The sequence below is a fragment of the Sus scrofa genome, chromosome 14 (assembly GCF_000003025.6).
Source record: "Sus scrofa isolate TJ Tabasco breed Duroc chromosome 14, Sscrofa11.1, whole genome shotgun sequence".
Taxonomy (NCBI): Eukaryota; Metazoa; Chordata; class Mammalia; order Artiodactyla; family Suidae; genus Sus; species Sus scrofa.
The window spans coordinates 30,654,009-30,937,295 of record NC_010456.5 but is presented as its reverse complement, the minus strand read 5'-3'; the positions used below and the strand labels follow the sequence as shown (position 1 = coordinate 30,937,295).

Sequence of the window (283,287 nt, the reverse complement as noted above, 5' to 3'; positions counted from 1 at the left end):
GAGAAAGAGGGCATCTTTATTCTTTTTTTTGCCACCCTGCAGCATATGGAATTTCCAGACCAGGGATCAGATCTGAGCCATGGTTGCACCCTATGTTACAACTGCAGCAACGCCAGAGCCTTTAACCCATTGTGCTGGGCCAGGCATATAAACCTGCATCCCAGGGCTTCAGAGATGCCACTGATCCCAGTTGTGCCACTGATCCCAGTTGCGCCAGAGGCGTTTATTTATTTATTTATTTATTTATTTATTGTCTTTTTGCTATTTCTTGGGCTGCTCCCGCAGCATATGGAGGTTTCCAGGCTAGGGGTCCAATCAGAGCTATAGCCACCGGCCTACGCCAGAGCCACAGCAACGCGGGATCCAAGCCACATCTGCAACCTACACCACAGCTCACGGCAACGCCGAATCGTTAACCCACTGAGCAAGAGCAGGGACTGAACCCGCAACCTCATGGTTCCTAGTCGGATTCGTTAACCACTCTGCCATGACGGGAACTCCAGAGGCCTTTAAACCAGTACTTCTGGGCTAACTCTCTTTGGCCTGGTTTAGCTCTGTGTCCATCTCTGAACTAATCAGTTACCAGGAAGTTGGAAGATACTGATTGGCCAGGCCTGGATCACATGACCATTCTTGCATGGTTACTGTTAGCTCTCCTCAAACTATCTGGACTAAGAATTGACAAGAGGTGACTGGCCCCTCAAAGGCATAATTGGTTGCTCTTCCCATCATGAAGGATGGAACCTACACAGGTAAAAAGAGCAGCTCCTTGTTTGTTTATTTATTTATTTATTTATTTTTGGCCTTGCCTATAGCATGTGGAAGTTCCTGGACCAGGGATCTAACCTGTGCCACAGCAGGGACCCAAGCCACTTCAGAGACGATGCCAGATCCTTAACCCACTGCGTCATCAAAGAACTCCCAGCACTTACTTATTACACCAGTGCTGTGCTGTGCTGCCTTCCTCAAATCCGGCCCCAGTTTTATAAGTGGCATCTTTGATAGGTGTGGTTGTGTTGTTGTAGCTCTCCAACTGTGACTTCTGTAGTCACATCTTGTGACTTGCTTTCACAGTCACAAGCAAACTGTGAAAAATAACCCCTTTATGTTTTCCTGTATCCTTCCTGGGCTACTCCATCCATCAGGAAACTCACAGGATCTACAAGCAGAAGCTAGAGGAGCTGACCGCATTCCAGACTTTGTGTAGCAGCTCCATCAACAAGCAGAAGACGCGACTGAAGGACCTAAAGCACACACTCCAGAGGTAGGCAGGCTGCAACTCAAAGGCTGCCCTGATTTTAAGTGACAGAATCCCAATTCAAAACTGGCTTGAGCAGAGAATGGAAATTTTAATGGAAAAAAACCAGGTGTGGCTTCAGGCATCACTGGATCCAGGGGTCAAAGGATATTTTTAGGAATCTGTTTTTTCCCTCTAAATTCTACCTTCCTGTAGATAAGCTTCACTCTCTGGCTGAGATGATCACCAGCCGTTCCAGGCCATTATCCTCTAGCTTTTCTTCCTGCTGGCAACAGAATGAGCACTTGTCTTTCAGCAGAAGTTCTGGGTGTGATCTTCACTGGCTGGAATTGGTCATGTGCCCATCTGTGAACCAATCATGGAAACTCTGGTTAGACAAGACTCAGTTTATGGACCTGGGGGATGGGACAGCCCTACTTGAACCATTTGGGAGGGGTAAAAGGATGAGATGTAGTTCCCTAGAGGAAAGTTGTTATAAGAAGTCCTACTGAGAGTTCCCATTGTGGCTCAGTAGTTAACGAACCTGACTAGTATCCATGAGGACACGTGTTCAATCTCTGGCCTTGCTCAGTGGGCTAAGGATCCAGTGTTTCCATGAGCTGTGGTGCAGGTTGCAGACACAGCTCAGATCCTGAGTTGCTGTGGTGTAGGTCGGCAGCTGCAGCTCCTATTCGACCCCTAGCCTGGCAACTTCCATATGCCATGGGTGTGGCCCTAAAAAAAGAAAAAAAAAAAAAAAGTCCTACTGGATAGATTGGTAGCAAGTAGCCTTCTCATGGGTTTGGGGCTTCACCCCACTTGGGTCCCTGGGTAGAGGGTAAGAAGCCCAACGCCCCTGGTGGGGATATACTTGAGCTCATGACTTAGTTCATTTCCTGAGGCCAGGATCACCTGTTCAGTTCCCAATTCTCTGTCCTCATGGTTTGGGAAGTATGCTCATCCCCCACAGGTGAAGGTGCTGTGACCCCAGGGAGGCAGGGAAACAGTCTCTGAGTGGCTCGTCCCAGATCCACTTAGCTGGGCCACTGTTTCTAGAATTTATGACTTCTGGTCAATTCTTCCTTTTCCTGGTGAACAGTTTTTGGGATGGTTACTGATTATACCCCTAACCTTGACTGACCATTTTGGAAATGGAGACCCATCACTCATGGTGTAGAGGGTAGATGCTTTCACGTAATGACACATCTTGGAACCCTTGGAAAAACACATCTTACTAATGGCAGGACTCTTTTATCTGTCTAGGGTTTTTTATTCTTGGCACTATTGATAATTCTTAGCAGCATGGCCTCTACCCACAAGGTGCTAGTAGAACCCTCCACCCTTGTCTTTTTTTTTCCTGCTTTTTGCTTTTTAGGGTCACACCCTTGGCATATGGAGGTTCCCAGGTTAGGTTTGATTTGGAGCTATAGCTGCTGGCCTATGCCAGAGCCATAGCAGTGTAGGATCTGAGCTGTGTCTGCGACCTTCACCACAGCTCACAGCAATGCCGGATCCTTAACCCACTGAGCAAGGCCAGGGATCGAACCTGAAACCTCATGGTTCCTAGTCAGATTTGTTTCCACTGTGCCACACCAGGATCTCCCACCCTTGTCTCGACAACAAAATGTTCCCAAACAGCACCAGGTTTCCCTAATTGAGGACCACTGGATTAGAAGGTTGACCCATGAGAGAGAGAGTGTCTGTGACTTGTTTTTCTAGTTTTGTGGTTAAATATCACCAGTTTTGTGGTTAAATATCACTAGTTTTGTGGTTAAATATCACCAAAGAATAACAGTCAGACCTTGACTTTTTCACTGCTTATACTTTCAAAGTACCTTCTTGTCTGTACTCTTAGTAATCTTCAGGTTACTCCTATAGGTGAGCATGGAGAAGAATATTGCCAGTAGATATCCTCTGGGCCTCTACTATATGTCAGGTATTCTAGATGCTTTACATTGCTTTACTCACTTTATCCTCACAATGATACTGTCTACAAGGTAGGGCTAATGTTACTCCTGTTTTTGAGGTATGGAAGACAAGACAGAGGTTAAAGGACATTCCCAAGATCACAAGGCTAGCAGGGAGTACAGATAGAGAATTGAGGTTGCGAGAAGCATCGAGATGGAAAGATGAGAGGGTGGTGCCCAGAGCTTCCAGATTCTTCTTCCAATCTGAGTAATGCCTGTGTTTCTCCTATGCCCACAGGTACAAGCGCCATGCCAGTCAGGAGGAAGCAGAGCTTGTTCAGCAGTTGGGTGCCAACATCAAGGAGCGGCAGAATGTCTTCTTTGACATGGAAGCCTACCTGCCCAAGAAGAATGGGTAGGAGCTGGGAACACCCCCTTCCTCCAGCACTTCAGGCTGACGCCCAGGTCTGGAGCGTCTAGACTGCATGACCCCTCCCTCCTTGGGGGCTTGAGTTTGAGGCGAAAAGGAGGAAGAAAGGTCAGGAAAGAGAAGGAAGCCTCTTTACACGTTTCTCCAAGAACCCAGGAGGGGACCTCTGCCCCTCCTGCCATTCCTGGAAGGACTTTTTCAAGGAACAAGTTGACAAATCTGGTTCCAGCATTTGCCAGGTGTCTGATGCCACCTAGGGTCAAGAGAAAATGTGTTTTTCTTAAGAAAACACTTGGACGTTCCCATTGTGGGTCAGCAGGTTCTATGAGGATGTGGGTTCGATCCCTGGCCTCACTCAGTGGATTAAGGATCCTTAAGCTTATGCCATGAGCTGTGGTGTAGGTCACAGACTTGGCTTAGATCTGGTGTTGCTGTGGCTGTGGTGTAGGCTGGCAGCTGCAGCTCTGATTCAACTCCTAGCCAAGGATTCCACAGGCCACGGCCCTAAAAAAAGAAAAGAAAGCAGACACTTATTGAGGGTCTGCTGTATGCCTGGCATTGCCCCAGGGACTCATTTCATCCTCCACAACCTGGTGAGTCAGATCCAGGAGTCTCTGTCCTACAAGGTTTAGAGACATTAGGGACTGTCTTGCCCAGGTGGCTCAGCCCAGCTTGACTGAGCCAGGATGTGAACACTAGACATTCTGACTCCAGAGCTTGTGTTCTTTCCATCTTCCTCTTTCAGAGGAGTCTCATCTTCCTTTCTCAAGTGATGTCACTGCCGCCCTATTCCGGAGAAAGAACCTTTCGGTGTTGTGTCATGACCTAAAGTAGGCTCCTGAAAGCACGGCCCATCACTTCACCCTGACCTTTTGCCCTGGTTTGGCCTAGCACTGAGTCAGAGCCTTCTGCCAGAGCCATTCCTCTTGTCTTCTCCGTTTTTGCTGTATTTGGTTAAAAACTCCATGTTTTGGGTGGTGATACTTTTCTACAGAATGAAACAGCTTGGCCTTTTATAGTGTAGCTGAAATCCACTTTCTCAGTTCTAATCTCCCTAGTCTTCTGTGCATCTTACATTAGTCAGGAATTCTTGGATTCCAAAAGACAGAAACCCCAACTCAAAGTTGCTTAATTGAAAATAGGGGATTTTGGATTGTCCACTGTGGCTCAATGAGTTAACTCAACACAGTGTCCATGAGGATGTGGGTTCAAACCTTGGCCTCACTCAGTGGGTTAAGAATCTGGTGTTGCTGCAAGATGCGGTGTAGGTCATGGATGTGGCTCAGATCCAGTGTAGCTGTGGCTGTGGTATAGGCCAGCAGCTGCAGTTCTGATTCGATCCCCAGCCTGGGGACTTCCATATGCTGCAGGTGTGGCCCTAAAAAGAAAAATAAATAAATAAATAAGAAAATAGGGGATTCATCGGCTGATGTAACTAAAAAGTTTAGGTGTAGCTATAGATATGGCTGGATCCTATTGCTCAAATGATACTGTTAGGCTGTGTCCCTCCTTTAGCTTTCTTTTCACTCTCTTTTCCAGTGTATGAATTTTATTCTTAGGCAAATGTTCTCTACAAGCTGGCCCTAGCAGCTCTGGGTTTGCATCCTACTGGCTTACCAAATTCGGTAGAGAAAGCTTCTTTGTTCTTTAGCAGTTCTGGGAAAAGTCCCATTACTGATTCTTTTTTTTTTTTTTTTTTTTTGCTATTTCTTGGGCCGCTCCCGCGGCATATGGAGGTTCCCAGGCTAGGGGTCTAATCGGAGCTGTAGCCACCGGCCTACGCCAGAGCCGCAGCAACGTGGGATCCGAGCCGTGTCTGCAACCTACACCACAGCTCACGGCAACGCCGGATCATTAACCCACTGAGCAAGGGCAGGGACCGAAACCGCCACCTCATGGTTCCTAGTCGGATTCGTTAACCACTGCGCCACGACAGGAACTCCCCGGTTACTGATTCTTATTGGCATAGATTGTGTCACATTATCGTTATTGACCCAATCGAAAGGTTGTACCACTTTGATTGGCGGAACCTGGGTCATGTGCCTTCCCTAGGACCTAGGGGAGAAAGTGATTCTTGGAAAGAAAATTGTTCTGCCCTTTCAGGAAGTTGGGACTATATGCCAGGTGGGAGGACCTTGTGGCCTTTTCACACCTCTGCTGCAAGTACAACAGACTGGAAATGTCCCTAGAATTTACTTATAGCAGGAGTTCCTGCTGTGGCACAGTGGATTAAGAGTCCAACCGCAGCGGCTCAGGTCTTTGCAGAGGGGCAGATTCAATCCACGGCCCAGCATAGTGGGTTAAAAGATCCAGCATTGCTGCAGCTGCCACGTGAGTTGCGGCTGCGGCCCAGATTCAAGCCCTTTGATCCCTGGCCCAGCCTATGGAAGTTTTGGTAGAAACTTCCATAGGCTGCAGGTGTAGCAACTTGGAATCCTTAATCCACTATGCTGGGCCGGGAATAGAACCTGCGTCTCAGTGCTTCCTTTTTGCGCCTTAGTGGGAACTCCTGAATAATTTATTTTTTTAAATATATTTATTGATTTATTCAACAAGTGTTATGAGCATCTACTTTGTGTCCTGCATTATTTTTCAATGCCGGATCCTTAACCCACTGCACTATAAGGGAACTCTGGAAGAGCCCTGTTTAAACTGACCTTGAGATTATACACATGCCTTTGCCTCATTGGCTGGACCTTAGTCACATGTTCACCTTAGCCGCAAGGAAGGCTGGAAAATATGATCTCTAAGCCAGCTAAGATGGGGAGCGATGGGTTAATCATGACAGTCATGTCGCAGTTGTCATGTTCTCTAGTTAATCATTATCATTCTCACTTGATGTTAGACCTTTACCACTGAGCTTAGCACCCCGCTTTCTAATATCCAGTGCTCAGTGCTGTGCTTATTAAGTTTGAATATTTTTGGTTGGGCCCCACTCCTGGGGCTCTTAACGTGGTGGCCCTCACAGATCTTTCCTTCCAGGCTCTACTTAAATCTGGTCCTTGGCAATGTGAACGTGACCCTTCTCAGCAAACAGGCCAAGTAAGTATGCCAGACACCCTTCTGCTTGGCTTTACAGAGTCCAGACATTGTGTTCTTTTAACTCAGGAGAGATGGGACCAAGCTAGTATTTTTGTCGTTGTTGGTTGGGGGTGAAGTAGAAAAGAAAGTTTTGGTGCTTTGCGAGGCAAAGGGGGTCACAGCAAGCTAATGCCCTCAAAACTGTGTCATCCCCAAGCTAGTATTTTTGCATAAATTAAAAAAAAATGTTCCCAGTTGGGACTCTGGCTTTTGGTTTTTCTGATGGTCTCTTTCTCAGTGGGTAGACCTCTTGGGAGATGTTTCCTTCCTTCTTTTCATGGAGTCAGATCACTGGGTGGGCAAGACTGCCAATTTCCCTGGAAAAATGGTCTCTGCTCCACTCCACACCCTAACATACATTTCCCCTGGAGGCTAGGTAGTCCTGTCCACCCCAGCCTATCAGTTTCCAGGAGAAATGGAGACAGGGCTTTTCCAGTGCAGTTGCTGGTTGTGGAAGGAGAGCCTGTCCCTGCTTCCTGCCCATCACGGGCTTAGAACCTCAAACCAGGAGTTCAAGGACATAGGAAGCTTTGCCCATTGGCCCTCTTTCCCAAATTGAACATCACCATTAATTCAAAGAGTCTCCCTTACTGTGATCAGCAAGTCAAGAATCTGATGGGATGAGGGTCCTGCCCCCAGATGGGCTATAGGTATGTGACCTTTCCTGGGCATATTTCTCCCTGCAGATTTGCCTACAAGGACGAGTATGAGAAGTTCAAGCTCTACCTGACTATCATCCTGCTCCTGGGTGCTGTAGCTTGTCGATTTGTCCTTCACTACAGGTGACGGGTTGTGGTGATGCATGCATGGGGCCTTGGGGCTGAGGAGGGTTGTGGGAGAGCCCTCCAGGGCCTCTCTTGCATCTCCTGTGTTTGGTGTGATAAGGCATAGGGAAGAGAAGGACTATTTCTTTTTGTTTGTTTTTTTGTCTTTTGTCTTTTTAGGGTCACACCCTTGGCATATGGAGGTTCCCAGGCTAGGGGTCGAATCGGAGCTGTAGCCGCCAGTCTACACCACAGCCATAGCAACATGGGATCCAAGCCGTGTCTGCGACCTACACCACAGCTCATGGCAACGCTCATGGTTAACGAACTAGTTGGGTTCGTTAACCACTGAGCCATGATGGGAACTCCAAGAGGGACCATTTCTTATGGGATGCAGCAGTTCTGTCTGACATACAGCTTTCAGCAAGTATCTACTGAAGGCCTTGCAACATAGTAGTTAAGAAAGCCCTCATTGTGGCTCAGCAGGTTAAGAACCTGGCTTGTATCCATGAGGATTTGGGTTTAATCCCTGGCCTTGCTCAGTGGTTTAGGGATTCAGCGTTGCCGCAAGCCGTGGCATAGGTCACAGATTCGGCTTTAGATCTGACGTTGCCATGGCTTGTGGTGTAGGCCAGCAGCTGCAGCTTTGATTTGACCCCTAGTCTGGGGAACTTCTGTATGCCGCAGAAGAAAGAAAAGAAAGAGCCCAATGTGGTCCATCCATACAATGGAATAGTATTTGGCCACAGAAAGGAGTGAAGTATTGACACAGGCTATAACATGGATGAACCTAGGAAACATGATGCTGAATGAAAGAAGCCAGATGTAAAAGGTCACTCACTGTATGATCCCATTCATATGAAATGTCCAGAAAATGCAAATACCATAGAGACAGAAAACAGATCAGTGGTTGCCAGGGACTGGGGGAAGGAAAATAGGGAGTGACTGCCAAGGGCTGGAAGGGTTTTTTTTTTTGTGGTGGTGAAAGTATTCTGGAATTAGAAAGTGGTGATGGGTGCACAACTCTGGGATTCTACTAAAAACCACTGAGTTGTAGGCTTTAAAAGGGTGAATTTTGGGAGTTCTTGTCATGGCTCAGGGGTAACAAACCTGACTAGTATCCATGAAGATGCGGGTTCAGTCCCTGGCCTTGCTCAGTGGGCTAAAGATCAGGCGTTGCTGTGGCTGGGGTGTAGGCCGGCAGCTACAGCTCTGATTTAACTCCTAGCCTGGGAACTTCATATGCCGCACGTGCAGCTATAAAAAGACAAAAACAAAAAGAGTGAATTTTATTATGTGAATTATATCTCAGTTACAAAAAGAAAGGTGATGGGGGTAGGGTGAGGGAGAGAGAGAGAAAGGAAAGAAGGAAATAGGAGTTCCCGTCGTGGTTCAGTGGTTAATGAACCTGACTAGTGACCATGAGGTTGCGGGTTCAATCCCTGACCTCACTCAGTGGGTTAAGGATCCAGCGTTGCTCTGAGCTGTGGTGTAGGCCGGCAGCTGTAGCTCTGACTGGACCCCTAGCCTGGGAACCTCCGTATGCTGCGGTGCAGCCCCCCCCCCCCCAAAAAAAAGAAGAAGGAAATGAAAGGAAAGGAAGAAAAGAAAGAGACAGACTACAGACTGCCTGGGTTTGAATCCTGGCTTTGAGACTTACTGGCTATTGCCATGGGCAGCTTCCTTTGGGGTTTCTCAGTCATTCTATCTGTAAAATGAGGGTAACACCAGACCTTGCCTCACTGGGTTGTTGTGACAATTCACTGTCTTAACACTATATGTGGCTTTGCCCAGGGCCTGGCACCCAGGGGTGTGGTTGAGAGCAGCAGCTGCCCTGAGTGGGATGAGGCCAGTGAGCTGAAGCTGAGCTGCCTCAGGGGGTTTTGTTTCTCCCTCTAGCCCTGGGTTTTCTGCCCTGAGGGGAGGCAGCCAAGTATGGCTTGGGCATTTGACCCACGTGTCAAGGGTTTATTTCCTGGCAGGCGCTTGGCTGGGAGTCCAGTTGCTGGTCTGCCCACTTGAGTGTCTAAACAAAGGCTCTTTCAAGCCCTGGGCCCATGCCGCCTGCTGCCTCAGGCCTGGCCTGTTTCCCTGGAGGGCAAAGGCTGCTCACATCCGTAATGACTGCTCACACACCCCTCTGGAAGGGGTGAAAGTTCTTGATGTGAAACCAGATTTCCTTGTGCTGGGACATCTAGGGCCCTCAGTGGACAAACTTATGGTGTGTTGTCGAGTTCTAAGGCTGGCTGAGGGCTAGCATCTCCACTGCTTCCAATCCCTTTCTGTATTCATTTCCTGGGGCTGTCGTAACAAGGCACCACAAGCCGGGTGGCTTAAAACAATAGAAATAGATTTTCTCACAGTTCTGGAGGCTAGAAGTCTGAAATCAAGGTTGAAATCACAGTTGGCAGGGCCAGGCTCTCTCTGAAGGCTCTGGGAAGTTGAGGGAAATCCTTCCTTACCTCTCCCAGCTTCTGGTTGTGGCCGGCAATCTTTGACATACCCTTGGTTTAAACCTATTTCAAACTCACAGACCTAGAGGACAGACTTGTGGTTGCCAAGGAGGAGGGAGGAGGGAGTGGAATGGACTGGGAATTTGAGTTAGTAGATGCAAACTATTACATTTAGAATGGATCAGCAATAAGATCATTCTGAGTAGCAAAGGGAACTATATCCAGTCTCTTGGGATAGACCATGATGGAAGATAAGAAGGGGAATGTGTATGTATGTATGACTGGGTCACTTTGCTGTACAGCAGAAATCAGCACAACATTGTAAATCAACTACACTTTAATTAAAAATAAATAAATTGGGAATTCCAAACTCAAAAGAAAAAAAAAAGGAAAAAAGCTCTCTTACTCTATAGTCTGTCTCTGTGGTCACATGGCGTCCTTCCCTGTGTGTCACTGTTTCTCTCTCATGGTCTTCTTATGAGGACACAGTAATTGGATTTAGGGCCCACTCTAACCCAGTGTGACCTCATCTTAACTAATTACATTTACACAGATCCTCTTTCCAAATAAAGTCATATTCTGAGATCCTGGGTAGATATGAATTTGGCAGTGTGCGTGGGGGGGAACACTGTTCAACCCACGGCACCTTTATGGGTTAAAATTAGGGCAAGGGAGGAGTTCCCTGGTGGCCTAGCAGTTAAGGCTCTGGTGTCATCACTGCTATGGTGCAGTTTTGTGGTGCAGTTCGATCCCTGGCCTTGGAATTTCCACATGTCCCAGGCATGGCCAAAAGAAAAACTAGGGCAGTGAGGAGAGCTGGATGAGCAACTCATCTCTGAGCCTCAATTTCCTCATCTGTGAAATGGGAAGTAGTATTGTCTTAGTTTGGGTCCCCCCCCCCACAAGAGACCACCAAGACAAGCATTTGGGTGCCAGTAGTTTATTCAGAAAGTGCTCCCAGGAAACACTGGTAGGGGAATGGAAGTGAGACAAGGAAGGGTTATCCTATGGGCACCTGGAGCTTAGTGCTAATGGAGGACAGAGTAGAACATGCCTCAGCTATCCCTGCCTGAAGGGCAAGGGAGCTAGTGGTTCATCATCCAACTGCTGTCAGTCAAGGGAAGATCAACTCCCAGAGAGTCTTGGTCCCCTTGCCCTCCTGATCTCCCTCTGGCAACAGCAGGGTGAACTCTGGTGGCCTGAGAAAGCCCTCAGACATGCACCAGGAGTTGCAGATCCTGGCTCTTGAAAGCCATGTAGACTAGCACGGATTGAGTAAGTGCACTTGCACAAGAGCCAGCCCTGTGGGGTCGTTCAGGGACCTGGAGAGATCATCTGCGTAAAATGCCTGCAATGTTGCAAGTTCCCAGTAGTTAGTGGTTGCCTGGCATGGCGGGCTGAATAATGGTCCCCAAAGATGTGCTTGTTCCAGGACCCAGAACCTTCAAATGTGTGGCCTTACATGGCAAAAGGTCTATGCAGATGATTAAATTAAGAGTCTTGAGGTGGGGAGATGATCCTGGATTATCCGGTGGGCCCAGTGTGATCACACAGGTCCTTGTAAGAGGGAAGTAGGAGGGTCAAAGTCAGAGGAGATGTGATGACAAGCAGAGATCAGAGTGGTGTGAGACAGAGACTGCAGGTGGCCTCTGGAAGCTAGAAAAGGCAAGGAAACAGATTCTTTCCTAGAAACTCCAGAAGGAGCACTGCTCTGCTGACCTATTTCAGACTCTGACCTCCAGGACTGTAAGAAAAGAAACGTGTGTTCCTTTAAGCCACTCATTTGTTATAGCAGCAACAAGAAGCTCATATACCTTGGCAGAACAGACTGACACCAACCCCTCAAGCAAGTCCCTAATGTGCCAGGGCCATACAACTGTTTTCACTCTTCTCTTAATTTTCTTTTTATGGCCGCGCCTTCAGCATATGGAAGTTCCCAGGCTAGGGGTCGAATTGGAGCTGCAACTGAGGCCTACACCACAGCCACAGCAACATGGGATCTGAGCCACATCTACGACTTACACCACAACTCAGGGCAATGCCGGATCCTTAACCCACTGAGCGAGGCCAGGGTTCGAACCCGAAACCTCATGGTTCCCAGTTGGATTCGTTTCTGCTGCACCATGACGGAAACTCCTATGTGAGGTTTTTTTTTTGTTTGTTTGTTTTGTTTTGTTTTGTCTTTTTGCTATTTCTTGGGCCGCTCCCGCGGCATATGGAGGTTCCCAGGCTAGGGGTCTAATCGGAGCTGTAGCCACCGGCCACAGCCACAGCAACACCAGATACGAGGCACATCTGCAACCTACACCACAGCTCACGGCAATGCCGGATCATTAACCCACTGAGCAAGCGCAGGGACCGAACCCGCAACCTCATGGTTCCTAGTCGGATTTGTTAACCATTGCACCACGATGGGAACTCCCTATGTCAGGTTCTTAATGCACTGAGCCACAACAAGAACTCCTCACTCCTCTCTTTACAGATAAAATAAAGGAAGGGACCAATGGAAAATATCCTGGTAACCATAGCCCATTCCTCGGCCTGTCTCCTGTCTGGAGATACCTAAGTGACCCCGTGAACTGCAAGGCCGTCTTTGCTCCCTTGTTTCCTGTTTAAGTCAAGTAGGCCTTTGATTTTCCTCAGAGTTAATGTCTGAGAATCATTTCTTAGACTTTGGATGCTCTGCAGTGCTTCCAAAATTATTATGTTGGGGACATCCACAGCTCTTCCTGTGCTGCAGACACTGTTCTAAATTCAGCTAATGCTCAAGCAGGAGGTGCTGTGACTTTCCCCGCCTTACAAATGGGGAAGTGGTGGCCTGGGAGAACTGCAGACTTGTCCTTGGTTCTGCCACTGGGAGAGGCAGAGTCTAAATTTGAACTTGGGCTTCATGTCTCCAGCCTGTCCCTATCCCTCCTGAAACAGCCTCTGTAGGCAGTGGTTCAGAGGGGCTGAGAGTCTGTCATCTGTAACCATGAAACAGGGTCACAGGGCTTCAAAGAAGCTCGCAATGTCTTTTTAAAAGATAGCATTCTGTGCAGCAGAGATTGGTACAACATGGAAAATCATCTGTACTTTAAGGAAAAAGAAAAAAAAGATAGTATTTGGGGGAGTTCCCTGGTGGTCTAGTGGTTAGGACTCAATGATTTCATTGCTGCAGCCTGGTTCAATCCCTGGTCTGGGAACTGAGATCCCACATCAAGCCACAGCACTTCATGGCCCAAAAAAATAAATAAATAAAGATAGCATTTAGTATAGCATATTGATTATTTGGTCTAAGATTTAAATAGACATGTTAATATGCAATGTGTAGCAGTTACGCTTTTTTTTTTTTTTTTCGTCTTTTGTCTTTTTAGGGCCGCTCCCATGGCATATGGAGTTCCCAGGCTAGGGGTTGAACTGGGGCTGCAGCCGCTGGCCTACACCACAGGTCATGGCAATGCTGGATCCTTAACCCACTGAGCGAGGCCAGGGATTGAACCTGTGTCATCATGGATGGTATTTGGGTTCATTAACCACTGAACCATGACAGGAACTCCCTATGCTATCATTTTTTTTAACAAAATAACAAGTGGAACAATATAAGTGAGCATAGGGAGTTCCCTGGTGGCTCAGCAGATTAAGGATCTGGCATTGTCACTGCTCGGGTCACTGCTGTGGCCCTGGTTTGATCCCTGGCCCTGGAACTTTTGTGTGTTGTGGGCGCAGCCAAAAAAAAAATGAGCATAATATGTACATTTATGAGTGTCAACAGGTCAAATTTAGTTATAATCAATTCTAATGAAGATATATTTCCACATATTTAACCTTCAAGGCCCTACTCAAATGTTATCCCTTCTTTGTGGATTTACACAATTAAGTAGGAATCTATCATCTTCATTCTCCCAAACTCTCCCCCAAGTCTCTGAATGTCTTTTACTATAATTTTTTTTGTGTGTGTGTGTGTCTTTTTGTCTTTTTAGGCCACACCCACAGCATATGGAGGTTCCCAGGAGGCTAGGGGTCTAATCGGAGCTATAGCTGCTGGCCTACACCAGAGCCACAGCAACACCAGATCTGAGCCGCATCTGTGACCTACAGCATAGCTCACGGCAACACCGGATCCTTAACCCACAGAGCGAGGCTGGGAATTGAACCCACAACCTCATGGTTCCTAGTCAGATTCATTTCTCCTGCGCCATGACAGGAACTGCTTAACTATAATTGTTACAGGAGTTTCCTTCATGGCTCAGCAGTTAATGAACCTGACTAGGATCCATGAGGATGCCAGTTTGATCCCTGGCCCCCGTCAGTGGGTTAAGGATCTGGTGTCGCCATGAGCTGTGGTGTAGGTTGCAGAGGCGGCTCGGATCCAGCGTTGCTGTGACTGTGGCGTGTGACCCTAAAAAAACAAAACATTGTTATCCTCCCATTTCCCTCCCAGGGCCTTTATAGTTGAGGGGAGGACCTCCTAGTTCAGGGACAGAAATGGAGGGGATGGTGATCTCCCTGCCCTCCGTTCCCACATGGAATGGATCTGTATGACACCAGGAGATACAGAGGTGCTTCTCTCAGGGTCAGAGAGTCTTCACTGAGGCCCCGTTGGAGAGAGTCAGTGGCAGGGGAGCCCTCTGAGGGGCTGTCCGTTGCTGGCTCTCTCCCAGGACCCTTCACCCAGGAGTGCTCACAGAGGGGGCCAGTCTTCCCATTTTGCAGATGGCGAAGCTGAGGCCAGGCAGGCCTCTGGCAAGGTCACACATGGCATGTCTGTGGCTCTCCCCTCTGACCAGGGCACAGCAGGACCCCAGCTGCCACATTCTTCCTCTTCTGCCCAGCACAGGGCTGTGGTCATGCAGAGGAGGCAGGGAGTTCTTAAATTCATGTTTTTGTATGTGCAGCAGAGTTTACAGATGGTTTAAGGGGATAAGGGGAGTTTATACTGGGGTTAACACTACAGGCAATTTAAAATTGCATATTAGGTTTCCTGCTTAAAGTCCTTCTGTTGTCATCCCACCAGGAATTTCACATCAGACTACGAATTTAGAAGGGAGACAGGTTGTCGTGGGCTGAGTGGTTGGGGAAGGAGGAAAAACCTCGGCTAGAGCCTTAAGGGCCAGTAGGATTTGGATAGAAAGTTGAGGGAGGATGGGCATTGTAGGTGGAGAAAGGACCTTGTGGGGGTCCCTGGGGGGTTTTGGGAGGCACACCTGTGTGGGCAGTACTCATCCTGCTTTGCTGTTCTGTTGTGGTGGGGGTGGGACAGCCGTCCCTGGTTCTCATGCCTGCCCCCCTCCCTGGGGCTGTCTCTCTACACCAGGGTGACGGATGAAATCTTTAACTTCCTGCTGGTGTGGTATTACTGCACCCTGACGATTCGAGAGAGTATTCTTATCAGCAACGGCTCAAGGTAATGGGGGGCCTAGCTGTGTGGGGGACTTGGGGGGGTCAAAGCGAAATCTGTCATGGAGGTGAGGGCTGTCACTTTCATCCTCCCTTCCTCCTTGTTGGGGTGGGGATGGGGGGTATTCTTGGCTGTTCAGACCCAGGGAGGAGGAAAATGGCATCTGCTGCTGATGCAGCTTCGCTGGCTGTGGTCAGTTTCTTGCTTTCAAGAAGACTTAACTCAGATGGGCTTAACAGAGTAGGACATTAATTTCTCATATCAAGGAATGGATCCATTGGAACTGACTTCAGGTAAGGCTTAATCCAGGTGTTCAGACAATGTCATCAGGACCCAGTTTCTCTCTGTCTCTCACCTATGCCTTCTACTGTGTTGTCTTTATTCTTAGGTTCCAAGTAGGAGCACCCAGCAGCTCCAGGCTCACATCCTTATATCTAGCATTTGCAGTAAAATAGGGCCCAGTCCTCTCTTCACTAGGCCTCTTGGCACTCAGTGATCATGTGCCAGTCTCTGAACCAGACACTGTGGTCAGAGAATGCACTGCTGTGATTGGCCAGTTGTGAACCTTTGGAACCCACTCCCAGGGCCTGTCACTGGACGCCTAGAAGGTGAAAATCAGGAGAGGAATGGTTCCCCAGAGGAAAGTTAGGGTACTGTCACCAGAAAGATGAATGGATTGTGGTGAGAAAAGTGGATGGTCCCCCACAGGGAGATGAGAGTCTTGGGACTAAATTAAGATCCATGACTTGCCACTTGCAGGACTCATTTTCCACAGGTCTCTTGCCTTTTTAGACATTTGAACCCTGGCACACCATTCTTTTCCCTGTTTTTCCTTAAGCAGAAAGTAACAACCTTGCAACCCTCCCCACTTCCTCCTTCCTGGGGGCTGCTAAAGAATGGCCAGGAGCTGTGTATTTAAGATTGGGGTGTTTGCTAAACCCAAAAGTAATTTGCCACCTTCTCACTTCTCTGCCCAGTGATCTCCTATGGCATATCCCTGCCCTTCCAGGCCTTACCCTGAATGTAGAGCCAAGAGGTAAGGACCAGGGGAACAGCTATTCTTAGGTACCCAGCCCTGTAGCATGTAGCCCTTTAGAAAAGGTCAGTGTTTCTCAAACTGCTTTCGTTCTTGTCCCATGCACACTATTTTTACCCTGTCCACATATCACCTGGATGATAATTTTTTCACATTGAAGTCCACCCTCTCCTTTTTTAAAAAACTTACATAAATATTAACTTATTTCAAAAGGAAACTTTATTTCACCACCATACGTGGAAAACGAGCATCAGTTGCAGGAAAGAGGAAATAGTGTAAAAATAGATTTTCGTTTTCATTGTTTCATTAATTGAAGTCAATCATTTTTGCTTCCTAAAGGCTCTGAACCTGAGGGCTGATGTTTCTCTTAAGTGTGTGTAAAGAGAGATGAGCAGATCGTGAGAGGCTTTAAAGATGTCATAGCATTTAAGGATCTTTCCTTGACTTAATCAGGAGAATGGAAAGAATGGAAAAGATGACTTCTCACCAGGTGATTCAGTATCATCTAGAGTTATACTTAAATATTATCTAAAGGTTACACTCAGAGGATGCAGGTTCGATCCCTGGCTTTGCTCAGTGGGTTAAGGATCCGGCACTGCCGTGAGCTATGGTGTAGGTCGCAGACACGGCTCGGATCTGGCATTGCTGTAGCTGTGGCATAGGCCAGTAGCTACAGCTCCGATATTACCCTAGTCTGGGAACCTCCATATGCTGCAGGTGCAACCCTAAAAAGACAAAAAGAAAAAGTTACACTTGAATCCCATCTAAAACTTGGTGGTACCTAACTCATGCTTTGGGAAACACTGAAGTAGAAAATCTTACCAAATAAATAACATTTGTAGTTTTCCTTCATTTTAGTGACTAGTATCTTTCTGCTTTGGGGTGTGGTTGGGAGGGAGCCAGGGTAGAACCCAGTGGTGAAATGGGCCCAGGGCAAAGAGCAAGGCTGTCTTGCTACTAATTCTCTCTCTGCACCCCTGGGCTTGCTGTCAGATGTGGAATTTTGTCCTGATGGATTCATATTAAGAGTGTTCAGGGCATGCCACATCTTTAACGGTCACTAACATTTCAGTAAAAGTTACTCTGGTCTCTTTTCTTGTGTGACAAGCTCTGGATGGGTGGTTCCCTAAGAGGAGAGAGCAGGACTGATTGGAGGTCCCTGCAAGTGTGGGGCACACCTGGAAAACAGGGAGCAGGACTAAAGGGGAAGAGAGGAGTTCCAAAGACACCTCACTTGCCTGACACTTTAGTGGCGTCTTTTCTGGGGCCTCCCTAGGGCTTGTACTCTAATGGGACAGTAGGGAGGGCCTTTGAACTTGTAATGCAAAGCTTTGTGTGTGGTCCGTTCTGCCCCTGACCTGCCATACATCACACGTTTATTGAGCATTTTCTAAGTGCCAGACACTGAGCTAAGGAGTCCAAGACAGCATACACTCTGAGCCTTTGGGGAGCAGTCATTGAGGTTTTTAAAAAGACCATTCGTGGCAAATGTGCTTCAGGAATCTCAGTTTGTAATGGCACCATTCTATCAGGCCTGTCTCCCGACTCTGGCCTCGGGCACAGATTCAGATGGTGGTGGGGAGTGTGCCATGAGTGAGGTGGGCCAGTAAAGGCGTCTCATCTTCTGGAATGACTATGGGAGTTGTGGGCAATTTGTGGGGGAGGGAGACATGGCAGGTAGACTGAATCTGGGTGATTAAACTTGTGACTCATCCTCAACATCTGTTGGTTATTTAGCCTCCATCCTCCCCCAGCTCCTTCTTGGAGCTGAGTTCTTTCCTGGGGGCGAGCAAGGGAGGTGCCTGTGAGGTGCCCCTCACACTTGGCCCTTATTAAAGAATAGCTAAGAAACCATTTCAAGAAAGCACAGTGAGGAGGAGGGAAGAGTCCAGATTGGGATGAATGCTACCTTTCATCTCTGACGCACCCCAGGGCCAGCTCAGGAGCTTGCAGATCATACCCAGTAGATACCTCATGGTCTGTGAATTGAACCCAAGTTCTGTAGTGAAGGGAAGTCATGGCCATAGTGGTGTTTGAAAGACAGCTAGACCTGAGCTACATGGGCTTGCTGAAGGCTTGCTGCCCAGTTTTGATCTGAGCCTTTTTTGTCCTGTTCCCAGTTGCATCTGAGACCTGAATTAGGGGTGTGTTGGGGAAAACATGCCTAGAGAGTAGGGATGTGGGGGATACCCCCATCATGGAGCCACCCTTGATTTGTGTCTGATGCCTCTCATTTGAGCTCATTACCTCATTTAGTGCAATAAGCAAGTCAAGCTCCCTTGCAAATTTTGCAAATGAGGGAAAGCCACCTGATAAGAGTAAACATGAAGGGGCATTTGTTTGGAGTATAGAAATAGTTCAAAGAAGTCAAAAGGGCTCAACGTTTACAGTCCCCCTCCTTCTCAGTATTTCTTTGGCCCCTGCACTGGCTCCCAGCAACCCCTCAGATTAACAATCCTAAAGGAGAGAGCACCTTTTTTTTACTGGTCAAGGTGCAGTCTTGAGACAGACTTCTGATTGGTTAGGCACAGCTCACATGCTCATCCCTGAACCAATCACTGTGGCTGGAGGGATGCAGAACCCTGATTGGCTGGCTCTGGGTCATGTGCCCAGTTATCTTCCTCAGCTGCACTCCAGCCACCCCACCCAGACTGAGTGTGGGATCGAGGTGGTTCCCCTAAAGAAAGACAAAGCTGCAAACCAGAATGGGGACTGATTGACAGACAGGCAAAACAACAGATGTCCTCTACAGTAGTTCTGGGCCAGAACAAATAATGAATGAGGAATCATGTTGGCTTTTCTGACAAGCCAGCCTACCAATATGTAGCTCTAATCAGTCTTTATAAGCGCTCTTCTTAGGATACAGAGGTGTAGGGGTGGCAGGGGAGAGAGGGTGCTTCAGTGCAGAAGCCATTTCCCCAGGTGACCCTGAAGCTCAGAGCCAGAAGCAGCCTGGGGTTGAATAGTGACTGGTGCACATAACTTAAGCACACATGCACACATGGCTAAGGTGTCTTGGAAGGGAGAGGAGCTCTCCAGTCACAATTCCCAGGCACCAGGAAATACTGTCCCTACATTCTAGCCACGCATGCACCACCCTCCCTGGGGCATCTACTGTCTGCTCATTAAAAAAACCCACAAGTTCCTCAGGCTTCATTTCTGTGGCAGAACAGGCCCAGAGAGTGACTGTTAATGAGTACAGGTTTCTTTCTGGGGTGAGAAAAATGTCCTAAAACTGATTGTGGTCATGCTTGCACAACTTTTTAAATATACTGAATGCCACTGACTTGTGTACTTTAAATGGGTGAATTGTATGGTGTCTAGATGACATCACAATAAAACTGTTATATAAACATACACACGTGCACAAAACCAGAGCCCTGGGGTGTGCAGATGGACGACAGGGCTGGTGAACGCATGCTGGGGAAGAGGCCATTTTTAGCCTCTCCCAGTGCCGTTGAGCTGTGTTTATTGGTGGCATCTGTCAACGCTGGGCTTTGGGCACAGTGAGCTGTGAAATTAAGAGTTGTGCTCTGGGCATGGCGAGCTGTGAAATTAAAAGCTGCTGCTCAGCCAAGCTTGTTGCCCAGGGCCTGCGTCTGGCTCCAGCCACTCCAGAGAAAGGGCATTTCTCAGGGGAGCTTTGGGGGTTAGACAAAGGAGAATGGGGGTCACCAGGACTCCAGGGCTTGCAGGACTTCTTGGTTGTTCTTCAAGCTGAAAGTCTAAGGAGAGGGCCAACTGTATTTTCTGACAAAATTAGAGCCAAGGGGCCTCGTAGACTCTGACAGGCAAGATGGGGGAATGGGGAGGGGGAGACTGGGAACAAAGAAGTGGATGGACATCTCATCCTGTCCACATGGCATCCAATCCACATGGCACCTGCATCAGTCTCCTGTCACCTCTGAGCTGGTGGCATCGAGACCAGCTGCTGCTTTCACCAGCCACACCTCCTGGACATCACTTTTTTCATTTCAACATTTATCGAGTGCCTACTGTTTACTAGATACTTTAGTGCTCAGAATAAAGAGCCACCTAAGACCTTGTTCCTAGAGTTCCCGTCGTGGCTCAGCAGTAACGAACCCGACTAGTATCCATGAGGGCACGGGTTTGATCCCTGGCCCTGCTCAGTGGGTTCAGGATCCGGCATTGCCCTAAGCGGTGGCATAAGCTGGCAGCTGCAGCTCTCATTCAGCCCCTAACCTGGGAACTTCCACATGCCACAGGTGCGGCTCTAAGAAGACAAAAAAAATAAAAAATAAAAAAAGTAAAATCTTGTTCCTCACCATAACCCCTCAAACATCCACAGGCCACTGCCTGAACACCTACCTTATGGCCGGAACTACTATAGGGCTGCAAAGAGCAGAGGGGAATCAGGTGCTGTCACGCTCTTAGGACATCTGCATTCTAGCTGGAAGGTTTTAAGACAACTCAAATCCAATGCAAATTCACACCCCAATGACACACCAACTTTCACATGATAAGATCGGCAGAAATTTTAGATTTGGTATCCAGCATTAATGAGGGTTTGGGAACTCAGTAGTTTCCTCTACTGCTGATGGGAGTATAAATTGGAATAGCTGCTTTGGAGAGTAATTTGAGAAGTAACAATGCACATGCCCTCTGACCATCCTCTGTACTTCCTGGTGGGAAAGCCACCATGGGGAAACAGCATCATCGCACGGGGGACTTCCACAGGATGTCGTGACAGCATGGGGGATGATGATGACAGTTCAGGAATGGCCAAGATGATGGCAGAGCCATATCCTGAAATATCATGTTGCATTTAAGAAGTCAGCAACAGGGCTGTGGATACTGGCTTGGGGATCAAAACAAGAAAGCAAGTTGCAGAAAGATTTTAGTTAAAAAGAAAGTCTAATCCAGCAGCCCATCTCCATAACCAGCAGATTCTCAGGTTCCTCTGTTTGGTGAGAATCCTGGACTGCATCTCCTCTCTTGGCCCCCACTCTAGTTTTCTCCCAAGAGAGAGTTCTGGAAAGACGAAGATTGACTGTTTCTCCCACGTGGATGCCTTGGGCATCCTGCAGTCTCTACCTCTCTGTCCCTGGGAGGAGGGAGTCTGGCTGCTCCCAGGGGGTATTTGGCAGAGCAGATCGTCACATCCTGATAACTTAGTTCCTGGAGAGGGGTGGGGGAGGCCAGCAGAGGCCGGAGACAGTCTCAGCAACTTTGAAGAATAAAGGGACACTGGGGAGGGGATGACTGCCAAGCTCCCTGCTCTGCTGTGGAGGAAGGGCCTTGAGCTGGGGGATCCTGGGTTCTGACAACAAGGTCCCCACAGCTTTGGATGGGACCAGTGAGTACAGGGTGAGGGCCTGTTGTAGAGGAGCAGCCCAGGGCATGGGGTTCCCAGAGAGACGCTGCGTCTACAGTCTGTTGTGTCTCTGCCTCTGGGTGGGGTGACATACATGTCACACATGCGTACATGTGTGCATGTTCTGTGTTGTTTCAACATGCTTGTTGAACACCTACCCTGATGTATCAATGAACAGATACATCAGTGAACAGACAATCCCTGCTCTTTTGAGTGGGGAAGAGAGTTTACAAAACAAATGAGAAAATAATTTCAGGTAGTGATGAGCATGGTGAAGAAGTAGGGTAATGTGAGCCAGAGTGGGGTTGTCTGGTTGTTTTAGACAAGGTGGTCAGGGAAGGCCTCTTGGAGGAAGTAGCAGTTGGTCCAAAACTGGTCCAGGAGCCAGGCAGGCCTAGGTCTTAAAGCAGAGAGAACAGCAAGTTCGAAGGCCCTGTTAATCTGCTCAGGTTACCATGACAAAACACCACAGACAAGGGGACTTGAACAACATAAATTTTTCTCACAATTCTGGAGGCTTGAAGTGCAAGATCAAGGTGCCAGCAGGGGTTGGTTTCTCCTGAGGTCATTCCTTGGCTTGCAGATGGCCACTGCACATGCCCACTTCACAGGGCCTTTTCCCTATGAGCCTGCGTACCCCTGGTGTCTCTTTTCAGAATCCCCTCCCTGTCAGATTAGGGCCCCACCTTTAGGGGCTCATTTAACCTTAACTACCTCTTCAAAGGCTCTGTCTCTAATTACAGTCACATTTTGAAGTACTAGTGTTAGGACTTCAACATTGGAATTTGGAGGGACACATTTCAGCCCATAACAGGCCCTGAGGTGGCAGTGGGCTTGGTGGATTCAAGAAAGAGGATGCCAGGAGCATCTTAGGCAGGGGGCAAGGTTGGGGGACAGGGAGGCGGGACCTGGACTCACTGTGAGGTTAGGGATGTGTTTTGAGGGTAGTGAGAAGCTGCTGGAGGCCCGAGTGCCTCTCTGGGTCTCTGTGTGATTGTGCATCTAATAGGACAGAGGGGAAGAGTCATGGCTTGGGTGTCTTTCTTGCTCCAAGAAGCTGTCTCTGGGCCACAGAGCACCCTTCCATACACACAGGCTGGCAAGCAGGGGGATGCCTGCGTTTCTCTCCCCACCTCATTTCCTTCTCTTCTCTCAAGAATCAAAGGCTGGTGGGTGTCTCATCACTACGTGTCCACATTCCTGTCTGGAGTGATGCTGACCTGGTAAGTGTCTCCTGCTGTGCCCCAGGGCCTCTGTTCACCCTTCTAGGGAGCCTGTGAATGGGGACTGGTGGTAGGCAAGGGGGCCCAGATGCCAGGGCCTTGGGAGCTGACTTTTGGACCAAGAAGGAAAGTGTGAGCTTACAGTGGATCTGCAGGGAGACCCCAGGCCAGCTGGGAGTTTTCTGAGGAATGTCCTGTCTGCCTGCTAGCAGGGCAGAGGTGACAGGGAACAAGTCTGGACAGAATAGACACAGGTCTGTGACTGCCGAGGTGGGAGGGAAATCAGTGGGAATTTAGGCTTTAAAATGCCTGCATGAGCTCTCCTGGTTCTAAAATTGATTAAAGCAATGATGGAAATCACCTGGTCCAGCCCCAGAGACGTGATAAGGAAGGTCGAAATTGGATGGAACATCTTTTTTTCTCTCTTGGTTGAAACAGAGACAGGGTGGGATGAAGGAATGCTTTCACAGCAGGGCTCGGCTTCACTCTTCCCCCACTTTTCTGCAGGCCTAACGGACTAATTTATCAGAAGTTTCGAAATCAGTTTTTAGCGTTCTCCATCTTTCAGAGTGAGTGTCTCTTGCTCAGACTGGGGGGAGGGGCACTCATGGCTTTCACTGGAGGCTGTTGGGTGAAGGGTGTATCCTGTGTGGGGCATGAGACTGGGGGAGGTCCCTGGTTGGCCCAGGGGGGTCCCAGAAGTCCAGAAAGAGCCATCTTCCCACCCCCACCCCATCAACTCCATCCTCCTGCCCAGCCCCCAGCCCCAGGAGAGGAATGGTCTGATCCACTGCCACTCCCTGGAGCTCTGGTCACTGTCTTTTTCTTCCCTAGTTGCACCCTTTAGGGACCGAAGGTAGTGGGGGCACTAATTTTGTTTTCCTTAAAATGGAAATTTATGTTATTTTTCTCCTTTAAGAATTAATTGCTCCAGATTTATTTACAATAAGGGGTTACCTCTGGGAAGCAGAGATTGGATGGTTGCAGACAAGGAGAGAGAGAGGGATTTGCTTTTCACGGAGTACCTGTTTGGTCCCTTTAAATATTCAAAAAAATGCCATTTAGTTTTTAAATAAAACCCTGCTCACAGACAGACTTATAAGCCAAGATGGAAAATTATGGGTAATCCCACCCTTAGAGTGTTATTAAATCTATGTCCTTTCAAACATTTTTATTCATAAATACTTATATACACATATACTACATTGCGTATGATCTTTAAACACCGGGTCCCTCTACATAGCTTTGTTTATAACCTAGTTTATATTCTTTTAACAAGTATCGTGGGCATTTTTCCATGTCAACGCACAGAATTCTGCCTTCTCATTTTTAATGACTACAAAGTACCCCACTGTATAGAACTGTCTCTTTAATGCATCATTATACAAAGACAGCTCAGGTTATCTGAGAATTCAACTAGGCCCCAACTCAGCATTGCACACAGCTCCCAGCATGGTGCCCCCATTCCAGCAAGCATCCATTGAGTGCATACTGCATGTCTAGGGAAGCTCTGGAAGTTTCTAGCCTAGTTGGGGCCTAGTTGGATTCTCAGATAACCTGAGCTGTCTTTGTATTATGGATAAGGGAGAAAACTGGTTCAGACGTGTGTGTGGTGGGGGTTGTACCGTGTGTGTGTGTGTGTGTGTGTGTGTGTATGTGTGTGTGTGTGTGTTGGGGGTGCCTTAGAAAGCTGGTTCAGATGTGTGTGTGTGGTGGGGGTTGTACTGTGTGTGTGTGTGTGTGTGTGTGTGTGTGTGTGTGTTGGGGGTGCCTGAGAAAGCTGGTTCAGACGTGTGTGTGGTGGGGGTTGTAGTGTGTGTGTGTGGGGGGGGGGGTTGTACCCAGGCACGGGCACCCTACCCCGGACCCTCTGGGCAGTGAGGACAAACTGGCCTGCAGTGGCAGTTTCGCTGGGTGCTCTAGTCCCTGAGGCGGGTGCTGTGCTCCCCCTGCAGGCTGTGTCCAGTTCCTGCAGTATTATTACCAGAGGGGCTGCCTTTACCGGCTGCGGGCGCTGGGGGAGAGGAATCACTTGGACCTCACAGTGGGTGAGTAGCCTGGCCTGGGGGGTGGAGGAACAAGCACCAGCCCTCCCTGCTCCCCGGAACCTTGCCCCCTGTGCGCCTTACTGGGAGCGGGTGCCAGTAAGAACCTAACAAGACATGCAAAGCCAGGCCTGCTGACCTCACCTCAGTTGCTTTCCATAATTCATTGTGGATTCCATTTTCAGTTCACAAAGCACTAGGCCAGCTCTGTGCCAGGCCCTTGATGCTGGCCTCCAGCTTATCCTTTTTCTTCTTTTTTTTTAAGTTTAACTTTTTAAAAATTGTAAATCAACTATACTTATAATTTAAAAAAAATTTTTTTTAGCTGTGCCCACGCATGTAGAAGTTCCTGGGCCAGGGATCGAACCTGTGCCACAGCATGGCCCAAGCCACTGCAGTGACAATGCTGGATCCGTAAGCGGCTGTGCTACAGGAGAACTCCTAGCTTATCCTTTTTAATGCTCTTCTTTGTGTGTTATGACATACATGTTAGCCTAGTGTTTTTGCACTTAATGCCATTTATGTATAATATTTCTACATAAATATGTATAAGCAAATAAGTGTGTACACGTTGGGAATGGGTGCCTCACTTTAACTCATAGGTTGCGTTCCCCATCAGAGAAATTCGGAGACCCCTCGCCTATGCCACAGCCACAGCAACGCAAGATTTCAGCCGCATCTTCCACCTTCACCACAGCTCATGGCAACACTGGATCCTTAACCCACTAAGCAAGGCAAGGGCTTGAACCCACATTCTCATGGATACTAGTCGGGTTTGTAACCACTGAGCCATAATGGGAACTCCCGGGGGGAAATGTTTTTAATAAACATTGTTTGTGGGTTTGATCCCTGGCCTCATTCAGTGGGTTAAGGATCTGGTGTCGCTGTGGTGTAGGCTGGCAGCTGCAGCTCCTATTCGACCCCTAGCCTGGCAACTTCCATATGCTGCAGATGCGGCCCTAAAAAGCAACAACAATAAAAAAATCATCCTCTGTCTTTTGAGATGGTCATTTACATCAAATTCCTCTGCAAAGTAGGTCCTCTTTTGTCAAGACTCGATTGAAATAACGCACGCAGAAGCTAGTTATAAAATGCAGAGTCCCATGCAAAGTAAAGAAATTATTGGGAGTTCCCGTCATGGCGCAGTGATTAACGAATCCGACTAGGAACCATGAGGTTGTGGGTTCGATCCCTGGCCTCGATCAGTGGGTTAAGGATCCGCTGTTACTGTGAGCTGTGGTGTATATCGCAGACGTGGCTTGGATCCCACAGTACTATGGCTCTGGTGTAGGCCGGCAGCTGCAGCTTCTGATTAGACCCGTAGCCTGGAACCTCCATATGCCGCAGGAGCTGCCCTAGAAAAGGCAAAAAGACAAAAAAAAAAAGAAAAATTATTAAAAACCTAGTGCCTGGCACATCAGCGTTCTCTAGAACGTTTTCAGCGTTCTCTAGGAGTGGTCAGCCCAGTTGGCTCATGATGGCTTGAGGTGTGGTGTGGTCAGGCCTGGTGGCAGGTGTTAGGCATGTTCCCTAGGTTATTTTCCTGGTGAGCCCTCACCCACCTGGAGGAAGTGTGGGCTGTGCCCCTCCCCCCTCTCATGTGTGTTTGAACCTGACTGATCTCAGAGTGATGTGACAGGCACGGCTGGGCCACCTCACATGGGCCTTTCGCTCCCTCCCTCCTCTCCACAGAAGGATTCCAGTCCTGGATGTGGCGAGGCCTCACCTTCCTTCTGCCCTTCCTGTTCTGTGGCCATGTGAGTCTCCCTGGAGTTTGTGGGTGTCCCTGGACTGGGCCGGCCTCCCAGGAACAGTTCCCCAGGCCTGTCTCTCTTGGCAGCCATCCTGGAGCTGGGCCCCCCCAGCTCCTGGGACCAGGATGGCCCCTGGGTCCAGGGATGCCCGAGGCAACAGCCAGAACAGTCCCTTGGCCAAACATGCCCAACCCCAGGCCCTCAGGCTGCTCCGGCCTAGGGTGCTGCAGGTTCTTTTGAGGGGTTGTCAGTGTCTTAGGGCAAATGAAAGCAGAAGCTGGGGGGCTTGGCCTCACTCCCTGGGCTTTCCCATGTGGGTCTCCAGGGGAGTCATGCGGGGTGAGCAGTGCCTGCCTCCCCTTTCTCCAGTTCTGGCAGCTCTACAATGCCGTCACGTTATTTGAGCTCTCCAGTCACGAGGAATGCAAAGAATGGCAGGTATATGGGCCTGTGTGGTGTGGGTGGTGTGTGTGTATTGGGATGGGGGGAGGTCCTGGGGAAGGTTGGGGACACTTCGGAAAGAATTCCGTGTCATCCACCACCCTCTACCCCTTTCTCTGCTGTCCAGTTTGTTGCTAGTGGGGCCTGGGAGACCATGGGGAGGGAACTGGGGGAGACCAGGGAGCCTCTCAGAGGTCCGGAGGAACTCAAGGTTAGAGCTTGCAGGGGGCTGAGGGAGGAGCCCCCGGGACACTGCCTGACCCCAAGGATTCACACGATTCACTCAGTTTCCCTGAATCTCTGCCTTCTGCTGGCAGAGTAGCTTGTGCTAATGGGGTTCTGAGGGGGCCACAGTGGGCATTTCAGCAAGGAGATCTGATCAGAGCCAGCAGGGCCTTTTCCTTCTTTCCCTTCTGCTCCCTGCCTCACCTTCCCCCTCCTGCCCTGGGCGCTCCCCTTCTCTACACGCCCCTCACCCAGGTGTTCGTGTTGGCGCTCACGTTCCTCATTCTCTTCCTCGGCAATTTCCTGACCACACTCAAAGTCGTGCACACCAAACTCCAGGAGAACAGAAGCAAGGCCAAGAAGCCATAAGCCATGGGGTCGCCCCCCGTGCCCCTGGACTTTGAGACAGCGGGGGACTCCCAAGTGGCATCCTCGCTGCCGGATATCCTCCCCACCAGTGCCAGTGGCCACTGGCAGCAGTGACCTCAGGGGCCAGGGGCATCGCTGGGAGCAGGGCCTCGGCCCTGGTCCCCAGCTGGACGAGAGGAATGTGACCCCAGCCTGTGGGCTCAGAATTAGCCCGCCCCAGCCTCCCTATTTATGACATATTTAATATTGGCCTCGCCCCTTCCCTAGACTCTGCGGCCTTCCTTACCCGCTGCTCGCTGCTCAGCGAGACTGGGTCAGTCTTCCTGGGGCGGGGGGGAGGCTAAGCCTCAGGGAGCCCCTATGTCCCCCATCCTGTCATGTAAACCCCTCAGGTTGGGCACTGGACATTCCTCGCTGGGGCTGGTTCTCCACTGACCTGCTATTTACGCGGCCCCCTGGGGAGCGAAAGGAAGCCCCTCAGGGTCCTGTGGAGCCTCCTTACCTGGGGCGCACAGCTTCTGCTGTAAGCTCCCAGCCTCGCTCCGCAGCGGGGACATTCAGGTTCTCAGAGAACCCCTGTCAGTCTGTGCTTCGTGCTCTTTGTGCTTCTGAGCCTCCCCGCGCGGGCCTCCTGGGGAAAACGGCCGTGCCCCGCTGAAGCTCGGGGCTTGGCCTGAGGCGGGAGGGTTGAGGGGCACCACCAGAGGGCGCCCTTGCACCATCCTGTGGCCGGTTTGAGGGCGGGCCCCACCGTCCCCCCCAACCCCCCCCCGCGCCCCCTTGTCCACAACGACCCTTATGGGGTTTCCTGACCCCTGCTCCTCAGCCCTCCTTCCTTAATTCTTGCAGTGAGCCCTCAAGGAGTGGGACCAAGACCCTCAGCACTGGTTAGGACTCAGCTGGTGTGTAAGTCACCCATGCTCTGGCTGCCTCCCTTCGCCTCAGAGGTTCTGGAATGTGGGGAGAGTCAGAGCAGGCTCACTTGGAGGAGACCGCACTCTGGAGGCCAGGGCAGGGCTGCTGGTCACTTCATGTTAGGTTCTGTATTCGTGAGGAGGGTGAAGACGCCAACAGGTTTGGTTGCATTTTTTGCTGCTTCTCACATGGGCCTCAGCTGCTTTTAATGACTTGCCTAGAAATCCCCTTTGACCTGAGTTCACAGATGGCGCCCAGTGTCATGCTTCAGCCCTCAAAGGGGTTTAAATTTTTTTAATATGAAATTTCCCCTCCCCCCTGTATGATTCCACATGAAAATCCACATTTCTGCTTTCCCTGGAGAAATGGAAAGATCTAGCAACATTCCCCTAGGGCAGCATTTGCCTGGGCTGAGCTGCCTTGTCCAGGATGGGGTGCTTGCTTTCTGGCTTGCCACAGGCCCCACCACTCCCTTTTATCCCTGCCCTCTTTCACTCATTTGGGTCTCCCATCTGGTCCTTTAGGCACTTGGGTTTGCCCCAGACTAGAAACTGGGCAAACTTTTTCTGTAAAGGGCCTCATGGTCTGTCACACTACTCTAACCTGCAGTTGTAGGGCAAAAGCAGCCAACACATGAATGAATGGGCGTGGCTGTGTTTCAATAAAACTTTTATTTACAAAAATAGGTGGCCAGATTTGGCCCACAGTTGTTTGTGGACCTCTGTCCTAGACTACTGTTTGTCCGCAAGGCCTTGGGGAACCTAGGTAGGGTGGGCTGGACTTTGGAAGTCTCTTTCTCAGGCCCAGTGGACCAACGCACTGGGCAAAGGAGGGGCTGAGGCAGGAGCCCCTGAAGCTGTTACCTCCTCTTAGCACTGATTCCTGAGCTAACTCGGCAGCCACCAGCCCTCAATCTCTGGGGCATCAGGATCACCTGGGGCACTTGTTTAAAAACTCCTGGGCCCGTGACCTCAGACCTTTCAGGAGATTCAGAGAATGTGTGCTGGGTGTTGATCAAGTCTGTAAACGAAGGGCGCCAGGATGGCCTTGGTTTCAGATCTCCCTATCTTGACAGAAGTGGAGCCTGGGAGGGACAGTGGAGAGCTTGATGACTAGTTAATGAGCCAGTGCCGTCCTGCTGCAGGTAGCGAAACTGTCCTAGAGAGCCTGACTTGCCCAAGATCACTTGGAGCTGATGTCCCTTTTCATCTGGCAAGTAGTTGGAGAAGAGGGGTTGCAGGGGAGGAGACGCTGAGCAGGGGTCAGGTGGACTGTCCAGGAAATACTTTTTGCTCTTTGGGAAGTTCCTTTTGCCTTTGTATATGCCCAGCTCTGGAGAGGTGGCAGCCAAGCCAAAGGCTGAGACTGAAGTCTTCTGTGAGGCGTGGAGGAGGAAGGGCAGGAGGGGGCTGGTGCCTGTGTTCTTCTGATAGGCCCCAGTCCCATCGTGGCGGTAGCCTGGATTCCTAGGAGGAGGAAGCCAGAAGCTGAAGGATGCAGCCATGCCTATCTCAGGAGTCCAGGGAGGTGGGTGACTTGGGAAAGCACTTGGGGGCCATGTGGAATGCTGCCAAGTTTCTCATTTACCCACATACCAGACGTCATTTTTCACTTCAAGCATAGCCTTTGAGGACCTACTGGGTGTGCAGAGGGGAACACACAGCTGGGGGGAGGTTGTGATGCGGGCACTCCTGAGTCCTGGGGACAAGAGCTGGTTCCAGGGTACAGAGGGACTCGGAGTCCAGCCTCCTTACCCATCACCACCACACAGGCCACAGCTCCCATGAGTCCAGAGTGGGGCTCATGGCCAGAGCCCCAGCTGGGAAAGGAGAGAGTTCCAGAAAGTTCTAAGAACCTAGCCACAGGCTCCAGACACCAGGCACTGGAGACACCAGATTCCAAGTGCTCTTCAAGAGCTGGGGAGGGGCAGCGTCTGGGAAGCAGTCTGGGCCTGGGGACCCAGGCCCTGTCAGTTCAATCCTGAGGGCCGTGTGCCCCACCAGGATGTGTCAAAGCAGCAGGCACAGCCGGAGTTTTTTCTGCCGCTGTGCTTTCTTCAGAGCACCAAGGGCAACCTTGGCGGCCTCTCGGAAGACGTCCTCCACGTTCTCTCGAAACTTGGCAGAACATTCCAGGTAGAGGGCAGCTCGGATCTGCTCGCAGGCACTCTGGCCCTGGGTGGGGGAGGGGCCAGGATTAGAAAAGGGGCCTGGAGCATGGGGCGCCTCCTGCGAGGCCTGCTCAGGGATTTAGGGGCTTTCTGGGGGTGGGGCCCCCCCGTCCCCATCCCAGGGCCAGCTCCTCCCCCTCAGTGTGTGCACATGAAACACAAGGGCCAGTTTGGTGTCAACCACAAGCTGCAGCTGCTGGGAAAAGCCCATCCTGGCCTCCACCCCAGGCTCTCACTCTCCCCAACCTTGGCCAGAGCCAGGGGCTGACTTCAGCCAAGAACTGAGGTGGTCTGTTGTGTCTACCAGGTCTGTGAGGAGAGCTGAAGTCCTTGAGACAGTTCCTACATGCCTCTCTCTCTGCTCTTCTCAAAAGCACAATTTAGGCACCTGAGCTATTAGAGTTAAAAACAAAACAAAACAAAAAAAAAACTTCTAACACATTTATTAATGCCTATTTCTTTTTATTAAACTTCATTAGCTTTCCGTTGTGTTCTTTTTATTCTCCCAGGCCTCACCCAGAAGGCTGCAGGGTTTGGTCAGGTTCATGAAAGGACGCCTGCTTTCCACAGGGGCCTGCCTTTTCAGGCCCCTAGGAGATGGAACAGGATGGTGGTTAAGAGCCCAGGCTCTGCAGTCAGAGTGACTGGGATGGGATCCTGGCTCTACTTAAGGTTAGCTTTGTGACCCTAGGCAAGCTACTTAACCTTTCTGAGTCTTGGTCTCTCTGTAAAACAGAGAAAGCTAACAGTACTTGCCTCAAGGTTATAAGGATTAAATAAGTAATATAAAGTGCTCAGACAAGTGGGCTAGCAATATTAATATTTAAAAATTATTATTCTTAGAATCCTGTTGGCTTCAGGCCCCCAAGGGCCATTAAGGCACCCCAGATGCAGAGGTCAAAGGCCTGGGAAGCTTTTTGGCCATAGCTGTGCCCAAGTACCTGGGCTCCTGGCAGTGGGGTGGGGTAGAGGAGGGGCCCCTGGCCCACCTGCATGTAGGTGATGGGCTCCAGCTGGGCTGCCCGGAGCTTGCGCAGCTGTTCCTTGTCCTTCCTCAGGTCTGTCTTGCAGCCGATGAGCACCGTGGGGGTCCCACGGCAGAAATGTGTGACCTCAGGGAACCACTGCAGAAGGAGAGGCTGGGCATCAGGGTTGGGGCCCCATCTGTGGCCCCTTTTCCACGGGCTGGTGGGCTGGGAGGTGGGCCTCACCTTGATGAGAACGTTGTCATAGCTGGTGGGGTTCATGACATCGTAGCAGATGAGCACGAGGTGGGTGTTCTGGTAGGACAGGGGCCGTAGCCGGTCATAATCTTCCTGCCCTGAAACCAGACAGTGGGGGTGGGGTGGGGATGGTGGTCAGGGAGGTACCCTTGACTTCACCTGAGTCCCTGTCTGAGCTCAGAGGGGCAAGGGAGGGGTTGGGGTCTCTTGGGCAAGCCACTCTGTGTCTCTAGGCCTTGGTTTCCTCATCTGTAACACAGAAGTGGAAGCCTACAGTCCTGGTGGTAGCAGAGATTACACAAAATAAAAGCCATGCGGGGCTCGGAGATGGGACAGACTGCAGGGTAAGTGCTGGGAGAACCACTAGCAATCATGGCCGTGACAATCCTCGCCCTCCCATCCGTGCCCTGGAGCTCAGTTTAAAAGCTCAGATTCTGAAGTCAAATCCCTCCCTCCCCGAAGATTCAGACCAGAGGGGCTGGGTGGGCCCAGGACATTGCAGTTAACTGTGAAGGGTGCCCTGGAACCTGGACTGAGAGGTGCATGGTTGAACTCCTGCTGTTCTGGCCTAGTGGGGTGGGGGGACTGCTGGAGGCAACAAGCATTTGCCCGCCCAGGTCCACATGCTGCCTCACGTGGGAGAAATGAACAATTCTGATACTCGGCCCCTCCCAGCACCAACTGAATCAGAACCCAAGGCTGGGCGTGGGCAATGGTGGGTTGGTTTTTTGTTTTTTTTTTTTAATGTTCTTAGTAATTTTTGATTGACAATTTCAAATCTACAGAAAAACAGCAAAGAAGAGTGCAAAGAACTCCCTTATTCAGGTTCACTGAGGCTTTACGTTTTGCCCACTTGCTTTATCTGTATGTAAACACTTGGAACCATGTGAGAAGTAATTGCAGACCTTTTACTTCTTAACTGCTCAGGAGAGTTCCCATGTAGTTTTTCTAAGAACAAGTACGTCTTCTCACCTACCTCAGTCCAAATATCATACTCAGAAACCAGCACTGACACTGTACTCTTCTAGTCCAATCTAATACAGGCTATATTTAGATTTCACCAATAAGGGCCTGGACTATTTTTCCCCCAGTCCAGAAGCAGGCTCAGGATTATGCCCTGCATGTGGTCGCCATGCCCCAGTATTTTTGAAAAATTCCCACAGTGAGAAATGAGAGCCATTCAGGCCCACAGGCAACCCCCAGCCACCTCCACAGAAAGGCTCAGGCAGTGACTTCCTTCCGGGGAACATGGAACCTGGAGCCCAAGAATCTGCCACCCCTCACTCTAGACTATGGTTGCCAGGGTGGTGCCAGCCTGTCCTCTACCTCCTCCTGCCAAAGACTTCTCAGGACAAGTGGCCTCGGAGTTCCCTTCATGGCTCAGCAGTTAACGAACCCAACTATTATCCATGAGGACGTGAGTTTGATCCCTGGCCTTGCTCAGTGGGTTAAGGATCTGGCATTGCCTGAGCTGTGGTGTAGGTTGCAGACACGGCTCAGATCCCATGTTGCTGTGGCTGCGGTATAGGCCAGCAGCTGTAGCTCTGATTTGACCCCTGGCCTGGGAACTTCCACATGCTGGGGGTGTGGCTCTAAAAAGCCGGGGGGCGGGGGGGAAGGTCAAGGGGCCTCTCCAGGGAGCACAGAAGGCCATGCCCTGCTCTTAGACCCCTGCCACCACCTCCTTTTGCACTTGCTCCCTTTCAACCCAGGGATTCCTGAGAGTGTGCAGTGACCATGCTGTCATTCAACCAAAGTCCCCTCCACCCTGGAGAAGGGGGGCCCAGCAGACTCAGGCCCTCCTGCCCTCATTTCTACAAAGCTGGAAAAATTCTTGTAAGATGGTGGAGAGCCAGCTCAACATGTTACTTCAGCCCATCTCCTCCCCTCGCCACACATGTCCCCAAACTGTCCCCTCTCCTAACCTTTGTCTACATCTTTCTAGACCTGGACTATCTGATAGGGTCACTTAGCCCCATGTGACTATTTAACTTAATTAACATTAAAAATTCAGGTTCTCCATTGCACTGGCTACACTGAAGTGACTGACTGTCACACGGGGCTAGTGGCCACCATAATGGGCACTGCAGGGGCAGAACATTTCCATCGTTGCAGAAAGTTCTCTTGGACGGCAGGGCGCCATCCTCACCCAAGCCACCATTGGTCTCCTGTGCCACCTCCTCCCTGGTCTCCCACTGCCCTTCAATCCTGGCAGCTGGATGGATCTTAAAACACAAATAAAATCATGTTCCTCTCCCCTCAACTGAAACACCTTCAATGGCTCCCTCCTGCCCTTTGTGGAAAATCCAAGCATCTACTAGTGGTCCACAGGACCCTAGCGCCCACCAGCCTTGACGTCATCCCCCTCCCTCCTTCCCCCTCACTCACTGGGTGTCTACAATGTGAGGATGCTGCTCATAATTCTGGTCTCATGTCCATTCTGATTCCCTTGAAGAAACATGACAGGAGATGACAAGCAGTTGTCAAGTGGGGCTACTGCACTCTGATGTCTTCCCTCGTCTTGCCGGCTGATTCCTCAGAGAGGCCTTCCCTGGACACGCCAAGTCTGTCCCCTGTTTGTCCCCTAATCTGTACTCATACACCTTCATGTTCACTGCCTGTCTGCCTGTAAGCACACTGAGGGCAGGGTCTATGTCTGTCCTTAAAAATCATTCCTGGAGTTCCCGTCATGGCTCAGCAGTAACAAGCCTGACTAGTATCCATGAGGATGTGGGTTCGATCCCTGGCCTCACTCAGTGGGTTAAGAATCTGACTTTGCCATGAGCTGTGGCATACGTAGGTCACAGACATGGCTCAGATATGGCGTGGCTGTGGCAGCTGCAGCTCCAATTCAGCCTCTAGCCTGGGAATTTCCATATGCTCCAGGGGTGGACCTAAAAGAAAAAAATTCATTCCTGGCACCCGGTAGGCACCATCGGCTGGTGGGCTGTTTTGAAGTTGTTCAACTCTTGGCAGATGCAGCGGAGATAAGGGCTGAGATGCACCACTGGGTTTAGCAATTGGGGCCTGTGATGACTTCAGCAGGGCTGATGGAGGCAGAAGTCAGGCTGCAGCTGAAGGAGGAAGTCAGACCAAGCCTGCTCCTAGCTCAGGACCTCTCCCTTGCTGGTCCCTCTTCTAGAAGGCTCTTTCCAGGTAAAAGCATGGCTCACTCCCTTCTTCCCTTCAAGTCTCTGCAGAAATGTCTCCTCTTCCAAGAGAACTTTCCTGACTGCTCTGAAACAAGAGCCTCCTTGGCAGACTGTCCCATGACCAACTGTGGCTTTTTCTTCCTAGCTACTGTCACTACTTGACATCACTATATGTACATGTATTTTTGTTGTTTCCCCAGGGACACATAAGACCCTGAGGACAGGGGTCATCTTTGTCTGTACCGGTCACTGTTACATCGCCTGGGATACCGGCAAGCTTAATAAACATTTGGGGAACTAATGAACAAACTAACTAGTGGGTGAATAAAGTGTAGTGATCATCTCTCTGGCTTGCAGGTTCGCAAGGGTAGTTCACGTCCCCATAATTTAAGTAGCAGTCCTGGGAGGGAGGCTGGGCGGGGCAAGTTCTTCCTGTTAGGAGCTCACGTGGCTAGGGGTTTTTCAAGGTCATAGACAGGCACCCTGGGAGCTGAAGCACCAACTCCGTCCCCAGCTCCAAGGTCAGCTGCCTGCTCAGCCACTCTAAAAGCACCAGTCCTCTCAGGAAGCCTGCCCAATTGGGAATTAACCTCTAGACCTCAGTTTCCTCATATGTGAAATGGATATGTGAGAGGCAGGTGAGCCTTAATAATAAAATAAAGAGTTCCCTGTTGGCTCAGCATATTAAGGATCTGGTGTTGTCAGTGCTGTGGCTGCGGATTTGAACCCTGGCCTGGGAACTTCTGCATGCCATGGCACAGCCAAATAACAAGGATAATAATAATGAAAACAGCTAACATCAAAGATATTTCTCGGCAGTGCTCGCTCATCACATGCCAGGCCCCATTTGAAGCCCTTTACCTGCATAGTCTCCTCCTTAGTATGACTCCTCACTTGTGACTATTGTCATCCCCAATTTACAGACACAGAAACTGAAGCAGAGAGGTGAAGTGACTTGCCCAGTGCACACAGCCAAAGGAAGCTTCCTAAAGCAGAGGACCAGAGGGTAGGGAGCTATTCTCACCCTGCAAGCCCCAGCCCTGACCCAGTGAGGAAAAGGTGCTAGGACGGGAATCTTAAGAGAGGGAGGGACTCTGGGAGAGGATGGGGAGCAGCCCAGACCCCAACTCCTCCTCTAGGCTGCCTTCTTAGCCTGACTGTGCCCACCTCAGCTTTCTCCAGGATCCAGTAGGAGCCTCCACACAGGGAGCAGGCCTGCAGGTAATGGACTTCCCAGTGCTGCTGAGCTTCTGTCTCCCAGAGGGGCATCTAGTGTCTAGTGTCACGCCCCTCCCCTGGGAGTCCAGGACAGCCGGGCTCCCCTCAGACTCATGTTCCTTATTCCTGCCCCTTCCCTCCCTGGGCCTCAGGTTCCTTATCTGGAAAAGGGGCTAATAACCCTGCCCTTGGTATTGAAAGTAAAGAACCTTGTGGCTGAGCAATGCCTGGCAAAGGTGAGGGCCTGTGGTTACCACCGAAATAGAAACTCCCAAGGGACAGGGGTCCTGGGGGGAGGCGGGAATTCTAACCCCACGTCTTTGGACCCACAAGCTTCAGGGGGCCTACCAGCCACAAGGTGATGTGATTACCCTCATTTACCCACAGTGATGCCAAGGTTTAAAGGGGCAAGTGATCTCCCCAGAGGTGAACAGGGCTCCCACTCTGGCCTCTGCAGGTGAGTGGGCTCCAAAGGTTAAAAAGACTCCCGAGTTATGCGCAAAAGGATGCATTTGTTTCTGGCGAGGAAAGACCTTCTGGGGCGTGGCTCCCCTTGAAGCCGACCATCTTCCTGAGGCTGGTGGTGCTGTGGGGCGGGAGGAAGTGAGGCCCTGCCTCACGCGAGGGTATTTCCTTTGTGGGAAACTCTGCCAGGGCAGTCATCTTGCCAGGGGCAGGGTCTCTAAGGCCTGGGGCTTGGTTGAGGAGGGGCCGCAGTGGTCCCCAAATATCCCAGAGGACATCCACAGGGCACATTGTTCCCAGCTTCAGCTGGGGCATTGGTCAGGGGAGGGGTGCAGGCAGTGTGAGAAAGGGAAGCTGCCAGAAGGGGAACCCGCTTTTACTAGTGCTACTGGGGCCCACCCACCTGCATTTCCTCCCTGGAGATGGGAGTAGCTGGGGCTGGGGCAGCCTGGCTCTGACAGACCAGCAGCATCAGCTCCCCAGCCCCAGGGCTCCTGGCTCCTAGACACCCCTCTTGTCCCTGATTCCGGTCTGAGCAACTGCTTTGCCCCCCATTTTTCCTACTGTTCCCACCTCAGGCTGGGAAGGGGACCACAGCTCGCCACCTCCCAGTGCAACCCCACCCCATCCTGCGAGGCCCCAACCCTGGGCCCCACCCCAGGGCCCAGACAGCTCTGTCTCTTGTTGGTGTCTTCACATCCCGCCTCCCCCTCTCTGCCCAGGAAACGTCAGACTTCACCGCAGCTTCCTGCCGGCAGATGAACTGCTAGGGCAATGGGTGCTCACAGCCCCTGCCCCTCTTCACCTTTGAGCACTGAGAGCTCCGTCACCCCTCCATCCACCCTCCCGCCGCCGCTGCAGTGTCTGTAACTGCTTCCGCAGGATGGAGACAAGTGGCCAGACTGTCCTCCCACACAGACCCCTGCAGCCAAGGTCCTGGGTGTGGAGAAATTCAGCATACCAGAGGCCTGGGCACCATTGGTTGGTTGGAGGGATGCTCCCCTGCCCCCACCTTGTGCCCCCGCCATAGGTTTTAGCCCATCAGGTTCTAGTACTTTCTACAACAACCTTTACTAGACTCATCTCCATCTTGGTCTCTGCCTTCACTTAGTCTCTGTCTTTCTCTAGTTGGTCACCTGGCCATCCTTCCTGCCACTGTCTCCTGGTATCTGTCCACCCCAGAGGGAGAGATGAGACTCATCATCTTTATCACAAAGGACCTTCTCCAGGGTTGTCTCTGCACCCAGGCTTCTTCCTCACTCATTCATTACACAAGCCTCGCTCTAGGACCAGCCGTGCTGGTACTGGCGGATGGAAGAAGAATGACCCAGGCTTTCCTTCAGCTCCTCCCCACAGTGAGACTTTCTCAGTCACAGCAGACACCCCTGATGGAGCAGCCATGTCTCTCCCCTCAGAGCACCCCTCCTGGGCTGTCCTGCTGACTGTGAGGCCGGTCTTCTCCCTCTGGGACTGACTCCACCAAGAGGTTCGAACCCCAGCTCTGCTTTTCTGCTGCCTGGAACGGTCCCGCTGGGAAAGCAGGGGTGGGGACTGGCACAGAGCTTGGTAGGCCAGGGTTCAGAAGAACAGGCGTGGGCTCGGGCCTGGGCCTGAATGGCAGTGGGGGGGGGGCAGGGAGTTAAAATCACAGTGATGGCACTTAGTCCCTTCCAAGAGCCAGGCCCTGACCTAAGTGCTGTACATCACAAGAATCTGATTTAATCCTCATGACTATTTTAGCCCTGATTACAGAGAAGGAAACTGAGGCCCAGGTGTCCCCAGTGACACAGCCAAGGGGGCTGGCTTCAAAGCCCAGGACTGACTCCGAAGCATGTGGCAGGAAGTTGTAGGCAGGGTCATCATGGCCCCCGGTGGTCTCTGCTTCTGATGACTTGGGAAGGACTTCCCCTATCCCTCCCACTGTGGCTGTTAGTGAAAATCCTTCCCAGAACCTCCACAGGACAATCTACTCTGATAAGTTCTTTGAGTGTCTTTCTCTGAGTGAGGCCAGAAAGACCAGAAGTGGTCCATGCACTCGGTCTGATGAGGGAAGCTGCAGTGAACAGTGAACCCCGGGGATGTGAGGGCAGAGGACCGAGGAGAAACTAAAAGCTTCGCTCCGACTCTCCCTACTCTACAAGCACCCCACCCACAAAGTGGGGTTAATGAACCTGCCCCTACTTGGGTCTGGGACAAGGAACATGTGAAACTAAAAGCATTCCAGATGCCACAATTTTTACTGCTCTTGTGGCCACGCCCTGGGAATTCCTCAGAAGCCTTTGGCTTTCCCAGTCCATAAGGCTGGAGGCCTGGTCCTGGTCTGGGGCCAGCCCTGCAGGGCCCTCATCCAACAAGAGAGGGTCCCTAGAGGCCATTGTAGTGGGGGGACACACCCCTACAAAGTCAGGAATGGAGGTGGGGCAGGGAGAGCCCTTTTCCCCATCATCTCCGGGGTGGAATGAGAGATACTACGGGCAGCCTTGTGCGGGTGGGGTGGGGGGGAGGTGATCCTGGATTTTAGCCCCATCCAAGGCCAGTCAGAAGACTTCACCTCCAACATACAAGGCCTGGCTAACAGGGCAAGGAGCACCTGATGACATGGTTCCACACAGGTCACTAAACACTGAGTCACAGAGGCTGGGTGAGGCCCCAGCTGGGAATCCTGACCTTTGCCCCTAGTGCTGATTCAGCCAAGAGGGGAGTCAGGGCAGCATGGAAGCTCCCCCAGGGTACTAGGTACCCAAATCCTTCCATTGGCCATGCTCTTCCCACCCATCCCCCAACAATAGGAAGGATAATGACTGTGCCGCAATTAGCATAAATACACTTGCCTTAGGAGCTGCAGGTGGCAGAGAGCCTTATTTTGCCAGCCAACCGCCCCCCCCCTCCCCCCGCCACAGCTCTGTTCCTTCTTCAGGGCCTGATTCCTTCCCAGGGAACCAAGAAGAAACAGAACTGTAGCCACAGAATTCTAGAATCACAGGCTCAAAATTGTAGATCACAGAGTTCCAGATCCATGCCCATGGAATCCCAGAAACACGAGATTCAGAATTTATACCCATAGGGCCCTGGAGCCTCAGGACTGCTGGCCACAGAATCCTGGAGTCACAGAGTATTCTGGAACATAGGACCCAGAAATGCAGCCCACTGAATCGTACGCACCAGGGGACTCAAATCTGAAGCCCACGGAATCTTAAGAGATCACAGCATGTAGCACACAAAATCCTGAAACTTTGGTAAGCAGAAGCAAAGCCCACGGCTTTCTAGAACCACAGGAGAGGAACGAAGCTGTGAGCTCCCGGGAGGACATCAGCACTAGGAGGTGCCCCTGGAGCTCACCTCCTCCAAATACTCGGCCTCCAGCACCACCCAGCTAGGCGGTGGTCAACTGGCTCCCAGCCAGCGCCCCTCCGCGGCCTCCAGGAGTGACAGGATGTCAGAGCCCCAGAGAGACTGGAGGGCGGGGACGTTCCGCGGGGGATGCCGGTCAGGGAAACCCTTCCGGCAGACCCTAGGACCCCGGCTGCGCAGGCGCACTCACCGGCAGTGTCGTAGAGGTTCAGGGTCACCTCCTTGCTGCCCACCGTCACTCTGGCTGTGTACTTCTCGAACACGGATGGGGCATAGTGCTGTCGGAGGAGGGGTCGGGTTGTGGTTCTTAAGGGGTGCGACGGGAGCCCAGGGCCCAACTGGACCCCCATCCTCCACCTTCATCCCCTCATTCTGCTGGGCCCAGACATCTCTTTGCTAGGCTCTGGAATTCCCGAGGGGGCGCCCCGGGGTGACAGCCGCTTCTCCGTGCGCAGGATGCTGAGGACCTGGACCCGGGGCTCAAGCTGAAGACCGTTCCTCGTCCCCAGTGGTCCCAAGTCCATCCCCACCGCCCCTAACCTACCTGCCTCCAGTCTTCCCCCCCACCCCGGGGCGGGCCTCACCTCGGGGAAGGAGCCCTGGCTGTACACCATGAGCAATGAAGTCTTGCCGCAGCCGCCATCGCCCACGATCACAATCTTCAGCTCCTTCCGGCCCGGGCCTGGCGCGGCGGTCGGGGCCGGGGCCCCAGGGGTGTCCATAGCCCGCAGCCGGCAGCACTGGCGGCAGCGCGCAGGGAAGAGCGCTGGGGTTGAGCGAACGAAGCGGGGGCGGGCCCGGAGGCGGGGCTAAAATGAGCCCCGCCCTCGGAAAAAGACACCACCTCCGCCAGGCAGTCAACCGGGTCGACCTCCCAGCCTGTTTCCTTCCTGCTAGGGTCTCAGGCCAGTCTTCACTTTTCATTCCCAGGGAAACTGAGGCAACTGAAAAAGCGCTCAGCCGCAAGCGCAGCTCCTATTCCCCCCCCACTAGTCACGGCGCGCCCCCAACCGGCAAGATACGACGTTTCCATTCCTCCCTACCCAGCACCTTTGATTGGCAGACTGTCTTCGGGCACGGACCCTCTGATAGGCCGACTCGGCCTCCTCCAATCCGACAAGGACCCTTTGATTGGCGGATTGTCTCCCAGCGGGTTCGAGGAGTCTAGATCTCAAGCTCTCAGCTTTGCCCCGCCCCAACTAGGTGGCCTAGGGGAAGTCTGACCTCTCCCCCAAGAAAGTAGCGTCGGCGGTGCCAGGGAAGATCAGGGTATGGAGGTCGTGTCTGCCCATCAGATACCTGCTTGTGTGCGGGGATCAGCAGTTACGCTTACCTATCACTCCGCCCCCAAAGGTGGAGGTCTGGCGCCCTCTGCCGGGCGATTGCCTCGGCGCCGCGAATTTGGAAACAGGTGAGCGGCCCCAGAACAATACCCTTTCGAGGGTTGGCCCCAAACCACGCAAGCTGAAGCCTCTTTCTAGCAAGGCCCAGAACCGTGAACCAAGCAAGACTTCGTCGAGGAGGGAACGGGGAAAGCGAGGGTAGATCTAGTTGAGATCAGCTGGGCCCTGTTCTGCCCACTTTGGAGACTAACAACCCCTCTCCCACAAAGAAATTTGTGTTCTTCAGCCAGCAGCCACACACATCCTTAATCCCAAGCTCTCTCCCCATCCCTCCCAACTCCTCACCAAAGCTATTTATTGAGCCTTGGCCCTGGACAGGTACTCTCAGGATGGCTGGCTGAGATCACCCCTGCCTTCCAACCCTTACCTCCTTGCGACCTCGGGCTGTCTTTTGCCCAGAGGTCAGGAGTGGCAGAGGGAACCCCTGGAGCAAGTACATGCCAAGCAAGTACCCAGACATGGCTAGGCGAGAGAGGTCTTTCCCAGCTGGGTAGGACCACTAGTAGTTCCCTCAGGAAAGGGCTGGCAGCACTCAGGATCTTCTTAACCCCACTTCACCTGGAAGATTCCCCACTTCCAAGTTCTCAACAAGGATCAGGTAAACTCTACTACGGAAAGGAAACTGCCAACCTGGCAGTTCCATAAATGCCAGGTGGAGGTTTTCAACAGCTGCAAGGCCTGATCTGATCACCAGATGGCAGCAGCGACCACCCCTGGAAGTCCCCAAAGAGCCCAGCGCTGGGAAGAGAAGGGCCAGCTCAAAGTAGTTAAGTGGAAAGCCTTTTCCTGTCCCTGGGCCAGAAGACATTTGCTGGGTCAAGCACTCCTGGACGAATTAACAGCCATCCATTCATTCCTTTTTTGCAGCACAAGTTTATTGAGAGGGAATTGTGTTCCTGCCTCTGAGGAACTCAGTCTTGGGGGAAGCGTTCTGAGATGTGAACAATTTAGACACCAGAGCCTCTAGGGTTCAGAGAAGGTTGAGAGGCAGGCAGCACATGAACCAAGCTTGTCAGTGCTGGCAGGAAAGGCCAGCAGAAGTAGGATGGGTACCCAGCCTGGGTAAGTGTATGGTGGCTAGACATCATATCAGGTTTGGCAGTGGCTGGGGAGTGAGGGAGGCCAGACATGATTGTCAAGTTAGTAACCAGGGTTAGATCGTGGAGGCCTGGTTGCCAGGCTCAAGAGGGGTGCTGGACAGAGGCTCTTAACAGGAGAGGAGCCCAGACAAAGCTTTTCCCATGACCAGGGAGGAGCTGTGATTGGCTGGTGAGGCTGGGACAGGGCTGGGGTGCACAGTGGCAGCTGGAAGCTAGCAAAAGAGGAGGGAAACAGGTCCAAATACATGTCAGAAGTGAGATTCCTCAGGACCACTGGAGCGGAGGGGGGGGGCATCACTTAGGGAGGGAGAGGATGGAAGAGGGCTTGGAGGGAGCGGGGGAAGCACTTACCTTTGAGCCAGGCACAAGCCTCTTCCCTTTGGCTGCCTCAGGCTTGCCCCGCATCAGGGACCCCGAAGCTCAGGGAGTGGCTGGGAGAGTAAGACTGCCTCACCTGGAGGAACCTTGGGAGATTTCACTTAGAAGGGTCACCCACTCTGAGCAAACTGTGTCATTCACTCCAGCCTGTGGGGGGAGGGGAAGGCTCTTGACTTTCCTCAAAATCCTCAGATCTCAGTTTCCATTTTTCCCGTCTTGAGAAATAGATTTCAACTTATGCCAGAACAAATGACTTACACAAAACCAAGAGAAAGGAAGAAGAAAAGTGAGTCTTCTCAGCCCGGCCCAGGTCCAGGCAGGACAGCTGATGCTGGGCCCAGCCTGCCCACCCACCCCTGCCTGGCCAAGAGGCTGGCAGAGCCCCAACCCCACCCGGCCTGGAGCATGTTGGATTTGGACCTGGCTCCTGTGGTGGTGTAGGGGCTGGATCTGTAGCTAAAAATATCCAGCAGCCAGGCCAACTGCTCAGAGCTTCCACAGAGGCGCTGGGCCAGACAGGCCAGCTGAGGCACTGGGAACGCCCACACATTCTGGAAGCCCTGTTCTCTTACCTGCGAGATGTTCTGAGGACCGGTGTCATTCCTCTATTCACCAGGAATTCCTGGAGAGATTTAGGAGGGTAAGAAAGCATCTTTAAATTCGAGCTTGCCACAGAGCTATTTAGACACAGAAGCCTAGGAGAGCTGGCAGGTGACATTTATGGGAATGAACAAATAAATTTAGGCCTGGGCTCTATTATGGGCAGGTCCACTTCTGTCTTGTCAGGGCAAAGTCTGGCCAGTATAAGTTAGGATGGGGAAATCAACATCAATGCTTGAGGCTTCTGCTTCCCAGGAGCATCAGAACACTCTGGGATATCATCCACCTCATGTGAGACAGAGACTGAACCTTCCTTGAGGTCCCAGAGATGGGAGGTGGCCCTGGCAGGGAGTGCTGTCAAGGTTATCTATCCCTGTTCCAAGATTCCCTCCAGGCCTCAGCACTTGGTGGTGGGGTCGGGGAGTCACTGCTGGAGTACAAAAAGCTGCCTGCACAAAGCCATACTGGGAAACAGCTAAAAGGTTATCCAGCAACTCCCTCTTCCTGGCTAACATGGGGGAGACCATGACTCCTGGAGGGGTGGGAAACTGCCTAGGTCACCAACCAGCTGGAGACAATACTGGACCCAGGCGGCCTCTGAGATGGCGGGCTGCCCATCTCCACAGTCCAGGCAGAGGCTGAGTCTCCACACACAGGGTCCAAAAGGTCGGATTCCAGGCCACGGAAGATGGGCCGGAAGGGGCGGGACCCAGGCGGCCAGTCGTAAGGCAGGTCCAGCCACCTCCCCAGCCCTTCCGCTGGCGTGGCCCTCTCAGGGCAGGCTCCACCAGCTGGGCGCCAGGAGCAGCCCCGCCCCGAGCTCACTGGGTGATCAGGGCGGAGCCACCCTCTGGGCCCAAAGAGGACAGATAGGCTGCCCCGCCCCTCTCTCCACAGAGGTGATACTGGCGTGGGGGACAAAGAAATCAAAAAGAGGGGGTGAAAGAGGAAAGGAAGCAGGAAGGTGGTGCAGGTTGTGGGGGCATCGCTCCCTTCCAGGAAACACCCAGACCACAGCTGAGCACCTAATTGCTCCCTAATTGGTCTGAGGGCGGGAGTGGAGAAACGGGAGTAGAGAAACTGGCTGTAGCCCTTCAGGCTGCTGCTGGGAGGGAAATCACTTTAACTGTCCAGTGCCCAGAGTAGGCAGACTCCTACCCTACAGAGCCCTAAAGACTCTTTAAGAAGGGATGCAGGACAACCTCAGGTGGCAGAAGTCAAGAGGGGCAGATCCAGGGGGTTGAATGAACTCGTCAATGGCAGAGCCGAAGTTAAACTGCAGGATTGAGGCAAGTGTGGAAGGAGGGAAGAGGCTCATGGGGCTCATTATTATGTGAGCCTCACCTGCTTTTACAAAGTGCTCACACTGGGTAGAGGGAGGGAGTCCGGTGGGCTGTACCCCTTACCCCCCAGCAAAGGACAGGATACCAAACCCAGCTTATCTGGGACTGGAGACCTCCATGGAGCCAAGGCATGGCCGGCAAGAAGGAGCCAAAAGCACCACACTGGTTACTTTCAACCAGATAGCTTTTCCAGCTCTTGGGCAGTGATGCCAGCAGACAGCTGGCATGAGAGGGAGCCCAAAATAACTTAGACAGCTGGGCTGAGCGGGACCATGGACACAGGCACTGGGCTGGAAGTCAAGACACCTGGAATCCCATCCTGGCTGCCTGCCAGTGGTGGCCTCGTGACCTTGGGTGAGTCACTTCTACTCTCCGGGTGGGGGGGACCCCAAATCATGACCTCTCATGGAACAGCCTGTGAAAATGGGGAAAGGCCACCTTCCCAACTCAGATACTAGAGGGAAAAACCGGGCTGGCTCCCAGCCTGTAAAGTCAATCTTCCCCTTTGCCCTGAGGCATTGCCACGTGCTTGGGGTGGGCAGGTCAGGGAGGAGCTTGAAAGAAGTCCAGCCCCCACCAGCCACACCGAATGGAAGCCAACTAGAGTGAAGCCTGAACGTGAGGCCAGCTCCCTTAATCGCACTTAATCCTCCACCCTTTACAACAGACTTCATTATCATCGCTTTACACAGGGGACTCGCCCAAGGTCACCAGCACAGCGGAGAGTCAAGCCCACAGCTGCCGAACCTAGAGCCTCCCTTCGTTAAGCACCAAGATGCCCCCAATGGAATCTCCAGATCAAGCCCTATGGCTCCCCCAATACACAGTTTAGCCCCTACGCTGAGGGGTGGGGTTAAAGAGAACAGGGCTGATCAGACTTGGAAGCCAAGCCTGGGCCCAAATGGGGGAGGAGTGCAATTGGCAGCACCCGGACCCAAATGGTTCACCAAGGTAATCAGAGAGAAGGGGTCAGAGATCAAGGGCCGTACTATCTCCAGCTGTGGCGCTTCCTGGAGATAAAGAGGATGGGAAACTGTACACAGTCGGCTTGTGTTAGGAGAATAAGGAGGCGGTGACTGTTACCACAAAACAGACCACTCTGCCCCAAGCCAATGAGCTTGGGGGCTTCAAGGTGTCACCTAGCTCAAAGGTCCTCAAAATGTGTCTCCACAGCACAGCTTCAGCATCACCTGGGAACTTGTTAGAATTGCAAGTTCTCAGACCCCACCTATTGAATCAGAAACTTGGGGACCAGGCCTTGGAGCTGATTCTCATGAATTGGATGCACACTCGACTTCAAGAATCACTATCCCATTTGTGCAAAGAAGGAAACTTGGGCTCAGAGACTGCAACTTACGTGAGGTCATAGGTAAAATGGCTAGCCCGGTTTCAAATCTGGGTTTGTCCAATTCTAGAAATAGGGCTTTTTTGGGGGGCAGGGGATGAAACAGAATTATGGGAATTCCCTGGAAAGGGAAGAGTCATGAGGCCTCTTTCTTAAAGGAAGCTGGCCCAGATCTCAGGTTCTTCTGTTGTTCACCTCCCTAGCAGCCAGACATCAGAGAAGAGGCCAGCTCATACAGTCACCCCACACGCCCCACTGAGGGCCGGAAGGGAGGGCCAGTGCTCAGCCGGGTTTCCTGGCAGCCGACTGTGCCTTTCAGAAGAGGCATTCAGGGCCCTCCCCCCACCACAAAACACACAACTGGGAAATACTTGCAAGTGCAGCCTCTCCTATGCTGCTAAATACGGCAGAGAATTGCACGCCCCAAACTCCTGACAACAGAAGCTGACAGGCGGGGATGGATGGACCAAGCAGGCCCAGCAGGCAGTCGATTTCACACACACGATCCCACACATCTGTGGGGGGGGGAGGGGCTGCAGAACCAGACGAGCGGGTTTAGGATGCCCGCCCTCCCTGGGCTCCAGGCCAAAGCCCCCCAAATCTCCGTCTCAGGCCGGGAAAGGGCTCACACCTACCTTAGCGGGAAGATTGTCAGAGTCAAACTGGACCTGTTTCTGCTGTCCGAAAAAAGACGGTCAACGTTGGGGATACCTCTTCTCCGGTCGTGAGCCTAGAGGGGAAGAAAATCAAGAGTGTTTTAAGAAGTCGATGGCCACCAGCCGGACAAGGTCCCTAGAGAGAAGGGAAGACTTACAAATGTCTCCCCTTTTTCCAGCTGCTAAGCTTAGAGTAGAATGAATTGGGGCGGGGGGGCGGGGGGAAGGTGGATGAGTCACGAAGGTTCAGCCCGGGCGCCGAGCTGCAGGAGGCGACTCATCTGCATTTCCAAAGGCCCGCCCCGTCCGCATCCCCTCCCCCACGAAGGGCCGGAGAAGTGAGGGTTTACCCCAGAGCCCTCCGCCTCGGGGGATCCCGGGGAAGGCCCGCTCAGCGTTCCCAGGTCCCCACCCCCACCCCTGGCTTTCGAGCCCTGGGTTGCCGCGGTGCCTGGACTGCCGGGACGTCGGTAGACTCCGTGAGGGCCTAACGCCCAAAGTGGGGACAAAGGGGACATCCCCCCCACCCCTCGGCTATTAAGGGAGTTGGGAGCCAGGCGTGGGCGTCGAGGCCCGGATTGGGCAGCGGGGACAGCCCGGGGTCAGGGCCCGGCCGCAGGGAAGGATTCCGAGGCCTCTGGAGGAGCCGGTCGGGGTCAGGGGGCGGCCTCGAGGCCCGGACTGGCCCCGTGGCCCTTTGCTACTGGCTCCCGCGCGACAGGGAGGAGGAAAAGTACCGCGGCTCGGCGCGGGAGCCAGGCCTCCTCGTGCCCGCGAGGGCCGCTGAGTAGGGCGCCGGGTCCGAGGAAGCTGCGGAGCCCGCTCCCGTTGTCGAGACCTCCCCAAACCAGGGGCGTCCCCGCAAGCGGCGGCGGCCTCCCCTCCCCCGCCGCCTCCTTCCCTCTTCCCGCCAGGCGCGCGGCAGCAGCCACCGCCCGAGCCGCGGGCGGCGCGCGAAATGGCGCCCGTCTGCCGCCTCGCCTGGCGGAGGAGAGCGCAGGAGCCGCGACTCGCGACGCCCGCAGGCCCGCGGTCCACGAAACGGCCTCTGCAAACAGCCCCTGGCCCCGGGCGCTGTGCCCTGGGGGCTCTCGGGTCCCATCGGGGCCGAGGGACTACCGCCAGCTCCGGATTCCCAAAGACAACCCGGGAAGGAGGAAGAAAGAGAACGGCCGCCATTAGCCACCCGCAGCCCGGCCCTGGCCCCGGCCCCGGCCCTGGCCCCAGCCCAGCCCAGCCCAGCCCAGCCGGCCGTTCTGCTCTGAACCTGAAAATAAAACTCGTGTTTGGGAGGGAGGAGCGAGCGCAACCGAGAGGACAAGCAGCGCTCGGGCTGCAGGAGATGCTGCGTCATGGTGCCAACATGGACGCCGGCCTTTTGTCCTTTTTTGCTCAGGAAGCGCAGGCGCGCCCCGGAGCCCCGAAAAGCCGGCTTCAGAGGGCGAGACTCCCACAATCAAAAGGGAAAGAAGCCCTAGGCTCGGAAGGAGAGTTATCCTCGGCTTTGAGCCCCCCCCCAAGCCAAAGCACTTAAATTTCTTTTCCCCACCAAGGCTCAGACCTAGAAAAGCGAGGGGGACGAGCGCAGGCGGCTCCATGGATGTCCGAGGTCGCTAGAGAGACCTTTCTCTCGCCTGCAGGACAGAAGGGGCGAAAAGGGTCTGAGAGACCTCCTTCCTCGCCTCCCCCCCGCCCCCCATCCGGCTGCCAAACCTGAAGCTCCAGAAACCTCCCCCCTCAGGTCCCAAACATTTGCAGCCCATGGCCTGCTCGGGGAAAAAAAAAATTTCCTCGAAGGGGCAAAAGGCACTTTTTTTTTTTTTTTTTTTTTTTTTTACTTACCCGCTCAGCCCGGTGCCAAGGAGTCTGGAAGATCAAGCTGGGCGGCGGTTTTGGAGGTGTTATTGTAAAAAATATCTTTTAGGGGGATTGTTTAGTTGCGAATATTTGGGGGAATGGTGGTGTCTTTTTTTGTTATTGTTACCTTTTTAAAGTTACACTCTCATGGCATTTTCTGCTCCTTCCACTTCTGCAAACTTTCCAGGGTTGGGTTGGCAAAAGGCGGCTTCGCTGAGGACTGTTTACTGCTCTGGATATAGCAATGGTGTGACCGTCATTAAGAGACAAAAGGCGAAAATACACAGTCAAATCAAACAAAAGGCAAAAGACGCACCGGCCATCCCAACCACCATAGAAAATAGCCCCGAGTTAACGATGGTGTTTGGCTTGAACCAGCTAGGACTTGTTTTCCAGTTTTAATCTAGTTTCCTGTGACGGCTTTAGTCTCTTTACACAAAGAGGTCTTCCTTTCCCTCACCCACCCCCCTACCAAGAAGAGAAAAACAGAGCTGTTTTTCTTCAAATAGATCGACTTTCAAAGAAAGTGTACATGTTACTGGGAAGAAAGCTGACTAGCATTTATTGCTGTAAACATTTTCAAAAGCTTCAAGCTAAAACCCTAGCTTTATAAAAGCAAAAACGTCTAAAAGCATTTTAACTGGCTTATGTTAGACAAGAGCAACACAGACAGACATGCAGATGAAGGTTCAGAAAATTAAGGACATCTCAGCAACATTAACATGAAAACTGCACTGCGGCGTAAGGACAGAATGGATTGGGTACTTACAAGGTAAAAGGTTTTTAAAAACTTAAAAGAGTAACAACTGCTCACAATTTTTTTTTTGCTGCCATTTCGCTAGTCCTAAAACTATACATTTAAAACATTACCTTGTTAAAGAGAGAGCAGAAGGAGTTAATAAGATGGCCAGGTTTAAGTGTTTAATAGAGGAAACTATATATATAAAAATTTATTGTTCAGTCAAGAGAATACAGATTAAGACAGCTCCAAGCTCCCCCCACCCACCCAAGAAAAAAGAGGAAAAAAAATAAATATGTCATTTACTTAGGTTTTTTGGAATTCAAAATTGTTAACTGCTGACATTAATGGTGTGCTATGACCTAGTTATACAAGACAAAGATGGATTCCAAGTCATAAGGAAAAATCCAGATCTTTTTAAAAAGTCTTCTTCATTCTTCCAATTGTGAATCCTTTAGCCTGTTGACAAATGTTAAACACAACACTGAGGCGTCCTGAACTGGATGGTGGAGTCAAAGGAAAAACATTCCCCATTTGCAACAAAGGAAAAACCCACTTGGCCATTTAATTCCATTGCAGAAAAATGGCTCCCCTCATCTGTTGGCCTCTCCTTGGTGTCTGATGAAGGATGTTTTGAGATCAGCGTCTAATAACTCAAGCCCTATAGAAGCCGAGCTCTCATTGGCTGCCGCGCCCTGCCGCCCTGCTCTAGCCAATTACCTACCCACTGCCAAATTACAAACCCCGAAAAGAGCCCCAATATGAAATACACCACCACGAAGCCCCAACGAGGCGGTTCCCCTGCCTCGGCCGCCCGACAGGAAAGGCAGAGGGGGCTGCAAAAGCGTCCTCGAGAAGCCCGGGAGCCTAGGAGTTGAACTCACAAAATGGAAGCCGCACGCTGATTGGCCGCCGCCACTCCCGGACCTTTAATAAAGAAAGGGGAAGGAAAGATAAATGCAAAAAAGGGGGACTCTCTCCGCTGGTGGCTAGAGGAAGGGGGGTGGCGCGGGGAGAGAAGCATGTGTTCTCGACAATTACAGGGCGCTCCTCTCCAAAAATAAAAACAGAGAAAAATGCTTCTATCACCCAGGTCCAGGCAAGGGCTGCATCCTCCCAGGAATGTGAATGCTAATTTGGTTAAAATCCTGGTTTCCCCTCCCCAGCTCAGCTCCGGGGGGAGGGGGTCGCGGGGCAGAAGAGGAAGCCGGAGCCGAGATACCTCGATTGCAACTCGTCTTGGAGCCGCCTTGCCTCTCCTCACGGCTCCCAGCGTCCAAACACACAATCACACACACACCCCAAAACCCAGCCCTTTCCCCAGAGCTCCCACCTCGGGTCTTGTCAGTTTGCAAACAGTTTTGGAGGTCCGAGGCGCAAGCCGAGGCGGCCGCAGCTCGGAGGGTAGCCCCAGCCGCGGGAGGTAGAGCCCGGGGAGACCCCCTCCCCCGCCAGCCAAGCCCCCCACCTAAGTCCCAGCAGAATAAATAAATTAAAAGGCCTTCCCCCGGGGAGGGGGGAGGCAGTGTGGGAGCGCGCGAGTGAGGGGTGGGGGGCCGCTGGGGCCCGGGGCTTTGGCGGCGCAGCTGCCGCCGCCGGGAGAGTGCCTGGGGAAGCGGCGAGGAAGGAGAGGGGAGGAGGAAGAGGAGGAGGAGGAGGAAGAGGAGGAGGGTGAGCGCTCGGGTCGGGCTCCTTAGCGGTGTATTGTGGGATGTGCGGCTACTGGGAGCCGAGCCTCCGCCGCCAGCCGCCTCCCGGGCAGCAGCAGCAGCAGCAGCAGCAGCGGCGGCGGCAGCAGCTCCGGGCCCGGCAGCCGCGGCGGCGGCGGCGGCGCTCCCCCCTCCTGGCCCCCCGTCCGGCCGCCCCGGCCTCGGCTCCCGCGGGGGACACCATGTACTGGCTGGCGGCGCAGGGAGGCCGGCGCCCGGCGGGGATGTAAGCGCGGCTCGGGGAGGGAGAGGCCGCGGCCGGCAGCCAGGCGGCCCGAGCCCCCAGCCCCGGCCCCGGCCGAGCGGGAGGGCGGGCGGGCGGCGCCAGGCCTGCCGCGAGCCCCGCGCCTGAGCCGGGCCGATCGAGCGAGCTAGCGCCACGCCGGGCGGCCGGGCGGCCGGGCGGGCACCATGGGCCGGAGCCCGCGTCCTCCGGGTGCCCCGGGCCCCTCCAGCCCGCACCAGGGGGCCCCAGGAGCTCCTCGCAGCCGCCCCGAGACGGTGGCCGAGCGGGCGGGCGCCTAATTCTCCGGAAGGGTTATTCTCTCGCTCCATTCTTATTTTGGGGGGAGCCAGCGAGACAGCTCCTTTTGGGGCGCGCTGGTAAGGTGGGAGGGGGTGGGGGCTGGACGATTTGATTCTTTAGCGTGTGTGTAGAAGCGGCCGCCGCCGCCGCCGCCGCCGCGGCGGAGACGACAACAACTTGCTCGTTTTCAGGTTGGGTTAACGGCATGGAGAACAGTCACCCCCCCCACCACCACCACCAGCAGCCCCCGCCGCAGCCCGGCCCTTCGGGCGAGAGGAGGAACCACCATTGGAGAAGTTACAAGTTGATGATTGACCCGGCTTTGAAAAAGGGGCATCATAAACTGTATCGCTACGATGGGCAGCATTTCAGCCTGGCGGTGAGTAGCCGGCGCGCCTCCCCGCCGCCCTCACCCACCCGCGAGCCGTGCCGGGGAGAGGGGTCCGAGCGGTCCGGGAACACCCCCCCCTTCCTGACCACCCGCCAACTGTCAGCCGGGTCCCCAGTCCTGGAGTTTGACAAGTGCTTGGAGGGGGGGGGGTCTGTCCCTGGGGAGTGGGGCCAGCCCACTCATTCCGCCCCACTCTTCCTCCCCACAGATGTCCAGCAACCGCCCTGTGGAAATTGTCGAAGATCCCCGGGTCGTCGGGATCTGGACCAAAAACAAGGAGTTGGAGCTTTCGGTGCCTAAATTCAAGGTAGCACCCCTCCCCTTTGCCCCGCGTCCTTTCCACCGCCTCCCTACTCCCCGAGTTCGAAAATAACGCCAGTCCTGACCGAGCCCAGCCTGATTCTGAGTTCCCGCCGTCCGCGGCGGCCGGGGCCGGGGAAGTTTTGGCGGAGAGGGGGAGATTGCTGCCAGAGGGGTGTCCCTTCTCGGCTGCTGTTAACATAATAACACTCGGTGAAACTGTAATCTAGGCGTTGATACAGTGTCCTGCCCGCCCAGATGGGGGCTCCGGGTCCCCACCTGGCTCCTCACAGCCCATTGACTCGGCCCCGGAGACCCGCCCCCCTCCCCAGCCTTGTGGCTTTAGGGGGACAACTTCCTAGCCCAAGGGGTCGCCCCTGCCCGGCAGCTGGGAGAGGAGGCCAGAATGGGGGGTGGGGAAAGAGAAACTGTTTCTTTTTCCCCTTTCCTTTCGAACCCAGAGGACTTCCACGTTCCAAACGATTTAATCCTCTGCTTCCCGGGCCCGCCCGCGTGCATTTCCCCCCCAAAAAAAAAAATTTATTTTTTTACTTACCCTTCATTGTTTTCAGAGGGCAGCCGAGTGGGGAATGTTGTGTTTTCCCTTTGGTTTCAATGTTCTCCAAATTCCCTTCCCCCTCGTCCCCTGTCAGATCGATGAGTTCTACGTGGGCCCAGTGCCTCCGAAGCAGGTGACATTTGCCAAGCTGAATGATAACATCCGTGAAAACTTCCTGAGGGACATGTGCAAGAAGTATGGGGAGGTGGAGGAGGTGGAGATTTTGTACAACCCCAAGACCAAGAAGCACTTGGGCATTGCCAAAGTGGTCTTTGCCACGGTCAGGGGAGCCAAGGAGGCGGTTCAGCACTTGCATAGCACTTCAGTCATGGGCAATATCATCCACGTGGAGCTGGACACCAAAGGTGAGTGGAGGTCCGCCCAACGCGGCCGCTGCGGAGGAACTGCAGGACCTGTCAGTGTGACTCTTTCCCTCCCAGAATCCCTCTTGCAGTGTTGGGGAGCCCCTCACTCTTCTTTGGGGGCCCCCCTACAACATTATTTTTCTTTTGCCCCCCTCTTGAGGGTAGAGTCACGTGGGGCTAAATGTGTTGTCTGTTGCTAGGAAACAAGCTATAATTTACCAAATGTGCCCAGTCCTTGGCCACTGCAGCCCTAGGGACCACCCGGAGGCTTTCCCACTGCTGACACCCCCATGGGCTCCTGTAGGAGCCCTGGTGGCTGGGTTTAGACAGTCCCCAATGTTGCTGTCTGTGTTGGGAGAGGAGGCAGGGTTTGTTTATTTGTGGGGGGCTGTGAAAGAGCCACTAGGATGCATTTAAATATGCAAAGAATTGGTCCTGCCACTAAAAGGGGAGTCCTCCAGGGATCCAGACTGCCCCTCCCTCACATGCTGCCCCTTCCCCCAGGAATTAGGAACCCATTGGCGTAGAGTGCGGTTTCATTGATAATGTTCCCGATAGAGCTGGGCCGGCTGCTCTGGGTGCTCAAGGGTTGACACCGTGTCTTCCCTCCTCTCTCTTAAAGAGACAGCACCATCTCTCATGCACCGGAATCCCGCTCTGTGCTCACTCTGAGCCTGTGAGCAGCTGCTGGGAGAGCTGGGCTGGAGAAGCCATACCTCCCACCCTCAGGGTCCTGAGAGACTCCTCCTCTGTGCTGGCTGGGGGGCTCTCTGGAGAAGTTCCCATAGATATAGAGGAAAGTGCCAGGTACTCTGAGGTCCAGCTATCCTTGTGACTGAGCAGACAGTTTTGGGTCCAGAGCCCCTGCAGGGTCCCCTGGGAAATCCTGCCTGGGAGGGTTAGGTTGGTGGCTTCCAGGGGTTTTGTGAGCAGGAGGTTTAGGGGCTTGAGACCCTGCTGGGGCTTGTGGAGGGATGCTGCTCCGGGGTGGGCACAGTCATCCCACAAACTCTTGCCCAACCTGTCCCTAGTCCTGAGCCTCCAGAGGGCACAAGCTAGTTTCCTGTCCAAGCCACAGCCCCCCTCAACCCCCTTCTCTAGTTTCTCAGTCAATGTTGGGGGGAGAATCCTTTGGTGGCTGCAGGCCAATTTTTCCCTGAGAATCAAATGTGGAGCCCCCTCCCCCATCACATCAGCACATGCACATGCACATTTTAAGGAGCAGCCATCCCTCACCAAGATTTCATTTCTGCAAAAAAAAAAAAAAAAAAAAAAAGGCCCTTAGAGACTGCCACTAAGTTTGTGTTTCAAGAAAGAGATGGTAAAGAGTAGCTCAAGGAATGTGTCTCCTTTGCATATGTAAGCAGCTGCCTCAGAGGGCTCTATAAATATGATACTAGGCCCCCTGGTCTATAGAGGCCTCTCTCTGCTGGGGGGTGGGGGTGGGGAGGAGGGTACCTGACTAGGCTCAGTGGGCCAGAGGAGGCATGTGGACTGCCCAGTAACTGCCCTACTAAAGTGTATTTTACAAAGTGGGCTGGTCACCTGAGAGAGTTAACAACAAACAGTCTCCTCCGTGTCACTTGGTCTCCTCTCTCCTTGCTACAAGGCCCTGGCTATTAAGTGGGAAGGTCAGAGGATGGGGATTACCTGACTCTCTTTGAGTAGCATGGCCCAGGTGACAGGAAGGGGCCTTGTGTTGGGGGTGGCATTTCTGTATTTAGGGGAGTCCCAGCCCCACGAGGCATGACATTCTGAATGTCAGGATCAGAAAAATCATATAGTTTAGCAGCTTCATTGAAGCTGATTCAGACAAGACTCCTGAGTGAGAGAGAGAAGTAGGAACTTGGCTGGGTCCCACCACTTCCCCAGGCTTGGGGTCCCAGGCACAAGGGTGCCCACCTGTGGGGGCTTCCCCATCCTGGAGCCTCACTGAGTCCTCCTTCATCTTCTCACAGGGGAAACCCGCATGCGGTTCTACGAACTGTTGGTCACGGGCCGATACACACCCCAAACCCTCCCAGTGGGAGAGCTGGACGCCGTCTCTCCAATCGTGAATGAGACCCTACAGGTGGGTTCATGGCTGTCAGTTTTTCCCCCACCTCCCTACCCCTCACCCCTCACCCCTTCACCAGCTCTCTGAGGTGCCCCCCACCCCACTTTACCATCTCCAGCATTAGACATCAGGGCCTCAGAGGGAAAGGAGCCTGGCTATGCCCACCACAGGTTCCAGCAGGGGTCTAAAAGCCCAGTTTGCCAAAGCTCTTCTCTGGCACAGCCCTCAGTTCTCTCCCTACACAGGCTGGGATTCCCACAAAACCAGAGCCAAACACTGCTGCGTCCAGGGCCCTATGTCTGGTGTCCTATGCACCCCTCTACCCCCAGAAAGCAGAGTTCAAGTTCCTCCTTCTAGAGCAAGACTGATCCCTTCCCCATCCTGCCTTCCCGGACACTCACCTGGATCACCTGTCATGGGGAGGTTCTCATCCCAGCTCCTTCCTCAGCATCAGCCCAGCCACCCTCAGAGGTAGCTTTGCCAGAGTGAAGAGACTTGCTGGTCTGCTGGGTTGTTTATTAGGCATTTTACCATGTCACACTGTTTAAAGCTTAAAATGTGAAGAGGCTGGGGGGACAAGGCCCTTGGCCATGCCTCACTCCCAAGATCATTTGAAAGTCTTTGATTTCTTTTTTTTTTTTTTTTTTTTTTTTTGTCTTTTTGCTATTTCTTGGGCCGCTCCCGTGGCATATGGAGTTTCCCAGGCTAGGGGTCTAATCGGAGCCGTAGCTGCCAGCCTATGCCAGAGCCACAGCAACTCGGGATCCGAGCTGCGTCTGCAACCTACACCACAGCTCACGGCAACGCCAGATCGTTAACCCACTGAGCAAGGGCAGGGATCGAACCCGCAACCTCATGGTTCCTAGTCGGATTCGTTAACCACTGCGCCACGACGGGAACTCCGTCTTTGATTTCCGATAGCGTGAGGCAGGCAGGAAATCCCAGTTCAAACCAAGATGTCAGAGTCTTATCTTTTCTCTGCTTCAGGGATTAGGAAAAACCCTCAAGGTTTTCTGAGGATAATTGGCTACCCCAAGATTAGTGAGCCCATCCAGACACTTTAACCTCTCCCTCTTTCTTTTCACCATGCCATAGTTCTAGAGTGACCAGTTTGGCTCCAAGCTCCCCAGGAGCCAGAGTGAGAGGGGAAAACAGCATCATTCTATTGCATGTTCCTCCCACACACACCCCCAGTGATCTGAGACCTCTCTCTCTCTCTCTCTCTCTAGCTATCAGATGCTCTGAAGCGCCTCAAAGATGGTGGCCTGTCTACAGGTTGTGGCTCTGGCTCATCCTCTGTCACCCCCAATAGTGGTGGGACCCCCTTCTCCCAGGACACTGCTTACTCTAGCTGCCGCCTGGACACACCCAATTCCTATGGACAAGGAACGCCGCTCACCCCGCGCCTGGGCACCCCCTTCTCGCAGGACTCTAGCTACTCCAGCCGTCAGCCCACACCCTCCTACCTCTTCAGCCAGGACCCCACTGCAACCTTCAAGGCCCGGCGCCATGAGAGCAAGTTCACAGATGCCTACAACCGCCGCCACGAACACCATTATGTCCACAACTCTTCCTCAGTCCCTGCAGTGGCAGGGGCCACAGCCACCTTTAGGGGCTCAGTGGACCTCCCATTTGGGGCAGTTGGCGGCAGCGGGGGCAGCGGGGGCCCTCCATTCAAGGCCCAGCCACAGGATTCAGCCACGTTTGCCCACACTCCACCACCGACCCAAGCCACCCCCACTCCTGGAGTCGCATTCAAGTCGGCTTTCTCTCCCTATCAGACGCCCGTGCCCCCTTTTCCCCCACCCCCTGAGGAACCCGCTGCCACCACCCCCTTTGGGGCCCGTGACAGCGGGGAGTTCCGGAGAGCACCTGCGCCCCCACCGCCACCACCCACCGAGCCCCTGACCAAGGAGAAGCCAGGCACGCCACCCGGCCCCCCACCCCCTGACACCAACAGCATGGAGCTGGGCGGCCGGCCGACCTTCGGCTGGAGTCCTGAACCCTGTGACAGTCCCGGCACGCCCACACTGGAATCGTCACCTGCAGGGCCAGAGAAGCCCCACGACAGCCTGGACTCACGCATCGAGATGCTGCTGAAGGAGCAGCGCACTAAGCTGCCCTTCCTTCGGGAGCAGGACTCGGACACGGAGCTGCAGATGGAGGGCAGTCCTATCTCCTCCTCCTCCTCCCAGCTCTCTCCGCTGGCCCCCTTCGGCACTAACTCTCAGCCTGGCTTCCGAGGCCCCACACCGCCCTCCTCACGCCCCTCCAGCACTGGCCTGGAGGATATCAGTCCCACACCACTGCCTGACTCGGATGAGGATGATGAGCTTGACCTGGGCCTGGGACCCCGGCCCCCACCGGAGCCAGGCCCCCCGGACCCTACTGGTCTTCTGGGTCAGACAACTGAGGTGGCCTTGGACCTGGCTGGAGACAGGACCCCAACCTCAGAGAAGATGGATGAGGTACCACCGTGTCTGTCCATCTCTGTCTGGGATTGGTCTTATCTGTCTTGCGGCTCCCCTTTCCCTAAGACTTCCCCTTAGGATAACTAGCTAAGACACGTAAGCGACAGGGCTAGGGCAGCCAAAATAAATCAGAAATAGAATGAAAAGAAGATACAAAAAAGCACCAGGGGCTGTGACTGAGCAGCTGGTTTGGCTCTGAGCTCCCCAGCAGCTTTGGAGAAAAGGGAAACGTGACCAAGATCTGTTGCTCTCCTTGCTAAGTATGGAAAGTCAAGACTTTTCCCAAGTATAAATTCCAACTTCTTTGGTTTGAGTTTGTCAGGATCCAAGAGAGTATGGACTGTGGTGATGGTTTGGGGCCCCTTTCTCTGTTAGGTGGCTGGGGCCTGATCTAGACTGGTCCTGATGCTCAGGCATATTTGGGGAGAGGGGTTACCCAGGGTGTTTGCTGAGATAGGTCAGGTGGGAGCTCTGGAGCACTGTCTCCTAGACCCTGGTGCCATCTGAAGAGATGGGAAACCATGATGGGCAGGGAGGGCATGGAAATTTTCCTTCTCTCTCTCCCTGGCTCCAGGAGTGAAGGAGTTAAAGGCTAGGCCAGGGGGAGGGCCACAGCCAGAACGGGCAAAGTTGGCCACTCCCCCCCACCCTCTGCTTGCCCATAGATCCTTTCTTGGGGTCTCAGTGCCCAAACTCCAGCCTCAGGGCCGGGTTAGGGGGTGCCGTGTGCCGCATTTCCTTGGGGGAGGATTAGGTCATCCTCCTTGGCTCTGCTTCCTCCCCCCTCCGGGTCCAGACACCTGCTCTGACTGTCCTGGAGACCTGCTTTGGAACCTGTGGACCTGGCAGGCATGAGCAGCCAGGAGCATAGACGGAGCTATGTGCTCCTGTGGGCGGCAGGGCAGAGGGTCCCGCCTTCCCGGGTCCTTTGATTAGGCCGGTTTGGCTGCCTCAGGGAGGAACAGAAAGGAACTTGATTTGCCCTGGAGGGGATTGCAGGTGGCTGGGGCTCCTGGGGGCCTCCAGGCTGTTCTGGGGAAGTGGTTTCTGGTACTAAGGGGTCTAGGCAGGGAGAAGTTGACAAGTGTGCAGAGCTGAAGGGCAGCTGGCCCTATCATCTTCCCTTCTTCCCTACCTCTCCACTGCCTGGGGTTGGGGAATGTTTATTTACCTTGCTCACCGGCTGGTCTAGGGCTGGGAAACCCAGAGTAGATGGAGGGGATAGGCTTTCCCACGCGTCACTATAGGAAAGGGGAAACTGAGGCCCAGATTGCTGGAGTCGCCAATGCCCAGACTTCAGTCCAGGGAAGCCTGGTAGTACTGACAAGCCTCCAAGATGGCCCTCGGGAGCCCCCTGCTGGCAGCCGGGAGAGCGGCTCCCGCGCGCCAAGGGACTGAACCTAGGGAATCCCAGCCTAGGCCAACCACGCGGGAGAGCAGCGCAGGTGGACCACCGGGGAGTGGTGGGGAGGATCCTTCCTTTCTTCACAGAGGCTGGTGGTTAAGTTTCCGCTCTAGTCCCTAAGCCTTGCATCCCACCTCTGTCACTTACTGGTTATGTGACCTTGGGGAAGTCACTTTCCCTCTCTGAGTCTCAGTTTCGTAGTCTGTGAAATGGGACAGTGACAGTCCCTGCCTCACACTATCTTGGTTTCAGCGGCGTCCCACTTGGGACGCTCCAGGCACCGCTGGGGCTGAGGCTGAACCCTCAGCCGCTAGTTCCTGCTGCCATTTCTCGCCCCGGACCTCAGGAGGGGCAGAGAGAGGGGCAGGGCCGCGGGGCGGAGTGCGGGCTCGGGGCCGCCGCGTGATTGGCTGGCGGCAGCGCAGGGCTTTAACCCTCTGCGTGCTTCGCCTGTCTTGCTGGACTGATCTGGCGGTGTATCTGAGTTTCGGGCTGCCAGTTCCTCCCTCAGCATGCATGTGGGACCCTGAGAAGGGAGAGGAAGTGTGTGTGTGACGTAACAAAGTGCAGAGTTTTCTTCTGCTGCCCTAGGTTTGGTTTTCCTCATCTCCCCACACGTCCATTTCCTTTTGAGGCCTCCTTCACCTATAGGTCTGACCATTGACCTTGCAGCCTGCATAGATCCCACCCCTTCAGCCTTCAAACATTCTGTTTCTAGCCTCCGTTTCCTCAGCCACACTCATCCAAGGCAGGGCCCAAGCCATCTTTTCACCTCCTGTCCTGACACAAGAGCCTGAGTATGGCCTCTATCCTCCTCTCCCCACCTCTGCTCTGCCTTCTTGCTCCTCCTTTACCATGTGAGCCCCCATTCCCCTTCCTCCAGTTCCAGATCTGTGCATCCAGCTCCTTGAAGCCCCTTGTCTGAATGTGAAGAGGCCCTTGCCGATTTCAGAGCCAGGTCATGCTAGACTCCTCCCATTGACCTGGTATCATGGTCCTGGTTCTGACAACAGCATCCTCACTCCACACTCAGCAGGCATCCTGGGCTTGAGTCCCAGAGTGTTTTCTGAGTGGCTGTGCCTTTTGGCTCTCTGAGTATGTTTCCTCACCTGTCAAAACGGATTGGTATAGAGCCTTATCTTGTGAGGATACAGTGCAGATAAGGAATAGGAGACATTATGTGCCCACAACACTGAACCCCACCTCAGCTCATGCTAAATGTGCAGTCATGAGACTACATGAAGAGAGAAATTAATAAAAAAATATAAAGACCTATCTCCTCTGCATGCACCCTTACTACTGCTAAGAGCCCCCCTGCTCAACTGCTACCTTCTGTGAAGGCAGCAGGCCAACTAGGAACACAGGCTGGTGAGCCACTTCCAAGTTTGAATTGTGGCTCCATCTCTTGGTGGCTACGCTGCTTCGAGCAAGTTACTGAAGCTCTCTGTGTTCCAATTTCTTCATCAGTAAAAGTGGTGATAACACACCTAATTTGCAGGGTTGTTCTGAGGATTAACTGAGTTAACATATGTGAAGTGCTCAGAAAGGTGCCTGGCACATAGGAAGTGCTATAGATGTGTTAACTGTTAGTTTCTCTTCTCTGAATACAAATTGAAACAGTCTACTTCCCTCTTCATGCCTCACCTCCCTTCCCTACTTTCTTTTGCTCCACCAAGGACTGTATATTTCACATATTCATCCTGGTTATCCTCTGCCTCTTCTCTCTAGAAGTTCAGCCAGAGAGTAAGAATTTTGTCTGTCTTGTTCATCTCTGTGTTCCCAGCACCTGGAACAGTGCCTGGTACACAGCAGGTGCTGAGTAAATGTTGAGTGAATGAACCTGTCTGTATGATAACCCTAGGAGGCAAGTACTATGATGGCTGTCATGCAAATGGAGAGACTGCGACTTAGGTTACATGACTTGTTCAAGTCCACATGGCTAGGAAGGGAGGGGACCAGGGTCAGAACTGCAGAAGCCATGTTGTTCACTTCTCTGACCTGGTGTTGGGAAGGGGGGGTCTGGGAGCTGCCTTGGCCTCTGAGTCTCACCCTCGCCCCTCTCTGCTTGTGCTCCCTGCAGGGGCAACAGTCCTCAGGGGAGGACATGGAGATCTCAGACGACGAGATGCCCTCAGCCCCCATCACCAGCGCTGACTGCCCCAAGCCCATGGTGGTGACCCCAGGGGCAGGAGCTGTGGCAGCTCCCTCTGTGCTGGCCCCGACCCTGCCACTGCCTCCACCCCCTGGCTTCCCACCACTGCCCCCACCCCCACCACCGCCTCCACCCCAACCTGGCTTCCCCATGCCCCCACCTCTTCCGCCCCCACCGCCCCCCCACCCCCAGCCCACCCAGCTGTGACAGTGCCCCCACCACCTCTGCCAGCACCACCACCTGGGGTCCCACCCCCGCCCATTCTGCCACCACTGCCACCCTTCCCACCAGGGCTGTTCCCTGTGATGCAGGTGGACATGAGCCACGTGCTGGGTGGCCAGTGGGGCGGCATGCCCATGTCCTTCCAGATGCAAACGCAGATGCTGAGCCGGCTGATGACAGGCCAGGGCGCTTGTCCCTACCCACCCTTCATGGCTGCAGCAGCCGCAGCTGCCTCTGCTGGGCTACAGTTTGTCAACCTGCCACCCTACCGGGGCCCCTTCTCCCTGAGCAACACTGGCCCTGGCCGTGGGCAGCCCTGGCCTCCCCTGCCTAAATTCGACCCATCAGTGCCGCCACCAGGCTACGTGCCACGCCAGGAGGACCCACACAAGGCCACTGTGGATGGTGTCCTGCTGGTGGTTCTCAAAGAGCTCAAGGCCATCATGAAGCGGGACCTGAACCGCAAGATGGTGGAGGTGGTGGCCTTCCGGGCATTCGATGAGTGGTGGGACAAGAAGGAGCGGATGGCCAAGGTGGGTAGGCGGCACAGACACGCAGGTGGGGAGGGGGGTAGGCCAGAGGCAGGGACCCCACTAGGCAGCCTCTTGCTTCCCCAGGCGAGTTACTTGAAACACCACCACCCAGACCCCAAAACAGGATAGTGAGTGTTATTTTGTGAAACCAGTATGTTGATGAAACAGGTGTGTACTTACTACATGTTTCTTTTGGAGTTCAGTCTCCAAAGCATGAAAGCCCCTGCTCTGATGCGGGTAACTGTAGTAGGCACTTTGCAGGTGAGAAGCTGAGGGTCAGTGGGGCAGAATGGGGCACAGGGAGCATCCCTGAGTGGTTGCCACACAGGGTTGTAACCATGGTGATCATCCTCCCCCCCTCTCGCACCCCAGGCCTCGCTGACCCCGGTCAAGTCAGGCGAGCACAAGGATGAGGACAGGCCGAAGCCCAAGGACCGCATCGCCTCCTGCCTGCTGGAGTCATGGGGCAAGGGCGAGGGCCTGGGCTACGAGGGCCTGGGCCTGGGCATCGGGCTGCGCGGGGCCATCCGCCTGCCCTCCTTCAAGGTCAAGAGGAAGGAGCCGCCTGACACAGCGTCATCAGGTGACCAGAAGCGGTTGAGACCCTCGACCTCAGTGGATGAGGAAGATGAAGGTGTGTGCGTCTCCCCTCGCAGGGGTCTGGTGTCTCCGCCTTCTCCAGCCCCCAGCCCCGCCCAGCTCTGACCCCGCCCCTCCCCACAGAGTCCGAGCGTGAGCGGGACCGGGACATGGCGGACGCCCCCTGCGAGCTCCCCAAGCGAGACCCCAAGGCTGTGGGTGTGCGGCGACGGCCAGCCCGGCCACTGGAGCTGGACAGTGGTGGGGAAGAGGACGAGAAGGAGTCGCTGTCAGTGTCCTCATCGTCATCGGTGTCCTCGTCTTCCGGGTCGTCAACAACCTCACCCTCATCCTCAGCCTCTGACAAGGAAGAACGAGAAAGCACTGAGGAGGAGGAGGACGAGGAGGGGGAGGAGGAGGAGGAGGAGGAGGGAGAGGGACCCAGGAGCCAGGTCTCTTCCTCCTCAACCTCATCTACGTCAGATAAGGTGCCATTCGGGTTGGAGAGTTCTGGGGTGCGGGGTCAGGCTAGGGGGCCCTTCAGCTCACCAGTTCCCCATCCCTATGCCAGGATGAAGATGATGAGGACAGCGATGACCGGGATGAGTCTGACAATGATGAGGAGGACACAGCCCTGTCGGAGGCCAGTGAGAAGGAAGAGGGGGACTCGGATGGAGGTGAGCAGAACAGGTGGTGGTGTCTGGCCCAGCCCAGGTCCCTCTGCAAAGGGCAGAGCTTGAGCATCAGTCAATCAGCAATACTTTGGGGGCAAAATTTATTGACTTTGAAGTGTCAATTGATTGAAACACAAACATGGCATACCACATGATTGCTTTTTTTTTTCTTTTTTGAAATGTCCAGAATAGGCCAATCCATAGAGACAGAAAGCAGCCTTGTGTTTACTGGAGTAAGAGAGTGGAGGATAGAGGGGTTGTAACCAAAGGGAAGTGGCCTCTTGAGCTCATGAAAATATTTTGCAACCAGAGAGGTGGTAGTTGTTCATGTGGTGAATGTACTGAATGCCACTGTGTTATTTACTTTAAGGGGGTTAATTTTATGTTACATGGATTTCACCTCTGTTTAACTGCGATGACTAGTACACACACATGCACACACACACACCCCCGAGGGCCACGTTCACTTGGTACCACCAGCTGTGAGACCTTTGGTGAAGCATCTGGCTAGGGCACAGCACATAATGAGAGGGTCCTACCTGTGTCCCTTGCCCAGAGGAGACAGTGAGCATCACCACCTCCAAGCCTGGAGCCGAGTCCTCCAGTGAGAGTTCTGAGTCTTCTGACTTCGAATCAAGCTCTGAGTCCTCATCATCATCCTCGGAGGATGAAGAAGAGCTGACAGCAGGGGAGGAGGATGAAGAGGAGGAGGAAGACGAGGACGAGGAGGAGGAGGAGGCAGCTGCAGATGAGAGCATGGCTCCTGCTGCTCCTGACGAGGACTTTGAGGAGGTTATGGCTATGGGGGCAGCCGCAGTGGGCCCGGAAGAGGAGGTGGACATCGAGGCTGAGGGTGAAGCTCCTGAGGAGCGGGCCCCCATGCTGGAAGAGCCCTCCTTGCCTGTGGGGGTCGAGGATCTGGCTGGCTGCAAGGAGCCCCCTGAGGAGCCAGGCCTGAATGAGCAAGTGGCTGGGTTGCCCTCTCCAGAACCTGCTGCGGGAGAGATGGAAGCCCGGCCCCTGCCATCCCCGGAGCTCACCCAAGGTAATGCCTATAACCCCTGGGAGGGAGGGAGAGATGGAAACAGGGTGTTCTCTCCATCAGAATGAGCCCAGGTTCCTTTGCGTTAATCTCTTAACTTTTCTAAGTCAGTTTCCGTATCTGTAAAATGGGATCATCGGATTGTGCTTCCCCTGTGAGGTCATAAGGGAGGATAGCGTGAAGTGACATGTAATGTGCAAGCACAGAGCCTGGCACCTGTTAGGTCCCCAAAGGAGTCTACTGTTGTCACCACCCCTCCGTGTCATGCTTTAGTCCTTGGACCATTTGTCCCATGAGATGCTCCCATTGGGAATATGGGTGGGTATGGTCATTTTAGTGACAGGCGGGCAGAGGAAGCTTCGGGGTACAGGGCCAGTTGAGAGGGGCCATGGACACTGCACTCTCCACACCATGGTAAGCTGCACAAAGCATATTAAAGGCTCTAACGACACTGTCCAATAGAACTTTCTGTGGTGATAGGAATGTCTTTTTCCTTTCCAGTACCGTAGCCACTAGACACAGTGTCGCTAAGAGCACTTAAAATGTGAAGAGTGCTACTGTGGAACAGAATTTGTGATGCTATTTAATTTTAATTAATATAAACCTACTTAGCCACATGTGGTTCATTTGTACCTCTAATAGTCCTTAAGGAAGGAAACCTGTTGTATTTTGTTTAATTACGTGTTATTTGGCTGTAGAACCCAGGTCTTTGAATATTGTTAAATGTAGTTTTTAAACTTTTATTGTGTCCCTAGCACTGTTTTAGGAATTGGTAATACAACAGTGGGCCTCTTGGAGCTTGCACTCTGGGGCAGCGTGATAGACGACAGCAGATTGTTAGAAAATTGTGTGTACAACAATGGAGATAGGTGCTAGGAGAAAACCTTAAAGGCTCTGCCAGGTCCTACAGAAAAGAGGCTTGTGTTCTAAAGACAGTGTCAAGGGCTACAACCCATGTCTCCTGCATCTTGGATTTACTCCCACCCACTTTTATCAAACACCTGCTAAGTGCCTGACACCAGGCTGGGTGCTGAGCAGCCCTTGAGTGGCTTAGCTGGAGGAGGACAGTCCTCATACTCACGGAACCCCTAGGGACTCAGAGGGTATGAGGGCACATGCAGAGAGCTATTGGGAGCCTAGTAGGGCAGCATAAGTAGGGCACTCAGAGACGTTTGAATCACGTAATAAAGGTCTGCTTTTCACCCACCTACCTGCAGAGGACAAGTTGGAAGCGGAACCTGCGCCCCCGACGCTGCTCTCCTTACCTCTGCAGCCACCATTGCCGCCCCCTCGGCTGCCCCGGCCACCCAGCCCACCACCAGAGCCCGAGACCACAGACCTCCCACACCCAGCGGTCCCTCTGGAGCCTCCTCATGAGGACCAGCCCCCACGTACTCCGAGCCTCTGTGGCAGCCTGGCCAAGTCGCAGAGTGCAGAGGCGGTGCCGGCCACGCCAAGCGGGGAGCCCCTGCCATTGGGGGGTGGCAGCAGCCTGCCCCTGAGCTCCCCGCAGCTGCCAGGCAGTCCCTTCTCCTACCCATCCCCGTCCCCTGGCTTGAGCAGTGGGGGCCTCCCAAGGACACCTGGCCGGGACTTCAGCTTCACACCTACCTTCCCCGAGCCGGGTGGGCCCCTCCTTCTACCTGTCTGTCCCCTCCCAGCTGGCCGGCGTGATGAGCGGTCTGGCCCCCTGGCTTCGCCGGTGCTCCTGGAGACGGGCCTGCCGCTCCCTCTGCCCTTGCCCTTGCCCCTGCCTTTGGCATTGCCTGTACCCGTCTTGCGGGCCCAGACTCGGGCCCCCACCCAGCTGCCACCCCTGCTGCCTGCCCCACTGGCCCCCTGCCCACCCCCTATCAAGAGGAAGCCGGGCCGGCCCCGGCGATCCCCGCCAGCTGTGCTTTCCTTGGATGGGCCCTTGGTCCGGCCGCCAGGAGGGGCCACCCTGGGCAGGGACCTCCTGCTTCTGCCAGGCCAGCCACAGACCCCTGTCTTCCCTAGCACCCATGACCCCCGGACTGTGACCCTGGACTTCCGGAACGCGGGGATCCCAGCCCCCCCACCGCCCCTGCCCCCCAGCCTCCTCCACCCCCACCTCCACCACCTGTTGAGCCCACCAAGCTGCCCTTTAAGGAGCTAGAAAACCAGTGGCCCTCCGAGGCCATCCTTTCAGGTCCCCGTGGGCGGGACGAGGTCACCCAGGAATTCATGGATCTGCACAAGGTGCGGGGGCCCTGGCGCCGGCCACCCAAGAAGCGTCACGAGGACCTGGTGGCCTCAGTCTCACCTGAGCTCTCGCCGCCGCAGCCCCTCTTCCGGCCCCGCACAGAATTTGAGGAGATGACCATCCTGTATGACATCTGGAATGGTGGCATTGATGAGGAGGACATCCGCTTCCTGTGTGTCACCTACGAGCGGCTGCTGCAGCAGGACAATGGCATGGACTGGCTCAATGACACGCTCTGGGTCTACCATCCCTATATCCTGCCAGGCGGAGTGGGAGAGCCACACCTCCCGGGACCCAGGGGTCCCCCACCTCTCTCCCTGGGCTGCATCTCTTATCATAGCACAAGGCAACATCACTTATGGAGCAGTGTCTGTGTGCTGGCACTGTGCCAGACTCTGTATGGAGTCAATACTTTTAAACACTGTCCTCTGTGACAAAATGAGCAGGTTTTGGAGTTCCTACTGTGGCTCAGTGGTTACGAGCCCGACTAGTATCCACAGGATGTGGGTTCAGTCCCAGGCCTCACTCAGTTAAGGTTGAGCATCTGGCATTGCTGTGAGCTGTAGGTTGCAGACGTGGCTCGGATCTGGTTGATGTGGCTCCGATTAGACCCCTAACCCAGGAACTTCCATATGCCGTGGGTGCAGCCCTAAAGAGATAATAATAGCGAGCAGGTCTCAGGGATAAATGTAGCAACTCAACTGTATAAAGTAGCAGAAACAGAGACTGAGGGCTCACTCTTCCTGCCCCCCGGTCACCTAATTTAATCTCAATAGCCTAATGAACTAGGGGCTATTATTCCCATTTTACACATGAAAAAAACAGGCTCAGAGACATAAAGTGACCTGTCCAAAGTCACACAGCTATAACATAGCAGAGTGGAGATTTGAACCCCGGGCAAATCTGCCTCCAAGATCTGGGCTCTTAACATGATGCCACAACTGTGGGTTGGTACCACAACCATGTGCAATTAGTGCTATCACTAACCCTGTTGTACCAAACTAATTTTTGGAGCTTTTACTCTCTGTTAAGAACTCTGCCAAGTAGCCTAAGTATCTGTAATCCTTCAAAGGGCATCATAATTACTCCAGTCTGTATATGGGGAAGTTGAGGCAGAATGTAGGTAAGAAACACACCATGCAACGAGGAACATGACAGAGACATGACCATCAGTGGTGTTGGCCATTGGGCAGCTGCAAGGAGGTGGCATGGGTGAGGGCAGTGGAGTTGGGCTTCGTTAGTCTCCTGGAGATTGGTCTGAGGGTGGAGTAGCATAGGTCTCAAGAAGGACTGGGAGGGGCTCTCCAAGAATTCCATGTGGCCCTTGACCCACACCCACCCACCAGCCTCTCTTCAGCTAAGAAAAAGAAGCGGGACGACGGCATCCGGGAGCATGTGACAGGCTGTGCCCGCAGCGAGGGCTTCTACACCATCGATAAGAAGGACAAGCTCAGATACCTCAACAGCAGCCGCGCCAGCACCGACGAGCCCCCCACGGACACCCAGGTACCGCCGTCGGGCGCCTGGTCACACTGGAGCCTTCTGGGCTGGGCAATGGGTGATGGTCCCCCTGGAAGAGGTGCCAGGCAACATGAGTCATCGCAGAGCCAGAGGGGCGAGTGCACATAGGATGTGCCTTTCCTGGTTGCTCAGGTGTGGGAGGTGAGGTAAGGTGGGCAGGAGAGAGCCGCCAAAGGGTTTTAGTCAGGGATGTGAACAGAGTTGAAATTCTATTTCCAGAAGTTACCTTCATTTTTTAAATTCAGCAAATAAATTGGAAAATTGGGGGCCATGTGGCAAAAAGCAGATGCATTTGAAGGACTCTCAGGAATATTAGAAAACTAGAAAGTCAAATGACAGGACTGGGGGCCTGATTGGGTACAGGAGGCAGGAGAGTGGGGCGAGATGCTGCCTGGCCCGGGGGACTAGTAGCTGGATGCCAGGCACTGGGGTGAGAAGGTAGTTGGGGCCCTCACTTGGGGACAGCTTGAGTTTTGGGCTCTGTGGAATATCTAGGTCATGAGTCTGGCGGTCAGATACAGGGTCCAGTATAGAGCTTGCGAAGGAGACTTCTGGTCCGAGGACCTGAGCTTAGGCATCATCAGGATGGAAACCTTAACCTAGGACCACAGCGGGGATGGTCAAGCGAGGGAGAGCATCCCAGAGTGTTACTGGCGGGGACAGAGGGCAAGGGAGGGCAAGAGAGGGAAGGATGCCAGGGGGGTTGAGGAAGGAGCCTGGCCAGGGGGGTGAGGGTTTGGGGTAGAGACACCCCCACCACCTCCTGTCCAAGAAGCAGAGATGCTTTCATGTTCAGCTGAGAAGGGGAAAGATGGCAAGAGTGATGAGAACGCCATGTTACTGTGGTTAAGTTGCGAGAACTCTGACAGAGGGACCCCGGGGCAGAGGAGAGGCAGGATTAGGACAAGCCAGGCACACATGTGCCTGGGGCAAGGAAGCTGGGAAGTAGGGGCCACAGAGCTTAGGGTAGGATTGCCAGGGATGGGCTGGGGATGCCAATGGCATGGTCCGTGGGGCCAGCTCCCCCAGGCAGCCACGCCCCCTGACCTGTCCCCTCGCGGCTCTGCCCCTGCAGGGCATGAGTATCCCCGCGCAGCCTCACGCCTCCACGCGGGCCGGCTCTGAGCGCCGTTCAGAGCAACGCCGCCTGTTGTCCTCCTTCACTGGCAGCTGTGACAGCGACCTGCTCAAGTTCAACCAGCTCAAGGTGAGGCCAGGCCCCACCCGGGGCAGCAGGGGGACCGGAGATCAGGGCTCTCACCCCCCTCCCCCTTCCCTTCCCTAGTTCCGGAAGAAGAAGCTCAAATTCTGCAAGAGTCACATTCACGACTGGGGTCTTTTCGCCATGGAGCCCATTGCGGCCGACGAGATGGTCATCGAGTATGTAGGCCAGAACATCCGCCAGGTAAGCGCTGCTGGGTGGGACAGGGGTCAGGCAGAGAGGGGCCAGCCCTGACCTGACTGAGGCCTCTTCCTGGCCAGGTGATCGCAGACATGCGGGAGAAGCGTTACGAGGACGAGGGCATCGGGAGCAGCTACATGTTCCGGGTGGACCACGACACCATCATCGACGCCACCAAGTGTGGCAACTTCGCACGTTTCATCAACCACAGCTGCAATGTGAGTGCCTGGCCCGGGCCCCTGCTGCTGTACCAAGGGGACCCAGAAACTGCAGGCACAGGAAGTGGCAGCCTCCTTCCCGTGCTCAGGGTCCACTGGGGTGATAGGGAGGGAGGCAGGTGTGTGAGGCTTGTCTGAGGAGCTGTTCTCTGAGCTCTGGTTTTCTCATCTGTAAAATGGGTGTAATGAGACTCAGGGTGCTCAAGGCGTGGCCCATCCAGACACGTACGGAGTCCTCCATGCTGGGCTCTTTCTGTGCCTCCGTGCATTGGGCCCAGCCCTGAGAGAGCTTACCTTCCAGGGCAGTGCTGACCAGTAGAACTTCCTGCATTGGAAGGAGGGCTGTGCCTCTGTGCTGTCCACCTATGTAGTACTAGCTATCTGCGGTACTGAGCACTTGAAATGTGACCATTGTGACTGAGGAGCTCAGTTTTTAATTTAAATTAATAAGAGAGTTATATGGGGCTGGTAATGGCTGACATGGCACAGGTCTGGAGGGGGTGGTCCTCCCCTGAAGACAAGCACAAGGAGCTTCAGGTGGGAGGTAGGCCAGTTCCAAGGCGAATACCCCTGACCTTGGGTTCAAGCCTTGGCATCACTGTGTAGTAAGCAACCACAGGCACGTTACTTCATGTCTTAGTGCCTCAGCTTCCTTATCTGTAAGGGAGATGATAACAGTGCCTCTGTATATGTTGTTGGGAGGATCAGGTGGGTTACTGAGTGCAGGCCCTTTGAGTTTGCTCACACAGCAGGCTCTCAGAAAGTGCCAGCTCACAGGATTGTGACTTGATCATTTCCTGGGGCCAGTGGGGACTTTGCTGTGAAGTCTCCTGTGAGATCTGAAGGATAAAAGGAAATTCCCCTGGTGAAGTAGTGAGTGAGGTGAGCATCTGTTCAAAGGCCCCAGGGCAGGGAGGGAGAACACCTGTTTGAGGGTTAGGGGGTCGGAGTAGGGGGCAAGAGGATGAAGCTGGCATGGTTGATTGGGGCTAGGTCCCTCAGCCTGTGGGCAGAGCCGAGAAGTTTCTCTAAAAGCTGAGGCAGGTTATTATGTTTCGAGCCTGGGGGTGACAGGCTTTGCCGTCCTTTTGGAAAGATTGCCCTGGCAGCTGGGTCAGGAGCAGAGTGGACAGAGGTAGCAGGACAGAGAAGTAGCGGGAGCCACTGCAGTCCAGGCAAGTGATGCAGGACAAGAGGCCCTTTGGAGCTAGACCCCACCAGGTGTGGTGGTAGGCAAGGGAAGCTGGATGCGTGTAAATGTCTACTCCCTTTGAGCTTACGAGTCAAAGAGGTCTCCTTGAACTGCCAAAGGTGGCTATCCAGGGGGCAGTTGGATCTGGGGGCTTAGAGTAGGAGAAGGCAAACTTTTTCTGTAAAGGACCAGATAGTAAAGAAGTATTTTTGGCTTTGTGGCCCAGCCTCTCTCTTAGCAACTACTTAACTGCCATTGTAACCAAGGCAGTCACAGATGATATGTAACAGTGAGCTATGGAATGAATAAGTGTGGCTGGAGCTGTGTGCCAAGAAAACTTTATTTGCAAGAATAGGCAGCTGGGGTCTGGACTTGGCCGACTCCTCTGGCGCTCAGAAGTAGGGCCTAAGCTAGAAATACAAATTTGGGAATCAGCTGCAGTGTAAATGGAAATTGAATGTTTTCTTGGGAAATAATTTGTTATTATTACAATCATCATTCTTATTTACTATCAGAGGCAAGGGGTAGTTCCCTTTGTGGCTCAGCAGGTTAAGAACCCAACTAGTATTCATGAAGATGTGGTTCTATCCCTGGCTGAGCTCAGTGGATTAAGGATCCAGCTTTGCCGAGAGTTGTGGCTTAGGTTGCAGATGTGGCTTGGAGCTCCCATTGCTGTAGCTGTGGTGTAGGTTGGCAGATGCAGCTCTGAGTAGACTGAGAACTTTCATATGCCACAGGTGTAGCCTTAAAAAAGGAAAAAAAAGTTCAGACTTGCCTTGGGTCCTGAGTTGCTGTGGTTGTGGCGTAGGCTGGTATCTGCAGCTCCAATTTGGTTCCTTTTTTTTTTTTTTTCCTTTTCTTTTTAGGGCCACACCTTCGGCATATGGAGATTCCCAGGCTAGGGGTCCAATCAGAGCTGTAGCTGCTGGCTTACACCACAGCCACAGCAAGGCCAGATCTGAGCCGTGTCTACGGCCTACATCACAGCTCGTGGCAACGCCGGATCCTTAACCCACTGAGTGAGGCCAAGGATCGAACCTGCAACCTCATGGTTCCTAGTTGGATTTGTTTCCACTGTGCCACAACGGGAACTTCTGCAGCTCCAATCTGACCCCTAGCCTGGGAACTTCCATATGCTGCAGGCATGACCCTAAAAAGACAAAAAAAAAACCCAAACAAACACACACAGAGGCAAGGGGTCCTTATCTACCAGATGAGGAAGCTGAGGCCTAGAGCATGTGGCCAGTGGGCACTGGGGTCATGACGCCAGTAAGTCAGGCCTTGAGCACAGGGCCTGCTCAGGTTTGGGGTTCTGTGGTAGGGGAGGGCCTGAGTCGGGTCCCAGGGGGGTGGGCTCACCCTCCCCTCCCGCCCACAGCCCAACTGCTACGCCAAGGTCATCACGGTGGAATCGCAGAAGAAGATCGTCATCTACTCGAAGCAGCACATCAACGTCAACGAGGAGATCACCTATGACTACAAGTTCCCCATCGAGGACGTCAAGATCCCCTGCCTCTGCGGCTCCGAGAACTGCCGGGGGACCCTCAACTAGGCCCGGCGGGATGTCAGTGGCCCCAGGCTCCGGCTCCCCAGCCAAGCGTGGGCCTCACGGCCCAGGGCCTGGCCCCACCTCCCACCCCCATTTCAGGTGCTGTCCCTCTACCCAGCGGCCATGCCAGGGCCTGGCGCCCCCAACACTACCCCCAGGACCCACCGCAGCTCCGGCCCCTCATTGGGAAAGGGCTTCTCTGTCTCTCAGCCCATGTCTCTTTTGTTTTTTAAAAATGCTCCTTGCAGGATTTTTGTTTAACTCCGGGATAAATGTCTCTGTCACTGACAGTCCCACGCTCCCCCCCCCCCTTTCTCTCTGTCCTGTTTTCTCTTTCCTGTCTTTACCTTCAGCCTCTTCCCATGAATTGCTGCTACGTTGTGTTTCGTCTTCTCTTTCTTTTCTTCCCCATCCTAAGAAAAGACATTTTAACCATTGAAATGTGAAGGCAGAACCAGAGAGTGGGGACCCCTGGCAGGGGCTGCAGAAGCCTCGGTTTGATGGTGGGTCAGCCCACATTCTGGAACCCTCCGGCCCGGGCGCGGGGCCAGGTGCTGCAGAGAGGGGGAGTCAGGCCAGACGGCTTTGACTTCAGAACACTATGGAAGGCCCCCCTCTCTCCCTGCGGACTCAGTGAGGAGAAACCCCCCCCCCTTTCTGACCCCCTCCAGTCTGTTCCTTCCCCAGCAGCCTGGGGGTGTCCTCCCCCCACCCAGACCCTGGTGGAGCCAAGCTGGTCCCAGGCAGGGGTTCCCCCTCCGGGCTTTCCCTGCCACCCCACACCCCGCCACCCCCAAAATCCTGGGTTCAATGTTTACTTTCTCATTCGAATGCCAGCAACGAGGGAGCCTCCCGGAGGCCCCAGTGCGGGCAGGGGGCCCTGGAAGGGTTGTGTTTCCTCTCTCCTGCCCTCACCTTCACCCCGGAGAGAGAAGCACCTCCAGGGCAGGTGGGTCCCCCAGTCCTGCCACTACAGGTGTCTGACCGAACGCGTGTGGCATTTTTTTTTTATTTGTTTGCATATAAGCTTCACCTGCTTGCCCTCAGCCGCCTACCCTGCCTGACTCACCCTGCCAGCAGCCCCCTCACCCCAAGAAGTCAGGGCATATTTATTTTCGGAGTGAGAAGATTATTTCTCCCAGAGAAAGGAAAATCTTGGAAAAGATTTAAAAACTCAGATCTAAGTCTGACATTTTTTTTTAAACCCTTTGCATCATCCTCTTCAGAGTTTCTTTCCATGAATTTTTTTTTCTGTGTGTATAAAATCAAAACGAAGGGAAAAAAATAACTTTTTGAAGTTCAGAACCAACTTCTGTACATAGGCTGCCGTAAAGGACTTTTTCTTGGGAACATTGTTTCTTGTAGAAACATGTGGGAAGACTTTTTTGCTTATTTCTTTGTACTTTCACAAAACCACACACACACACACACACACACACACACACACACACACGTACACGTGTCCCCTGCACCCCAGAAAGCAAAACAGGCATGTAAATAATTTATGGAAAGTGACTGTTGTGACCAGGAGTCATCCTCACCGAGGCAGGAGAGCTCCCAGTAGGGCCAACCCCACCCTGCGGCGGAGCCTCTGGTATCTCAGCTTGTGTCAAGCTTGTTATCATGTAAATTCTGTACAAAGAATTGTTATTTTTCTCTTTTTTTGTCGTTGGTGGCTTTGTTGTGTTTTTCTTTCTTTCTTTTTTTATTATTTCTTCACCCCCATGCCCTCTCTGTTTGAGACTGTGCCTGCCGGTTTCAAGATCGATGAAATCGGGGGCATTAAGACACAGAGGGGGACCTGGGCACAGCGGCAAACTTCTCTTCCTTTTGCGGTTTTCTGCCTCATTGTGCAACCGAGGAAATATTTATTTTTCACATGGGGAAATATGTAGTTTGTAGAGATGGCTGATTTAAGTTACTTCTTCAGCCCCCAAGGGGCTGTCTTCAGTCTCTCCCCTCCTCCCTAAAAGAAGTGGAGGGGGGATGTGAGGAAGCCAGGGTCCAGGGCCCAGCCTCACCCCTCCCCCTGGCCTCACTTTGCCCAACCAGCCTTCATGAAGGGCAAACGAGGGCCTGGGCCCTCCCTGCCCCCAGGAACCCCCACCCCACCCCAAAAATGGCTTGCAATAGCCAGAAAGGTGTCAACTCATTTTTCTTTCAATGCCTTCATTTTCACTGAACAAATCTTTGCTTTGGAAGAGTTGGGGGTTTCTGCTTTTGCTTTTGCTCCCTCCCTGCCTCCCTTCTCCAGCAAAGAAGAGAACCCATAAGTTTTTAGGGATGTTTGTGCATATAAACTCATCGTATGTAACTTGTTTTGAAGAGAAGTGTTTCCGTTGTGGGTGTGTCTTGCTGTAAATATTTGTTCATATTTTTGTGAATTCAATACTATGTACCATTGTATTATAGTAACTTTTATAAAGCAAACCATAAATATACTGACTTTTCTTACAGATACGCCGTCTCTCTTGCTCTCCTCTCTCTCACTCCTTTCTTTCTGCTGGGGGCACACCCTGCTCTTGAGGAGGGGGTGCTGGCTGGGCTCTGGCAGTCGGGTGGGGTAGAAGGAGTGATTTGGGGTGTGGTCCACTCAAACCATCTGTTCTTTTTAAAAGAACTTTTTTTTTCTCCCAGTTTTATTGTTCTGAGCCTGTCAGTGGATTCTGTGAACCAGGACAAGTTATAGTCAGAGTAATCCTTCCACAGCTTTTAAGTTTTCCTTGTAGAACTTTTCTTAAAACCTGAGGTATTGGGAGTTCCCGCTGTGGCTCAGCAGGTTAAGAATCCAACTAGTATCCATGAGGATGTGGATTCAATCCCTGGCCTCGCTCAGTGGGTTAAAGGATCTGGCGTTTCCATGAGCTGTGATACAGGTTGCAGACGCTGCTTGGATCCTACGTTGCTGTGGCTGTGGTGTAGGCCAACAGCTACAACTTTGATTCGACCCCCAGCCTGGGAATTTCCATATGCTGTGGATGCAGCCCTAAAAAGATTAAACCAACAAACCTTAGAGAATTCCCTTCGTGGCTCAGTGGTTAACGAATCCAACTGGGAATGATGGGGTTTTGGGTTTGATCCCTGGCCTTGCTCAGGTCTCAGCTCCTTGTAGGTCTCAGCTCCGCCTGATCCAGTGGTCTGGTAGCTCAGATGCCCACAGAGAGTTTGTTAATTAGATCGTTTACCTCTGAGAAGGACACAGCCAAAATCTCAGCAAAAAGCTACATGACTGAAAAGATGCTCATTTCTTACTAGAGAAATGCAGATTATGCTATGACCATTTCCCCTGTCAAGTGGCAGACACCAACATTGGTGAGCATGGGGCGGGGCACACTCATGCACTGATAGTGGAAGCATTAGTTGCAGGAACCTTTAGCAGGAAAAATTAAATGTCAATGTCTAATATTTAAAATGCACATTGAGGAGTTCCCGTCGTGGCGCAGTGGTTAATGAATCTGACCAGGAACCATGAGATTGCGGGTTCAATCCCTGGACTTGCTCAGCGGGTTAAGGATCCGGCATTGCCATGAGCTGTGGTGTGGGTTGCAGATGTGCCTCGTATCTGGTGTGGCTGTGGCTGTGGCTGTGGCCGGTGGCTACAGCTCTGATTAGACCCCTAGCCTGGGAACCTCCTTATGCTGCTGGAGCGGCCCCAGAAAAGGCAAAAACACAAATAAAATAAAATAAAATGCACATTGACTCTTGATGCAAATGTCCCACTGTCAGGAATTGAGCCTGAGAGCCACAAGCAAGCAACAATAAGTACAAGATGTTCTTTGCAGCCTCACTTGTGAGCAAAGAAATGAAGGCAAGGGAGGTGTTAGTGAGTGCTGGGCTCCAGACAGGTGGACACCTCTGGAGTTGGATCTATGGTAAGAGAAAAAGAGTTGACAGGCAGCGCCAAGAAAGAGAAGGTAGGGGCACCTAACGGTTGTTGACTCCCTCGTGAATCAATTTTTTTTTTTTTTCGGGCTGCACCCAAGGCATACGGAAGTTCCCAGGCTAGGGGTCCAATCGGAGCTACAGCTGTCAGCCTACACCACAGCCACAGCAACTCAGGATCCGTGCCATGTCTGTGACCTACATACACCACAGTTCACAGCAATGCTGATCCTTAACCCACTGAGTGAGGCCAGGGATCAAACCTGAATCCTCATGGATACTAGTTGGATTTGATTTCCACTACACCACAACAGGAACTCCATTTTTTTTTTATTTTTATTTTCCCACTGTACAGTAAGGGGGTCAGGTTATCCTTACATGTATGCATTGCAATTACAGTTTTCCCCCCACCCTTTCTTCTGTTGCAACATGAGTATCATTTTTTTTTCTTTTGCTGTGCCTGCACCATGTGGAAGTTCCCAGGCCAGGGATCAAAACTGCGCCACAGCAGTATCTGAGCCACAGCAGTGACAATGCCAGATTCTTAACCCACTAGGCCACCAGGAAACTCCATTCAACCAATATTCATTGAGCACCTACTATGTGCCAGCTACTCCTCTAGGCACCGGGCATAAAGAATGAAGAAAACATACTTCCTGTCCTCGTGGTGATTGTGTCCCTGTGGGTGAGCCAGGCCAACATGAAGAATAAATGCTATGGGAGTTCCCGTTGTGGCGCAGCAGAAACGAATCTGACTAGCATCCATGAGGATTTGGGTTTGATCCTTGGCCTCGCTCAGTGGGTCAGGGATCTGGCATTGCCATGAGCCGTGGTGTCGGTTGCAGAGGTAGCTCAGATCTGGCATTGCTGTGACTGTGGCATAGGCCAGCAGCTGCAGCTCCAATTCAACCCCCAGCCTGGGAACTTCCATATGCCATGGGTGCAGCTCTAAAAAAGCAAAAAAAAAAAAAAAAAAAAAAAAAGGAATAAATGCTATGTTAAGGAGAAAAATAGCCATGAGAAGGGGGTATCAGTGGGAGGGAAGTGAAATTTTAAATAAGATGGATAGGGCGTTCCCGTCGTGGCGCAGTGATTAACGAATCCGACTAGGAACCATGAGGTTGCGGGTTCAATCCCTGCCCTTGCTCAGTGGGTTGAGGATCCGGCGTTGCCGTGAGCTGTGGTGTAGGTTGCAGACGCGGCTCGGATCCCTTGTTGCTGTGGCTCTGGCATAGGCCACAGCTCCGATTTGACCCCTAGTCTGGGATCTTCCATATGCCTCGGGAGCGGCCGAAGAAATAGCAAAAAGACAAAAATAAATAAATAAATAAATAAATAAATAAGATGGATAGGGAAGCCCACTTAACTGACATGTGAACATGTCAAAGAGGATGAGAGAGTCAGCCCTGTGGAGACCTGGGGGAAGGCAGAAGGTCAATGAGTGCAAAGTCCTGTGGCAGAAGCCTGCCTGGTGTATTTTGAGGACCTCCAAGGATGCCTGTGGGGCTGCAGCTGAGTGACCAGAGTGGGGAGTGAAGGAAATGAGGCCTGAGAGGTACTTGGTGAGGGAATGGGGGAGGCGGATGCTGCAGGCCCTTGCAGGGTAGCACAGGGAGAGCCTAGGGCACCCAGTCCACGACTCACACAAAAAAACACACATCCAGGAGTTCCCACTGTGGTGCAATGGGATCAGCAGCATCTTTGGAGCCCTAGGACACAGGTTTGATTCCCAGCCTGTCACAGTGGGTTAAGGATCTGGCAGTGCTGCTGCTACAACTTAGGTCACAACTGCAGCTCAGATCTGATCCCTGACCCCAGAATGCCATATGCCACCCGCCAGTTGGCCAAAAAACAAAAACAAAACCTTGCCAATTTCTCCATTATACCAACTCTGATTTTTTTTCTTACACTGAACTCCACATGCTCCTAGTTTTATATATACATATATACAAATTTTTTTTCATTATAGGTGGTTGCTCCTAGTCTGAGTTGGCTGCTCCTCAGGGAGGGCTGACAAGCTTAAGCAGCAGAAGGAAAGAGATCCTATTTGCCCCACCTCTTCTCTTTTTCTCTTTTCTTTTTGGCCACCCCTGGCATATAGAGCCAGTGATCAGATCCCAGCTGCGACTGTGGCAATTTCGGATTCTTAATCCACTGTCTGGGGCTGAGGATCAAACCTGTGTCCTATTGCGTAGAGGTGCCACCGATCCCATTGTGCCGCAGGGGGAACTCCTCTTCTTTGATTTTGAAGAAAATTTTCCTTCCAAGTGTTTTAGGACAGGTAGCTCCTTTCCCAACTGTCATTCTTTTGCAAGGGCCATTCGCTCTTGAGTATGAACTAGCCTCTTTCCAAATGGAGTCTGCACCCAGTGCACAGCTGGCGGCAGTGGAGCTGATGGGGGGCGGTGCAGTGTCTGCCATGCTGAGTGAGGGTAGAGGACAGAAACTGAGGGGCTCAGACTCCTACCAGCTCTCAGACCAAGTACCACATTCAGGGGTTGCTGAGCAAGGAAGATGCCCCAAAGTTCCTAGGCTAACACCTTTCCCTCTACTATGTCTTGAAATTTGGGCGGAGGGCAGCGATGGTGGGGACAGCTCATCCTTAGAGATCCTGGCAACATCAGATAGAATGCTGCCAAACTCTGTCCCATCTTAGGGCCTTTACCCTTGCTGTACCCTCTTCCAGGGATGCTCTTTCCCCAGACTTGCCGGGGCTGGCTTCCGAATGTCACCTCTCAGAAGGGCCTTCCCTCCCTGGAAATTAGTCTTCCTTCTCACCTTCACCTCAACAAGAGCTCATTACCTGCTTTATTTTCTCTTAATAGCATTTACCACTCTATAAAACGATATTGTCTATCTTTCCCTCTAGAATGTCAGCCCTCTGCAGTCCTTGGTGCCAGCACTGTCCCAGACCCGCGCGGTCCTACTTGGCACAGGGCTTGCACTCTGCGCCTGCTCTGTCCCGGAGTCTCTGAACCCCTAACGCGGACGCCTCATACAGCGTTGCGGCCCTGAGCTCCCCCTGGCGGCAAAGGACGTCACTGCTCCAGCACAAACCCTTGGACACCGCTTTGGACCTGGGTCAGCTTTATTCCGAAGGGTGGAAAAGGGAGCGGCCCAACTGAGGGGAGGGGTAGGAGGTGGGTGGAGTCTTGGGGGTGGGGAGTGGGCGTGCTCCAGGGCGAGGGGGCGTGGCCCCATACGCCGCAGGTGGGAGGGGCTTCGGTGGGTCAGGCGGGATCAGCCGGGCCTACAGGCGGAACGCGACCCCGTTGGGGTCTGTGTCCGTGAGGTTACCCCGAAGTTCTTGCTCCTCCTCGAAGGCCTTGAATAGTGAGTTGAAGTTGCCGGCTCCAAAACCCTGGAGCGGGAGAAAGGAGGTGAGTTGCAGGCGCAAAAAGCCAACCACTGGGGACAGGCGGTCCTTTGTGGTACCTGGTGGTTGTTGCGCTGAATGACTTCCAGGAAGACTGTCGGTCGGTCCTGCATGGGTTTGGTGAAAATCTGCAGGAGGTATCCTTTCTCGTCGTAGTCCACCAGGATTTTCAGCTCCTAGGTGGGAGACAGGGACTGGGTAAGGGGGAGGCTGGCTGGCCTCTCTATCCTGGAACAGTGAGATCCTTAGAAAGGCCCGTGGGGGCTCCTAAACCCCCAAAGCCAAGAAAAGACCCTTTCCTCTAGCAGTTTCAGAGACCTCTAAATAGATCTATCCCCGGACTGTCCTGTTACTACCCCTTTGCCACAGCCCCTGTGAAGCTACCCAAGGCTGACCTGGGCAGCCTGGGTAGCTTCCACTCACTCTCCCTGCTTCTGTTTGCCTCCTTTCAATAATCCATCTTCCCCCCAGAGAGGGACCTTTCAAAAATCACATCATCTCACTCCCCTGTTTAAAACCCTCCAATGGAATCTAGAACCCTCATATGTGGCTGGTGGGAATGTAAAATGGAGCTGCTGTGGAAAACAGGCTGATGGTTCCTCAAAAGGTTAAATGTAGAGTTACAATATGATCCTGCAATTCCAGTCAATTCCATTCCTAGGTATCTACCCAAGGGAATTAAAATGTATGTCCACACAAAAACTTGTACCAGAATGATCATAGCAACATTATTCATAACAGCCAAAAAGTAGAAACAAACCAAATGTCCATCAACTGATGAATGGGTAAACAAAATATGGTCTCTCCATCCATTCAATGGGATATTATTCAGCTATAAAAAGGAACAAGGTGGGAGTTCCCATTGTGCCTCCGCAGTAATGTACCTGACTCATATCCATGAGGATTCGGGTTTGGTCCCTGGCTTCGATCAGTGGTTTAAGGAACCTACAGTGGTGTAGGTGGCAGACGCGGCTCAGATCCTGTGTTGCTGTGGCTGTGATGTAGGCCGGTAGCTGCAGCTCTGATGTGACCCCTAGCCTGGGAACTTCCATATGCTGCTGGTGTGGCCCTGGAAAGACAAAAGACCAAAAAAAAAAAAAAGACGAAGAAAGTACTGACATGTGCTACAACATGGCTGAGCCTTGAAGACAGTTATGCTAAGGGAAAGATGCCACTCATGAAAGATTACATATTGTATGATTCTATTTATATGACATGTTCAGAAAAAAGCAGCTCTGTAGAAACAGAAGATGAGTGGTTGTGTAGAGCTGGGGGCTAGGAGGAGGAAAAGAGGGTGATTGAGAGGTGATGGTTAAGAGGTGTGAGGTTTCTTTTAGAGTGATGAAAATGTTCTAAAATTGATTTTGATGATAGTTGCATAATATAGTGAATAGTCCAAAACCACTGAATTGAGTATTTTAAAAAGTGACATATGTGACACATATCAATAAAACTGCTAAAACCAAAACCAAGGAAGTTCCCTTGTAGTGCAGCTGGTTGAGGATCTGGTGTTGCTACTGTTGTGGCACAGGCCACAACTGAGGCATGGGTTCAATCCCCTGGCCAGGGGACTTCTGCATGCCATAGGCACAGCAAAAAACAAAGCCAAACAAAACCAAAAAAACCTTCCAATAGTTTCTGGCCATAGAAGAACAAAATCAGAACTCCTAAATAGCCCACCAGAGGAATCCACTCCAGCCTCTACCTCTATGACCTGAGCCACTCCTCAAATGCTTCCTTTCATCCACTCTGGCCTTCTTTCTGTTTCTCGGATACTCAAAGCTTGCTCCTGCTTCAAGACGTTTGCATTTTCCTTTTTTTTTTTTTTTTTTTTGCCTTTTCTGGGGCCGCTCCAGCGGCAAATGGAGGTTCCCAGGCTAGGGGTCTAATCGGAGCTGTAGCTGCTGGCCTGCGCCTGAGCCATAGCAACGCAGGATCCGAGCCATGTCTGCGGCCTACACCACAGCTCATGGCAATGCTGGATCGTTAACCCACTGAGCAAGGGCAGGGATCGAACCCACAACCTCATGGTTCCTAGTTGGATTCGTTAACCACTGAACCATGACAGGAACTCCTCGTTTGCATTTTCTGTTCCCCCTGCCTGGACTGCTCTTTCCCTAGCCCTTCACACAGCCAGCCCCCTCTCATTATCCAGATTTCACCGAAATGGCACCCCCTCAGAGAAGCCTTCCCTGACTGCCTCCTGTGTGGTAGCCCCTCTCTGTCATTGCCTCTTTTAAGTTTCTGTACAGCACCAGCTCTCTCTCTCTCTGATGGTGTTTGTGTTACTTATTTGTTTGTCATCTGTCTCCTCACTAGAATGCGGGTCCCATGATGGCTAGGACCCAGTCTGCTCTCCCCACTGTGTCCTAGTGCCTGATGTGAGGTGTAGACATTTGCGAGGCAAGATGTAGCCCAGGGCTCCCTCTCCTTGGCCGACCAAGGGTGCTGCCCTGGGCCTCACCTCCAGGACATCGATGCTCTCCTTTACCCGGATCTTGGCCGACTTGAGCTTCTCCTGCAGTTGTTTGTAGTAGGTGAATGGAACAGCCAAGAACTCCACACCTCTCTCTCTCAAGCTGCGAATCTGTCTCAGAGCAGGGTCATGGTCAGCTTTCTTCTCTCTCCAGGCTCAACACCCCCAGCCAGGTGGAAATGCTGGGCCGGGAGAAGGCAGGGTCCCTATCACAGCCCCCCTCCCGCAACTGCCAGGATGTGCTGTGACCTCATCTCCTTCCTCCTTTGGGCCTTGTGGGTCCCCTTAGAAGAGCAACAATTGCTAACGTTTGTGGAATCTCACTATGTGCCTGTCTCATGTTCTTTCTATGTACTGCCTCATTGTCCATGCAGTAATCTTTTGAGACATTTGGATGATGATTCTCCCCATTTCATAGCTGGGAAAACTGAGGCATTGAGGGATTGTCTTTTTTTTTTTTTTGCTTTTTAGTGCGGCACCCGAGCTGTTGCTGTTGGCCTATGCCACAGCCACAGCAATGCCAGATCCGAGCGGCGTCTGCAACCTACACCACAGCTCACGCAACGCACTGAGCGAGGCCAGGGATCAAACCTGCAATCTCATGGTTCCTAGTCGGATTCGTTTCTGCTGTGCCACGACAGGAACTCCTTGTCTATTCTCAATACAGTAGCCAGAGGGATTTTTTAAAGATACAAGTTACACTATTATCACTCCTCTGCTTACCCCACGGTGGTGTCTCAGAGTCAAATTCAAAGTCCTCACCATCTGTCCCCACTCCTTCCTTCTGACCTTGTCTCCTGCCCCCTCTCCCTCGTTCATTCTCTTCCGGCCATTCCTTTACCCTTCCTCTGCCCTGGCTGTCCCTTCTGCCTGGTTGGGGGGTAGGGGTAGGGGGCAGATTTTCCAGCTTCCTCTCCTCCCTCTGCATGGGGTGTCTCCTTCTCAGCCAGGCCTTTGGTGACTGCCCACTTTAAATACACCAAGTCTTTCACTCTCACTGGCCCATGGCCCTGCTCTATTTTCCTCAAGAATACTCGCTGCCATCTAACATAGGTATTTTACTAATTTTATTTTCTGCCCACGTAAGGGCAGGAACTCTTGTCGTGTTGGCTAATGTATCTCAAGTACCTAAAACAGTGCCTGGTGCATAGTAGGTGCTCAGAAATGTCTGTTGAGTAAATGAATGAATGAAGTTGCCACGGTCATGCAGTGAATTCTTGGTTGGGCCAGGACTGAACAGGACCACCCAGGCTCTTATCTGCTCTGTCACATGGCCACGTCAAGGACTCAGACTCCTCAAGGGCTGGAGCCATAGACTCAGAACATTTAGTTTGGCTGAAAAGAACTATTGGATCTTGTAGGTTCATATCCTCAATTTCAAGGTGTGGCAACTGAAGCCCAGAGAGGGGATCAAATCCCCCAGAGACACACAGCAAAGTCACCAGCAGAACCGGGTCTAGAACCCAGGCTTCCTGCCACTGCCAGAGAGACTGAACTTTTTGGGGTGGGAATATGCCTGCACATGTGTGACAGGAGCCATTAAGCCTGTTGGCCAGCTGGGCCAGTAAAGGGGACCCAGGACCGCCACTTGCCAATTCCACCCCTGGCCCATGACTCCGTTTTGTAGTTTGGCTCCGGCGCTAAATGGGAGGTGAATTAGGCCCAGGAACAGGCTTCTTACCGCTGTGATGATGTCTTCCGTCTTGAGAGCAATGTGCTGGACCCCAGCGCCCCCGTTATAGTCCACATATTCCTGCGGGAGGGAAGCAAGGAAACCGTCTTTGCCCCACCCCTTCCACGGCGAGAGCCCTCCAGCCTCTCCCCTGCTGCCTTCCTCCCACCAGGGCCGCTGGAGCCAAGGGCAGGCCCACCTGGATCTGGGACTTCTTCTTGCCCGGCGCTGGCTCATTAATGGGCATCTTGATGGACTCCTCATAATTGGCCATCACAACGGACCTCAGAGCACTGTACTCCGTGTGTATCTGCGTGTCATCCACAGACCAGAACCGGTGGAACTGTAGGTTCCTCATGTACCTGCAGGTGTGGCCAGAAGTGTGGGCTGGCCTGAGAGCTGGCTCTGTGGGCAGGGACTCCCTGCCCCTACTCCACCTTCCAGAATTTTCGCCTGAGCAGGTTGCAAAGGAGTTCCTGCTATTGCACAAGGGGATCATCGGCATCTTGGGAGCACTGGGATGCAGGTTTGCCTGCACAGTGGGTTAAGGATCCAGTGTCACACCTTCAGCTTAGGTTGTGACTGTGGTTCGGATCTTATCCCTGGTCCTGGAACTCCGTATGCCGAGGGGTGGCCAAAAATGAAAGAAAAAAGAAAAAAAAAGAAGCAGGCTCCAAAAAGGAGCCTTTCATAGTACATGCATCATAGATTGGTGCTTTTTTTTTTTTAGGGCTACACCCACAGTGTATGGAAGTTCCCAGGCCAGGGGTTGAATCAGAGCTGCAGTTGCCAACCTACACCACAGCCACAACAACACGGGATCCGAGCCATGTCTGCAACCTACACCACAGCTCACGGCAATGCCAGATCCTTAACCCACTGAGCGAGGCCAGGGATCAAACCTGCGTCCCCCTGGGTACTGCTGAGCCACAAAGGGAACTCCTTTAGATTTGTACTTTTACTACGAGAGTTTTCTTTTGAGTAACAAGATGTCTATATATGTGGCAATGCACCAACAGAGGGAGGTGCTTTCGAGAAGGGACACCTGCTTCTAATTTGCACAGGGGTGCTCTTTGGGTGGTGACAGCCTTCCTCCAGGCCTTCCTGGACCGTGCCACCCCCTGTGCCGATTCCCCCAGGTTCCTCAAAAGGAAGACCCGTGGGTCACTTCGGGCCTTAAATCCTGTGGTCTCCATGGTGCAAATGAATCTGTGACCTCAGGCTAACCTCCCCCCACCTTGTGCTCTCGTTCCCACCGAGACTGGGGAGTGGGCTTGTCACCTGTGTGGGAGGGCTGTGGACCAGGAACTCACCATTGAGAGGCAGACTCCATCTCCTGATCAGGCTGGTTCCCCACAATGTGATCAATTATCTCGAGACCACATTTGGGCCTGGGAGAGGGAAACAGTGCGGGGTTGAGGGGAAGGCTACTCCCTCCACAGCCTCTCCCCCCCTCCCCATAACAGTGACTGCTTGCTCTTCCACAGCCCTTGCTATGGGCACCTTGTCTGCAACAACTCACTTAACTGTTACTGGCCCATTTGACAGATGAAGAAACTGAGGCTCAGAAAAATATAGTAACTTGCCCAGGTTAAATAACAAGGAAGTGGCAGAGCTGGGCTTTGAACCAAAGCAGCCAGGTTCCAGAGCCCATACTCTTCGCCTTTATGCTTTCTCCACTGGCCATCCTTGGGTACCCTCAAGGGCTCCCCAGCAGGTTCCCAGACGCTCTGCTCTCTCAGAGCAGCCCAGGCTGCATGGAGGACAGGGTGTTGCTTGCCACCCTACCCCTGCTGTAAGGGGGCACTCACAGCTTGGAAAGTAGAGGGTCTGTGAAGGTTGGGGCCTCGAATCCAGGCAGAAAGCAGCCGGTGTAGTTCATCTTCTCCACCAGCGTGTGTGTGGTGTCCCCGAACTGTGGGCGGCAAACAGCATGAGCTCCCAGCCCATGGGGACAGTCCATGGCGCCAGCACAGCCCTGGGTTCCAACCTAGACCTGGCCTAGCTCCTCATGTGATCTTGGGCAAGTCCCTTCCCTGTGTCAGAATGAATTGTAGTTTGTCATTTGGGAATTTCTTTTTTTTTTTTTTTTGGCTTTTTGCTATTTCTTTGGGCCGCTCCCGCGGCATATGGAGGTTCCCAGGCTAGGGGTCGAATCGGAGCTGTAGCCACCGGCCTACGCCAGAGCCACAGCAACGCGGGATCCGAGCCGCGTCTGCAACCTACACCACAGCTCACGGCAACGCCAGATCCTTAACCCACTGAGCAAGGGCAGGGACCAAACCCGCAACCTCATGGTTCCTAGTTGGATTCGTTAACCACTGCGCCACGACGGGAACTCCCGGGAATTTCTTTGATGGTCTCTCTACCCCATAGGGCCAAGAAGCTTTGTAGGGATGGGGATGCTGTTTTGCTCACTGTGGCGGCCTGGCACACAGTAGGTGCTCAACGGAAATGTGTTGACTGGATGAAGAGTGATGAGGGCATTGGCTCTAATTATATGGAAGGACCCTTTTTTTTTTGCTTTTGCTTTTTCAGCTTCACCAGCGGGATACGGAAATTCCCAGGCCAGAGATGGAATCTGAGCTACGTTTGCAAACTACACCACAGCTGTGGCAATGCCAGATCCTTAACCTTTTGCACCAGGCTGGGGATTGAACCAGCAGTGCCACAGAGACAAGCTGGATCATTAACCCCCGTGCTATAGTGGGAACTCCTGGAAAAGTTCTTTCAATTACTTTAACAATCTTTTCTTTTCTGTTTTTTGTCTTTTTGCCATTTTCTTGGGCTGCCCCCGTGGCATATGGAGGTTCCCAGGCTAGGGGTCGAATCAGAGCTGTAGCCGCTGGCTTACACCAGAGCCACAGCAATGCAGGATCCGAGCTGCGTCTGCGACCTACACCACAGCTCACGGCAACACCGGATTCCTAACCCACTGAGCAAGGCCAGGGATCAAACCCGCATCCTCATGGATACTAGTTGGGTTTGTTACTGCTGAGCCACAAGGAGAACTCCTTGGTATTCTTTTTTTTTTTTTTTTTTTGGCTGCACTCACAGCATGCAGAAGTTCCCAGGCCAGGGATCAAACTTGTGCCACAGCTGTAGGCAGAGCCACATCAGTGACAATGCCAGATCCTTAGCCCACTGAGCTACAAGGGAACTCCAGACTTGGTCATCTTTGCTAAGTGTCTCTGATATGCCAGGTGTTGTTCCAAGTGCTGTACATGAATGGTCTCATTTAATCCTTAAAATAACTGTGGGAGGGGAGTTCCCATCGTGGTGCAGTGGTTAATGAATCAGACTAGGAACCATGAGGTTGCGGGTTCGATCCCTGGCTTCCCTCAGTGGGTTAAGGATCCGGCGTTGCCGTGAGCTGTGGTGTAGATCGCAGACGCGGCTCGGATCCCGCTTTGCTGTGGCTCTGGCATAGGCTGGCAGCTACAGCTCCAATTCGACCTCTAGCCTGGGAACCTCCACATGCCGCGGGAGCGGCCCAAGAAAATGGCAAAAAGACAAAAAAAAAACCCCACAAAAATGTGGGAGGGGTTATAGCTGAAGAAACAGGCCCAGAATGGTTAGGTAACATGGGGCAGGGCACGCAGGTGGACCACACAAGTGGTCTTTGCTCATTTAAACAGGCACAGAGAGGTGAAGTAAGTTGCCCAAAGTCACACAGCTGGAGTGGGGTGGGGCTTCCCTCCCATCTCCTTCCTTCAGAGCCCCTGCCCGCAGCTTGCATCCCTTGCTGGGGAGGCAGGGAAGCCCTGAGCGTGATGGTAGCCCTCATCAGCCTCTGCACACCAGCCAGGCACCCAAGAGGTCTGGCTCAAGGAAGGTTGTCTGTGCTTTGAGGCACAAGGGTGGAATGGGGGTCCTGGCATCTGGGCGGGTGCTGACAGCAGGAGGGAAGGGGGCCCTGAAGTTAACTCACCGTCTGCAGCACAGCAAACTTCACCTTCCCAAACTTGTCTTGCTCTATCCAGGGCTCCCGTACGATTATGGCGCCCCGTTCCCGGGCTTTCTACAGAGGCAGTGGGGGTGTGGGTAAGCAATGGACCCTTTGCCTCCCCACTGCTGAATCACCTCTATGTGGTCCTGCCACAGCCTCTTCCAGCTTTTCCAGCCCCAGGCAGGAACCCTAGCCAACTTTAGCTGTTGCCCTTGACGCCCATGCCTCATGCCCATTTGGCAGGTAGAGAAGCTGAGGTCTGGGGCCAGAGACTAACCAGGTGGGGTGAGGGTCTTTCTTGCCTATCCCTGTGCTAACTCACTCTGTGGCTCTTCTCCCTTTCCAGTCCTCAGTTTCTCCATCTGTAAAAGGGTGCTTGGATAAGACAAGTACAAGCTGGCTTTACTGAGCACCTACTATATGTTATACCCTCTTGCCAAGTGCCTCATATATGATTCAAACCTTGTTACTGCATGTCTATGCTCATCACCTATCAAGCACTGTTGCAGATATTAATGTCTCAGTCCTCACAGCAATGTTACATGAAAGGCATTTTTTTTTTTTTTTTGGTCTTTTTGCCTTTTCTAGGGCCACTTCCTGCGACATATGGAGGTTCCCAGGCTAGAGGTCTAATTGGAGCTGTAGCTGCCGGCCTACACCACAGCCACAGCAACACAGGATCCGAGCCGCGTCTGCAACCTACACCACAGCTCATGGCAATGCCGGATCCTTAACCCACTGAGCAAGGCCAGGGATCGAACCCGCAACCTCATGGTTCCTAGTTGTATTCGTTAACCACCGCACCATGACGGGAATTCCAAAAGGCATTGTTCTCTCTTTTTTATAGATGAGGAAATTGAGGCACAGAGAAGTTAGGTCACCTGCCCGAAGTCATCACAGCTAATAAGATTCAGGCCTAGAAGTCTGCCTCTGGAATCTACACTCTGAACCTCTAAACTGCCTCTTGAATACTCTGTCTGGTACACAGTCGTGCTCAAGAAATGGTAATGATGATCGTGTTTCCTCTTTGTAACGACTCAGGGAGATAGGTGGTTATCCCCATTTTACGGATGTGGAAACTGAGGCTCAGAGAGAAAAGGCCTGGCAACTAAGGGGCAGAATGTCACTGGAACTCAGGTGGGGGTCACACCAACATTTGGGTGCATTACTCCTACATGGCAGGGTCCTCTGGCCTGGACGGATGGGGGTCCCTATGGCAGACAGGGAGGGCAGGCCGAGCCTTATTGCTTTGTCTCTGCACCAGCCCAGGTGTGGTCTTACCTGCACTATGTAGTCACAGTCTTCCACCTCGAACGCAATGTCCTTCACTCCGTCGCCGTGTTTCACCAGGTGATCGCCCATCTCTGTGGCCAGCAGTGGAGGTGGGTGGCTCTGGCGTCACAGCCCCTCACCTGTACCCTCAGCCTCCTGGGCTCCATCTCCTCTTGGGTTGAGACCCCCTCCCGGAACGCTGACCCCCCTTCCCCTGTGTCCCTGACTCCACCCACAATACCATGTCTCCACCCTGCCTTCCAGGGCCCCCTCACCTTTGTTCCAGGGGTTGAGGGCAGAGGAGAAGACAAACACAATCTAAGATGCAGAGGAGAAGGAAGACATTGCTGGTGGCCCAGGCAAGCGTGTGGAGGTGAACCCCAGCCCCTCCTCACTGCCTACAGTGAGGGACCCCGGTGGGGCGTTAGGACCAGATCCCCCCTCCCAGCCAGGCAGGACTCTTGATCCTGGGTTCCTGGCCCTTCTCTGCCTCAGCTTCCCGCCTGGTCCTGAGGCATGGGTGCTGCTTCCAGGTCAGACCCCCCCTGGGGTCCTGGGATGAGCTGTTGGTCAGGCCTCCCCATCAGGGAGAGCTCCAGGGATCCATGGACCAGACACTGCTCAGACTTCCAGCTATTTTTTTTTTTTTCCTTTGGCCATGCCAGTGGCATATGGAAGTTCCCAGGCCAGGGATCAAACCCATACTACTGCTGTGACCTGAGCCGCTGCAGGGACATGCCAGATCCTTAACCCACTGAGCCACCAGAAAACTCTGAGACTTCCAGCTTTAATGTCTGAGGCCTTTGCCAACTTTTCCCCAACGTCTGTGCGGCCAGTGTTGGGCCAGGCAGAGAAGGAGACCAAACTAAGAAGGTCTCTGCTGCATGTCTGTACAAGGTGCCGGCAGAGGGCTGGTTGGGGGCAGAACTCAGTGCACACCTCCCCAGCCACACCAGGCCGCTTGGAAGAGGATAGCGCTGCCTGGAGGAAGGGCCTCATGGTCTACTGCACCCAGAGGTGCCAGAGCCATCAGCGAGCTCAGAGAACAGCAGGGGCCCCCTGGGTGAGCAGGGGTTCCTGGGGTGGGGACTCACCTTATCTTGCTTGACCACGTGGCTGACCACCTCCCGGGACCCCGTCTCCAGGCCCTTGTAGGCTAGGGGTTCGAAGCCTATCTTGCTGCAGTAGTACGACGCAGCCTGGAGCACAGAGCCACAGCTGGGCCGTGAGGGTCAGGGGCTGTGGTGGAGGGGGCCCCCCCAGCTGAGAGCCCCCAGTCCCCTCAGCCTGTCCCCCCTGTTGCCCCAGGTGCAGAGTCCCTCCTGGGAAGAAAGGTTGCTCCCCGTCCCATTCTGAGCTCAGGCGAGTTTCCCGCTGGGGTCCACAGCCTCAATTGTGTAATTTAGGATCCAAAGGGTGACTGTCTATCCGGGACAGTCCCCGCACCTGCCCTGATCCACCCCTCGTAGGGACCAATCACAGACCTGGCTAGAGGCCTGCCCTTGTTCAGGAGGCCTTCTCCCCTACCCTCTGCCCCCTCCTGGCACCTCACCCCGGCTTCTACCTGTTTGGCATTGCCAACCCAGAAGGTCACGGAGTGGAAGTGGAGGAATCGGCCTCTCTCGGGCTGCAGAAGGAGAGGAGGGGTGAGGCTGAATCCCTGGAGGTGGGTCTAGAAAAGTGCAGGTGGAGAGGGGGTCCCCAGCCACCCCCCTTGTTCCAGCCTCAGTCCCAGAACTGAGAAACCAACCCACTGCACCCCCTGCCGTGAAGCCTTGCCAAGTCTCAAAAGAGGTTTCTCAGGTAGAAATTGAGCTTCTGTGGGCTCCTGATTGGTCAGCCCCCTCAGGAGGCCTGTCCAGTTTTCGAGGGGGAAACAATCTTATGCTATAGCAACACAGATTTAAGTTAGAGTTTAGAAAGAACTTCCAGACAGGATTAAGAGATTGGCAGGACTCGAAGGAGTAAAAGTGTTTCTTAGAAGGGCAAGGCTGAGTCCAGCTTAGTCTAGACGTGGCACAGGGAGCCGGAGATGAACTTGAGTCTGCATCCTGGACATCACCAACCCTCTGTAGCTCTTTCTCTTCTGCTATTTTCTGACACTTGGGTTTCCTGGGACACTGAACCCACATTTCCCCTCTCGTTTACCTTCTCTCCTTTGTCGCTGTAAGACGTCTAAGAAGAAAGAAAAGGACAGTATGACATGGAAGCTTGGACCCAAGGTGCTTCTGGAAATCTCACTGCCGATCTGTGCCACCAGGGGAGGTTGCCATAGCCCCAGGCAGGTGCTTACCATGACTGCTCTTGGTCACACTTCTGCTGATGAGGCTGGGATGAGATGCCAAGAGCGGAGTGCTGGTCAGAAATATTTAACACCAAGCAGGTCCCGCCCCTGGCCTCCTGGGCTGCCTGGGGGTGGGGGCTGACCTGGGAGCTCCTGCGCCTGGAGGCCTCTGATCCAGCTGTGGCCTCATTGGACGGGGTGGTGCTGTCAGGCCCAGAGAAGGGGAATGACTCATCTAAGGCCACTAGCCAGTGGGGGGACAAAGCCAGGGGCCAGAAGCCAAGGGCATATTCTCTCTAAGACCTGGGGCTGGTCCCGCCGATCTCTGCCCTCCAGAATCTAAAGCTTAGAAGGCCAAGGCCAGCTTTGTGTGCAGGAGTGGCTCCAGAATTCATATTTGGGGAGAAGTGAAAGAGGGATTAGGGATTGGTCTTGAAGCCCTGTTTGCAGAGCGAGTGTGTGGTTTACATTTAGGCAATCAAGTTGTGTTCCGTAGTGGTTAGAGGCATGGGTATGGGGGTTTAAATCCTGGAGCTGCTATGTTCTTTGTAACTGCAGAAAGTTACGTATTTCTCTAAGCCTCAGTCTCCCCATCTGTGGAAAGGGAGCAATAGTAGTGGAGCAGGGGGATTCGGTAAGAAAAACATAAGTTTCAGTGCCTTACTGGCACACCCTAAGGTCTCTCTTAATGTTGATTATGACTCTTTGTTTCTTTGGGGTTTGGGGGAGCTGATAGAGAGCAGGGAGCCCTTGGTATTGCTCGAGCCTGAGGAAAGGAGGAGAGGTTGTGGCCCTACCCGTGACCCAGAGTGGTGGAAAGTGGAGCTGAGAGCTCTGGGAGAGGAAGGCCTGGGCTCTCCCCAGCACCCTGTCACCTGAATCCACAAGGCTCACTTCCCTGGAAGGTGGAGTGCTGGCTGCTGGCCACCTATGGATGGCATTTACCTGAGGCCTCCGGGACAGCCCCCTGCCTCTGGCTCCACCAGAAACTCCATCGTTGAGCCATCTTCCTAGGGAACTGACTTAATCCACTATCATCGTTACCTGGAAACACCTTCCAGCCCTTGACATTGGCAGTCCCAGCCAGGACTCTGTTACCACCCCCACCGTCTTGCATTTCGACTTCTTGTATGTCCCACACCAGCCTGTTTGGTTGTTGTTGGCTTTTGAAAGTGATATTTATTTTGTCCCAATTATACATAATTTATAGTCTCCCCCCAATTTATTTAAACTAAAAAAAAAAAGTTGGTTTACTGTTTTCTCTCGTTCCCCACCCCCCACCTCTGGCAACCGTGGGTCAGTTCTCTGTATCCATGAGCTTCTTGTGTGGTGTGTTATGTTTTTTAAGATTCTACATATAAGAGAGAGCATATGGTACTTGTCTTTCTCTGATTTATTTCACTGTGCATAATGCTTTTGATGTCCATCCAAGTCAGCCCAAATGGCAAAATGTTTATTCCCTTTTATGGCTGATTAATATTCCATTGTAAATGTACCACATCTTCTTTATCCATTCACTCATCAGTGGGTTGTTTGCACACCTTGGCTATTGTAAATAACGCTGCTGGGAACATGGGGGTGCAGATGTCTTTTCGAGTTAGCATTTCCATTGTCTTCAGATGTCTACCTAAAAGTAGAATTGCTGGATCATAGCTCTACTGTTAATTTTTTGAAGAACTTCCTTATTGTTTTTGGTAGCGGTTGCACCAATTTACCTTCCCACCAGCAGTGCGCAAGGGTTCCCTTTTCTCCACAATCCTTGTCAACACTTCATTCTTGTCTTTTTGATAATGGCCATCCTAACAGGTGTGGAGTAGCTCGGTGTGGTTTTGATTTGCATTTTCCTGATGATTAGTGATGATCTGCATCTTTTCATGTACCTGTTTGCCATCTGTATGTATGTCTTCTTTGGAAGAATGTCTGGATCTTCTGCCCATTTTTCAATCAGATTATTATTATTATTGTTGTTACTTTGTTAGTGTGTTATGTGGGTTCTTTATATATTTTACTTTATTTATTTACTTTTTTCTTTATGTATTTTAGACATTAATTCTTATCAGACAGATGCTGTGTAGATATTCCCTCCCATTCAGTAGGTTGCCTTTTCACTGTGTTGATGGTTTCCTTTGCTATTCAGAAGCTTTTTATTTTTATTTTATTATTATTATTATTTTTTTTTTTTTTGTCTTTTGCTATTTCTTGGGCCGCTCCCGTGGCATATGGAGGTTCCCAGGCTAACCTCATGGTTCCTAGTCAGATTCGTTAACCACTGTGCCACGATGGGAACTCCCAGAAGCTTTTTAGTTTGATATTGTTCCTCTTGTATATTTTTGCTCTTTGGTGTCAGGAGCCTTTTTTTTTTTTTTTTTCTTTTTAGGGCCGAACCCATGGCATATACTCGTTCCCAGGCTAGGAGTCAAATCGGAGCTGCAGCTGCCAGCCTATACCACAGCCACAGCAATGCTGGATCCTTAACCCACTGAAGGAGGCCAGGGATTGAACCCAGTCCTCTTGGGTACTAGTCAGGTTCATTACCACTGTGTCATGATGGGAACTCCTTGTACTGTGTTTTTAACCAAATGGGCCCATGCTGTGCTTGAGACTGTGCCTTGCTTTTTTCATTGCAATTATGAGAGTATTTCTTTATTCTCTATCTGTCCCTGGGTCAACACACTCTTTATTTTATTTTTTTGCTTTTTAGGGCTGCACCCACAGCATAGGGACATTCCCAGGCTAGGGGTTGAATCAGAGCTGTAGCTGCCTGCCTACACCACAGCAACGCAGGATCCGAACCGCTTCTGCAACCTACAACTCACCTCATAGCAATGCCAGATCCTTAACCCACTGAGCAAGGCCAGGGATGGAACCTGCATCCTCATGGATACTAGTCAGGTTTGTTACCACTGAGCCATGGATGGGAACTCCTGCCTTTTTTTTTTTTTTTTTTTTAATACAGAAACATAGATGATCTTGGCAACTTATAACCACATCATTCAGTCTAACATTTCCACTTCTCAGATGGGAAAACTGACAAAAAGCAAGAAAGTACCTGACGCTACTCTCCACTTTCCTTGCTCTCTTCCATGTCTTTCCCTCCCGACCAGGACCCCCCCACCCGCCACCTTCCTCAGCAAAAACCTGCCAGGTACCTAGGCCACTCTCAAGTTTCCACCTCCTCCAGGAAACCTTCTTGGAACTTTCCAGCCCCAGGTCAGATGTTCAACTGCGTGGCTGCCGTGGGGCAGCTTTAGTCAAAAGCTATCTAGTTAGCAAGTGGCCAGGCAGCGCTGGAACATGAACCAGGTTATTCGAACTCCAGAGCCCCCACTTTTCATGGCTGTGCTGCCTTCTCAACAAATGGGAGATAGCAGTTTCCCCACCAGACAGGTGGGGAATCTGAGACTCAGAGAGGGCACGTGTGCCCCTAAGTTTGCAGAGCTGGTGAGAACAGAGAGCCAACCTCTGAAGCTGGACCCCCTTCCACCAGCCCACACACCTTTTTCCTTCTTTTCTCTGTCTTCTGGGCAAACCCGGAGGCAGGCTAGGTGGCCCCCGCCTTCTTATTTGGTCCCTGCTGGGCCTGTCCTCCCTCCATGTCACCTTTGGTCCCCTGGGTCTAGGTTTCCAACTCAGAAACGGGAGCGAAGGTAGCCCAGGGTGGAGTGCAGAGGGTGGAAGTTTCCAGGAGCTCAGTGCAACCCCCCATCCCCCAGATAAGAAGGAACGCCTTGTCCTCCCCTCGCTCGGAGCAGCCAATGCAAACCCCTACTCCCGGAACCTGGCCTGGCTTGTGTCCTGGGCACAAAGTCAATGTTTGCCCAATCAAGGAAGCATGTCAGCAGCAGCCTTGAGGGCCGAAGGCAAGTGTGCGACTCAGCTGCCTAGGGCTGGTGTCTTCGTCCCTCCCACCTGCTGGACTTTGCTTCTGAAACACAGTGGGTCTCAGTCATACTCCAGATACATCCTTAGGCACCTCTCCCATCTTTGGAGCCCCTGTGTCCCCTCCCAGATGCTCCAGCTCCGGCTGGGCCAGGCTGGAGAAGAGGTTAGCAGTGGCTGGGGGTGGCTGTCTCAGCTCTCTGTTCCTGAGTAGCCAGTTTCTGTCCACCCTCTGCTAAGGGCTGGGTTCCAGAGGCCTTGCTCAAGGAGCTCCCTCTTCAGGTGGGCTCATAGGACCCACCCTCCACTGTGCCCTGGTATGTGCGAAAGAATGAACACAGCAGGCTCGAGGCTGCTCTTGGTAGGAAGGCCTCCTTGCAAGGTTGAGCCTTGGTTGGCATCAAGGAACTTGGAATTCAGGAAGGTTCCCAGGATCCCCAGAAATGGGCATAAACTGTATGTACAGCGTGACCTCTGCCACACACCTGCTTTTCTCCTGGGATTTTGGTAATAGCTGTGCAGTGGGTGCCTATGTGACCAACCTCCAGTCAAAACCCTGGAGTCTTAGGCTCAGGCCTGCTTCCCTGGTAGACATTTTCATAACCTCTTGTTGGAGGAATTAAGGACATCCTGGGGGACCCACTGGGATGGGGACCCCTTGGCAGCTTGCCCCTGATTTCCTCGCACCCTACTCTTTTCCTTGGGTTGAGTTGGCTCCAGGTCCTTTTGCTGTAGTGCATCTTTTTTTTTTTTTAATTTTTAGTTGTATTTTTTGTTATTAAAGTGTAATCGATTTACATTGTTGTACCAATTTCTGCTGTACAGCAGTGACCTGGTCATACATATATACACATTCCCTTTCTCATATTATCTTCCATCATGGTCTATCCCAGGAGACTGGCTATAGTTCCCTGTGCTATATAGCAGGGACCTCATTGCTTATCCATCCTAAATGTAGCTGTGAGGCATCTTAACCATGCATATGACTATAAGCTGTGTCCTGTGAGCCCTCCCAGCACATCATCAGACCTGGAGGTGGTTTTGGGAACCCCTGACACAGGGATGGCTATGGTGGGGATTTGCCTGATGGACCCTGACTCAATGAAAGATGATGGAAGCATTGTTTGGGGAAAGGAAGGATGAATTGGCAAAGGATGTCCTTCCTAAGATGAGAATGAGGGAGTTCCCTGGCTGTGCATTGGGTTAAGGATCTGGTGTTGTCACTTTTGTGGAGTGGGCTCAATCCTTGGCCCAGGAACTTTTGCATGCTTCAGGCATGGCCAAACAAAACAGAACAAAACAAAAAACCAAAAAACCAGAACATCTAAGATGTGAATATCAGATTCCTCGCCGTATAAACACAGGCCGTCATCTTCCTTACGACCATGACCCAGTTGACCTTGGCCCTGAGCTCCTTTCTGAGGACCTTGCTGAACACTCAGTATCTTGCCCAGGGATCTTGGGGTGGCCTCCTTGGCCTCCTGGAATGGTCAGCCAACCTTTGATGCCTGGGTGGCTGTGGCGTTAGCCCTGGTGTGAGACAGCAAGCAGCTTAGCTGCAACTGTGTCTGTTGTGAGAGGTGAAAATTACTGTTGGGATTGGACAGCGGTAGATGGAGCTTCCTGGGAGTTGACAGCTGCATCCCCAGGGTTTCTGGAGCCCAATGTGGATGATGCCTTTGGTTTTTTTGTTCTCTTCTCAAGGTGGAAGGAAGAAGCCCAAGCATTTCTAAAGGTGAGCCTTAGGTGGCCCCAGATGTTGAGTTTGCATTATTCTTTCCTCTCAGTGGGAAGAAAAGTTAAATCTGTTCCCAGAGCTGGAGAAAAGCCTTTAGATAAACCAGGGAGGAAAAAAGATCAGGGGGTGCCCTAGCTGCTGCTACTGTTAGAGAACCCCCCTACCACCAGCCCTGCTGCCACTGTCAATGTTGAATTTACTGCTAAGATTTTTAAAAATTATTTTAATTTTATTATTTTAATTTTTGGCCACCCCGCAGCATATGGAGTTTCCAGGGCCAGGTATCAGATCTGAACCACAGCTGCAGTGTAAGCCACAGCTGCAGCAGTGCCCGATCCTTTAACCCACTGTGCCAGGCTGGGGATCAGACTTGTGTCCCAGTGCTGCAGAGATGCTGCTGATCCCATTGCTCCACAGCAGAAACTCCTTATTTATTTTTTTATTAAATTTTTTTTTAACTGCTAGGGGTTTAAATAAATTTGTGATAAAAATGAAAGGGGGAGGAATTTTTTTTAATGGTTTTGTATTTTGTAGCTATTACATACAGATATATGATTAATCATGTAAAATGTTATATACTTGTAATGCCATAAGATTGTCACAATTAGGGGGAGCTGGAAAAAGAAGAGGAAAAAAAGCATCAGCATCCCTGGGACACAACTTTCTTGAATTTTGCATGTGGGTGGCTTGGAATTTGAGTTCTTTGAGTATTGAAAACAGAACAGTTCTTATTATGATTTTTGAATTTTGGATCCTTCTGGGGAAAAAAGACCACAGGAAAAAGAGAGGCAATCTCTAAATGGAGAGATGCTTTTGCTAATGGGCTCCTGTGAAATTACCTGTCAGACCTTTAGAGATGATTTACTATGACTTGCATATTTTTGAGGGACTCAGCTTGTGTTCTAAGACCAATGCGACAAAAAGGCCCCTTAGGGCCCCGCCTTCGGCGTATGGAAGTTCCAGGCAGTTCCAGGGCCAGGGGGTTGAATCAGAACTGCGCTGCTTACCTACACCACAGCTCGTGGCTGGATCCTTAACCCACTGAGCAAGGCCAGGGATTGAACCCGAATCCTCACAGACGCTAGTTGGGTTCTTAACCCTGTGAGCCACACAGGAACTCGGTTTTGAAATCTTTGAGTCTGTTTCTGTTTTGTAAGTTCTATTGTATCATTTCTATTAGATTCCATATATTGGTGATCTCATATGATATTTGTCATTCTCTTTTTTTTTGTCTTTTTGTTATTTCTTTGGGCCGCTCCCGCGGCATATGGAGGTTCCCAGGCTAGGGGTCCAATCGGAGCTGTAGCTACTGGCCTACGCCAGAGCCACAGCAACGTGGGATCCGAGCTGCGTCTGCAACCTACACCACAGCTCACGGCAACGCCGGATCATTAACCCACTGAGCAAGGGCAGGGACTGAACCCGCAACCTCATGGTTCCTAGTCGGATTCGTTAACCACTGCGCCACGACGGGAACTCCATATTTGTCATTCTCTAACTTCCCAGTTGCCTTTGAACTTGGGACATGGCTAATCTGCCTTGGTTGCAGCAGAAGAGAAGCTGCTGTCTGTGGGGTGGGGGGTGCACCCCCCAACTTTATTGAAGAGTAATTGACAAATTACTGATAAGAGAAGCCAATCAGGTCTCAACTGTACAATGTTGAGATCACTTGCTTGTCTGTGGAAGTCTGAAATTTTGCTACATTGTACCAGGCAGAGGCTTCACAAGACTTCTGAAGATGTCCATGACAAAAGAAAAAAAAAAAAGCTTAAGATCTCATGCTATAGATAATACCCATGTGAATCTCCACCCTCATTTATATGTCACTTCATTTTTCTTGGTACATCTACTATGGTAGAAAATATTGTAAACAACCTAAATGTCCATCAGCAGGGGATTGGTTCGATACAAGGAAACATTAAATAACTATTCAAAAGAATGAAGAAACTTTCTATCTGGTGATGGGGAAAGAGCTCCAAGATAAACCGTTAAGTTAAAAAAAAAAAAGGCAAGCTGCCTCGTTAGCACAGTAGGTAGCGCATCAGTCTCAAAAAAAAAAAAAAAAAAAAAAAAAAGGCAAGGCACAGAACAATGTTTATAAGCTACTATCTGTATTTAAAAAATTACAGTTAATAGGAGTTCCTTCTGTGGTGCAGTGGGTTAAGAATCCAAATGCAGCAACTTGGGCTGCTGTGGTGGCTAGGGTTCAATTCCCAGCCCAACTCAGTGGGTTAAAGGATCAGCTCGTGTTGCTGCTGCAGCTTGGATTCAGGAACTTTCATATGCCCCAGGTGCAGCCATAAAAAACAAAAACAAAAACAAACCTGTTAATGAATCTTTTAAAAGTTTGTCTTTGTAGTTTTGCAATAAGTTTGCAGAATGTATTTGAATTTTCCACAGTGCAGAACACGTCCTTGGTTGTCAGCCACTGAATGGAGTTTAAAGAGAACCACTTCAGCCTTGCCACTTGAAATCTTCTTTTGAGAGCACCCCAGGCTATAGCGACCAAAGAGTTTATTTCCTTCTTTTCCTGTCAAATTGCCCTTCCAGTTCTGCAGCAAATAATATTTGCATGATTTACACAATTTGGAAATTTGTAAATAGAGCTTTTTGAGTGTCATCGAAGTGTGATTTATATAGAGTGACATTCACCCCTTTCAGCATCCAGTTCTATTGAGTTTTGAAAACATATACAGTCGTGTAGCTATCACCACAATCAAGATATAAAACAATTTCTTCCCCGGAGTTCCTGTTGTGGCTCAGTGGTTAATGAATCCAACTAGGAACCATGAGGTTTTGGGTTTGATCCCTGGCCCTGCTCAGTGGGTTAAGATCCGGCGTTGCTGTGAGCTATGGCGTAGGTAGCAGACGAGGCTTGGATCTGGCGTTGCTGTGGCTGTGGTGTAGGCCGGAAGCTACAGCTCCCTTTAGATCCCTAGTCTGGGAACCTGCATATGCTGCGGGTGGGCCCTAAAAAGACAAAAGAGAAAACAAAAAAACCCAATTTCTTTCTTCTTATAGCCGCATCTGTGTCATATGGAAGTTCCCAGGCTAGGGGTTGAATTGGAGCTGCAGCTGAGGCCTGTGCCACAGCCACGCAACACCAGATCCAAGCCACATCTGCTAGCGACACTGCAACTTGCGGGAACCTGGGATCCTTAACCCAATAAGTGAGGCCAGGATTGAACCCACATCCTCAGGGACACTGTGTCAGGGTCTTAACCCCTGAGCCACAATGGGAACTCCCTAAAGCAATTTCCATTATCCAAAAACATACCCGCCCATCCACTCATCCACCACTGTGTACCTTTGCAATCAGTCTCTCCCTACCCCAGTCCCTGACAACCACTGATCTATTGTCTGTCCATATAGTTTTGCCTTTCTGACATGTTGTATAAATGAATCAGGCAGTATACAGCCTTCTGAGTGTGGCTTCTTTCACTCAATATAATGCATTCAAAGGTCTCCCATATTGGTGCCTGTATGTGGACTGTGTTGCTTTTTTTTTTTTTTTTTCTTGCTTTTTATGGCACACCTGCAGCATGTGGAGTTCCCAGGCTAGTGGTCAAATTGGAGCTACAGCTACTGGCCTACACAATAGCCACAGCAATGCCAGATCTGATCTGCATCTTTGCCCTACATCATAGCTTACCGCAACTCCGGATCCTTAATCCATCGAACTCACATCCTCATGGATCCTAGTTGGGTTGGTTGACCACCGAGCCACGAAGGGAATTCCTATGTTGCTTTTCATTGCTGATCAGTTTCACGTCATTTGTCTACCAGAGTTTGTTAACACTTCTTAATTTACTCTTTAAAATCAACAGATTGACAAACCAAAGAAAACTTGAGTCTTGGTTATAATATAAAAGTGAGGCTGGGAGACATATTCTTTCATGTTACAAAGAGGAACGTTTATACCATGTTCTCTAAAGACGATGTCTCAAGAAACAAGTTTTACTGGGTCACTTTTCTGTACAGCAGAAATTGACAAAACATTGTAAATCAAATATGATTAAAAAATTAAAAGAGAGTTCCCACTGTGGCGCAGTGGAAATGAACCCAGCTAGTATCCATAAGGATGCAGGTTCAACCCCTGGCCTTGCTCAGTGGGTTAAGGATCCGGTGTTGCCATGAGCTATGGTGTGGGTCACAGATGCAGCTCCAGTGCTGTGTTGCTGTGGCTGTGGCGTAGTCTGGCAACTACAGCTCCGATTCGACCCCTAGCCTGGGAACCTATATATGCCTCAGGTGCGGCCCTAAAAAGGCAAAAAAAAAAAAGTTTTAGAATTGTATTTAAAGCAATAAAGAAAAGCAATCAAAACTAACTAAAATAAGCTGTGTGGAAGCAGGTAGTGGGAAGAAGCAAAGCTGGTGTGACAAAATCCTTTTTCTTTAAAAATAATTCTTTGGAGTTCCCTGGTGGTGCAGTGGGTTAAAAAAAAAAGTCTTTGTTTTTCATAATGAATTGCTAATGAGTAGGTAAGTCCAGCAAAATGAGAAAGTCCCAAATGGTGTGTTCTCTAAGAAGAGGAAGGGGGTTTATGGAAGCAGGGAGGAAAGCTGTTCCTAGTTTTTAAAATTCCTTTAGAGAACAGTGATCACAAGGGTTACAGTGAGGGTTTCTGTGGTGCTGGTCATGTTAGGTATGAAGTGTATTCACTTTGTGGAAATGGAGTTCCCGTTGTGGTTCAGCAGATTATGAACCCGACTAGTATACATGAGGTTGTGGGTTTGATCCCTGACCTCGCTCAGTGGGTTAAGGATCCGGCATTGCCGTGAGCTGTGGTGTAGGTCGCAGATGTGGCTCGGATCCTGCTGTGGCTGTAGTGTAGGCTGGTGGCTACAGCCCCTATTAGACCCCTAGCCTGGCAACCTCCATGTGCCATGGGTGTGGCTCTAGAAAAGGCAGAAAAACAAAAAACAAACAAAAAGATTTGTTTAAGTTTATTGTAGTACAATACACATAATGTGAAATTTGCTATTAATGACATTTAGCATATTCACAATGTTATCCAAGCACCACACTATACTTCCACAATGTTCTTATTACCCCCGAAAGAACTCCTGCACCCCTTCGTGGTCACTCCCCAGTTTCCCTGTCCCTGAGCCCTAGTCAACCACTAATCCGTTTTCCATCTGGACGGATTTGCCTTCTTTGGAAATTTTCTGTAAATGGACTCATGCAGTATGTGGTCCTATGGATCGGGCTTCTTTCACTCAGCACAGCATTTTCAAAGTTCATCCAGTTCATTCCTTTTATGGCTGACTCTTCAATCATATGCATGTATTACATTTTATTTATCCATTATCATCAGTCGGTAAGTTGTTTTCCACTCTTGGCTATAATGAAAAATGCTATGAATGTTAGCATACAAATTTTTGTGTGGACATGTATTCTCATTTCTCTTGGCTACATACCTAGGACGGGAATTACCAGGTCATATGGTAACTGTGTTTAACATTTTGAGGAATTGCCAGACTGTTTTCCAAAGCAGCTGCACCATTTTACATTCCCACCAGCAATGTACAAGGGCTCCAGTTTTCTCCACGTCCTCACTAACAGTTGTTCTCTCTCTTTCTCTTTCTGGCTGCACCTGCAGCATATGGAAGTTCCTGGGCCAGGGCCAGGAAATGAACCCATGCCACAGCAGCAACCCAAGTTGCTGCAATGACAGCGCCGGATCCTTAACCTGCTGAGCCACCAAAGAATGCCTGTCATCTCTCTTTTTTATTCTAGCCATCCCATCTCGTATTGCCATGATAGGTCATTGTGGGTTTGATTTGCATTTCCCTAATGGCTAGTGAAGTTGATTTTTATGCACTTATTGTCAGTGTGCATATCTTTGGAGAAATATCTACTCATATTCTCTGCCTACATTTTAATTGTATTATATGTCTTTTTATTTTTGAGCTCTAGTGGTTCTTCATATAGTCTCTTATCAGGAATCATGTCCCTTATTAGATAGGTGAGTTGCAAATATTTTTTCCCATTCCGTGGGTAGTCTTTTCACTTTCTGGATGGTGTCATGGGGAGCACAAAATTTTTAAATTTTGATGAAGTCCAGCTTATTTATTTTGTCTTTTGTCATTTGTGCTTTTGGTGTTGTATCTAAGAAGGAGGGCTGATTTTTTAACTTAAAAGATCTTCAGCTAGAGAAGTGTGATCTGTCTCAAGTTGTCACCTTTGGAGGCAAATTGCTTTTTCAAAGTAATAATAATAATAATAATGGAAGCAACAACAATAAAAACGGATTTTCTGGTCATTTTGTGTGCCAGGCATTGTGCTAAAGACACTAGATCCTATGTCCTTCTTTTTTCTTTTTTATTCTCTTTTTTGGCTGCCCCACAGCATATGGAGTTCCCGAGCCAGGGATCAGATCCGAGCTGCAGTTGTGACCTAAGCTGCAGCTACAGCCAAGCCGGATCCTTAATCCACTGTGCTGGGCCCGGAATCGAACCTGTGTCCCAGTGCTCCCAAAATGCCACTGATCTCTTTGCAGGATAGCGGGAACTCCCCTATACCCTTTAATGATTAAATCTTCAAACAATCCTGTGAGGTACTATCATTCCTGTTTTACAGGCTGGAAAATGGAGGCTTAGAGGGGCGTCCAGAGAACACAGCTGAGAAGTGACAGAACTGAGAATTAAAACCAAGCCCAGGAGTTCCCGTCATGGCGCAGTCGTTAACGAATCCGACTAGGTTGCAGGTTCGGTCCCTGCCCTTGCTCAGTGGGTTAAGGATCCTGTGTTGCCGTGAGCTGTGGTGTAGGTTGCAGACTCGGCTCGGATCCCGCGTTGCTGTGGCTCTGGTGTAGGCCGGTGGCTACAGCTCCGATTGGACCCCTAGCCTGGGAGCCTCCATATGCCGTGGGAGTGGCCAAAGAAATAGCAAAAAAAAAAAGCCAAGCCCAACTGTCTCCAAAATCTATATGCTAGCCACTTCCAGCCGTGCTGTCATCACTTTTGGAAAATGCTTTGGAAATGACCCCCAAGCCCATTTTCAAGCAGCAGGAAAAAACCAGCCCCCTGGCTTTCTCACTAAGACCCTGGAGAAGCTTCCTCTTCCTTTGGCCTGTGACTGAGTGGTAAGGGTTGGCTTGGCAGGGGTGCAGGGTGGGCAAAGGAGGAAGGCAGGAACATTGCAGGCATGCAGGGGGCTCTTTGAAAGAGCTAGAGAGGAGCAAAGCCCTTGGGTAGGTGGGAGGTGGGGGCGGTGACGCTCCTGCTGAGCAACCTTGAACAAGTCACTTCATCTCTCTGAGCCTCAATTTCTCTAAAATGGGAATTTTAGTAGTACCTCCCTCATAGAGTTGTTATGGGGATCATCTGAGCTAAAGTATATAGAGTGCTTTGCTTGATGCCTGGCACATGATGGACTCAATTGTAACTGATTATGCTCTTTTTTTCTTTTTTGGCACCCTCAGCATGTGGAAGTTCCTGGGCCAGGGATCGAATCTGAGCTGCAGTTTCGACCTATGCCACAGCTGTGGCAATGCCAGATCCTTAACCTGCTATGCCACACTAGGAACCCCTCTGCTCTTTTTTATTTTATTTTATTTTATTGCTTTTTTAGGGCCGCACCTGCGGCATATGGATGTTCCCAGGCTAGGGGCTGAATCAGAGCTATAGCTGCCAGCCTACGCCACAGCCACAGCAACGCAGGATCCGAGTTGTGTCTGCAACCTATACCACAGCTCATGGTAACGCCGGATTCTTAACCCACTGAGCAATGCCAGGGATTGAACCTTCAGACTCACGGATGCTAGTCAGGTTCGTTAACCACTGAGCCATGACGGGAACTCCCCTATGCTCTTTATTATAAGGAATGTGGGAAGGTCTTGGATTTCAGGTTAGGGGGTTTGGACTTTACCTTTGAAGCAGTGGGGAGTTGCTGAAGGTTTTGCAGCAGAGTTGCAACATTATCAGGACTCAAAAGGCTTCTCTGCTCAAGGTCAACATAGGGGAAAGCTGAGCCAGGAAACCTACCTGTCGATAGCTGCCGTGCTGGGATTGGAGTGGCTCAGTGGCTTCTTTGTGATTCTTTATTACATTTGGGGAACATAAATAAACTAACCAAAAAATAAAAGTAAATAAACCAAGAGAATTTTGTTATATTTTAATACTGGACTCCAAAACCATCAAAGAGTCCTGTGCCCTGCTTCCTAGAATCTACAACTACAGACCCCCAATCAGACAGAACTAATGAGGATTCAGAGGTGTAAGCCCATGGATAGTACTTCCCATCCTCTGCCAGGCCCTACAGATCCCCCAGCAAGGGTGGAAATAGCAGTTAGGGAACTAGGGTGTGAGGGCTGGCTAAGGTGCCCAGCTATTATCAGGGCTAGGGCAGCTGGGCAGGGTCAGCTGGGTGGGACTGCTCTTTATCTCCTAGGGCACAGAGCCCATGTGCCTGAGCTTTGGGGTGACAGGCAGCTATATCACCAGGCATCAGTGATGGCCTGGGTCGGGGGTCGGGGGTCCAGAAAGTTGATGGCCTGGGATACAGGAACCCTGAGCTCTGGAGACCATGTGATCTTAGGCCACTTCCGGTTCCTCTCTGAGCCTCAGTGTCCCGAACTGTGTAAGCAGTGGGTGCCCAGGATCTTTGTGTCCAGGACAGAAGGCTGTCGTCTGTGCTTGGCTTTGAGGCATCGAGGAGTTGTTTTTGCCTCTCCAGCATCCATTCCTCCTCTAACCACAGCATTTACTTTTCCTTGGGGGAACATCCCTTCCCCTTCTTTCTCTGTCCCTGTAGTTTGGGGCCATGTGAGGCAGGACTGGCTGATGAGAATCCCTGTGATTGGTTCGAGTTTGGGTGCCTGACCAGAGCCGGCCAGAGCGGATTTGCCCTGGGACTCTTGCTTGAGAAAGAGCCTCTCTGAGCTCTGGGTTTGCTGAGCTAACTGAATGGTGCTGCGGTGCTCGTGTGTGACTCCACGGAGGGCAGACTTGCCTTTGTGTGAGGCAAGGCCCAGCACAGAGAAAGCCGGGATGAGAGGAGATAGATTCCTGATATCTGAGTAACCTATTCCAGGCATGCTTCGTGGTGAGCCAAAATTGCCCCTCTTTTGCTTAAAGCTACGTTGAGTTGAATTACTGGTATTTACAGTCGCTCATCCTGACTAACACAAAGCCAATAAGAGCAAGAATAATAGCAGCAGCAACAACAACAATCTCCATGAGCACTTACTCACTATTGGGCAGTGGGTGGTGTCTGTTCAGCAAGTGGCACTGACACTGTTTAGATTTGCTGGCACAAAATGATAAAGTCAATAGGCTTTTAGCACTTTTTGTTATCATTTAAACATTCTCTGTGGTGGCCCTGGGGGTATGCTGCTCCATTTCCCTGCTGCCTGTGTGTGTGTGGTGGGGGGCGGGGAGGGAGTGGCTGGCGGACAGCTCCTGTGGGATCTCCTGGCTGCACAGACTTGGCCCCAGGCTGCCTCTTCCTGAGGCAGTCCCTGTGTGGTGGCTGAGTATGACAGGGGTAGAGGGTGGCCATTTCAGCCCAGTGGGGAACAGCTCTGACCTGCAGGGTTGTCTCCAGAGCCCCTGGTGGGGGTTGGCCAAGACCTGTTGGGCCTCCATCACTGATTGCCCCTTCTCCCCTTCATTTCACTGATGTGGAGCCCTAAACACATCTTGCACCCCAAGCTCTGCGCCAGCCTCTGCTTCTGGATTACCCATTCCGTGACAATCCTTACTACCTGCACCTGGGCTGGACAGCACCACTTGCCTCTTCCCACTCAGTGTGCCACTCCCATGCCCTGTGCCTGTTTTATCTTTTCAACTCACTAGTATTTCTCCCATTTTGCAGATGAGGAAACAGACTCGGGAAGATGAAGACTTGCTTAAAAAATTTCCACTGTGGTTAGAAAATGCCGAAACAGGGAGTTCCCATTTGTGGCTCAGCAGGTTAAGAGCCCAAGTAGCATCCATGAGGAAGGATGTGGGTTCAATCCCTGGCCTCACTCAGTGGGTTAAGGATTCTGTGTTGCTGCAACCTGCAGCGTAGGTGGCAGATGCTGCTTGGATCCAGCATTGCTGTGGCTGTGGCATAGGCCGGCAGCTACAGCTCCAATTTGACCCCTAGGCTGGGAACTTCCATATGCCATGGGGTGAGGCCCTAAAAATAAAAACCAAAACAGAACACTGCACCAGAACATGGATCCAGACCACATTTATATAACTGTGCTTATTGCTGTCCAGATATAAAATCCGTCCCTTGTTTCAAGCTTTCAAGGAGTTTAGCACCCACTGGGGGAACATGTATGCGAAGGCTGTGATCTGAACTTTACTTTTTTTTTTTTGCTTTTGAGGGTTGCACCTGCGGCATATGGAAGTTCCCAGGCTCGGGGTCAAATGAGAGCTACAGCTACCAGCCTACACCACAGACATAGCCAGATCTGAGCCACATCTATGACCTACACCACAGCTTGTGGCAACGGCGGATCCTTAACCCACTGAGAGAGGGCAGGGATCAAACCCACATCCTCCTGTATACTGGTCGTGTTTGTGATCCCCTGAGCCACAACAGGAACTCCCTGAACTTTACCATTTTAAAAGTCTAAAACAGGTCTGGGCTGGTATTTTCTGTAAAGAGCTAGATAATAAATATTTCAGGCTTCGAGGCACATGGCCTCTGTTGAAACTATTCAACTCTACAATTGTAGTATAAAAGCAGAACTGTGTGCATGGTTGTATGCCAGTAAAACTTTATTTACAAAAACTATTTGTGGAGTTCCCATCGTGGCTCAGTGGTTAACGAATCCGACTAGGAACCATGAGGTTGCTGGTTCAATCCCTGGCCTTGCTCAGTGGCTACAGCTCTGATTAGACCCCTACCCTGGGAACCTCCATATGCCGCGGGAATGGCTCAAGAGAAGGCAAAAAGACAAAAAATAAATAAATAAATAAATAAATAAATAAATAAATAACTATTTGCAAAAATGGGTGGTGAGCAAAAAATAAAAAATAAAAAAATAAGCATCTATATTTGCATCAAAAGCCCATAGTTTGTCCACCCCTGTGCTAGACAATCAATAAAACAATTAAGCCTTAGTTTGTAGCAGTTGCTGAATTCTGTGGTATAAATACTCCCTATGACCAATTTCAAAACTACCATAGTAACGTCACTGAGCTTGGGTTTAAGAATGGTATGGGCAGTAACATATCACACCGATATAATAAATAAAAGCCTAGGTAGTACTAAAATGCAATAAAATAATTAGGAAGTGATGAGATTTGAGTATTTGTTACCTTTGTTTTCATTATAGCTTACTTTGAAATGTGTATTATTTTTTGCTGCTTTTTAAATATAATTTTAAATATGCATAATTTAAGTAACCTGATGTTAAAAAAAAAAAACCAAACCGGTTCACAAACTTCCAGAAGAAGTCACAAAGGGCTCTCCTAGCATGTAGGAATTGCTCCACTGCTGGTTGCCTGAGGATGGGGGGTGGGGGTGGGAGGCCCCCCATGGTGGGGACTGGGCAGAGGAGATGAGTGGCCCTGGAGGAGGAGCAGCTGCTATGATGTCAAGGCCTGGGCACATCAAAGCGTTTTCTCTTTCCTCTCAGGTCAAACTGCTATCATGTCAGTGGCGTCAGTGCCTCCATTACTTGCATAAGTCAAGGATGAGGTTACTCAAGATCAACCATTGACCCCTTCCAGGCTGAACCTGCATCCCCACCAAAGTTCCTAAACTTTCAAACATCTGCCAGCCTTCAGTTTGGAGCACTGATGTTCATTTTTCATAATGGTGACAGGGAGTTAGCTTTGGCCTCTGATTTGCTGTGTTGCCTTCCACACATTGCTTAACTTCTCTGAACCTCCTTTTTCCACATCTGAATATTAAGGAGAGATGTTATGAGTACTCTGATACCTACAGGGATAAGGGTAACAATGTGTCCAATGCTTTCTATTTAATATAACCACCTTAGGAGGTAGGCACTATTATTGTACCCATTTTACAGTTAAGAAAACTGAGGCTCACAGAAGCTGAGTGGTTCATACTAGTAAGCGATGGAGTTCAGATTTATTCACCCTACTCTGGGTCCAATTTTCTCATTTTTTGCTGGTGTGTCTCCCTGCCTCTAGATGTCTTCAAGAATTTTACAAACAATAGGGGTCTGAGAAGTCATTAGGGACTTGAGACCTAAATGCCCCAGAAGCCAGGAGAGTGACATAGAATAGAGAAGATCTGTGTAGGATCGTGAAGTTCTACCCTCACACTTGGTCAAGGGCCATGATTACTCAGCTCCAAACAGTTATCGCCCATGTGATGTGGGCATAGTGTGGCCAGATTTTGTTCAAGGGAAGCTAGAAATGTGAATTTTTATGTGAAATCCATTGACTTAAAATTAGTTTGGGGGAGTTCCCATCGTAGCACAGTGATTAAGGAATCCGACTAGGAACCATGAGGTTGCAGGTTTGATTCCTGGCCTTGCTCAGTGGGTTAAGGGTCCGGCATTACGGTGAGCTGTGGTGTGGGTCGCAGACACAGCTCGGATCTGGAGTTGCTGTGGCTCTGGTGTAGGCCGGTGGCTACAGCTCCGATTCAACCCCTAGCCCGGGAACCTCCATATGCCACGGGAACAGCTCAAGAAAAGGCAAAAAAATAAAAAATAAAAAATAAAAAAAAATAAAAAAATAAAATAAAATTTGTTTTGGGTCCTGCTGTATAGCACAAAGAACTATATCCAATCACTTGTGATGGAACATGATGGAAGATAATATGAGAAAAGGAATGCATATATATATATATATATATATATATATATATAAAACTAGGTCACTCTGCTATACATTGAAAGTTGACAGAACATTGTAAATCGACTGTAATACAAATTTTTAAAAATAATTTTTTAATGCCATTCATAGGAAATAACCAGGCTGAGAGGAGGAAGGAATGAGGAGTGAGTTCTAGTAGGTACAGGTATTCTTTTTGGGCTGATGAAGTGTTTTAGAGCTAGGTAGAGGTGGTGCTTGCACAACATTGTGAATGTACTAAATGAATTGTTCACTTAAAAATGGTTAATTTTGGAGTTGCTGTTGTGGCTCAGTGGAAACAAACCCGACTAGTGTCCATGAGGATGCAGGTTCTATCCATGGCCCTGCTCAGTGGGTTAAGGATCTGGTATTGCTGTAGCTGTGGTGTAGGCTGGCAGTTGCCGCTCCCATTGGACCCCTAGCCTGGGAACTTCCATATGCCACAGGTGCAACCCTAAAAACCAAAAAAAAGTAGCATACTCTATGTTGCTGTCTGCATCTTACTTGTCCAGGTATTAAATAATAGCATCAGTGCTGGACAGCCTGTGTGTCCTTCCAACATTCTTCCTCTCTGTCCTACTTTATGCCCCGAGAGATGAGAGGAGAGAGAGGGGGCTCCCCTCTGCCAGATGTTGTTTTAGCAGCAGCTCTGTTCCTCTACTGAAGACCACAGTCCTATGGGTGGCTACCACCCTCTCTAGGATCCCCAACTGCTCTGTCCCCTTGCCCCTTTACATCTGGGGTGATATTCGACCCCCATGGTTGCCAGTCCTAAATGATTTCATTACCCCTTGTTTGCTCCCTTAAACTTGCCCGTGACCCTGTAAATAGCCCTTTCATTAAACATCCCTTAAATAGCCTTCTGAGCAGGTAGGCTGTTTTGTGATAGACACTTGTCCTAATTTAACATTCTTAAAAACTCTCAGTGAACCAACTCATACAAAACCTGCCACAATTTAGACCTTGGAGGCCAGCCTCTTGGTTTATAGATGCAGGTACTGAGATTAAGTGACTTCCCAGTTTGCCCAGCTCCAAGGAGGCTGGGGCAGAGGAAAAATATGGAAAATTTTCAGAGTCCTGGAGGCCAGCAGTATGATAGTGACCACCCAGGTCTTGCAGGGAGCTCTTGCCCCCTGGCCCTACTTTCCAATTCCTTATCTCTTGGCCTCCTTCTTGTTCCAAAAGAAAAATATGTGGATGTTTGGAAGAGGCAAACAATGTAAATTCTTCCAGATATTAGCAGCTATGTTGGCTACCTGTGGCCATTGGAGGTAAACTGAACCAAAGCAGCTGGAATGGGGAAGGCACAGATTTTTCTGTTCTCTTAGAGTTTTGTTTGTTTGTTTTTGGTCTTTTTAGGGCTGCACTCATGGCGTATAGAAGTTCCCAGGCTAGGCGTAGAATCGGAACCGCACCTGCTGGCCTATGCCACAGCCACAGCCATGCCAGATCCTAGCCACAACACCGGGTCCTTAACTCACTGCGTGAGGCCAGGGATCAAACCTGAATCTTCATGGATACTAGTTGGTTTCATTACCGCTGAGCCACAATGGGAACTCCCCCTTAGAATCTTTGATTAAACACTCACCTAGTCAAACATCTGAAGCTGAGCCTCAGTCCACACCCTCTGAGTCCTCAGTGCCTGGGACACACAGGTCAGTGTGCATTTAGGATCCCGGATGAAAAGGGCCGTGGATAGTGCAGTTTTGGGGCAGGTCAGAGAATGATTCCCAGGAGAGGTAATGTTTGAACTGGGCAGATCTTGAAGGGGCACTAAAACCAGCCTGGCCTGAGATGGTGTCCTAGAGAAGGGGTAAGCAGGTGTGCTAAGACTCATTGCCAGAAACTGCTAGAAATTCAGTGTGACTGGAAATGATGTGTTTGTTGGGGAGTTGGGGTGTGCTCAAAAGGTGAGCAGGGGAGTTCCCGTAGTGGCGCAGTGGTTAACGAATCCAACTGGGAACCATGAGGTTGCTGGTTCGATCCCTGCCCTTGCTCAGTGGGTTAAAGATCCGGTGTTGCCGCGAGCTGTGGCGTAGGTCTCAGATGCGGCTCGGGTCCCCCGTTGCTGTGGCTGTGGTGTAGGCTGGCAGCTACAGCTCCCATTAGACCGCTAGCCTGGGAACCTCCATATGCCGTGGGAGCGGCCCAAGAAATGGCAAAAAGACAAAAAAACAAAACAAAACAAAACAAAACACACACACACACACACACACAAAAAGGCGAGCAGGGATCAGAAGAGTCTTGAAGGATAAGAGAAGGTGCTGGGAGTTCCCGTTGTGGCTCAGTGGGTTAAGAATCTAACTAATATCCATGAAGATGTGAGTTCAATCCCTGGCCTTGCTCAGTGGGTTAAGGATCTGGCATTGCCGAAAGCTGCAGTGTAGGTTATAGATTTGGCTTGGATCTGATGTTGCTGTGGCTGTGGCATGGGCCTCTAGTTGTAGCTCTGATTTGACCCCTAGCCAGGGAACTTCCACATGCTGCAATGCAGCCCTAAAAAGGAGAGAGAGAGAGAGAGAGAGAGAAAGGTGCTGGAAGGTTCCATTGCAAGCTTTTAAGCAGCAAAGTGAGAGTGTTAGTCTTTGGGTAGGTTATTCTGGCTGCTGTGTGGAGAATGGATAAAGGAGTAGCTAGGACCTGAGACAAGTTCTGAGGTCTCTGAAGTCTGGTGGGGTAAGAGTAGAGGTGGAGGTGATGGAGTGGCTTTGAGTGCTATGAAGGCAGTAGAAGGGACAGGATCTAGGTTCATTATAATAATAACATTGACAGTAACAACATAATCTAGTGACTTAAACAATAACTCTGGTTTCTGACTGTATAGGTGAGAATCTTCTCTTTTTATCTGGAAAAAGAGTCTTTTCTTTATATCTGGAAAAATTTCAAACCTCAAAAGTGTTGCAATATAGTTTCCATGAGCACCCATACACCCTCACTGAGTTTTAACTCTTTTTACATTTTGCTTCTTTTTTTTCCCTCCTCTATTTTTTATATGTGTGTGTATATAGCTTTTTTCCTGAACTACTTACAAATTTGTTTCATACATCCTGACATTGCAGCTCTAAACAGTTCAGCATTTGTCTTCTTTGAATAAGGAGTTTTCCTTATATAATCACAATACTATTATCTTACTGAGGAAAGTTAACGTCGATACACTATAATAAAAAGTTCATATTCAAACTTTAGCACTTGTCCCCATAATGTGTTTTAAAGCTGCTACTTTTTCTCCCCCTTTTTTTGGCCTCGGTGGCATGCAGAAGTTCCCAGGTCATGGATGGAACCTCATCCTTAACTGCTAGGCCACCAGGGAACTCCTAAAGCTGATACTTTTTATTAAAAATTCAATCAAGGGAGTTCCCGTCATGGCGCAGTGGTTAACAAATCTGACTAGGAACCATGAGGTTGCGGGTTCGGTCCCTGCCCTTGCTCAGTGGGTTAACGATCCGGCGTTGCCATGAGCTGTGGTGTAGGTTGCAGACGCGGCTCGGGATCCCACGTTGCTGTGGCTCTGGCGTAGGCCGGTGGCTACAGCTCCGATTCGACCCCTAGCCTGGGAACCTCCATATGCTGTGGGAGTGGCCCAAAGAAATAGCAGAAAGACAAAAAAAAAAAAATTCAATCAAGGATCATGCATTGCATTTATTTATTGTGTCTTTTTGTTTCTTTTTTTTTGGTGTCAATGTTAGAAATTTTAGTTTATATAAAAGAGATAATTGAACAAAATATAAGAGGCCTAATGTAATCAGTGCTATTTTTTTGTGTGTGTAAAGATTATTTTAGCAACTTTTTATTTTGAAATAATTTCAAATTTACAGAAAAGTTGCAATGATAGTACAAAGAATGTTCCTCTATGTTTCACCCGGAGACACCAATTATTTACACTGTCATATTTACATTTTCATTCTCTTGTCTGCAAATATATGTATGGACTTTTTTCCAAACCATTTGAAAGTAAGTTGCTTCTTTTGCCCCTAAATACTACAGAGGTCATTCTAAGGACATCATCTTAAATAACTACAGGTATCAAAATCAGGAAATTTAACTTTGGTACTATATTATCCATATTCAAATTTCCCCAGTTGTCCCAAAGATGTCTTTTATAGTTTGTTTTTTTTTTTTGAGGGAACCAGGATCCAATCAAGGATCACATGTTGCATTTAATTAGTTAATTGTTATGTCTCTTTAGTCTTTTGTTTTGTTTTTTGTGAACAATGGCATTCAGAAGTTCCTGGGCAAGGGATAAAACCCGAGCTACAGCAGTGACAACACTGGATCCTTAACCCATTGAGCCACCAGGGAACTCCTCTTTAGTCTTTAATCTAGGCAATTGCCTAACTTCTGTGTGGAAATTTCACAATAACGACCTTTTTGAAGAGCTTAGGTCAGTTGTTTGGAATGTCTCTCAAATTGGGTTTGTCTGTTTTTCATGATTGGATTCAGGACAAACATGTTTGACTGCTACATAGTGATGCTGTGTCCTATTCAGGGCAACATATTAGGAGGCACATGTTAAGATGTCACCGTTTGGGAGTTCCCGTCGTGGCGCAGTGGTTAACGAATCCGACTAGGAACCATGAGGTTGCGGGTTCGGTCCCTGGCCTTGCTCAGTGGGTTAAGGATCCAGCATTGCCGTGAGCTGTGGTGTAGGTTGCAGACGCGGCTCGGATCCCGCGTTGCTGTGGCTCTGGCGTAGGCCAGTGGCTACAGCTCTGATTAGACCCCTAGCCTGGGAACCTCCATATGCTGCGGGAGCGGCCAAAGAAATAGCAACAACAACAACAAAAGACAAAAAAAAAAAAAAAAAAAAAAAAAAGATGTCACCGTTTGATTAAGCTGGGTTCAAATTTGGGCTGCTTATTTTGCTAGTTGGGCAAGTGGGTTATTGAGATAGTTTTTTCAGCTGTCAAATGAGGGTAATAATAATAATCCTGGTTTTATGAGTTTGTTGATTAATACATATGGACAGTGTGTGATGCATTATGAGTATTTGATAAATTATTATTATTATTGTAGCACCTGCAGCATCTGTAAGTCCTGGGGCTAGGGGCTGAATTGGAGCTGCAGCTGCTGACATATACCACAGCCACCAGTCATACCCACACTCCACTAGTCACCACAGTACCAAGTGTTCCAGCAGGGTGTGGCTTCCGGTGGCACCGCCCTCTGACAAGCCACGCCCCTCTTTTCCTGGCGCCTGCGAATGGCGGTGGTGTTTTGGCCCGCCGGTGGAGCCGTAGCTACAGTCTCCTCGGGCGTTCGCAGCCGGAAAACCGGCTGTCCAGGATCCCGGACCGAGGTCCACAATGTCGGAGCAGGAGGCTAGGCAGAGCGGAGGTTCCCCGGAGGCCAGCGGGGTGACTGTAAGCGACATTCAGGCGCTGATACGGCGCAAGGAGGAGATCGAGGCGCAGATCAAAGCCAATTATGACGTGCTGGAGAGCGTGAGTGTGGGCACGGGGCTCCCGGGCGGGCGTGGGAGCCGCCCCAAGGCCTCCTGACGCGGTCCTGGGAACTGGGAGGCCTGGGAGGCCTGGGAGCTCAAGCGGTCGGTCCCTGCTTGAGCTCTCATGTGTGGATCTGGTTCTGCTTGGGAGGCTCAAGGCGCTGCAAGTGCGGCCTCTGTCGGTAGCAGGCAGTGAGGCAAATAACGTGAATAACTGGGACAATTAGTATTGACGTTCTAGCAAGCATTTATGGAGCCCTTGCTGGGTTCTGGGCGCTGTGTTAAGCGCTAAACATTGGTTAACTCGTTTAGTCCTCCCAGCGATCCTTTGGAAGGCAGCTGTGCTCACCACTATACCACCAACGCCACTGCCAACAATCCTTTGAAATGTGTTCTGCTGTTTACCCCATTTTAGGGTTGGGGAAACAGAGGCATTTCTTAAACCTGCCTCAGGTCACAGAGCTAATTAGTTTGCACAGGCAAGGTGATAATCACCTCTATCAGCCCTTGTTGTGTCCTGAGCTTTTTTAATCACTTTATGTTGGAGCTTCTTAAACTTTAATGTGTGTACGAATTACCTGGAGACATTGTTAAAATTCCGATTCTAATGGGGAGACAGTGTGCGGAAGCAGCTATGCATTTTTAGCAAATTCCCAGTGATGCTAACGGCGCTGGTCTCATGACAGAGCTTTGAGCGACAGGAAGTTCTCGTTATCCTTATGGTATAAGGAGGAAAGTGAGGCCTAGAGTCATGCATGTAGGAAGTGGCAGTGGTGAGGCTAGTTCCCAGGTCTCTCTGGCTCCAAAGCCACTTAATGTAAAACCACAAATCAGTTTGCAGAGGAAGAATAAATTAATCACATCTTATAAGGGGCAAATGGAATGCATTTTAGGTGATGGGAGTAAGGTGAAGTATCATATGGAGGCTGGGGTACTGTATGCTGAGTATTTACCTGAAGGGTGCTGGTTTATGTGTTATGTCATGGAATCCTCTCAGCTACTTTGTGAAGTTGGTATGTTACCCTTAGGCTCAGAAAGGGGAAGTCACTTGCTCAAATTCACAAAGTGGGATTCAGATCTGATGCTTATTGAATCCAGAATCAGTGCTTTTAAGTTGTGCCAGCAATTTCTCACACCTTAGATATTTTTTTTTACTTCAGGTGTATCTGTAAACCACCTGTACTATTATTCCCTTGATATTTTTCTTTGAGTTGACCCACCTTTTTTTTTTCCCTCAGGGGCCAGGGATTAGATCTGAACCACAGTTGCAAAGTAAGTCGCACCTGTGACAATGCCAGAACGTTCCACTGTGCCGGGCCTTGGATTGAACCTGTGCCCTAGCACTCCCAAGTGTGCCACAGTGGGAACTCCAAGTTGACTCTTTTTTTTAAAGATCATATGTCAGATTGTGGCATTGTGTGCTTTTTTTGTTTGATTTTTTTTTTTTTTCCCTTTTGGTTTTTAGGGCCACACCCGAGGCATATGGAAGTTCCCAGACTCTGGACTGAATCAGAGCTATAGCTGCCAGCCTATACCACAGCCACAGCAACTTGGGATCTGAGCTGTGTCTTCTACCTACACCACAGCTCATGGCAACGCTGAATCCCCGACCCACTGAATAAGGCCAGGGATTGAACCTACATCCCCATGGATCCTAGTTGGGTTCGTTTCTGCTGAGCCAGAACGGAACTCTCTGACCCTCCTTTTTTTTTTTTGGTCTTTTTGTCTTTTCTAGGGCCGCACCCTCGGCATATGGAGATTCCCAGGCTAGGGGTCTAATTGGAGCTGTAGGTGCCAGCCTATGCCATAGCCACAGCAATGCAGGATCCGAGCTGTGTCTGAGACCTACACCACACACAGCTCATGGCAACGCCGGATCCTTAACCCACTGAGCAAGGCCAGGAATCGAACCCACAATCTCATGGTTCCTAGGTGAATCCGTTAACCACTGAGCCACGATGGGAACTCCTGACCCACTTTTTTACTTAGATAATTTTATTTTAAAAGGAAATTTTGCAACTCAACAGCATATAAAAAAATGAGAATCTCTTCTCTTAAACATAAGGTGAAAGTGTATATCAAGGTGATCCATCCAAATATCTGTCAACTGATGAATAAATAAATAAAATGTGGTCTAACCATACAGTGGGATATTATTCAGTAAAAAGGAATGAAGTGCTAACACATGTTGCAGTGTGCATGAACCGTGAACATTTTGCTAAGCAGAAGAAGTTCATCACAAAAGACTACATATTTTGTGATTCCATTGATTGATTGACTGTGCCCGAGGCATGTATGTGCAAGTTCCTGGGCCAGGGATGGAATAAGAGCCACAACAGTGACAGTGCTGGATCCTTAAACTTTCTAGACCACCAGGGAACTCCTGTGATTCCATTTTTTTTTTTTTTTTTTTTGGTCTTTTTAGGGCTGCACCCATGGCATATGGAAGTTTCCAGGCTAGGGGTTGAATCGAAGCTCCAGCCGTTGGCCTGTGCTACAGCGACAGCAATGTGGGATCCCAGCTGCATTTGCAGCCTACACCACAGCTCACAGAAATACCTGATCCTTAACCCATTGAGTGAGGCCAGGGATCGAACCTGCATCCTCATGGATACTAGTCGAGTTCATTACCCCTGAGCCAGGATGGGAATTCCCTATGATTTCATTTATGTGAGATATCCAGAATAGGCAAATCCATAGACAGAAGATTGATTAATGGCTACTAGGGCTTGAGAGGAAGGGGGAATGAGAATGACTCCTAATGGGTTTGGGGTTTCTTTGGAAATGTTATAAAATTGATTATTGTGGAGTTCCCGTCGTGGCGCAGTGGTTAACGAATCCGACTAGGAACCATGAGGCTGCAGGTTCGGTCCCTGCCCTTGCTCAGTGGGTTAACGATCCGGCGTTGCTGTGAGCTGTGGTGTAGGTTGCAGACGCAGCTCGGATCCCGCGTTGCTGTGGCTCTGGCGTAGGCCGGTGGCTACAGCTCCAATTGGACCCCTAGCCTGGGAACCTCCATATGCCGCGGGAGCGGCCCAAGAAATAGCAACAATAACAACAACAACAACAAGACAAAAGACAAAAAAAAAAAAAAAATTGATTATTGTGATGGTTTCATGACTCTGTGAATATACTGAAAAGCTTTTGAATTGTACACTTCTTTTTTGGCCACGTCTGAGGCATGTGATGCTTCCTGGCCAGGCATCAAACCCACACCACAGCAGTGACAATGCTGGATCCTTAACCTGCTGAGCTACCAGGGAACTCCGAATTGTACATTTTAAATGGGTGCATTATATGGTATGTAAATTACTTCTCAATAAAGCCGTTAAAAACAGAACAAAGGGGGAGTTCCTGTTGTGGTGTTGTGGTGCAGTGGAAACGAATCTGACTAGTATCCATGAGGATGCGGGTTCTATCCCTGACCTCGCTCAGTGGGTAGGGGATCTGGTATTGCCCTGAGCTGTGGTGTAGGTCGAAGATGTGGCTTGGATCCTTTGTTGCTGTGGCTGTGGTGTAGGCTGGCAGTTGTACCTCTGATTCAACCCCTAGCCTGGGAGCTTCCATATGCCTCCAGTGCATCCCTAAAGAGCAAAAAAACAAAACAAAACAAAAAAACCCAAAAAACAGAACAAAACGAAACAAAAATGGAGGGAGTTCCCGCTGTGGCACAATCAGATTGGCAGTGTGACTGAGTGCTGGGACTTAAGTTTGATCCCTGTCCAGACAAAATGGGTTAAAGGATCTGGCCTTGCTACAGCTGAGGCATAGATCTCAACTGCTGCTCAGATCTGATCCCTGGCTCAGGAATTCCTCGTTCTGTGGGGTAACCAAAAAAGAATAAAACAACAACAATAAAACAAATAGGAGTTCCCTGCTGACTCAGCAGGTTAAGGGTCTAGCATTGTCACAGCTGTGGCTCACGTTCAGTCCCTGGCCAGGGAACTTCTGCATGCTGTGGCCATGGCCAAAAAAAAAAAAAAAGAAAAGAAAAGGAAAGGCCCTGAGTTAACATGTCATCTGGAGGTGATATAAAGCACAAAATGGGGACTTTCTCCTTGATTATTGAAGGGTTGAAGATAACTAAAAGGGCACTTTATTTTTATTTTTTTGCCTTTTTAGGGCCTCCCCTGTGGCATATGGAGGTTCCCAGGCTAAGGGTTGAATTAGAGCTGCAGCTGCCAGCCTACACCACAGCCACAGCAATGCCAGATCCGAGCTGTACCACAGCTCGTGGCAGCACCAATTCATATGCTTCAGGTGCAACCATTAAAAAAAAGAAAAGGGGAAAAAAAAGATTCAGTGTCTACAAAAGGATATAAAATGGAAAGTCTCTCTCCCTCCCTTGTCCCCCAGCCACCCAGTTCCTCTCCCCAGATGGCAGCTGGTGATATCTGGCGATATCAGTGTAGCCTGCCAGGGATGAAAAGCCTGTTTGAAGTCCCCTTTAGATCTCTCTTTATTTTCAGAAGATCCAAAGTCCTGCCTCAGCTCGGTGTTCTTTGGGGTTATCACCCCCTTCCCCCCAGGTTCCAAGGCCACCAGCCAGGTGTCAGCTGCCCATAGGAAGGAGGATTTGGAGGAGTGGAGGAGAGGCTGGCCTTGGGGATGGTGCTCAAAGAAATCCTTAGTTTTATCTGCACTGCATTAACTTCAGAAAAGGAGAGTGGCTTCATGCTTTGCTTGTGTTATTAGAAGTCAGTTAAAAAATAGTGCCCACTTCAGAGGGCAGATGGGAGAGGGTGTGGAAACATACCTCGTTGGCGCACATTGAGTAGTACCTGGCAGTGTCATTACTGTCACCTTTATTAGGAGTTCAGAGGAAGAGTGTCTGGGGAAAGAGGGCTGGAGGACTGCACACTTGTGAATCTTTCTGACCTTGTTTCTCTTCTCCAGCAAAAAGGCGTGGGGATGAACGAGCCGCTAGTGGACTGCGAGGGCTACCCCCGGTCAGATGTGGACCTGTACCAAGTCCGAACAGCAAGGCACAACATCGTCTGTGAGTGGCCCTCGCTGGGGACCTTCTCCCACCTTGTAGCCGGAGATGCTTAGGGCACACAGAGAAAGCACCAGTGCTCCACATTATCCTCTCCCCTCACTTTGGCCTTGATGGGATTACCTCATCTGTCCCCATTGAGAGCCTGCAGACTAAGGGAATGGGTTAGACTCCAGGGCTCTGTGTCCATGGTTTCATTTTTCTTTTTCTTTCTTTTTTTTTTTTTTTTTTGTCTTTTCTAGGGTTGCACCCACAGCATATGGAGGTTCCCAGGCTAGGGGTCTCATCAGAGCTGTTGTTGCCGGCCTACACCAGCCGAAGCAACACCAGATCTGAGCTGTGTCTTCGACCTACACCACAGCAATGCTGGATCCTTAACCCACTGAGTGAGGCCAGGGATCGAACCCTCAACCTCATGGTTCCTAGTCGGATTCGTTTCCAATGTGCCATGACAGGAACTCCATGGTTTCATTTTTTTTTTTTTTTGTCTTTTTGTCTTTTTGTCTTTTTTGTTATTGTTGTTGTTGCTATTTCTTGGGCAGCTCCCGCGGCATATGGAGGTTCCCAGGCTAGGGGTCGAATCGGAGCTGTAGCCACCGGCCTACGCCAGAGCCACAGCAACGCGGGATCCGAGCCGCGTCTGCAACCTACACCACAGCTCACGGCAACGCCGGATCGTTAACCCACTGAGCAAGGGCAGGAACCGAACCCGCAGCCTCATGGTTCCTAGTCGGATTCGTTAACCACTGCGCCACGACGGGAACTCCATGGTTTCATTTTTCATTTTGTTTTTAGGAACTTTACCGTGGAAACTTTATCACAATAACAATAGAAACCCAAGTCAAATATCGCTTACAGTCCTAATCAGATCAGTTAGAGTTAGGAAACAGGTTTAGTCGTTAATGACAGTGCCCTCAGCACGGCCACTCAAACGGAAAGGAGTTCAGTTCCTCGGTAAAGACATCTGGAGGACGGAGTCCCGGGCCGGTCATCAGAAACCCAGGCTCTGCCATCCTTAGGAAGTGTCATCTATCTTGAGGTGGGGTCACCATGTCCCTGTGCCAGGCAGGAAGGACAAAAGCTCCTAGGCCAGCTGGCACCCCTCCGTTAAGGATCTGTCCTGCAAATCCCACCCCCACCCCTGCCATAGTTTCTGCTTTCCTCTCATAGGCTCCTCTGCCTGGAAGAAACGTTGGAGAATGTGCCCCATGGTGCATGTTGCTGTCCTAAATAAAATCCCCTATTTCTGTATGTGTATATGTCTGTCTCTCTGTCTGTATTGATATTCAAGGAACAAACAGCAAGAGTAGAGGTTGGGTGGTATATTAGTTTTCTGTTTCTGCTGGCTTAGTGTCTTAAAACGTCCCAGATTTATTATTTTACAGTTTTGGAGGTAAGACGTCCAAGTGGGTCTCAGTGGCTTAAGGTCAAGGTGTCAGCTGGGCTGGGTCCCTTCTGGAAGCTCTGGAGAAGAACCTATTTCCTTATCTTTTCCGGCTTCTGGGAACTGCCCACATGCCTTGGCTTGCAGCCTGTCCCATCTTCACAGCCAGAAGTCAGGTTTCTCCAACTTTTGATTCTGTCATCATGTCTGTTTTCCTCCCTCTTTGATTTATAAAGACCGTTGTGGTTGCACACCCCCACAACCTGGATAATCCAGGATAGACTTTCCACCTTATGGCCTTTAACCTAATCAATCCACAAAGTCCCCTTTGCCATGTGAAGTAGTAGATTCACAGGTTCTGGGGATTAGGATGTGAACATCTTTGGGGCCATTTTTCACGCTGCTGTAGGTGAGCAACCAGCCCACAAAGGGATGTAGAATAGAATTTATCATCCACATTTCCCCCTTAATGACTTCTGTTTTACCCTTTTTTTTTTCTTTTTTTTTTTTTTTTTCTTTTTTCTTTTTTTTTAACCTCTTTTGGCTGCTCCATGGCATATGGATGTCCTGGGCCAGGAATCAGATCTGACCTGAAGTTACAACCTATGCTGCAGCTGCAGCAATGCCAGATCCGTAACCCACTGTGCTGGGCCAGAGATTGAACCTTCATCCTGCCGATCCTATTGCACTACAGGAGGAACTCCTGTTTTATGTATTTGAATCTTGACTTCATCTGCAGGGTGCTTTGGTATAAGACCAGGCTTCTCAATGAGGGTATAGGTAACCCTGGGGTGGGACACAGCCTCAGATGCCAAAAGTTCCTCTAAGTATGATCACAGAACTTCTTTGAGCATCACTTTTCCTTGAAGATTTTGGGAGAAGAAGCATGCCACTTTATTACTAAAACAAATAGGAAGATACAGAGTAGGGAATAATTAGGACAATTAAGACTGGAGGGAAATTTAGGGCTTTAGGCTAAACCCTTAGGCTCCTCAGGGAAGCAGCCCATTTGCTTCCCAGTTAGGTGGGTTTGGGGGAAATTTGAGAAGCTGTAGCCCTCGGTGTGAAAGGCGGGCAGTGACATATTTTTTTCCCCACAGGGTTGGCCTGGTGTTCCAGCTCCATTTATTAGTCTATTCTTTCTCTATTAATTTGAAATGCTATCAGCATTACATGTTAAATCTTTAGATGTGTTTACATGTCTTTCTGGGCTTTTTGCATCCGTCTTTCTGGGGTGCTGATATCACTCCATCTTAATGACTTTAACATATGTAAGAGTCTGGCTGAGCCCTTCTTATAGGTCTTTTTTTTTTGAAAAACTATTCTTGCAAGTTTTTTTTCTTTTCATTTTTTTAAATTTTCTTTTTTCTTTTTTTTTTCTTTTATAATGATTTGTATTTCTTCCATTATAGCTGTTTTACAGTGTTCTGTTAATTTTCTATTGTACAGCAAGGTGACCCAGTTACACATATATGTATACATTCTTTTTTCTCACATTATCATGCTCCATCATAAGTGACTAGATATAGTTCCCAGTGCTATACAGCAGGATCCAATTGCTTATCCATTCCAAAGGCAATAGTTTGCATCTATTAACCCCAAATACCCAATCCATCCCACTCCCTCCCCCCATTTTCTTTACAGAAATACACTTTTTTTTGGGTCTTTTTAAGGTTGCAGGTGCGACATATGGAAGTTCACAGGCTAGGGGTTGAGTCAGAGCTGGAGCTGCCAGCCTACGATACAGCCACTGCAATGCCAGATCTGAGCCTCGTCTATGACCTACACCATAGCTGATGGCAATGTTGAATCCTTAACCCACTGAGTGAGGCCAGGGATCGAACCTGCGTCCTCATGGATACAAGTTGGGTTTGTTACCTCTGAGCCCGATGGGAACTCCAAATAGACTTAATTTTTAAAGAAGAGTTTTAGATTTTTCTATAAATCTAAATAACCTAGGAAGAATAACCCAGAGAGGCCCCATATATTCTATACCCAGTTTCCCCTATTATTAACATCTTATATTAGTATGCTGCATTTGTTATCATTGCAAGTTTGGGTTTTTTTAGATTGATTTTTTTTTTTTTCTTTTTAGGGCAGCACCCACAGCATATGGAAGTTCCCAGGCTAGGGTTCAAATTGGAGCTACAGCTGTGGGCCTCTGCCACAGCCGTAGCAACTCGGGGTCCAAGCCGAGTCTGTGATTGACACCACAGCTCACGGCAACGCTGGATCCTTAACCCACTGAGCGAGGCCAGGGATCGAACCTGCATCCTCATGGATCCTAGTCAGATTCATTTCTGATGAGCCTCAACGAGAATTCAGATTGTCTATTCTCTCTCTCTCTCTCTCTTTTTTTTTTGCCTTTTCTGGGGCCGATCCCAGGCTAGGGGTTTAATCAGAGCTGTTGCTGCCGGCCTGCACCACAGCCACTGCAACGCTAGATCCGAGCTGTGTCTGTGACCTATACCACAGCTCACGGCAATGCCAGATCCTTAACCCACTGATCGAACCTGCAACCTCAAGGTTCCAAGTTGGATTTGTTTCCACTGCGCCACGACAGGAACTCCTACTTTCTTTTTTTAATATTTTTTCTATCATGTTATATCCCAGGAGATTGGTTATAGTTACCTGTGCTGTACAGTAGGATCTTGTTTATCCGTTCTAAATGTAATAGTTTGCATCTCCTAGCCCCACACTCCCAGTCCATGCCACTGCAAGTTTGTGTTTTTAAATGCACTTTGGAAACATTTTGTCCAAGGAAAACATGTTTTTTAGATTCCGATTAGAATTGCAGTTTATGGTAAATAAAATCATTCATTCTCTTACCCAGCAGCTATAGCTGGAGACTTACTGTTGCCGGCCTTGCTGAAGGCTCAGGGGTCCTCGTGGAACTTACTGCCTGGAGGATCCTTACTAGTTCGAGAGTGACCGTGTATTATACACTGACACCATTTTAAGTCTTCCTTCCCAGGTTTATGTCTCCACTTATTCAAATCTAGTCTCTTGTGTCTGCTCCTGTGGGTTCAGTGCAGGAGGCCTCTGATGTCCAAGGGCCTCACCGAAGCAACAGGAGTGGAGGAGCCAGGTCAGGTTGGTGGCCAAAAAAAAAAAAAAAAAAGTTAAAATCCCAGCCATTCTGCTGGACTGGACTGCAGAGTTGACTTACTGTACTGGCACAGTAGTTCACCACATTTTGAGTGAGCCATCAGTACTGAAAAAACTCAGAGGATTTTATCCCCAAACTCATAATTTCCAGCTTTTCTTTCTGTTGCCTCTCCTGGACTGAACCTCACCAGACATGTGTTCATAGACATGGCATCATGTTTTCTTCTAGCGGTGTCAGGAGAAAAATGAACTTCCTACCCCCAGCCTGCCTCACTTGTTTGTCTGGTTCTTGAGCTTGCCCTTGTGTGCCTGTGAGTTTGTGGCCAGTGGTTCAGCTGGACTGCTCCTTCCTCCTGCTCACCTTTCAGGTCTAGGCTGAAACAGCGCTGCCTCTGGGAAGCCTTCCCTGATTTCCTGGACCAGCACGGTCAGGTCCCCCGGCTGTGTTGGTCCTCATCACAGTCATCATATGTCACTTTAATGATTTGTCCTGCAGCTGCCTTCCTTGCCAGACTGTAAGCTTCATGAGGGCAACCCCTCTGTCCTGTTCTCAGAGGCGTCTTCAGCCTCTAGCACAATATCTGGCATCTAATAAACACTCATTAAATATTCAGAGAATGAATAGGGGTGGGGGTTGCATGTCCTCAGCTGTCTTCCTTGGCCCCTGATATGGTGCTCTCCGCCCAGGCTTGCAGAACGATCACAAGGCAGTGATGAAGCAGGTGGAGGAGGCCCTGCACCAGCTGCATGCCCGAGACAAGGAGAAGCAGGCCCAGGACCTGGCTGAGGCCCACAGGGAGGCCCTGAGCCTTGGCCTGGGCCAGAGCCAGGGCCTCAGCCTCCCTCAGGCCTTCGCCAAAGTGAACAGCATCAGCCCCGGCTCCCCCGCCAGCATCGCGGTAAGCCAGGCTCCGCCACCCAAGTCCACACCAAGAGGGCGCCTTGGGGTTTGGTGGGGGACTTTGGGCAGAGGGACCCACCCTCTCTCCATGCTGCAGCTTCACTTCCTGTGCGGCAGACACTGAGGGTGACCCCTGGCAGCCCATCCAGAGTCACCTCTGCTGCTCCAACCAGTTGGGGAGACCCCGGGACACAGGGTAGAAGGTGATAAATGTCCCAAGAGAAGGAAAGAGGATCTTCTGGTTTTAGCTAAGCATTGAATAATGGATATGAGAGTGATAACAAGAGCTGCCACTTAGGAGCCCTTGCTTTGCACCACATGTCCTGCCAAGTGAGTTATATACCTCATCTGCTGTGTGTTTTTAAAAGTTTTAATAGCTTTATTGGGGTATTATTCACATACCATAATTTTCACCCATTTAAAGTACACATATAGACATTCCTGCTGTGGCACAATGGGATCGGTGGAGTCTTGGGAATACCGGGACACAGGTTTGATCCCCATTCTGGCACAGTGGGTTGAGGAACCAGTGTTGCTGCAGCTGTGGCTTGGATCTGATCCCTGGCCTGGGAGCTCTGTATGCAAGGGGTGGCCAAAAATTGGAAAAAAACCCCAAAAAGTACATATGTGGGAGTTCCTTATGTGGCTCAGCAGTAATGAACTCAACTAGTATCCATCAGGTCACAGGTTCGATCCCTAGCCTTAGTCAGTGGGTTAAGGATCCAGTGTTGCTGTCAGCTGTGGTGTAGGTTACAGACACAGCTTGGATCTGGCGTTGCTGTGGCTGTGGTGTAAGCCGGTGGCTGTCGCTCCAGTTCTTCCCCTAGCCTGGGAACTTCCATATACCATAGGTGCGGCCCTTTAAAAAAAAAAAAAAAAAGTACATATATGACTCAGTAGCTTTTAGTGTATTCACAATAAATTTTAGGATATTTTCATTATCCTAAAAGGAAGCCGTGTACCAATTAATCGTTATGCCTCAAGCCCACATCTGCTTTCTGTCTCTGAATTTGCCTGTTAGGGACATTTCATGTATATGGAAATGGAATTATACAATACGTGGTCCTTTGTGTCCGGCTTCTTCCTCTTAGTGTCATGTTTTCAAGGTCATCAGTGTTGGAGAGTGTTTCTCTCCTTCTTTCCTTTCTGCCGCTGAGTATGATGTGCTGGGTGGATAGGCCTCATTTTGTTGTCTGTTCACCAGCATCCAGTTTTTGACTGTCAACTAATAACACTCTGTGAACATCATGTACAAGTTTTCATGTGGAGCTGCATTTAATATTTAATCCCACAGCCACCATCTGGGGTAGTACTAACCTACCCCCTTCCACCCATGAGGAAAAGCCTTAAAGACCTGAAGTACCCTGTGCCAGGACACGTAGCTTCTAGGTGAAACTGGGTCATCACCTGGTGGTCTTTAGTGATCATAGGACTGTTACACATAAGCTTTGTTGTGTTCCCTGCTGTATGCATTGCAACTAGCACAGGGCTGTCCTCGGCCCATGACAGATATTTGTCAAAGGGATGAATGGATTCTGATCTGTGTTCTTAGAACGAAAGGGTCCTACGGTCCTGGGTCAGCATCGTGCCTGTGGCTGCTTGCTTGGGGCTTTGAGGGAAAATGCATCAAAGTTCTGACTCCCTTACAAAATAGGCCAGACTGGCCTGCCTCTTCTTGCCCCAGGACCTGGGTCAGGACCCCAGAGAGCTTTTTGCCTCAGGGCCTCCTCAACCACCAGCTTTTATTAGGCACTAGGTGGACCTGGCGGCCTTTTCCTTGCTCTGTCCCTGGAGGAACTTCTGGAGGGGGTGGTCCCATATCCACCGCCCCTTCCTGCCCAGGCTATCTAAATCCCAACCTCTTTGCTTCATCCCTGCCATTCTCCGAAACAGAGAACATGCTCTTGACCTTGACATTCAATTGGGAGTGTATGAGAGGGTAAACGAACACCAGAAGCACATTTAACTTCTAGTCTGGTTTTCTGTTTCTCTTTTTAGGGTCTGCAAGTGGATGACGAGATTGTGGAGTTTGGCTCTGTAAATACCCAAAACTTCCAGTCACTGCAGAATATTGGCAGCGTGGTCCAGCACAGTGAGGGGGTGAGTTGGAGGTTACTTTGGCATCTGGCCAGTAACCCTGGAATCTCCAGGGCCTTTGACTGCTGCCCTCAAAAGTGCTGTTACTCAGGCCCAGTCCCCGCTCAGAGCCTTTGCCTTTGCTATTCCCTCACCTAGAATGCTTGTCCACTCCCTTAGTTCCTTCATCTTCTTCCCTTATCCCCTCATCTTCCTTCCTTCCCCCACTCCTCTTAGAGAAATGCCACCTTCTCAGTGAGGCCTTTCTAGCTGCTCTAAGGTCCCCCTGTTCTGCTCTCCATTCTCGCTTTCATTAACAAGATTTCTTGGAGATCTTTTCATTTGGGCACATACTTTGCTCTTTGTACTGCTGCATAGTCCTCTGTGGTATGAATGGATGGCAGTTTGTCCATCTGCTGCCTGATTAGTAGACTTGGTCATTTCCAATTTCATGCCGGTGTGAACAGTTGTGTATACTTTTTTTTTTTGTCTTTTTGCCATTTTCTTGGGCTGCTCCCGCGGCATATAGAGGTTCCCAGGCTAGGGGTCGAATCAGAGCTGTAGCCACTGGCCTCCACCAGAGCCACAGCAACACGGGATCAGAGCCGCATCTGCGACCTATACCACAGCTCATGGCAATGCCGGATCCTTAACCCACTGAGCAAGGCCAGGGATCGAACCCGCAATCTCATGGTTCCTAGTCGGATTTGTCAACCACTGCACCACGACAGGAACTCCCAGTTGTGTATACTTGTTCACAACTGTGCATACAGGCAAGTAGAATTACAGGCTCTAAGTGAATGCACAATTAAGGCTTTAATAAGGTAATTTGAAAAAGTCAGGGAGTTCCCATTGTGGCTCAGTGGTTAATGAATCCGACTTGGAACCATCAGGTTACAGGTTTGATCCCTGGCCTTGCTCAGGGGGTTAAGGATCCGTGTTGCTGTGAGCTGTGGTGTAGGCTGCAGACACGGCTCAGATCCTGCATTGCTGTGGCTCTGGTTGTGGCTCTGGTGTAGGCCTGTGGCTACAGCTCCAATTTGACCCCTAGCCTGGGAACCTCCATATGCCGCGGGAGCAGCCCAAGAAAATGGCAAAAAGACAAAAAAAGAAAAAAAAAAAAAGAGAAAAAGTCATACGAATTTGCAGTATGTGAGTCCAGTCATCCCTTGTTATCCGCAGGGGCTTGGTTCAAGGACCAGCACACAAACCAAAATCTGCGAGTGCTCAAGTCCCATGGTTTTAGCCCTTGGTATTCGCAGTTCTGCATCCGAGGGTTCAACCAGCTGTGGATCATGCAGTCCTGTATTTATTGAGAAGAAAATTCATGTATAAAGTGAACCAAAGCAGTTCAAACCCATGTTGTTCAATGGTGAACTGTATATCTATATCACATCATCTGTATTATTGATCTCTTAATAACTTTGCTAAAATGGTATCTTATTTTAATCTGTATTTTCCTGATAACCAGTAAGGTTGAGTATGTTTTTTCTTCTGTTCATTAATACTCATATTTTCATTTCTATTAATTTTCTATTAATCTTTTTTCCCATTTTTTTTCCTATTGGGTTATTTGTCCTTTTTAAAAATTGATATATAGGTACCCTTTTTATAGTCTAGATATTAAACCTTTGCCTGTTTACATGTTACGTATGTTTCTTCTGATTAGCTCCTTTACTTTTAACTTTATTTATGGTAACTTTGATTACTTGAGTGTTTTTTAAAAATTCACTTAGATATCCATTTTGTTGAATTTATTGACATTATAGGGTTCTTCACTGCCAAAACCATACATGAGAATTTAAATAAGGAAATACGGTGCTGGAGTTCCTGTCATGTTTCAGTGGTAATGAACCCAACTAGTATCCATGAGGACACAGGTTCAATTCCTGGCCTTGCTCAGTGGGTTAAGGGTCTGGCATTGCTGTGGCCTGTGGTGTAGGTTGCAGATGTGGCTTGAATCTGGTGTTGCTATGGCTGTGATGAAGTCAGGCAGCTGTAGCTCCAATTAGACCCCTAGCCTGGGAACCTCCATATGCCACGGGTGTGGCCCTAAAAAGTGAAAAACAAACAAAAAACCCCCCAAACATTTCTGAAGTTCCCTTCGTGATTCAGTGGGTTAAGAACCCAACAGTGTCTTTGAGGATGTGTGTTCAATTGCTGGCCTTGTTCAGTGGGTTAAGGATCCAGCATTGCCATGAGTTGTGGTGTAGGTCACAGATGTGGCTCGGATCCTGCGTTGCTGTGGCTGTTGCGTAGGCCGGCAGCTGCAGCTCTGATTCAGCCCCTAGCCTGGGAACTTCCATGTGCTGTAGGTGTGACAGTAAAAATAATTAAAAAAAAAAAAATTTCCACCTAATCATCTCAGCTTGTTTCTCAGTAATGTAACCCCAACAGAACTTTTTTTTTTTGGCAAAGATCCATACTTTGCAGAAGAAACTTGGGGCTCAAAGTCCAGAGAAATTACTAAACTTTTTGGTTCCCAAATGAAATCTTCAGTTCAGCCAACAGTTCCTGGTTTGTCTTGTGCCCACTCAGGCCCTGCTTGGCCACACTGCTCATCCATGTGTAACTTATCAGAAGGCAGGCCTCCGGCCAAGACATATTTGGCTGGTGTTTGCACCCCTGCTAGAGGTCAGGCCCTCATTTCTGCACAGGCTGACACCTTCATCAAGTTTGCACTGGTGTAGAAGTTTAAATTTTTGATTTTTGTCAAATTCATCACTTTTTGTGTTATAACTTTGGCATTTTGTGGCTGCTTAAAAAAATTCTTCTAGTACTTAAAAGAAATTTTTTTTTTGCCACACTCATGGTGTGTCAAAGTTCCTAGGCCATGAAACCACGCCACAGCAGTGACCTGAACCACAGCAGTGACAATGCTGGATCCTTAACCCGATAGGCCACCAGGGAACTCCTCTTCCAGTACTTTTTTTTTTTTTTTTTGTCTTTTTAGGGCTGCACCCGCGGCATGTAGAGGTTTCCAGGCTGGGGTCTAATTGGAGCTGTTGCTGCTGGCCTATGCCAGAGCCACAGCAATACCAGATCCAAGCCATGTCTGCAGCCTACACCACAGCTCACAGCAAAGCCAGATCCTTAACCCACTGAGCAAGGGCAGTGATTGAACCCGCAGCCTCATAGTTCCTAGTCTGACTCATTTTTGCTGTGCCACGATAGGAACTCCCTCTTCTGGTACTTTTATTGTTTTGTCTTTAGCTTTTCTTTACTCCATCTGGAATGTATCTTTTATTATTATTATTGTTATTATTATTATTATTATTGCTTTTTAGGCCCATACCTGCAGCATATGGTTCTCAGGCTAGGGGTCAAATCGGAGCTATAGCTACTGGCTTATACCACAGCCAGAGCAACTCGGGATATGAGCTGAGTCTTCGACCTACACCACAGTCCATGGTAACACTGGATCTTTAACCCACTGAGCAGGGCCAGGGATCGAACCTGCATCCTCATGGATACCGGTTGGGTTGGTTACCACTGAGCCATAATGGGAACTCCTCTTTTATTATTTTTTTAGAACAATTAGTTATGGTATAATTCACATACCTTACAGTTCACCTATTTAAAATGCCTAATTCAGTAGTTTTAGTATTTTCATAGAGTTGTGTATCCATTATCACAATCAATTTTAGAACATTTTCATCACCTCAAAGAGAAGCCTTGTATTCATTAGCAGTCACTCCCCGTTCTCCCTGTATACGCCAACTGCGGCAACCACTAAGCTGCTTTCTGTCTCTATGGACTTGTTTACTTTGTACATTTTGTGTAAATGGGATCATACAATATGACTATTTTATGACTATTTTCCCTTAACATAGTATTTTCAAGGTTCAACCATGTTGTAGCATGTGTCAGTGCTTCATTCCTTTTTATGACTAAATAATATTCCATTGTATGGGAGTTCCTGTCATGGCTCAGGGGTTAACAAACCCAACTAGCATCCATGAGGACTGGGGTTTGATCCCTGGCCTTGCTCATTGGGTTAAGGATCCAGCGTTGCCATGAGCTGTGGTATAGGTTGCAGTTGCCGCTTGGATCCAGCATTGCTGTGGCTGTGGTGTAGGCTGGCAGCTACAGCTTCTATTCCACTGCTAGCCTGGGAACCTCCATGTGCCACGGGTGTGGCCCTAAAAAGCCAAAAAAAAAAAGAAAAAATTCCATTGTATGGATATGCCATGTTTTCTCTATCTACTCATCCGTTGATGAGTATTGGGGTTGTTTTCACCTTTTGACTATTATTATAGAGTAGTACTTCGTGAATGTTCTGTATAAGTTTTTATGTGGACTTAAGTTTTCATTTCTCTTTAGTTCTTAGCTCATCTAAAATTAATTTTTGTGACTAAGATAGGGCACCAAACTTTATTATTTTTTTTCCCTAAATGGGTAGTAGCTGTCCCAGTGCCATTTAGTACTTTACACACTGATTTATATTGCCACTGCTGTTATAAAATTCTTATATGTTGGATTTTTTATTGTTTGCCTTGGTCTATTTGTTTGGAGCCTTTCTGGGGTTCCCTGGAATAAATCTGTTAGTTCCTGCTCTTTTTCTCTTTAACTCCTTGCCATAAAGGGTGTATTATTTGTCTATTGGTGAGTGAAAACTCACCCCAAAACTTTAGCAGCTTAAAACACCAAACACTTATTATTGCTTCCAGTTGCTGAGGTCAGGCATCTAGGAGTTGTGTGGCTGGGTGGTTTTGGCCCAGGGTCTCTCATGAGGTTGTGGTCAAGATGTTAGCAGAGACTGCAGCATCTGAGGACTTGACTGAGGTTAGAAAATCAGCTTCGGGAGTTCCCGTCGTGGCGCAGTGGTTAACGAATCCGACTAGGAACCATGAGGTTGCGGGTTCAATCCCTGCCCTTGCTCAGTGGGTTAACGATCCGGCGTTGCCGTGAGCTGTGGTGTAGGTTGCAGACGCGGCTCGGATCCTGCGTTGCTGTGGCTCTGGCGTAGGCCGGCGGCTACAGCTCCGATTAGACCCCTAGCCTGGGAACCTCCATATGCCGAGGAAGTGGCCCAAGGGAATAGCAAAAAGACAAAAAAAAAACAAAAAAAAACAAAAAGAAAATCAGCTTCGAACTGCCTCACTCACATGGTGTTGTTAGGCGGCTTTAGTTCCTCATCACAGGGGCCTCTCCACAGTGCTGCTTGAGTGTCCTCACAACATGGCAGCTGTCCCCCAGAGTGGAGAGAAGTGAGAGCAGAGAGGAGGCGGCAGCGTCTTCTCTGACTGGGTCCCTGAAGATGCACACTATCACTTCTTCCACTCTCTGTTCATTAGAAGTGACTCACTAAGTCCAGCCCATGCTCAGAGGGAGGGGAATTAGGCTTTTTTTTTTCGTTTTTTTTTTTTTTTTTTCTTTCCTAGGGCTGCCCCCATGGCATATGGAGGTTCCCAGGCTAGGGGTCTAATCGGAACTATAGCCACTGGCCTACTCCAGAGCCACAGCAACTCGGGATCTGAGCCGCGTCTGCGACCTACACCACAGCTCACGGCAACGCTGGATTCTTAACCCACTGAGCAAGGCCAGGGATCGAACCCCAGTCCTCATGGATGCTAGTTGGGTTCGTTAACCCCTGAGCCACAACGGGAACTCCAGAGGGAAATTAGGCTTTAACTCTTGAAGGAAGGACTATCAAAGAATGTATTTATCCTTGTGGCATTATACCTTTGTTACCTCTTTACTGTCCAATCATCATTTTAGTGAGGTTTCTAGAGGTGGTGCAGATGTAGGTTCAATCTGGTGTGTTTTCCCAAAGTCTCTACTTTTCAGCCCTCAGTCCCTTGCTGCACATACTTTTAAACTTTGTAGTTGTCTAGGCTCATTGTTACTGGCTTGTTTTGTAAATATTTCTTTACTTTTTTCCTGTAAGAGGCAATATATATACATGGTTAAAAACAGAACCAAAGAACATATAATGAAAAATCTCCTTCTTCAAGTCTACTTCTTCTCCTCCAAAAGCAGCTACTTTCCAACCACATGTCCTTCCAGGGGCAGTCTGTTCAAACATCAGCACACAGAGCTATGGGTTGCTTTTTATTAAGATATAGCTCACCAATGGCAAAATTCACCCTTTGCAGTGTACAGTACTTTGAATTTTTTGTTTGTTTTTTCTTTTTTGGCTGCCCCAAGGTGTATGGAATTCCCAGGGCAGGCATCACATCCCAGCCACAGTTGTGACCTAGCTGCAGCTGCAATAGTGCTGGATCCTCCACCCAGTGTGCCAGGCCGGGGATCCAGCCTGAGTCCTAGCGCTCCAGAGATGCTGCCAATCCCGTTGCACCACAGCATGAATTCCAGTACTGTGAATTTTGACAGCTGTATGTAGTTGTGTAAATGTCACCAAAGATACAGAGCAGTTCTACAATCCCACATAGCCTCATTCTTCTGTAGTTAACCACTCCCTGCACCTCAGGCCTAGGAAACCGCTGGTCTTTGTTCCATTTCTATAGCTTTGCCTTTTCCAGAATATCATGTAAGTGGAAGAGCACAGTGTAAAGCCCTTTAAGTCTGAATTCTTTCACCCAGTATCATATATCTGAGGTTATTCCATGTTGTCATGTGCATCTCTATTCTATCCCTTTTCACTGCTGAGTAGTGCTCCACTATGTAATGAACCCCACATTGGTCATCCATTTACCAGTGAGCGGCATTTAGGTTGTTTCTAGTTGTTGATTACTCATTATAGCTATTGGTTTTTAAGCTGTCTTTTCTAGTTAAATAGATTCTTAGGCTCTTTATACACCTATAAATCCATTTTTTAAAAAATTGAGATAGGAATTCCCGTCGTGGTGCAGTGGTTAACGAATCCGACTAGGAACCATGAGGTTGCGGGTTCAATCCCTGCCCTTGCTCAGTGGGTTGAGGATCCGGCGTTGCCGTGAGCTGTGGTGTAGGTTGCAGACGCGGCTCGGATCCCTCGTTGCTGTGGCTCTGGCGTAGGCCGGTGGCTACAGCTCCGATTCGACCCCTAGCCTGGGAACCTCCACATGCTGCAGGAGCGGCCCAAGAAATAGCAAAAAGACAAAAAAAAAAAAAAAATTGAGATATAATTGACATATAACATTATATTAGTTTCAGCTATACAACATAATTGTTCAATATTTGCATAGATTGTGAAATGATTGCCGCAATAAATCTAGGTCACATCTGTCACCATCCATAGTTACAAATTTTTTTTCTTGTGATGAGCACTTTTAAGATTTACTCTCTTAGTGACTTTCAAATATGCAGTAGAATATTATTATATACTATAATGTACAGGATGGTGGTTGTAGTTAACAATAGTGTATATGTGGAGTTCCCATTGTGGCTCAGCGGGTTAAGAACCCAGGGTTGACTCTGAGGATTTGGGTTTGATCCCTGGCCTCACTCACTGGGTTGAGGAGGATCCAGTGTTGCCGCAAGCTGCAGCGTAGACCACAGATGTGGCTTGAATCTGGTGTTGCCGTGGTTGTGGCATAGGCTGAAACTGCAGCTCTGCTTCAACTCCTGACCTGGGAACTTCCATGTGCCACAGGTTTGGCTGTAAAAAGGAAAAAAAATACTCTGTAAGTCATCTTTACAAAAGTAGTTATTGAGCATTTTTTTTAGCAACAGAACCTTTTCTTCAAATGAAATTTCCTGGGGAATTCCATTATATCAAGCAATTAAAGTTGAGCTGTTGAGCTGGGCTAGAGGAGGTTGGGGGAAGAGGGACCTCACTCCCTCAGGGCCCAGCCCTGGGTCTTCCTGGAACCAGAGCCCAGCTTGAGAATCAGGGATTTGGATTTCCATAGTCTGCTTTGTGAATTAAAAAAAAAAAAAAAAGTTTTAAAAAATTTCTTAGACATTTTGGTAGTTTCCAATTTTATGGTAACCTAGAAATTAACACTCTTGTAGACAAATCTCTTTGTCTTTAGATAACTTTCTAAAGGTGAGTTTCTGGATGAAATTCATGTATTTTAAAAGAAGAAAGTCTTTTTTTTTTCTTTTTTCTTTTGTCTTTTTGTAGGGCAGTATCCTCAGCATATGGAGGTTCCCAGGCTAGGGGTTGATTTGGAGCTGTAGCTGCCAGCTTTCACCACAGCCACAGCAACACAGGATGCGAGCTGTATCTGCAGCCTCAACCACAGCTCATGGCAATGCCAGATCCTTAACCCAAAGAGTGAGGCTGGGGGTCGAACCTGGGTCCTCATGGATGTTAGATTCATTTCTGCTGAGCCACAAGGGGAACTCCTAAAAGAAGTCTTAAATTAAAAAAATTTTGGTATAAATGGAGCTCCCTTCATGGCTCAGTGGTTAATGAACCTGACTAGCATCCACGAGGACGAGGGTTCGATCCCTGGCCTTGCTTAAGGTTAAGGATCTGACGTTGCCATGAGCTGTAGTGTAGGTCACAGACATGGCTCAGATCTGGAGTTGCTGTGGCTGTGGCGTAGGCCGGAGGCTACAGCTCCGATTAGACCCCTAGCCTGGGAACCTCCATATGCTGTGGGTACGGCCCTAAAAGACAAAAAAAAAAAAAAAAAAAATTTTTTTTTGTATGAAAATAATGCATTTTTAAAAAATGGCTGCCCCTGCTGCATATGAAAGTCTCAGGCCAGGGACTGAACCTGCACCTCCGAGTGACCCTAGCTGCTACAGTTGAATTCTTAACCCACTGTGTTACAGCAGGAACCCAAATAAAGCATATTTTATTCAGCCATAAAAAGGAATGGTGTACGGATACACTATAATGTTAACAAACCTTGAAAGGATTTGTACTAAGTGAAAGAAGCCAGACACAAAGGGCCACAGATTTTAGAAGTTCATTTACATAAAATGTCTAGAATAGTGAAATCCAAAGACAGAAAGCAGATTGGTGGTTGCCAGGGGCTGGGGGAAGAGGGAATGGGAGGGATTACTGATGGGTACAAGATTGCATTTTGGGTGATGGAAATTCTCTGAGATTAGTGGTGAGGGTTGGGCAGATCTCTGAATTATACTAAAACCCACTGAATCATATACTTTAAAGTCGTATGTTTTATTGTATATGAATTACATTTCAGTGATAAAAATAATGTTTTTGGAGTTCCCGTCATGGTGCAGTGGAAATGAATCTGACTAGGAACCATGAGGTTGAGGGTTTGATCCCTGACCTCGCTCAGTAGGTTGAGGATCTGGCATTGCTGTGAACTCTGGTGTAGGTCACAGAGGTGGCTTGGATCCCGCTTTACTGTGGCTGTGATGTAGGCCGGCAGCTGTAGCTCCAATTTGACCCCTAGCCTAGCAACCTCCATATGCCGCAGGTGCGGCCCTAAAAAGCAAACAAACAAAATGCGTTTTTATTGTGAAAAAAAAAATCACACAGTGTGAAAACATTTAAAGTAAGAATAAAGTCCTGGATCTCTCTGTCCCCTAGTATCTTCCCTACTCAATTTGAGTCCTGGGCAAGGTTCAGGTGCTACAGCAGGGGACAAAACAGGTAATAGGGTCTGTGGGAGCATTTTGGTGGGAGATGAGCATTAATCAAATCACAGGGGTTCCCTGGCAGTTTATTGTGTTAAGGATCGGCATTGTCACTGCTGTGGCAAGGGTCACTGATATGGCAAGGGTTTGATCCTTGGCCCAGAAACTTCTGCATGCCAAGAGTGTGGCCAAAAAAAAAAAAAAAAAAAAAAAAAGAATCACAGGTACATAGTTGTACACTCCTCTCAGTGCTATGAAGGAAAAGTTTAAGGGGGCTATGAGAGCAAATATTGGGATTTTGATGTCGTTTGGGGTTGAGGGTGCATGTTCCTGAAGACGTGGCCTGTAAACGTATAGAAGTTTATCAAGGCAGGCAGACCAACCAGGAGAGGAAACTTGCACTGAGGTCAGGGCCCTGCAGTGGGAGGACTGGGGAAGGCTGGCTGGGGCCCAGAGTAGCAGAGAGTGGGCAGAGGGGAGGAGGGGAGGAGGGCGCCCTGAGAGGTCAGCAGGGCCCAGGCAAAGATTTTGTTCTTTTTGCCTGAGCAGCAATAGAGAGCCTTGCACACCTCCACGCTGGAGAATGATAGATGTGAGCAGCTCACTGTCGTGAAAAGATTTCTCCCGATGTTAGGTAGAGACCTGATTGGAGGACTGACAGAACTTTAGCAGCCTGGTAAAGAGATGCTGGGGGCCATGAGAAATGTGCTGGAGATGGAAGGATGTGGGCAATTCAGAGAGACATTTAGGCTGTGAAATCGATAGGCTTGAATATCATGGTGGGTGTCACGGATGCTCTCTGGGTTTCTGGCTCGCCCAGGGCCGTCCTTTCTGGAACATCTATGTAGATCTCACATATTTTTTGGGTGTGGGTGTGTATGTCTAGAGTGATAGCTTTTCTTTTTTAATTTTTAAATTTTTATTTTTTTTTGCTTTTTAGGGCCAAGGGTGCAGCATATGGAAGTTCTCAGGAGTCAAATCAGAGCTGCAGCTGCTGGCCTATGCCACAGCCACTGCAACGTGGGACCTGAGCAATGCAGATCCTTAACCCACTGAGCGAGGCCAGAGACTGAACCAGCATCCTCATGGATACTAGTTGAGTTCGTTTCCACTGAGCCACAATGGGAACTCCTAGAGTGATAGCTTTTTGAAAAAGAAGTCACAGGACCTACTCTGCCTACTGTTCTGGATGCTTTCCCCTTTGAAGGGATTTCCACATTGATGTCCATATGTACCGTCACCATATTCCATGGCTTGTCTTGCCATTGTTCACTTAAGCATAGCTGACACTTAGGCTGTTTCTAGTATTTGGCCATCACAAACAGTGGTGTAGCGAATATTCTTGTCTTACATGAGGAATTTCTAGAAGTGGGATTACTGGGTTACAGATTTGCCAGCTGTTGTCATGGTGTCCTCCCAAAGGCTCACCTTAGTTTACAGGCTTGGCCGTGCTGTGTGTGAGTGCCTGTTTCTTGACCCCTCCCCATCTGTGTTATTGTCAGTCTTTGATTCTATGGCAGTCTAGGTGAAAAATGGCATCTTTTTGGATTTTCAACATGCTTTATTTTTTTCAGATTCAGAGCTTACATCGATAGATCTGCCTTAATTTTTAAAAATTGTTGTAAAATAAACATAACACAAAATTTACCATTTTAACCATTTTTAAGTGTACAGTTCTGTGTACACTGTTCTTCAACCATCTCCACCATCCATCTCCAGAACTTCTTCATCTTCCCAAACTGACAGTCTGCCCATTCCCATCTCCCCCAGCCTCTGGCAATCACTTACCCGCTTTCTGTCTCTGACTGTGGCTGCTTTGTTTACCTCCTCTAAGTGGAATCAGAACACTATTTGTTCTTTTATAACTGATGAATTTCGCTTAGCATAGTGTCTTCATGGTCCATTCAGGTTGTTACATGCATCAGAATTTCCTTTTTAAGGCTGAATAATAATCTGTTGTGTGTATACACCACATTTTGTTTATCCATTAATCCATTGATGGCCATTTGGGTTGTTTCCACCTCTTGGCTGGGAAGCTTCTCATGATGCTGCTGTTAACATGGGTGTACAAATACTTGTTCAAGTTCCAGGTTTCCGTTCTTTGAATATATGCCCAGATGTTTAATTGCAGGTTTATGTGGTTTTCCTGTTTTATTTATTTATTTATTTATTTATTTTTGTCTTTTTGTCTTTTTAGGGCCGCACCCATGGCATATGGAGGATCCCAGAATCAGAGCTGTAGCCACCAGCCTATACCTCAGCCACAGCAATACCAAATCCGAGCATCGTCTGTGACCCACATAACAACTCATGGCACCACCAGGTTCCCAACCCACCTAGCGAGGCCAGGGATTGAACCCTTATCCTCATGGACACCAGTCAGATTCCTTACTATTGAACCACAATGAGAACTCCTTTTGCTTTTTTTTTTTTTTTTGTCTTTTTGCCTTTTCCAGGGCCGCTCCTGTGGCATATTGAGGTTCCCAGGCTAGGGGTCCAATCGGAGCTGTAGCCGCCGGCCTACGCCAGAGCCACAGCAACACCAGATCTGAGCTGCCTCTGCAACCTACACCATAGCTCACAGCAACGCCAGGTCCTTAACCCGCTGAGCGAGGCCTGGGATTGAACCCACAACCTCATGGTTCCTAGTCGGAACCATGTGCCATGATAGGAACTCCCCTTTGCTCATTTTTTTAATCAGGTTGTTGTTGTTGTTGTTGTTGAGTTGTAGGAGTTCTTTTTTTTTTGGCCATGCCTGTGGTATGCGGAAGTTCCCAGGCCAGGGGTCAAACCCATGCCATAGTAGTGACCTGAGCCACAGCAGTGACAACACCACATCCTTAACTCACTGAACCACCAGGGAACTCCTATAGTTCTTAGTATATTCTGGATATTAATATCTTATCAGCTATATGATTTGCAAATATTTTCTCCCATTCTGCGGGTCGATTTTTTACTCTGTTGACAGTTCTTTGATATATAAAGGCTTTTATGTTTGGTGAATCTTGTTTTAATTTGTAAATTTTTTTTGGTATATATTTTACCCACTTTAATTTCTTTGTTAAAGCAATGCACACATGGTAAAAAAAAAATTCTATAGTATAGAAAGATATAAAAGTAAATGTGTCCCTCTCTTACTCCAAACTGCTAGTGCTTCTTTCTGGAAGTAACCACTGTTAACAGTTTATCTTCCAGAAAATGTTGTATGCACCAGACAACACATATGGCTATTTATTTATTGAATTTTTAGAGCTTTTGTTCTTTTTATTTATTTTAAAATTATTTTTAAAAATTGAAGTATACTTTATTTACAACAATATGTCCTTTTAGGATATAGATTCAAATGGGTTCATGGTTTATTTTGTTTTAATTAAAACTACTTATTCACTGTACTGTATTGAATTTACTGAGAGATTTTCTGGGTGTTTTTAGTTTTTGAATTTATAAACTGTTCTGGGATGAACACTTTGTTCAGATATCATCCTGTACTTTTGCATAATATATCTTGTATGCATTATTTATTTATTTATTTTTGTCTTTTTGTCAATTCTTGGGCCGTTCCTGTGGCATATGGAGGTTCCCAGGCTAGGGGTCGAATCAGAGCTGTAGCTGCCAGCCATAGCCACAGCCACAGCCACGCTGGATCTGAGCTGCGTCTGTGACCTACACTATAGCTCATGGCAACGCCGGATCCTTAACCCACTGAGCAAGGCCAGAGATTAAACCCGCAACCTCATGGTTCCTAGTCGGATTCGTTAACTACTGTGCCATGACGGGAACTCCTGTATGCATCTTTTAAAGATTTGTTGTTGTTGTTGGGGGGATGTGTTTTTCCAGGAAGATGGTACTAATCTCTAGCCCCACTGGCTGCCCGAGAGTGTCACGTCCCCCACCTTCTTGACAGGTTGTAGGACTTATGCTTAAAATGAGCACCTTGGAGCTCCCATCATGGCTAACTCAACTAGCATCCATGAAGTCTCGAGTTCCATCCCTGGTCTTGCTCAATGGGTTAAAGATCTGGCATTGCCGTGAGCTGTGGTGTAGGTCACAGACATGTCTTGGATCCAGTGTTGCTATGGCTCTGGCGTAGGCTGGCAGCTATAGCTCTGACTGGACCTCAAGCCTAGGAACCTCCATATGCCATGGGTGCAGCCCTAAAAAGACAAAAAGACCAAAAAAAAAAAAAAAAAAAAAAGAGCATCCTTACCACCTCGTGGGCAAAAAACAATATCTCAGCATTGTAGCCTGAATCTTTGAGTACTAAGGAGGTGGAACGTAAAATGAGCTTGCTTCCCTTTCAGAAGCCCCTGAATGTGACAGTGATCCGAAGAGGGGAGAAACACCAGCTTAGACTCGTCCCAACACGCTGGGCAGGAAAAGGATTGCTGGGGTAAAGTATCTGCATCCTTTCATTCACACTGCAGCGTCCACTGCATGTTTGTTAGATGTAAGGCTGTGGAGTAGGGGTGGGTCTTTGGGAGATGAAGGCAATTTCCAGATGGCCGTAGAAATCATGAGAAATGCTGTGGTGGGAATGAGATTGCAGGTATGGAGGAGGAGGGAGCCCTGGTCGGTCTGGTTCTTTTGTTAACTGGGCATTTACTTTAAAAGAATGAAACTTACCACGTTCCTTTTCTTTTTTCCTTCCAGCTGCAACATTATTCCTTTGCAAAGATGATTGTCCCTGGGGAACAGAAACAGGAAAGCATCTTCCGTTGCCCAGACTTGGTCTAGTGGGCATTTCCTCCTCTTCTTCTTTCCCTGAAGCTTAAGGATCTGGAAGAGACTGGAAGCCTGAACTAGGTGGTGGAAATGCTGTGGCCTCCCAATGAAACCTCTCAGGATTAAGGCATTGTTAAAAACTTGATTTGTATTTAGCATCTTTTGCAAATCAGGCCATGCCCCTAAATAAGAGTCCTCTGGATTGTGAGCAAGTGGGCTGGAGTTATCCTGGCAGGTGCTGATATGATTTTATTCTTATAGAAATTTTGGTTTTTTTTCTCAAATAAACACCATTTTACAGTACTGATATGACCATGTTATCACCTCAGCTGAATTGTCTTTGGACCTCTCAAGTCAAAGCTCAGATGAAAGTTAGGTTATCTTCATAGCAAGTTGGGCAGAACAAACCAACAGTTGTGCTAAAGTCAGGATTTGACCAACGACATCTCAGAAACACCATCCTTTAGGGAATGGGATTTCCAGACAGGCTGCACTGTGTCTGAGTTTGCATTGTACCATTGCTACTCTGGATACAGATATTGCATCCTCAGCAGTTGGGCTTCCAGGGTCACAACTGCTCCCTTTAATAATAGGGAAAGCTAGGAGTTCCCATGTGGCTTAGTGGGTTAAGCATCTGGTGTTGTCACTTCTGTGGCTTGAGTCATTGCTGTGGCCAAAAAAAAAAAAAAAAAAAAAAAAAAAAAAAAAAAAAAAAATTAAAAAAAGAATAGAGAGGAGTTCCCATTGTGGCGCAGTAGAAACGAATACAACTAGGATCTATGAGGTTTCGGGTTCGATCCCTGGCCTCGCTCAGTTGGTCAAGGATCCGGCATTGCTGTGAGCTGTGGTGCAGGTCACAGACGTGGCTCAGATCTGATGTTGCTGTGGCCGTGGTGTAGGCCAGCAGTTGTATCTCTAATTGGACCCCTAGCCTAGGAACCTTCATATGTCACAGGTGCTGCCCTAAAAAGCACACGCACACGCACACGCACACACACACCAGGATGCACCCCTGGTAGCCCAGGACGGTGTTAGCTTCTTCTTCTGTAACCCACCAGAGGGCAGCAAACTCCTTCCACTTCTGGAATAAAAGACCAGGCAAGTTTGCTTCTAATTTGACTTTCTGTACTTGAACCTCCTTGGCCACACTCAGCACTGTTTTGTAGACTGCTGAGGTCCATTGACACTGCTGATGGGAACCAGCAGTGCATGCTGACCTGTATTCTTGAAAACTCTTAATTCCTCCTTCCTTTTATTTTCTCTCTTTAACGCGGCAAAATGAGTTTCCGTGATTCCTAGTGACACCCTGTCTTACTTTCTCTCTGCACTGTATCACAGTGTTTATTTCCACAGTTCTTGGAGATCACTTTCTGTTTTCAGGGGGCATCTGACCTATTCTGCTGAGGCATGCCTGGGTTCCCTGTGACTGGATTTGCTTGGGTTGGACACAGATACCAGCTTGCCCTGACAGGAGTCAGTACTGGGCTGTACTAGCTGTGGGTACTCATGCCCAACTGGAAAGCCTTCCTGTTGAGTGTATTCCTCCCAGCTGTGTACTCCAGTCAAACATCCATGTCTATACCCCCTTTGTAGCCATAGATGTGCTGTGTTGACCAATGTTTGCTGTTTAAATTGTTCTAATTCCAAGTGTTTTCAAACCGATTTTTCTAAGCCCTAGACTATAATAAACACAACTTGTCGCATCCAGTAATCCTTTTTGCTTTTTGAGATGTATGCAAATGAATCAACCCAGCATTGGGGTACGGAGGTGGGAAGGGGAGAATCATTCATATCCTAAGATGCTAGCAGCACAGCATTTTGCATCAGTGCTTTTGGATGGTTTCCTACGTCTCCCTTCGGAAATCACAGAATGGCTACGCAGGTGGGCTGACTTTGTGAGATTCTAGTGGAGTCAATCTGCGGTGGAATCATCCTAATAGATTTAACCACACTAGTTTGGCAGAAACCCTTTGTGATAAAAACCGCAAGCCAATGTAACCTGTGTAGTATTTAATCCCAACCAACTGTAATTTTCTACACAGCGTGTAGTTCCCCGGGTGAAGCGGTGTTGGACAGATGGGTGCCGCATCTATGAGACCGGGAAATTTAGTTTGTTTTTGACAAGAGAATTCTACCAAACAGTTCGTACTTAATTTTGTCAAGCCTTCAGAAAGGCAGAATTGCTAGGATTGGCCGCTGCGGCGTCTCGGCGGGGGCGGCGGGGGGCACCATGGGAAAAACTGGAGAGAATGGGAGGGGAGGAAAGGCAGCCAATTTTCACGCCGAAGTCGCGGCGGCGCCTGTCTCTGCGGGGACCGGCAGGCGGCGTGCGGACCCGTTCTCGCCGCTTTCCGGACACGTGACCACTGTCCAGCCCTCTCGCTTTACGGCCCGTCGCCCGCGGCGGCGGCGGCGGCGGCGGTCACCATGGGGACGGGGCTTGGGTGGCAACCGTAACTAGGGAGCACGTGGAGGAGAAAGCAGCTGCCCCTAGGGGCCGGGAGGTGGACGAATTGTCCAGGCCGCGGAAGACTTCGGCTTTTGAGGAACAGGGTCGCGGCACTCGGTGAGTCTAGAGCGGGGCCTCCGTGGGAATACGGGGGGCTCTCACTCAACCTGCGCCGGGCCTGGGGCATTTCCAGGGAGACTTGAGCTGGAGGAAGAGCCACCCTCCCTCTAGCCCACCTCTGCCGCCTCCGCCACCCCTTCAGCAAGAGTCATTGGCAGAGTTTGACAGTCGAAAGAGTCTGTGCTAAGAGCCCTGGACTTGAAATCATAGCAATAATTTTTCAAATGGCTGAACTGAGCGTGGGAGAGGTTTGCTCATAGCTGTTTGATCTTGGGTAAGTCACCTCCCAGAGCTTGGCTCAAATTTGCTGTAAGGAGTAAACGAGAGGATGTGTTAGAAGTCTTTTAAACTTTCTAAGCAATTGCTGGCATTTCTTTAGCACTCTGTGTTGCAGCGGTGTTGAGCATTTTGCACATGTCATCTCTCTCATCTTCACAGCAACCCCAGAACTCAGGGTTATCGTTTTTATTTTTCCTGTGAGAAAATTGAAACTCCGAGGGCTAAAGTGACTTGCTTGTGGTCACAGAGCAGCTGAGTGATGGAGCTGGGATTCAGTGCTAGGAGAGGCTGACTGGAAAGCCCACACTTTTACCCCCTAAGCTACCTGCTTCTTCCCTTATTCATAGTATTCGGTTTGTTGCTAATGCCTGGGCTATCATTTTGCTGCTTGTGGAAATATGAATATATTTAAAATGATTTAGCTGGCTTTAAAGTTGTTCCTAGAAAGACGAGGCCCCGGCAATTATTATTATTACTATTTTTTTGTCTTTTTGGGGCCACACCCGTGGCATATGGAAGCTCCCAGGCTAGGGGTCGAATCAGAGCTGTAGCAGCTGACCTACGCCAGAGCCACGCCAGATCTGAGCCGTGTCTGTGACCTATACCACAGCTCACCGTAACACTGGATACTTAACCCACTGAGTGAGCCCAGGGATCGAACCTGCAACCTCATGGTCCCTAGTCAGATTCGTTTTCACTGCACCATGAAGGGAACTCCGCATTTTTTTTTTTTTAAATGGCCTTACCCATGGTATATGGAAGCTCCTGGGCCAGGGATTGAATCTGAGCCTCAGCTGTGGCAATGCCGAGTTCTTAACCAAGTGCACCTGGCCTGGGATTGAACCTGTACCTCCGCAGTGACCTGAGTTGCTGCTGTCAAATTCTTAATCCACTGTGTCACGGTAGAAATTCTCTGGGGTCAGTATTCTGAAAGATTTGGGATAGGCTTTCCCAGGAATATGGCATTCTTTTCATTCCTGTGGAAAGGAACAGTGCTGATGTTGTATGTTCCATTGATAGATTTGTGCACCAGGGAATCCAAATGGGAAACAGAGGGCCTTGCTGATTATTCTCAAAATTTCTCTAGAAACTCCACAGAGAAGAATGTCAGATGCGGAGGAAAACCCACTGGTGGAAACAGAAGAATATGGAGAAATAGAAATGGAAGAAGGAGAAGATGGAGGAGGAGGAGAAGAAGATCCATATTATAAAGAGCTAGAAAATATGCAAGAAGAATCCAAAGAAGATAACACATTAGCCTGGAGAGAGTCTCAGGGGGAGGAGGAGGAGGAGGGGGAGGAAGGAGAGGAGGGGGAGAAGGAAAAAGGGATGGAGGAGGAAAAGGGAGAAGAGGAGAAAGAAGGGGAAGAGGAGAAGAGAGTGGAGGAGGAAGGCGAGGAAGAAGAGGAGGAGGAAGAAGTTGGGAAGGAGGAGGAGGCTCTTAGGGAAGAAGTGGAGGAAGAGGCTTCAGGAGCCCAGGAGGAAACTGCAGTAAAGCCCCAAGAAGCCACCAAGTCCAGGAACAATTTGGATAGACTTACACCAACTGATTCCCAGTCAATCTTGTTAGGAACACTCCCAGTAAGTAGCAATTGTAACTCAGTCATTCATTCCTAATTGAACTCTCCACTTACCTGCCAGGCTATGGAGATATAAAACCAAATAAGACACAGTCCGTTCTCTTAAGGAGCTTTAAGATGTGTCAGGAGACAGACCCATAACCAAAGGCCAAACATTATAAAACTCAATGCAGTGACTGAGAAATACATAGGAGAGATATAGGAATGTAAAAGCTGACCTGACCCAGCTTGGAGGATGGTCAGGAGGTGGAGCTTGGACCAGTACTGACTTAAAGGCTAGGGGTTACTGGAGTGTACTTGTTTAAACAGACTCAGCCTGTAGAACTCAACTCTGGTACAAGGAGAAGTGACTCTGTGACTCTGTGATAGTTTTGGAGGCCACCAGTGCCACTTCGCAGAATGATTTTGCAGTTGTGGGTCTGTTAGGAGGCAGAAAAAAACCTGACACACCCATGATGCATGTTATTTGAGCACAAAATGTCCCAGGCTCCTTGTTAAAGCGCTTTTATGATTTCTTTTGTTTTTAGGGCCACCCCTGCGTCACATGGAAGTTCCCAGCCTAGGGGTAGAATCAGAGCTGCAGCTGATAGCCTACACTACAGCCACAGCAACACCAGATTTGAACTGCATCTGTGACCTACACCAACGCTGGTGGTGATGCTGGATCCTTAACCCACTGAGCGAGGTCAGGGATGGAACCCACATCTTCATGGATACTAGTCAGGTTCTGAACCTGCTGAGCCACAACAGGAACTCCAGGCGCTTCATAATTTCCATATGAGGCTAACACTATAACTGGCTGACTAGGAATAGACAGGAAATGAAATGAGTTCATGTAGCTGCCTGTACTGTATTTGAAATCATAATCTTTTTATCCCCCCCCTTTTTTAAAAGAAAACCTCTAGTAGTGGCAAGTCAAAGCAGTCATTACAATCAGAGCTTTCCGAAACATCTGAGCCTCCAAGAGACCTGAGCTCACAATTAGATTTTCTTGATGTGGATCCAACCACTTATAGGGAACAACGGATTAGTTCCTCTGAAAGGCAGCCCTCAGGTGAGCCTGGGGAGCAAACTGACCAGACGCCCCAAGATGAACTGGAACAAGAAAGGAGAGACTCGGAGCCAGAAAGAGGAGACTTGGAGCCGGAAACGAGAGAAAGCAGAAAAGATAAAAGAGTGTCCTATATAAGTGAGAAAAGCGAAAAAGCATTCCAGCCCAAAGGAAGGACCCCGAAGGACTCACTGGTGTCCACCGCCACTGAGGACATTTTGTTCCAAAAAGATGACAGTGCCAATGTGTACCCCTTGGTAAGTGTTACAGGTGTTTTAACTTCTCCCTGTGCTTTGAGAGTGTTGTGAAAAAGGAATTTTATGCATATGGGGAGAAGACGACCACCAGCAAGATCTCTTTTTTTTTTATTTTCCCACTGTACAGCAAGGGGGTCAGGTTATCCTTACATGTATACATTACAATTACAGTTTTTCCCCCACCCTTTCTTCTGTTGCAACATGAGTATCTAGACATAGTTCTCAATGCTATTCAGCAGGATCTCCTTGTAAATCTATTCTAAGTTGTGTCTGATAAGCCCAAGCTCCCGATCCCTCCCACTCCCTCCCCCTCCCATCAGGCAACCACAAGTCTCTTCTCCAAGTCCATGATTTTCTTTTCTGAGGAGATGTTCATTTGTGCTGGATATTAGATTCCAGTTATAAGTGATATCATATGGTATTTGTCTTTGTCTTTCTGGCTCATTTTACTCAGTATGAGATTCTCTAGTTCCATCCATGTTGCTGCAAATGGCATTATGTCATTCTTTTTTATGGCTGAGTAGTATTCCATTGTGTATATATACCACAAGCAAGATCCTTTTTAAGCTAACAATAGGCTTCCATCTTTTTAAAGTTCAGTTCAGAGCTCTGGCTGGACATATGTGACAGAATGTGGACACCAATGCTGCATCTGAGTTCAGTCGTGATGCCCAGCAGGCAGGAAATGCCTCACGTGGTTTATCTGTTGCATGGGGTGCTGTTTTCTTGTGGGAGACTCAAAACCATCCCTCCTCTTTCCCCTCTCCCCCGCCTCTCCATCTCTCTCTCTCTGTCTGTCTCTCTTTCTTCTCCCTCACCATCTCTCTCTCTCATTGTAATACTCCTCAATTCTGCCAATTCCTTCCCTTTTCCTCCTCTCCTCACCTCCTCTGCCTTCACTGGCTTGATCCCTTGACAAACGCCTAAAACCACAACCGGTTCCTAAAACTGCCTATCCCAAGATGGGTCAGTAAGTGAAAGGTCTGGAAAAAGTGCGAGCCGCTGAGAAAAGCACCAGGCGGTCCAAAGGAATTTGCCTTTGCTGCCACCGACAGTATTCCAGGGAGGCGCCATCTGTGAAAAATAAAAATATTATCCTTTGCCAAGAGAAGAAAGAGGAGGATTTTTCCCCCTCTTCCCTCCATCTGCTACTTTCTGAAAACTGTTTCCTAGGATTCACCCCCACTCCCCGCCCCGCGCACACTGTAGATTCATGCCTTTGGAGGATTTGTAAGTGATTGAGTGTGTGCACATAATGTGGTTCCCAGTGCAGATTGAGCCCTTGACAGGTGTTAGCAACTAGGTGGTGATGATGTTGCTGCTGGTGGTGGTGATGGAAAGATGCCTTGGGGAAATGCTGATAACTGACAGCCTCCTTTCTGTAGATCTGGCCTGTTTTGAGCCGTGGAGTTAAAGGTTGGAGCTTGTGATTGCTCCTAAAAGAAAGAATAATTCAGTTTCAGAGCCCATGAAGACATCATTTAGCCAACTAGGCAGAGATCAAGTAATGTCACTAGGGAGAGCACATGATCTTTGTGTCAGGATCCCTGCCCCCTGCTACCTGGACTTGAGAAGAGCTGCTGCCCAGGTCTGGGCCCTCTGTTAGCCTTGGGCTCACTGCAGAACCCAGATTTTCCTGGGCGATCTCCCTTTGCAGATTTGTTTAGCTCCTTGCCTTTTTCCTTTCCTTTTGCCTTGTTTCTTCTTTTTGTTAAAATTAATAAGTGCTCATTATAAAAAAAAAAAAAACAACAATTACACACAGGCAAAGATCTCTATTCTGGAACACGCCCCCCACTCCACTCCCATTTCCCTGAGGTGACTACAGTTGCAGTTTGGTATAACTGTGTATCTTTCCAGACCTTTTCTGTGCATATGCAAGCATGTATCTGGGCACATTATCTGGGCACCAGTATCCAAGAAAGTGATGGCTTTTATGATGTAAATTTTCTTAGGACAAGGCATGGAGGTTAATTTAGGGTGATATAAGTAGAGTATTTGGACATGAGTGGATTCCTTCTAGCTGCTCAGTGTGATAAAAAACTGATATTGAGGGAGTTGCTGTTGTGGCTCAGTGGGTTAAGAACCTGACTAGTATTCATGAGGATGCAGGTTCAGTCCCTGGCCTTGCTCAGTGAGTTAAGGATCCGGTGTTGCCATGAGCTGTGGTGTAGATCACCGATGCAGCTCAGATCTCGTGTGGCTGTGGTGTAGGCCGGCAGCTGCAGCTCCGATTGGACCCCTAGCCTGGGAACTTCCATATGCCCTACATTTGGCCCTACAAAGAAAATAATTCAGCTGTTCCCCTGTTGATGGCTATATGTGCTGTTTCTAATTTCTTGGCATCACTGAAGGTGCCTCAGTGAGTGAGCTTCTCCATCTCTGGGCCTGCAGCATCCTCCTTTTCCTTTGGGGTCCCCTGCCTTATCCCAAAGGCCTGTGTGATAACTCCCGGTGCTCATGGTAGATAATCATAACCATGGATACCATCCCCAGTCAAGAAGCAAGGTACCACAGGTTTATGAGAAGGAATCATGTGACCATCAAATATGGTGAAATCTGGTTTTAACAAAGTTTGGTTTTCTGGATCACCATGTTTTAGAAAGAGGTTGATGTAAGGGGTGGCTGTCTCCATGATCACTTGCCATGAATGTTAAAACCAGCGCAAAATGCGATGACTGTCAATACTTTGTGATTTCATTTGATATGAGTGCTGCTTGAGTAAGGAAATTCTGTTCATACAGAGTGAGGTCAGCTGAATTTTTCCCTTGAAAGAGTTGTTTTACCTGGAGGCAGGAGTCTGGTTAAGAATGTTTGCTTTTGCAGTGTTCCCTGGTGGCTCAGTGGGTTAAGGATCTGGTGTTGTCACTTCTGTGGTGCAGGTTCAGTTCCTGGCCTGGGAACTTTTGCATGCTGTGGGTACAGCCAAAAAAAAAAAAAAAAAGTAAAAAGAATGTTTTTTCTTTTGTTAAATTGCAAAATAAATTTCCAGGATGGATATAATGCCTTTTAGAATGAGCAGGTTTCCTGAAGAACCATCCCATTTGAAGAAATTGGCTTTTAAGAACCAGCTAAATATCATACAGTTCCGTTCCTAGAAGTTTCAGCTTGAGACAATTATGATTCCATAATCCTACCGCTCATGACCACGCAATGAAAAGACCTAAATATAAATATAAATTACAGAGAGTGAGCAGATGGAAGCAGAAGAGAATGGGGAATGAAGCGTGTAGGAGAGAGATGTTGGCCACGTTGCCCACTATGTCTGTCTCGGGAGAAATATATGGAATATGAATTTAACCTTAAGTACTGTTCAAAGGTCAGAAAGGAAATTCACCAGATTTCTCTGCTCCAATATAATTCACTGATTTTTATTTATTTATTTATTTATTTATTTTAGCAACTAATCACTTAGCCATTACTTTAAACCAAATGGGCCTTGGTTAATTTTTAAAATAGACTTATTTTGGGGGGCAGTTTTTGGTTTACAGAAAAATTGAGTGAAAAGTACATAGTTCCCATGCATTCCCTTGTGCCTACTCCACCTCGGTCTCCCCTCTCTCTCTCTCTCTCTTTTTTTTTTTTGTCTTTTTGCTATTTCTTGGGCTGCTCCCGCAGCATATGGAGGTTCCAAGGCTAGGGGTTGAATCGGAGCTGTAGCCACCGGCCTACGCCAGAGCCACAGCAACACGGGATCCGAGCCGCATCTGCCACCTACACCACAGCTCCCGGCAACGCCGGATCGTTAACCCACTGAGCGAGGGCAAGGACCGAACCCACAACCTCATGGTTCCTAGTCGGATTCGTTAACCACTGCGCCACCATGGGAACTCCTCTCTCTCTCTTTTATTCTCGGTTGCACCAGTGGCATGAGGAAGTTCCCGGGACCAGGGATCAAACCCATGCCACAGCTGCAACTTGAGCTGCTACAGTGGTAATACCGGATTCTTAACCTGATGGGCCACTAGGGAACTCCCTGGTCTTCTCTCTTACTGACACCGTGCATTAGGGAAGTACGTGAGCCAATATGGATGTATTAATATTACCTAAAGCCCATAGTTTACCCCAGGGTTCACTCTTTGTGTTGTACTTTCTCTAGGTTGTTGCATATAGAGTGGGTTCAATGCCCTAAAAATCCCCTGTGTCCCAACTGTTTATCCACCCCCTTTCTCGCCCCCCTTAACCCTGGCAACCACTAACTTTTTTATTGTCTTTATAGTTTTGCCTTTTCCACAATGTCATGTAGTTGGAACCATACAGTATGTAGTCTTTTCAAGCTGGCTTCTTCTTCCCCTTTTTTTTTTCTTTTTTGGATAGAAGTTCCCAGGCTAGGGGATCAGATCCCAGCCCCACTTGCAACCTAGGCTGCAGCTGCAGCAATGCCAGATCCTGGCAATGTGGAGTTTTTTAATCCTCTTAAGAGAATTTTGTCTCTTTATACTTTATCCTTCCAGGGATAAATACCCAGGCTGAATCATCGCCTTTCTTATAAAGTTACCTAGTGACGTAACTTGTCCATTCAATATACTCTTGTTAAAGAAACTGAATTTCACAACATTAAATGCTCACTGTGTGTCTGGTCCAGCTGGGTCCAGGTCCTAGGGTGTGGATGAATAGGAATTTGTTTCCATTTGCTATGGAAGACTGTCCTTTCCTTTTTTTGGGGGGTGGGGTGGGGGATGCACTCACAATATGTGAAAATTCCTGGGCCAGGGATCAAACCTGCATCGCAGCTGTAACCAGAGCCATGGCAGTGACAACGCCGGATCCATAACCCACTGAGACACGAGGGAACGCTTCCTTTTTTTTTAAGAAAATATTTTTATTGAAATATATAAACAGAGTGTGCACACTCAAGTGTAGAACTCATTGAATTCTTACGTAGTAAACACATCTGTGTAAGCACCAAACAGCTTTGCGTTTCTTTTTTTGTTGTTGTTGTTGTTATTGTTGTTGTTGTTGCTATTTCTTGGGCCGCTCCCTCGGCATATGGAGGTTCCCAGGCTAGGGGTTGAATCGGAGCTGTAGCCACCGGCCTACGCCAGAGCCACAGCAACGCGGGATCTGAGCCAGGTCTGCAACCTACACCACAGCTCATGGCAACGCCAGATCGTTAACCCACTGAGCAAGGGCAGGGACCGAACCCGCAACCTCATGGTTCCTAGTTGGATTCGTTAACCACTGCGCCACGACGGGAACTCCCCTGCGTTTTTTTAATGGAGATGTAATCCACACACCATACAAATCACCCTCTTAAATTTTTTTAAAAATTGTGCTAAAAGGCACATAACAGAAAACTTACCATCGTAACCATTTTTACATGTGAACACTCAGCGGTATTAACTACATTCACACTGTTGTGCCACTATCATCATCATCCATCCCCGTAACTCTTTTCGTCCTGTACCACATTCACTGTCCCTATGGTACATTCCCCAAGCCCAGTCCTTGGCTGCCACCCTCCTACTTTCTGTCTCTCGGAATCTGACTGCTCTAGGGACCTCATATAAATGGAACCATTCAGTTCATACTTGCTTTTTTGTGACTGGTATATTTTCCTTACATAATGTCCTCAAGGTTCATGCATGTAGGAACATGTGTCAGAATCTCTTTTCTCTTTGGGGGCTGAATAACATTCACATTCTGTTTATCCATTCTTCTGCTGATGGGCACTCGGCTTGCTTCCACCTTTCGGCTATTGTGACTAATGCTGCTATGAGCATGGGTGTACAAATATCTCTTTGAGACCCTGTTTTCAGTTCTTTTGGGTATGCAGCCAGACATGTAATTGCTGGATTTATATGGTAATTGTATTTTCAATTTTCTAAGGAACCTCTATACTGTCTTCCACAGCAGCTGCACCATTTCACATTCCCGCCAATAATACACAAGAGTCCCAGTTTCTCCACATCCTCAAAAAATTTACCCTTAAAGTTAAACGTTTTTTATATTTTGTTGAAGTATAGCTGATTGACAGTGTTGTGTTAGTTTCAGGTGTACAGCGAAGTGATTCTATTATATGTGTGTGTGTGTGTATTCTTTATTAGATTCTTTTCCATTATAGGTTATTACAAGATAATGAGTAGAGTTCCCTGTGCGATACAGTAGGTCCTTCTTGGTTATCTCTTTTATAGATAGTCGTGTGTATATATTAATTCCAGCCTTCTAATTTATCCTTTTCACCATCCTACCCCCTTGCCCCTTTTTGTAATCATAAGTTTGTTTTCTATGTCTGTGAAAATTTATCCTTTTTTGGGGGGGCCATGCCTATAGCAAGTTCCTGGGCCAGGGTTGAACTCGTGCCATAGCAGTGACCCAACTGACACTGCGACAACACTGGATCCTTAACCCACTGTGCCACAAGGGAACTCCTTAAATTTACCCTTTTAAAATGTATCATTGTTTGGTTTTTAGCCCATTGACAAGGTTAAGCAACCCTGGCCACTGTCTAATTCCAGAACATTTCCATCGCCCCCAGAAGAAGCTTGCACGTAGTAAGCAGTCATTCCCCTCTCCACCTCTGCTCAGCCCAGGGCAACCACCGATCTACTTTCTGTCTCCGTATATTTGTCTTCCAGACATTTTACAAAGACAGGATTGTATATGTGGTCCTTTGCAGCTGGCCCTTCTCACTGAGCATGAGTTTTCAGGGGTCGTCCATGTGTGTTGAGGACCCCTCAGGGTCGCTCCTCTTTATTGGCTGCCACGAGTGCCCGGGTGTCCCAGCTCCGGGCTGCTCACCGTCTCGTCTTGCTGGTTTTACCTTTGTCTTCCAGACCATGACCTGGACATTTGGATGGAACAGTTCCCTTCCCGTGTACTACATTCGAGACGAAAACCACAGAGTTCTCCTGTACGCCAGCGCTCACACCGCGGTTATCTATAACGTCTTCAAGAATAACCAGCACCATCTCCAGGTCTACAGGGGTTTCTTACTTCAAGTGAGGGAGGTTGCCTTTACCTCAAATACAGCACTTTTTTTTGGTTTTTAGGGCCACACCCATGGCATATGTTGGTTCCCAGGCTGGGGGGTCCAGTTGGATCTATAGCCGCCGGCCTACACCACTGCTCACAGCAATGCCAGATCCTTAACCCACTGAGCAAGGCCTGGGGTCAAACCTGCAACCTCATGGTTCCTAGTTGGATTCATTTCCACTGTGCCACGACAGGAACTCTGACAGCACTTTGGTTTTCATGTCAGGGGCCAACTTTATTCTATCACAGTCTCGTTTCCCTACCTCCCTTCTGAACATAGCAGATACTGTCCTTAGAAACACATTTCATTGTTGTCTCTCTGATTCTAGTCAGAATCAATTTACATAGCAGCAGACTTTAATTTTATGGTAACCAGAATCCAAAACGTCTATATTTTTTCACATTTCCATAAAAATGTGGTCAGGAGAGAACCACGTCTCCAGAGAACTGCAGTAAAAGGCAGAGGACGGCTCTTCAGCCGGGATTCGGATCTAATTAACACTTAGACTCCTTTCCAGGGCTTTGATCCTCCTAGTCATGCTGAGGAGTGGGTGTGAACGTCCCCATTTCACAGGAGAAGAAACTGAGGCTCAGAGTGATTGAGCTGACTTGCCCAGGGCTACACCAGTGGATGGTGAAGCCAGGTCTTAAAACCATGTCTCCTTACTTCAAAGCATTAAGTAGAACAGTTGTCCCCTCTCTTTGTCTTTATTTACACTGCGCTCTGTACCTCCCTGAATGTCCTGCATGCCTGTCCTCCCCACACTGCTCTACTTCCTCTATTGTGCACATTTTTGACCCTTTTTCTTTTAGTCATTTTCTTATCCACCTGTCACATTTGCCTGCTGTCTGCCTTACCACTAGTTAATCTGGTAAACAGTTCCACAGTAACCCGTTTCAATTTACATGTATTTTAATAAGGACCTTCCTTAGTCAATGTCTAGATCAAAAACTTCACCAGGTATTTGCCAAGAGCTCAGCCAATACTCAGCATCGTGCCAGGGATCCAAGACACGTGGGTGCAGCTTTAAGGGATTTGCGTTCTGGAAGTCCGTAAATACACAGTCAGCAAGCAGCCCTCCTTGGAGCTAAGTTGAATGTGTAGCACTGAGCACAGGGGTAACGGCAGGGGGAGAGGAACACTGTGTGGGGGGCAGGCTCAGGTCAGGAGAGGCGGGCCAGGCAGCTAGGCGTCCAGCCTCCCCAGAGTTGGGTGGATGGGAATGGCCTTAGCCATTCATTCATCCATCCATTGCATGTGTATTTATCGTGACCACTGTGTTTCAGATGACAGGTCTGTGGTCATGAACAAAACAGACCTAACCTCCCCCCACTAGGTGGAGCTTATAGTCTGGGGGCGAGGCAGACATTAAACAAATGAAAAAAAGAAGACAAAAAGAAAAAAAAATTGGAATTCTCTTGTGGTGTAACAGGTTAAGGGTCTGGTATTGTCACTGAAGCTGCTTGGATCATTACAGTGGTGGGGGTTTGGTCCCTGGCCTGGGAACTTCCACATGCTGCTAGTATCCATGAGGATTCAGGTTTGATCCCTGACCTCGCTCAGTGGGGTTAAGGATCCAGTGTTGCCCTGAGCTGTGGTGTAGGTTGCAGACGAGGCCCAAATCTGGCATTGCTGTGATTGTGGCCGTAGGCTGGCAGCTGCAGCTTTGATTTTATCCCTAGCCTGGGAACTTCCATATGCCACTGGTGTGGCCCTAAAAAAAAAAAAAAAAAAAAAAAAAGGCGCATAAATATATAATTAAAAATTACAACAATTGCTTGAAAGGAAGTGTGAAAATGCCCTAAGACAGAAAACCCAGGGTGAAGGGAGACTTCCTCTGGATTGGTGGGCAGGGAGTGAAAGATGTGCTGTTTATGCTGAGACTAAGAAAGAGCCATCCAGGGATAGTTTAGGGGGAAGACCATCCCAGACAGAAAGAGCTTCAAGTTTTCAGGCCTCGTGTGTGGGGCCCAGAGAGGAGGCCAGAGTGAGCGAGGGGAGATGTGGAAAGAGGGAGACAGGGGCTCTTTCCTGCCTCTCATCTTGCCTGTGATTCTCTATGTGGGGAGGACTGTAGGAGGCTAAGAGGGAAAGCACAGGCCGGTGAGGAGGCTTTGGTCCCAAGGCTGCTCGGTGACCTGTGTGAACACAGTTTTAGGGAGATGAGGCAGCAGGGAGGTTCAAGGGGGCAAGGGGATGCACCCAGACATTTATTTTCAACCTTAGCTCAGAGTTGGGACGTGCCTAGACCCCTAGGAAGCCACTGTTCCTGTGGGAAGTGTCGCTTATCCTGCCAGTGTTTTGAGGGGAGGCGGGTGGGAAGAGGGTTTTCAGCCAGTGGCATCTGGCAGGGGAGCCCAGGTCTCTCTCTGGGGCCCCACCTTTCCTGTCTCAGAGCTGCTTCTCTCCGGGTCTCTAGGGCCACCCCAACGTGATCTCCTGCCTCTGCGTCAGCGAAGACCGGCGGTGGGTCGCCACGGCCGACAAAGGGCCCGACTGCCTGATAATCATATGGGACTCTTTCACAGGGTAGGCTTGCGCTGCCACCCCCACCCCATCTCTGCTGCCCACTGTGACCAGCAGAGACGAGTGATGCTGGTCTGGGGGTACAGAAGCCAGTAGTGGCATGTGGGGTGATGGGAGAGGCTGCCCGGGAGGTCATCTTACTGCCTGGAGGCCTGTGGGAGTGACATTACTTGGGTGAACCTTCCATGTACGATTCTTGGCCCTTCAAGGCTGGAAACTGGGTTTGTCAGTGGCCCCCTGGGTGCACTGGGCTGAGGGTGGCCAAGTCACACTCACCAAGCTGGGAGGCCCAGAGACGCCACGTGACTTTCACCAGCTAAAAAAAAAAAAAAAAAAATGTCTAATCACACTCATGATTCTTGTTTCCCAAGGCTGCTATAAGATATTGCCCCAAACTGGGTGGCTCAAAAATCTGTGGAACTTATTCTCTCACAGTTTACAAGGCCAGAAGTCTGAAATCAGGATGTCTGCAGGGAGCTCCTGGGGCCCTGAGAGAGAACCTGTCCCACGCTCCCCTCCAGTTGCCTGTGCCCTCGGTGGTCCTTGACCCATAGATGTTTCATTCCAGCCTCTGCTTCCATCTTCCTATGGCGTTTTCCCTCTTCTATAGGGATATCAGTTGCTGGGTTTAGGGTCCACCCTAAACCAGCACAACCTCACCCTAACTAATTACATCTGCCAAGACTCTCTTTCCTTATAAGGTCACATTCTGAGGTTCTGGGTGGATGTGAATTTCGAGGGGGCCACTATTGGATCTACTCTCCTTACCTTCCAGGATTGTTAGGAAGACCTAGACAATGACGGCTGCTCCCAGATGTGTCCTTTCTTAATTCCTGGCTCTAGAGGCGGAGCACAGTGCTGTATTCATTGACAAGACTATAAGGTCTTATCTGGTGTGCAGGAGGGTGGGGCGGAGTGAGGTGGGGGTGGGCAAGTCCAGGTAGACAAGAAGGTTAGGAAGAAGTTATGTTGAAAGTTCTAGGACACGGAGTTCCTGTCGTGGCTCAGTGGTTAACGTATCGGACTGGGAACCAGTTCAGTTGTGGGTTCGATCCCTGGCCTCGCTCAGGGGGTTAAGGATCTGGTGTTGCTGTGAGCTGTGGAGTAGGCCGCAGATGTGGCTCCAATTGGACCCCTAGCCTGGGAACCTCCACGTGCCACAGGTGTGGACCTAGAAAAGACAAAAAAAAAAAAAAAAGTTCTAGGACACGAGAACCGTTCTCCCCCTGGTAACCAGTGGCCTCCATAGGGCCATGTTACCTAATCCTGGTCCTCATCTGACTTGACCTCTGTGGATTTATTCTTCATTCTCCTTGGTTTCTCTGATACCCTGTCACCCTGGTTCTCATCCTGCTTGCTGTCTGTCCCCTCTCAGCCTCTCGTCAGCCTCATCCTTGTCTCGCCATTCTTTAGCTGTGGCCTAGATGATGAGGAGGCTGTTGGTGATGCTCTTCAACCAGGAAGGAGCAGATCCAGGGTTTGAAACCGCGAAGTCTTACTCTCAATAACGACCTTTGTGTTTCTCTGCTGATGGGGAAGCTGCTAGAGACCTTCCACCTGCATGTCCCATGGGCGTCTCCTGCTAAAATGTACAAAATCCTGTGCTTCTACCTCCAAACAGCTTCTGAACCCACCCCAACCACCTCTGTCCACACCCATCTTTTCCTGGCTGGGCCATTGAAACAGCCCTCCTGACTAATCTCCCTTCCTGCAGTTCCATTCTTCAACCTGGCTTCTGTGACACTGGACCACTTTTTTTTTTTTTGGCTGCTCCAGCGTCATACTGAAGTTCTGAGGCCAGGGATCAAACCCACGCCACAGCACTGACCTGAGCTGCTGCAGTGACAGCACTGGATCCTTAACCCACTGCACTGCCAGGGAACTCCTGAACCACTTTTAAGCATGTAATTCATTGGCATTAATTGCTTTCACAATGTTGTGCAACCATTACCTCTATTTCCGGAACACTTTAACTACCCAACCAGAAAATCTGAAGGGATAAACTCCCCATTCCCCCTCCCCTCAACCTCTGTTAGCCTCTGATGGGCTTTCTGTCTCTATAGATTTGCTTGTTCTGGACATCTCATGTCAATGGAATCATGCAACCTGTGGCTTTTGTGTTTGGCTTCTTTCACATAGCAAAACATTTTCAAAATTCTTCCCTGCTGTGGCATGAATCAGTCCTCTATTCCCTGTTATAGCTATTTACGATCTCATTGCATGGATATACAGCATCTTGTTTATCCCTTCACCTGTTGCTTTTTTGTTGTTGTTGTCTTTTTTATTTTTTAATTATTGTTTTTTTTTTTTTTTGTCTTTTTGCCTTTTCTAGGGCTGCTCCTGCTGCATATGGAGGTTCCCAGGCTAGGGGTCCAATCAGAGCTGTAGCTGCTGGCCTACGCCAGAGCCACAGCAACTCGGGATCTGAGCCGCATCTGCGACCTACACCACAGCTCATGGCAACGCCAGATCCTTAACCCACTGAGCAAGGTCTGGGATCCAACCCACAACCTCATGGTTCCTAGTCGGATTCGTTAACCACTGAGCCATGATGGGAACTCCCACCTGTTGCTTTTTTAAAAAATCATTTTAATACATTTTTTTTTCCCGCTGTACAGCATGGGGACCAAGTTACACACACATGTATACATAGTTTTTCTTCCCATTGTCATGTTGCGATGTAAGTATCTAGACATAGTTCCAAATGCTACACAGCAGGATCTCATTGTAAATCCATTCCAAGAGCAATAGATTGCATCCGTTAACCCCAAGCTCCCGTTCCCTCCCGCTCCCTCCCTCTCCCCCTGGACAGCCACAAGTCTGTTCTCCAAGTCCATGATTTTCTTTTCTGTGGAATCATTTTAATACATTTTAGTTGAATGCACAGGTCTCCTTTGGCCACCATCTCTAATCCTAGTCCTCTGTGTAGTAGGTTTGGTGTGTTTCCTCACAGAACACTTGCTGTTGATTTACATACACATAGGTGGCCATGATCATGTCTCATCAGATGGTGTCTCTCCATGACATTCTAGGTGTGACCTTTTCCCCAATGCAAAATATGCCCTTTTTTTTTTTTTTTGGTAGGGCTGTACTCACGGCATATGGAGGTTCCCAGGCTAGGGGTTGAATTGGAGCTGTAGCCACCAGCCCACACCAGAGCCACAGCAATGTGGGATCCAAGTTGTGTCTGTGACCTACACCACAGTTCACATACACTGGATCCTTCACCTATCGAGTGAGGCCAGGGATTGAACCTGCGTCCTCATGGATACTAGTCAGATGAGTTTCTGCTGAACCAGGACGGGAACTCCTCCCCAACACAATCGGATTGTGTTGCTCCCCTGCTTAAAACCCTCTGGAGGCTGCCCATTGCTAGCTCAGCCCTTGTTACAAGGAGTCTGTATCTTATATCAGAGTCATGCAAACACTTCCTCCACAAATGAAAGGCCCTGTCTGCATGCCCACCCAGCATCTCTAGCCCTCACAGGGGCTGCAAGTCATGGGACATCCAGCTGACACACGGGGCAGGTTACCTCCTGCATCAGGAACTCCAAAGGCAGGAACAGTGGGTCCTGCAGGTGGATCTCTTCTCTCATGCCCTTGCTGGCAGTCCCTTGCTCCAGGCAGAGCTGGCCTCCTTTCAAACAGTGTTTATTTTTTGCTTTTTTCTTGTTTAATAAAGCCATCTTCTCCACTAGACTGGGGGTGGCTCTGGCAGTAATTTTTAAAAATTACAAAGTTAAGCATATCTGTGGTTAACAATTTGAATGATATGTCAATATGAGTTTTATGATATTGCAAATGATGACCTTGGGAACCCAGAAGGGATTTTTTTTTTTTAGAATTAATAGTCACTTTGTTAAAGTGATAAACTATACTTCTTTTTTAAGATACTAGTTCAAAAAAGAAAAGAAGAGTAAGTTCAACTTAAATCTTCTTCTATAAATTTAACACATTTAAGTTCAACTTAAATCTTCTATGACTCTAACATATTTTTTTCAGTTGCCTATTAGGGGGCTTTGATTAATGTTTGGTCCCACTTACAGATTTTATTATTACATCCTTTTAAACATTGCAAACTGAATTCAGAAATTAAATGTATTCTATTTGATCTTTAAGTTCTTTATCAGTCTGATTAACAAATAAATCCTTCACTAGTATTTAAGTAATTCTTGTAAATCTAATAAAGTAGACATAAATATGGCAAATCTTAAATTCTGTTAAATGTTCTAATATTGTTTATAAACCTAATATGATTAGAATTTAAAATCACAAGTCTAAATCAACTACAGACTTTAAATTAGAATCACAAATCTAATCTGTTAGAGACTCTGATATGTTAAATTCTCTTAAACCTCATTCCTTAAAAAATAAATTCTTTTATCTCAAATATGTTAATAGTACAGGTTCAACTGAGAGTTCCTATTGTTGCTCAGTGGGTTAAGAATCTGATGGCAGCAGCTCAAGTTGCTGCGGAGGTGCAGGTTTGATTCCCAGCCCAGCACAGTGAGTTAAAGGGTCTGGCATTGCTGTAGCTGCAGCTCAGATTCAATCCCTGGCCCTCATTAAAAAAAAAAAAAAAAAAAAAAATTGTGGCGTTCCCGTTGTGGCACAGTGGAAACAAATCCAACTAGGAACCATGAGGTTGCGGGTTCGATCCTTGGCCTTGCTCAGTAGGTTAAGGATCTGGCGTTGCCGTGAGCTGTGGTGTACGTTGCAGACGCAGCTCAGATCCCGAGTTGCTGTGGCTCTAGTGTAGGCTGGTGGCTACAGCTCCAGTTTGACCCCTAGCCTAGAAACCTCCATATGCCGGGGGTGCGGCCCTAAAAAGACAAAAGACAAAAAATAAATTATTATAGTTGATTTACAATGTTCTGTCAACTTCTGCTGTACAGCAAAGTGACCCAATCATACATACATATACATTCTTTTTCTCATATCCTATCCTGTTCTATCACAAGTGATTGGATATAATTCCCTGTGCTGTATAGTAGGACCTTATTCCTTGTCCATTCTAAATGAAATAGCTTGCATCTATTAACCCCAAACTCCTAGTCCATCCTACTCCTTCCCCCGACCCCTTGGCAACCACAAGTCTGTTATCCATGTCTGTGAGTCTGTTTATGTTCTGTAGATAGGTTCATTTATGCCATATTTTAATTTTATTATTATTTTTAGCATTGCTCCTGTGGCACATGGAGGTTCCCAGGCTAGGGGTTGAATTAGAGCTGCAGCTGCCAGCCTACACCACAGCCATAGCAACACAGGATCCTTACCCACTGATGGAGGCCAGGGATTGAACCCGCATCCTCATGGATCCTAGTCAGGTTCGTTAACCACTGAGCCACAAAGGGAATGCCAACTTTGTGCCATATTTTAGATTCCACATATAAGTGATACCATATGCTATTTGTCTTTCTGATTTACTTCACTAAGTATGAGAATCTCTAGTTCCATCCATCTTTCTGCAAATGGTACTATTTTGTTCTTTTATATGGCTGAGTAATATTCATTGTATATATGGATATCATCTTAATCCATTCATTTGTCGGTAGACATTTAGGTTGTTTTCGTGTCTTGTCTATTGTGAACAGTGCTATTATGAATATAGGGGTGCATGCATTTTTTTTTTTTTTTTTGCCTTTTTGCCTTCACTAGGGCCACTCCCGCAGCATATGGAGGTTCCCAGGCTAGGGGTTGAATTGGAGCCCCAGCCGCTGGCCTACGCCATAGCCACAGCAACTCGAGATCTGAGCCACATCTGCAACCTACACCACAGCTCACAGCAACACCAGATCCTTAACCCACTGAGCAAGGGCAGGGATCAAACCCACAACCTCATGCTTCCTAGTCAGATTCATTAACACTGCGCCATGACGGGAACTCCAGGGGTGCATGTATCTTTCTGAATGAAAGTTTTATCCAGATATATGCCCAGGAGAGGGATTGCTGGATCATACGGTTGTTCTATATTTAGTTTTCTGAGGAACCTCCATACTGTTCTCCATGGTGGTTGTACCAATTTATATTCCCACCAACAGTGTTTAACAGGGTTCCCTTTTCTCCATACCCTCTCCAGCATTTGTTTTTTTGTTGACTTGTTGATGGCCATAATGACCGGTGTGAGGTGGTACCTCATTGTAGTTTGCTTTTTTTTTTTGTCTTTTTAGGGCCGCACCTCCAGGGTAGGGGTCCAATTGGAGCTGTAGCCAACGTCCTATGCCACAGCCACCGCAATGCAGGATCTGAGCCACATCTGCAACCTACAACGTGTTCTCAGCAACACCAGATCCTTAACCCATTGAGCAAGGCCAGGGATCGAACCCACATCCTTATGGGTACTAGTCAGATTCGTTAACCGCTGAGCCATGACGGAACTCCCCCTCATTGTAGTTTTGATTTGCATTTCTCTAATACTTAGTGATGTTGAGCATTTTTTCATGTGCCTGTTGGCTATCTGTATGTCTTCTTTAGAGAAATGTCTATTTAGGTCTTCTGCCCATTTTTTGATTGAGTTGTTTGTTTTTTTTCTGTTGAGTTGTATGAGTTGTTTATATATTTTGGAGATTAAGCCCTTGTTGGTTGGATCATTTGCAACTATTTTCTCCTACTCCTTAGGTTGTATTTTTTTTTTCAGGTTTACACCTCATTCTTTTTTTTTTTTTTTTTTTTTTGTCTTTTTGCTATTTCTTGGGCCGCTTCTGCGGCATATGGAGATTTCCAGGCTAGGGGTCTAATCGGAGCTGTAGCCACCGGTCTACACCAGAGCCACAGCAACGCGGGATCCGAGCCGCGTGTGCAACCTACACCACAGCTTACAGCAACACCAGATCCTTAACCCACTGAGCAAGGGCAGGGACCGAACCCGCAACCTCATGGTTCCTAGTCGGATTCATTAACCACTGCGCCACGACGGGAACTCCGCACCTCATTCTTTTTGAAGGTGGCATACTTTTTCATTATATGGCTATACTATGGTATTTTTAAAACAATTACTATGTTAATAGGCATTTGTGTTTCCAGATTTTTTGCCATTAAAGCAGTGCCACAATAAACATGAATTGGCATTTATTCTGTCTACTTTTGCTATTATTTTGCTAGGAAAAAAGTTGTAGAAGTGGAATTGGGTCATAGGGTATGCACATTTGAGGTTTTGATAGATGCAGCTATGTTGCTCTGGAGAAAGCCTGTGCCTGTTTATATTGCTCCTTATGGAGGAGAATGCCAGTTCTCCTGAGAGCAAGAATGGTGTCCTAGGCATCTTTTTTCACATTCTCATCCTTCATGCCTGCCACAGAATCAGCACTTGATAATGAAGGAAAGACTAGAGCTCACAAGGAGAACAAATAGCATGTTTACAGGCTGCCTTGAGTTTGTTGTTGTTGTTTTAAATTGAGGTAAAGTTCTCATAAAATAGAAGTAACCATTTTAAAGCTTACATTTCAGTGGCATTTAGTATATTCACAATGTTGTGCAACCACCACCTCTATCTAGTTCCAAAATACTTTCTTTGCCCCAAAAGAAAACCCTAAAACACATTAGCAATCACATCCCATTCCCTCCCCATCACCTGTGCCCCTGAAAAACACTCATCTGCTCTCTGTCTATTTGGATTTGCCTTTTCTGGAATTTGATATAAATGAATTCATAAAACATGTAGCCTTTTATATCTGGCTTCTCACTCAGTATCATGTTTTCAAGGTTCATCCATATATTGTAGCCTGTGTCAGTGTTTCACTCCTTTTAATGGCTGAGTCATATTCCATTGTGTGGATAGACCACATTTGTTTGTTCACAGTGTTTTGTTTTGTTGCTGTACTCGTGGCACATGGAAGTTCCTAGGCCAGGGATTGTGTCCAAGCCACAGCTGCCAGATCCTTAACTCACTGTGCCACAGCAGGAACTCCCACAGTGGTAATGTTTTTGAAGCAGGTGTCCCCCTGCCCTGTTTTGCAGGATCCCTGTGCACACGATATTTGACAGCTGCCCAGAAGGTAATGGCATCAGGGCCATGGCTATCACCCGTGACGCCAAGTACCTGGCAACGATCTCAGATGCTGAAATCCAGGTACAGGGCCCTTTGGGGCAGCCTCAGCTGGCTGGCCAATCTGACAGGAGTGTTGCTGTGAGCAGCTCTGCTCAAGCTGTGTGGCATCTGCGATTCTCTGGGTGGAGGGTGGTGACCAGTCTCTGGTCAGGGGTTCACTGTGCTTTGCTGAGTTCGCGGAAGCTTCTGGATTACCACGAGAGGTGTAGGTTACTTCAGCAGCCTTCAGAAACCTTCTCCTTCTTCCCTGTCTGCTGTCACTTACAGAGAGTTTGCATCTGGAGGTGGACTTTAGCGGTGGAAACGCCCGCATGCACACTTGACCTTCCCAAAGAGTATGGTTTTCAGGTGAGTTCAGTTTGAGCTTGTAAAGATCCATCTAAAGTTACACAGAAGCCAGGTCAAAACTGCTTTTTGTTTTACTGGAGCTTCATGATGGTGCACAAACAGGAGCTTTTTAAAAATTCCTATCCATGGAGTTCCCTGGTGGCTCAGCCATTTCAGCATCCTGCATTGCTGTGGCTCTGATTACTGCTGTGGTGAGGGTTCGAGCCTCAGTCTGGGAACTTATGCATGCCACAGTGCTGCCAAAAAATAAAAAAAATTCTATCCGTGATCTGATTTTATTTTTGGTGATAATAGCTAATTTTTGGAGCATTTATTATGTGCTGGTTCTGCTAAATTCTTTGATACAGTATCTTATGTAATCCATGCAGACTATTAAATGATTTGTCTAAAGTCAACCAGCTGGCTGCCTTTCTCATTCTAGAAGCATGCTCTGAACTGCTCTTCATGTAGGGAAGTTTTTATTATTCTCGATTTTCATGAGACGACTTCCCAAGGCCACCCAGAGTGTTGACTCTGCTCCTCTGCATCATGTCATTCATCCTTGCAGCCTTTGCTCACCTGCATTCATTGAGTGCCTACTGTGTGCCAGCCACTCTGGTAGGAATGCATGTGACTTGCCGAAACCAGGAGCCCCAACAGGGGGTCTGTGTGGCTGGACTCAGCAAGGTGTATATTGTTATCAGCTTTATGCCCATTTTCTCTACTTCTTTCCTACCCTGTGTTCTTCATGCTCCAGGAAAAAAATATGCTTACTTCTTAAGCCACCAGCCATACTGAGGTGCTCAGGATGGGTTTTACTTTTGCTACCAAAAAATGTTTTTGCTGTTTCCTTAGAGCTTTCACTGAATCACTTTGGATAGTATTGTCATCTTTTTTTTTTTTTTTTTTGTCTTTTTAGGGCCACACCTGTGGCATATGGAGGTTCCCAGGCTATGGGTCAAATCGGAGCTATAGCTGCTGGCCTATGCCAGAGCCACAGCAATGCCAGATCCAAGCCACAGCTGCAACCTACACTACAGCTCATGGCAACACCGGATCCTTAACCCGCTGAGTGAGGCCAGGGATCGAACCTGTGTCCTCATGGATGCTAGTCAGATTCATTTCCACTGAGCCACTATGGAAACTCCCAGTATTGTCATCTTAATAACATTGCCTTCCAATCCACAAACATGAGATGCCTTTCCATTTATTTATGTCTTCTTTAATTTCTTTCAGCAGTGTTTTATAGTTTTCACTATACAGATCTTTTACCTCCTTGGTTAAATTTTATTCCAGTATTTATTTATTTTTTTTATGGGCTCAACCATGGCATATGTAAGTTCCAAGGCCCGGGATTGAATCCAAGCAGCAGCTTAGACCTGTGCCACAGCTGTGGCAATGCTGGATCCTTTAATCCACTGCATCATAGGGGAACTCCTCTACTTTACATATAGTAGCATGTATATGTTACTCCCACACTCCTAATTTATCCCTCCCCCCTTTGGTAACCATAAATTTATTTTCTTTGGCTCTGAGTCTGATTTGTTTTGTAAATAAGTTCATTTCTATCATATATTTAGATTCTACATATACGCAATATCATATATTTATTTTTCTCTTACTTCACTTAGTATGATAATCTCTAGTTCCATCCATGTTGCTGCAAATGGCATTATTTCATTCCTTTCTATGGCTGAGTAGTATTCCATTGTGTATATGTACCACATCTTATTTATCCATTCCTCTGTCAGTGAATGTTTAAGTTGTTTTCATGTCTTGGCTATTGTGAATAGTGCTGCTTTGAACATTGGGGTGCGTGTATCTTTTCTTTCTTTCTTTTTTTTTGTCTTTTTTTTTTAGGGCTGCACCCATGGCATATCGAAGTTCCCAGGCTAGGGGTTGAATGGGAGCCACAGCCTCTGGCCTATGCCACCCATAGCAACACCCTTAGCCTGGGAACCTCCATATGCCGCAGGAGCAGCCAAAGAAATGGCAAAAAAGACCAAAAAAATTAAATTAAAATATAGTTGATTTACAATGTTTTGTCAATTTCTGCTGTACAGCAAAGTGACTCAGTCATATATATTTTTTCTTTTCTCTTTCTCTCTTTCCTTCCTTTCATTCTTTCGTTCTTTCTTTCTTCCACTTTTTAGGACTGTACCCGCAGCATACAGAAGTTCCTAGGCTGGGGTTGAATTGGAACTACAGCTGCTGGCCTACACCACAGCCACAGCAATGCCGAATCCAAGCCACGTCTGCAACATACACCACAGCTCACAGCAACGCCAGATCCCTGACCCACTGAGTGAGGCCAGGGATTGAACCCACATCCTCATGGATCCTAGTTGGGGATTGTTGGGTTTGTTACTACTGTGCCACAATAGAAACTCCCTATACTTTCTTTTTTTGATATTTTTTTCCTTCATGTTCTATCCGAGGAGAGTGGTTATTGTTCCCTGTGCTGTACAGCAGAACCTCATTGCTTATCCACTCTAAATGTAATCGTTTGTGTCTCTTAACCCTAAACTCCCTGTCCATTCCACTCCCTCCCCCTTGACAACCACAAGTCTGTTCTCCATGCCTGTGAGTCTGCTTCTATAGGTAGGCTCAAAAAAATATGGAACACTTCACCCATTTGCATGTCATCCTTGCACAAGGGCCATTCTTGTCTTCTCTGTATCATTCCAATTTTAGTATAGGTGCTGCTGAAGTGAGCACAAAGTTTATTATTTTTTACTGCTGAATAGTTGTATATTGAATGGATATGTCACCATTTGTTTCTCTCTTCATTGAATAGATAACTGAAGGACTTGTGGGTTTCCTATTTGTGGCTACTGAAAATAAAGCTGCCTGAACATTCTTGTACAAGTCTTTGTAGAGATATATGCTCTCATTTCTCTTGGTAACTTGTTTTTGAAGGGTATTTCCAAAGTACAGAATTCTAGGTTGGTGGTTATTTTCTCTCAGTACCTTGATGGTACAGGTATTATTCCATTGTCTTCAGACTTAAATCATTTCTGTTGAGAAGCCAACTATCGATCTTACTGCTACCTTTTTTGAAAGTTATGCATCTTTTTTTCCCACTCTGGCTGCTTTTAAGATTTTCTCTTGGGAGTTCCCATTGTGGCTCAGCAGTAACGAACCTGACTAGTATCCATGAGGACGTGGGTTCGATGCCTGGCCTTGCTTTGTGGGTTAAGGATCTGGCATTGCTGAGAGCTGTGGTGTAGGTCACAGATGTGGTTTAGATCCTGTGTTGCTGTGGCTGTGGTGTAGGCCAGCAGTGGTAGCTCCTATTTGACCCTGTGGCCCTAAAAAAGCTTGGTTTTTCTCTTGGTTTTTCAATGATGCATCTGTGTGTACATGGACATGTTGATTTAAAAAAAAATCAACTTCTCCTTTGGGGTTTTTGAACTTGAGATGTTATGTCTTTCCTTAGTTTTGGAAAATTCTATCCATTGTCTCTTGAAAGGTTATTTCCACCACATTCTTTGTTTCCTCTCCTCTGGGACTCCAATTACATGTTAGTTAGACCCTTTCAACTTGTCCTGTAGGTCTTTTATTCTCTTTTCTATTCTTTTCTCTCTTTATGCTTCAGTCTGGGTATTTTCTCTTGTAATATATCTTCCTTTTCTACTAACTAATCATTCCTTTGGCTGTATTTAATTTTCTGTTAAATCATCCTTTGAGTTTTGTAAAGCATTTTTTTCAGATCTAAAAGTTCCATTTTGGAATTCCCATTGTGGCACAGCAGAAATGAATCTGACTAGTATCCATTAGGATGTGGGTTTAATTCCTGGCCTCACTTAAGTGGATTGGCAATCTGGCATTGCCATGAGCTGTGATGTAGGCCACAGACACGGCTTGGATCCCCCATTCCTGTGGTTGTGATGTAGGCTGGCAGCTGTAGCTCTGATTTGACCCCTAGCCTGGGAACATCCATGTGCAGCCTTAAAAAACAAAATAAAACAAAAAACCCAGAAAAAAACCTTCCGTTTGATTCTTTTAAACAATAGAATTGTCTGCTGAGATTATCCATCTTATCCTCTACTTTCACATACATGTTAATCACAGTTATTGTCCAGTCTGGGTGATGACTCTCCTTGGGGGGGGGTCTCTTTCTGTTGATTACTTTTCTCCTTCTTTTTTTTTTTTTTTCAATTATTTGAGTGTGTCTCTTTTATAGGCCTGGTTATTTTTCATTGAATACCTGATGTTGTGCTTAAAAAGTATAAGACAGGTTTGATCCCTGCCCCAAGAACTTACACATGACATGGGTGCAGCCAAAAAAAAAAAAAAAAAAAAAAAAAAAAGGATAGGAATAATTTGAGGCTCAGGATGATAACTTCTTCCAAGGAAGATTTGCTTTTACTCCTTCAGGCCTTTGGCAAAGTAGTCACTTGATCTAAGCAGAGATTGAGAAGATTTGAGGCTAATTTTCAGCCTTTATGAGGCCTTGTCCATGCATGTGCTTTCATCATCTTCACTCCACCAGACCTTTGTGCTGTCCTGAAATTGATCCTCAGACATGGGCATTGTAGTTTACATTCCTGAAGTGCCCCAGCAAGCAATAGGCAAGGAATGTGAGATGGAGTGGAAAGGGCTGGAGTAGAGTTGAAAAAGCATTTCTTGGGAGTTCCCTCATGGCTCGGTGGGTTAAGAATCTGACGTCACTGCTGTAGCTCTGGTTACAGCTGTGGCATGAGTTCGATCCCTGGGAACTTCCACATGCTGTAGGTGTGACAAAGAAAAAAAAAAAAAGCATTTCTGGAGTGACTGTCGTGGCTCAGCGGTTAGCAAATCCTACTGTCATCCATGAGAATGTGAGTTTGATCCCTGACCTTGCTCAGCAGGTTAAAGATCTGGCGTTGCTGTGAGCTGTGGTGTAGGTTACAGACACAGCTCACTCCCATGTTGCTCTGGCTCTGAGCTTAGGCTGGTGGCTATAGTTCCGATTGGACCCCTAGCCTTGTAACCGCCGTATGCTGTGGGTGAGGCCCAAAAAGACCAAAAAAAAAAAAGATGGTTAAGGATCAGGTGTTGTTACTATGGCTTGAGTCACTGCTGTGGCATGGATTCAGCCTGTAGCTAGGGAACTTCTACACACCATGGGTGCAACCAAAAGAAAAAAAAAAACATTTCTCGAGCCCATCACTCAAAGCTGCCTCCCGTAGCCCTTCATTCATCTCAGGCTACTTCCCACCTCCCACGCACATACCATTTCAAGACCTATGCCTTACACCCCCCTGGGGATTTCTCACTTTGTTGTTGTTATTTATTTTCTGCATTTCATGTTTCTTCCACATCTGTAGTGTCTGCAGGGTTAAATTTTGGAAAGGGATCCAGGCAACCCATGCTGCTCACCATCTTGGCAGGAATCAGAACCCCCTTCCAGTATTTTGCATTCATTCCAGTTTAGCTTGTGACCTTGTCAAATTTAGAATTGATTTTGCAGCCTTCTTTGTCTGAAAGGACACAGAATAAAGGTTATTGGTGAATAGTGGTTTACTATTGCTTGTTCCAGTTTATAGGTGATGAATTAAAATAAGAATAAGAAAGGAAACACATTTGAGACCATTAATTTTAACACTCTGTATTTAAATTATATTTCTGTTGCTTACAAAATGCCGTTTCCTTTCTGTGTTTTACTCCTACCTGGTTATGTATTTTAATAAAAAATATCTAATTTTAATATTTAACTTAATCATAGAGAAAGAGAAAATTTATTATTATGTAATGTATTTCCATATTTTATATTTCAGAACTACCTTACGTTTAATCCAACAAATAATAAAGAATTGGTGAGCAATAGTAAAACACAAGCAATATATTATATGTGGGTAAGTAGAAATTTTTTTTTTTTTTTGGTCTTTTTGCCATTTCTTGAGCCGCTCCTGCGGCATATGGAGGTTCCCAGGCCAGGGGTCGAATCGGAGCTATAGCCGCCGGCCTACACCACAGCCACAGCAACGCGGGATCAGGGCAGCGTCTGCGACCTACACCACAGCTCATGGCAATGCCAGATCCTTAACCCACTGAGCAAGGCAGGGATTGAACCCACAACCTCATGGTTCCTGGTCAGATTTGTTAACTGCTGAGCCACGATGGGAATTCCTCATTTGTTTTAAATGTATGGACAAGTGTATGTTCATTCTTTGAGTACAGATGTTTTGGTAATGTAATGATGTAGTATTTACTTAGAAAGCAATAAACATATAATGTTTTGATTTAATTATAGTATTTATTTTAGTCTCATTGGAAATTAGCAACCTAAATCAGAAGCAGATAATTTAAATTTCATTTAATTTGTTAAAGTAATGAGTCAGATATTTATCTGAATCTATTTAAGGTCTAAAATGTAGGGTTTTTCAAGATCTTGGTTTTTTATTCCCTTTTAGAAAGGAATTAGCAAACAGATAGCTGATATGCACAAAAACATGAGATTTAAAAAAACATCAAAAGTTAACATAAGATCACTATATGACCCAGAGTTCCCACTGTGCAGAGCAATGGAATTGGTGGGGTCTCATGAGCGCTGGGACGCAGTTCAATCCCCAGCCCAGCACAGTGGGTTAAGGATCCAGCATTGCCACAGCTATGGCTTAGGTGGCAGCTTCAGCTCGGATCTGATCCCTGGCCCGGGAACTCCAGGGGTGGCCAAAAAAGAAAAAGAAGAAAGATTACCATATGACCCACCAATTCCTAGATGTATACCCAGAAGAACTAAAAACAGCCACTCAAATACTTATACATAAATGTTCATAGCAGCAGCATTACTCTTAATAACCAAAAGGTAGCAACAGACCAAATGTTCATCAACAATGAATAGAGGAAGTTCCCATTGTGGCTCAGAAGTAATGAACCCAACTAGTATCCATCAGGATGCGGGTTCGATCCCTGGCCTTGCTCAATGGGTTAAGGATCCAGCATTGTTGGGAGCTGCTGTGTTGTTGTGGCTGTGGTATAGGCTGGCAGCTATAGCTCTGATTCTACCCCTAACCTGAGAACTTTCATACACTGTGGGTATGGCCCTAAAACGACAAACAAAACAAAAGACAACCAACCCCAAACCCCAAAACAAAAGAAACAGTGAATGGATCAACAAAATGTGGTCCATCTGTATAATGGAATATTGAGCCATTAAAAATAGGAATGAGGTACTGACACAGGCTACAATGTGGATGAATCTTGAGAGCATTATGCTGAATGAAAGCAGCCAAACACAAAAAAGCCACAGATTGTATGATTCCACTGATATGAAATGTGCTGAATAGGTTAATCCATAGAGACAGAAAGCAGAATGGTATGATTCAGGGGCTGGAGGAAGGGGGATTGGAGGGTGACTGCCTAATAGAGAGGGGGCCTCCTTTTGGGGTGATGAGAGTGTCCTGGAGCCAGATGGAATGATGGCTACACAGCATTGTGAATATACTCAATGCCACTGAACTGTACACTTTAAAATGGTTAATTTTTTTTTTTCATACAGAGGTTCCCAGCCTAGGGGTCAAATCGGAGTTATAGCTGCTGGCCTACACCACAGCTAACAACACAGGATCTGAGCTGCTTCTGCCCTCTACACCACAGCTCATGGCAATGCCAGATCCTTAACCCACTGAGTGAGGCCAGAGACCGAAACTGCAACCTCATGGTTCCTAGTGGGATTCATTTCTGCTGCACCACGTCGGGAACTCCTAAAATGGTTAATTTTATGTTGCATGAATTTTACCTCAATAAAGATGCAAAACACCAACACATTGAATTGCTGATATTCAGTGATACTCATTACCTCAGGTATTAATTATACCTTTAAAGCCTTATAAACATAGAATTCAGATTTGCATTAACTGCCACCTAAAGCCACAATTGTTTGTGGCGTTTTAAACTTATTTCCTTTCCTTTCAGAATGTTTTTAGATGTTCCTAGAGACAGCAGGTTCTCCTACCTGTAGAAATTGCAAAGCTCTGACCCTGCTTATATGCATTTGTTTTGATTTTGCTGTTATGTAGTTCTTCTTTTGGAGACCAGGTCTTTTTTTAGTAGTGATTATTTATTTTTCTGTACTTATCAGTATGAAGACGGAGATATACTTGCTCATAGTGCCCCACTTCTAACAGAAAAAGTGAGTACACCTGTTGTGCTCTTATATATCTGACTTTGTGGAGAATAAATATGTGTGAGCTTAGTCACTTTGGGTTATTCTTTGTATTTTTTTTTCATTTTTATGGCTGCACCTGCTGCATATGGACATTCCTGGACCAGGGGTTGAATCAGAGTGGCAGTTTGCCGGCTTACACCACAGCCAAGGCAACACTGGATCTGAGCACATCTACAGCCTGTGATGCAGCTTGTGCCAACACCAGATCCTCAACCCACTGAGTGAGGCCAGGGATCCGACCTTCATCCTTAGGATACTAGTCAGGTCCTTAACCTGTTGAGCCACAATGGGAACTCCTACTTTTTGTATGTTTTGATATTAAACCATTGGGAAATAATTTGTAATTTTTACTTAGGTTCTTTGCCAGTCAGTTGAAAATGATGGTGGTATTGTTAAAAATAATATGGAATATGAGTTCCTGTTGTGGGTCAGTGGACTAATAAGGACCTGACATTGTCTCTGTGAAGATGGGGGTTCGATCCCTGGCCATGCTCAGTGGATTAAGGATCCGGTGTTGCTATGGCTGTGGCATCGGCTGAAAGCTGCAGCTCTGATTCAACCCCTAGCACAGGAACTTCCATATGCTGCAGGTGCAGCTGTAAAAAAAATAATAATAACAATAGTAATAATATCGATTAAAAATAAATGGAAAAGAAAGTTTCCTATCATGAGAAAATATCCAAGGAAGTGATGGTCTTTATAATGGGTGTATGACAAAGGATAAAGGTTAATTTGAGGTAAAGTACGTAGGGTAGTTGGACATGAGTGGATCCCTTTTAGCTCAGTTTTCAGTGTGCTAAAAAATGATACTGGATTTTTTTTTTTTGTCGTTTTAGGCCCCCCCTCACCCCATAACATATGGAGGTTCCCAGGCTAGGGGTCAAATTGGAGTTGCAGCTGCTGGCCTAGGCCACAACCTTAGCCACACCAGATCCGAGCCGAATCTGTGACCTGCACCACAGCTTGCGGCAATGCCGGATCCTTAACCCACAGATTGAGGGCAGGGGTCGAACCTGCATCTTCATGGATGCTTGTTAGATTCGTTTCCACTGAGCAACGAAGGGAACTTCTCTTGTTGCGTATTTAGATATTTAAGAGGCACTAGAAAGATAGTGAGCCAGGTGTTGCAGGAAACATTTCATTTCGCCTGCTTTCCTCAAGCTATTGCACCTGAGGTGGAAATGCCCTGTCTCATGCAGCCTTTCCTGCATTTGATACTCCCCCAGTAACCTGCTCTCTGTGTGCACTTCATGATTATTTTTCTACTTTCACTCTTGGTTTGATCTATAAAACTCTATTTTTCAAGAGGGCATACCAAAAGGAAGAAAAAAAAAAGATGAGACAGTGGACACAAAGCAAGATTATTCTGTCTACAAACTCTATCTTTCATAAATCAGAGTATCAAAAAATAAATACAGTTAGCTCTTATTATTTGCAGCAGTTATGTTGCATAAGGTCTCAGTAGACCTGAGTTAGGGCATGCTGAATCGTTGCTCCAGGGAGAAATATATGAATAGGTTCCTGCAGGGCTAGGGTCACAACACTTTCATCAGCTGACAGATACATGACCGTGTTTTATGCATGTTTCTCTTTAATGACATCGAATTTAATATATAACATTGGTCCCTGATCATTGGACTCATGTTCAACAGCACTAGAACTCATGTCTGAATGATGCTTACCTTTCTTACACAGGTGTATTCTCCATAAGGCACAGCACAGCCTTCTTGTGCCTGGGAGCACTAGGCAGCATTTCAGTACCATGCTTGGGAGCCAATTTAAGTACCAAAATCACCAACAAAAAGCAGGAAAAAAATGCAAACATCAAGGCACTAATCGGACCAGGAAAGGGACACTTGTTTCCCATCTGAGAGCAGAAACAAGAAGGCAGAGTTGTCTTGTTTGACCTCAGCTGGAAACATCGAGTTTTTCATAGCTTGGCACCTGTATGCATGTGCAAAGGATGGTGAAAGCGCCATAAGCACTTGCTTTTGAGGTTACAAATAAATTTTAGTGAGTAGGTAAAATTGCAAATATGGAATCCACAAATAATGAGGATCGGCTGCAGTTTGAAATGATAAAAATGCCTTGTGTTAAAACAGGGCTTCTCTAAGAAAGTGATGCCGTTGCTTGACCAGTTGTGGTTCTGTTGACCCTCTTGTGTTTGAGTCAGAGAGGCACACCTAGGATCTTCTCTGCCCAGTTAGAGTCAGGTGGCAGAATTACTGTGTCATAGGAATTTATTCATTCGCTAACTATTCTTTGAGGGGCTTCCCTCACTGCAAAACTGGGTTCTTTCTATACTTGTCTAAACTCTAAGAAAGATGCCTAGTGCCTTACCCTGCATAGCACACATTTAACAAGGACTCTTGGGGCCATTTCTAGGTACAGCACTTAATTTCCACTGATGGGAAAATAATTTATCATCAAAAGGAGCCTGGAAGCATTGGCTTTTGATATTTCACAGCTGGAACATGTTTTTGTTCAGGACTGACATTAGCCTCTGAAACCTCAGTAAGCGAAGTTGAACAGGTGTGAACCGTAATTAACCACTCTTTCATTTGCTTTAAGCAAACAGTTTAACCCAGTTCATAACCCTTCACTCGCTTTTAGCAAACCTGCAGAGGTTCAGAACTGCCTGGGCCGTGGCATTCCATAGGGGAGGGGTGGTTTTTTTTTAGTGATTTTTTTAAAGACTTTTTTTCCCCTGTTTTTTTTTTTTTTTTTTTTTTTTTTCCGGTCAGGCCTGTGGCTTATTGAAGTTCCTGGGCCAGGCATCGTATCCAAACCACTTCTGCGATAGCCGTGGGAACACCAGATCCTTTAACCCACTACACCAGGCTGGGGATTGGACCATCGATGCAACAGAGACAAGCAGAACCATCAACCAGTGCGCCACAGCAGAAATTCATATTTTTTCTCACTATATTTAGGTATAATATAAAACGCCGTGATGATAAATGCTTTGTTTGGAGTTCCCATTGTGGCTTAGGGGGTTAAGAACCCCACGAATATCCATGAGGATGCAGGTTCAATCCCTGGCCTCGATCAGTGGGTTAAGATCCTGTGTTGCTGAGAGATATGGTGTGTGTCACAGATGCGGCTCAGAGCCGGCAGTGCTGTGGCTGTGGTGTAGGCTGGCAGCTGCAGCTCCCATTTGACCCCTAGCCTGGGAACTGCCACAGGTGTGCCCGTAAAAAAAAGAAAAAAATAAATGTTTTATATTTATTACCAACAGTAGCAAATAACCTGTGTCTTGAAATGCAGACATTCAACAAGCTCGTGGGAAAATTTAGCCAGTCCGTCTTTCATTTGAATTTAACTCAAATACTGTCTGCGACAATGGAAGGGAAACTAGTTGTCTGGGACATTTGCCGCCCAACATCATCTGCCTCCATCTCTTCAGGCTTTCCCCACATCAAACCCTGTAAACTGGTTCATTTGCAGAAGGAGGGGATCACTGTGCTTACTACAGTTGACAGGTAATTCAATAATTAAAAAGCTATGGATGATTATAAAAGTATTTAATTAATTTATTGGCCATTCCCTCGGCATGTGGAGATACCCAGGCCAGGGGTCAAACCCAAGCCGCAGCAGTGACCCAAGCTGCTACAGTGACAATGGCAGATCCTTAACCCCCTGCACCAGAAGGGAACTCCTCTAAGAGTATTTATAAACCTTTTGGAGGTATACATGTAATTTGTATATGCAGAGATTATTTCTGGGGAGAGCCAATTAACTGGGAACATTGGTTGCCTCTAAGGAAAAGAACAGAGAGCTAGGATCAAGGATGGGGGTGGATTTACTTCTTTTTATAGTCTCATTTGTACTAATTGGTTTGCTTTTTTCAAAAAAAAATTATGGGCATGTATTACTTTTAAAAGTCCTTTTGTGTTGGTGAAACAAAAACTACCTGATTTTTTCTGCACTAAATAGACTTATTTTGCATCCTAAATTGTGCATATTTTAAATTTGAGGACATGACATAAATGGCTATATATATTTTTCTGGTTATAAAATAACATTTACCCATCATGAAAAGATGAAATAGGAGTTCCCATCGTGGCACAGTGGAAACAAATCTGTCTAAGAACTATGAAGTTTCGGGTTCGATCCCTGGCCTCGCTCAGTGGGTTAAGGAACTGGCGTTGCCACGGGCTGAGGTGTAGGTCGAAGATGCGGCTTGGATCCTGCATTGCTGTGGCTGTGGTGTAGGCCAGCAGCTGTAGCTCTGATTTGACCCCTAGCCTGGGACTCTCCATATGCCATGGGTGTGGCTCTAAAAAGCAAGGAAAAAAGAAAGGATGAAATACAGCAGAAAGTTTTGTTACTCTAGAGTTCCCTGGTGGCCTAACGCTTGGGTTCGATCACAGGCCCAGGAACTTCTGCATGCTGGGGGTGTGGCAAAAAAAAAAGTTCCGTAACTCTGATTTTGAGAGGCTGTCAGGGCATGTAGGTGATCATTAGACTGGTGAGCCTCAGGTGTAAAGGGGTTTACATGCCAGATGCATCCCTTCGTTGGAGTGAACTTGGGCAAGGGACGTAACTTTGCTGTGCCTCCATTTTTCCATCTGTAAAATGGGCATAATGATACCATCCCTCTCTGGGAGACTTTGTCATGTTTTAGTGAGATGAGGCATGTGAAATTGTTAGAGCACAGGGGAGCTCTAGGTAAAATAGCCATTATCAGAGTGCTAGAGAACTTCCCCAAAGTGCTGCAGACGGTTGCTTTATGACAAGGACCCTGCTCATATGGTCGGAGTCACTGTGCCATCTGTTTTCCAAAAGCCCATTGCTTTCCTTTCCCTTTCTGTAATACAGAGGAACAGTGAGGTCCTGGCATGGCTTTACAAATAACAATGTGAATTGGCATCCTTCCTTAGTTGGTGTGTAAAGGCAGTAGTAGAGTTGAGGTGATGAAGCAATCAGCTTTTCATTATTGGGGGTTAGGACTCAGGGAAGACCAGACCTGGGTTCCCTTCTCTCCATGTTAAAAAACCCAGCCAGGAAGGGCTCCGAAAACACTTGGCTTGTTTTGCCGTTTCTTTCCAGCAGAGGGCAGTGAATGATGTTCTAGCCAATTACTCTGCCCACCTGCCTTGCTTATTAATCAGAAACCCCATTTAGTCACTTTGCATGTGTAAGAGGAAATTCATCCCCTTACTCCTCCCACCCCCTGTGATTAGAATTATGTCAGAGGCTTAAAAAAACAAGTGCATTTGGGATGGCTCTGAGGACTGGAAATAAAAGCCGTTTTGTCACGCAGCACTGCCTTTGGCTATGATGACCGGATTGAGTTTTCCGATTGCTCTCATAGCATCGTCTTTCTGTAAAGCGGCTTGTGTCCCATTGCCAGCCTGTGAGATTTCAGAGGAATGGTAGATGGACTCTGTTGTCATCTGTAGTCTTATGGCGGAGAATGTAAATCATGGCCCACCGCCATTGCACAGGGCTCATTTCAGAGGGCCAGGAATAGTGGAGCAGAGAGTAAGGGCTTTGCATTAGATATGCCTAAATCCCTGCATAGTCCAGCCACGTGGCCCTGATGGGGTTGCCAGGTTTAGTACAAGTATATCCCATGCAGTACTGGGGACATATTTGTACTAGGAGATTACTCATTGTTTATCAGAAATTCAAATTTAACTGGGCATCCTGCTTTTTTTTTTTTTTTTTTTTAGGGCAGCACCTGTAGCATATGGAAGTTCCCAGGCTAGGGGCTGAATTGGAGCTGCAGCTGTGGGAACTCCTTTTTTCCCAGGGCATATCCGGCATTTTTATGTGCAAAATCTGGCAACCCCAGGCCTTGAGCTTTAGATCCCTACATGTAAAGTGGGATGGCAGTAAAATCAGCCACAGAGGGCAGTATTAGGCGACGTTTTCACAACACCCTGGGGTCCAGAGGCTGACATGTGATTAGGTGTTCAATAGGTAGTACTTGTTACCATCATTTAACAAACTGAGGTTATTCTCCATTTCAGCTACATTGTCACAGGTGACATTCGGGGTAACATCAAGTTCTATGATCGCACTCTGTCCATTGTTAACTGGTACAGCCACTTCAAACTGAGCTGCATAAGAAGCCTGTCTTTCTCAAAGACACCGGCAACTCCTCCAACGGAAGATACAAACTACCCTCCAGATTGCACTTTAAAAGGTGACCTTTTTGTTGTAAGGTAAGTTGTTAATGAATCTTGTCATTTGTTGTATTTTATTGTATTTGTTTGCTTTTTAGGGTTGCACCTGTGGTATATGAATGTTCCCAGGCTAGGGATCAAATGGGAACTACAGCTGCCGGCCTACCCCACAGCTATGGCAACGAGGGATCTGAGCTTCATCTGCAACCTATACCACAGCTCACAGCAACGCCGGATCCTTAACCCACTGAGCAAGGCCAGGGATCGAACCCACGTCCTCATGGATACTTGTCAGATTTGTTACTGCTGAGCCACAGTGGGAACTCCTAGTTAGTTTTAAAAATGAAACATCCTTCTCCTGTTAAGAATGTTTAGTGACAGGAAGCTGAAAAGGGCTCATCCCTGGGCTCTAATCTCTGTTGCCTCAGGAGTCCTTTGCTGTAGGTTGATCTCTTTTCTAGAAGCTGAGTTTGTCCTAGCACTACCGGTTAGCGGGACTGGATAGTTAATAGCCGTAACATTTCAAGATTGAATTATCTGTGAGTCTGCTTAATTACCCTTGCAGTATTTGTAGGCACATCTGTATGTGTGCACCAAACTCCATATTTGCATACACAAATGAATATTTGCATGTGCAGATTAGCTAATTGTACAACTGACTGTCCATCTGCATACTTAATGACTCAATTTACATGTCGAAATGTGGGCTTTTTCACTTGCAAATGGAAGCTGTTGGGTATTGGTGGTGTATTTTTGGAGCTGTCGGGTTAATAATGTCACTAAATTACAGACGACAGAGGCGGTTCATGTGCAATTAGAGGCAGAATAGCTAGCGTGCCCCGTTCCCTGCAAACACTGACACTGTCTGGTCTCTCCTTGGCAAACAGGAATTTTATCATTGGAACATCAGATGCATCGGTGTACCACTTAACAGCGGACGGGACCAAACTCGAGAAGTTATTTGTAGAGCCCAAGGATGCCATTCGTGCCATCTCCTGCCACCCCTATCAGCCCCTCATCGCCATTGGGAGTTTCTGTGGGATGATCAAAGTGTGGGATTATGAAAAGAAAAAGTACCTCTTCAGCAGGGTCTTTGAGAAGGGGCTTGGAGTCCAGAGCCTGACCTACAACCCTGAAGGTATTTTCATTTTTATCAACCTGCCTCAGGTTCTGAATTGAAAACAGACCCTAGGGGTCTGTGTCCTTGGCTGTCACAGCTCCAGGAAGGGTATTGAACCTGCTCCCCGCTCCAGGCCAGGTGGGACCCTGCAGGACCATACTACCTGGGTGCTCCTCCCACGATGCCCCGCTTCTCACAGGAACCTCGTCTGTCCTGTTCACTGCTGTCTCCTTGGCACCTGGGACAAGGCCCGCATGGAGTTGATGTTTCTAGAGTGAATGAAGTCCTTTTTGATCATTGTTCCCTGGCTTGTAATTTCAGGAGCTCTCCTTGGAGCTGGCTTCACAGAGGGGACCGTTTACATTCTTGATGCAATGTCCTTAGAAAGTGAAATCCCAGAGCCTTTCAAATATTCCAGAACCAGCGTGACTCACATCAGCTTCTCCCACGACTCACAGTATATGGCGACTGCCGTGAGTATTCTCACTGAGCGCCATGTGTGCAGTGGTTTAACGACCTCATTTAAAGCCACAAGAGAAGAGGGATGCGGAGTGTCTGCCCAAGGGTCCAGGATTTTTTCTGGGGTGATGAAAATGCTCCAAATCCATGGTGATGGATGCACAACTCTGAACACGCTAAAGCCCACTGAACTGTCTACTTTCAATGAGTGGTTTGTGTGGGATATGAATTCTGCCCCCATAAAGCTGGTATGAAAAGAGAAAGAGGTAGAGGAAGTGGGGGGACTTGTGCCTGAACACAAGACCAGGGTCTCAGAACCTCCGGACTTGGATTCTGCTGCTCTGACAGCTTGGTTTTGGTTTGTTAGTTCTTTGGAGTCCTCTCTCTGCTTCCAGGCTTTCATCTTGGCCTTTGATTTTCGACAAGATGACATTCACATTTATCTCCAAGGAACGTCATCAGGCGTTTTGGATTCTGTTCCTTCCCTCTTTGAGCAAGGCTCTTAAGCTCAGTAGAGATTTCCCCAGACCCCAACCCCTCCCTTCCTGCCGGTTCTCTTGGTCCGAGCTCATCTCGCCTTACATGGGGGGTTAAAGGGGGCGCTGGGCAGCCGCCAGCCTCACCTAAACTATGGTCCCTTACAGTGCCCTCCCGTCTCTGCATGGGGTGTCCCCTCTTCTGTTCTATGTACAGAACACTTTAAAGGCCCAAACTGTCACTCAGCTTCCCACCACCACACTGACTTAGGCATCCAATGCTCAGGGACCTTCAGGTTGCTCCTGCCCACTGTCCAGCCCCTTTCACTCTCAGCCATCATACTTTTCTTTTTTTTTTAAGTATACCTTTTCAAAATTTTGTGTTAGATTCCACATATAAGTGATACCATATGATATTTGTCTTTGTCTGACTTATACTTTTCTTAATATGATAATCTCTGGGGCCATCCATGTTGCTGCAAAGGGCATTATTTCATTTTTTATGGCTGAGTAATATTCCATTGTGTATATGTACCACATCTTATTTATCCATTCCTCTATTGATGGACATTTATGTTGCTTCCACATCTTGGCTATTGTGAATAGCGCTGCTGTAAACATTGGGGTTTGTGGATCTTTTCCAGTTATAGTTTTCTCTGGATATATGCCCAAGAGTGGGATTGCTGGATCATACAGTTGTTCTATATTTAGTTTTTTGAGGAACCTCCATACTCTTCTCCACAGTGGTTGTACCAATTTACATTCCTACCAGCAGTGTGAGAGGGTTCCCTTTTCTCCACACCCTCTCCAGCATTTATAGTTTGTAGACTCTTTGATGATGGCCATTCTGACTGGTGTGAGGTGATACCTCATTGTAGTTTTGACTTTTATTTCTCTAGTAATTAGTGATGTTGAGCATCTTTTCATGTGCTTTTTGGCCATCTGTCTGCCTGTCTTTGGAGTAATATCTGTTTAGATCTTCTGCCCATTTTTGATTAGGTTGTTTGTTTTTTTGATACTGAGCTGCATGAGCTATTTATATATTTTGGAGATTGATCCCTTGTTGGTCACTTTGTTTGCAAATATTTTCTCCCATTCTGTGGGTTGTCTTTTTAATGATACAAATGAACTTATTTAAAAACAGAAACAGACTAGTTAGGGATTAACGTATACACATTACCTCATATAAAATAGATAACTAACAAGGACTTACTATATAATAGCACAGGGAACTCTGCTCAATATTCTGTAATAACCTATTTGGGAAAAGAATCTGAAAAAGAGTGGATATATGTATGTGCAGCTGATTGGCTTTGCTGTACATCTGAAACTAACACAACATTCTAAGTCAACTATACTCCAATACAATTTTACAAATAATAAAATGTGTCCTGTTAAAATACATAAATAAATTAAAGTTTGTGTAGTTGGAGAAGGGAGGACAAAAGCAAAAAGAGTCAGGGTTTCAGTTTCCAACAGAGAGTAAGGGGGGACCAGAATGGAGAGTGAGACCAGAGTGACGGAATACAGTTCCCACCCCCGCTCCTTACTTTGAACCTTGATTTTCTCATCTGTAAAGTGGGTGTCATCTTACTACTTGTTCCTATAGATGAAGATTTTCTTTTGGGGTAAAATATTCTAAAAGCAGAGTTTGGATGAAAAACAAAGTGATGATTCTTAAGTTACAGACTCTGAAAAGGGGTAACTTGTGCTCTTTTTGCTCCTATTCAGGATGTCAGTTTCACTGTGGCTGTTTACATGGTGAGAGTCAGAAATGGACGAAGGGTCTGGGAATATCTGGCGAGGCTTCGTTCTCATCGCAAGAGCATTCGAAGTGTCCTATTTGGGGTTCACCTGGACAGCAATGAGCCCAGACTGCTGAGCCTCGGGAGAGACAGACTCTTGGTGAGCTGTTCTGTTTGCCTCTGCCTGGTCACCAGCACCAGGTCACATTCTTCTTACTTCCCTGGCATCTGGCATGGAACCAGGCCCACAGTATGTGTGTTCGTTGGAGAATGAATGTACCTCTCAGAGTTGACACTCAGCATTAACACGGCCCTGACACCACACAGGGATTCATGTCCTAAGTTGAGGGGGTGGGGAGGGGGTGCTGGGAAGTGGCCTGTTGACAGTGGGAGTTGGTACTCACAGCTCAGGCCACCCTCGCCTCAGTGTCCATTTCAGAAGCCAACACTTACACTCTCTGTGTGCTCAGGGGTCAGGGCCAGGCTGTCAGTGTGACAACTCAGAGACAATCAGAGGGCAAGGTAGCGACAACGGCAAATGCGATATTACATGATGGATTCACAATCAGTTGATCGGTTTATCTGTGCATCCATCTTAACTTCATTCCTTCCCTCCCCTTACTTCCTTTATTCTGTCCATTTTTCCATGCATGCATCATCTCTCCATTCTTCCTTCCATCCATCCTGTCCTGGTCAAACAAGATCTACCTGTGGGTGAAATTCAGCATTTGTGACTATCAAGTGCTGAGATTAAGATATGGATTAGTTCCCACCCTCAAAAAGTTCCCAAGATAATGATAAGTAAAGGAGTGCTATGTAACTGTAAGAGTTCAGGCTTTGGAGTTAGTTGGACCTAGATTTGAATTCTCATCCTCCCACTTCTTAGCTGTGTGACCTTGGGCACAGCACTGAACCTCTCTGAACATCTGTTTTCTCATCTGCAACAGAGCTGCTTTGCAGGGGCATCCTGAGTATTAAATGGCATGACGTTTTTAGAGAACTTAGACCATCATCTTGCTCATAATGAATACTCCATAGTGGAAGCTTACTAGGTGTAGAAGTTTAAGCAAGTCTCCTCTTAGAAGGCCTGGTCCTGTCTTCCACCAGAATAGGACTGTTGGCTTCTTTCTTTCTCCTCACATGTGTCCATCTGGGCTTCTCTGCAGATTGAGTATAATCTTCTCAAGAGCTACAAAGACCACCTGGAGGTCCTGGACATTCACCGAACTGACCAGGGCAGCTACCCCACCTGTATGGTCTGGTACCCGCCACTCATCAAGGAGCTCTTCCTGCTTATTTGCAACAGTGGATACAAAGTGAAACTCTTTAATTCTACCACAAAAATGTGCAGGTAAGCACAGGAGCTGCTCACTAACTACTCGGAAATCAATTTCTCAGTCCCCGGCTAATTTCAAGTCCCACCTTTAATACCTTTGAGCAGTGTAGCTGCCATTTCTTTCCTTCTTACTTTGCAGAGGAGGAAATCTACCCACAGATAAGGTAACTGGCTCTCATCTGAGGTGAGATGGCTAGAAAGTGCCAGGGGCAGGATTCAGACCCAGAGCCCTTGCTTCTGAGACCAGCCCTGTCCCAGGGTAAGGTACCCAGAGCTCAGAGCCCCAGCCTCAACGAAGACCCCGGGGCCTGGAAAAGTTGCTGATGTGCTATCAAATTTCCTACCCTCATGGATAAAAGCAGATAGTTTCACATGAATTCTACCAGTTGTCTGATGTTTCTCTTTTTTTTTTTTTTTTTTTTTTTTTTTGTCTTTTTGTTGTTGTTGTTATTTCTTGGGCCGCTCCCGCGGCATATGGAGATTCCCAGGCTAGGGGTTGAATCGGAGCTGTAGCCACCGGCCTATGCCAGAGCCACAGCAACGCGGGATCCGAGCCGCGTCTGCAACCTACACCACAGCTCACGGCAACGCCGGATCATTAACCCACTGAGCAAGGGCAGGGACCGAACCCGCAACCTCATGGTTCCTAGTCGGATTCGTTAACCACTGCGCCACGACGGGAACTCCTGATGTTTCTTATTCTTGGTTCTTAAAGAACTTTTGTGGGGGTTTTTTGCCTTTTTTTTTTTTTTTTTTTTTTTTAAAGGGCCACACCTGAGGCACATGGAGCTTCCCAGGCTAGGAGTCTAATCAGGGCTACAGCTGCCAGCTTAGCACGGCCACAGCCACACCAGATCTGAGCCACATCTGTGACCTACCACACAGCTCACAGCAACGCCAGATCCTTAACTCACAGAACGAGGCCAGGGGTTGAACCGGCAGCCTCATGGTTCCTAGTTGGATTCATTTCTGCTGCGCCACAACAGGAATTCCTTAAAGAAGTTTTAAGTACAACTGATGGCATTCCTTTGTTCACTCAGTATTTACTGAGCCCCTAGCTGTGCCAGGTCCTGTTCTAGGTGCTGATGGCCAGGATGAAAATTAAACAGTATTTCTGCCATCACGAAATTGGCATTCATGTTGGAGGCTGGGCTCGAGATCTGCATTTGAGGTCACGTGCAGCCATGAGCTTAGCATCTTAGAGCAGCAGTTCCTCCTCTTGAAATAGGTATGGACCTGTGGTTGGCCCCTTGTGCTGCCAGGCCTGTGGGTCAGTACTGATTAAGGTGTACGTCTGTGCGTCAGGGCCGTGCATCTATCTTCAGCAGCCCTCCAAAGGACTGTGCCACCGACATTTGGAGAGGCGATAAAACTTGCTCAAAGTCGGAGTTCCTGTCATGCTGCCGCAGAAACGAATCCGACTAGGAGCCATGAGCTTCCGGGTTCGATCCCTGGCCTCGCTCTGTAGGTTAAGGATCTGGTATTTCCATGAGCTGTGGTGTAGGTTGCAGATGAGGCTTGGATCTGGTGTTGCTGTGGCTCTGATGTAGGCCAGCAGCTACAGTTCTGATTAGACCCCTAGCCTGGGAACCTCGAGGGCAGCCTCTTTGTGCCTGTGCTTTGGCTGCCTTGTGGGTCTGGCCAGAAAGAGCAGAGGCAGGAGAGACTGGAGGTTTAGTGCTCTAGTGACCCCATGGAAGAGGAGGAAGGTAGAAAAGGCCAGCAGCTTCTGGCCCCGTGCTCGGGGAAGACCTTTTCTGTGGAAATACCTCTCAGAAAAGGAGGTCCTCAAAAGGCCAGGAACACCCAGGATCTTTTTTTTCTCCCCCCCAACAGTTCTTTTTAGAAGGGCACAAGGGAAAAATTACTGAGAAATGCCATGTCATGTGTCAGGGACAGGAGAGAAATCCAGTGCCCTGTTTAAAAAACTATTAAAACACTAGGAAGGAGACATTTGAAAGATACGTGTAAAAAGGAGTTTTAGGGAGTTCCCTGGTGACCTCATGGTAAGGATTCAGCATTGTCACTGTGTGGCTCAGGTTCTATCCCTGGCCCTGGGAATTTTCACATGCTGCAGGCCAGCCAAAAAAAAAAAAAAAAAAAGGGAGTTTTGGGAAGATTTCAGAATCTTTGTCCATCATATTTAATGGACATGAGCTTTTTGAACAAAGAACATCCCATAGATATGCGCAGTCCTGAGAACCTCTGAGTGGGCTGAGCAGGTGCCTGGGGGTGGAATAGCCCAGGCTCCGAGTTCTTGCTGACAGTTCATAGGAGGGACCCAGAGCTGAGCAGCTGGAAACTTCTGCCATTGAAGATCAATTCAAAATTAGCATAAAGCATCTTTCTTTCTTTTTAAGTTTCCATCTTTTTTTTTTTTTCATCTTTTTAGGACCACACCCAAGACATAAGGAGGTTCCTAGGCTAGGGGTTGAATTGGAGCTGCAGCTGCCAGCCTATGCCACAGCCACAGCAACATCAGATCCGAGCCATGTCTGCGACCTACACCACAGCTCACGGCAACACCAGATCCTTAAGCCACTGAACAGGGTCAGGGATTGAACGCATCCTTATGGATATTAGATAGGTTTGTTGCCGCTGAACTGCAACGGGATCTCCCATACATTTCTTTTATTGTTGCTATTATTTTTTTCTTCTGATTTTATTGAGATATAGTTGACCTAGAGCACTGTATAGGCTTAAGGTGTACGGCATGATGAGACTGACTGACATCATGAAATGATTATCACAGTTGTGTGAACATCCAGCATCTCATGTAGACGCAGTTTTTTTTTTTTTTAGGTCCAAATCTAAGGCATATGGAAGTCCCCAAGCTAGGGATCGAATTGGAGCTGCAGCCACTGGCCTACACCGCAGCCACTGGCCTACAGCACAGCCACAGCAGCACAGGATCTGAGCCTCGTCAGCGACCTACACCACAGCTCATGGCAATGCTGGATCCCTAACCCACTGATCGAGGCCAGGGATGGAACCTGCGTCCTCATGGGTGCTAGTCAGATTTGTTTCCGCTGAGTCACAACAGGAACTCCCTAGAAACAAAATTTAAGAAACAGAAAGAAATTTTTTTTTCCTTGTGATGAGAACCCTTAGGATTTACTCTCTTAACAACTTTCACCTATAACACGAGCAGTATTCATTGTGTTTATCATGTTGTACATTACATTCCTAGTACTTTATCCCACCACTGGAAGTTTTTACCTTTTCTTGGCCTTCATCCAGTTCCCCTCCTCCGACCACCCTGCTGGTAACCACAAATCTGGTCTCTTTTTCTATGTGTTTAACTTTGTTTTTGAAGTATAACTGATCTACAACACTATGTTAGTTCTTGCTACGCAACATAGTGATTCTATACATTTATACATAATTTCTCTGTATTTCAAAATGTCACTAAGACAGGTCTCCATACAAATATATTACGTATTTATAGAGTATGTTTCCCACACTGTACATTTCATACCTGTGACTGGAAGTTTGTACCTATTAATTTCCCTCACCTCGTCCTTTCCTCCCCCATTCTCCTCCCATCCGACAGCCATCTATTTATTTGTTCTATGTATCTATAACTCTGTTTTTTTATTTTGTTATATTTGTTCATTTGTTTTGTTTTTAGATTCCACCTATACGTGAAATCATATAATATTTGTCCTTCTTTGATTTATTTCACTTAGCGTAAAATCCTCTAGGACCGCCCGTGTTGTCACAAATAACAAGATTTCATTCTTTTTCTTTTTTTTTGCCACACTCCTGGCCTGTGGAAGTTCCCAGGCCGTGGGTTGAACCCATACCACAGCAGCGACCCAAGCTACTGTGTGACAATGCTGGGTCCTTAACCCCCTGAGCTACCAGGGAACTCCAAGATTCCATTCTTTTTTATGGCTGGAATGTGTTCTGTTGTGTTTGTGTGTGTATTTTCTATATATATATATATATACACACACACACACCATATCTTCTTTATCCATTCATCTGTTGTTGGGCATGTAGGTCATTTCCATATCTTAGCTATTATAGGTAATGCTGCAGTGAATGAATTTAGGGGTGAACATATCTTTTCAAATTAATGTTTTCATTTAGAGCCATGAAGTTAGGATTTTCTGCCATTGAAGATGAATTGGAAATTAGTATTAGGCATCTTTCTTAAAAAGTAGTTTATTGAGGAGATTCCCTTGTGGTGCAGCAGGTTAAGGATCTGGCATTGATGCATCTTTTTTTTTTTTTTTTTTTTGTATTTTTGCCATTTCTGGGGCTGCTTCTGCGGCATATGGAGATTCCCAGGCTAGGGGTCTAATCGGAGCTGTAGCCGCCGGCCTACCCAGAGCCACAGCAACACGGGATCCGAGCCGCGTCTGCAACCTACACCACAGCTCAGGGCAACGCCGGATCCTTAACCCACTGAGCGAGGCCAGGGATCGAACCCACAACCTCATGGTTCCTAGTCGGATTCGTTAACCACTGAGACATGACGGGAACTCCAAGGATCTAGCATTGATGCATCTGTGGTGTGGGTTTGATCCCTGGCCGGGGAACTTCTGCATGCTGTGAGTGTGGCCAAAAAAAAAAAAAAAGAGTAGTTTATTGAGGTGAGATTCACATAACATAAAACTAACCATTTTTAAATGAACGGTTCAGGAGTTACCATTGTGGCACAGAAGAAACGAATCTAACTAATATCCTTGAGGATGTGGGTTTGATCCCTGGCCTTGCTCAGTGGGTTAAAGATCCAACGTTGCCATGAGCTGTGGTATAGGTTGAAGGCAAGGCTTGGATCCTGTGTTGCTGCGGCTGTGGTGTAGGCCAGCGGCTATAGCTTGGATTCGACTGCTAGTCTGGGAATTTCCATATGCCGTAGGCATGGTCCTAAAAAACAAAACAAAACAAAACAAAATAAACAAACAAAAAAGTCTTTTCACAATTTTGTGCCACTATCATCTCTATCTAGTTCTAAAATGTTTGCATCATTCCCAAGTAAAGCCTCTTTTAAATTGTAGGAATAATAAAGCCCCATAACCACAACTTAATTGGGAAGGAATTGTCTTTTGATAATAAATCCAAAAGAATTTAAAACTGCATTTAAAAAATATTTGAAAGATTGTGAAGAGGCAGTTCAGAGAAAAAGGCCCATAAACCTCTGAGCAGATGCTCACCAGTACATCAAAGATGCAAATGAAAACAAGACATCATTTTTCACAAATCAGATTAGCAAAGATAAAAATGATCGATAGCTCCGGGTGTTGGCAAGGGTGTGAGGGAGCCAGCTCTCTCATGGTGCACTGGCGGGCGGGGATGGCGGGGGGGGGGGGGCGGGAGGGTTTGAGTTGGGACAACCTTTGGGGAGAGAAATTTGTTGCCATTATTAAATTATAGCCCATCTTCTGACTTCTAGGAATGCAGCCCACAGAAGTACTAGCACAGGATGCCAAGACAGAAGTAAAAGGATGCCTTGTTTGAAAATATTTTTTAAAATGGAAACAATCCAAATGTCCATTAATAGGGGATTAGTTAAATGATGGCTTGTCTGTACTCTGAAACATGATGTTGCTTTTGGAAAAGAAGAAAAATAGAAAGAGAAGATAGCTCCTTGCCTCATAACATGGAAATATCCCCAAGGCATAATATGAGATAAAGCAAATTTTCCAAATAAGCACAAATATATTTTCATATAAAATCATTTCTGTGTAACTTAGATATTTTCGTCTAGAATTCTGTGGGCTAGAATACATACAGAAAAGAAATTCTCGCGTCACACACACCAAGCTCTTACCTGTGATTATCTTGGGATAAATGGTGCAGTGCTGCAATGTACAGTTATGGGTAGACTGTCTACTTTATGTCTAAATATTTGAAGATGTTCACAATGAATATGTAAAATGTTTTCAGTCAGAAGAAAAAGATAATAACCTGATGAAATTGTTAGGAATTTTGACGTTACAGTTACATAGCTCTCACTCCATGCCAGGAACTGTTCTGAGTGCTTTATGTATATTAACTTGCTTGATGCTCACCACAGTATAATGGGGTAAATACTGTCGTTATCTCTATCTTTCTTTCTTTCTTTCTTTCCTTCTTTCTTTCTTTTTTTTTTTTGTCTTTTTTTTTTTTTTTTTTGTCTTTTTGTCTTTTTAGTGCCGTACCCATGGCATATGGAGGTTCCCAGGCTAGGGGTCTAATTGGAGCTACAGCTGCAGGCCTACAACACAGCCATAGCAACATCAGATCTGCGCCATCTCTGCGACCTAAACCACAGCTCACGGCAACGCTGGCTCCTTAACCCACTGGGCGAGCCCAGGGATCGAACACGCAACCTCATGGCTCCTAATTGGATTTGTTTCTGCTGCGCCATGATGGGAACTCTCATTATCTCTATTTTTCCAGTAAGAAACTTGAAACACCTTTGACCTCCTGTTGAATAGTTTGACTTTTTAAAAAAATTTATAATTTAAATTAAGATATAATTCACATACCATAAAATTTACCATTTCAGTGTTCTTTTTTTTTTTTTTAACTGTATCCAGAGTTGTGCAACCATCACCACTGTTTAATTCAAGAACATTTTCATCGCCCCCAAAGAAACCCCATACCCATTAGCAGTCACTCCCTGTTCCCTTCCTTTCTCCCCTGACCTCCCACTGTCTCACCCCTGGCAATGAGCAGTCTACTTTCTGTCTCTATGGATTTGTCTCTTACGGACATTTCCTAAAAATGGAATCATATAATATGTGACTTTTGGTGCCTGGTTTCTTAAGCATCATGTTTTCAAGGTTCAACCTTGTAGTCTGCGTTAATACTTCATTCCTTTTAATGGCTAGATAATATTCCGCCCTGCAGATAGACGACATTTTTGTTTATGCATCCATCAGTTATCATTTGGGTTGTCTCTACTTTTGGGCTAATAATGAACATTTGTGCATAGATTTCTATGTAGACATAAGTCTCTCTTGGATACAGACCTAGGAGTGGAATTGCTGGATCACATGGTAGCTATATATTTAACCATTTGTGGAACCACTAGACAGTTTTCCAGGGCACCACTTTCCATTCTCGCCAGCAATAGATGAAGGTTCCAGTATCTCTACAACTTGCTCCTAATTTTTTAGGGTCAGAGATGGGATTCAAACCAGTCTGTGCTCTTAACCATCCTCTTCCCTGCCTCTGCTCACTTAGTGATTTTGCGGAAGGGCCTTAAACACTTCTGTTTGAGTGATTAGATGTGGGTGACTTATAACTAGCTGATGCACTGTCTACCATCTGGTCATTTTAGTGTTTTTAAACATCTCACCCAATTCTCCGTGCATGTAAACCTTGAACATGGCTCATCCAGTCTGACATGCTTCTGCATCCTGCAGCCCGGCGGTCGCAGCCACATCTGCCTTCAGAGCTGCCCCTGCTCCCTTCCTTGGTGTCAGCCCCCTCCACCCCAACTCCCTTCCCGTTCTTGCAGTTTTCAAGCAGTAGGCCCCACATCCCATACCTTTGACCTCCTGCTCCCACTGCCTGTGTTCCATCACCTCCATAGTTTTCTCTGTCTTTCCAGGCTCAGCTCTGGTGTCTTTTGAGCGCTCTTCCCCCTTCTCTGCGCAGGCCCTCCCCTCACCGTGCTTCTGCCTCTCTCTTCCCTGCAGGGCTGTGAGCTCAGTGGCAGCAACCAAGTCTCAGTCATTTCTTTCTGAGTCCCGAGCCTCTCACATAGCGCCTGGCACAGAGAGGTGCTCAAGAAAGACACGAGGGGCTGGGTGCAGGGGCCACAGGGAGAAAACACATCCTTGAAATGTCGTAAGATGAAGTAACTCCCAGCCTCACCAGGGCAGACCCAGGTTTTGTGGGGTGTGAAGTGCATTCAGCTCCTCTCTCTCTCTCTCTCTTTTAAAGATATGTAATGAAGAATAAAAACAGCTAGGGCTCCTCCTTCAGAAGGTGCCTGTGTGTGTGTGTGTTGGGTGTGCTCCTGAAACTCATGTTCTGCCAGCTTCTTGGAAAATCCAGCTCCAGGATGGAGGTCACGAGTGGCAGCTTCCCCCCAGATCCGATTCTTAATTAGTGTAAGAGTCTGAATTCAGAGGTCTGACAGTCATGGGGACATGATTTATTACTGTTGGAGTCACAGATGGTTTTTCAGGGGGAACCCGTGTGTTGCTCTCAGACCCAGTGTCGGATGGCTGGACACCGGACGGTGTCCTGTCCTCATGACCTGGTGCTATGGGATCGGGGTGTTTTCCTGCCCGTGCCTGGCTCTTTCTAACAGTCTTCCCATCCCTTGTTCACGGGCATGTTTGTGAGGCATGAGGAGTCAGAGCTGTGGCCTCAAGAAGTGTTCCTCACAAGCAGTTTCCCCAGAGCCTTTGCTGTTTGGAGCTGTTGCTCCTTATTTATGGCCATTGTTAGCAGCTGAGAGAGATTCCTGTGATGGGCTTGCTGAGTGGCAAGACAGGAAATTCAGAATTTAAAACATAGAGGGCAGAAATTCCCATTGTGGCTCAGCAGGTTAAGAACCCAACAGAGTGTCCATGAGGATGTGGGTTTGATCCCTGGCCTCACTCAGTGGATTAAGGATCCGGTGTTGCTGTGAGCTGTGGTGTAGGTTGCAGATGTGACTCAGATCCCATGTGGCTGTGACTGTGTTGTAGGCCGGCAGTGACAGCTCCAAATCGACCCCTAGTCCGGGAACTTCTGTATGCCTCAGGGGGCCCTAAAAAGAAAAAAATAAATAAATAAAACATTTTTAATTAAAAAAATTAAAAAATATAGGGCATCATGAAAGGGGGTAACTCTTAAAACCTGCATTCAGGTTTGTGGAATTTAAAAAATGTTTCTCTTTTCTCTTTTAGAAAGACACTTCTTGGACCAGTGTACGGCTCTCCCATCGAGCAGATACAGATCCTCCCGGTGAAAACCGCTACAGAGCTGCAGAAACGCTACCTGGTGTTTATTAACAGGGACAAGGTACCAGCCCTCTGCTCTCAACCTCTGTGAGATGGCTCTGTGTTTGGAGCAGTGGCCAGTCCTGGGTGTTACAAGACTCATTAGTGCTTGCTTTCACAGCCAAGCCTGCCACTCCCACCCTGGTCCTTGGTGGTAATGAAAATGGCCATAAATGCGTAAGAATGACTCTCAGGAGGTATTTCCAATCAGAGCTACCTTATTTTCTGTACTCCCCAAAGACCCATGGTTCACCAAAGGATTTTTCCTTTCTGATTTCTTTACAAGGAAAGACCTTATTCAGACATACAAGGAGTTCCCATCATGGCTCAGCAGTAACAAACCTGACTAGGATCCACGAGGAAGTGGGTTTGATCCCTGGCCTTATTCAGTGGGTTAAGGATCTGGCGTTGCCATGTGGTGTGGTGTAGGTCAAAGATGTGGCTCAGATCCCAAGTGGCTGTGGTGTAGGCCGGCAGCTACTGCTCCAATTTGACCCCTAGCCTCGGAACTTTCATATGCCATAGGTGTGGCCATAAATTAAAAAAAAAAAATAGAAAATAAAGACATTAAAGTTAGTTACATTTAGTTGCACACTTAGTGAGTAGTCTATATTGAAAAGCGTGGAGTTCCTATTGTGGCACAGTGGTTAACGAATCCGACTAGGAACCATGGGGTTGTGGGCCAATCCCTGGCCTTGCTCAGTGGGTTAAGGATCCAGCATTGCCATGAATTGTGGTGTAGGCTGTACATGCAGCTTGGATCTGGTGTTACTGTGGCTGTGGTATAGGCCAGCAGCTGCAGCTCTGATTAGACCCCTAGCCTGGGAACTTCCATATGCTGCGGGTGCGGCCCTAGAAAAGACCAAAAAAAAAAAAAAAAAAAGAAAAAAGAAAAAAAAGAAAAGCGTAAAATTATCCTGGAAAAGCCTGGTCATCTGACCATGAAGATCGGAGGAGGAGTTCCCACTGTGGCTCAGTGGGTTAAGAACCCAGTGTGTATCCATGAAGTTGTGGGTTTGATCCTTGTCCTCACTTGGTGGATTAAGGATCCTGTATTGCTGCAAGCTGCCATGTAGGTTGCAAATGTGGCTTGGATTCAGGGTTGCTGTGGCTGTGGCATAGGCCAGCAGCTGCAGCTCCTATTTGACCCCCACACCTGGGATTTCCCATATGCTGCAAGTGTAGCTGTTTTTAAAATAAAAATCAGAGGAAAGCTTCCTTTCTGTGTTCCTAGTGTCCCTCTCCCAGGGGACCAGCCTGTAGGGGTCAGTGTGTGTGGACCCCTAGCCACGTGAAATTTGGCTCCCACACTGAGAAGGCTGGTTCCAGAAACAGGTCCTTCCCATAAGCAGATCTGGAGGTGACAGGTGACCATGCCAAGCCCAGCCTGGGGCCCAATTATCTGAGACTGAATATCGAGTTCCATCTTCCTTCCTAGGTTGGACTTCAGATCTTACCAGTTGATGGCAATCCACACAAGACATCTGCTCTTATATGCCACCCGAGTGGCGTGGCTGGGCTGACCCTCTCCTACGATGGCCGCTATGCCTTCACAGCAGGGGGGCTGGACCGGTCGGTGGTGCAGTGGGAAATCAACTTAAGGTAGGTGACGTGGTGAGTGGCTTGACCCCAAAAGGAAGGCATCCAGTGTAGACCCCCCTTCTTTAACTCAGCAACAGCAGACAGATGTTAATTCCCATGACATGCCCAGCCCTGTGCCTGCGGTTACAGAGACAGCCCAGACTCAGGTGCTCCTGGAGACACCTGTGCATGTCGTGTGCAGACAGAGGTCACCCTTCCATCTCAGGGGCTGGCAGTATTTGCAGGTGAAGCAGTGTGATGCCAGCACGGGCACCCATGCCCCTGAAACACTTCTCATTCTGTCACCTGCAAACCCGCACCAGCTAGAAAGATCTAGCCCCAATTCCCAAAGTATGTATTACAGAAATGGTATTATTTGAAGAGTGTATTTTCAGTCTGCTCTTCTCAGACCTACCCCCACCGCCCCAGCTGAGAATCTCTGCCCAGGGGAGGCTGGAGACTCCACAGTTGAGCATCAGAGAGACACAAGCTTTGAGGTCAAAGAGACATGGGTTCGAATCTAAAGCCTACTCCCTGCTGGCTCTGGGTCCTAGGACAGGTTTCTTAGCATCTCTGATCTTTAGAGTCCTTGGCCGTGAAATGGGGATATATGGGGTAGTAGTAGGGACTTTTATAGGATCAGGTAGGTTAATATATGTAAAGCACACAGGACAGGACTCAGTAAATTAACAATTTCCTGGGAGTTCCTGTTACGGCTCAGTGGGTTAAGACCCATATCCATGAGGATGCAGGTTCAGTCCCTGGTTTCACTCAGTGGGTTAAGGATCCAGTGTTGCCATGAGCTCTGGTATAGGTTGCAAACTCGGCTTGGATCTGGCATTGCTGTGGCTGTGGCTGTGGTGTAAGCCGGCATCAACGGCTCCAATTTGACCCCTAGCCTGGGAACTTACATATGCTGTGGGGGTGGCCCTGAAAAAAGATTAAAAAGGAGGGGACCACTATGGTGATCCACTCATATCTCCAGATTTAGTACTCAGCCACGGGGCGGATCCAGTTCCTTACCCTGACCATCTCCAAGCCCCTCCCTCTCAGACAGCCCCCTCGAGGAGCTGGGGCAGAACAGCTCCTTCCTTCCTAAGGAGCAGAGGCACTTTCCTTCCTAAGAGCAAACTTGATTCATGGCTCTACTCTCTGCCAAGCGCACATCTTTCTTTTATGGCGGACATCGCAGCTTCTCCCCTTAACCTGAGCAGGAGCAGGGACAGCCAGGTAAATCCGCTTTGGAACCATGGTGGTTTGAGATTGTAGTTGCAACTGTGACCTTCACCTGTGCCTTCACCCAAGAGGGCAGATCTCGGGAATTTAGAAGCTGGAGGTGAGCTCTCCCCTTGATGAGAACCACTGATTGTGTCCACGGAATGAGCTACTTAACACTAGCCTGTCACCTAGACTGATGGGGTCAGGCAACACCCTGGTGGGAGAACAGAATCTTCCTTTTTAAATTTTTGTCCTCTTCTCAATCATTTTGGGATCTGTAATGGTAGAGATTAAAAAAAAAAAAAGAAAGAAAGAAAAAAGAAAAAGGAGCCACTTTGCAATAGCTTTCCTGTGCCTGGCCAGAGTCCAGGCGCCTGAGAATTTCAATTTAATCTGTTGTGGGGACAAAGAATCATTATAAACTAATTAGCACTTCATTGCTGCTTCTGGTGTTTTAATATGTTCAGTGCTTCTCTAATGGGAAGAAATGTAAAAACCCTAAACAAGTAAACAAACAAAATCCCCTACCAGATCTACGGATGTCAGGTTGCAGGGTGAGATAAAGAGGATAAATCCTCTCGCGTTCACATCGTCTTAATCAGCGCACTCTTGGGCCTCCGGACTATCATCGCAGCATCTCCAGCTTCCCCGGGAGACCCCCTCCCTTCGCCTTTCCCCCAGAGTCCCCCTGCACGTACGCTCCCTTCCCCCCATCTTGGCTGGCAGGCCACCCTTTTTCTCTCCTTGCCTGGCATTTGTTTTAAAACCCCCACTTTTATGCTCCACCTCAAACCCACCTGTGCTCCTGGTGCCTTGCAGGAAGACCTGGATTCAAATCCCACCCCTCCTACGACGTGCTGTCTGACCTGAGGTGGGTCCCTTTCCTTCCCTGAGCCTCAGTTTCTCCATCTTTTTTTTTTTCTTTAGAGCCACACCCGAGGCATATGGAGGTTCCCAGGCTAGGGGTCGAATTGGAGCTGTAGCCCCTGGCCTACACCACAGCCACAGCAACGCCAGATCTGAGCCTCATCTGCAACCTACACCACAGCTCATGGCAACACTGGATCCTTAACCCACTGAGCAAGGCCAGGGATCGAACCCACATCCTCATGGATACTAGTCGGGTTTCATTTCCGCTGAGCCACAACGGGAACTTCTTCTCCATCTGTTAAACGGGGATATCTTCACTGTGTTTGGAGCTATTTTGAGGATAGTGATTTCTGTCATTGCTGTTTCTCCTCTCTCCTCCGCCTCCTTCTCCTCTCCTTCCTCCTCCTCCCCCTCCCTCTCCTCTTCCTCAGGAAGCAGTTACTGAGCACTTGCTATGTGCTGGTTGCAGCTCTGCTTCCAAAATTCCTCAAAGTACTGAATATATTCAGTACACATACTAGATGGACACATAGTAGGTTTTCAATAAATATACTTCTCTCTTATGCCCCAGAGACTTTTTTTTTTTTTTTTGGTCTTTTTAGGGCCTCACCTTTGGCCTGTGAAAGTTCCCAAGCTAAGGGCTGAACTGGAGCTGCGGCTGCCAGCCTACACCACAACCACAGCAACACCAGATCCGAGCCATGTCTGTGACCTACACTGTAGCTCATGGCAAGGCCAGATCCTTAACCCACTGAGCAAGGCCAGGGACTGAACTTGTGTCCTCATGGATACTAGTTGGGTCAGTTACCACTGAGCTACAATGGGAACTCCTCCAGTGACCTCCTTTTTGTGGCAAGTGTTAGAACCCAATTTAGGTAGAAAGGGGGAGTTATGAGTGGGTCCCTGGGAGCCCAGGCTCTGCCTTCACTCTTTGCTCACCTCTGCTGTCGCCTGCATCTTCTGCAGAGCTGGATTTACACACTAGCAGGAACATAGGCCCTGACGGTCCCCAGATTTCACACCACAGAGAGGGAGGCTTCCCCCTGCCCCGTCCTGTCCTGTCCTCCTGGCTCTCTCAGGTCAGCTGACAGTGGCCAGGAAGTAGGGAACGTAGTGCAGTCCTGACCACAGAGGGCGGTTCCCCAAGAATCCCAGAGCTCTGCCAGCCTGTCCCTTGGGGGCGTTCCTGCTGGTGACAAGCTCCTCCTTGTCATTTCTGGCCATTACCTTGTCCTACTCCAGAACCCCATGGCCAACAGTGGCCTCACTGCCCACAGGGCCTGTCTGGATTGGGCCTGGGCCTGGCCCAGAGGCTACAGAGAGGGCTCCTCCTCAGCCAGGCACCTGCCTCGGTGGCTGATGTCAGCAACAAAACCAGGTGAAGGCTCCCCCTGCTGGAGACGGGTCTCAGGCCCCCTGGATGCCAGGCCCAGAAAGTAACCAGCCCCTCGGACCTCAGGCAGCCTGCCTGGGTGGGGCTCGTGCAGGGCCCTGGCAAGAGGACTGAGGCTGCCTCTTGCAGGAGAGGTGTGGGTGCACGTCAGTACCCAGTTCGACAGGAACGGTAACCCTGGGCCAGGGCCTGAGCCTAGTGCTGTCTGTGCAGCCATCCTGTGACGGGGGCGGGGGAGACTGTTGGTTTCCCCTTGTACAGATCTGGAAACTAGCTCCAAGGGGTTCAGTGACCCGCCTCAGCAATGCAATAAGGTGGTGGGGTCAGGATTCACATCTGGGTCTTTCTGATTCAACCCCATACCTCAGCAAAGATTCATCACAGGAGAAAAATAAAGGGCTTCATGTCAGATCCTTTATGTACATTCACTTATTTAATTTTCACCACAACCCTTAGAGGCAGACCCTGTAATTATTCCCACTTTACATATGAGGAAACTAAGGCCCAGAATGGTTAGGTCACTTGCCCGCCATCACACCACCTGCAAGTGGCAGAGCCAGGGACTCGCACGCATGTCTCTGATTCCAGATTCTGAGTGTGTAACCACTTCTCCGCCGACGTCTACACAGAGGGTCTTAGTAACCGTACAAAGAGGCTAATCGTCTCATTAGCAGAAATCCAGTTAGTGGATTATTAAAATGATTTCGTACCATTAGCATTTGGTATGAGGCAAAGTCAGTGTTGTACAAAAAGTAGGTTTTCTTACTATTGAAAGGGCCTATTTTTGGAAGATCTGACCCTGTGTTAGAGAGCAGAGGGTTATTTTTATCTGACTGGCATGGATCCCTTGCGGCCTCCTGAGTTTTGATGGAGGCAATTAGTGCTGGCCGTCCACCTGTGCTGAATCCCGTTCTGGCTCCGGTCACACGTGGATCTAGAGTTATGGCAGAGCCGCTCTTTAGGGGGAGGGGGAGGTGTGTGCGTGTGTGGAGGGGTGCTGTGGGTTCAGCACACAGGAGCCCATTCCCTCTCGAGAGAGGCTTTCCTGAAAGATTGCAGACCAACTGCTAAGCGCCTGCCCTGCCCCTGCGGGAGAATGTCACCACCATTAAGGTGGGCGCCCTGTACTGCCAGGTGCCACATGTGAAATTGAAATTTCCATTTTCTGCTTCATTTTGGAGGGAATATGCCTAACAAGTTTACCAAGACCCTAATTGCATCCAGGCTGTCAGACCCTTCAGAGGCCCGCAGCCCCCAACTCCCGCCTGAGCGCTTCCTAATCGTGGTGTTTCTGTTATCTTCCCAGTGCCCTGGAGGCTGCAGTTTCTCTTGGGGGTGAAGACCTGACCCCGTTCTATGGTCTGGTGGCTGGTGGCAGGGAAGGAAAATTCTACAGGGTAATTGTCCTCCGAGTAAACACTTCCCGGTAACGTCTAGTAAACGTCTAGTTAAATTTGTGAAACAAATGTGCCCCGAAGTTAACCTTCTTACTTTTCTTCAAAGCTCTTTTCCCCACTGAGCTCAAAATGGACTTTCTAGAAAATGTCCTTGAGGTCTTAATGGCTGCTTCAGAGTTAAGCCAAAACGTGTGCTGTCCTTCCGCTTTCTTTCCACGTAGGAGCTGGAAGACTATTTCTACTATTCTCAGCTCCGTAGTCAAGGTATCGATACAATGGAGACCAGAAAGGTGTCGGAACACATTTGCCTGTCCGAGCTTCCTTTTGTCATGAGAGCAATTGGCTTTTACCCATCGGAAGAGAAGGTAGGGAGAACAAAAACAAGAACAGCAGTGGGATGTGTTATTTATTAAAAAAAAAAAAAATGACCTCTGGGAGCAATCATTATAAGTTGAAGTAAAAATTTAACATTATTCTTACACAAATGCATCAGAAAGGAGGCTTCTGGGCCTAGCAGATGCATGCCTTAGAATCAGACTTATTGTCAGGATATTCCTAAAAGACAAATTCATTATCAGAGTTTAATGTTGGTGAGAGCATGGGTTCTGAATTAGACAGCCCCTCCCTGGGCAAGGACCAACCTCATTTGTTTCAAAAAGGAGATGCCTGGGAATTCCTGTCGTGGCTCAGGGGTTAACAAACTCGACTAGGATCCATGAGGTTGCTGGTTCAATCCCTGGCCTCGCTCAGGGGGTTAAGGATCCGGTGTTCCCATGAGCTGTGGTGTAGGTCGCAGACGCGGCTTGGATCCGGCATTGCTGTGGCTGCAGCTCCAACTTAACCCCTAGCCCAGAAATTTCCATATGCTGCAGGTGTGGCCCTAAAAAGAAAAAAAAAAAAGTGATGCCCACAAATTGCTTGGCACAGAACAGGGCAGGTAGGAAGAGCTCAGTAAACACTTGCTGTTAGGATTATTTCCCTGAGTCACTCCTATTTACGTGGATTGTGTGAAAAGGCTGTCTTTGTGTGGTGGTGCCCATCCTGGGCTGTGGGGCTCAGGGGCCGCAGCCACGCAATCCTCAGTGCCCCATAGAACATCCCCAACTCTTAAGGGGCTCCAAATAGGAACCAGAGGAAATGGTCCTCTCGGAAAGTGTGGCTTAAAATGAAGCTGATTGGGTTTTCTTTCTGACCTGAAATGCTACCACATCCTCATTGTAGAAAGTTTAGAAAAGATACAGAAGTGGAATGAAGGAAATAATTACTCATAATCCCACTATGCAGACTCAACAATCTTTCTGGATTTATATGTGTGTGTGTGTGTGTGTGTGTGTGTGTACATATATATATACACACACACACATATATTTAATCTTTAAATAATGGGTACCATATTGAGTATATATTTTTATCCTATGTTTTCACTTGATACTATATCATGCGCATTTCCCGTTTCATTAACAAGTCTCTGAAAACTTGATTTATAAAGGTTCTATCTTAGTTTTATAACTTTGATTTAAAAAATAGACCTGTAAAGAAGACAATAGTAATTACTCAGAGTTATTCATTATTAACATTTTGGTGGACTTCCTTCTATTGTTTCATATATGCATAAAGATATGTATTTTTAAGCAAAGAGTTATTGTTTTATGGTGTATGTAGGTATATATCAGTATATATCTCAACATTTTACAGTGTGTGTATGTACATGTATGTGCACGTAGCAACATTCTCAGTAACTTGTTTTGTGAGCATTTGGTGAAAATTCCTTGATAATAGGCTTTTTTCCCCCCAGCTTTGTTGTGTACAGTAATATTATATACATTTAAGTATTCAATATAGTGATTTTATATGTATATATCGCAAAATGATTTCCACGGTAGGGTTAGTTAACATATCTGTCACATCACAGATGTTACAATTTTGTGTATATAGTGAGAACTTTAATAATCTACTATCTTAGGAACCTTCAGAAATACAGTACTATGTTGTTAACTAGAGTCCCCAGGACTTGTTTATCTTATAACTAGGAGTTTGTACCCTTTGACCACTTTTCACCCTCTTCTCCCACTCCCCGTGCCCTGCCTCTGGCAACCTGTTTTCTGAGTTTGATTTTTTTAGATTCTACATACAAGTGAGATCACACAATATTTGCCTTTTTCTGACTTGTCTCACTTAGCATAATGCCCTCAGGTTTCATCCTTGTCAGAAATGGCAGAATTTCCTTCTTTATGGCTGAAAACTATTCTGATATTATTCCATTATTCCATTAGACACAACTTACATTTTCTTTATCAATTCCCACCAACAAGGCACAAGAGGGATTTCCCATCTTGGTGCAGCAGAAACAAAGCTGACCATGAGGTCGTGGGTTCAATCCCTGGGTTGGCTCAGTGAGTTAGAGATCTGCGTTGTCATGAGCTGTGGTGTAGGTCACAGACTCAGCTCAGACCTGACGTTGCTGTGGCTGTGGCATAGGCCGGGACCTGTGGCTCTGGTTGGACCTCTAGCCTGGGAACCTCCAAATGCCGCAAGTGCAGCCCTAAAAAGCCAAAAAAAAAAAAAAGTGAGTTCTATATATTAAAAAACAAACAAACAAAAAACAAGGCACAGGAATTCTCTTTTCTTTTTTGCTTTTTTTGCTTTTTAGGGCCACACCCATGGCACAGTCGGGTTCATTACTGCTGAGCCATAATGGGAACTCCAAGAATTCCCTTTTCTTGGACTCCTTGTGAGTAGTTGTTTTCTCTTATTTGTTGAATAAAAGCTATTCTGGCAGGTGTTGAGGCGATAGCTCACTGTGGTTTTGATTTGCATTCCCCTGATGGTTAATGACGTTGAGCATCTTTTCATGTACTTGTCAGTCATTTGAAGACCTTCTTGAGAAAAATGTCTATTCAGGTCTTTTTTGCCCATTCTAAAGGGGTTATTTGGTTTTTTTTTTTTGCTACTGATTGTGAGTTCCTTATATATTTTGGATATTAACCGTGTTTCAGATATGTGGTTTGCAAATTTTCCCCCATGCCCTAGGTTGCTTTTTCATTTTGTTGATTGTTTCTCTTGCTGTGCAGAAGCTTTTTAGTTTGATGTAGACAACATGCTTTCTAAAGGCCGTATGTTTAATTGAACCATCTCTAGTTGTCGGACATGTAGGTTGTTATCTCGTCTGTCAGGGACATGGCTGTGATGAGCATCTCTCCATATGGTTTTTGTGTACTTCTCTGATTATTTTCCTGGGGGTAGAGTCCTAGAAATAGAAATACTGGGTCAGAGAATATGAACTTTAGGGCCCTGTTGCAAAATAGCTTTCCAAAAATGTCATATTTTACAGCTCACCATCAAACATACATTACTCCTTGAAACCCAGTTAAGACTTGATATTCAGGAGTTCCCTGGCAGCCTAGCCGATAAAGACTTGGCATTGTCCCTGCTATGGCTTGGGTTCAGTCCCTGGCCCATGGAACTTCTGCATGTCACAGGTGCAGCCAAAAAGCAAGAAAAAATTTGATGTTTACATCATGTATCTGAGCACATTCTAGTGATATGAGCTGTGGTCTCAGTCCTTTCTCTGAAATCAGTCACTGGAGAGTGGACGACCCAGAATCACCTTGTTTTGGTGCTCTGAGTATGACTGGAAGGTGAATTTTATTTTCCACATAGCATATGAAGAAATGAGGTCTCAGAGCCCATCAACCCATGCTGAGTCTTGAGTGGGAACCTTAAAACACCAGGGAGGAGTTCCTGCTATGGCACAATGGGCTTGGCAGCATCTCTGCAGCGCCAGGATGCAAGTTTGGAACTCCATATGCCACAAGGTGGCCAAAAAACAAGCAAACAAAAAAGCCTACCAGGGATACATTTAACTCCCCAAAAGATCTTGCGGCCAATGTGCGTTTTGTAAAAGTACATGGTAAGAAATGGAAGCAACTATTGAGAGAGTTTGTGCAACCCATGTAAAAGTGTTCCTCAGAGGTGTATTTCTAAAGTGTGTTCCTTAGAACATTGTTTCCCAAACTGGCAAGCTACATCAGAATTACCTAGAGCATTTGCTGAAAAAATCAGATTCTTGGAGTTCCCGTTGTGGCGCAGTGATTAATGAATCTGACTAGGAACCATGAGGTTGCGGGTTCGATCCCTGGCCTTGCTCATTGGGTTAAGGATCTGGCGTTGCTGTGAGCTGTGGTGTAGGTTGCAGACTCGGCTCGGATCCTGCATTGCTGTGGCTCTGGCTTAGGCCGGTGGCTACAGCTCTGATTCAACGATGCCTAGCCTGGGAACCTCCATATGCCGTGGGAGCGGCCCTAGAAAAGACAAAAAAAAAAAAATCAGATTCCTGGGATCTCCCTTGTGGCTCAGTGGGTTAAGGAGCCAACGTTGTCACTGCAGTGTATGATCCCTGGCCCTGGGAACTTCCACATGCCATGGGTATGGCCAAAAACAAAAAAGCAAAGAAAAAAAATCAGATTCCGGTTCCTGGACCCAATCCCAGATCTAGTTAATCAGAATTTCCAAGCATAGGGCCTGAGAATCTGCATTTTCCATTTTGCCCCTTACCTGGTAATCCAGCCAGGGGAAGATGCTCCTCCATGATGCCACACAGACTCATTGACCCTGTGGTACCTGAGGATCACATCCATATGAAAGCCACCAAAATGCCATCAAGGGCCACATATCTCACATCTCCTGTATGCATTCAGGAGCCTCTCCAATGGCTGCAGATCCAAGCCATCCTACGAGGAGGCAGCACCAGGTAGCAGCTGGCAGCATAGGCTCCTGGGTCAGGTGGCCCTGGGCTTGGCTCCTGACTGTAACTACCTGCCAGCTGTTGAGGCTTGGTCAGGTTTCTGAATCTCTCCAAGTCTCAGTTTCCTCATCTATAAAATGAAAATAATACTAGTGCCCCCTCCTGGAATGATGGTGAAAATTAAATGAGTATCTGGAGTTCCTGTCGTGGTTCAGCAGAAATGAACCCCAATAGTATCCATGAAGATGTGGGTTCGATCCCTGGCCTGCTCAGTGGGTTAAGGATCCTGCAGCTCTGATTTGACCCCTAGTCTGGGAACTTCTATATGCCGTGGCGCGGCCCTAAAAAAAAAAAATTTTTTTTGGAGTTCCTGTCATGGCGCAGCGGAAACAAATCTGACTAGGAATCATGTGGTTGAGGGTTCAATCCCTGGCCTCCCTCAGTGGGTTAAGGATCCGGCGTTGCCGTGAGCTCTGGTGTAGGTCGTAGACATGGCTTGGATCTGGCGTTGCTGTGGCTGTGGTGTAGGCTGGTGGCTACAGCTCCGATGAGACCCCTAGCCTGGGAACCTCCATATACCGTGGGTGCGGCCCTAAAAAAAAAGAGAAAAGACCAAAAATTTTTTTTTTTAATTTTTAAATTGAGTATCTGCAGAGTTCCTGTCATGGCTCAGTGGTTAACCTGACTAGCATCCATGAAGATGCAGATTTGATCCCTGGCCTCGCTCAGTGGATCTGGTACAGTTGCTATGAGCTGTGGTGTAGGCTGACAGCTACAGCTCCCATTCGACCCCTAGCCTGGGAACTTCCATATGCCACCGGTGCGACCCTTAAAAAAAAAAAAAATTGAGTATCTGCTTAGTACAATACATGGCACATATTAAATGTCTGAAAAACACCATCCAGTATTATTCTCTCCTTCACCCTATCCCCATCTCTGGATGTGTGATTATAAAAGGCCTTTAGATGAATATTCCTCTGATCCCATGCATCTTGTTTACAGCACCCTTTCTAAAATCAGTTTTTTATTTTCTTGATTCATCTGCTAAAGATACTTCATGTAAATGGCTGAAAACCATCAAACTGATGGCATTCAGGATTATTTATTTTTTTTCAATCTTTTAAAATTTTTTGGATTTTCATTTTTAATATAATTTTACTTTATCCTGGATTATGGTTGATGCTAGTTTCAGGTGTACAGCAAAGGGACTCCGTTATACACATACACATATCCATTCTTTTTCAGATTATTTTCCTCTATAGGTTATCATAGAGTTCCCTGTGCTATATAGTAGGTCCTTGTGGCCTATTTGATGCATAGTACTGTGTATCTGTTAATCCCAAGCTCCTAATTTATCCCTCCCCCCAGGATTCTTGATTTTAAACCCTGGGTTCATGTAAATGTGTCTTCTGCTATCCTGCTTTGTTGATAAGGGAATTCTGGGTGTTTAGTCTTTGTGACCGTCACCCATCTGCCACATGAAGTGCTGAAGAAGGAGGGTGGCACAGAGTGAGTGGGGTTTTTCTGCCTCCTGTAGAAGTAAGGAAGTATAATCATTGAAAGCAGACCCTGTGGTCCAATCATTGGCAAAAAAAATAATAAAGCTTAACTACCTATCAAAATTTTGCTGGAGTTCCCTGGTGGCACAGCAGGGTAAGGATCCAGTGTTGTCACTGCTGTTCTTGGGTCACTGCTGTGGTGAGGGTTCAATCTCTGGCCGGGAAACGCCAGGTGCCATGAGTGTAGACAAAAAAAAAAAAAAAAAAAAAAAAAAAATTCTTGCTGTTGAGTAAAAAGTGCCCAGTAAAAAAAAGTTAGTCTGCAATAAATGTTATCAAGTGATATTGAATATTATTTACCCACATAAAAACAAAAAGAGATTCAAATGGTTATGGCAGTGTTCTCACTCGCCTTGTGCGCATCTCCCTCCAACTGCAGAAAAGGAGAGTTTCAGTGCCCCACTCATTGTCTTCATAAATCCCATGGACTCCAGGGTTTTTAACCCGCTTTAAAAATACATTTACTCTTTCGAGATGTTTTCTGAAGGCCCCTGATCCAGATGTGGCCACATCCATGTGCAAACATTGTTCTTTGATGAGTTAGTTTATATCTCACGCTCCATGGGGAGAACTTTTTGATCTCTTGTTTTCATCAGATTTATAGCAGTTTTCATTAAAAACGTTTTTGGGGCTTTGAAACTTTTAAACCCAGGCTCTGTCGTGCTTAGTGAAACATTTCCTATTAAGATGCAGCTGTTCCCCCTCCCCCACGAAGTTGCATGAAGAAGTATGCCTGGCTAATAGAGTATTTTAACACTTGGTGACATAAAAGATTTAGAAACAGAGATTCAAATCAGCTCCCTCAAGACTCTACTTTATTTATATTTTTCTTACGTCATTTTAACTGCCTTGGGGATTTGAATCTAGTCGGTGTGGTAAATTGGAGCCAAATTATACAGGAATATAACCCTCCCCAAAGAATTCGTAACCACTCCTGCCTTTTGCAGAGAGCTGCACTTGGGCAGAACACAGCCCAAGTGGTCAGGGTGGGCTGCTCTCACAAATCTTCGTTTTTATTTATTTATTTTTTTTATTTTTTATTTTTTTGTCTTTTTTTTTTGCTATTTCTTGGGCCGCTCCCGCGGCATATGGAGTTTCCCAGGCTAGGGGTCTAATCGGAGCCGTAGCCACCAGCCTACGCCAGAGCCACAGCAACGCGGGATCCGAGCCGCGTCTGCAACCTACACCACAGCTCACGGCAATGCCGGATCGTTAACCCACTGAGCAAGGGCAGGGACCGAACCCGCAACCTCATGGTTCCTAGTCGGATTCGTTAACCGCTGCGCCACGACGGGAACTCCATCTTCGTTTTTAAAAGAAAGATCTGCAGGGCTCCTAATGTTATAGAAGGAACCCAAACCTAGGTGTCATGGTTTCTATAGCTGATTTCACGTGTGAGAGAGGTCTGCCTATATAAATGTAGTTTTTCCCTCCAGGACTTTGGAACATCTTGTTGGGGCGGGGCCCGTGTGTCACACATGTTCCTGGGTCACTTGTGGCTACATCGCTGTTTAGCTTTGCAGAGTGTTATAAGTTCGTGGCAATTTCCTTCAATGAATGAGCTGCAGCGAGACCGCTTAGTTCTGTAAATTAAGGCCATTCCTGGCAGAGAGGTGTGTGAGTGCCCAGCAAGAGCGCACACAATGGCTACTCAGCAAGTCTGGGTAACCGAATACATGAGTGAATGCAGGATGCCCACCCGGTACATCTGACTGCAAAGACAATGAGGACGAGAAGGTAGGTCCCTGACCCTGTTACTTGACCTCAGCGTAGTTAATAGCAAGTAGCCCTGAGCATTTGGTATATTCAGCAACTTGAGCATTGTTTAGGAAGGTTTGGAGAAGAAATAAATAATCATTTAACTTTTGTATTTATTTTTTATTAAGATATAGTTGATTTACAATGTTGTGCTAATTTCTATTGTACAGCAAAGTGGCTTAGTTATACACATATATACAATCTTCTTCTTTTTTTTTGGCTGTGCCCAAGGCAAATGGAAGTTCCAGGGCCCTGGATTGAACCTGAACTACAGCAGCAACCCAGGCCACTGCAGTGACAATGCCAGATCCTTAACCCACTGAGCCACAAGGGAACTTCTTACATTCCTTTCCATCCTGGTCTATCCTAGGAGCTTGGATATAGTTCCCTGTGCTAAACAGTTAGGACCATGTTGTCTATCCATGCTAAACACTTAACTTTCTAAACACATGTATCTTGGGATCCCACAAATCTGCTTTTAGGAGTGTATCCTACAGAAAAACTCAGACAAGTGTTCGGTGACATACAGTCACTGCAGGATAGTTTATAGTAGTGAGAAAAATGAAAATCACCTTAGCATCCATTGATAGGAGATAGGATAAAGTCAGGTACACCTACACTTGGTAGCTATTAAACAGTGAAATTGACCTATGATTCTTGACTCAGAAAGAATGTGCTGGTTTTGTTGTTGCAAGACAAAAGGCAAGTTGCAAAACAGTGTATCAAGCATGGCCTCACTTCATGAACAGTAACATACAGATCTGGTAGATGCCAAGCAAAACTGAAAGAACTGTACCCTCAATGACAGCGATGTCTGAGGCATGGGATTCCGAGCACTTTTACCCTCTACTCTCTACATATCACCTCCCGTCAGCTGGGGCCTCTGGTACCCACAGGAACCCAACCCTGGGCCCAGGGGAGTTTAGGGCTGCCCTGGGGGCTCCTGCTCTTCTGACCTTGCAGCTGCCCTCATGCCTGTGTCCCTCAGCACCTCCCTCCCTTTCTGCAAAAACAGAAAACCCATCCACGCAAGACGACTCTCTTTAAAACATCACCAGAAAAGTTCATCTACAAGCACATTTCACAGCAGTTTACAGAAAACTGCTTATTTAGACCTTCTTCCCAGCCCTGCCACCTGCCACCATGGGGCTTCATTGCTGGCCTTGCCACATGCAGTCCTGGGCACTCTGCTCCCCCCTCTTCCTTGCCTCCAGCGCCTCTCCTCTCCCTTTGCCAGCCACACCCAGTCACCGCTTATCTTCTGACCCCCAACTTGCACCCTAAGCCCATCTCCAGGGTCTGTCCATGAAAAGACTTTCTGGTTAGTCGCATCCACCCTCCTTAGACAGCTACTGTGGTTGTAAATTGCCCTGGAGAAGGGAGGATCACACATACAATTCTGTAGAATTTAATTTTTCTTAACTACAAGCAGGAGCTTGTATTGCTTTTGTATTCAGAACAAAACCCAGAAAGATAAATGAACAAATCCTCCCAAAGCCTCGTGTGCTAATCTTTGTGGCTAAACCACGTCCCAGCTGGGATGCAGGGAGTGGAGCCAAGCGGTACTGCCGCCACTGCCACCGTCCCCACATGCGAGGAGGGGAAATTTGAGCCAATGGCCTCGGGCTTGGTTTCTGCTCTGATAAAGACCCTGTGGGAATTTGGAAAATCGCACTTGGAAGAGAGGTCCTCAGTGTGGTGAATTTGCTCAGCAATGTAAATATCGGGAGGTGTTTCCAACCCCGAAGGTGAGAGAAACAGCCCACTGTAGTTGGGAGGCCTTCCCCCTCCCATCCGCTGAGAACCCTCAGTCTGGGCCCCTATGCCAGGGAGCCCTGCGCCTTTCCACAGAGATCGGGGCCAGACAAACTGATTTCTGTTTGTCACACCTACGGCACCTAAAGAAAAATCCTGAAATGCTGTGCGGCCACTAAAAAAGAAAGCACGCAGCTGATGATATAGTAACACCAGTCATGGCAACAGCGGCCAGGCTTCTCTCGCTTGCGTGCCAGCCAAGTGTCAAGAACCACACCAGCCTCTCTGTCCTTTGGTCCTCACCGCAAGAAGATGCTTTCCTCGTCTCTGTTTTACTGTCGGGGAAGGTGAGGCTTCGTGGATGAGGAAGCTTTTGCAGTGATTCAGCTGCTGAGAGCAGGGCCAGGGTTTGGGACCCCAGCCACCTGGCCCCTGACCCCATGTGCACCGAAGTGCAAACAAGGGAGAAATCCTCAAGGTCATCACATGGAACACTGCTTATTGCTGAGGGAGGGGGAAGGACAAAGCATATTACTTCCATCCTTTACATCCCCAGTGTTCAGCTTTTTTAATAATAAGCATGTATTAATCTTTACTGATTTTATGATTATAAAAGACCAGAGTTGGGGCGAAATAGATTTTTTAATTTTTCAAATTTTTATTTTTTCCTTTTTAGGGCTATACCTACTCCATATAGAAGTTCCCAGGTGAGGGGTCTAGTTGGCCCTGCAGCCACTGACCTGTGCCACAGCCGTAGCAATGTAGGATCCTTAGCCCACTGAGCGAGGCCAGGGATCGAACCCATATCCTCATGGATACTAGTCAGGTTTGTAACCCACTGAGCCCCAACAGGAACCCTGAAAAATAGATTTGTAAAAATAGTGATGTTATTTGCTTTGTTACCTGCCTTTGCCCTGGTTTCACCTCCATATTATTTTTCTTCCCTTTTAAACAGCTTTATTGAGAGAGGTCCCATACCAGACCGTTCACCCATTTAAAGCGTACAAGTCAGTGGCTTTTAGTATGTTCACAGAATTGTGCACCCATCACTACTATCTCATCCTATTAGAACATGTTTATCACCCAAAAGAGAAGCCCCAGACCCATTAGCAGTCACACCCCTTCCCCCCTCCTCAGACCCTGGAAACCACTCATCTACTTCCCGTCTCTGTGGATTTGCCTCTTCTGGACATTTCATATAGATGGAACCATGTCATGTGTGGTCTTTTACATCTGGCTTCTGTGACTGTTTCCAAGGTGCATCCATGTAGCTTAATCAGTTCTTCATTCCTTCTTCTAGATGAGTAATAGTCTCTTTCCTCATTTTTCTATTCACCAGCTGATGGACTTGGAGTTGTTTCCACATTTTGGCTGTTGCGAATATTTGTATACAAGTTTTTGTGTAGAGGGGTGTGTGTGTGGGTGTGTGTGTGTGCGCGTTTATGCCCAGGAGTAGAATTGCCTCGTCAAATGGTAACTCCATGTTTAACTGAGGAGCTGCCAGCATCTTTACCATTCATACTGTTTCTCACTTGAACCAGGACCCATCTGATGCTCCTGGGCACAGCTCCCAAGCAGGATCAGGATCTTGGAGAGCTGTGGGCACTTGACCCTCAATTGTGGGTTTTAGACAAGGTGACGGACTTGTCATTCAGATTTTAAACTCTAAAAGCCCTCACCCAGGGAATTCCCTGGTGGCTTAGCAGTCAAGGATTTCGTATTGTCACTGCTATGGCGTGGGTTTGATCCCTGGCCCGGAGGGGTGGGAGGTGGGGATTCACCCAGGGTGGGAAAGAGTCACTGGAGGTGCTGGAGACCTGGGTTCTGTGAGGGGCTGGGTGAAGGTCACCATAAAGGGCCCATAAATGGTGGCATTATCATCTCTGAGCAGCCTCGCTGCAGACAGCAGGGAAAGAGCACTGGGCCCAGCAGCCTTCTCCTGTGACGGCATCCAGCGGGCAGGGCCTGACTGTGGCATGTCCTATTCTTGGAGACAGAGGCAGCTGCTGCCCAGATACAGTGGAGGAGGCAGGGGCAGTTATGCATCAGTAGCAGTGAAGCTGCACAGCCCTGAGCCCTGCGGCCCAGCCCCCTTCTTCCTGTCCTCTGTCGGCCCAGATGGGCCGCAAGGAGGGTATGGGGGGAAGATGATACTGTGCCCAGAGACTGTCTCCTCATTTGTTGAGCGCTGTCTAGAGAGAACTAGGCGGGTGTCAGGAGGAGGAAGAGGAGTCCTCCCAGCCTGCAAGTCTATGGCACCCTGGGGTTGAGGGTTCCCAGGATGTGGCTGAGAATGAGGGGCATGGAATCTAGGTGGGCAACTCTCTGTGGTCCCACAGACCCCTCTGAGGATGGGGTCGCCAGAGGGGCCCCCTACAGTCCATGGCGCAGGGAGGGGAACCCAACCCGCACCAGGAACCCCTTTATAAACACATTTATAAAAGTGGCCCCCGTTCAAATGTATCATGTTCATCTCCATTTAGCAGAGAGGTTAGAAAACTGAATTATAAAACATAATGCTGGGAGTTCCTGTTGTGGTTCATCGATAATGAACCCAAGTAGTATCCAGGAGGATTCGGGTTCCATCCCTGGCCTCGCCCAGTGGGTTAAGGATCTGGCGTTGCCATGAGCTGCGGTGTAGGTCACAGATGTGACTCAAATCTGGCATTGCTGGGGCTGTGATGTGGCCAGCGGCTACAGCTCTGATTCAACCCCTAGCCTGGGAACTTCCATATGCCCCACAGGTGTAGCCAAAAAAACAAAAAACAAAAAAACCCCATAATTTCTAAGGCAATTGAGGGCTTCCTGCAGCTGACAGTGGTTTCACAAGCCCAGAGGCCTAAGTGGCAAATGCAGGAGTAAAGCAGTCCTGGGCGAGGGGACCCTAGCCCTGGGAAAATAGGCTACCCCCACATCGCAGGGCCTGGGCAGCAGGGCCATCAGAGGTCTGGGGGCTGTTGGGTCTTCTGATACACGTGCTGGTGGTTGGGGAAGGATGGGATCTTTTGATAGACTTGCTGGTTGGTTGGGGGCGTATGTTGCCCCTATAGGGGTGGCGTGAGGAGTGAGCTACATATCTTTCCTATTAGGGGGCAGGAAGGAGCAGGCCAGGTTGCTGGGGTGGGAGGGTCCTTGGGAACATTGTAACACAATGAGACAGGTGGGATGAGAAGGGTCTGGTAATTCTCCTCTTGGCCAGAGGCTTTTTGAGTTTTATCCCCTTGGAGAGGCCTTGAAGTCCCACAGGCACCCTGGGGTTGAGGGTTCCCAGGATGTGGCTGAGAATGAGGGGCATGGAATCTAGGTGGGCAACTCTCTGTGGTCCCACAGACCCCTCTGAGGATGGGGTCGCCAGAGGGGCCCCCTACAGTCCATGGCACAGGGAGGGGACCCTCTCTTGCTGGATATCATGTTGTCACTGCCAGAGTACACATTTCTCTAGAGGGGACCACTTCTTTTATGGCACCTCCCATAGCATCCAGGAGTTCTGGGCTTGGGGATCAAACACATGCCACAGCAGTGACAGTGCCTGATCCTTAATCCACTAAGCACCCAGCGAAGTCCCTAAACTCCTCTGATTTTTTAAGAGAAGTCTGAAATCCAGACTATAGTCTGCATCCTTTGACGGACAGATAGGCTCTTGATGCCTTGACCAGCTCCCCCCCACCCAGCTCTCCTTCTGAGGCCTTCTCAGCTCAGACGGGAGGTGTGGCAGGCCGAATAATGGCCCCCAAAGGTTGCTGCAGCCTGGTAATCTCTGCAGCCTATGAACGTGTTACCTTACGTGGCCAAAGGGATTTCACAAGTATGATTAAATTAGGGGTCTTGAGATGAGATTATCCAGGATTACCCAATGTAATCACAAGGGTCTTTATAAGAAGGAGGCAGGGGAATTCTCGCTGTGGCACAGCAGGTCAAAGGTCTGGCTACGGGACTGCAGTGGCTAGGGTCGCAGGTGTGGCTGAGATTCAGTTCCTGGCCTGGAAACTTCCACATGCTGCAGGCATAGCCAGAAGAAAAAAGAGGGAAGCAGGAGGGTGGAGTCAGAGGAGGAGCAGTGATGACAGAAGAAGAGGTCTGAAAGAGTGATGAGGTCGCAGCCTCTGAAGACAGCAGGGGCCAGGAGCCAAGGAGCGTGGGCAGCCTCTAGAAGCTGGAAAAGGCAGTGAAGACAGTTCTCCACTAGAGCTTCCAGAATGAATGCAGCCCTATGAACACCTTGATTTTGGCCTTTCAAACCCATTTCAACCTCCACCTTGAGAACTGTGAGATCTGTTTGTGTGCTTGAAGCCCCGAGTTGCATAGTCCCTCGTGAAAGCAGTGAGGGGAGACATCCAGAGGTGCTTCGGCAGTTTCCCAGGCACCCCTCCCTTGCGTCCCCCTCTTCACACCTGCCAGCCTGGAGTGCCTTCCCCTCATCTCCTACTGCTGGATCCTCGCTGGCCCACCTCTTCCACGAAGCCTTCCCAAGCCTACCTTGCTGCAAGCTCCTCTGGCCCTAGACATCAGTCTCCCCCTTTTCGACACTGAATCTGTTTGAGTCTTGGTGTCCAACCATGTTAAAATCACCTGGGGACACTTAAAAAACACTGAGACCTAGGCTCACCCCCAACCTGTTGAACCTCAGGGTGGAGCTTGGGCCTGGATAGTTTTTAAAAGCCCCCAAGTGTTTCTCGTGGGCACAAGGCTGAGCACCCGGTGATGAAGGCTTTCTTAGTTCGTGTGTGTGTGTGTGTGTGTGTGTGTGTGTGTGTGTGTGTGTGGTTTCTCGAGTGTCTCTTCCCAGGGCCCAGATCAGGGCCTGGCACTTAGGTGCTTAATAGATATCTGCTGACTGTATATTTTTGGGATGCGGAGCTGTCCTAGTAATAATTATGCAACTTGCCTTTCATTTGCCCAGCACTAAAGCAAATACTCAGTAACTTCTAGTGAATCAAATTAAGTTAATCAGCTTAGGAGGCCGTTACTCTAAGTAAGTCTTGGAGTTCCTTCATGGTGCAGTAGGTAAAGATCTGGCGTTGTCAGTGCAGTGGCCCAGGTTGCTGCTGTGGCACAGGTTGGATCCCTGGCCCAGGAACTTCCACATGCCGTGGGTGCAGCCAATAAATAAATGAAATAGAAACCTTTTGTGAATTTGTTTGTTTGGGGGGAGCCGCACCCACGGCATATATAAGTTCCCAGGCCAGGAGTTGAATTGGAGCTACAGCTGCTGGCCTACGCCACAGCCACAGCAATACCAGATCCGACCTGCATCTGCGACCTATACCACAGCTCACAGCAACGCCAGATCTGCAACCCACTGAGTGAGGCCTGGGATCGAACCTGCATCCTCATGGATCCTAGCCGGGTTCGTTTCTGCTGCACCACAACAGGAACTCACCTTTTGTGAGTTTTAAGAGAACTTCTTCCATGGCCTCACTGTGCCCATGGTATTTCATTCATGCATGCATGCATGCATGCATTCATTCAGCAAACATTTCTCTGGGCCCCTGCAATGTGCAAGGCTCTGAATGAAGCTGCTGTGGAAATAGAGATGAAAGCTATCACTGCAGCTTAATGGAGGAGACAGATGTGGGCCCAAAGAATTAGAACATGCATCACAGCTGCCACCCATCATGACTCTCTAATGAAAATCACCAGCCTAGTGCTGATTTTTTCTGGCACAAGCATCACCCCCATTAACCACTGCCATGTGAGGGCTGTGATTCTCTAAGCTGTGGCCTCCAACCCAGATGCTTGAGCCTCACCTGGGGATCTGTAAGCAGAGCAGATTCTCTGCCCCCATCCCAGGCTCACACATCAGAAAATATGGGAGTGGGGCCAGCAGTCTGTGTTTTAACAGGCCCTGTGTTTTGATGCCTGATAAAGTCTGAGATCCCTTGCCTTCAAGCCATACTTGTCAACCCTGGCCACACATTCAAACACCCCGCCCCCACCCCGGGAGCTTTTAAAAACTGTGACTGCTCAGACTCCACCCCACACCAATTAAATCAAGATCTCTTGGAATGGGGCCTGGGCCTCAGAATGTTTAAAGCTCCCCAGGTGAATCAAATGAACCACTGCCTTAGAAGATGATGGGCCAACTTGAGAAAGCCAATGAAAGGCCCCGCTGAAGCTGGTGAGGGCGCCCTGGGCATCCGCAGGGCCCCCGGAAGGTGCTTGGTGTTCCGTGCCATCTCCAAGGTTCCTTTCCCAAGCGTGAACCTCGTTCAGAAGTGTAGAAGAACCTGCCTTTTCCACTAACACTTGCAAAGTAGGCTCAGGAAAGAAAGGTGATGCTGAAGCTGCCAGCACCATGCTTGTTGAACAGATATTTGATCAGTCATTTGGGAAAAGGGAGTGAGAGGTGAATCACCTGCCGAGAATATCCACCGAGCTCTTTGGAACGCTTTGGGTGTGAGTAACTCCAGGCACTTTCGGGATCCTTCTTGTCACCTTTCAGTTGGTCTCCTATTTCTGAATTGAGTTTAAATCATATAATGTGTTTATAATGTACATATATCATTTGCATTATAATTTATAAAGTATAATTCATATTATGTTGTAATTACATGTATTGTAATTAGCAAGGGCAGAGAAAGTACCATAATCACAAGTTACTGCCTGTTGAGTGCTGTGTGTTGGGCATCACATCAGCACTTAGGTATATGGTCACCGAATACCTCAAAACAGCCCACTGCACATGGGTTACAGTATTACCTCCTTTTTGAGATGAGGAAACTGAGGGTAAGGAATGTGAAGTTACTCACCCAAGGCCTCAGAAAATGCAGAACCAGGGTTTGTCATCAAAGATCATAGTTTTGGAGTTCTCTTGTGGCACCGGGGGTTAAGGACCCAGTGTCACTGCAGTGGCTTGGGTTGCTGCCGTGGTATGGGCTCTATCCTTGGCCTGGGAACTCCCACTTACCATGAGTGTGGCTGGAAGAAAAAAAAAGATCATAGTTTAATCCCCGTCTCTACTGCAGTTAGTATGTGGTAGCACATGCATAACTAATATTAAAATTGTAGGAGTTCCCATCGTGGCGCAGTGGTTAACGAATCCGACTAGGAACCATGAGGTTGCGGGTTTGGTCCCTGCCCTGGCTCAGTGGGTTAAGGATCCAGTGTTGCCGTGAGCTGTGGTGTAGGTTGCAGACGCGGCTCGGATCCCGCATTGCTGTGGCTCTGGCTTAGGCTGGCAGTTACAGCTCCAATTAGACCCCTAGCCTGGGAACCTCCATATGCCGTGGTAGCGGCCCAAGAAATGGCAAAAAGACAAAAAAAAAAAAATATATATATATATATATATATAGTATACTATGTAAGTATGCTATTGGATAGTTTTATTTATACATAAAACTGCATAATTTCACATGCAGTTGTGCCTAATATAAACTTAACAAATGCTAGATATAAAAAGGTTACCAACTAGAGCAACTTAACATAGTACCAGTTATGATTCATTTGTATCATCCTAACCAGTGATGTTATATCCAAAGACATTGCTGGAATGTCGCATTTAGAATATATGGCTTCTTGGAGTTCCTGTCGTGGCTCAGTGGTTAACGAATCCGACGAGGAACCATGAGATTGTGAGTTCGATCCCTGCCCTTGCTCAGTGGGTTAAGGATCCGGCGTTGCCATGAGCTGTGGTGTAGGTTGCAGATGTAGCTCGGATATGGCATGGCTGTGGCAGTGGCATAGGCCAATGTTTACAGCTCCAATTGGACCCCTAGCCTGGAAACCTCCATATGCTGCAGGAGCGGCCCAGAAAAAAGAATATATGGCTTCTCTGAAGATGTTAGGTGATTACTAAGTTACAGTGTAAAAAGGGGGAAAACAGACAAAGATATACACACATACCAGTTTTACAAAAAATATAGACACATATATTTTATATGCCTGGGGAAAAGTGAAAAGAAGTTACCTCAGATCTTTCACAGAAATTATGATCAGATAGTTGGACTGCAAGAGGTTTGTATTTTCTTCTTCTTCTTCTTTTTTTTTTTTTTTTTTTTGTCTTTTAGGGCTGCACCCTTGGCATATTAGCATATGGAGGTTCCCAGGTTAGGGGTCCAATTGGAGCTGTAAACATTGGCCTATGCCACTGCCACAGCAAAGCCATATCCAAGCTGCATCTGCAACCTACACCACAGCTCACGGCAACGCTGGATCCTTAACTCACTGAGCAAGGCCAGGGATCGAACCTGCATCCTCACAGATACTTGTCAGATTTGTTTCCACTGAGCCACGACGGGAACTCCTATTTTCTTCTTGATAGTTGAGGCAAAACTAAGATACTAGGATGCTCCAGATAGGCTGATACTTGGAGTTGCTTCAAACTGGTGCTCTTTCAATTTTTTTTTTTTTTTTTTGTCTTTGTCTTGTTGTTGTTGTTGTTGTTGTTGTTGTTGTTGCTATTTCTTGGGCCGCTCCCGCGGCATATGGAGGTTCCCAGGCTAGGGGTCTAATTGGAGCTGTAACTGCCAGCCTAAGCCAGAGCCACAGCAACGTGGGATCCGAGCCGCGTCTGCAACCTACACCACAGCTCACGGCAACACCGGATCGTTAACCCACTGAGCAAGGGCAGGGACCGAACCCGCAACCTCATGGTTCCTAGTCGGATTCGTTAACCACTGCGCCACGATGGGAACTCCCCTCTTTCAATTTTTATTCTATGTTTATTTAGTAGACAGGGAGAAATCGGTTATGTGGTTATAAATATTGATATTCAAATACAGATTCTTTTCATGACTCTTTCCTATAGACCAAGTAGAGTTCGGGTTCTGGGGGAAAAAGTTATTTCCCACTTTTCTGTGGCTCTTATTCATTCTCTCTCTTCCTTTCTCTCTCTCTCTCTCTACCCCCACCCCCCAAGTTTCTCTGTAAAATTCAAAACCCCACAACTTGGTGGTGGGGGAGACATATTAGTTTAAAATGTAGGCACTGAAATAAATTACTTGTTTTTAGCCTACTGTTAGGCAGAGTTCAGGTTTCCAAATTTCAGCCAGCCGCATTGTTCATGGTACAAAAATACTGCACAGAGAAGGCTGATGGGTGTGAGGAGTGGTTTTGTTTCTGCATTCTATTTCTCTTCTCCTTGTGTTCTGCTGGCTACATAAGGAGCCCCGTGTGGAGACTTGGATTAACTGGCAGCACATTTCCGTCTGAATCCACAGACATGTCAGCACTCTGCTCATTCTAGAAAATTCAGAAAATACACAAAGACTTTTCAAATCAGAAGCAGGCCTCAGAATGAATTGGGAAGTGTTCCCTTTTCTTCTGTTTTGGGGAGAGTTTGCATATAATTGGTATTCTTCTTTAAATGTTTGGTAGAATTCACCAATGGAGCCATTTGGTCCTTGGCTTTTCTTTGTGGAATTTGGAAGATTACTAATTATTTACTTATTACAGGTCTATTCAGATTTTCTATTTCTTCTTGAGTAAGTTTTGATCAATGGTATCTTTCCAGGAATTTGTCCATCTCACCCAAGTTACCTGATTTGTTGCCTCACAGTTGCTCATACTCCTTTGCCTTTCTGTAGGATTGGTACTGGTGTCCGCTCTTTCAATTCTTATTTTTTTTTTTTTTTGTCTTTTCTAGGGCCACACCCATGGCATATGGAGGTTCCCAGGCTAGGGGTCTAATTGGAGCTATAGCTTCTGGCCTGTGCTAGAGCCACAGCAATGCCAGATCCAAGCCGCATCTGCAACCTACACCACAGCTCACGGCAATGCTGGATCCTTAACCCACTGAGTAAGGCCAGGGATCGAACCCACAACCTCATGGCTCCTAGTCAGATTCGTTAACCACTGAGCCACGACAGGAACTCCCTGAACATTTATCTGTTACTCGCTAGTTCTTAGAAATCTAGCAAAGTGTCTTTTCCGCTTACCATGACCTTTTTTTTTTTTTCCACCCCTTTCCCAGATTGAAGATATGTTTAATGAAATCAGATTTAGCGAGTACGTGGACACTGGAAAGCTAATTGACAAAATCAACTTACCAGATTTCTTCAAAGTTTACCTCAATCACAGGCCACCCTTCGGTAACACCATGACTGGCATCCAGCAGAGCTTTGACATTCTTGGTTTCACCAACTCCAAAGGAGAGAAGGTTATTCGAAGAGAGGATTTTCTGAAACTGCTTCTAACTAAAGGTAAATCCATAAATAGGTCTACCTCGTGACACACCTGGGCCATTCCCACCAGAGAGAACTGCACTGGGGAGACAGAGCTCTCTCCCCGCCACCAACATCTCTTAACTTGATGGGACTTCAGCCATGAGGATGCCACTTACTGACACATGTGGCTGGGAAACATTGGGTAAAGGGAAGGATGCCAGCCAGAAGGATGCAGTTTATTTATTTATTTTTTGGGGGGTTTTTTGGTCTTTTTTTGCTATTTCTTGAGCTGCTCCTGCAGCATATGGAGGTTCCCAGGCTAGGGGTCGAATCGGAGCTGCAGCCACCCGCCTACGCCAGAGCCACAGCAACGCGGGATCCGAGCCGCGTCTGCAACCTACACCACAGCTCACGGCAACGCCGGATCATTAACCCACTGAGCAAGGACAGGGACCGAACCCGCAACCTCATGGTTCTTAGTCGGATTCGTTAACCACTGCGCCACGACGGGAACTCCAGGATGCAGTTTATGTCCCAACTTCTGGAAACTGCGAGATTCGGTGTCCTCCTTGTAAAGCAGGAATACAAGTGCCGGCCATCAATCTTCCAGGGCTATTACTAGACTGGGTTGCATTTGTGAATAAAAGCACACCAAAGTAAAATTTTTCATTTTTACCTACTGTTTTCCCCATCATTTTATGTGAGGAAGTCAAGTAGCCTTTCGGAGAAAGGTGATCATTTCATCTCAGCCAAACTGGTGCTTCTAATGTGAGGGAATTTGAAATGAGGCTGAGCACAGTCTTTATCAGAAAGCTGTCTTTTCTCTCTGCACAAGCCCTGACGCAGTTCCCAGGGTTGGAGCATTTTTTTTTTTTTTTTTTTTTTTGGCTGCACCTGTGGCATGTGGTAGTTCCCGGGCCAGGGACCAAATCCGCACCACAGCTGTAACCAGAGCCACAGCTGCAGCAACACTGGACCCTTAACCCACAGAGCCACCGGGGAACACCTGGAGTAACTTTTTCTTTTTTTTGCCTTTTTGTCTTTTTCAGGGCCGCACCTGCAGTATATGGAGGTTCCCAGGCTAGGGGTCCAATTGAAGCTGTGGCTACCAGCCTACACCAGAGCCACAGCAACACAGGATCCGAGCCAAGTCTGTAACCTACACCACAGCTCTCAGCAACGCCAGATCCTTGACCCGCTGAGCAAGGCCAGGGATTGAACCCAAGTCCTCTCGGATGCTTGTCGGGTTCATTAACCACTGAGCCATGACAGGAATTCCATAGAGTACCATTTTTAACACCACAGAAAGAAGTGGGAGTTTCCCCTGGTGGCTCAGCAGGTTAAGGATCTGGTGTTTTCACTGCTGTGGCTTTGGTTACAGCTGTGGCACGGGTTCAATCCCTGGCCCTGGAACTTCTGCATGCCACGGGGGTGGCCAAAAAAAGTATAGGTGACAGTAACATGGGATTCCCTAGGTTGTTTTTACATCTCCAGGAAAGGAAACAGTGGAATAATTCTCTTGAAGACCTTGGGTATTGATACTAAACTCTGAGCTTAGTCTCACAAGCTGAACCGCCTCCCTCTTCCTTCACATGGCCCAGGTGAGCACATGACGGAAGAGGAGATGTCTGACTGCTTTGCCACACTGTTCGGCCTGAATCCCGAGGGCTGGAAATCAGAGCCCGCAGCCTCCTCCGTCAAAGGTACCACGGCGGCTCTGTCTGGGCGTGTAGCCGGGTGCACTGATTTACTGTAGACTTAGGTGCATTTATTTCTCCTGTCTGGTGCAAGCCACTCTCCTCAATACCATGCACACAACAAAGCCAGTCTGCTGGGAACCCAACACGAATAAGTTATGAAAGGACCAGGGGAGCGGTGGTCACGTGTAAGAGATGAAAGCTTTTGTCCCCGTGCTCTGTCCGTCCTTTGTATCTCCTGGCCTGGTTTTTCCCTTCATTCCCCTGATCCAGTCCTCATCTTCTCATCTCGGGCAGGCGAAGAGGGGCCGCTAGTAGACGACTGAGTTCGGAAGCTGTTTCAGGACAGGGACCGTCAAGAGCGCCTGGGATGATGAGAGTCGGCGCCTTGGCAGGCAGGTCTGAGCCTGACCTGAGGCTGCCTGAACTTGAGCATCTGCAGAGATCCCCCTCCTCTCCTTTCCTGCCAGAGGAGCTCCCACCTCCTCCTTCGGTCCCCTGGAGACAGGAATATGGCCCTGACATTAGAGTTGCGAATTCAAGCCTGGGGGGAACCAACCCACACAGCCCCTCCCCCAGGCCAGCTTGTGCTGAATGGTGTCCATGGACAAGCCCCGGGCCCTGCCCCGGCCCAGTGGCCCATGGTCCTCAGCGCCCACCACCACCGTTATGAGACCAGAGCAGAGAGCAGGGACTCCTCCCCAGGCTTCCCTCTCCCTCTCCTTGTGTTGTCTACTCCCAATTTCACATTGAACACGGTTCCTAACTCAGAAAATTCCAGACACCAGTATCTGCTCAGTCATTTCCCACCTGCAAGCTCCCTCTCCTATTCCTCGTGTAGTTGGCATCTCAGAATGTAACCTTCCCAGTTGTCTTACACATGTACACACAGAGTGTTCCTAGGTGTCTCAAAACAGTAAAATCAGCAATGCCTTGTGGTCGAGGCTTTCCAGAGAAGCAGAGATTTGAGTAACGGTGCTCCAAACCCAAACCCTAAAGGAGGGATTTTAACCAGTTTCCCCAAGGGTTTTCAAAGAGTTGGAACTAAATCCCAGCCCGAATCACCCCTTACTTTTGTTTAGTATCATTTCCTTGTATTTTTGGAAAATGTTTCTGAGTTAGAAACCTAATCATTATGAAGACATTTGTTTTCTTGTTTGGCTAGGTTCAGAAATTTGCTTTGAAAAGGAACTTCCAGACGAAATCACTGCAGAAATATTCACAACTGAAATTCTTGGCTTAACCATTTCCCAAGATTCTGGACAAGATCCTACGGTCAGTGAGGTTGGGAGGAATGTCTGAAGCACAAAGGACTTTGTGTGTGTGTATGTGTGAGTGTATGTGTGGTTTTTCTTTTTTTTTCCAAGAGGCACTGCTTTTCCCCCACTTCCCTACCCCCACTCTAGTCTTCAGAATGCTTAGACATTAAAAGCAAATTTCTGTTAAGCAATGGAATTCACAGAGTTGGACATTCCAGTTTCTGAAATAGAAAAGTGGGTGGAGGCAAGAAAAACACTGGCAGCTGAATGGAAAGGGTAGCTGGAGACCCCGGCTGCCATTCTCATTCCTCATCCAGGGCAGTGCTGCCTGGGAGGGATTTGGGCAGGACATGGAGATGGCCGGGTCCCCAAGGGGGGAAGAGAGGGCCTTAGCCAGCAGCAGGCCTGTCTCGTGACACACATGGCCTTATTCCCATCCCTTCGAGTGCCACCTGGACCCTTGGCCTAATGTGACCTGATAGGGATCATCCCAGATGGCTGTTAGGCTGGGGCGGGCATGTGGGGTGCTCTGGGCTCCCGAGAGCCCTGGCTTGTGGCTTCTTATCAGCAAAACACCCAGGCAGTTTTGTGCAGCCGTTATGAAGGGCATGACTGGCCATGCTTAGCCCTGGCAGCAGCTGCCAGAGAGGATGCAAAAAAGCACCCCCGCAGCCCTGTGTGCACTGCACCTGGCCCAGAAACCACACACTGGCCCCCCTCCAACCCCCACAGAACTCCCCAAGTCTGTGAGCCTGCCTCACATCACCCCCCACACACACACATACACACAAACCAATGTGGTTGACTCGCCGCCTCAAACTCCTCTGCACTTCAGAGCATGTAGTAGGCAAAAATGCGGACCAGTTCCCTGGCCCAGGGGGTGTTAGGGAAGGTGGTGTTGTGACCTTGAAAACAGTATCCCCTCATCATATAAACCAATGAAAGTGATGGTCTGATTCTAAGTTTCATCCCTTAGGAGATCTCGCTGGGGCAAAAGTGCCCAGGGTCATTCTCCACACATGTTCAGTCCAGCCCACCCGCACCAGCTCCTTCCCCAGAAAAACCAGCCTTGAGATGATGTTTCTGACCTTCGGAAAGGTCCCTTCTCCTCAGCAGCAGAGGTCTGTGGGAGAGAAACACGATGGCTGCGGCATCTTCCTCCAGTCACAGAGCCTCCTCCCCTCTATCCCCCCACTTGGCATCCACTCGGAATGCTGGCTCTGTGAGTCCTCGGAACACCCAGAACACAGAATGGAGCTGTCTACCCCAGCCAGGCTGTGTCACCGAGACCTTGGCACAGATGGTGTGAGCCAGGGTTTTGCGGGCTTCAGATTGTGTCACCAGGGCTTTGCAACCTGGTTTACATTTCATTCTTTTAAAAAAAAAACCCACAAAAAGAAAAGCAAGCTTTATGAATCAACTTTGCAGCGGCTAAGGGCTTAGGAGAGATAGATGACCAAGCCAGTTAAAAAGTTCTTGGGGATGTTTTAGGGAACAGAAAACTCTCAAATGACTTGTTCTCTTCAAAAAATAACTCAGAACACTCCCAACACCCACCAGGGGCCTCTTTCATTAAATCGGCTCACTCTCTTTGGTTCTTATGGACAACAGATAATTGGAGTGATTGCCTGGAGCAGAAACAGCCAGTGACCCGTCTGAACCTATGTGGCTGGGCCGGTGAGCAGGAACCACTGTCAGACCCAGGCTGAACTGCCCCATCTGAGCTGAGTCGGCTTCTCGCATCTGTCTCTAAGTCAGTGTGGGGGAGGGGGAGTTTCATCCAGGAAGGCCCAGACAGCAAGGGACAGCAGGATCCGTGTCCACAGCGTTCCCACCCTGCCCTCAGCCCAGCCTGGCCAGGGGGCCTCCTTCTCACCTTTTCTGCAGCTGCTTTTGTTGGGGGGGTATCTCAGCTTGTCTGACCCAAAGAGCTGCTTGTGGGTGCCTTCCAGCCCCAGGAGGGTGTCTTCACTTCTGTCCTGGGTGGGCCTGCTTAGTTGCCACCCAGGTGGGAGAGGCTGGGCACCAGCCAGTCCAGTGGAGGAGGCAGAGGGTGGCCTTCCTGCCAAGTGAGTGGGGAACTCAGGCTCTCCCAACAGTGTGGGTGGCGTAGCGGCAATACCAGAAATTGAGGAATAAGAGACCAAAGACAGATATCTGGGCTTAGACAAAACATAGGGACCCACTGCTAAACACCAAAAAGCACCATGTGGTGGTCTTTTGAAAGAAGAATGCTATTGCAGGGGACCTCTGGCTGCCAACCTGTACATCCTGGCCTGTTTCTAGAGTTCAGGACCACCTGGAATAGCAGCGGTCATCCAGGAACCACCCAGAGCCTCCTCCAACCCCCAGTCTCTCCTCCAGAATGGGCCCTCCCGTGCGGGCAGTCGTCTTGTTGGCACAGCACCGGCTCTGGAAGGCTGCGGGCAGGGCTGGGCTCGAGTCCTGCCCCTGTTATTTAGTAGCCTCTGTGCTCTTGGGTGTGTCTAATCTCTTAAACCTCAGTTTCCTTCTGGAACAACTCCTGGGTGGTAGTGAGGATTAAAAGAGATACGGCAAATAAAGCGTTCCTGGCATAAGGTAGTGCTCAAAATAGGACAGCAGCTATTATTACTGCAGGCAGGAACTGTGCCTAAGAGTCGGGAAGACGTCTGATGAGAATGAGTCTCTTCCAGCTCCAGGGTGTGAGCATCAGTTAACACTTGCTCAAACAGGGGCCTCTGCTAGATTGGACAAAGGGCCCTCGATACGTATTTGTGGAATTGATTGAATGAGTGAATGGGAAGCTTCAGTGCTCTTTTAATAGCTGACTTAGCTTTTGAATCGAAATGAATCCAGCCCTCACAGACCATCTACAACAGGGTCAGCAGACGCTCTGGAAAGGGCCAGAGGGTAAACACTGGGCTCTGTGGGCAGAGTGGGCTGTCACGACACCTCAGCTTGGCTGCCAGAGCATGAACATGGCCACAGACTCTGCTCCAGAAAAGAATAAAGATGGCACCATTCCAGTCGAACTATACTTATTGATGATGAAATTAATTTGGAGTTCATGATAATTTCCACCTGTCATGAAATCTCCTTTCACTTTTTTTCCCAACCATTTAAAAATATTAAAAACGGAGTTCCTGTGGTGGCTCAGCAGTAATGAACCCAACTAGTATCCATGAGGATGTGAGTTCAATCCCTGGCCTTGCTCACTGGGTTAAGGTTACAGCATTGCTGTGAGCTGTGGTTGTAGGTCACAGATGCGGCTCATATCCCATATTGCTGTGGCTGTAGTATAGGCTGGCAGGTACAGCTCCAATTTGACCCCTAGCCTGGGAACTTCCATATGCTGTGTTTATGGCCCTAAAAATAAATAAATAAAAATATGAAAAACTATTCTTAGCTTGCAGACCACACGAAAATGGCAGCCTGGATCCATCCCACAGGCTGGAGTTTGCTCCACCTCATAGGCTGGGGTGACTCTTTCCAATGGATTTTTACAAATACAGTGACTGTACAAAACACCTGACTAGGACTCCTCAAAAATGCCTACATCCCAGGAGTTCCCTAGTAGCTCAGCAGGTTAAGGATCTGGCATTGTCACTGCTGTGGTTCAGGTTTGATTCCTGGCCCTGGAACTTCCACATGCTGCGAGCAGGGCCAAAAAAAAAAAAAAAAAAAGAGTTCCTGTCATGGCACAGCGGAAACGAATCTGACTAGGAACTGTGAGGTCGTGGGTTCGATCCCTGGCCTCAATCAGTGGGTTAGGGATCTGGCGTTTCCGAGAGCTATGATGTAGGTCGCAGACATGGCTCAGATCTTGAGTTGCTGTGGCTGTGGCATAGGCCAGCAGCTGTAGCTCCAATTAGACCCCTAGCCTGGGAACCTCCATATGCCACGAGTGCGGCCTTAAAAATCCAAAAAAAAAAAAAAAAAAAAAAAAAAAAAAAAAGGCCAAATTCATGACAAAGAAGAAAAGACTGAAAAAATTGAAGTATAGTGAATTTACAATGTTATGTTAGCTTTAGGTGTACTTTGTTGAGAATTTTTATCATAAATTGATGTTAAATTTTGTCCAAAAAAAAAAAAAAAAAAAGGCTGAGAACCTGTCACAGGTTGGAGGAGACTAAGAGGACACAATGACTAAATGCATACTGAATCCTGGGTTTCTGGCACAGAAGAAAGACACTTGGAAGAACCAGTGAAACCCAGAGGAAGTCTGTGGTTTAGTTGATATCGTTGCACCAAACTTAATTTCTTAGTTTCGATCACTGTATCTTGGTCGCATAAATGTGCACACAAGGGAAGTTGGGCAAAGGGTCTGTGGGACTCTCTGTGCTACCTTTGCAGTCCTCCTGCAAATCTAAACTATTTCAAGATCAAAACTATATTTAAAAATGAAACCTGTACCACCTTTCTGACTCAGTCACCCCTGAATTGTTTCCGTGATCTGCCTCCGCTGCTTTGCTCTCCGGCAAATGCTCCTGAAGCCAGTCAGGGCCTCTGCCCTTGGGTTACCCCACATGCCATTCATCCTCTGTGAGCCTGACACTCTGCTGTGCTTCACAGCAATTCAGGCAAAATGGGTCTTTAAACAATGATTCAAAAAGACACATGCACTCCTATGTTCGTAGCAGCATTATTTACAGCAGTCAAGACAGGGAAACAACTGAAATGTCCATCAACAGAGGAATTGATAAGGAAGATGAAGTATATATACACAATGGAATACTACTCAGCCACAAAAAAGAATGAAATACTGCCATTTGCAGCAACATGGATGCAACTAGAGATTCTCACACTAATTGAAGTAAGTCAAAGAGAAAGAAAAATACAATATGATTGTCACTTATATGTGGAATCTAAAATGTGGCACAAATGAACCTATCTACAAAACAGAAACAGACTCACAGGCACAGAGACCAGAGTCGTGTTTGCCAAGGGGGAGGGGAGAGGAAGGGTTATGGACTGGGAGTGTGGGGTTAACAGATATAAGTTATATAGAGAATGAATAAACAACAAGGTCCTATTGGATAGCACAGGGAACTATATTCAGTATCCTGTGATAAACCATAATAGCAAAGAATATGAAAAAGAATGTATATATATGTATGTATATCTGAAGCACTTTTCTGTACAGCAGAAATCAACACAATATTGTCTTTTTTTGTTTGTTTTGTTTTGTTTTTGTTTTTGTTTTTGTTGGTTTTTTTTGTTTTTTTTGTTTTTGTTTTTGTTTTTGTTTTTTTTTTGAGAAATCAACACAATATTGTAAATCAACTCTACTTCAGTTTAAAAAAAAAGCCACAAAGAAAAAGTTGTATCCTTCAGCCATGGCTGCCCTGGAGACTGGGGTTCTCAGCCTGACCATGTTCTTGAGGGATTTGGCCAGTAGAGCTTCCACTGCAGGCAGCTGCTCAGTATTGACTGAGGGAGTTCCCGCTGTGGCTCAGTGGGTTAAGGACCCAACACAGTGTCCATTAGGATTCTGGTTTGATCCCTGGCCTTGCTCAGTGGGTTAAAGATCCAGTGTTGCCACAAGCTGTGATGGAGGTTGCAGATGCAGCTCGGATCTGGTGTTGCTGTGGTTGTGGTGTAGGCTGGCAGCTGCAGCTCTGATTAGACCCCTTGCCTGGGAATTTCCATATTCCGCTGGTGTGGCTGTAAAGAAAAAATATCAAAATCAAACAATGAGATACCCCTTCACCTCCACAAGATTAAAATGAAAAAGCCAGGCAAAACAAGTGTTGGTGAAGATGTGGAGAAATTGGAACCCTCATACACTGCTAGTGGGAATGTAAAATGGTGCAGCTATTTTAGAAAACAGTTCGGCAGTTCCTCAAAATGTTAAACATAGAGTTACTATATGACCCCAAAATTCCTCTCCTAGGTGCATAGCCAAGAGAAATGAAAATATGCATCTGCACAAAAACCTGTATACTAATAATCCTAGCAGCATTATTCATGCCAGCCACAAAATGGAAACAACCCAATGCCCATCAATGACTGGATGGACAAACGTGGTAAATCCATATAGTGGAATGTTATTCAGCCATAAGAAGAGTGAAATATTAATACATGCTATAACATGGATGAACCTTTAAAATATGCTTAAAAGGGAGTTCCCATCATGGCTCAGTGGTAATGAACCCGGCTAGTATCCATGAGGATGAAAGATTGATCCCTGGCCTTGCTCAGTGGGTTAAGGACCTGGAAATGCCGTAAGTTGTAGTGTGGATCACAGATGTAGCTCTGATCCTGCATTGCTGTGGCTGTGGTGTAGACTGACAGCTTCAGCTCTGATTTGACCTCTAGCCTGGGAACTTCCATATGTCGTGAGCATAGCCCTAAAAAGACAAAAAAAAAAAAAAAAAAAAAAAAAAGAAAGCTAAGTAAAAGAAGCCAGACACAAAAGGACACATATTGTATGATTCCTTTTATGTGAAATGTCCAGAATAGGCAAATCTTTAGAAACAGGAAATAGATTCTTGGTAACCTGGTGCTGGTGGGAAGGGGAAAGAAAAAAAAATGACAGCAAATAGATAGAGGGTTTTATTTTATCAGATGACAAAAATGTTTTAAAATTGATTGTGGTGATGGTTTCACAACTCTGAATATACTGAAAAAAAATCTTAAAAAGGTGGATTTTATGGTATATTAATTATACCTTAATAAAGCTATTATTTAAAAAAATCAACTAGCTACCTGAGTGAAATGGGCAGAAGACCTGAATAGACATTTTTCCAAAGAAGACATATGACAGCCAACAGGTACATCAAAAGATACTGAACATCACTAATCATCAGGGAAATGTAAATCCAAACCACACTAAGATATCACTTCACACCTCTCAGAATGGCTATCATCAAAAAAACCACAAATGACAAATGGTGAGGATGTGGAGAAAAGGGAACCCTTGTACACAGCAGTTCCACTCCTGGATATATACTTGCAGAAAATTAAAACATTAATTCCAAAAGATATATTGTATGCCAATATCCACAGCAATATTATTTACAATAACCAAGATTTGAAAACAACCTAAGTGTCCATTAGCAGATGAATGGAAAAAGAAGATGTGATACACATGTGTACAATGGAATACTACTAAGCCATAAAAAAGAATGAAATTTTGCCATTTGCAGTAACATGAATGGACCTGGAGGGTAGTATGCTTAGTGAAAACAGTTGAGAAAGACAAATATTGTATGTCACCGTTTAAATGTGGAATCTAAAAAATAAACAAATGAATATAACAAAACAGAAACAGACTCACAGATACAGTGAACAAACTTGTGGTCACCAGTGGGGAGAGGGCAGGAAAGAGGGGAAACATAGGGATAGGGTATTAAGAGGTACAAACTACTATGTATAAAATAAATAAGCTGCAAGAATATATTGTACAGCCCAGAGAATATAGCCAATATCTTATGGCATAACTATAAATAACTATAAATGGCATATAATCTATAAAAATTTTGAATCACTAGGTCATACACTGAAACTTAGAGAATATTATAAATCAACTCTACCTCAGTAAAAAAGAAAATCAATCAGACCATCCATCAACTGGCTAAGGTTGGGACCCGTGCCCAAACCTAACTCCCTGGGAGAAAAGTAAGACAGGCCCCCTCTAGCTTCTGTAGTAGGGGGGCAGCCTACACTCACAAAAGCTCACCCAGAATCGGAAAGAGTGTTCAGACGCTGGGCAGCCAAAGTGACTGCACATGTAAGAGTGAGAGAGGACATTTGAGCAACGCTTTGGATTCCTAATCTAAGAGCTCACCAAGCCCATTGGTAGATGGATTGCAATTCTGCTCCAGGTCACTGGGTCATCACTGGACAGTGTGTGTTTAATCATTCATTGGTAGAACGTCTGCCTTATACCGTCTCACCTTTGACCACATCTATCTTTTGAAGCACTTTACATCGGCTGTGTCTTTGTTTTTCTGTGGGCTCAAGTGGCCCAACTTTTAGTCAAGCCAATGGCCACACAGATGGGAATGCAACTTGCCAATCTATTAGTATTTGATCTGGTGACTTCTTTTCTTTTTGTCTTTTTTTTTTTTTTTTTTTTTTTTTTTTTTTGTCTTTTTGCTATTTCTTGAGCCGCTCCCTCAGCATGTGGAGATTCCCAGGCTAGGGGTCTAATCGGAGCCGTAGCCACCAGCCTACGCCAGAGCCACAGCAATGCAGGATCCGAGCCGCGTCTGCAACCTACACCACAGCTCACGGCAACGCCGGATCATTAACCCACTGAGCAAGGCCAGGGACCGAACCTGCAACCTTATGGTTCCTAGTTGGATTCGTTAACCACCGCGCCACGACGGGAACTCCTCTTTTTGTTTTTTTAGGGCTGTACCCAAGGCACATGGAGTTTCCCAGGCTAGGGGTCTAATCGGAGCTGTAGCCACCAGCCCATGCCACAGGCACAGCAATGCCAGATCCGAGCTGCATCTGCGACCTACACCGCAGCTCCCGACAATGCCAGATCCTTAACCCACTGAGCAAAGCCAGGTATCGAACCTACATCCTCATGAATACTAGTTAGATTCATTTCCACTGAGCAATGATGAGCACTCTCCTGGTGACCATTTTTATACAGTTGTAATTATAGGTAAGAAAAAGTAGGCAGAGAAGCAATTATTGGAGTGTTTGGTTTATCAGAATTTTTTTTTTTTTTTTTTTTTTTTTTTGCTTTTTAGGGCCACACCCGTGGCATATGGAAGTTCTCAGGCTAGGGGTCGAATCAGAGCTGCAGCCACCAGCGTACACAACAGCCATGGCTACTTGGGATCTGAGTAGCATCTTCGACCTACACCACAGCTCATGGCAACGCCAGATCCTTAACACACTGAGCAAGGCCAGGGATTGAACCCACATCTTCATGGACACTAGTCAGGTTTGTTACCGCTGAGCCACATCGGGAATTCCAGAAAAAAACTTTTTTCAAGGGCTCCCCAGTCTCTGTGAAATTCATTGTCAGGCCCACACTGAGGGGGGGCCTTCAGGACAATCATTCAGGACCCTTCCGGCCCTGTAAATGCTGACCAACCTTATCCGGGTTGTAGGGGGAAGGAAGGTCCTGAGGTGTCAGTCCTCCCATGTGGCTGATTCACAATGGTCAACATGCTGTTGACTGTGGATTGGAGAGCACGGTCCGAGACGCAGTGGGGGGATTGGGGCTCTGGGCAGAGCTCCACTAACTGGCTGTGCGACTGCTGGATGGCAGGGTCCTTTTCCATGAAAGGAGGGGGGCTTCAGATTCTGCAGCACATCTTCTCTGTCTGTGTCTTCAAGGAAGGGACTGTATTCTGTTCTGCGGCTGGGGTGTTCCCTTCAAAGTTTTCCCCCTTGGCTGGGCCTTGCTAATGACCTGCTCCCTAAACACCAACGCACCTCTGTTTATATAAACGGCACTCGGCTGCAAGTTGCTAGGTGAGGACCAAGGCTGCCCGGAAGGGCCTGGACTGGGTCCTTGTTTTCCTCACAAGCAAGCATTTCCATCTCTGTTTAGGAGGTACCTTCGCCTTCGCCTCCGCCCCCGCCACGGCAACAGAGGATCTGAGCCACATCTTCGACTTACACCACAGCTCACAGCAACACCAGATCCTTAACCCACTGAGCAAGGCCAGGGATCTAACCTGAATCCTAGTCAGGTTCATTAACCACCGCGCCACGGAGGGAACTGTGCTAAACAACTAATAACTCATTTCTGCAACCCCAGGATCACTCTTCTAAAATAATCACAAACATTCAGAGAGAGCTTGACTTCCAGTCTCTGGTAACTAGTTATTCAGATACAGTCAAGCTGAAATCAATTAAAAAATGCTAGAAAATGTATTTTTAAAGACCCTAGGAAGTTCCCTTGTGACACAATGGGTTAAGGATCTGGCATTGTTGAACTGTGGTGCAGGTTGCAACTTCAGCACAGTTCAACCTTGGGCTCAGAAACTTCCACATACCAAGGGTACAGCAGAAAACAAAACATCCTAAAGCTGCTACCCACTGACAAGATAGTAAGGAAAAGGTGAAACTGAAGGAGAAGAGAACCCTGAAAGATAATCCAGCAAGGAAGCCACTGGATCCCTGTAGATATTTGCCAAACCAAGCATATTTAAACTTCAGTGTGAATTATTTCTTATTTTTTATTTTTTGCTTTTTAGGTCTGAACTCAAGGCATATGGAGTTCCCACACTAGGGGTTGAATCAGAGCTGCAGCTGCTAGCCTATGCGACAGCCACAGCAACATGGGATCACAGCCACATCTGCAACCTACATTGCAGCCTGGAAACACTGGATCCTTAACTCACTGGCCAGGGATTGAACCTGCATCCTCGTGGATACTAGTCAGGTTCTTAACCCACTGAGCCACAATAGGAACTCCTGAGTGTGAGTTTTGTTTTTTGGGGTTTTTTTGGTTTTTTTTTTTTTTTTTTTTTTTGAGGCAACAGGCCAAAAATCAAAGTCCAGGGTCCATACCAGGTGGGAAACGAGACTTTGCCCATGATTGGACACCACTGGGCTTCACCAGTGGTGTGCTAGTAAACGTTTACCAACCAGCTTTCTGTGGGCTTGGGGAAGGGTCCTGATGTATAGTATTTGCCAATTTCCATGGTGTAAATGCTCCACCATGGTTAATTTCAAAACTATTGACAGGAGATCACTGAACACAGAGTTGGCATGTGCAGGCCTGTCAGCCAGTTGTAGCCCATCACTGACCCTACCCTGGGTACAAATAGCAACTCAGTCTTGCTCACTTGGGCAACCTATGTTGGCATCACCTGGGGCTCCAGAGACCAACAAGACCTGAACTTGGATGTTGGTCATCCTATGCTAGCAGTGCCCTCAGGAGCCTGGCAGAAGCAAAATGTAAAGCATCTTGAGAGGAAGATAACTTCATTCTAGGCCTTAAATTATCCTTATAAATAAAATAAAAAATACAGTGTCCCCCAAAGTCAAAGAGAACTAGGCAAATCACAAGGAAGTAGGACACCATGAGGAAGAACTAGCAAAAACACTCAGAGATTTCAAATATTAGAATGATCAGAGACCATAAAACAGTTGTGCTTTGTTGAAGGAAAGAAGTGTAAACAGAACTGCAGGGGACAGGAATCTATAAAAAGGGTCATAATAAGTTTATAAAGAACATTTGTAGAAGTTCCTGATGGTCTAGTGGGTTAAGGGTCCAGTATTGTCACTGCTGTGGTGTGGGTTCAAGCCCTAGCCTGGGAACTTCCGCATGCCATGAGTGAAGCAAAAAAAAATTTTTAAATAAATAAATTTTTAGAACATTTAAGAACATTTGTAGGAGTTCCCGTCGTGGCGCAGTGGTTAACGAATCCGACTAGAAATCATGAGGTTGCGGGTTTGGTCCCTGCCCTTGCTCAGTGGGTTAACGATCCGGCGTTGCCGTGAGCTGTGGTGTAGGTTGCAGACGCGGCTCGGATCCCGCGTTGCTGTGGCTCTGGCGTAGGCGGGTGGCTACAGCTCCGATTCAACCCCTAGCCTGGGAACCTCCATATGCCGCGGGAGCGGCCCAAGAAATAGCAACAACAACAACAACAAAGGACAAAAAGACAAAAAAAAAAAAGAACATTTGTAGGAAACTTTATAGTTTTGTTTTTGTCTTTATAGGGTCATACCCACAGCACATGGAAGTTCCCAGGCTAGGGGTTGAATCAGAGCTACAGCTGCGGGCCTATCCCACAGCCACAGCAACTTGGGATCCTAGCCATGACTGTAACCTATATCACAGCTCACGGCAATGCCAGATCCCCCACCCACTGAGCGAGGCTAGGGATCAAACCAGCATCCTCATGGATACTAGTTGGATTCGTTTCCGCTGCACCACGACGGGAAATCCAGACACTTTAATCAGAGATCAAGAACACAAATACCTTGGAGTTCCTATTGTGGCGTAGCAGAAACGAATCAGACCAGTATCCATGAGGATGTGGGTTCGATCCCTGGCTTCATTCAGAGGGTCAGGGATCTGGTGTTGCCTTGAGTTGCGGTGTAGGTTGAAGACATGGCTTGGATCCTGCGTCGCTGTGGTTGTGATATAGGCTGGTAGCTGTAGCTCTGATTTGACCTCTAGCCTGGGAATCTCCATATGCCATGGTGCAACCCTAAAAAGCAAAAAAAAAAGCAAAAAAAAAAAAAAAAGAACACAGCCATGTGGTAACACAAATGAGTAAAGTGATTGGGTGACACATTGGTGACCTAGAAAGCTTTCTCTGAGGGGGATAGGGCACCTCAGCTCCAGCTGATTGTTGCCTCATAGCACTAGGCGCCCAGTTGGCAGATCTCCTATTTCTAGAGAAGATGGTTATCTGCATTTCTTTCTATTGTGGTAAAATACACATAACATAGAATTGACCATTGTAACCATTTTAAAGTGTACTATTCAATGATGACATAAGGCACATTCACAGTGTTATGCAACCATCATTATCATCTACTTTCAGAACTCTTTTTTTAATCACCTTGAAAGGAAACCCCATACCAATTTGAAGTCACTCCCCATCCCCCTCTCCCCCTGCAGTCCCTGGCAACCACCAATCTGGTTTCTGTCTCTATGGATTTGCGTAGTCTAGATAACTCATGTAAATGGAATCATACACTATTTGTCCTTTTGGGACTGGCTTCTTTCACTCAGGATGTTTTCAAAGTTCATCTATGTTGTGGCATGTATCAGTACTTCATGCCTTTTTTTTTTTTTAATGGCCACACCCATGGCATATGGAAGTTCTCAGGCCAATGAATGAATCCCAGCTTCAGCTGTCACCTATGCCACACAAGTGGCAACTCTGGCTACTTTAACCTGCTGTGCCAGGCCAGAGATCAAACCTGTGCCTCCTCAGTGACCTGAGCCACTGCAGTCAGATTCTTAACCCACTGTGCCATGGCAGGAACTCCTTCATTCCTTTTTAATAGCTGAATAATTGCATTGTGTAGATACGCACTTTTGTCCATTCAGTCAATATTTGGATTTTAAAACATGTCTTCCTAGGGAGTTCCCATTGTGGCTCAGTAGTAATGAACCCGACTAGTATCCAGGTGGGTTCCATCCCTGGCCTCAATCAGTGGGTTAAGGACCCTGCGTTGCTGTGGCTGTGGCATAGGCTGGCCACAGATTGGAACCCTAGCCTGGGAACTTCCATATGATGCAGGTGGGTCCCTAAAAAGCAATAAATAAATAAAAATAACATTATCTTCCCATTTTAATTCAAATGTATGTTTTTAAAAGTACCTATCTACTGACCAGGTAATTCTGAGGGCTAATGGTATGAGCCTTCTGTTTTATGACATGATGTGACAAGTTTTCCCACACAATCCTCACATTAAGAACTTGGGGTTTAGGATGGTAAAAAGGACAGGCCTCGGGAAAGGCCTGCAGTGCAGCCTTCCATTCCAATCTCCAGAAGCTTTCCTTCCCCAAACCAAAATCTCAGAGGAAACTGCTGGGTTTTAGAATGAGTGGGAGTCAGACATCTAGCTGTGAGCTTCAACTTCCCAGACACAGTTTCCCTCCAAGTAAAATGACTGATATTAAGCTAGTTGATCTCTGAGGAAACGGACTTGCTAATAGGTCACTCTCACTTTCCCCAGCAGCCATCTGGGCCTGAATTAGCTCTGGTCAAGACGCTTAGCTGCAGCTGAACACAAGGATGGGGCATCTGGCTTCTCCTGGTAATTGTAGATTCCTGCAGAGCTCTCCGGAGGCACCATGGGGACGAAACCACCCCATAAGTCCTCCTTGTCGCTGGTCAGTCCATTTTACCTACCAGGGTCATTCGTACGGTAGTAGCACCTGGGCAGAGCCTGGGGCTCAGACAGAAACCTCATTTATAGTGAGGGCAGCTTATCACTGGGGGAAAAGGTCTAAGAGCCCCTGTGAATATGCTGATAAATATCATCAAGCTTTTCCTGTGCCGAAAGCTATTTAATAAGCAAGGTTGAATGTCTTTCGTGGTCACTCCAGGCACCTTTCCTCCCATTCTAGTTTTCCAACAGGACGAGGATAAGAGACGCGAAGTCCTAGCTTGAGCATCTCTACTGGGCAGAGGTCCGCATCTCTCAACTCTTTCCAAGAGCACCTCACTTCCCGAATCGGAGCCTTCAACTCTGAGAAGTCGGGAGCCCCTTAGGAAACTTGCATTATTGCAGCCACTGCCACACACCGGGGCAGCGGACACGCCGCCGCGCTGGCTCCCCAGGAATGCGCCCCCTCCACGGCCGCTCTCCCGGGGGACCCCCGGCACCTGCGGCCTCCGAGTAAGTGTCCGCGCGCACGTCCGTCCCACTGCCCCAGCGTGACCGGAGCCGGGGGTCGCCATGTGCCCTTCGCCGCCTCCCCCGGGAGCAGGGGGTCGCGGGCGCCTCCCCCGGGTGGGCGGAAAGGCTCGTACCGCTGCCCCGCGGCAGCAGCGCCCGGAGGCCGCACTGCCGGCTGCCGCGGCGGCGCTGCTCCCCCTGCTCCGTGCAGCTGCCGCCCGGCGCTTGCGCAGTGGGCCCTGGGCGCGCGGCGGCACCAGGCTTTGTGTGTGTGTGTGTATGTGTGCGAGTGTGTGTGTGAGTGTCTGTGTGTGTGAGTGAGTGAGCGGGCGGGCGGGCGCGAGTGTGGCCGCCGCGGAGCGCGAGCAGGACCCGGCGGGCGCGCTCCCCCAGCCTCTCTCTCCCCGCCAGAACCATGTCGGGCAGGTCGGTTCGAGCCGAGACCAGGAGCCGGGCCAAAGATGATATCAAGAGGGTCATGGCGGCTATCGAGAAAGTGCGCAAATGGTAAGCGGAGGCGCCTGCTCCCTCGCTCGCTCGTTCGCTCGCCGGCTCGGCGCTGCGGCCGCCCCAAACCCCGAGACCAGATACAAAAAGCCAGCGGGGCGCAGCGCCCCGGTCCGCCCGCGGGCCCGGGAGTTGAAGAGGGCGGGCGGCGCGCGAGCCGGGTCACCTGCGCGCGGCGGGGGCCGCGGCCGCAGCCCAGGTGCGCTCGCGCCTGTCGCCCACCTGGCGCGGCGGCGGCGGCGGCGGCATCCTGGAGGCGGCGGGCGCCCGGGACCGGGCGGTGGGGCGGCGGGCAGTCCCCGCCGCGGCGCTCAGCTCCCGGGAGGGGGGCTCAGGGCCGGCCCCAGAAGCCATTTCGTTTTGTGCAAGTCACATGAAAGCGGCTTCCCGCGCGCCGGGGCCGCGATGCCGGCGGCGGAGGGGAGAGCGCGAGCTCCATTGTGCAGGCACCGAGCGGGCCGCCGCCGTCTCCGTCTCCTCCCCGCGCGCCCCGGGCGTCGCAGCGCCGGCCCCCGCGCCCTTGCCCGCGCCGGGCCTCCCTCTCTCCCTCCCTCCCTCGCTGGCTGGCTGGCTGGCTCGCTCGCTCCCCGCCTCCCAGGCCCGGCGCCCTCGAGTCTGCGGAGTTTGCAGAGCGCGAGCCGTTTAAATTTAGCGCTTTGGGCTGCCTGGAGCGAAGGCTCTGGGCGAGGAGGAAAGATGGGGGCGAGCGCGAGGAGGAAACGCCGGCGGCGGCCGCGGGCCCTGGTGCTCCGGCGCCCCCCTCCCGTCCCGCTCTGCCCGGACCCGGGCTCGGGGGCTCGGGCGAGAGAATGTTCGGGGCCAGGCCCGGGTCCTGGGCAGCGTCTGCCTGTCCAATACGGGCAGCTCGTGTTTGTTTTGCGGAGAGAGCCGTCGTTTTTGTTCTCCGCGCGGGGGGCACGGGGGATTCGGTGTTGGCGGTGCGGGTTCTCCAGCTCACATTAGATTCCGTTCGGCGTGGCCTTGTTGTAATTAACACGACTGCACGTTTCCCCGGCCTCGTCCGGGTCTCTCTCGGAATCGGCCCAAGGGCCAGGCCCCAGGCGCCAGCCGATCGCCAGGTTGGGGCAGACTTGTTGAAAACTCCCGGCTCCCGGAATTCAACTTTATTATTTTTTTCCCACGGCCTCACCCGGGTCAGGGAGGGAAAGGAGCCGCCGCGACGTTCGAGTGTCAGCGCCCGCGGGCCTGTCCTGACCCCTTATTTAAAGCCTGAAAACCCGGCAGGCCCCATGGCAAGCTATGTTTATGTTGAGGGGTGTCATTTCTCGAGTAACGCCTTGGTCTCTCAAAACCACTGGGGACGAGCCTCCAGTCTAGCCGTGTCACAAGTTAGCTGTCCTTTCTGAGTCAAACCCAACAAAAAAGGCAAGAGGAAAATCAATAAAGTCCACGTGCTCCTGGGCCTCCTATGGAAAGGGCTGTCTGCAGATGGCCGGATGCCCGGCCGAGGGCTGGGTTTGGCTCCAGTGGGACAAAGAATTTTCAGAACCGTGAGAAGGAGAGGCCTTCCAAAGTTGAGATCCAAGTCTTCCCCGCTGTGGGAGCTCCCCTGGTGTGCAGGGAGCCCAGTGCCCGGACTAGAGCCATTTAAAAATGGCAGAAACAGCTGCAGGCCAAGACACACACAGGAAAACAAGCTCACAACCCCCTCTCTGGGAATCCCGGAGTTGTCCCCTGCCTTAGATCTCTGCAAAGAAAGAACTGTTGTCTGGGTCCTTCTGTCACCAACCTGGAGGTGAGAAAGGGGTGGGGGCAAGCAGCCTTTCTGTGCTTGGGGAGGCATGGTGGGGCCTTCTGCTCCAGGTTCCCAGCCTGGCAGAGGCTCCAGCACCCTGGCAGCTGCTCAGCAGGGGTGGGGCAGATGGAGCTGTGGGGTTTTCCACCCTGTGGGCTCCATAGCAGCCGGCCTGGTGGCCCTCAGTACTGCTGAGCAGCTGGGGGCAGGCCTGTGTTTGGGGGGAGGGGCAGAGAACCAGTCTCTTTCCCTTTGTGTGTTTTGGGAAATTATGTGTCAAGTCCTCTGAAGACCCCAGGCTTTGGAATCTCATGGCTAGGCTTGCAGTTCACTTCCTTGCTGTGACCTTGGATTACTAACCATTTAACTTCTCTAACGGTGGTAGCAAGGGGTTTCTGTGCTGTCTTCTCCCCTCCTGGAATAGTACCATGTCTCCAAAAGCACTTAACCTGCACATAGGAGCAGTCATTAAATGCTGTCCTAAGGTAGAAACTTACATTGTGCTGATTTTTCTTCTCCCCCCCAACTCCCGCCCATTCTAAGCAAAAAAAACCAAAAACACTTTACCTTATTTCCTGGGTTTCCCCAGCCCTGAGAAGCCAAATCTCACCCTCACTATGCCTTTAGAATGCATCTTCCAGTCAGCCCTTGTGGTTTTCAGTTGTTTATTAACTGTGTGGCCACCAACCGTGCATTTCACCACTGGCTGGGACACTGGGTTGCCAGATTTAGCGAATAAAATTACAGGACACCCCCCCCCAGTTAAATTTGAATTTTAGATAAACAAGGAAATAATATTTTTATATACTTTTTTTAGTGTAAGTATGTCCCCATGTACAGTTTGGGACATACTTACACTTAAAAAAAAAAGTCATTTATCTGAAATTGAAATTTAACTCTGCATTCTGTTTTGTTTTTAAATTCAGAACGGAGTGCCTAGCATACCACTCTGTCTGTGAGCCTGGGGTGGTATTTCTCCTCAGCCCCAATGACCCCTAAAACTTGCCCCCTTCTGCCAACCCTACCTTCCCCCGCCCTGGAAAAAGCCAGCAGCCAGCCGTGGCCACGTGCATAGCTACCTGCCATTGCTCTGCTGCTTTCTGTCTGGTAGGTATCCCAGCAGGGCGCACTGGTGGAGTTTGAGGCAGCCAGAACATGGCTGAAGGAAGACCAAAATGGTGGGCTCTTTGTGGGGAAACTGGGTCAGGGTTAGGAGGCCCGGTGTAAGTGGAGAAGAGCAGGCGAGAGGGGCAGTCATTGGGCGGAGGGTCCCTCAGTGACTTGTGGGGTCAGAGAGAGGCCTGTTCCCCAAGACTCCCCACCCGTCCCTGGGGAAGGAGGTGGTTTGTGCCTAGACCCTTCCCTCATCACCTCCAGGGACACCCACCCTCCCACCCCAGCCCAGCATAGGGCAAGTCCAGTGGGCCTGGGTCTAGTTAGGATGAGACCAGCCATTGCCAAACCTCCTGTGGCATCGAGGACTAGCTCTGGGAAGTGGAGATGAAATGAGGCGTTCAGAGCCCTCTTTGAGGGAGGCAGGTGACCGCAAGATGGTCTCCCTGGCTGCCTGGCCCGTGGGGGAATGTAAGAAATTGGCTTCAAGAGTTCCCGTTGTGGTGCAGTGGTTAACGAATCCGACTAGAAATCATGAGGTTGCGGGTGCGATCCCTGGCCTTGCTCAGTGGGTTAAGGATCTGGCGTTGCCGTGAGCTGTGGTGTAGGTTGCAGACGTGGCTTGGATCCCGCGTTGCTATGGCTCTGGTGTAGGCTGGCGGCTACAGCTCCGATGAGACCCCTAGCCTGGGAACCTGCATATGCCACGGGAGCAGCCCTAGAAAAGGCAAAAATACAAAAAAAAAAAAGAAAGAAAGAAAGAAAAGAAAAGAAAAAAGAAATTGGCTTCAGCCTAGCGATCTGGGGAGGGCGATGCCTGTGTTTGGTGCAGGAGCCTGTGCTGGGAAGGAGCATTTGGGCCTCATTTACTCCCTTTGTCCAGGAGCTCAAGCCTGGTAGGGAAGAGAGGGGCATTTAGCCAGGTGGGTTATCAGGGGCCAGAAGGCAGGAGAGTACAGGGTATGTTGGGGGGGGGGGGCGGAGGTTGGGCTTCCCTGGTGCTTGTGGTGAGACTTGGGAGATCTGAGGAAGCCACAGGGCCGCATCTGGAGAGAGCCACTGCTCCTCGGGCAACATGGGCCCCTTGTGGCCAGATCGTGTTTTTGAAGGTAGCCAGGAATCTGGATTTTTACGTGGAGGTCTGACTTTTTTTTTTAAAGCCTGGCAATTGATTCAAATTTTTATTTTTTTAGATTTTTTTTTTTTTCATACTTGGCTGCTCCGTGGTATATGGAGTTCCAGGGCCAGGGATCAGATCTGAGCCACAGTTGCAGCCTACACCACAGCATAGGATCCTTTAATCCACTGTGCCCTGCTGGGAATTGAACCTGCATCCTGGTGCTGTAGAGTTACAGCCGATCCCATTGCACTACAGAGGGAACTCATTCAAATTTCTAAGAGTACCATGGGGCCAGACAACACACATCTCTTGGCCACTTATTTGTCACCCCATGTGCCATGTAATAAGTACAGCTTAATACCCTCCTTTAGGGCTGGGAGGCTCTACGTTCTAGGGTGATGGGTTTGGGGCAGCATCGGGAAAAATCAGCTCCTCCCTCATGTCTGTGTGTCGTTTCCCAAGGTGCTGCCAAGCCGCTGGCTTGTTGACACACCCGGCGTTCACTGGACATGTCTATGAAGTCCTTGGCACTCACTTGGTGTCTTGCCTTGAGCCCAGGGAGGCCTGTTTCTCTTTAGGTGGCAGCTGGACAGATGGCAGGTTTGAGATCGGGTTTTCAACATGCTTCCCTCTGTCCCATAGCCTCTCAATGTCCATGCTTAGAAATGCGACTGAAGAATGTTTCTCATCCCTGGGGTGAGTTGGGAAACTCAGGCCAGGGGACACACCAGATCCTGGCTGTGTCCAGCCGGAGCCCAGTGGGGCCTGGAACCTCTCCAGGAAGCACCTTCATCTTCCCGTGTTCATCCTGGCTCATGTGGGTGCACTGGGAAGTCCAGGTCTGGCACACTTGTGTATTGCCACTCAGTTACTTTTTTTTTTTTTTTTTTTAACACAATCAAACCTTGGATTTGCTGAGCTGCTGGGGCCTGGGTGAAGAAGCCAGTTGAGGGCTTGTGAAGAGTGAGTACCTTCGGCCCTTTGTCCAGCTTCTGTCACCCATGTCCTCTGTGGAGTCATTTCTTAGTTTTTCACCAAAGACAGAACAGCAGGGGTCAGAGCCTATGAGTAATTATGGTTCTGCTGTTGACTAACTGTGTGACCATGAACTTTTGGTGTAACTTCTCTGGGCCTCTTGTTTCTCCATCTGTAAAGTGGGGTGACAGTAGGCCTGTTGGCAGTTCTCGGGAGAGAAGGCTTATAAATAAAGCACTTGGCATGAAGTAAGCCCTCAGCACACAGTGGCTATTATGATGGTTGCTTTGTCACCGAGATTGTTTCTTGGAATGTCCCTGTCCCTTCCAGGCACCTTCTGATTATTCAAATGGAGGTGGGGAAAGATTGGAATTGTGGATGGTCCATCCTGCCTCCAGGAGGTAGGGGACAGATGGGTGGTGACTTAGGGACCTGCCTTTATTTAATTCTTTCAGGGCTAAAAGGGGCAGGGATGGGGCCAGGGGAGGCTGCTCCAAAAAGCAGTGTAGCATGGAGGGTTTAAACACTGGCTCTGGGGAGAATGACCTCACCTCCCTTTGCCTCAGTTTCTTTATCTGTCAAATGGGAAAGATGACAGTTACTGCTGTGAGAAGTTATGGGAAGATTAGAGCAAGTGTGTACAGTACTGAGCACACAGAAGGCTCTAGAAATGGTCATAGTAGAATAAAGAAAAGCCAGGCCCGAGCTTCCCCCAGCAGAGGGACTTTGGGACCCAAGCAGGCACAGTTTGGGGAGTGCACGTGTCCGTGGGTTTGGTTAGCTGGTTGTGAGTGTGCTTGGACACCCTGAACCCTAGTGGTGAAGGGGTGCCAGGTGGTGGTAACGGGTTCCACCAGCTCCTGAGAGCTAGTATCCCACAGCCAAGGTCTGGGCAGGGAGGCTGGACAGGGTACCCATAGCCACACATGGTTCTTAGCCCTGGTGGAACCCTTGTCCCTAAAGTTGCTGAGGGCTCCTTGGCCACTCTGCTACCTGCACCAGGTCTGGCCCTGACATCACATCCCACGTCCCTTGAATCAGCTAATTTCCTTATGATGACCTCCTGCTTCTCCTGGTGCTGGGAACGTGGACTCCAGAGCCCCCGCTGCCTGATATCCCAGGTTTCCTTGTGGGGGCTTCTGCCTGAGCCTCAGTGTCCTCTGCTGCATGGCCTCTGGCTGTCACTCCCAGCGTAAGGGACAGGAAGTGACAGGACCTAACTTGTAGACCAAGGGAGGTTGAGGACCAAAGTTGGGAGGCTGGGGTGCTGATTCTAGAGAGGAGGATGCTTAGCGCACAGTGTGGGAGGAAAGGGTGGTAATTGCCATCATTACCCTTAGTGAAAACCACTCACCCCCCCTTCCTTCTCATGGCTTGTGCTTTGCTTCTCACCATCACCCTGACTTTGGCAGCTTGGGGGGCACTGTACCCCCAGAGCTGAGGGTGCGGCTAGGGTTGGGTAGAGGACAGCCGTGCAGATATTAGGAGCTGAGACCCTGAAACCCAAGCCCATCTCTGAACCAAGGTGTAGGGTGTAATGTGAACTGCTGCCCACGGTCGGGGCTGTGCTGCCCTTTCGAAGCCCTTCAGTATCAGTGCCCGGGGACCGCCCTTGAGCATCCAGGTTCTCTCCTCCCCTCCATTCCCTGATCTAACCAGCGTTTGTGTGGAAGAGTCTGGGGTGGTTACTTGTGCTGTCAGTTCCTGCCTCTCTTCCCACAACCTCAGAGCCGTCTCCAGGAGGGCAGGGTGAGCCCCCGGGTGCCCTGGATGAAGCCCCTTCCCCCCGCACCCTACGGGAGGAAAATGCCTTTTTGGTCTGAAGCCCTCTCTGCTGCCTAGAGGGGCTCGGGTGGCCCAGTTCGATGCACGGTGGGGTGAATGCTGGGCCGGAGGAACCTGGGGCCCCCTTCCCTTCCTCCAGAGCTATCATCCCAGTGGCAGCCCCGCCCAACCCCCAGTCTTACCAAGCACTTCCTTCCAGGCACGAGGAAGCCGTCAACATGCTTGGTCTCCTGTAATCCTCAGTGCAACCTGGAGAGATTGATGACCCCATGGGTCTAACAGATGAGAAACCTGAGGCTCTGGGTTGTGACATGACTTGCCCAGGGACCCCCCAGCCAGTGAGAGGTAGAGCTGGGATTCAAACCCTCGTCTCTGTGATCCAGGGCACATTCTCTTACCCCTGCCCGAACAGCTACTGTGTCACAGCTACTCTATGGGAGTGTGGCCTGTGCCCCCCACAAACGTGAGCAGGGGCCTGCCCCAGAAGCCCCTGGTAATGGGCTCTTCCTCATCCTCTGCAGGGAGAAGAAATGGGTGACGGTGGGTGACACATCCCTGAGAATCTACAAGTGGGTCCCTGTGACGGAGCCAAAGGTTGACGATGTGAGTATGTGGGGCTGGTCCCTCCGGGGTGGGGCTGTCCATCCATGCTCCCTCCCACCACTGGGAGAGGGGACCCTGGAGCCAAGGCCACTTGGGAAGCAAAGGACCCAGCTTGGGGCTGGAGAGGCTGCTGGAGCTGTGTCTGTCCCTCCCCTCACAGTCCAGCCACAGTTTGGCCCTCAGAGAGGTGTCTGTGTGTGTGTGTGGGTGTCCTCTGCGAGTCATCTCTTCAGGGCTGATTTTGCCAGTGGGGACATATCTTAGTGCAGAGGTGTCCCCTCCCTAAGGCCCTGGGCACTGTGGCTTTGTGGTGAGCGTGGTGAGGCATGCAGACTCTCCTCATCATTGTAGCGCCATTCCTGGCACCTGACCATCTGTCAGGCATTACCTTGTAGCATTGAGCTCATTGTTCACCCTCTTCAAATGAGAACACAGGTTCAGAGAGATGAAGCCATTTCCCCAGAGTCACACCCCAAGTGCCAGGTCTGCCTGACTCCAAAGCCCATACTGTCTCCACTGGAGAGCCTTCTGGTGGTTGGAGTAGCTGCTCATGGTGACCCTAGAGTTTGGTGCAGAGAAGCTTGATGGGGGCAGGTTCCAGGAGGGGTTGTGCCTGTGGCCACTAGGGGGAGCTCCAGTGGCTGTGCTTGATCTTAGGGAGAGATTGATGACAGGCATCCACCCCACATCACAGGGAGTTTTTCAGCTTCAGGGCTCCCAAGCCAGTTAACCCTCTGGTCGGTTCCTCTTACTTCCAGTCAAAATCCAGAAAGGCCCATGTCCAGGCCTTTGCATGGGCTGTTCCTCTTGCCCAGGGTGTCTTCCCTATTCCTGCAAACGGTCTCCTCACCCAGGACGATGGCTCACATGCCATGGGCAGTCATGACAGTGGCCATGATCAGTTGGTTTCTAGGGGCCATAAGGCAGGCATCCCTCTTCCGTCTTCAATGTCCCATGAGTCTCAGGTCTCCAGGCAGGGCTGAGGCTCCCTTCTTGACCCTTTGATCACATGCGGTCCCTGGGTGGTTTGGGTTGGGCTGAGAATGTGGACACTTGGGGTCCCCTTGGGTCCTGGCTTGGGCTAGCTCATTGAGCCTCCAGGGAAGCTCTCACCAGAGACAGCGACTCAGAGGGTCCTGGCCTTTGGTGCCAACCATCCTGGAGGGAGAGCAGAGTATGGCCAGCCTCCTCGAAGGCAGCTCCTGGCTCTTGTCTGTGCCTTGCACATCATTAGGTGTCGTATAAATGCTGGTTGCATTTGAGAAGATGTGGTCCCTGCTCTCAAGGAATTTATAATCTTGTTGGGGGAAGATAATTATAGAATAGCATGAAACAGACATCAGGGAAGTGCCAAATGGATTGTGATCAAGGAGAAAATGTAATCTATGGGCTGTTGGGAAGGACAGGGCAGCCTAGAGCCGGGCAAAGACCTCTAGATTTGGAGTTGGACAGACCACTCCTCATTAGCCTGCGATGCCAGATAGGGGACCCCACCTTGTTGGGTCTTGGTTCCCTCTTCTGTGCAGTGGAGCAGTAACACCCAACTCCTGGGGTTTCTACAGCAGAGTAAAGGCAATATATCATATGGGAAGAACTTAGCCAGGCGCAGCTAAGCAGGCGGTGCTCAGATGCTAATTCGTTGTCATCTCTGAGCCAAGATGTACATACTCCTCCCTCTCTCCCTCGAGGGCAATAGGTCCCACGCCTGGCTGCTCATCTGATCTCCTGAGAGTCCTGACACAATGCAGGTTCCTGGGCACCAGCCCGGATAGCTGACTTCTTTTTTTTTTTTTTTTTTTGTCTTTTTGTTGTTGTTGTTGTTGCTATTTCTTGGGCCGCTCCCGCGGCATATGGAGGTTCCCAGGCTAGGGGTTGAATCGGAGCTGTAGCCACCGGCCTACGCCAGAGCCACAGCAACGCGGGATCCGAGCCGCATCTGTAACCTACACCACAGCTCACGGCAACGCCGGATTGTTAACCCACTGAGCAAGGGCAGGGACCGAACCCGCAACCTCATGGTTCCTAGTCGGATTCGTTAACCACTGCGCCACGACGGGAACTCCGGATAGCTGACTTCTAACCTCTGATGGTTATGGTCAGGAATCTGCATGGAGATGGGAGAACTTTTTATGTTTTTACACACAGTAACAACATGGTTATACCTTACCTTTTTTTTTCTTTTGGAAGGCTTAAAAATTTAATTCACCTAAATAGGTAAAACATGTTACAAAATTCAGATGTTACTTTAAGACCTTTTTTTTAAAACAAAGACAATTCCGAGTTCCTGTCTTGGCGCAGCAGAAATGAATCCCACTAGGAACCATGAGGTTGCGGGTTCGATCCCTGGCCTCATTCAGTGGGTTAAGGATCCGGCGTTGCCATGTGCTATGGTGTAGGTCACAGATGCTGCTCAAATATGGTGTTGCTGTGGCTCTGGTGTAGGCCGGCAGCTGTAGCTCTGATTAGACCCCTAGCCTGGGAACCTCCATATGCTGTGGAGCGGCCCTCAAAAGACAAAAGACAATAAATTAATAAATAAATAAATAAATAAATAAATAAAACGAAAACAATTCACATGCCATAAAATTCACTTTTTTTTTTTTTCCCTCTTTTTAGGGCTGCACTGCGGCATATGGGAGTCCCCAGGCTAGGGGTTACATTGGAGCTTCAGCTGCAGGCCTGTGCCACAGCCACAGCAGCTTACAGCTTCCTTAACCCACTGAGCAAGGCCAGGGATCAAATCTGCATCCTCACGGATACTAGCTGGGTTGTTAACCCACTGAACTACAACAGGAACTCCCATAAAATTCACTCTTAAAGGGTGCAGGAGCTCCCTAGTGGCTCAATGGGTTAAATATCTGGCGTTGTCACTGCTGTGGCTTGGGTTTGATCCTTGGCCCTGGAACGTCCCCATGCCACAGGCGTGGCCAAAATAAATTAAAAAAAATAAAATGTACCAGCTAGTGTTGGTATATTCACAGTTGTACAGCCGTCACCACCGAGATTATAGAATGTTTTCACTGCCCCAAAACAAAAATTCTTACCTCTCAAGATCCTGGAAACCACATGCCTACTTTTTCTATAGGTTTGCATAATCTTCACATATGTTAATTTTTTAAATTGGTCTTATCATTTTATAAATCTGCTTCCCGTCCCTGAACACCCCTCCCACCCCACCCAGCTCTTCCTTGGAGACAACCAGTGTTTGTTTATCCTTCCAGAGACTGTGTGCACCCAAACAGGCAGACACACGTTCATTTATGTTTTTCCTACCAGCAGTGGCAGCATCCCAGTCATGTGTTTGGCACCTTTCTTCCGTATCTAGCTCAGAGATAATGAAATATTTTAACATGTAGGTCTTTCTACGGATCATTCCACCTCAGGACCGGAGGAGCTGCCTTGTTCTCTGTAATTGCTGCCTCCCCTTGCCTTGAATGAACAGACTGTAATTTATTTAACAAGGCTCTTACCATGGACACAGGTGGTTTCTAACACAATTCTATTCCATCCGTTAAAAATGAAACTGCAGAAGTTCCCGCTGTGGCGCAGCGTAAGTTCCAGCTGCAGCATAGGTCACAGTTGCAGCTCAGATCTGATCCCTGGCCCAGGGAACTCCATGTGCTGCGGGGTGGCCGAAACCAAACCAAATCAAAGGAACTGCACATAAAAAGCATCCCCCTCACTCCCGCTTCCCCCTGGGTTTCCCTCCTCACCCATCTCAGTGTTGCACCGGAAGTTAGCTGTCTCTGAGGAAGGCAGTCCCAGGCCCGAAGATAGTGGAAATGTGTGAGTTGTTTTCTCCATCCCTCACCAGCACCCCTGTGCCTCCTCTGGGCAGGGTGACCATGGCCTTTTCTCCAGAGGAAATGCCCACCAGCTAGGATGTTGGCGTGCCTGCAGGGGCCGGCCCCATTCCCAGCCCAGCCCTGGCAGCCTCCCGTCCACAGGGTTCTTTAACTCCAAAGCAGGTGAGGCCCTGTGTTCTCTTGTGGTGCAGAGTTAAGGATCCAGTGGTCCTACTGCAGTGGCTTGGGTTGCTGCTGTGGTTTGGGTTTGATCCCTGGCCCATGAACTTCCACATGCCTTGGGCACAGCCGAAAAACAACAAAGCAAGTGAGGCCCCTTGTGGGATGTGTTCAAATGCAGACCAAGGAGAACCCTCCAGAGACTTGGGGGCTCCAAAATGAGTCAGCGGAATAAAATATTCATTCCATTCCCCAGGGACTGGTGCGCGCACATGAGTGAACTTGCACAGACACACACAAACACACAAATTCAGTGACTCGGTTTCTGTGCCTTTTTTCTCCTCCAGAAAAACAAGAACAAGAAAAAGGGCAAAGATGAGAAGTGTGGCTCTGAGGTGACCACCCCGGAGAACAGCTCCTCCCCGGGAATGATGGACATGCACGGTGAGCTCCCCGCGGTCAGGCAGCCGCCACCTCTCCTGCCAGGCCCCTGGGCTGTGGCCGAGGGCTCAGTTGTGTTTTCGTTTTACTGGCAGGTTTGTTCACATTCCAGGCAAGGGGTGAGAGGGCTGGGCAGGACCAGGAGGCCTCCGTGCCAAGGAGGAGGCTCAGTGGAGAAGAGGAAGCTTTTCCCAGAGCAGGGAGACAAAAATCAAAACGAGGAGTTCCCGTGGCTCAGCAGGTTAAGAACCAAACTAGTGTCCACGAGGATGTGGGTTTGACCCCTGGCCCCACTCAGTGGGTTAAGGATCTGGCATTGCCATGAGCTGCGGTGTAGGTTGCAGACGTGGCTCAGATCCCACATTGCTGTGGCTGTGGCATAGGGCCAGCAGCTGTAGCTCCATTTTGACCCCTAGCCCAGGAACTTTTATGTGCCACAGGTGTGGTCCTAAAAAGCCAAAAAAAAAGAAGCATCAAAATGAGCCAGAGATGTGAAAAAAGACCTCCTTCTCACCCACTGTTACTAACCTCACAGGACATGTTCTGTTCATCCAGTGTGCCCGGGAAGTCTTTGGTGGTATCTACCTTTTTCCCTCCTGGGCCTGACCTATCATATACATGACTTTTATTTCCCATTTCCTATTTTGTTTTGGCTACTGGGAAGCTTTAACTGGATTTCTGACTTTGTGTGAATCATCTGGGGCCCTGTGACCTGCTCTTCTATGTCAACAGCCTAACTTCCTTTGCTGTTTCAGAACTTGTACCAATGTCCCACTGATCATATCCAGGCTGGAGACATGCTTCAGCCAGTCTGCAGTTGTTTTGGCACTGACGCTGTTCTTTCCTTTTTTTTTTTTTTTTTTTTTTGTCTTTTTTGTCTCTCCAGGGCTGCACCCGCCGCATATGGAGGTTCCCGGGCTAGGAGCCGAATTGGAGCTGTAGCTGCCAGCCTACGCCACAACCTCATCAACATGGGATCCAAGCTGAGTCTGCGACCTGCACCACAGCTCGTGGCAACGCTGGATCCTTAACCAACTGAGCAAGGCCAGAGATTGAACCCATGCTATCATGAATACTAGTTGTGTTCGTTAACCGCTGAGCCACGACGGGAACTCTGTCCTTTTTTCTTTTTCTTTTTATCTGAAAGGAAAGGCACAAATTGTAAGTGTGTGGCTCCATGAAATGGTCACAAACTGCACACACCTTTGTTACTGGCCCAAATCAAGACAGAGTGTTCCTGGCAATTTCTGTGGTATCCCCTCCCCTCCAAGGAAAACCACCACCTGATTTCTAACCTCAGAGATTCAAATGAGATGTTTCTAAGAAATTGAGTTCCTGGAGTTCCTGGATTTTAAGGATCCAGTGTTGTCGCTGCAATGGCTTTGGTTTCATCCCTGGCCTGGGAATTTCTGTAAGCATTGGTCATGGCCAAAAAAAATTGAGTTTCTGATGTTTATAAATCAGGAAATCTGTATTTCTTCCATTCTTTTGGAAATCAGATCAGGTAGCCCTTGGGCTCGTGCTTCCCTGAGGCTGCAGCCCGCTGGAGCAGGAACAGCTGTCCCTTCTGGGAGACCAGGCCCTCTCCAGGCCCCCCAGGCTCACCCTGTCTGTGTTATTCCCTGTCTGGCCCTCTCGTATAACACCCTCATCCCTTGCCTTTCTCCATCCTGATCTCAATTTCACAGTCTTAGTACCTCTGACTACCCGAGTCTTTTTGCACAACCCAATGGTGTTAGATAAAGAAACAAGTAATAATTTTGGGATGTTCGTGTCATGGCTTAGCAGGTTGAGAACCTGACTAGTATCAATCCCTGGCCTTGCTCAGTGGGTTAAGGATCCGGCATTGCCATGAGCTGTGGATTAGGTTGAAAATATGGCTCGGATCTGGTGTGGCTGTGGTGTAGGCAGGCAGCTACAGCTCCGATTTGACCCCTAGCCCGGGAACTTCCATCTGCTGCAGGTGTGGGCCTAAAAAGAAAAGAAAAAAAGGGGGAATTTTGGTTTAATCTAGATCCTAACCCTCCAGGCCCAGGGCTGTCTTATTCTGGGGAGAAGGAGGCCAGCAAACATCCCCATTTGTTCAAACTGACTAGTCCGGAAAACAGTCACAGACTGTGTGGGCAAGGAGCCTTGCTTGTTGCCAAAGTGGCTTCAGAAAAGCATGGGGGGTGAGGGGGTGCTGACGGTTAACCTGTCAGGAAGGTGTCCCCAACCCCCCAACTGGCTGTACAGTCACAGTCAGGATGCATTTCATTTACAGATAGGTATTTGTGGGAGTTCCCATTGTGGCTCAGCAGAAATGAATCCGTGTCTATGAGGATGTGGGTTCAATCCCTGGCCTTGCTCCATGGGTTAAGGATAAGGCATTGCCGTGAGCTGTGGTGTAAGTCGAAGACTTGGCTCAGATCTGGCGTTGCTGTGGCTGTGGTATAGGCCGGCAGCTTCTCTGGGAACTTCCATATGCCACAGGTTCAGCCTTAAAAAGAAACAAAAAAGTTTTTTTTTTTTTTTTAAAAGGAGTTCCTGTTGTGGCTTAGCAGAAATGTATCTGACTAGTAACCATGAGGACGCAGGTTCGATCCCTGGCCTCACTCAGTGGGTTGAAGATCTGGCATTACTGTGAGCTGTGGTGTAGGTCACAGATGGGGCTGGTATCCCACATTGCTGTAGCTGTGGTGTAGGCTGGCAGCTGTAGCTCCCACTGGACCCCTAGCCTGGAAACTTCCATATTCTGCAGGTGTGGCCCTAAAAGATAAAAAAAAAAAAAAAAAAAAAAAGAAAGAAAAAGAAATAGATATTTGAGTTGGGATAGATCCTGTCCCCCTGAAGTAGGTTAGCATCCCCACTCTCTGGGGATGGAAGAGATCCCTGGCCTGGCTCTGTTTCAGTTAATTCTTAGAATTAGAGGTGAGAACCTTTTAGAGCAGAGGACAACATCTCACCTGGATTCAAACCTGACTCTCCTAGGACCTCCTGCACACAGTGTGACCCGGGGCAAGTCATGTAATATGGGGCCTCAATTTTGTCTGTCTCTACTGTCGAATGGGGATGGTGATGCCTACTCTTTCGTAAGGTCATTATGAGTATTAAACAAGATGATCCCTTAAAGGCCTCGGTGTGTCAGTAGCTAACATTTAAGAAACCATCACAGTTGCCAAGCACCTTGCCAAGCCCATCTCGTGTGTTACCCACGTTTAATCCCAGTGACAAGCCCCTTTGTACAGATGAGGAAACTAAGGCTCCACGAGGTGAAGTAACTTGCCCAGAATTAGAATGTTCATAAATACCGGTTCTGGCGTCTGAGGTCCTTTGAAGAAGGCAGAGTTCAAGTTCATGGCCTCTAGCCCAAAGGTAACACTCCAGAAAAATTTAGGCTGCAGCACAACACTCCCTGACCCAGGAACTGTGCGCATCTTCCATTTTAGTATATAGGTAACCAAGAAAGACCAAGTCCCACTGCAGGGCATGGAATCGCGAAAGCACAGGGAAAGTTGTGGTCCTGGTTTAGGTATCTGGGAGGTTACAGGTGAGAAGATGGTCACAGGAGGATATGAAGGGACATGGTGTTTGCATCCAGCTGCTTTAGTCTCCAGGATCCACCTGGGGAATCAGCCCAAGCATCAGGGTCACGCTGTTACTGGGGCACCAGGCTGGGCTCAGGGCAACCGACTTAAACATTAGCTCATTGTCCTTAATTAGCGTGACCCCATGCTGGCACCCCCAGGTTGATCCTCTGCCTTCTGTGCCTCTCAGACACCCGCACATGGATCTTGGCATAGGAAGGAAGTTTAGATTTTCTCGAACGGTAAATCAGGAGAGTTTACATATCTTTTTTTAAGTCCCAGAATTCACAAGAGGATGCTTTTGTGTAATGAGTGCCCCAGAGTACACTTAAAATAAGATGCAATTTACCCAGTCGAGGCTGTGGGGCTGCCTGATACTTGCTCGCCAGTTTGAAGTAGTGGAAAGGCTCGGGGTTTGGAGCTTGAGTAGACCAGCCTGAGCCCAGGGGCTCTGCTGCTGAGCCTCAGTTTCCCTACCTGGAGGTTGTTAGGATTAAATGAGGTAATTGTAGACGCCTTTGCCTGGACCTGTCATGGAATACGTGCCTCTCCTTTTTTGCCTTTCCATGTGTCTCCCCTTTTCTCTTTCATTTTTTACAAAAACAGCCTTGGTCCCAGGTGCACAGCATGGCCCAGAAAAGCAGGGTAAGACTGTAGTAGTTTTTTGGGTTTTTTTGGGGTTTTTTTTGCCTTTTTAGGGCCGAACCTGCAGTATATGGAAGTTCCCAGGCGAGGGGTCGAATCGGAGCTACAGCTGCCACACTGTGCCACAGCCACAGCAAAGAAGGATCCTAGCCACCTCTGTGACCTACACCACAGCTCATGGCAACGCCGGATCCTTAACCCACTGAGCAAAGCCAGGGATCGAACTTGCATCCTTATGGATACTAGTTGGATTCAGTTTTGCTGCACCACAATGGAAACTCCAAGACAGTAGTAGTATTTTTGAAATCACCACGTTGGTATCTATAATTTAAAATGACTCTTTGTGCCTGAGAAAGGGGGTCCAGGGCAAGGGGGGACATGTCCCAGGATCCCCAACTTTGCCCCCAGCTCTGTCCCCAGTGCCCTTGCCCAATTAACTTTATTCCCTTCCTCCTTTTTATTACGAAAGATTTCATAATCGAGAACAGCAGAGCAAATGATATGATGAACCCCATATACTTCCCACCTAGGTTTTCAGAACATGATGTGACACTTACCTCCTTTGTTTGTTTTTTTTTTTTTTTTTTAATGTACTAGGTGTTTTAATTGAAATACAATTTACAAGTAATAAGATGCACAGCTCTTGAGTATAAAATTCAGGGAATTCTGATAATTGTATGCAACCTGTGCTAGAAGACGTACACTTCCCTGCTTCATGATAGTTAAGTCTGTACCTAAACACTTCAGCATGCGTCACTGATAAATGACATTTCTATCTACCCGCCGTACTATTATCACTCCTGACAAATTAATTCCTTACTTTTAAACTCCAGACTGTATTCAAATTCCCCAATTGTCCCACAATGTCTCTCAGAGCTGATGTATTCAAAACAGGATCCAGATAAATTTCAAACATCATGTTTAGTTATTAGGTCTCTTGAATTTCCGTAATCTCTAATATGACAGTAATCTCTGCTTCTCCTTTTTTTTTTTTTTTTTTTTTTTTAATGGCTGCACCTGCAGCATATGGAAATTCCTAGGCCAGGGTTCGAATTGGAGCTGCAGCTGTGGTCTACACCACAGCCATAGCAACACTGGATCCAAGCCACATCTGCAACTTACGCCTCAGCAATGCCGGATCCTTAACCCACTGAGCCAGACCAGGGATCGAACCTGCATTCTCATGGACATTATGTCAGGTTCTTAACCTACTGATCCACAGCAAGACTCCGCTTCTTTTTTTTTTTTTTTTTAATTTAATTTTTTTTTTTTTTTTTTTTTTTTTTGAGTTCCCATCGTGGTACAGTGGAAATGAATCCAACTAGGAACCATGAGGTTGTGGGTTCAATCTCCAGCCTCACTCAGTGGGTTAAGGATCCAGGGTTGCCGTGAACTGTGGTGTAGGTCACAGACGTGGCTCGGATCTGGCATTGCTGTGGCTGTGGTGTAGGCTGGCATCAACAGCTCTCATTAGACCCCTAGCCTGGGATCCTCCATATGCTGCAGGTATGGCCCTAAAAGGACAAAAAAAAAAATTTTTTTTTTTGTCTGTGCCTATGGCATGCAGAAGTTCTTGGGCCAGTGATCAAACCTGCACCATAGTGGTGACCCTAGCTCTAGCAGTGACAATGCCAGATCCTTAACTGCTAGGCCATCAGGGAACTCCTAAAAAATTTTTTTTTCAATGGCATTGACTTAGAGAGCCTGGGCCAGCTGTCTTGTAGAATATCCACTTCCTGTCCTGAACACGGTCCTCTCCCTCCCTTTGACTTTTGTACCAGGTGTAATTGGTCCAGAGCTGGCCCAAATCTGATGAAACACTTTGGCGATGCTGCTTTCCAGGACCACCCCTGGGCCTTTGCATGGCTTTAGAGCCTGACCCACAAGATGTCTGGTCTCCTCACCCAAAGATTTTAAAGGTGCTAGGCCCTGGTTGTTGGCGTCTGCCTCCAACATTGGATTCTCTTCCCGGAGCCTCCAGCCCTCAGGGCTTTGGCCACACAGGGCGTGTGGGGAGGCCCCGGGAGGAAGCGGTGTCTGCTGTCCAGGGAGGGCATGCTGTGGGCTGCGGGCAGGGAGGCCTGGGGGGAGCCGAGCCCCTTGCCCGCCTTTCCTCAGCAGCTGCGGCATTTCGCCCCATGCAGATGATAACAGCAACCAGAGCTCCATCGCAGATGCTTCCCCCATCAAACAAGAGAACAGCAGCAACTCCAGCCCTGCCCCAGAGCCCAACTCAGCCGTGCCTGGTGATGGCACCGATGCCAAGGCGGACGAGGCCCAGACCGATGGGAAGGAGCTGCCTGGGGCCGAAGGTATGTGCCCTCGGGGGTTGGGCTCAGAGTGGCCTCTTTCTAGCCAGGTGGTTGGAAGGGTCTTCCAGGAGGCCCTGTCAAGTGCCAGCCCCCAGAAGGTGATGGGAGAAGAAGGGTAATGGCCTGGAGCTCGTCATTCTTGAGGGGCAATTAAAAAAAAACTTACAATCTAGTATTTGGAAAATAAGTGCTTTGGAGAATTATAAAGTAAGAGAGGGAAATTGGGTTGGGGGGTCTTGATGCATTATGGGGGGGTGGTTGGTTGGTTGGGCTTTTTTTTGCTTTTTAGGGCTGCACCTGTGGCGTATGGAAGTTCCCAGGCTAAGAGTCGAATTGGAGCTGCAGCTGCCAGCCTACACCACAGCTCATGGCAACATCAGATCCTTAACACACTGAGCGAGGCTGGGGATCAAACCTGCATCCTCACTGATACTAGTTAGATTTGTTCCTGCTGATCCATGATGGGAACTTGCTGCAATTTTAAATAGGTTGGTCAGGGAAGGCCTCACTGAGAAGGTGACGTTATAGTAAATAAGGCTCAGATTAGGTGCAGGAGCCAACCAGGTAGATACCTGGGAGGAGAGTGTTTTGGGCAGTGCAAAGGCTCTGCGGCAAGAACATGTTTGGTGTGGCTGGAGAAGAGGGTGTGAGGGGCTAAACAAGTGAGACAAGGCCAGAGTGTGGGCTGGGTCCTGAGGTGGGGGCTCACAGGCCACCTCACAGACCCAGGTTTTATGTTAAGTGAGGCAGGAGCCTTTGGGAGTTTGATGGCTATGATCTGAAGGACCACTTTCCCTGATTGAGAACAGACAGTGGCAGGTCAGGTGGAGGCAGGGAGACAGTAAGGGGGTTGCTGCAGGTGTCCAGGTGGGAGAGGAGGCAGGAAGTGGTCTGATGGTGGAGGATGTGTCTGTGTACATGTATCTATGTATATGTAGGCCTGTTTATTTTCAGGGTTCTGTGTTCGCTCTCTTTTTTGGGGGGGGTGGGGGTGCGTGCCAGTGGCATGTGGACGCTCCCAGATTCCAGAAGTTTCCTGGTGGTGAAGTGGGTTAAGGAGTCAACATTGTAACTGCAGTGGCTTAGGTCACTGCTCTGGCATAGGTTGGATCCCTGGTCTGGGAATTTGCATATGCTCTGGGTATGACCAAAATACTTAAAAAAAATAAAATAGAATTTTAGGAGTTCCTGTCATGGTGAAGCAGAAACGAATCCAACTAGGAACCATGAGGTTGCGGGTTCAATCTCTGGCCTCACTCAGTGGGTTAACGATCTGCGTTGCCATGAGCTGTGGTGTAGGTCGCAGACGCGGCTGGGATCTGGCATTTATGGCTGTGGCGTAGGCCGGCAGCTATAGCTCCAATTGGACCCCTAGCCTGGGAACCTCCATATGCTATGGGTTCAGCCCTAAAAAGCAAAAATAAAAATAAAAATAAAATTTTAAAAAATAAAAAAATTTCAATATATAGAAAAATTGAAAGAATGGTATAATACTATCCTGTATATATACTAATTTGGCAATTTTTTTTCTTGTTTTTTTTGGCCACACCCATGTCATACAGAATTTCCCAGGCCAGGGATCCAATCCAAGCCACAGCCATATCTGCCAGCCATGGCAATGCCACAGCCATGCAGGGCTGGGAATTGAACCTGTGCCTCCACAGGGACCCGAGCCATTGAAGAGATAATGCTGCATGCTTAACCCACTATACCACAGTGGGACCATCAGTTTTTGTTTGTTTGTTTGTTTTTGCTTTGTAAGGCCACACCTGAGGCATAAGGAAGTTCCCAGGCTAGAGGTTGGATTGGAGTTGCAGCTGCCACACTGAATCTGAGCCATGTCTGTGACATACACCATAACTCACGGCAATGCTGGATCCCTGATCTGCCGACCGAGGCCAGAGATCGTACCTGCCTGGTCATGGTTACTAGTCGGATTTGTTTCCACTGGGCCATAATGGGAAATCCCTCAGTTGTTAATGTTTAATGTTTTGGGGGGTTTATTTTTTGCTGGGGCAGTTATTTGGGGTTTTTTTGTTTTTTGTTTTGCTTTGCCTAGAAACATTTTTGGGGTGCCTTTTGACATTGAGTTGTAGATTTTATGACATTTTGTCTGTAAACAACATGCTTCTTTTAAAAATATGGACATTCTCTGGAGTTCTCACTGTGGTACAGTGGATTAAGAATACAACTGCAGCAGCTAGGTCGCTCTGGAGGCTCAGGTTTGATCCTGGGCCCTGTGCAGTGGGTTAAAGGATCTGACACTGCTGCACCTGTGGTGTAGGTCACAGCTGCAGCTTGGATTCAGTTCCTGGCCCAGGAACTTCCATATACTGAGGGTACAGCCTTTTTTTTTTTTTTTCCTTGTCTTTTTTTGTCTTTTTAGGGCCGCACCCTCAGCATATGGAGGTCTCCAGGCTAGGGGTCTAATCGGAGCTGTAGCTGCCAGCCTACACCACAGCCACAGCAACGCCAGATCTGAGCCACATCTGCGACCTACACCACAGCTCATGGCAATGCCAGATCCTTAACCCACTGAGTGGGGCCAGGGACTGAACCTGAAACCTCATAGTTCCTAGTTGGATTCGTTTCCGCTGTGCCATGATGGGAACTCCAGGGTATAGCCATTAAAAAAAAAAAAAAAAAAAAAAAAAAAAGGAGTTCCTATTGTGGCTCAGTGGTAACGAACCCAACTGGTATCCATGAGGACGCAGGTTCAATCCCTGGCCTCACTCAGTGGGTTCAGGATCCAGTGTTGCCGTGAGCTTCAGTGTACATCAAAGACGTGGCTCGAATCTGGCATTGCTGTGGCTGTAGTGTAGGCTGGCAACTGCAGCTCCGATTCGACTCCTAGCCTGAGAGCCTCCACATGCCATGGACATGGCCCTAAAAAGACAAAAAAACGAAAGGATGTTCTCTTACATAACACAAATACCATTATTGCATCTAAGAAAATGAATGACAGTTCCTGATTGTCTCATGTGACAGTGTGTATTGAGGGAGAGGTGAGAGTGTGTTGAGTGTGTGATGAGTGTGATGATAGTGCCCATCATCTGAGGAGAGAGAGGTGGAGGAGCAGGGCAGACACCTGGGTGCAGAGTTGGGGGTCCAGGGAGAGGTCATTACAGTGAGGTCGGCGCTGGCCCGAAGCCCAGGCTTCCTGGTGCTTAGTGGGGGCATGCATCTCTTGGGGAGGAAGGCCGTCCCATGTTGCAGAGTCCGTTCACATCCCGTTCCACTCCCTTCCACACCACGTTACCTGTATCAGCCCCACGCAGGGCTCCGTGCCAGTCCCAGGCCCCCGTCACAGCTGAGTCCTGTCCTGACCCTTAAGAACTCACAGGCAGGACAAGCACTGAAGCTGAGAGTTAGAGTCTACAGATAGGCCGCAGCCAGACTAGATCTAGCATGTGGTGTGCGGGTGTGACCACAGATCCCCGTGGTGTTTTCATTTTTAATTGGAACTTGATGCCAGAATTTAAAAATTGAGCAATTTCACTTAAAAAAAAAAAAAAGGATCAATTTCTAGCTTCTCTTGAGAAATGGGAAGATCTGGCAATACTGGACCTGCATTTCCACTGAGCAGCAACCAGCTAGCGCAGACACAGGGCTACCCCTCCAGGGAGGGTCAAGAGGGCCTGGGTTCACCAGTTAGCACACCCCCTACCACTCCCTCTTGTCTCCCTGACGCTGAGGCCAGAGGCACTTGCCGTGTATTACCCCATGATCACTCTTGTTTTTCTTACTATAAATTCAAAAGGAAAGTTAATATGTTTCTTGAACCTTTTTCTGTACTAAGGGGAAAAGTAAAAGGCTGAGAGGGCTGGGGGAATGCCCATTTCTTTGAGGAAGAGGTGAAAGATTGCTTTAGATTTTCTTTACAAATGTTATTTGTGTCTGAATTAAACAGCCCACTTGACTCATTTGCCTGGCGTTGCCTGGCATCTAAGGGGACTTTTGAGTTCATGGTCAGATGCAGTAAGGGAAGGGAGCCTGGAAGACTCCCTGGAGGAGGTGCTATCTGACTTGGGCCTAAAGGATGAGCAGAGGTAGGAGGGGACCAAGCAACCCAGGCAGAAGGGACCACAGGACAGTGCCTGGGAATGTGCAGGGGAAGGTACCCTAGGTGCCAGGAGGACCTCTGGGTGGGGAACAATCATGAATTAGGGTATGGACTGAAGCGCCCCACCCCCAGCTCTCCAGCGTCGTTTTCCCCCCACCCCCCCGGAGGAGGACCACTGTGAAGTCTGTTTTGTGGCCTTCCAGATGTATCTAGAAGCATCTATATGAGATGATAACCTCCCTTTTGAGAACAGTTTCACTTAACAGTCACCATGGAGATAGTTCCATGTTAGGACATACAGGTCTGTCTCATTTTCTTTACCAGCTTATCATTCAGTGACATGAATGTGCCCTGGTTTATTGAAATAGTCCCCATGTTGGCGGTCATTCAGGTTGCTCTTTTTCCTACACAAATGGTGCCACAGGATGTCCCACACACGTGTCTCTTTGCTCTGGCGAGAGTGGGTCTGCAGGACACGGCCCTGGAAGCGGGCTGCGGAGACAGGGCCTGCGGGTCTGGAGTGGCTGTAGGCCCTGCAGGGTCCTCCCCCAGAGCAGGGCCTTGTGGCCGGAACTGTGGTGTAGGTCTAAGACGCTGCTGGGATCTGGCTCTGCTGTGACTGTGGCCCTAGCCTGGGAACCTCCATATGCCACACCTGAGACTCTAAAAAAAGAAATGTTTCCAGATGGGGCCAAATGTCCCCTGGGAGAGCATGGGACAAAGTCACACCCCTCTCCCCATCGAGAACCCTGACCAGCCTGGTAAGGTGGCTCTGTGGGTGGAAGCAGTGGAGCTGGGGGCTGGGACCTGGCTGGGACACAGGATGAGCTGGTCACGTCCGGGCTGACCCTTGCCTGCTGTATGGCCTCAGTCCGGCAGTGTCACCTCCTGAGCGCCTTCCTATTTCCTCTTCATTCATAAAATGAGACAGAAGTTGTCAGGTCACACTGCAGGAGAGGACAGGGCAGGAAAGGGCGGGGTACTGGCAGGGCTGGTGGGGGAGGGGCACCTTCTCCACCCTTCCATGGGGGGTGGCTGGGAGTCAAGGGCAGGGCCATGTGGGGCCAGGTGAGGGCCACGTCCTGGCTTCTACCTGGCCTCCTTGTTTCTGGCCACGGCCTCGTTTCTCCCATGTTCCAGGTCTGAGGCTCCTTCTCTCTGAAAGGCCAGTTAGTTCAGCTGGGCTGCAGGAATGACGCCTTGGGTCAGTGCTTCCTCATCCGCCACATTTGATACCTAACCCCCCACCCACCCCAGGCCAAGGTGGGCCCCTCATCACGGTCCCCTTCCAGCTACCCCAGGCCTCCGGGCTGGCACAGTTGCCCAGCCTTGCCCAGGCAGGAGCGTCCCACGGGAAGGGCAGAGGCAGACCCCCCACCTTCCAGGTGGGCACCTGGCCTACATGCAGCACAGGGCAGGTTCGTCACCAGCTGGTGACCTTGCTCTGAACTTGTTTACTGCTGAGTGAGTTCAGGGAATGACATAATGTCCAAACTCCCTGGACTAAATTTAGGCCCTAGGAAAATAATTTCCCCTGGGTGAGTTCCAGTGCTGTTGCGCTAAGAGAATCAGGCTGCCATGCCGAGGCCTTGAACATTCCACCAGAAATAACCATTTTATTTATTTAGTTAGTTAGTTTTTAGCTCATAAAGGTCTGACATTAGCCTAAGAGTCTTTTTTTCCTTTCCTTTTTTTTTAAAAAGGGCCTGAAACTGCAGCATATGGAAGTTCCCAGGCTAGAGTTTGAATGGGAGCTGCAGCCACTGGCCTACACCACAGCCTTGGCAGTGTCAGATCTGAGCTGCATCTGGGACCTACGCCACAGTTTGTGGCAATGCCACATCCTTAGCCCACTGAGCAAGGTCAGGGATCAAACCTGCAACCTCAGGGTTCTTAGTCGGATTCGTTAACCACTGAGCCACGATGGGAACTCCTGAAATGGAGACTTTTTTTTTTTCTTTTTTCGTCTTTTTGGGGCTGCATCCGTGACATATGGAGGTTCCCAGGCTAGGGATCTAATTGAAGCTATAGCTGCCAGCCTACGCCAGAGCCACAGCAACACCAGATCTGGGCTGTGTCTGCGATCGTACAACACAGCTCATGGAAATACCACGGCTCACGGCAATGCCAGATCTATAACCCACTGAGCAAGGCCAGGGATCGAACCTGCAACCTCATGGTTCCTAGTTGGATTCGTTTCCGCTGCGCCACGATGGGAACTCCTCAAAAGTAACCATTTTAAAATGAACAACCCAGTGGCATTTAGCACATTCATAATGTTGCACAGCCATCACCTCTGTCTAGTTCCCAAACATTCTCATCACCCTAAAAAGAAACCCCACACCCTTTAGCTGTCACTCCCCATTCCTCCAGCCCCTGGACCACTAATCTGTGCTTCTGTCTCTATGGCTTTGTCTTTTTGCACATTTCACATAGCTGGAGTCATGCACTAGTTGGCCTTTTTTGTCTGGCTTCTCTCACTCAACATCCTGTGTTCAAGGTTCACCCGCACTGTAGCCTTTTTTGTCTGGCTTCTCTCACTCAACATCCTGTGTTCAAGGTTCACCCGCACTGTAGCCTGTAATAGTGCCTCTTTCCTTGTTACGGTTGAGTCATATTCCATGTGTGGAGGGACCACGTTTTGTGTAGCCATCCGTCTGTTATTTGACATCTGGGCTGTGGCATCTTTCAGCCATTGTGAGCAGTGCTGCTGGGGACATTTGTGTTCAAGTATCAGCTGGGGGACCTGTTTTTCATTCTTGTGGGTCTGTCCCTAGAAGTGGGATTGCTGGGTTGAAGGGAATTCTGTGTTTAACTTTTTGAGGATCTGCCGCTAACATGGATTTTAAAGGCAAAACTAAAAATATCAAAGAAGTGTCAGGCTTATGGAACTGTTGGGTCCTCTGCCCTGGATAATCCCTTGTTTACTCCCACCTAGGGTCCTTGTACTGCCTCGTCCTTCTCCTGTTATTCCAGCTAATCCTCACAGTGACCTACCAGGGTGGTTATTGTGAACCTGGACTTTACAAAGGGTGGGGGATCTGAGACCACAGGAATAAGTGGCAGAGGTGGTACTAGAGCCCAGGTCTGTCTCTAAACCCTGTGTCCCCCTACAGACACCAGCTTGTAGGCAGAGCCCAGCCCCATGGTGGCAGCAGCGGGAAAACCCAGCTCAGACCCTGGCGGGATGTTGGGTCACCTGGCCCTGTCCTTGAGCAATCAGGGCTGTTGATTTGGGGGAGTAAGAGTGTGTGTGAACTGCAGTTCCTCTGGACCCTGGGATGGATGGACTTAGGGGTCGGGCTTGGAGGGGGGCTGCAGCTCCTTCCTGCCCCACTCCCCAGCCCTCTGTGCCCTGCTGGCCTCAAGCCTGGAGTGCTGCCCCCTTTTCCCCATATTGCTTGCTCGCTTGAAAACTGAAGCCTGGGAGTTCCCGTTGTGGTGCAGTGGAAACAAATCCGAGTAAGAACCATGAGGTTGTGGGTTCGATCCCTGGCCTCGATCAGTGGCTTAAGGATCTGGCGTTGCCGTGAGTTGTGTAGGTCGCAGATGCCACTCGGATCCTGTGTTGCTGTGGCTGTGGTGTAGACTGGCAGCTGTAGCTCTGATTTGACCCCTAGCCTGGGAACTTCCATATGCCTCGGGTGTGACCTTAAAAAGCCAAAAATAAGTAAATAAATAAAAATAAAACTGAAGCCTGGAATTCCCCCCCCCCCCGTGATGACACCTCTGCCTCAGCCCAGAAAGTAAGGCCTTCTTGAGTATTTTAGTGTGCTTTTTAAAAATCAGGGTGACACATATTGTTGGTATCTCGAGTGCAAGCAGAACAGGGCCCTGGGCAGGAAGTGGCTGCTCCCTCCGTGTGCTCTGCACTCCAAATCAGCTTCAGGTACAACAGCTCCTACAGCTTGCTAAGGCCTGCACCTTCCTTCTGCTAAAGGTACATGGTGGGAGGAGCAGGGGAACCGATGCAGAAAAAAAGAGCTCAAAGAACTGGCGAGAGAGGATTCATTAAATAAGTGCTTACCTGATAGAATGCTGTGTGGCCATCTTCTGAGCTCCTTATTTACAGGCATTTTAAGGACAGGAGAAGTTCTTCCAAAATACCATGGGATCCCTGTTTGGGGAGAGTGGAGAACTTAGATGCATGTGGGGAGAAAACATCTGGAAGGGTGGGACTAAATGCTCTCAGATGTTAGCAGTGTGGTAGCTGTGAGTGGTGTGAGGTAGTTGGTGATTTCATTTTTTCTGTATTTTCTGTTTCTTTCAATGACAATAAGAAAACTGTCCATATTATTAAGAGAGATGTTTATCAAGGGGTAATTACTTGTATGGGTTTCCCAGCTGGAGAAGGCAGGTTCCCTAATGGAAGAGGGAAGAGTCAGCAGCCATGATGGTTGGAATGTGCTGTGTCCACCAGAGGGCGCCAGGTGCACGGAGCACAGAGCCCCTTAGCATCCCTTAGATGGCCTCTCAGGGCACTTGGCAGGTAATAGGTGTGCCGGGAGAAGGGGTGGAGGCCCAGGGCCAGTATGTGGCCTGGCTGCTTAAAATGACATCCCTAGAAAATAAGCAAGAGGCTTCCCAAGTCTCCTAGCTCCTCGCAGTCCTGACAGTCTGCCTGGCCACAAAGCCCACAAATACCCAGTTCCAGGTATTTTTAGTAATTGGTCCATCTGGCTCCGCATCTCACGTGTCTGAAAACAGCTTCTGTCATCTTGCTTTTCCCTCAGATGCTTCTGACGAGCAGAACTCACAGTCCTCGATGGAAAACTCGATGAACAGTTCAGAGCAAGTAGAACGGCAGCCATCTGGAGATGCAGGTCTGGCTGCAGAGACATCCACAATCTCTCAGGTACCTTGATCAAGGTCTCAGAGGGGCAGCCAGATCTGCCAGGAGCGTTGAAAGGTGTTTTCTTGTTCTCTTGTTTTTCCTTTGGATGACCAGACCTGCCCCGTATTCGTTGAGCAGGATTCGTGATCATCCTTATGTCTCCAGCGCTGGTCCTTGGGGCCAGGGGAAGGACAAGACAGGGTCCTCTGCCCCAGCCTCAGCTTCATCAGTTTGTTGATTCGGGTACACAAAAGCATCGCCTGGTCTCAGAGACCCCAAGTCAATTTCCCTGAGAGTTGGGAGTTTGGGTCTTCAGAATCCTGCATGCTGGATGCTCCATCCTTTGGAATTTTGCAACTGACCACACTCTCCCTACTTGGACCCCTTTCTGGGTCATCACTGATTTTGAGGATCTAGTCTGAATCAGACAGTACAGATGCAGGTGGCCAGGTGGCCAGGAGTGGATGTCCTCCGTTCAAATCCCAGATCCTTCCCTTGGCATATATAATAGCCTTAGTATTTCCAACTGCCAAATTGGGATCCCGGATCTTGTCTTGGGACCAGGGTGCCCACAAGAGCAGAAAGTGTGGGTAACATACCTGACAGAGTGCTGGTCATGGAGGGTCCCCCAAGGCTGCTTCAGCCTCCACTGCGATTTTTTTTTGGTCTTTTTGCATTTCTTGGGCCACTCCAGCAGCATATGGAGGTTCCCAGGCTAGGGGTCTAATTGGAGCTGTTGCTGCTGACCTACACCACAGTCACAGCAACGTGGGATCCGAGCCACGTCTGCAACCTACACTGCAGCTCACAGCAACGCCGGATCCTTAGCCCACTGAGCAAGGCCTGGGATCGAACCCGCAACCTCATGGTTCCTAGTCGGATTTGTTAACCACTGAGCCATGACAGGAACTCCCTCCACTGCGATTTTTTGCCATGTGTCCCCTATGCTCGTCTAAGAGGACTGGGGTCTGAGAGGTTTCAAAACATCAACTCATAAAACACTCTTCACTTGGCTGAGTATTTTCATACCTGGGGAGAAACTGACAACCAGTAGCAGCAGAAAGAAAGGAAAAGGCTAGGTCTAAACTCTGTGGAGCCTTCAAGCAGGCCTTCCCCAAGGGGGAGTGCCTCTTAGACTTTAACATCTCTAGACCCTTGGATCTGCAGCCCCTTCTTGTCCTACAGAAAGTCCTCCTTCAGAAGCTCAGAGACATGGAGAAAGATGTGTTTTCAGTGGTAGGAAATCAGCAACCTGAGTTGGTGGAAAGTGTTAAATAGGAGTCCCCTGGTGGCATAGTGGTTAAGGATTCGCCATTGTCATTGCTGTGGGGTGGGTTTGCTCCCAGGCCCAGGAACTTCTGCATGCCACAGGCATGGCCAAAGAAAGAAAGAAGAAAGGAAGGGAGGGAGGGGGAAGGGTTAAGTAAATCTGGGGTCATGGATAAAACAGTCTGGTGTGCACCTTTAATTTTTTATTGTTATTATTATTATTTTCGTTGTTTTGCTTTTTAGGGCCACACCCGCAGCATATGGAGGTTCCCAGGCTAGGGGTCTAATCGGAGCTGTTGCTGCCAGCCTACGCCACAGCCACAGCAATGCAGGATCCGAGCCACGTCTGCGACCTACACCACAGCTCACGCCCGATCCTTAACCCACTGAGCGAGGTCAGGGATCGAACGCAAAACCTCATAGTTACTAGTCAGATTCGTGTCCACTGCGCCACAATGGGAACTCCTGGTGTGCAGTTTTTTGTTTTTTTTTTTTTTGTTTTTTTTTTTTTTGTCTTTTGTCTTTTCGTTGTTGTTGTTGCTGCTATTTCTTGGGCTGCGCCCGCGGCATATGGAGATTCCCAGGCTAGGGGTTGAATCGGAGCTGTAGCCACCGGCCTACGCCAGAGCCACAGCAATGCGGGATCCAAGCCGCGTCTGCAACCTACACCACAGCTCACGGCAACGCCGGATCGTCAACCCACTGAGCAAGGGCAGGGATCGAACCCGCAACCTCATGGTTCCTAGTTGGATTCGTTAACCACTGCGCCACGACGGGAACTCCGGTGTACAGTTTTTTTATGCAAGGTATTACGTTTAGAATGGATAAGCAGTGAGGTCCTGTACAACACAGGGAACCACATCCAATCTCTTGGGATAGAACATGCTGAAAGATAGTATAAGAAAAAGAATGTATGTATGTATGACTGGGTCACTGCTAAACGGCAGAAATTGGCACAACACTGTAAATCAACTATACTTAAAAAATTTTTTTAATAAAAGTAAAATTTTTTAAACTAAAAATAAGAGTGGGAGCTCCCGTCGTGGCTCAGTGGTTGATGAATCTGACTAGCATCTATGAAGATGCAGGCTTGATCCCTAGCCTTGCTCAGTGGGTTAAGGATCTGGCGTTGCCATGAGGTGAGGTGTAGCTTGCATATATGGCTTGGATCCCAAGTTGCTGTGGCTGTGGTGTAGGCCAGGAGCTACAGCTCCAATTCAGCCCCTAGCCTGGGAACCTCCATATGCCGCAGGTGCAGCCCTAAAAAGCAAAAAATACGTAAAAAAGAAAAACACAGCACAAATCAAGGCCTCATGTAGGGTTGGTAAAAATCCAGATGTTACCTATGGTGTCCTGGCCCCTTAAACTCAGTGGAGGGAAGATCAGCTTGAAACTTTGACATCGGGCAAAGTCCAGGGGTCTTCCATTCTAACATACCTCCCACCTCCACTCCCATTTCTGGGGACCCAGACCTGAAGTGAGGCCTCTTTTACTATTTTCATGCATGCTTTAGTGACGCCACTTGTCTCCAGAGCTGATCGGTTTGTGAGCAAGAGGAAGTGTACATTGTATTAAAGCAGAGAGCTTGGCATTGAAGTTTAGCCATTCCTGTCTAAAAAATTAAAAAGGTTCCCATCCGCTTTCTCACCCTCTCCCACCACTTCCCTCCCTCACTCAGGACACTGCACCTGAACAGGATCCACCTTCCTCTCCTACTTTTTCCTGTGCTTTTGGACTGGGCTTTTTAAGGAAAAAGCAGAGGGAAGACAGAGGCAGCTGTCTGCCCCCTGCCATACCTGCTCTTGGCGATTCCGGCAGGGGGGGGGTCTCTATTTATTGAGCACCCACTGTGTACAGGGCAGGCAGCCAGGTACTAGGGAGCCAGGGTGAGCCAGCAGACACGGTTCCTCCCCGCCTTGGTGGGGCTCATGGTGGAGTCGGGGAGGCAGATACGAAGTCAGAAGTCACAATCCAATCCTCGTAGGATGATTGCAGAGACGCCTAACAGGAGTGGAGTGCCCTCTGGAGGTGGCGTGGGCAGGGAAGAACTGGGTCAGAGCAGGAATTTGAGAGGCTGCAAGCTGGGGCTTTCTAGGTAGAGGGGAGCCAGAGGACAGGGAGGAAGATGGTAGGAGGAGAGGGGAGAGAGGCCTCCTTGGCCTGGTGAGGACTTGGGATTCTCTTCTGAGCTCAGCAAGATGGCATGGGGGGGGCACATTATACTCCCCATGTGCTTCTGTTTTGAGAAGATTGCTCTAGCCAGGCTGAAGGCTATGGGGGGGGGGCAGCTGTGGAGCGGCACCACTCATTCAGACGTGAACTGGCAGCTCAGGTGCAGTCGTGGTGGCGGGCAGATGGGAGAGGTTGGGGGGCCGAGGTCCCTGGAGATGGAGCTGATGGAGCTTACCATGATGTTGAGCATGGAGCTCGGAGAGGAGTGGGGACTCCAGGAAGCCGTCAGGCTGTATTCCAGGCAGATGGTGGTGTCATCACCAGCCCTGGGAGCACTGATTAGGCCGGGTGAAGGCAGGAGCTGGGCTCGGGTGCTGGGTTAGGTGGGTGATTCCTGGGATGATGGAGTGCAAAAGCCGAGAGGGAGGCGGATGAGTGAGTATTGAACCTTTTTTTTTGAGTCATGGGACTCCTTGGGAATTTGGTGACAACTACAGACCCTTTCCTCAGAATAACTATACTTATGTGCCTACTACACATGTTGAACGTCTGCCCCAGGGCCAGGTACTGTGCCGGGCCCCAGATGAGCAGTTGTCAACCTGACCAGGTTGGCCTCCAGCCTTCAAACATGGCGCTTGGAGAGGTAAACCTGGAGGTGTGCCTGTGACCCTCGCAGTTAATGAGAGATTCCAAGACTGATCGTGGGTGGGCGAGGGCAGGGGGTGGGGCTGGGAAGACCCTGAGGGAACCAGTGTGGCAGGGACAGGTGGGGCCCGAGTGACACGAGCTTGGTGGACACAGGACGAGCTAGCTCCCATGGGTGTGAGGTGCCCCATGGGTCCATGAACTTTTTTGTGTCAACCTGAGGGCCACAGGGTCAGAATCACAGATGCCTGCTGTGAGGTCCTTCCTTGCTGACCCGCCACCTTCCGGCTGACCTGAATCTCTTTCCTGGGTCGTCAGTCTGTGTTTCTCTTTTCCTCTTCCCCTAAGGATTTGGAAGGAGTGCCACCCTCTAAAAAGATGAAACTGGACGCTTCGCAACAAAACTCCGAGGAGATGTAGACACCGAATTCAGTCCTCTGATCCACATCTCACGAGAGATGCATCAGCAGGCTTCATTCTCGAACAACCTCACCCGAACGGATCCCTGTCGGGTGTGAAGGGAACTACTAACTTTTCAAGTTTACCAAGTGCAAATCCAAGAAAACCAAGAACAGCGTAACTTCTCAGACACTGAAAGAACTCTCTGCTGTGAAGCAAAACACTCGAATCTTGAAGTGACTGTCCTGGGGAAGGCGGGGTCGACAGCTCAGGAGCGTCTGCACACTGTCTCTGAAGCCAAGATTACATTTGCGTTGCTGCTGTATTGTCCCCCCCTCCCCCCACCTCTCTATTTAACGATATAAGCTATTTGAGGGTGGTACTGATCAGGAATTCGCTTTTTCATCGGGGCTTTTCACTGTTCAACCGATTCCTTCCGCTTTCTTTTTTTGTGCCTTGTGCCCCTGAGGTGACCTCTGGCATGTTCTCCTGGTTGTTTTGCTTCTCCCCTTGCAAAGTGCCCTCTTGGTTCCATGAAGGCGGCCATTGCCCTGGTCCTTGCATCTCTCTCCTCCCTGCCCCAGGACTTCAGCAGGAGCGGACTAGGCAGGGAGAAGGAGAGCCTGAGGCCGCAGAAGAGCAGGACCTCCCCTGCCACCTGATTTCCAGGTGCAAGGGGGCTAAGGGGCATGCCCCAAGCTCCAGGTAGGGGCAACACCAGTCTCCAGGGTCCAAGGAGTCTCCGATATCTGGGCACTATCCCCAAGCGCTTCCTCAGAGTATCTGAGGCTGGTGTTTCCAAGCCCTCAACAGCCCAGACAGAGGCACAGAGCCCTTTGATTGTTCTGGCACTTCCCCCCCCTGTCCCCACCATACCGCCTTCTCCCACACCTCTGAAGACTGGATGGCTTCTGCTGCTGACTGCAGGATTGTCTCCTTAAGACGTTAAAAGGGGCGGAGGAGCCTGGGAGCTGATGGCAGGAGTAGTTGGTGCTGAACTTTCATAGGACGTCGCTTGGATTTCAGATCCTCAGTGACCTGCTGCCCTCTGCCTCCCCAGCTCTACCCCGGCCCCACCCGCAGGGGAGGCAGGATTGCAGTCAGCCAGCCTGCTGGCTTCTGCGTAACGTTCCCGACTCCCAGAGCCAACAGTCGGATCACTTCTCATTCCCGGGATGCGCTGAAAGCCCCCACCGTGACGGGGCCTTGAAGGCCAGAAACGAGGCACCAAGGAACTGGAGAGCTTTGCGCTCCTCCAGGAAGGGGCCATCAGGTCCCCCTGCCCCTGCCCCCGAGTCAGCTTCCTCTCACTAAAATGGACGTGGCTTGGACGAACTGCCTAATTTTTTGGTTCTGAGGCCTGGTTTGCTCTTAATTCCTATCTGGACTCCTCAGACCTTAACCCTCCTCCTGAGCTTTCTTTACTGCACTGGAGTTCCAACTCCCTTTGAGGTGTATGGGGTGGGTGGAGGGAGGGTTCTGGGTTTTGTTGGTCGTTTTGTTTGTTTGTTTGTCTGTTCGTTTGTTTTGGGGTTTTTTTTTTTTTGGCTAATTGGTGCATATTCAGGGATCACCTTTCACGTGTGGATCTCTCTCCTGACCACCATGGGAAGTGTCTGCCAGATTCCATTTTCTAAGAGTTTCTGAGGGTGAGGCTCTTTTATTTTTATTTTTATTTTTTGAAGGGAGCCAATCTATTTCCTGCACTTCAAGAAGAATCAAAAATGTTCCTGAATTCTCAAATACCTCATGCAAAAATGTCTCCTGAAATAAGGGAAGAAAAACACACACAAACTTTGAAAAATCTTAATGTTGAAGTTAGCGATGCCGAAAGGTTTCTGTCTTAAAAAAAAAATCTTAGCAGTTTTGCCCCTCAGGCAGTCGGTTCTGTGGAGAACTGTGTTCTGCATTACCTCTCAGCGGATCTCAAGGCAGTTTACCTCCAGATCCCATACTTAGAGTTAACTCTTTTCTTTGCAGCAAAACTCCATTTGGATGAAAGATGAATTTGGATATTTATTTCCCCTTTTCTTTGGGAAATGAGAGGTTACAACCAGGACAGTGAATCTCGCACGCACACATGCGCGCACAGACACACGCGCATCCACGGAAACGCAGGGTCCTCTATGGGCCGCCAAGGGGAGTCGACGCGGTTGAGAACGAATGCAGAGGACACCGAGTCTGTCGTTCGTTTTTTCTCTGAAGTGCCTGAAGGTAGGAATGGGCCAGGGTTGGGGACTGATCGCCCCCCGCCTCCGCCACGGCCTCGTCAGTCAGCGCGCCAGCGGCCCCGCACCCGGTCCCCGCCAGCCAGGAAGGCCTTCCACGCGGGGTGATGAGACTGCAAAAATCCAGATGTGCTTCCTTCCCCGAAGCGGCCCGCTCCTCGGAGCCCCTCCTCCCCACCCCGTCCTGCACCCCTCGCCCTCCTCCCACCGCAGAATCTAAGACCTTTCAGCCGCAGCCGAGCCAGGGGCGGGGGAGCCTAAGCAAATGCCTTCCTTGGACACCGGGCCCCGCCGCCCAAAGGGCTCCCAGGGCAAACTCATTCCCCGACAAACTTGAACTTGGGGACGCTGCAGCTACACATTCCACAAAGTGCTGGCACTTACACCCATAACCCGAAGGCAGTAGACCGCCTCACAGGGTGGTGACCTCCCATTGCAAACGACGTCATGGTTTGGAATGTTCGTTATCAGCCAAGGACCTGGTTAGAGGTATACAGACCTTTTTTCACCGTTACCTAATTTTTGTTTCTCCTTTCGGTTTTGTTTTGTTTTGTTTTGGTGTGTTGTACAGCAGTATAATTTTTCACTTATTTATTCCATCAGTAGATATGGTTTGTACAATGTACAATGGTTCCATTTCAGAAAATAAAAAAAAAATTCAAATCGTGAACACCCTGTGGTTTTGTAGTATTAGCCTCAAGTGTGACATCCACTGGATGTTGAGATGGTCCCCCACCAGCTGCTCTGGACTCTGCTGCGTGGTTGTGCTGCTCTGACTTTGTACAGGACCTGCTCTCAGGAACTTTTGCCTCCCGCAGTCATGATAGCTGCTATCATTAAGCACCAGCTGGATGCTGTGGATGGGTGTCATCCCACCTTGTATGGACAGCCCCCTGCCCAAGTCGGTAACCAGTCAGAGCCCCAGGGTAAATAATAGCCACACGAAGCCCCTCAGCCTGGGTCCTGGCCCAGGACACCAGTTTGCCATGTCCCTTACTTTGGGAGGTCCGTGGCCAGGACCCTGAGGGTCAGCTCACAGGTGACTTGCAACTTTGTTTTGACTTGTCTTAACTTGAGGGCTAGTGACTCGTGGTCAGGCTGGAGCCAGAACCATCCCAGGGCCCCTCCACCCCACCCCCAGCAACACAGGCACTTCTCGTCCTCTCAGCACGGACTCCCTCCCCCAGCGGGACGTTTTTCTTGTGTCACTGTCCAGTTTCTCCCTCCTCTTGTTCATGAAACCCGGCGCTGCGTGAGCCGCCGCCAAGGAGGGCAGTGGGGGTGAGATGATTGTTCTAGCAAGGCCTGTGCCAAGTCTCTTGGAGTTGACCAACCTGGAGGCAAATGTTCTTTCCTTTTTGTTTTGTCTGACCCTCCTCCCCTCCTCCCTTTCCTTTTTAACATGTTCCAGTGTTTTTACCGAGATTGGTTGCTCAACGAAATAAAGTCCTGATATGGAAAGTTCAGCTTGACAAGACACAAATCATAGGGGCTTTGTTTACATAACAATAAAAAAGTGCCTTAGCGGGCACACTTTCACTCTTTCCTGGGCTCCCTGGATCTCCGTCTCTTTCAGCTCCCTGTCTGTCTGTGGAGCTGTCTGACTTCCTCTCATCTCCCTTCAAGGAGCAATCCTGCCCAAGAGCTGGAAATTTAGGCTCCACAGGCATTCATTGAGCACCATCTGTGTACTGGGCCCTAGACAGCAGTGATGCAGACTTGACCCTTTCTCTCTAGGCAGATAAGCGGGCACACTGGGGTGCCCAGCACAGTTTGGAATTAGGGGAGAGCTACACTTTAATGGCGGAAGCCAGGGAGGCTCCTGGGATGGTGACGGAAGTCCAGGCATGGGGCTAAGAAGCTGACTTTTCCTTGTAGACCCTCAGGAGTGGCTGGAGGTTTCTGAGCCAGGGCTGTGCTGGACTGGGGGTGGTGTTGCCAGTGAATGGCCTGGATTAGAAAGCCAGACTGGAGGTGGGGGGGCGGGGCAACTATGGAACTGGATAGTAGGTCAATCACGAGGCCAGGAGTTGGCAAGAGAGCCTCTGTGCCCCCAGGTGATGTGAAGGCAACTAGTACTGTAGCCAGGTGGGGTGGGGACAGGTTGGGAGGGAGGCAGGCAGAGAAAGCTCTGGTCCAGGGCCAAGTCTGGACCAAGACAGTGTCATATGAGTCCATGGCTGGGGAGGTCTGTTGTGGCTCAGCTGGTTAAGAACCTGCCTAGTATCCATGGGGATGTGGGTTTGATCCCTGGCCTTGCTCAGTGGATTAGGATCTGGCATTGCTATGAGGTATGGCGTAGGTCACAGATCAGCTCAGGTCTCACATTGCTGTGTCTGTGGTGTAGGCCTGCAGCTGCAGCTAAAATTCGACCCTCAGCCTGGGAACTTCCATATGCCACAGGTGTGGCCCTGAAAAGAAAAAAAGAAAGTAAATCCATGGCTGGGCCAAGGAGGGATTGTACTCTCTAAAGGCCAAGTCTGTACCTCCCTACCCCCTCCAATGAAGAATGCACATTTTCCTTTAGAGACTCATAGTAGACGCTGGCTGCTTTTGCCAACTGCATTCCCCTTTTCTTCCAATGGGGCCCTCCTTACCCGCTTTCAGTCCCGTGGGTGGTCATGTGACTCAGGCCTTCCCCCTGGCAACAGCAGTTGGTTCAAGGGATGATCACGTGACCCAAAGTCCGAAGTGGCCCAATGATAGTCAGCCCTGGGATTTTTGTGGGAACTGCTGGGAAAGGGTTCTGCCGGAGTCGGCTGGACATGTTCAGTGGAGCTGCTGGGGCCACCTTTCCTCCAAAGTGGGGAGAAGCCTGCCTGAGAATGAAGCCAGTGCAGAAGAGAGTTGAAAGATGGTGTGTGCGAGCTTCCCAAGAGCAGCATCTGAGCACTTGGCCCTCACCAGCCCGGCCAGCCCTCCTCCTGAACTTTTCAGTTCATGAGCCAATAAATGCCCATGATAGTTCAGGTCAGTTTTCACTGGGTCTTTCCCCCTCTGAGTCCCCATCCCTCCATCCAAGAGCTTAGAGTATCTCCTGGATAAATCCAGAAGGAAGGATGGTTGCCAAGATGGTAGCTCTGACTCCTAAATAGGTATCATTCTTTTGGAGGGAATGTCTCTCTCCTCCAAATTTTTCCCTTTTAGTGCTCCCATGTGAAAGGATTGGAAGTTTCACAGCTGAGGACAAGGAGATAGACAGAGGCTAACATCCATGTTGGACTTCGAAAGCAACCTCTCCTGTAATCTTCAGAGCTCCAGCACTCCAGAGCTGTGTGACCTCAGGTAAGTATCTTAACCTCTCTGAGCCCCGGTTCCACATCTGTAAAATGGAAAGAATAATAGCGCCCACTGAGATTGTTGTAAGGATTAATACATGCAAATTAATGAATACATGTAAAGTGCTCTCGACAAGCCCTGGCACATAGTAAATCTCAATAAATGTTAGCTGCTGTTAATAGTACTATTGTAGTTATCCTCAAGCACATGTAGACTCTAGAAATCCAGCTGCTTGAAAATGAAGCCCTGGCAAAGGCAGAATTGCCCACCCGCAGCCGCTTTGGCCTGCCGTTGGAGTTTCTCTTTGCTCTCTGAACACTCACCTCTTCCCCCATAACTCATGATTGATACAAGTTATCCACACAGCACACCCCAGGTGATCCTTAGCCTGAGTTGTGCCCATTCCTGGCTGAGGGAAGGGCTTGAGCCCACGGTTGGAGATTTGACAACATACCCGTGTGCCACGGGCCAGGCTACTCTAAATCAGGCCCATGCAGGGAGCTTCAGGGCCTGGGTCTCAGAGGAACAGCTCACTGAGGACTGATTTTTCCAGTCTCTCATTCACCATTGTCCTCTCTCCACAGGCTTTCGGGGGAAAGGCCTCTGGGAGGCAAGGGCCAGGATGCAGTGCCAGGCCTATCGGTCCTGTCTCCCTCTGGGATACCCCTGGGATATTGGTGCCCACGAATGCACTGGGTGACTTGGAGTCAGTGGCTTTCTCTCTTGGGCAGAAGTAATCTGCTTTTGCATCAAAGAATCTCAAGAGACTCTTAGATCCCTCTCTGTTCTCCCTTAGGACTCTCAGTTATGAGCTCATTTGACCTCCTGGCCACCCTGAATGGTAGTTTAGAGCAGGGATCAGCCTCCCCATTATACAGATGGGAAAACTGAGGCCAGGGACCTGACTGAACAGGGTCCTGCAGGGACTCAGTGAAGGAGGCTTTGGAACCCAGCCTGTCTTCCACTGGACCAGGGCTCAGCAGCTCTGGCCTGCCAGCTGTTTTTGTATATAAAGTTTTATTGGCACACAGCCATACTCATTCCCTGACACATTGTCCCTGACTGATTTCACCATACAAGAGCAGAATTGAGTAGGTGCTACAGAGATGGGCTTGAAAAATCAAAAATATTTATCATCTGGCCCTTTACAGAAGTTCACCAATCTTTGCACTTGCCCACATTTCTTGCTGAAACACCATGTAGTTGAAAGAATATGATAATAATGATATTGATGGGAATAATAATAATAATTACCTACTATATGCCAGGCACCATGGAAGACTTTTCTGAATCTTTTTTTTTTTTTTTTTGGCCACACCCACAGCATGCGGAAGTTCCTGGGCCAGGGATCAAATCCTTAACCCACTGAACCACCAGGGAACTTCAACACTTTTCTGATTTTTTTATTGACTACACCAGCACCTGGATCAAGAAACAGAATATTACTACCCACCCCCTGAAGTCCCCCTTCTCCCTTCCAGTCACTACCCCTCCACGGGTAATCACTCCCCTGACACCTCTCTGCCCTAATGCTTTCTAAACTTTAAAGTTTCCTGAATTTTATACCCATAGAATTATACAGAATGTGCTCTTTTGTGCCTGGCTTCTTTCACTCAACGTGATGTTTGTGAGATTCATCTATTGTTGTGTGTCATTGGAGTCCCTCATTCTCATGGCTGGAGAATATTTGGGGGGGCCGAGGGAGACACAACATTCTCCCACTGTTGGGCATTTGGTCTGTTTCCAGTTTCCATGGAGTATTGTGAATATGCAAGATACTGGTCCTCTTTTCACCCAGCCTTCAACCCCTAGAGGGAGACCAATTAGTCTCATTGGACAGATGTGAAGACTGAGTTTAGAGACCATTGTGCCCTCGAGATGACACGGCAGGTAGGAAAAGACCTTGGCGCAGGTGTCCTTGCTGGCTCTCTGGCTCCCTCCTTAGATTCTGGCTTGAATTCCCGCTGTGCCTACAGACTGTATTACCCTATTTATATGAAATTTCTAGAAAAAGCAAAACTATGAAGACAGGGAAGTAGAGGCTGGGTTGTCTGGGGCTGGGAGGAAGGATTGACCTCAGAGAGGCTGGAGGGAATGACTTGGGGCAACTGGATTGTGGAAATAATTATGCAGTTGTATGAGCTCATTAAAGCTCATTGAATGGTACACTTAAAATTTGTGAATTTTATGGGATGTAAATTACACCTCAGTAAAACTCAGACAAAAAAGGAGTTCTCATTATAGCTCAGTAGGTTACAAACCTGGCTAGTATCCATGAGGACGCAGGTTTGATCCTTGGCCTCGCCCAGTGGGTTAAGGATGTGGCATTGCCATGAGCTGTGATGTAGGTAGCAGAAGAGGTTGGATCCTGCGTTGTTGTGGCTGTGGTGTAGATGGGCAGCTGCAGCTCTGATTCAACCCCTAGCCTGGGAACTTCCATATGCTGCAGGTGGGGCCCTAAGAAGACCCCCCCCCAAAAAAAATTCCCAAACCCAGGACATCTATTCTTCACCCCCAACCCTATACCTGAATCACTCTCAGAGGTGTGAGACTGGCTGTGCAGACTGTTTGGAGTTGTTCAGCCATGGAACAATTCTGGCTCCCCACCAGCCAAGGCACTCCCTGCAAAGGCCTGGGGGTCTCTCTGGCTAGAGGTGACAGCTGAAGCCATCAGGATCCTGTCTGGCTTTGCCCTAATCTGACCTGCTGCCCGGCGGGGGGCCAGAGAGCCACGCGCATCGGATGCACCGGCCCCAAACTATTTCTCTGAGTAGTCCCCAGAGATGGCAGCTGCCTTTCAGTTTCTGCGCTTGTTTATTTTCAAAGGGACGTTGCCAGACCGCTAGGCCACCCCTGCCCTTTTCATGGTTTGTTTTATGCAAGAGACTTCAGGAAGAAAGAGAGGAGGTAGGGTGACCTGAAACCAGTTATTCTGCCAGCAAGGAACAGCAATAGGCCCCAGCTGTTAGTTTGGAGGGACGTGTGGGACCAGGATGTGCCCTTTCCCCCAACCTCCAGAACACTGGGAATCCTGATAGTGCTAATGATCATGCCAATATTCAATCACGGACACTGGACACTGGAATAGCTGGACATCCACATGCAAAAGGAACGGACCTCAGCCCATACCTTACCCCTTATCACAAAATTCACTCCAAATGGATCATAGACCAAAATGTCACTCTAAAAACTCTACAGGAGGAGTTCCTGTCGCGGCTCAGCACAGGTGAAATCTGACTAGCATCCATGAAGACCCAGTTTCGATCCTTGGCCTTGCTCAGTGGGTTAAGGATCCGGCATTGCCGTGAGCTGTGGTGTAGGTTGCAGATGTGGCTCAGCTCTGGCGTGGCTGTGGCTGTGGCTGTGGTATAGGCCGGCAGCTGCAGCTTCGATTTGACCCCTAGTCTGGGAACCTCCATATACCCCTTTTTAGGGTGTGGCCCTAAAAAAGAAAAAATTAAAAAAAAAATAAAACTCTAGAGGAAAACACAGAAGAAGATCTTTGTGACCTTCAGTTAGGCACACCTTTTTTAGACATGGCATCAAAGCACCTACTCCAAAAGAAAGTATTGATAAATTGGATTTCATCAAAATTTAAAACTTAATGCTCTGCTAAAGACACAGTTAAGAGAATGAATAAACCATAGCCTGGCAAATAATCTTTGCAAAACACTGACCCGATAAAAGACTTGTATTTAGACTGTATGAAGAATTCTCAAAACTCAACGATAAGAAAGCAAACCACCCCCGCCAACCCCAGGGGAAAAAAAAACTAGTGAAAAATTTGCATAGACAACGCATCAAAGAAGATATACAGAAGGCATATGAGCACATAAAAGATGCTGAACATCATTAATTATTAAGGAAGCACAAATTAAAACCACAAAAAGATACCATTAGCCTCCCTCTAGAAGAGCTAAAAAGGCCAGAATCCCAGGTGGTGGTGAAGGTGCCGAGCAGCTAGAACTCTCCACTGCTGGTGGGAAGCTAAAGTGGTACAGCCATTTGGAAAATCGTTTGGCAGATCCTTACAAAGTTAAGCCTAAACTTACCTGGCAACTTGGCCACCCCTCTCCTAGCTTGCAGTGAATATTTACAGTGGCCGCGTTCGTCATCACCCAAAACTGGAAACACCTAGAATGGCCTTCCACTGGTGAGTGACTCGAACAAACTGTGGAATAGTCATAAAATGAGCTCAGCAATCAGGGGGGATGAACTATAGACACCCTTGGGAATAGGGAAGCAACTCAGGCTAAGGGAAAGAAGCCAGACTCAAGGCTGCCTACTCAGTGACTCCATTGAGATGACATTCTGGAGAGGGCCAAACAATAGGGTCAGGAAGCAGGCCAGTGGTTGCCAGGGGCTGGGCAGGAGACAGGGGTTGATTGCAAAGGGATGAGAAGAAATTTGTGTGTGAGAGTATTGGAACTAGTCCACATCTAGACTGTGGTGGTGATTGCATGACTGTCGGTCAAAATTCGTGGAATTGGACACTAAAGAGAGAGAACATTATATGAATTAGACCCCAACAAAGAAAATAATAATAGGCAACATAGCACTACCTACTATGTGCCAGGCATTCTGGGAGCACTTTACATATATTCATTCAGTCCTCACAACACAAGAAAGTAGGTCTTTGGTTTTTTTGTTTTTGTTTTCTCTTTTCGGCTGTGGCTGTAGCACAGGAAAATTTCCCAAGTCAGGGATCGAACCTGTACCACACTAGTGACCACAGCCACAGCAGTGACAATGCCAGATCCTTTAATCCACTCTGCCAAGTTAGGGATTAAATAAACCCTTTCCTCTGCAGCAAACCAAGTTGCTGCAGTCGGATTCTTAACCCATTGCACCACAGTGGAAACTCCTGAGATAGGTATTAATTATCTCCAAATTGTGAAAGTTTTGTCCCCAGAGCTCTCTCACACTCTTAATTTCCTTCCCCTTTGGTCTGATCCCTAGTGTCCTCTTCCTTCTTTAAGCTCATCTCCCGTGGATGTCTTCTCCCACAGCCACGGCAGGAAAAGTTTCCACCTAACCTATTCCACTGAGGGGCCCACAGCTAGTAATAAGGTTTAGGAAATCTCTCTAACTCGAATGCCTACAGGCACCAGGCAGGTAATATAAATAAACAAAACATATCAAGGCAATAGGGAGTGGTGGGGACTTTAGAAAACTGGACAGCACATACTGTGTCTAAAGGGTATTGTCGTACATTAGCTCTGGTTTCTAGCATGTGGAAATAATATGAGCCCAGTGTTTTCTGATAGTTCAAGAAAATCCTGACACTCTCATGTTTATATAAAATGTCATAATTTTTAAAATGTTAGCAAATAAGTCAAATTTTCAAAAAACTGTATGTTTTTGGAGTTTCCGTCGTGGTGCAGTGGTTAACGAATCCAACTAGGAACCATGAGGTGGCGGGTTCTATCCCTGGCCTTGCTCAGTGGGTTAAGGATCTGGTGTTGCCGTGAGCGGTGGTGTAGGTCGCAGACGTGGCTCAGATCCTGTGTTGCTATGGTTGTGGTGTAGGCTGGTGGCTGCAGCTCCAATTAGACCCCTAGCGTGGGAACCTCCATATGCTGTGGGTGCGGCCCTAAAAACCCCATATTTTTTACTGCTGTAAAGGTATGTTCACCCCTTCCTTGTCCTCTAAAATCACCCACAAAATACAAGAAAACAAGGCACAGAAGCAGAAAACCCACAAGGCAACATATGGAACCCCAAACCCCAACATACAACAGTGGAAGGAAAGCTGGAAGAATGGAAATGAACTTTGAGTGGTGGAGAAGATCAGACTCAAGTGCTGCAGAAGTAGATCGCAATGAGAGGCAGGAATTCCAGAAAGTCTCAGGAATTGGAGGCATCAGATGCTGCAGAAAGCAGGGGACTGACTGAAAACCGGGTTTGGTTGAAAGTCTTTATATGAGATAGTCGGACACCAACCCCTGCATTCTGAAGAGTCTGCCAACTGCCCCTTTCTCCCTTCCACTGCAGACAGGAGGTTTAACATCTGGAGAAATTAAATCAGAGACGCTCCAGAATCAGAGGCAGTAGGCCTGGAGGAGTGCAGGGAGTGAGAGGCTGGCCGGAAGTTGTGTGGCAGTGAGCAGAGTGAGCTGCAAGGCTACTGCTCCTTGCCTGGCTTCGCTCCAGGCTTCTACCCAGAAGGCAACTGGAGTCATCTGTGCAGTGGAAACCACCCAGAGAGAAAAGCTCCAGATCCTAACACGGAGGAGAGCTCAACCTAAAAGCTGCCTGGCCACCTCCTGACTTACCAGATGATGAGCCGTGCTCCTGCCACGCACACTGATCCTAGCAGTCAACCTAGGAATGGACAGCTGGACTCAAGGAAGGTTTCCCACGTGAAGAGAGAGTTCAAAATGAGGACGTTCCCTTGTGGTACAGCAGATCAAGGGTTAAGGACCTGGCGTTGCCACAGCTGTGGCACAGGCTGCAACTGCAGTTCAGGTTCGACTCCTAGCCCGGGAACTATCACATGCCATGGGCGCAACCAAAAAACAAACAAAAAGGAGTTCCCATTGTGGCTCAGTGGGTGAAGAACCCAACATAGTATCCTTGAGGCTGTGGATTCGATCCCTGGCCTCACTTAGTGGCTTAAGGATCTGGCGTTTCTGCAAGATGCGGCTCAGATCTGGTGTGACTGTGACTGTGGCAAAGGGTGGGAGCTGAAGCTTCAAGTCTACGGCTAGCCCCAGAATTTCCATATGCCACAAGAGCTGCCTTAAAAAGAAAAACAAACAAACAAAACCCAAACTAATGGATTTTTTAAAAAATAACAAAATAGGAGTTCCCTTGGTGGCTCAGTGGTTATCAAACCTGACTAGTGTCCATGAGGACGTGGGTTCGATCCCTGGTCTTGCTCAGTGGGTTAAGGATCTGGCGTTGCCATGAGCTGTGGTATAGGTCACAGATGCAGCTCGGATCCTGTGTTGCTGTGGCTGTCGCAAAGGCCAGCAGCTACAGCTCCGATTGGACACCTAAACTGGGAATCTCCATATACCGCAGGTTCGGCCCTAAAAAGACAAAAATAAAATAAAATAAAAACTAACAGAATAGACTAATGGAACAGAAGAAGAAGGAAGTAGAGGAGGAGGTTCGGGGTGGGGGGAGGAAGGAGAAAAAACATAATGTAGGCTGCAAAAGATAACTTCAAATGAACTCAAAATAGTGCTCTTGGACAGATGAGACAATACCTCATCCAGGAAATATGAACAGGATTCTCTCCAGATGAAGAAACAGCACTCAGAAAATAAGAAAAACTTCCAAGGAAAAAAAATAAGTTGAAATTTTGGTAAAATTTCCCAAAAAGTAGGTCAAAAAGACAAAAATCAGAACATATAATAAAATGAAAGGTTTTTGTTGTTGTTGTTGTTTGTCTTTTTTGACCCACACCCGTGGCATATGGAAGTTCCATATGCTAGGGGTCCAATCAGAGCTGCAGCTGCAGAGCTACACTACTGCCACAACAACTCCAGATCCAATCTGAGTCTGCCACCTACACCACAGCTCACGGCAGTGCCAGATCCTTAACCCACTGAGGGAGGCCAGGGATCAAACCTGCGCCCTTATGGATACTAGTTAGGTTGGTTAACTACTGAGCCACAACAGGAACTCCATAAAATGAGAGTTGATTCACCAAGTCCAACATCTAACAGAAATTCCAGAACTAGAGAACAGGGGAAAAAATGAAAGGGAGAAAATAATAATATAATATACAAAATAACCCACATGTGAGGACATGAACCTTCAGATTACAAGAATCCAGAGAGTGCCCCCACTTTGTTAATTTTAAAAGGATCCACACAAAGATATGTAATCATGAAATTCAGAACACCAATGATAGATCATTCCAAAGTTCTCAGAGAGAAAAAACATGTCACAGGCGTTCCCGTCATGGCTCAGTGGTTAACGAACCTGACTAGCATCCATGAGGACTTGGGTTCCATCCCTGGC

General features: G+C 48.8%; 7 protein-coding genes and 1 long non-coding RNA gene across 66 annotated transcripts in view; 6 read left to right on the top strand and 2 right to left on the bottom strand.

Moving 5' to 3' along the window:
• Positions 1–35,483, top strand: part of TMEM120B (transmembrane protein 120B) — a 55,538-nt gene extending 20,055 nt beyond the window's left edge. Inside the window, exons 2-15 of one of the 8 annotated variants that reach the window (XM_021073239.1) lie at positions 1,146–1,264; positions 3,443–3,559; positions 6,557–6,616; positions 7,342–7,437; positions 15,169–15,258; positions 22,781–22,846; positions 23,354–23,415; positions 24,802–24,894; positions 26,584–26,648; positions 27,015–27,083; positions 27,567–32,332; positions 33,292–33,405; positions 34,965–35,144; positions 35,341–35,483. In XM_021073239.1, the coding sequence (XP_020928898.1) occupies positions 1,146–1,264; positions 3,443–3,559; positions 6,557–6,616; positions 7,342–7,437; positions 15,169–15,258; positions 22,781–22,846; positions 23,354–23,415; positions 24,802–24,894; positions 26,584–26,648; positions 27,015–27,083; positions 27,567–27,680 (951 nt within the window). In that variant the 3' untranslated portion in view covers positions 27,681–32,332; positions 33,292–33,405; positions 34,965–35,144; positions 35,341–35,483. Of the gene's footprint in view, positions 1–1,145; positions 1,265–3,442; positions 3,560–6,556; positions 6,617–7,341; positions 7,438–15,168; positions 15,259–22,780; positions 22,847–23,353; positions 23,416–24,801; positions 24,895–26,583; positions 35,145–35,340 lie in introns of those variants that run through there. The other 7 variants (XM_021073235.1, XM_003132876.3, XM_021073238.1 and 4 more) reach the window with 7 other exon arrangements.
• Positions 29,248–51,243, bottom strand: RHOF (ras homolog family member F, filopodia associated). 49 transcript variants are annotated; one of them, XM_021071860.1, is made up of 11 exons: positions 50,152–50,473; positions 49,902–50,054; positions 48,984–49,088; positions 48,842–48,878; positions 48,561–48,633; positions 46,979–47,073; positions 43,628–43,677; positions 43,132–43,202; positions 40,759–42,889; positions 31,755–32,086; positions 29,248–30,769 (listed from the first exon to the last, which is right to left on the bottom strand). In XM_021071860.1, the coding sequence occupies exons 9-11, from the start codon at positions 41,096–41,098 to the stop codon at positions 30,605–30,607; spliced, it is 837 nt and encodes a 278-aa protein (XP_020927519.1). In that variant the 5' UTR covers positions 41,099–42,889; positions 43,132–43,202; positions 43,628–43,677; positions 46,979–47,073; positions 48,561–48,633; positions 48,842–48,878; positions 48,984–49,088; positions 49,902–50,054; positions 50,152–50,473; the 3' UTR covers positions 29,248–30,604.
• On the top strand, positions 36,044–38,384 carry LOC110256740. The gene is made up of 6 exons (XR_002338657.1): positions 36,044–36,146; positions 36,280–36,361; positions 36,511–36,594; positions 36,746–36,815; positions 37,546–37,804; positions 37,952–38,384. It is a non-coding gene; the product is annotated as an uncharacterized LOC110256740 (long non-coding RNA).
• On the top strand, positions 51,704–75,141 carry SETD1B (SET domain containing 1B). Its single transcript, XM_021073231.1, is given in 19 exon segments — positions 51,704–51,907; positions 52,022–52,209; positions 52,430–52,528; positions 53,175–53,445; positions 55,404–55,516; positions 56,731–57,969; positions 61,458–61,704; positions 61,707–62,284; positions 62,657–62,918; positions 63,008–63,351; positions 63,435–63,540; positions 64,094–64,582; positions 65,797–66,651; positions 66,654–67,055; positions 68,143–68,309; positions 69,400–69,531; positions 69,610–69,729; positions 69,807–69,944; positions 72,515–75,141. Coding segments are annotated over 18 exon segments (5,910 nt in total). The 5' UTR covers positions 51,704–51,907; positions 52,022–52,035; the 3' UTR covers positions 72,689–75,141.
• On the bottom strand, positions 79,638–91,688 carry HPD (4-hydroxyphenylpyruvate dioxygenase). Of its 2 annotated transcripts, NM_001348964.1 has the most exons (14): positions 91,606–91,683; positions 91,461–91,487; positions 90,877–90,939; positions 90,407–90,511; positions 89,588–89,630; positions 89,322–89,404; positions 88,023–88,112; positions 85,903–86,006; positions 85,405–85,482; positions 84,291–84,453; positions 84,101–84,172; positions 82,408–82,530; positions 80,003–80,119; positions 79,638–79,928 (listed from the first exon to the last, which is right to left on the bottom strand). In NM_001348964.1, exons 1-14 carry the CDS (start codon positions 91,606–91,608, stop codon positions 79,818–79,820), a joined length of 1,182 nt encoding a protein of 393 aa, NP_001335893.1. In that variant the 5' UTR covers positions 91,609–91,683; the 3' UTR covers positions 79,638–79,817. The 2 variants fall into 2 exon arrangements, with proteins under 2 accessions (NP_001335893.1, XP_020927832.1); XM_021072173.1 differs by lacking the exon at positions 82,408–82,530 and having other exon boundaries at positions 91,606–91,688.
• Positions 115,161–143,775, top strand: PSMD9 (proteasome 26S subunit, non-ATPase 9). Its single transcript, XM_003132874.5, has 6 exons — positions 115,161–115,428; positions 120,327–120,429; positions 125,606–125,817; positions 127,818–127,919; positions 141,644–141,732; positions 141,993–143,775. Exons 1-6 carry the CDS (start codon positions 115,291–115,293, stop codon positions 142,018–142,020), a joined length of 672 nt encoding a protein of 223 aa, XP_003132922.1. The 5' UTR covers positions 115,161–115,290; the 3' UTR covers positions 142,021–143,775.
• Positions 144,431–224,758, top strand: WDR66 (WD repeat domain 66). 2 transcript variants are annotated; one of them, XM_013982831.2, is made up of 23 exons: positions 144,434–144,630; positions 146,000–146,493; positions 147,387–147,800; positions 154,577–154,717; positions 157,196–157,305; positions 165,259–165,370; positions 165,617–165,697; positions 171,439–171,516; positions 173,745–173,795; positions 177,099–177,313; positions 179,810–180,004; positions 180,853–181,103; positions 181,407–181,558; positions 183,752–183,925; positions 184,932–185,116; positions 193,945–194,059; positions 195,476–195,639; positions 200,406–200,496; positions 200,718–200,861; positions 220,223–220,451; positions 222,017–222,118; positions 223,278–223,387; positions 224,348–224,758. In XM_013982831.2, exons 2-23 carry the CDS (start codon positions 146,017–146,019, stop codon positions 224,447–224,449), a joined length of 3,693 nt encoding a protein of 1,230 aa, XP_013838285.2. In that variant the 5' UTR covers positions 144,434–144,630; positions 146,000–146,016; the 3' UTR covers positions 224,450–224,758. The 2 variants fall into 2 exon arrangements, with proteins under 2 accessions (XP_020929906.1, XP_013838285.2); XM_021074247.1 differs by lacking the exons at positions 223,278–223,387; positions 224,348–224,758 and adding an exon at positions 222,410–223,269 and having other exon boundaries at positions 144,431–144,630.
• On the top strand, positions 237,875–272,704 carry BCL7A (BCL tumor suppressor 7A). 2 transcript variants are annotated; one of them, XM_003483424.4, is made up of 6 exons: positions 237,875–238,143; positions 245,414–245,495; positions 249,808–249,904; positions 256,257–256,424; positions 265,221–265,342; positions 269,756–272,704. In XM_003483424.4, exons 1-6 carry the CDS (start codon positions 238,052–238,054, stop codon positions 269,825–269,827), a joined length of 633 nt encoding a protein of 210 aa, XP_003483472.1. In that variant the 5' UTR covers positions 237,875–238,051; the 3' UTR covers positions 269,828–272,704. The 2 variants fall into 2 exon arrangements, with proteins under 2 accessions (XP_003483472.1, XP_020929905.1); XM_021074246.1 differs by lacking the exon at positions 237,875–238,143 and adding an exon at positions 238,919–239,899.

Bases quoted from the DNA above. Each gene is read 5' to 3' on its own strand.
- HPD (NM_001348964.1), bottom strand. The intron at 89,405-89,587 runs GTGAGGGGGCCC...TGCTGGCCACAG, and splicing joins CCTCAACCCCTGGAACAAAG to AGATGGGCGATCACCTGGTG. The intron at 88,113-89,321 runs GTAAGACCACAC...CTGCCTCTGTAG, and splicing joins ACTGTGACTACATAGTGCAG to AAAGCCCGGGAACGGGGCGC.
- BCL7A (XM_021074246.1), top strand. From the start codon at position 239,601: ATGCCCGGCCGAGGGCTGGGTTTGGCTCCAGTGGGACAAAGAATTTTC. The intron at 249,905-256,256 runs GTGAGCTCCCCG...CGCCCCATGCAG, and splicing joins GGGAATGATGGACATGCACG to ATGATAACAGCAACCAGAGC. The intron at 256,425-265,220 runs GTATGTGCCCTC...CTTTTCCCTCAG, and splicing joins GGAGCTGCCTGGGGCCGAAG to ATGCTTCTGACGAGCAGAAC.
- RHOF (XM_021071816.1), bottom strand. From the start codon at position 41,098: ATGAAAAGTGAAGACTGGCCTGAGACCCTAGCAGGAAGGAAACAGGCT. The intron at 32,087-40,758 runs GTGAGGCCCGCC...GTCTGGTTTCAG, and splicing joins GCCAGGGCTCCTTCCCCGAG to GGCAGGAAGATTATGACCGG. The intron at 30,770-31,754 runs GTGGGCCAGGGG...TCCCCCACCCAG, and splicing joins AGCCCATCACCTACATGCAG to GGCCAGAGTGCCTGCGAGCA.
- PSMD9 (XM_003132874.5), top strand. From the start codon at position 115,291: ATGTCGGAGCAGGAGGCTAGGCAGAGCGGAGGTTCCCCGGAGGCCAGC. The intron at 120,430-125,605 runs GTGAGTGGCCCT...CTCTCCGCCCAG, and splicing joins AGCAAGGCACAACATCGTCT to GCTTGCAGAACGATCACAAG. The intron at 127,920-141,643 runs GTGAGTTGGAGG...CTTCCCTTTCAG, and splicing joins TGGTCCAGCACAGTGAGGGG to AAGCCCCTGAATGTGACAGT.
- WDR66 (XM_013982831.2), top strand. From the start codon at position 146,017: ATGTCAGATGCGGAGGAAAACCCACTGGTGGAAACAGAAGAATATGGA. The intron at 154,718-157,195 runs GTCTACAGGGGT...CCGGGTCTCTAG, and splicing joins ATAACCAGCACCATCTCCAG to GGCCACCCCAACGTGATCTC. The intron at 220,452-222,016 runs GTAAATCCATAA...CACATGGCCCAG, and splicing joins GAAACTGCTTCTAACTAAAG to GTGAGCACATGACGGAAGAG.